The sequence below is a fragment of the Choloepus didactylus genome, chromosome 2 (genome assembly GCF_015220235.1).
Source record: "Choloepus didactylus isolate mChoDid1 chromosome 2, mChoDid1.pri, whole genome shotgun sequence".
NCBI classification, from domain to species: Eukaryota; Metazoa; Chordata; class Mammalia; order Pilosa; family Megalonychidae; genus Choloepus; species Choloepus didactylus.
In genome coordinates this window covers 116114548-116399911 of record NC_051308.1, presented here as the reverse complement: position 1 = coordinate 116399911, position 285364 = coordinate 116114548, and the positions used below count along the sequence as shown (strand labels likewise).

Below are 285364 nucleotides of genomic sequence, written 5' to 3'. Positions count from 1 at the left end.
GGGAGTAATTGGGAGACTAAGGATTTAAAGCCATCTTGATTCCAAAAATGGTAAATAAAATCAGTTCCTACAAAACATTTCCCTATGGGGAATTGAACCCAGACTGTTAAGAGAACTGAAACAAAATTAAAGATGTACGACAACCCTGCAAAGTTGGGACTCAGGCTTTGTCCCATTATATTGCACTGTCCTACCAGGGAAGGTGGGTTTCGCCATTATTTCTTCAACTTTTAAAACCAACTTTTTGATAACAGAAATCCCGTGCTCCCTGGGAAATTCTCATTTTCTGGTGAACCTATTACCCCAAGAAGTCTTCATGGAATTTTACTTTTTGTAGTCTGTAATCGGAAAATAACTGAATTTTTTTCCATTTCTCATATGAATTGTGTCATAATGTTGGACACATTTTTTCAAACCATACTTTGCCTGCAAACATGCTTTTCAGTGTCATAGGTTTAGAGATCAGTAGGTTTAGAGCTTTATTTTGAAGAAGAGGAAGAATACAAGCTTATTGATAGACTAAGGAAAGCAATACTGCCGCATCTTACTCATTTATTGAACACTTAGGTCTAGCACTATCCTAGGACTATCCTAGGACCTGGGGATACAAAGACAATATGAAACAATTCTTGCCTAGAAGAAATTTCCATCCTTTAGAAAGCAAAAACCAAACTTAAAGCCTGAAAGACTTACTGCTGAAAAAGATTAGGTATTTAATTGTGTCAGGTGCTATGTAGACACAGGATATATCAATGAACAAAACAAAGATGCCTGCCCTTATGGAGTTTACATTCTAGTAGAGGGAGTCAAACAATGAGCAATAAACAGTAAATTATCTAGTAATAGTAACATTTGAATAAAATTCTGAAGGAGATGAGGAAACAAACCATGTAGATATCTGAATGAAGCACAATCTAGAAAGAAAGCAACATGTACAAAGGCTTTAACGTGAGATTATGCTGGGCAGTTTGAAGAACAGCAAAATGGTCAGGACTCTGAAACTGAGCAAAGGGAAGAGTAGTAGGTGAGATAATAGAGGTAGGGAGTGAGGCAAATTTTGTAGGGTATTTTACTGGAGATATGAAAAGCCACAGGATGGTTTTGAACAGGGGAATGATAAGATCTTTCTGACGTGTGCATGTGATCACTGTGCTGTAGAAGCAAGAGAAAGCAGTCAGGAGCCTACTATGTTAATCCAGGGATAACCATGGTAGTAGTGGCAGTAGAGAGAAGCAGATGGATCTGTATATAATTTGAAGGTAGGACCAATGGAATTTGCTGATGGATTGGAGAGAATCAAGGGTCTTTGATCACTCCGAGATTACTGAACTGTGTCACTGGAAGAATGAAATTGTCATTAGCTAGATGAGGAAGACTGTTGGGGGCAGGTAAAGGCAAAGATGGGGGTTAGAATCAGGAGCTCAGTTTTGGCGGTAAGTTTGATATGTCTGTTATATATTTATGTAGACTACTGGATATATTATTTTATATCGTGTCTTGTAGCTACTGTTTATTGAACTCTGTTAGAAGCACTGTTGTAAGTACCCTCATTCACTCGTGATCCTCACAGCAGTCTTTTGGGCTGATTTTTTTTTTTTTTAAGTTTTATTCACACACCATGCAATCCATCCAAAGTGTACAATCAATGGCTCTTGGTTGAATTTTTTAAGTATCCTATTTAATAGGTGAGGAAAGGAGACAACAGAGGGCTTAAATTGCCTAATGTCACACAGCTGAGTGGGAGAGATGGCGTAACAAATGCAGGCAGTCTGGTTTTAGTACCATGCTCTTATCATTACGCAATACTGACTCTCAGAGGGTGCAAGGAACATGGTTGTAGGCGGTCAATAAGTATTTGTTCCGACAATAAGGGAACGAACGTATAAAACAATAAAAGGCATGCGGAAGGTGGGGTGTGGGATGAGGCTGGGGCTATTTTCTCCCGAGTCCTCCTATACTATTTCTTTTTTCTGGGTGATTTCTAGCACCACTCTTAAATTAGGGAGCAAAAGCTAAGTAAGGGTGGTGAATGCTAGTAATCGGTACTTCTTCTACAGGGTTTACTTTCTACCGGAAGTTGCCGGTGTTGAGCTACAACGCAGAAGGTCCGCTTTCAGTTCTAGCATAACTTTAGCGCACTATTGTCCACACGAGGAAAACTGCTAGCAACCCAATTTCCGCTTTAGGAACACCAACTTCTTTACAGTAATCTCCTTAATAGCCTTAAATGGGAAAACCAGGATCGGGAAAATGGAACGGTGGAACTTTTGAGCTCCATTACGCATGCGCTCCGCCTCCGGGAAAGTGGTGATTACGGCTGCGCAAATAGGCAGGCCCGCCCCTCTTTCGTCACATGTTGGGGGACCGCGGCGTGGCGGCGGCAGTGGCAGTAGCGACGGCAGGCCGTAGGGCGTTCTAAGGGTTTCCGGTTCCGGTGTAACGTTCGGGCTCCGTCTCAGGGGCTGAAGTTTGTGAGGTGAGTAGTGGCCCTGGGCCCAGAAGGGGTATCCTGCGGTCGGAGTGACTGGGGCCAGGGCTCGGTCACGGGGGCTATCATAACAGGATGGTTCAATGGAAGGAGGGTGAGAAAAGTCCAGCGTTCTGTGGGAGAAGGAGTTGAAATGGGATTGTTGAGAGGAAAAGGGCGGGGGTGGGAAGGGGATGGAGTGGGAGACTTTAGTTATCAGGTAAGGAGTTTGGATGGAACAAGGGGAGTTGGTGGTTGTCGGCTGGAGTTTACGCCAGAAGAGGAGAGAGTAAAAATAGAAGAATGAGGATTTCCGGGGATCACTCGGGTTCTAGCAGAGAGGAGCACGGAGTAAGGAATTCCTTCGGAAGATCGAATTCTGCTACTTGCCTATTCAGAGACCCTTCTGCCTTTCACCTCTTTCGGCACCTGCCTACCCCCTACAGTTATTGTTGGACATTTCGCTAGTAACAAACTCGTTACTGTTTGAAAATTTTTGTCCACGGGCTGTTTAATTTGCACATTATCTTATGAAGGATTGTTTGAATTTGAATACGTGTAATGCTTAGGCACCCATTTAATCTGATGATAATGGTAAGTCATTGATTGCTTTGGGTTTTTCAGATTGCTTCCATTTTCTCCTCTGTGATTCAGTTCTAGTGGAATGTAAGCCCCGTTAGGGCTAGGATTCTTGTTTGTTTTATTTACTGCTGTATGTATCCTTAGTGCCTAGTACACTGCTTGGTAATTAGTAGTTGGTCAGTAAATTACTTATTGAATGAATTAAGTACAATGTAGATATGGCACTTGTGCTAATTTTTTAAGACGAGTAAACTGAGGCTCAAAGAAATTAACTTCATTCATTGATTAATTTGTCCAGGGTTGCTGGTAAACCACAGGGCTGGTGCCCAAACTGTTCAGTGTTCTTTCTGTCCTGTCTGACCTCTCGTCTCAGAGATGTGTACCCTCTGTGGTTCTGGATATGCCTCTTTTGAGCAGTGGACATTTAACATGTAGAGATTGATAAACCTATTTCATCTGGGGATAGTAGGCTTATTCATTTAACACCATAGAATTATTCACTTAATTTTTCATTGAGAATTATAGCCTCTTTTAAATGCAACCTTCCACCTTACTTTCATGGTATTAATTTACTTGCTTTATTTGGTTATACCAAAATTAAATTCACTACTTGGCAACAGGTATTAACAGAGCGTAAACCTGCCAAGGATGTAGAAGTTAATCAGACTGCATCTTTTAGTAGAAATGATGTCTTGAAACATCTTGAAAGATTGACTACAGGATGGGTAGCAGTGTTGGGAGGAGTTTAGTTTTGAATTTGAGATCAGTGCAATTTATTCTTTTAGGGACTGTAGAGAATATCAGAGAAATAAAATGTTGCCTGTGCTCGTGGGAAGTTTTGAGATTTAGATAGACCAAAATGTAAACATGAATAATGTTTAAAAATTATACTAACATTAAATAGCAAGTATGAAGATTTGTTGTTGAGAGTTCTTTATGATAGTGTTTCTCTGCTGAACTAAAATGTAGAATAGAAATGAAAAGGGAGAAGGACAGAGCGTACCTCCAGAATGAAGGTGTTCTTTTCTGAGCTAATGAATTACTCTGATCAAGTCAGAGAACGTAAGAGAGAATTGGTTATCTGGGTGCAGAATTCCCTCAGGGATGAAAGTAACTACAGAGAAATGAGACAGAACATTCATAAGGATTATGAGCTTTAATACAGGATGTCTGGCCTGGATAAACTCTCCCTTATTTGCATCCCTTGAAGGAAGGGAAACTAACAATGGGTCAGGACTGGGTTAGGGAATGCCTCCCTGGAAGTAGGAGGACTAGAAGAGCTGACTTCTGGACAGGCTTTGTCAATCTTGTTTTCATGTTATGTGTTTGCCAGCCCCTGTTGATAAGACAGGCTTGAAAAAGAAACTAGAACTCATTTCTTAGACCAGGTTATTCCCAGGGTTGGTTGGTTGGTTCCAGAGATTTCATTGATCCACTGGTAATTACTGAGTTAGGTTTAAAAACCAAATGGAGTCTAGTTCTTTCTGCTTTGAAGCATGGTTCTTGGGGAAAGTATTTGACTTCAAATGAAGTGGGCGAACTTGCCTAAGGATTGAGAATATGGGTGGAGAAGGCATTCCTAATATAGTAATCACTTCCCTGGATCACTTAAACTTTTTCCCATCCTCTAACTCAACCACTTTTCTCATTTGTTTTTAGGTGCAGTATCAAGTTCTATTTGATCTATCCTTCTCCTTTTCCCAAAGAATGGCACTGTCTAAGAGGGAGCTGGATGAGCTGAAACCATGGGTAGAGAAGACAGTGAAGAGGGTGCTGGGTTTCTCAGAGCCCACAGTGGTCACAGCAGCATTGAACTGTGTGGGGAAGGGCATGGACAAGAAGAAGGCAGCTGGTATGTACCTTTCTGAATCTTTTGACCTAAGATTTAGGATGACTTCCTAATCACTGCTTCGAACTTACCCAGAATTCTCTCACTGTTAGGAGCATCTAAAAAAAGATCAGGCCGTATTTTATTCTCTCCCACTTTTATGTGGAAATTGCCTAAGTAACTTATTTTGCTTTTGTTCTTATTGCTTTTTTTCTTTATTATTTGGGGTATATTTTGAATCTCAGACTGACTCCCTTTGGCCACCATCCTGAGTCACCTAAGTTATATTTACTTAGGAAATATACTAAAGTCAGAGAAGTATATTAGTATGTATTCAGATTGACATCTAAACATTTAGAAGTCTTTTTAAAATAAAAAGTTGAGGGAGGTAGAGTTTGTTAATGGTAATTGTCCTACTACTTGGTATTTGGGAAAAGTTGGGTGATTATTCATCCTGAACTTTAATGGTCAACCTAAATGAGGTTGCTTCAATATAAGAATATTTATGGGAATCCTACAAACAACTGAAGAAAACATTTCCCTCCTTTCTTAGGGATAAAATTTCCAGTGTTTGTGATGGTTATATTTCTAGTATTGGGTTAACTACTCTTACTTTTTCAATTCTTCCACTTCTTTTTTTATTATTAGACCATCTGAAACCTTTCCTTGATGATTCTACTCTCCGATTTGTGGACAAACTGTTTGAGGCTGTGGAGGAAGGCCGAAGCTCCAGGCATTCCAAGTCTAGCAGTGACAGGAGTAGAAAGCGAGAGCTAAAGGTAGGTTGCAGTTAACTTTCTAATGAGCTCAGGATTGTTTTGAACGGTAACAAAGTTGCTGAGCTTATCTGGCTCACACTTTAATATCCACTATTAGAATACATAATACTCAAGAGAAGTACTTAGGCATTAAAGTAGAAGGAGTGAACTTGTATTATCACCATCCTATAGTGATGAAACACCTAAGCACATCATGGGTTGAAATATTCCAAAGAAATAATTGGTAGCTTCGTCCTTTATCATACAGTTAGGAGTTTTGGTTCTCATGTTCTCTATGTCTCCTTTTATTTTTCTTCTTCTTTACTACTAACTATAAATTGATTGCTCTAAGGTTTTATGCTCTGATTTACTTGAGGCCTCATAAATGAGTTTCAGAATGTGATTCCACTGTTACCTCAGTTATAAAACTCCATTGTTATTCCTTTATAGAGGTTTCTCTGCAATGGACTTGTAGGTAGGATACCTACAAACAACTATTATTTATTATATATTTTGAGAGCCTACCATTTACTCTATAGTATGTTGTGGGTCATCTGATGCAAAGAGTAGGGTACTTAAAGGGAACATCAATAGTCTCTTACTTTCTGCACTTTGTTTTCTGTAGTTACCGATTTGTCATGGCCTCTTTAATTTTAGCATCAAGTAGCTAATCTCTTTATCTCATATCTCTTTCTCATTCTCTCTTTAAAAAAAAAAATCTTTCTGAGACTCCCATCAAACCTTCCAAAGTACTTTTGATACCTTGGCTATCCCATTGTTTTTCCAGAGGTACAGTGGATAAGCAATTTCTGCTTAGATTCTCTGGCCAGGCTATAGTACCAGGAGAAATAGAGATTTGTGTGCCCTTTGTGTTTAGGGCATTGTAAGGTGATCAGAAGAATGAGGGCTAGTCCTTGCCTTAAAAGAGTTTACAGTTTAAGGGATGGGGGGGGGTGGGCAATAAAATACAGTCACGATTATATCTGAGTAGTAGATTCATGTAAATTTTACAGCTACTCGGTGGGTTGATTATAGAATCTCAGACTTCTATTGATCTTGTTATGCTTAATTGGGAATGATTGCTCCACAGAATACACAGATCTCTGCTGTGAACATTATGTTATGATAGGTTATGCTATCAACTAAGTGCTGAGGGCGTGCTATGAATGAAGTTAATACATTGGGTGGGATTAATTAAATTGGTTTCTTGAAGAAGTATCTAGATATCCTTGGGATTTGGGTCCCATTTTTGGTCCATTCAAGTCCCCCACCCCACACAATATATTATGGGAGAGTCCTTTTTCTTGAACTGTAGGAGTTCCAGGAAGCGCTCGCCCCTGGCCGAGGATATGTCCTTGCAAAACACGAGCCCTCCTAGTGAAGAGGGGATGTCACCCAAAGCCTACCACCGGTGTGTACATTTGCTTTTTCCCATTGTCCCTTCCAGTTGGCCACTCTTGGTCCTCTTAAATTCACCTTGCAATAGTCAACATATTTGAGTTCCCATTGTTTGATGAGAGCAAAGTGTTATTGGGGAGTACTGATGAAAAAGAAAGAGAAAGCCCCTGTCCTGGAAGAGTTTAGACTCTAATTGGGGGAAAAAACTAACACTGAAAAACTTAACACTTGGCAAGCAGAGTATCAACAATGTAGTTTAACCTAGCATTTAAGTGTTAAGAGGATGTGAAACAGAGGTTTGATCAGAGTAGGATGAGATTATTAATGAGGAAAACTTCCTGGAGGAGGTGAGTTTTAGGCTGGATTTGTAATATGGGTGTCAAAAAGTTAAGGAAGGTTATTATAATTGTGGGCAGTAGCATTTACAAAGACCTTGACATAGGAATATTTGTAAGAATGTGGAAATGAAATTTGCTTGATGAGAAGTTGAGTGAGATGGTCAACTTGGTGGAGGGTCTAGAAGGTCTTGGCTTCTGGCAAGTAGCCATTTGCAAGGTTGTATCATATTCCCCTGGGAAAAGCCACAAAATGCTAGTAGGGACTAGGATGATTCTTCCCTTCTCCCCGTGGGCAGGGATGCAACTCTTTTTTCATCTTGGATTTCCTCAGGAGGTGTTTGGTGATGACTCTGAGATCTCCAAGGAATCATCAGGAGTAAAGAAGCGACGGATACCCCGTTTTGAGGAGGTGGAAGAGGAGCCAGAGGTGATCCCTGGACCTCCATCAGAGAGCCCTGGCATGCTGACCAAGCTCCAGGTTAGTAATTAAGGACTAGAAGCAGAGTGAATTTGTGAGTTGAAGAGACAAGAGGCACACAGGTCCAAATTTATTCTGATCTTGATTTGAATTAGTGTTCAGCATTTGGGGAAGTTTTATTTCCTCCTTTATATTTCCACATTCCTTGGGTTTACCAGGAATATTCCAGTTAAGGGACTATGTGGCAAACCAGGTTCTAGGTGTGTTGCATGTAGTGTTATTTACCCAATTATCTACCTCATTGGGTTATTGGTAAAATTTAATTGAAATAATCAAAACTCAACTTGATGGCAGAGGAAAACAAATATAACGTGGAGAAGATAATCCATGTATAGTTTCTAGGTGACTTCATGTTTCATGAACAGAAAGCATCTGTGTTTTCAAAATAGGCACTGCTAAGTAATTATGATTCCATATAAACAGTAAAGACTTCTTGTACCATTTAAAATTTCTTGGGGGAGAATAGAACATATATATAAAATATATTTCTGGAAGGAAACAAACTGATACTTTTTATGGAGAATAGAATTAGAGACTTCACAATATACCCTTTTTTATTTTTTTTGCATCTTGAACTATGTGAGTATATCACTCAAAAAATGGTAAAAACAAATTTTCAAAAAATATCTTGAAGGATCTTGGAAAATGTGAAAAGAATTGTTGGACTGTTTCTTCAAAGTTCATCATTCTAAACTTTAGGACAAAAAGAGACTAGGGTTTACGGAGACTGTGGAAACCATTGTCTCTAGTTCTCTAAACTAGAAATTCAGGGACCAGTAGCATGGTTTAAAAAAAAAAAGTTTAAGTGCTTTGCTGGTTCTGTTAGGAGTGTTGCATGCATTATTTCGGTGTCCACAGTAACTCTGTGGAGTAAGTACAACTTTTTCCCTTTTAGAGTTTAGGGATTAAGTAACTGTCCAAGATTACCGAGGCATTAAGTGGCAGAGTTAAATTCAAACTTAAGTGTATCTGACTCTAGAGTGTTTATCGTCAAGCTATGATACTATCTAACATGTCAGTCCTGCTTTGGGAAGGTGCTCAGCTCTATAGGCTTATCTTTACTAAGTTTTCTAGCCTATGGTGCAGACAGAATATGATGGAGTCCTTCAAAAATTTTAGGTTCCTGGAGTGTTAATGTTCTGGTAGGAACCTGAAAGCTCTTTGAGTTTAGGGACATGTATGGAGAAATAAAAAAGGAGAAGTTAATAGTTTTTCACTTTTTTTTTTTTTTTTTTTTTTTTTTTTTTGAGGGCAGATCAAACAGATGATGGAAGCAGCAACACGGCAAATTGAGGAGAGGAAAAAACAGCTGAGCTTCATTAGCCCCCCTACACCTCAGGTATTGTGCCCAGATTACTCTGAAAAGAAGAATCTTTAGCACAGAATTTCTTGCCATCCACTCAAATGGGAGTCCAGAAGGTGATTGCATGTTCCAGCCCACAGTCTACCACAATCTGCCACTCAGTGTATGCATTCCTCTTATCTCCCTATCTGTCTCAGTCCCTCTGATCTCTTTTTCTCTATCTCACAGCCAAAGACTCCTTCCTCTCAATCAGAGCGACTTCCAATTGGCAACACTATTCAGCCCTCTCAGGCCGCCACTTTCATGAATGATGCAATTGAGAAGGCAAGGAAAGCAGCTGAACTACAAGCCCGTATCCAAGCCCAGTTGGCACTGAAGCCAGGGCTCATTGGCAATGCCAATATGGTAGGCCTGGCCAATCTCCATGCCATGGGCATTGCTCCCCCGTGAGTACCTAGTTCATGAAACACTTCGCCATTTCTGAGACTTGAGAAACAATAAGTACCTTTGAAGTTATTGGTCCTCTTCTTTCAAAGCACCTAAATCATTTCTTAGACATTTTCATATTTCTTACACATGATCAGTAAACACCCAGTTGAATTTATTCTCTTGACTTTTTGTTGCAGAGTTTATTGTCTTCTTTTTACTTTTGATAGAACTCAGTTTAAGATGATTCATATAGTACTGTAGCTGGGAATAGAGCAAGGTCTCCTGGTTTCTCACCCAGAGCTTTGTCCATTAGGTCATGTTGAGTGAGACCAGATAAGAAGGTTCACTACGGTTGGGTAAAGATGATAGACTATTTTTAGCACCTACAATTGGTCTGGCATCCCATGTCTTACTTAAGAATTCAGGGATAAAAGAAAGAGAATTATACATTGTCATTTATTTTCTGTATGTTTTTTGTTTGCCAAATTGTTCCATAAGGAATTTATTTCTTTGTGGTTTATTTTTCAGGAAGGTGGAGTTAAAAGATCAAACTAAACCTACACCACTGATCCTAGATGAGCAGGGTCGCACTGTAGATGCAACAGGCAAGGAGATTGAGCTGACACACCGCATGCCTACTTTGAAGGCCAATATTCGTGCTGTGAAGAGGGAACAGTTCAAGCAACAGCTAAAAGAAAAGCCTTCAGAAGACATGGAGTCCAATACCTTTTTTGACCCCCGAGTCTCAATTGCCCCTTCCCAGCGCCAAAGACGTACTTTTAAATTCCATGACAAGGGCAAATTTGAGAAGATTGCCCAACGATTACGAACAAAGGTATCTGGCTTAGAGTATAACCCAGAACTTAGAAGAAGTTAGGAAACTGACAGAGAGGTGCTGTCAACTCAATTCTGTATGTTGTAGGGAATTAGATACAGGTAATATAAGAAATGAATGATTTTTAAAATACTATATTTATTCCTGAAATACTTAATTTTTAGCTCATTGGTCTTCTCAATTACATTTTACTTAGATGGAAATAGGATTGAATTTGAAAATCATCAGCATACAACTGACAGTGGAGGGAAACAATTCAGAAGTATCTGGGTCACTTCACAAAGCTAGTCTGGTGTTAAAATTTACTGCAGACAAAAAAAAAAAAAAAGACTGCAGACAATTCACACACCTGGAAGTTGAATTGACTATTTTTGGTGACTTTTGCCTTCTCAGTTTTGTCTTCTCGGAGTGAGGTTTTCATTGAATTCCATTTCTCTATGTTTGCTGTAGGTACATAACTATGATAAAAGTAGAGGTGAAGGTGAGATGTATGTAAATGACTAAAGATTAAAATAAAATAGAATGACTTTTCTGTAAGTTTTTGGAAATTATGAACTCATTGTGTTAGGTGTAAAGAGTTCAATAAGGAAGTGTTTTAAAATTCTGTATTCTTTTATTTTTTATTCTTGTTCTGGTTCTTTCTGATGTAAGGAAAATGTTCAGAGATAGATTGTGGTGATGAACGCATAACTATGTTATCATACTGTGGACAGTGGATTGCATATCATGGATGATTGTATGATGTGTGAATGTATTTCAATAAAACTGAATTAAAAAAAAAAAAAAAATTCTGTATTCTACCACCTCCCTGTTTTCTGTGACTTCAATTAATCTTCCTTTCTTGGTTTATATTTTCTTTAGGCTCAACTGGAAAAACTGCAGGCAGAGATTTCACAGGCAGCTCGAAAAACAGGCATCCATACTTCAACTAAACTGGCCCTCATTGCTCCTAAGAAGGAGTTAAAGGAAGGTGATATCCCTGAAATTGAGTGGTGGGACTCTTATATCATCCCCAATGGTTTTGACCTGTGAGTTCGTTAGTTAATACCTTTTAATAAGGCTGATTTTAATGCGGGAGATGGTACTCATGCGTTAAATAAAATTAAAAGATAGGAAATAGGTAATCGTACACAGTTTATATATTTGTAAAGAATATATTCTGTGGGCTATTTTTAGTTATTTGGGTTAATGTAGGAGAAACTGTCACAAATCTAAAACAAATCTATAAGTTTTCTGTTTACTTTTTTTTTTGCATTTTTTTAAAATTTTATTTTGAAACACGTTTTAAAAAAAAAACAGGATAGCCAGAAGAACAATACAAACACAGAGAAGTCCAATACATCCTATATACCCTATACACCCCATAACCCCATGTACCCAGCTCCACCAGCAACTCCAGCCCTTCACCACTCCATTCATTCACCCATCTGTCCACCTACCCAGCAATCCACCCTCTGAACATCTGAGTGCAGACCGCACACCATGTCTTCTGGAAACCCAACACTGCCATGCTTATCTAACAATGAGGATACCCCCCTCATAAAACCACCCCACATGCAGCTTCCAAACCCAAATGATCTAGCACTGATATAATACAGTCTACACTTCAGTCCCTTCACACATTCCAACAGTGTCCCATGAACCCCCTCCCTTCCTGCCAGACCCCATACAGAACTATGCACCACACCTAATCATCTCTGTTTCTTCAGTTGCTACCCTCCTTCCATTTCCCTTTAACTGTGGGAATGTACACAAAACCCCATCTTAACCACTCCCAAGCATACTGCCCAATGGGACTAACCACACATAAAATATCATGACATCCCTACCACCTTCCAACACCAGAATTCCCCATCTCCCCAAGCAGAAACCCTATACCCATTATTCATTAACTCCTCTTTCCCCCTGCCCTCTACCCCACACCCTTGGCAACCTGACTCCATTTTCTATCAGTTTGCATATTCTCTGATATTTCCTTTGTCGTTACTATGGGGCTTAAATTTAACATTCTAAATGTGTAACATTTGTTTGCTTTCATACCAGTTTCACTTCACACACTGTTCCTCTACCCTTTTGTACCTCTATCTTTATGTAGTTCTCATCACAAATTACACGTTTAGACATTATGAGTCCAAAACCACTGATTTATCTTTACATGTTATGCATTTGCCTTTTAGATCCTGTAGGAAGTAAAAAGTGGAGTTACAAATTAAAAATACAACAGTACTAGCATTTATATTTACCCGTGTCATTATGCTCACTAGAGATATTTATTTCTTCATGCAGCTTCAGTCTATCGTCTGGTCTTTCCTTCGGACCTGCAGAACTCTCTTTAACATCTCTTGTAGGGCTGGTTTAGTGGTGGCAGACTCCCTCAGTTTTTGTTAATTTGGAAATGTCTTAATCTTTCCCTCATTTTTGAAAGACAGTTTTGCCAGATATAGAATTCTTGTGTGGCAGTTTTTGTTTTCAGCACTTGAAATATGTCATCCCACTGCCTTCTTGCCATCATGGTTTCCAATGAGAAATCAATACTTAAGTTTGTTGAGACTCCCTTATTTGGTATATGATCCATTGGTTCTTTCTTATGGCTTTTAGTATTCTCTCTTTATCTTTGGCATTCAGTAGTCTGATTATAATATGTTGCAGTATGGTCTATTTGGGTTTATCCTGTTTGGAGTTCATTGAGCATCTTAGATGTGCATAGTTATGTCTTGCATTAAATTTGGGAAGTTTTTAGCCATTATTTCTTTGAATATTCTTTCTGCCCCTTCTGTTTTTCTTCTCACAGAATTCCCACAGTGTATATATTGGTACACTTGGTGGTGTCCCAGAGGTTCCACAGTCTCAGTTCACTTTTCTTTCTCCTCTCTGCTCTTTAGACTGAATGATTTCAATTGTCTTATCTTCAGGTTCACTGATTTTTTTCTTTTGCTAGCTCCATTCTGCTGTTGAACTCCTCCAGGGAATTTTTAGTACCCGTGACTGTGGTCTTAGTTCTGTTTGGTTCCTTTTCATGATTTCCATCTCTATATTGATATTCTCTTTGAATTCATCTGTTGTTTTCCTGATTTCCTTTGGTTTTTTTGTTTGTTTGTTTGTTTGTCTGTGTGTTCCTTTAGTTCTTTGAGCATATTTAGGATCACTTTCCCTCCCTTTTTAATGCAGTTTTATTGAGATATATTCACAAACCATACAGTCATCCACAGTGTATAATCAGTTGTTCACAGTACCATTATATAGTTGTGCATTCATCACCACAGTAAATTTTTGAACATTTTCATGACCACACACACACAAAAAAAGAACAAGAAGAAAAATTAAGGTGAAAAAGAACACTCAAAACGTCTCATATCCCCCCATGCCTCTCTATTATTCATTTACTTTTTCCTCATTTTTCTACTCTTCTCTTCATACACTGGTTAAAGAGAGTAGGAGCCATAAGGTTTTCACAATCATACAGTCACACAGTGTAATCTATATAGTTATATGATCATCTTCAAGAATCAAGGGTACTGGATTGCAGTTCAACAGTTTCAGTTATTTCTTTCTAGCTGTTCCAATATGCCAAAAACTAAAAAGAGATATCTATATAATGCATAAGAATAACCTCCAGAGTGACCTCTTGACTCTGTTTGAAATCTCTCTGCCACTGAAACCTCATTTTGTTTCATTTCTCTTCCCCTTTTTGGTCCAAGAAGGCTTTCTCAATCGCATGATGCCAGGGCCAAGATCATACCTGTGAGTCATGTAGGATCACTTTTTAAAAGTCTTTGTCTGGCATGTCCCAGGTTTGATCCTCCTCACGGATGGTTTCTAATGCTTTAATCTTCTTTGCCTAGGCCATCGCTTTCTGTTTCCTTGTATGTTTTTTAACATTTTGTTGAAACCTGAACATTTTGATATTTGAATATATCACTGAAATTTAGACTCTGTTCTTTAAGTTCGCATCCAACTAGTGTTATGACCAAGTTTTGCTTGAATGCCAGGAACTAACATAAGAAGTCAAAACTTCCTCAAAGGAGGCTTATCCATAAATGGATTGTATGAACATAGCTCCAGGCCAAAGTGTTGAGGCCTCACTTATCCTTACTGTGCACTACTATCTTGCGTGGGGCTTGCGCATGTGACCCTGGGAATTCCCCAATTCACATGGCTACAAATTTTCCCTCTTCCCTAGGAAACAGTTTTCTCATAATCCCAGGCCCTGCTCTGTATGTCATGTCCTATAGCCAATAGTCCCTTGCCCCAGATAGCACACCTTGACTACTGCTTTCCTATAACATTCTTTAGGAGAGGTCTCTGAGTTGCCATCTTCACACAGGGCAAGTTCTGGGTTGGCCAGGGCCTCAGGCCACCATCAGACAGGTTGGGTCAGATATACATGCTCCCAGTTTGTGCATGAGGGCCACTCTGCTCCCTCAGAACTGGGATGAGGGTTCCACACTGGGAGAGTGGGGGCTCTGTGTGAGCCAGTAAGGAGTGGGGGAGGGGCGAGCTGCGGTGCCAGGAGATCCTACCACTTTTAAGAAGCCTTTTATATTAATTTGGCACTCTCTATATTACTGCAGTCCTTTAACCATTTTCTGGAGCACTGAGAAAGATGTCTGTGCCAGTTCTTTGTCGTTTTTCAAACCTTCTCTCGTCACAATTCTTTGTATCATCAGTTCAGACTGGGCTCAGTTGGGCATTCTTCTTCCAGTTTCAGCTGCTCAGCTGGTGGCTAGAAGGTCTAGTGGTGGGGGTTCCTCAGCTGGACAGTTGCTTCTGTGGTCTTTGATAATTTAATAGGCAAACCTGGGCTTCTCCACGTGGAATCTCAGGTTTCTTAAAATGTTTGTAGGTATGCTGGTTTTGTTCTCTTTCTTTGTTTTACTATTTTTAGCATATTGAATTTCTTTTTCAGGTTTGTTATCTCATTATTGCAAGAGGGCTGCTTTACCTTCAGATACTGTTTTGTGATGTTTTATTGAATTCTTATTTATGGTTCAGGATTGATCCACTTCAGCCTTTTAGTAAGGAATAGTTTTCCAGGAAGGCCTAGCCAGAGTCCAAATCAATAAGGTTAATAGATCTGGGGCCACACAGTCAGAGGAGATATGGCTGGCATTTCTAATGCCAATGAAGACAAGTTCTGATGTCACTCTTGGGCTGGCAACAGTGTCACCTTGATGACCAAGAATTAACAAACTCTGTGGTGTTAAGATATCCATCCTGGATGTCTTCAGTTTAATACATATATATTTGTTTTTAGCATATTTGTTTTCTAAAGTACATTCTTTAGTTACTAATTAAGGTTGTTTACATTTCTTAAATATCTCGATGGTATAGAGGAAGGATTCTTAGCTGATAGGGGAGGACATGGTAAAGAAAATATATATAAGAAACATTTGGAGAGCTTTATATCCATCATTCTGATACCTGGCTTTAGGAGTCCGTTTCATCCTTTCCTTACCCTTCCTTTGCTAACCATTGTCCTAGGGAGTTGTTACTAATGAGAGAATGTGATATACCTCAGAAGTGTTGGGGTAGAAAAGAGGTTGAGAGTACATTCAACCTTAGGAACCAGTTTTCTCATCTTGAAAATAATATGTAATGTAATTACATATTATAGATAAGTAAATGCTAAAAAGTGCTAGAACACATTATGGAGAGTGGATTTTTTTAATTGTTTCTTAGACTTCCTTTCTCTTAATCGCCTCTACCTACAAATTCTGTTTTCCCTTCTTCCTCCAATTTTAGTACAGAGGAAAATCCCAAGAGGGAAGATTATTTTGGAATCACAAATCTTGTTGAACATCCAGCCCAGCTCAATCCTCCAGGTAATGTATAGATTACTCAGTCAAGGCTCTAGAGTAGCCTTATATCCAGTAGAACTTCATGTGACGATGGGGATGTTCTTTATCTGTGCTGTCCGATATAATAAAGTCCCCATCAGCATGTAACTGTTTAACACTTAAAACCTGAATTGCACTAGTGTAACTGAGGAACTGAATTTTAAATTTTATTAAATTTTAATTAACTTAAACCTGAATAGCACATATGGCAAATGGTTACCTTATTGGACAGTGCAGCTCTAGAATGTTGAGACCTAATGTGACTAGAGATGGTCTCACTGATATATTATAAATTGTGCTTTTAACATAGTGCTGACTCCAACTCAGTCTTGTACACCATCAAGAAACTTCCGTCCCTTCTTCAATCTTGTTTTCAACCTTTTTCTTTATCATGTTTGTAGCAAAAAGTTTTTTGGCTGTGTCAAAAGAGATAGGTTTTAGTTGTGGCTCTGTTTTTAACTAGCTGAATGCTTTGGTTAAATCACTTAGGACATTGTGAATTTCCTCATATGTGGAGCTAATATTAGCTGATGGGCCTTCTTTCAGGGTTGTGCAGGTCATAAAAGATCTTAACACCTTAACCAGACTTGGGATGAGCAAAGGATATGATGTCCCGATTAGTAAATCACTTGACAACATCTCCAATAAATTTAGTAAAATAGATTAGACCTTGAGATAATACAACTTGTAATAATCATTGTATTTTACCTAATTACATTCTACTTAGCTGTCATTAATGTGAATCAGTAGTCTTCTACTGGGGTTTGTTTGTTTCAAAAGGATGAGTAAACCTTTTTTTCTAATTCCTGTAACTCCCAATCATAAATTTCATCCTCTAAGCCATTGATTTTCAAATTGTATTTCATGGAGGTGGGATCCAAAAGGGATTCTGGGTATCCCCACTTCCACCAAATCCACAACTAGAGCAACTTTGATTTTGTTTTCTATACTGGTCTTTTGCCACATGTCATTTAATGATAGCATTCAAATACTTAAAGGAAAAACAAATTAGAACACTATTCCTGAAAAATAAAAATGGTTTTTTAAAAAATCTAACTGTATTACCATTATCACAACCTAAAACTAACTAACAATAACTAGACTAAAGTTCCTTTTAATGTGATTCATATTCACATAAGTCCCTCCACTATGCTTTTTGCTATGGTACACTCCTTTCTCTTCCTGATAGTTGACAATGACACTCCAGTTACTCTGGGGGTATATCTCACCAAGAAGGAACAGAAGAAACTTCGGAGGCAAACAAGGAGGGAAGCACAGAAGGAACTACAAGAGAAAGTCAGACTGGGCCTGATGCCTCCTCCCGAACCCAAAGGTTTGTGTCTTAGAGGCAGGGGAGAAGGATGGCAAGTTTATTTATCACTTTAATTCTAGGGGAATTTTTGGGTACTTTCTGATTCAAGAATTGGAAACTAAGCTCTCAGCTATATTTTCTTATTGAGGCAGATTGAAATAGTCGCTGTAGAGGCCATTTAAGTCTTGTTTTTAAGTATTATCGACCATGCAACACTGATCTTTGAAGAATAATGATCTTGAAATTCATGAAGATTGTAGTTGCAGTATTTACAGAGTTGTTATGTGCATAATTCTTTTTTTTTTTTTTTTTTATAAATAAAGCTTTATTAGAACACAATCACACTCAATCATTTACATACAGTCTAATGGCTATTTTACACCATGAGGGCAAGTCTGGGTAGTTTCAACACCATATGCCTGCAAAACCTAAAAGTATTTACTCTGGCTCTTTACGATATAGACTGCTAAAACACCTTGTTAGATAATTTCAGTCATTCTCAAGAGCCAGTCTAGATGCTCTGATACTAACTTATGGACATCATACTCTAGTACAGTGATAAGACACATATGCAAATATGTGCATAATTCTTAATATTTTAATTTAAAAATTGAAAATATAGTAAAAACACACACCACATAAACCTCACCCCTGTAGTTTCTATTATTCAGTAAAATTTTGAGTGAGCCCTGTCATGTGTAAGATCTTTCACTGGATGCTCTGATCTGGATGAAAAAATACTAAAGAAATTATGTTCTTTGTCTTTCATAAATTTTCAGGCAATATAAATGCATACCAGTTATTTAGAGGGTGTGACCTTCTGTAAGTGCTGAGTTAATTATGTAGGATTGTCAAGATAGGAGGTTTTGGAGAAGTGAGTTTTGAGCAGAGATTTGAAATAGGTGTGCAATATGACTTAGTAAAGAAGAGATAGCAGGTTCTTTCAGCTGGAGAAGTGTCTTAGGAGATTGCTGTTCTCTCTCCACTACAGTGAGAATTTCCAATTTAATGCGAGTACTAGGAACAGAAGCTGTTCAGGACCCCACGAAGGTAGAAGCCCATGTCAGAGCTCAGATGGCAAAAAGACAGAAGTAAGTGCCATGGGATTGGGTGGAAACCCAGGACAAGTACCTTTCCCAGACTCTTCTGGGGGATCCATATTTGGAGGGAGGGGAGAGTCCTCTGTTGCTCTCTCTTTCCCTCAGCCCTGCCTCTGATCTTCAATGCCTTTCTCACTTGTGGATGTCCTTCCTGTCACGACAGAGCGCATGAAGAGGCTAACGCTGCCCGAAAACTTACAGCAGAACAGAGAAAGGTCAAGAAAATTAAAAAGCTTAAAGAAGACATTTCACAGGGGGTACACATATCTGTATATAGGTAGGTGTCCACACTGGGCCAACCTTTCCGATAGAAATACCAAAACGTTTTCCAAGTGCTCGAGGCAGAATCATTGTGATCTAAAAGCATACTTCACACCAGCTTCTATTCTCTTTTCTTGACCCTAGTGTGAATCAGGAACTAGTAAATTTACAGTGATGAGGTTAGGAACTTATTTTTAGGGTTATTCAATTCTTCAATCCCTGAAGTCTCCTTTGTGAACCAGTATTAGTTTTGAAGAATGTATATACTTGTTCAGGCTGAGATGTAAAGTGAGGATTGTTTTTCCTTTGTGAAATGTAAAATATCCTATTTCTGCCCTTTGTAATCATATCCTGATGTATTGCAGTAATCCTTTTATCCCCACTCTAAAGTGTTTTTTTGTTTGTTTGTTTGTTTACATTTGAAGTGCATTTTAAGCATTGTAAATATTTTGCTACCATTTTGTTTAATGTTTTTATTTTATTCTTGTATGTTCAATACATGTGTATATTCTATGTTTTAAATGTGCTTCTTTTAAAGTAGCATTATACATTATTATATTATAAAATATTATAAAAGTATTCAATGCTTATTAAGATAAAAAAATTCTAACAGTACCAAAAAACATTTATTGAAAAAGTTTCCTCCATATCCCCTGATCCCTTAGGACCACTCTTTTGGTAATTGCTGTTAGCAGTTTTTCCTGTATCCTTCTAGACATTTTTCATGCATAGCATTTTGTGCTACTTTACATTATAAGCATCTAAAGGGTAATGGTTTTGTGGATCTTTACATTGTCCTGAACAATTAACTTATAAGTATTTTTTGGATGATGGTACATCCTCATTCATTGAGTAAATTTTGATTGTCTCCTATTTGTTGTAAGTGTTAAGACTTTGAGAAAGTGTAAGACAAAGTGAAAATAGTTCTAGACCTAGACCCATCAATTCTACCTTTTAAGCATTCATATATTTTGTTTATTCCCAGAGGCCTTTGTTTTTAAAGAGCAAACCATTTGGATCCATCTGTTTATTTTCCATTCCATTTAGGCAGCTACTGATGCTAAAATGAAAACCATAACTAAACTTTCCCTTCTTCAGAGTTCGAAATTTGAGCAATCCAGCAAAGAAGTTCAAGATTGAGGCCAATGCTGGGCAACTGTACCTGACAGGGGTGGTGGTACTGCACAAGGATGTCAACGTGGTAGTAGTGGAAGGGGGTGAGTCTGAAAAAAATTGAGAGAGACTATCCCCTGGCAACCCTAGGCCTAGAAGTGATTAGTAGGGTGGGGAGAAGGGAGAAAAAAATCGTATTTTGGAGTCATACTTAGGTATAACACCCTGGACCTCTGTTTCTGTGTGTGTTGGAGTAGAAGACCCCAAGATACAGTTCCTGGGATTTCTTCAACTACCACATCAAAGTCTGAGTATTATATGAGCTCAGAGGTTCTTCATACCTCATCATCTTCCATAGCTCTGGCAAAAATCTCCTTCTCTGTTTCCAGGCCCCAAGGCCCAGAAGAAATTTAAGCGTCTTATGCTGCATCGGATAAAGTGGGATGAACAGACATCTAACACGAAGGGAGATGGTGAATGGGGGTTAGAGGGGATTAAGTGGGAGAGCTGTGGGAGGTGGGGATGGTACAGCTGTCCATTCATTTTATTCCCTCCCTTTGATACCCTTCCTAACACTAGGTAGTGTTCATGAATTTTAGAAAGACGCATTCAGACTGTGAGCCTGCTAGACATTGACTTAATAGTTATTAAACAATTGTATACATGAGTATTAAAGTTATTCTTCTGCCTGTCCTTTAAGGCCTTTTAGCAGCTGTATTCCCTGTCTGCCCCAGATCTGGTACTGATTACATGGGTGTGTTTAGGTTGTGAAAATTCATCAAGCTATGCACTTATATATGCAATGTCTGTTTTTTTTATTTTATTCTTTGATAAAAAGTTTTTAAAAAGGATTCAAGGCAAAGAAGAGATTTTCATATCAAAAGGCTCCCTACTTTTATCAAGAAATACACTTTTCATTCTTTTGCCCAACTTTATCTTACTTGTTATATAATAGTTGACATTCTGCTCATAAGTCTTCCATCGATGTTCATGCTTCCCCTCTTTGAAGACCTGGATAAGCATTTAACATCTGCAGAGAGCCTTACTCTTCTTAACTTTACCTAATATAGGCTCTCCTTTACTTTTTGTCCTTTAGGTACTTAAAGTACATTTTTGTACTATAACTAACCCATATTTTATTTTCTTTAGCATGTGTTCCTAAGATATCTTCATTAGGTCATATTTGTCCTCCTCCATTAAGCTAAAAGCTCCTTGAGAATGGACTATCATGTTGACATCTGAAGCTTAGCTCCCAAAGTGTATAGGAAGTTTTTATTGTCAACCATTTTTCTTTTATTTATCTCCTTATTTCCACTATCTGGCACAACTCTTGGCACATAGTAGTTGTTCAATAAATATTTGTTAAATTTATTAATGTCCCTGCCCTGTTGGAGCTTCCAGGCTAATTTGAGAAAAAATAAAGAGTAACAGGAAAGAAGACATTTGATCTCAACATGTGAGAATTTAAGAGAATTTGGGTAAACTTTAATGCTGTCTGTTTAGGACTTAAATGTGTGGTCTGTAGTCTTAAGTCTAGATCAAGACTTAGCTATATTGTTTTTTCCAGATGATGAGGAATCTGATGAGGAAGCTGTGAAGAAAACCAACAAGTGTGTACTAGTCTGGGAGGTAGGTGATCCTTTGTAAAAGGAACTTAAGTTTCTGTTAGGAATCCATTTCTAAATGTTTGCCAGCAAGTTCTTCCTGATTATATTTTAGTTAAGTTGATAAGTATATGGTGTATGCCATCTGGGGAATAGTATGGAAAGTATTTGTAGCCTTGAAAAGCAAGTGGAAAATGCTGTAGGCAGAAATATAAATTCTCTGCTGAGTGTTATTTATTTCATAGTAATGGATATGAGATTCAGAAAGAGGGGAATGAATTGTTGTGGGATTTTTCTTTATTTGGATATAAAGAAAGAAGTACCAGTCTTGAAAATATAAAGTTGAGAGGCTGGGCAGTGCCACTTACTAGCTATGCAACTTGGGCAAGACACTTAAGATCAGATTCTATTGCCTTATCTGTAAAGTAGATATTTGCACACTGTACTGTCAGTTTTGTTTTTTTTTTTCGAGAGCAAAATCAGATAATTATATGATAGTGTTTTGTAAAATGTGACTAAATCACTGTTTAATTGGAACTTTTTTAATGGTTTTCCAGTTCTTCCATCCCTAAAATCTTCTAAGTGAACCAGTATTAGTTCTGAAGAATGAATGAATGAATGTACTTGTTCAGGGCAAATGTGAACTAAGGATTATTTGTCTTTTGTGAAGACAAAAGTAGCATATGATTTCTCCAGGAAACATTAAAAGTTTTATTCAGTAGTGATTCTTATCCTAATGTATACCCTAGTTATCATAGTAATCCTTTTATCCCGACTCCAAAATGCATTATATGCACATTGTTTATATTTTGCTACCTTTGTGTTGATTTAATGTTTTCATTTTATTCTTTTATGTTGATTACCTGTGTATCTTCTCTATTTTAAATGTGCTCATTTTTAACTAGTTCTTTATTATAAAAATGGTATGTTATTATAAAAATAGTAAATGCTTATTGAGATTTAAAAAATTCTAACAATACAGAAAGCATTTACTTTCAAATCCCATCCCTATTCCCTGATCCCTTAAGACCGGTCTTTATAGGGTAATTGCTCTTAACAGTTTTCATGTATCCTTATATCTTATCCCAGACCCTCCAACTTATGCATACAAATTAGTTTATTATAACCTTAGTAGCTATTTCTGTGTCCCAGAAGTACCCACCAGCATATTTAGTGTCCCAGTCCCTGCATCCCTTCCAAATCATCTTCCATTTATCTCCGAGAGTCCTCAGGAATTCTCTCATGTACAGAAACAAGCCCGGTTCTGTACCAGTCTCTTTATTGGGGTTTGCTTCCTAAAAGCCTCTTGAGGTAACACTTTATAACTGTCATTGCTGCTGGTGCCTTTGGCGAGAATGCCATTCCACTCAATACTGTTATCTTTTTCCACTGTAGTTCTTGTTAAGGAACTGTCCTCCCCACTCCACCTAAGTCTTTTCTACTCTCACTTTTGTATTGTTCTTTACTCTGGGCACCTAAGCATCCTGCTTGTATATAAGTCCTCACTAAATCTTGTGAAAAGACTTCTTTCAGCTTTCAGCTTCTGGCTCTCTAACTCCTTTCTCTTAAAAGCCCAAATCTAGTCCTGAGGCTTGGTATAAGACAAGGTTATCACACCCCACCCTCCATTGTCCTGTTGTGACTTACTGTTCCATCCTGGTACCAAAACACAAAACAACAACTCCTTCCTTCCATCAAAAAAATTTAAAACCTTTATACTTATGAATTTATGAAAACTTAAGGAAATAAATGCTAAGGGAGGAGTTCAGAATTGCTTTTGCTATAAAATCACATTCAACTGGCACATTGATAAAGAATGTGTTATTAGGTCTTCTAGAACAACGTCTGACTTAAATGAGAAACTGCAGTGTTTTTACTACGAATTCTGTCCCTTTCTCAGGGTACAGCGAAAGATCGGAGCTTTGGGGAAATGAAATTCAAACAGTGCCCTACAGAGAACATGGCTCGGGAGCATTTCAAAAAGCATGGGGCTGAACACTACTGGGACCTTGCGCTGAGTGAATCTGTGTTGGAGTCCACTGACTGAGACTACTGCAAGCCCTGCCTCTCCCCCTTTGCCTTTGTCTCTTCAGTCTTCTCTCTTATCCTACTTCCCATCCCACCTCCACTTGTTTGTGTGATCTCAAGAACTGTGCCAAGCAGACATTGGGACAGAGGGAGAATACCTTGCTCCCTTTCCCAGTCAGCCTGGTGCTGCCCTTTATTCCCCTTATGTGTATATGATTAAAGAATTATTTTTAAATTTGGTATGATATTTTTCACATGCTCAACAGCTGACAGCTGTTGGAGTTTGGATCTTCAGGTGATTTTTTTTCCCAGACTTCTAGCAATTGCTGTGGGAAAAAAACATTTCTGTCATTCGTGTATGTGTGTGTGTTTGTGTATTTATATATAAATGTAGATGGATGGATCAATGGATATTTAATTTTGAGATCTAATGGAAATTTCTAACCTCATCCTGGAGTAAGAGTGATAAATACTGGTTTTCCTGGAGCAGAGTGAAGTAGGGAGAAGTGTTAAGTGGGTTACAGAAAGGAGAGAAACCAAATGTCCATCCTTAACCTTCAACAGATGGTCAAAAGGTAGATGAATTACCTTTGGGCTTGCTTAAGTGGCCTTTCAAGGAAATCCATTCCTCAGATGGGTGCATATATGGGAATGTGTGCTGTGGTGAAGTGAACAGAGGGAAAGCCCAAGGAGAATGTTATGGATCAGTTTGTAAAGTGGAATAGGATTCAGGAATTTAGCCCATTTACTCTCTACTAAATTTAAAAAAAAAAAAAAAAAAAAGTGTAGTTTCATTTTTTTCTCTTCTAAGAATATCACTAGAAGTAAGTAGAACTACCTCTATTTAGGACTATTTGGGTCAGAGTAAGTACGCATCAAAAAACAAAATTCTTACCATATGCATCCTTCCATTTCATGTTGCCTGTTGAAGACAGACTGGGAACCGACTCAAGAGAAGAATGATTACAGCTCCTATAACTTCCTGCTAAGTGGAGCTTGGATACTTGAGAATGGATACTGGAAAAGACGTTAAAACATTCTGTTATAAAATTAACCCATTTTTAAAAGTTATGTTTTGGGATTTTATTACAACTCCAGTTTTAAGGCAATTCCATTATAAAGGAACACAGGAAGAAAAGATGAGACTACAAAGGGCCTTAAGGAAAAACTAGTACAACTCCTCTCCCTTTTTTTCAAGATAAGCAAACTAACCCAGAGAGGTAAGGATGATAACTCCTAGACCACGATGAAATATTTGAGAAAAGTCTAGCTTGCCAGGATACAACCGTGAAACTACTGGGTGCTTGCTAGTAATCACCTCCAGCTATAAACTGAGGAAGCTAGAGAATTGAACTAGTTTTTGGTGTTCATTTTTTTAATGCAATTTTATTGAGATATATTCACATGCCATACAGTCATCCAAAGTGTACAGTCAGTTGTTCACAGTGTCATCACATAGTTGTGCATTCATCACAATCAATTTTTTGAACATTTTCATTACTTCGAATATAAGAATAAAAATAAAAGTAAAAAAGAACCCCCAAAATTCTCATACTTCCTTTCCCCCCTATTATTCATTTACTTTTTGACCCCCGCTTTGTGTACTCATTTGTCCATACACTGGATAAAGGGAGTGTGAGCCACAAGGTTTTCCCAATCACACAGTCACACTGTATAAGCTATATAAACGATTTGTCTTCAAGAATTAAGGACACTGGATTACAGTTCAACAGTTTCAGGTATTTCCTTCTAGCTATTCTAGTACACTAAAAGCTAAAAAGGGATATCTATATAATACATAAGAATAACCTCCAGAATGACCTCTCGACTATGAGATATCTCAGTCACTGAAACTTTGTTCAATTTCTCTTTCCCATTTTGGTCAAGATTTTCTCATCCCTTAAGGCTGAGTCCAGGCTCATACATGAGAGTCATGTCCCACATTGCCAGGGAGATTTACACCTCTGGAAGTCCTGTGTCATGTAGCAGGGAAGGCAGTGAGTTTATCAGCTGAGTGGGCTTAGAGACAGGCCACATCCGAACAACAAAATAGGCTCCCTAGGGGTGACTCTTAGGCACCATTATAAGTGAGCTTAGCCTCTCCTTTGCAGTAACAAGCTTCATAAGGGTAAGCCCCAAGATTAAAGACTTGGCCTACTACAATGGTAGTCCCCAATGCTTGTGAGAATATCAGGAATTCCCCAGGTGAGGAAATTCAATGTTTCCACATTTTTATCCAGGCCCTCAATGGGGTTTTGCAAATTTTATTCTCCTCCCAAATTACTTTGGGATGTTTTGGGCTTTCATGCTAATCTGTAAAAACCAACCAGATCTCACCCCGTATTCAAGGTTCCATGTAATTATGGTGTTTGAATAAACTGTACAAGTTAAATTATATACCATGCTACAGAAAGGATAGATTTTGTACCAAATAAACATCTCTTCCTTTGGTCTCACACAGAAGTTGAGGTTTTAAAAAGTCAAAATCATCCTTTTCCCTTTAGTCTGGTTTACCTTAGTTCTAATCAAGTCCATTTCATTCATATCTCTAATTGAAGTCTGATCTGTTTTTCAGCTTTTTAAACGTTTTCTGTATGGGGTAATGCTGACATTCATAGCTGCTGAACTCTGGCTCTGAATCTCAGGTGTCACACAGATGCCCGAAGTTACAGGGACTGATCAGCTCAGCTTCTCAGAATGTACAGATAATCATCACAACTCATGAATAGATGTGACCACTGTAAGAGATTACAATCTACAAACCTTTACCATAAGCCTTCCCCTAATAACCTATGCTCTCAGATTCAGTTCTCAGAGTTTGCACATTATAATTAGTCCATATTAGTGAGGCATTATAATGTTTATCTTTTTGATTCTGGCTTATTTCATTCAACATACAGTCCTCAAAGTCCATTCACCTAGGTGCATATCTCACAACTTCATTTCTTCTTGCCGCTGCTTGGTATTCCATTGTATGTATACACCACAGTTCACCATTCTGTTTATCAGTCAGTATACCTTTAGGCATCCTCCATCCATTGTGAATCGTGAATATGGCTGCCATAAACACCAGTGTGCAATGTCCACTCATGTCCTTGCTCTCAGTTCTTCGAAGTATATACCCAATAACGGGGTTGCAGGACCACATGGCAATCCCATATTTAGCTTCCCTCTAGCTTGGCTGCACCATTCTACATCCCTACCAACAAGGAACAGATACATCCCTCTTTCCACATTTTCTCCAGCATTGTATCCTTCTGTTTATTTTTTTAACAGTTTATTCACACACCATACAATCCACCTGTGCTGGTTTGGATGTATTATGTCCCCCAAAACTCCAGGTTCTTCAATGTAATCTTGTGTGGGCAGACATATTTAGTGTTGATTAGGTTGGAATCTTTTGATTGAGCATTTCCATGAAGATATGACCCACCCAGCTGTGGGTGATGACTTTGATTGGATAATTTCCATGGAGGTGTTACCCCACCCAATCAGGGTGGGTCTGAATTAAATCACTGGGGCCATATAAACGAGCTGACAAACAGAAGGAAATCAGTGCAACCGTGAGTGACATTTTGGAGAGCAACTGAGAGTGACATTCTGAAGAGCAGCTGCAGCTAAGAGAGGACAAAAATGCCCCAAGAGCAACATTTTGGAGAACACCATTTTGAAAATCCACCTGGGAGCAAGCAGATGCCAGCCACGTGCCTTCCAAGCTAAGAGAGTTTTCCAGACACCAATGGCCATCCTTCAGTGAAGATACCCAATTGTTGATGCATTACCTTGGACACTTTATGGCCTTGAGACTGTAACTTTGTAACCAAATAAAACCCCTTTATAAAAGCCAATCCTGGAGAGAGGGAAGATGGTGGCATAGAGAGGAGTGGAAGCTAAGTAGACCCCCTGGAACAACTGAAAAAAAACAGAAACAACTAGTGAATGATCCAGAATAACTGCGCAGGGGCAAACGAGACTGTCCACTCATCATACACCAACCCGAATTGGGAGGAATGCCCGAGATCACAGCCTAAAATCTGTAAGTAAAACCTGCGGATCCAAGTCGTGAGACCCCCCCACCCCCATAGCCCGAGCTGCAAAGCCTGGTGGTGCCAGAGAGAAGCTCTCTCCCAGCAAGCAAATATAGCTCAGCTGAGCTCCAACTGGGGTTTTAAGTAGAGAGTGTGAACTGCTCACTACAGGTAAGAATCCCCAAAAAATAGACAGAGGCTTTGGGTGACGACTGACCTTGGAGAGCCAGAGGGTCGCCTTGGACTAGTTTTGAAGGGGACTGTTTCTTTTTTGGCTCAGTGGAGAAAGCCCCAGCCATTTTCAGTTCCCAGTGCTGTGACTCAGAGAAGGGTAGAGATAGCACAAGCAGAGAGAGAGACTATTGAAATGCTAATGACCTCCCCCTAGGGGGTCTATCTTCTCCAAGAGGAAAGGGATGGGGCCCTTTCCATTCAGAACCAGGCCCCAGAGCCTGAGGGAACACGGCCATACCTCCTCACAACAGTCAAGAATTATAGACTAAAAAGGAGAAAAAAATGCACGACTTGCAGCCATCTCCCTGGCAGGCGGGGGCACTCCTGCCCAGGGCCGAACCCACAGCACAGGGCCCTGGCAAGAAACCCAGTGTGACAGGGGGTCTTTCCTGCAGCACCACTCACATGCCACAATATCGGCCATGGACAGTGGCCTTGAATACACCCACGGCTGATTGTTCCAGAGCTGGGAGGGTGGAGCTGTGCAGAAGGGGGAAGTTAATGTGTCCCATTCAAACATCTTTGAAGAGGGCTGGGAACCCCCCTGCACAGCCTGGCATCCCAGGGCTTCCCTGGAGGCCGGCGTGCACTTGTGACGTGACACAGCCCTCCCTCCCTCAGCAGAGGTCCTGGAAGAGCACAGCAGGGAAGGGGGAACCGCTCGGAAATCCCAGGGAATCTACGTCAATACCAATGCCTTTTGGGTCAGTGACATAGAACAGCCTTAAATCTCTGGGAACACCTGGGAGGTCTGATTATTAAACCTGCCCTTCCTCCCTAACCGCTCAGACACACGCCCCTCATTCAGGGTGGACAGCACTGACAGCACACCCAAATTAAGTGCACCGAGTGGACCCCATGGGGGTCAGATCCCCACACACCACAAAGACAGGGTTGGGGAGAGCTGACTTGAGGGGAATAGGTGACTCACGGACACTATCTGCTGGTTGGTTGGACAGAGTGTACGCCACCAAGCTGCAATTCTGACAAATTAAAGATCAAGTAAAGCAAATGCCAAGAGGCCAAAAACAACAGAAAATCTTAAAGCATATGATAAAACCAGACAATATGGAGAACCCAAACCTAAACACCCAAATCAAAAGATCAGAAGACACACAGTACTTGGTGCAATTAATCAAAGAACTACAGACAGGCAATGAGAGCATGGTACAGGATATAAAGGACATGAAGAAGAGCATGGCACAGTATATAAAAGACATAAAGGAGACCCTAGAAGAGCATAAAGAAGATATTGCAAGAGTAAATAAAAAAATAGAAGATCTTATGGAAATTAAAGAAACTGTAGGCCAAATTAAAAAGACTCTGGATATTCATAATACAAGATGAGAGGAAGTTGAACAACTCAGCCTCTTCAAGGACCACAGAACAGAAAATGAAAGAACAAAAGAAAGAATGGGGAAAAAAATCGAAAAAATCAAAATGGATATGATAGATAAAATAAAACGTCCAAATTTAATAATCATTGGTGTCCCAGAAGGGGAAGAGAAGGGTAAAGGTCTAGGAAGAGTATTCAAAGAAATTGTTGGGGAAAACTTCCCCAACCTTCTACACAATATAAATACACAAAGCATAAATGCCAAGCGAACTCCAAATAGAATAAATCCAAATAAACCCACTCCGAGACATGTTCTGATCAGACTGTCAAATACTGAAGAGAAGGGGCAAGTTCTGAAAGCAGCAAGAGAAAACCAATTCACCACATACAAAGGAAACAACATAAGACTAAGTAGTGACTACTCAGTGGCCACCATGGAGGCGAGAAGGCAGTGGCATGACATATTTAAAATTCTGAGAGAGTAAAATTTCCAACCAAGAATACTTTATCCAGCAAAACTCCCCTTCAAATTTGAGGGAGAACTTAAATTTTTCACAGACAAACAAATGCTGAGATATTTTTTTTTTAACATTTTATTTTGGAATAAATTCAAAGTTATAGGAACAGTTGCAAAAACCATACAAACCCCATACACAGAACTCCAGCATTCCCTGACCCCACCCTGATACCCCCCGATACCCCCTGATCCACAAACTTTAACATGTTGTCCCACCGCTATTTCTTTCCCTCCCCTCCTCCCTCTCTACCTATCTATCATCCATCATCTATTGCTCTGTCTTCTCAAAATATGAGAGCTAGCTGCACACCTCCTTGAACAAACACTATAATTCTCATATACAATTCCCATGAACAAGAACATTCTTTTATGCAATCCCATTAAGCGCAGCTAAGAAGTAAAAGAGATTCAACAATGATACAAAGCTTACATTCCATATTTCCTTTTCCTTATGTCTCAACTATGTCCCTTTGAGCCTCCTGTCCTCCACCATCTGATCCTATCCATGGTCGTCCTTGGCATTCAATTGTTGTCTATTTAGACTGTTTTTTTTTTTTTTTCTCGACTGTGGAAACATATATACAGTCTAAATCTTCCCATTCTACCCCCTCCCTAGCATTCCATTAGTGGGATTAATCACATTTAGAATGTTGTAATGCTATCACCTTCCCACCCTCCATTGCTAGAAATTTCCCTTCACCTCAAACAGCAACCCTACACTCATTTCTTAACTCCCCATTGCCCCATCCCCCATTTCTCTTTGATACCAGCTTAACTTCTATAGGATACATAGACTATGCTCCTATACTCCTCCATTCCCCCACCTTTATATCGTTCTTGTCAAAAATTGCATATTTTATGTTGAGTTCAAAACCACTGATTTGTCCTTAGAGTTTGTGTATTTTATATCATGTAGGAAGTAAATAGTGGAGTTACAATTCAAAAAATTACTGACTTCTATTTGTATTCCATTGTGGTTGGAGTATGTGCTTTGAATATATCCAATTTTCTTTTTTCTTCTTAAATTTATTGAGGCTTGTTTTATGTCCCAGCCTATGGTCCCTTCAGGAGAAAGATCCGTGATCCCTAGAGAAAAATGAGTGTCCTGGTGATTTGGGATGTAAGGTTCTATATATGTCTGTTAAAATTCTCTGTATCTCTTTCTCCTTTCTTTGTTTCTCTGTCGGTAGGGCTCTCTTTAGTATCTGGAGCAGGGCAGGTCTTTTATTGGCAAACTCTCTCAGCATTTGTTTGTCTGAAAAATTTAAGCTCTCCCTCAAATTTGAAGGAGAGTTTTGCTGGATAAAGTATTCTTGGTTGGAAATTTTTCTCTCTCAGGATTTTAAATATGTCATGCCACTGCCTTCTCGCCTCCATGGTGGCTGCTGAGTAGTCACAACTTAGTCTTATGTTGTTTCCTTTGTATGTGGTGAATTGCTTTTCTCTTGCTGCTTTCAGAACTTGCCCCTTCTCTTCAGTATTTGACAGTCTGATCAGAACATGTCTCGGAGTGGGTTTATTTGGATTTATTCTATTTGGAGTTCGCTTGGCATTTATGCTTTGTGTATTTATATTGTGTAGAAAGTTGGGGAAGTTTTCCCCAACAATTTCTTTGAATACTCTTTCTAGACCTTTACCCTTCTCTTCCCCTTCTGGGACACCAATGAGTCTTAAGTTTGGACGTTTTATTTTATCTATCATATCCCTGAGATCCATTTTGATTTTTTCAATTTTTTTTCCCCATTCTTTCTTTTGTTTTTTCATTTTCTGTTCTGTGGACTTCTAGGAGTTTGAGTCTTTGTTCAACTCCTCTAATCTTGTATTGTGAATATCCAGAGTCTTTTTAATTTGGCCAACAGTTTCTTTATTTCCATAAGATCTTCTATTTTCTTATTTACTCTTGCAGTATCTTCTTTATGCTCTTCTAGGGTCTTCTTTACGTCGCTTATATCCTGGGCCATGGTCTTCTTGATGTCCTTTAAATCCTTTGCCATGTTTTCATTCCTCAATTGCAGTTCTTTGATTAATTGAGCCAAGAACTGGGTGTCTTCTGATATTTTGATATGGGTGTTTGGACTTGGGTTCTCCATATCATCTGGTTTTATCATATGCATTGAGATTTTCTGTTGTTTTTGGCCTCTTGGCATTTGCTTTGCTTGATAGGGTTCTTTCGAGTTCTTAAAAAAAAATGCCAATCTAATTTTTCAGAAACACAGGTTGGTGGCCTACACTTTCTCTAGCTAACCAGCAGGTGGCATCTGTGAGTCACTTATACCCCTCAAGTCAGCTCTCCCCAACCTTGTCCCCGCGGTGTGTGGGGAAATGATTCTTGTGGGAGTTCAGTTGGTGAACTCAGTTTGGGTGTGTTGCTAGAACCGTCCGCCCTGAATGTGGGGCGTGTGTCCAGGTGGCCAGGGAGGCAGGGCGGTTTTAATATTCAATCCCTCCAGTTGTTCCTGGAGATTCAAGGCTGTCACAAGAGTCTAAGCCTTCATTTTGGATCTGTCCCAGACCCTCTCTCTTGCTGACCCACAAACCACCAGACTTGGCGCAGCGTCCCTGGGTTTTCTGAGCGGGCCCCCTTTCTCAGCTGTGATCTTCCAGGACCTCTGCTGAGAGAGGGCTCTGCTATGTCACAACTGTGCGCTGTCCCTCAAGGGAAGCCCTGGGCCGCCCTGCCGTGCTGGGGTGCTCTCAGCCTGATGCAAAAATGGTTGAACGGGGCTTTTCCACAACACCCTCTCTCCACACAGTTCCTCCTTCCCAGCTCCGGGACAACTGGCAGGGCTCTGGGCTGTGGGCATGGCTCCGGGCAGGAGTTTATCCAGCCCTCCGGGGATCCAGCTACAAGCTGCGGGGCTTCTCCCTCCCTCCAGCTCCCCCCTGCACTCCCCTGGTCCCGAGGGTGTCTGCCGCGAGCTATCCTCCACGGCCGACACCGAGAGTCCGGCTCAGCTCGCTCCTGTCGTGTTGCGCTGCTCAGTTTCCACCATCGGCAACTGCGGCCGCTCCTGGGTTTTTCCCTTTTTTTTAAAGAACCAGTTTGTCTCCAGCCGCCAACCCCCAGCTTCCCCACACCACAGCATGGCTGTGGGTCTTCCAGCTAGCTTACTCACTCGTTTCGGAACGCAGACTCCTGGTTACACCAAGTATACAGCCCCTGTGGTGCTAGGAGGCCTCATCCAACTGGCGCATCGTTGAAACTGGTACTCTGGGTCTCCTTCTGGTTTTTTCCTAGCATTTTTCACGGAGATTTTTTTTTTGTCCTGTCTCACCTAGCCACCATCTTAGGTTCTCTGTGAGAGATTTTGCTAATAAAAGATCTGCCCTACTTCAGATACTAAAGGGAGCCCTACCGACAGAGAAACAAAGAAAGGAGAGAGAGAGACAGAGAATTTTAACAGACATATATAGAATATTACATCCCAGGTCACCGGGACACACATTCTTCTCTAGTGATCACGGATCTTTCTCCAGAATGGACCGTATGCTAGGACATAAAAACAAGCCTCAATTAAAAAAAAATGAATTTGTTCATAGCACATTCTCTGACCACAATGGAATACAAATAGAAATCAATAACCATCAGAGATTGGAGAATTCACAAACACCTGGAGGATAAAAATGAGGGGGAGATGAAAACATTCCCAGATAATCAAAAGCTGAGGGACTTCATCACCAGTAATCAGTCCTATAAGAAATGCTAAAGGGAGTTGAGCAGGCTGAAAGGAAGAGAAACTAAACAATTGACTGAAACTACATGAAGAAATAAAGATTTCTAGTAAAGACCACATGGTAAATATAAATACCAATACTACTGTATTTTTGATTTATAACTCCACTATTTACTTCCTACAGGATCTAAAATGCATAAACTGTAAAGATAAACCAATGGTTTTGGACTCAATGTAAAATATGTAATTTTTGACAAGAACTACATAAAGGTGGGGGAATGATGGAGTATAGGAACATAGTTTATGTGTCATATTGAAGTTAAGTTGGTATCAAAGAAAAAGAAGATTGTTATAGATTTAAGACATTAAATTTAAGCCCCACGGCAAACACAAAGAAAATAGCAGAGAATATGACCATAGAGATGAAAAGTAGAGTAGGGGTTCCAAGAAGTGGGGGAAGGGGCAATAGGGAGTTAAGAAATGAGAGTGAGTTTCTGTTTGGGGTGAAGGGAAACTTCTAGAAATGGATGGTGGGCAGGTGATAGCATTGCAACATTCTAAATGTGATTAATCCCACTAATGGAATGCTAGGAAGGGGGTGGAATGGGAAGATTTAGGCTATATATGTGCTTCCACAATTGAAAAAAAAAAAAGACAGTCTAAATAGATAACGACAATTAAATGTCAAGGATGATCCTGGATGGGATCTGACGATGGAGGAGAGAAGGCTCAAAGGGACACAGATGGGACACAAGAAAAAAAAAAAAGGAAATACAGAATGTAAGCTTTATATCAATGTTGAATTTCTTGAACTTCTTAGCTGCATTTAATGAGATTGCATAAAAGAATGTTCTTGTCCATGGGAAAGGTATATGTGAATTGTATTGTTTGTTCAAAGATATGTGCAGCTTGCTCTCATATGTTCAGAGGACCGAGCAATAGATGATGGATGATAGATAGGGAGGGAGGGAGGGATAGAGGGAGGGAAAGAAAAACGGTGGTGTGACAGGATGTTAAAGGTGGTAGATCAGGGTATCGGGGGAGGGGGGTCAGGGTATGTTGGATTTCTACGTATGGGGTTTGTACTGTTTTTGCAACTGTTCCTGTAAGATTGAATTTATTTCAAAATAAAATTTATTAAATTAAAAAAAAAAGCCAATCCTTTTCTGGTATTTTGCATTCTGGCAGCATTAGCAAACCAGAATACCACCCTAACAGTCAATGATTCCCAGTATAATCACATACTTATGCATTCACCACCACTATGTATATAAGGAGATTTTTATCTCTTCCCCAAAGAAAAGGTAAAGGAGAAAAAAAAGAAGAAAAACATAAAAGATAGAAGAAAAATAAAAATAAAATGCAATGAAAAGGTCAGACAACATCATCACCACCAAGAATCCCATATCACTCCCTTAATCCCCTCTTGTAGACATTTAGCTTTGGTATATTGCCTTTGTTAACAATTAACAGAAGCATCTTACAATGTTACCATTAACTATAGACTCTAGTTTGCATTGATTGCATTTTTCCACTGTACCATCCAATTTTCAACACCTTGCAATGTTGACATTCACTTGTTCTCCCTCATTTAAAAACATTCTTATATTTGTACATTTAATTACCATATCATTGACCATGCTAGGTTTCACTAAGTTATACAATCCCAGTCTTATCTTCTATCTTTCCTTCTGGTATCATACCTGCCCTTAGCCTTCCTCTTTCAATTGTACTCACATTCATCTTTGTTCAGAGTACCTATAATATTGTGTTACCATCACATGCTATTATGGTATCCATTCCGTTTCTGGATCTTTACAATCAATCCTGTTGAACCTTCTGTACTCCTTCAGCATCAAATGCCCAATCTCTAGCCTCTGTCTATCTCCTGATAATCTGTGTTCTCCACTCTTAAATTTTGCTCATCAATGTTAGTCCATATTACTGGGACCATACAGTATCCATCATTTTGTTTCTGGCTAATTTCACTCAATGTAATGTCTATTGTCTACCATTTTGTCTTTTGGATTTTATAAGTCATATCTTATTTTATTTTTATTTTTTTCCCCTCTCTCTTTTTACTTTTAGCGATAGTCTTCATTTCTACACTCTTCTCAAAATCTCTCTCTCCTGTCTTTTCCTAGCTGCCTGTAGTGCTCCCTTTAGTATTACTTGTAGAGCAGGTGTCTTGTTCACAAACTCTCTCTGTGTCTGTTTGTCTGAGAATATTTTAAATTCTCCCTCATTTTTGAAGGCCAGTGTATTAGTTAGGGTTCTCTGGGGAAACAGAATCAATGAGAGATATCTATGAATATAAGATTTATAAAAGTGACTCACACAACTGTGGGTATGCATGACTCCAAATTCCATAGGGCAGTCAGCAAACTGGCAACTCCAATGAAGATGTTCAATGAACTCAGAAAACAACTGTCAGCTTCGATGAACTCCTCAGGAAAGCTTTGCTGGGCAGCCAAAGAAGAAGTGAAGGTCCTGTATCTGTCTTGCTTAAAAGTCTTCAACTGACTGATTGGATTAAATCCAGCCAACTGCATTCTCTCATTGTGGAAGACATGTCCTTCACTGAGTCGTCAGTCATAGCTGCAGCCAATTGACTGATGATTTAATAAACCAGCCTGTTGGTTTATTAACAAGCCACAAACATCCTCCCAGCAATGGTTAGGCCAGTGCTTGCTTGACCAGACAGCTGGGTATCATCACCTGGCCAAGTTGACACATGAACCTAACCATCACAGACAGTTTTGCTGGATATAGAATTCTTGGTTGGCAGTTTTTCTCTTTCAGTATCTTAAATATATCATACCAATTCCTTCTCACCTCCATAATTTCTACCGAGAAATCCACACATAGTCTTATCGTGTTTCCTTTGTATGTGATAGATCATTTTTCTCTTGCTGCTTTCAGAATTCTCTCTTTGTCTTTGACATTTGATAATCTGATTATTGAGTGTCTTGGAGTCAGTCTACTCAGATCTATTCTCTTTGGGATACGCTGCGCTTCTTGGATCTTTGATTTTATGTCTCTCGTAGGAGATGGGAAATTTACAGTGGTTATTTCCTCCATTATTCTTTCTGTGCCTTTTCCCTTGTCTTCTCCTTCTTGGACACCCATGACATATATATTCATGAGCTTAATGTTGTCATTTAATTCCCTGAGGCCCTGCTCATATTTTTCCATTCTTTCCCCTATCTGTTCTTTTGTGTGTAGAATTTCAGTGGTCCTGTCCTCCAGTTCATGAGTCCTTTCTTCTGCCTCTTCAAAGCCCCTGTTGTATGTCTTCATTGTGTCTTTCATCTCTTCTATTGTGCCTTTCATTCCCATAAGTTCTGCCAATTGTTTTTTTCAAACTTTCAAGTTCTTCCTTACATTTGTCCAATTTCTTGTTTATATCCTTTATCTCTTTTTCCATATCTTCCCTCAACTCTCTGATTTGATTTTTGAATTGATTTATGAGATTCATTTGATTAACAATTAGTTGTTTCAATTCCTTTATCTAGATTGAACTGTAAATTTGTTCCTTTAGCTGGGCCATATCTTCATTTTTTCCTAGTGTGATTTGTAATTTTTTGTTGTCTAGGCATCTTGTTTCCTTGATTACCCTAATCTGATTTTCCCACTTCAGATGGGCCCAGGTCTCAGGAGGAGACTGTAGTCAGTATCAGGTTTTCCTGTGGGTGAGACCCAGAAGATTGTCAGACTATCCTGTGAGGCCTCTAGACTCCTGCTTTTCCTATCTTATCCAGTAGATGGTACTTGTCAGCCCGCAGTTCCCCACCAGTGTAAAGAGGTGTGGTATATTTAATTGTTAGTGGACCCTGTCCTGGCCAGGGACTGAGGGTGTCAGAAGCCAAGTTTAGCCTGTTTCTGTTTGTTTTTTGTCCCAGGCCCTGGGATCTGATTTCTCTGAGGGAGGGCCACCACTTTAGCTGGGCCCTACCCCCACCCCTTTTCTTAGGAAAGAAAAGCCCTTTAGGGAATTGTCTCTTACACTTGAGTTTTTCCTTTGACTTTCTGACTATCTTAACTCCACCCTTGCCTGAGTCAGTGCTGACAATTGAAACTGACTGAGGCTTTCTCCAATACAGCCACTTAAAATGAGAGAAAAAAAAGGAAAAAACCAAGAAGTCACCTTTTCAGAGCCAGTCCCCAGCCCTCCAGTTCACCAGGCAAGAACCACAGTTGGTACCTTGTTCTGTGTGCTCTTTTTCTTGGGACAGCCCTTTTCCAGTATTCTGAGCTCAGCAGACTCCAAAAGCCTCTGTTTTATTTATTTATGTTTTTTTTTTCCATCCTCCCTGCCTCCTCTCTGCCAGGATAAATCTCCAGTTCCTTTCCTGCTTTCTCTGGGTTTGTCTGTGCTTGTAGCATGTATTCAGCAGTACAAATTTGTTAATGAAAACTGCAATTGGAGCTTGGTTGAGCTACATTCTCATGCTCCCAGTAGGGACTGGTTCTTTTTCCCACAGCAACAGTTTGCAACTCAGCCTGCCATGCCAGTGGGGGAGGGGCAACAGTTCTGCAGTTTGGGAAACTTCACTTACAATTCTGTGCTGCAATCTCAGCTGTTCCACCCATTCCTGACTGATGTATGATCCAGACTATTTTTTAGCTGTTCCTGGCTATTTACTAGTTGCTCTAGGGGGACTAGCTAAATTCCACACCTCCCTATACCACCATCTTGCCCCGCCTCCACCCTCTTTGGAATTTCTTGATGTAAGCAAATTCAAAATTCATTGTCATAAAAATGAGTGTGTTTGCTTTTATTAGAGTATTTATCACAAATATATATGTAAATATATGCTACTCTTCAAATGTATTGATTGCATAAGATCTAAAAGGAATATTTATACTATCTTATACTCTTGTTCATTGTAAAGTGTCCATAATGAAATGTATAGCCCTCTTGTCTTGAGCAGGTTACTCATCTCTTTCTGCCTCAAAACTGGATTTTTTTTTTATTTGGTGGTTTAAATTTTTTTTTGACTTCATACTTTGTTGAATGTTGTGTACAATAGGCACTCCCTCCTTTACTTATCAGACCAACCTTGAGAAAAACAGATTTTAGAGGTGAAGAATTTGAAGTTTACAGAGATTAAACAATTTGTCCTATGTTATGGCTAGTAAGTGGTAAAGCTTAATTTGAACGCAGGTTTGTTTGACTGAAGTACAACTCATACCCCCTAAGTCATTTATTGCCTCATTTGTAAAATAAGGGGATTAGGAAAGACGTTCATTCAAAGTTATTCTTACAATAGTTCCTACTTTGGGATTCTGTAATTACTCAAAATACTTTGTGAACTTTAGTAATATCTTACATAAACTGTTTCAAATTCTTTTGAATCTGTTTAGTTAATGGCAGTTCTTTATCTTCTGTAGGTAGCATTTTGGGTGGAGTTTTAAAAGCCATTTGGAATTTAGGACAGAGAATAAAGAGAAGATCAATCTAGGTAATACAGCTTTCCTAGTTTAAAAATGTGAATATAAAATAATTATATTGTATGTGGCTAACCTTGAGGACATTCCAGAAATATCTTGAGCACTGGCAATATCATTGGAATGTAGGTGATCAATAATTATTTTTGAATTAGATTCAGTAATAATTAACAGTTTAGCAATTTACAGTTTTCAAAGTGCTTTTGCATGTTATTTAATGCAATATTCTGGAGATAAGAAGAATACACGAAGTAATTTCATTCAAGGCAAAAAGGACTATTGAACAAAACAGAAATTCCAACCAGTTGGAATAATGGAGGAAGTGTGCATGAAAGGGACAATTTAAGATAGCTATTGAAACATGGATAGCATTTTTATATGGAGAGAAGACATTTTAGGTAGTGTTTCAGTTTGCTAATTCTACCGTTATGCAAAATACCAGAAATGGATTGGTTTTTATTAAGGGGATTTAATAGGTTACAAATTTACAATTCTAAGGTCATAAAAGTGTCCAAACTAAGGCATCAACAAAGGTTACCTTCACTGAAGGAAGGCCCACGGCATCTGGAACACCTCTGTCAGCTGGGAAGGCATGTGGCCGGCATCTGCTGGTTCTTTCCTCCCGGGTTGTATTTCAAAATGGCTTTTTCCAAAATGTCTCTGGGCATTTGTCTTAGCTCCTCTGTCTCAGCAACTCTATGTTCTTACTTCTTTTTCCCAGCACATATCTCTGTAAGCATCTCGGGGTCTTCTCTTAGCTTGTCTGGGGCAAACTCTGGGCTTCATCTCTTAGCTTAGCATCTCCAAGCATCTCTAAGTATCTCTATGCATTAGTGTTTGTGTTTTCTCTTAGCTTCTCTTAATTACTCTAGTAAAGCAATCAAGACCCACCCTGAATGAGTGGGGTCCACACCTCCGTGGAAGTAACCCAATCAAAGTCTCTTGCCCACAGTTGGGTGAGTCACATCTCCATGGAAACACTCAATCAAAAATTTCTACCCTAATCAAAAGACTAGTAAGTCTGCCCCCACAAGATTGCATTAAAGAACATGGCTTTTCTGAGGAACATAATAGATTCAAACCAGAACAGGTAGAAAGAAGAAAATTAATTAGAAATTTATGAGATGTATTTAAGGAAAAGAACAGTTTGGAACCCAAATTACCTGGAAAGGAAAGTATTTGAGATAATGCTGGCAAGTTATATTGGAATCATCATTGAAGACTTTACAAGCCAGGGCTTTTACTTAACTTCATAGGGCACAAGAAATAACTGGGATTTGTTTGTTTGTTTATTTATTTATTTATTTATTTATTTATTTATTTATTTATTTATAGTACAGGAGAACTGGGCATATAAGTTGTATAAAATGAAGAGAGAGACTGGGAGGCTGACTGGGGTGTTCTTGGCTTATAGTTCACTAGGAAGATAAGGATCAACTAGACAGAAGGCAAGGAAAATAGAAAGAAGAGAATTAATGCAAAAGAGTTGTTTTGGAAGTCTATTGGATTTGATAACAAGATGGAAGGGGTGGAATTAAAGGTAACTAGGAAATCCAGCCTGAATAAATCTGCATGTGGGTGATAAATTTAATCTTTGGAAGAAGATAAGAGGAGGAAGGTAAGAGAAGGGCTAAAACGGAAACTTGGTAAACACAAAGGGGTAAGAAAACTTACAATGTGAAGAAAAAAGGGCCATTAATTTAGTAGTGGCCGATGAAGGATTATATAGTTAACAGAAGCAAGAGGAAAGGAGTTTTAAGAAGGGGTTAAATGTAGTAATAGCTGACATTATTAAGCCCTTACTAGGTCATGCACTACTCTAAACACTAAAATGCCTTAAAAAAAAAAAAAAAATCAGTACCACAGAGAGGTTAAGAAAGTTACCTAAAATTGCAGCTGGCAAGTGGCAGAGACTGAATTTAAAAATAAGCAGTCTGGTTCTAGATGTCTTGCCATCACTCTATCTCACATAAAGGTGGAAGGTTAAGACTGTAAATAGGCCACTGGAATTGGCAATTAACAGATCATTGGTGCTATTTTAGAGGGTGTTTCCTCAGCACGTCAGTGCATACCTATTTCACTGAGAAAACAGAAGTAATTGAAGAGAATTTCTGCACATTCACACCACCAAATCTACTAACCTACCTGCATCTGTGCCTAGGTTCTCTACCTTCTCGCAACAAAAAAAAGAGGATGTGTCCTTGGACCTATCATTTGATCCTATCCCCTCCCACCTACTCAAGGACATCAGCCCAGCAATTGTCTCATTTCTATCCTGTATCAACATCTGCCTTCTGCCCCTATGTATCACTTGCATCAGCTACAAACATGTCATATTATCTCCCATCTTAGAAAAGGAAATGCCCCCTTAATCCCATATTTTCCTCTGGTATCACCCCATTTCTGTTTCTCTGCTTTCATTTATAAAAACTCTTTCTTAAAAGAGCTGTCTATACATGATATTTCTACTTCTCCCATACTATCTCTAACCTTCTCAATTACATCCATTTCATCAAAACAACTCTTGTCAAGGCAACCAATGATCACCTTGTTGCCAAATCCAATGGTTATCTCAGCCCTCATGCAACCTATTAGTGACACCTGACACAATTGGATTACTCCCTCCTTATTGACATACATTCATTGTTTGGTTTCCGAACATTATTCTCTGGGTTCTTCTTTCACTGGTCACTCCCTTTCAATTTTCTTTGCAAGTTGCTCCTTATTCTCGGTTCTTGGACCTCTTCTCTACTTATGATCACTTACTTTCTAGGTGATCTCATCCACCTCCTGGCTTTAAAGATTAGTTATATACTGGCAATTCTTTAATTGATATTTCCTACCTATACTTCTCGAGTGAATTTCAGACTCATATATCTATTTCTGTTTACATGTCTGATACTTCAAACTTAACATGTCCATAACTGAAATCCTGATTTCCACTCATTCCTGCACAGGACTGTTCTTCCCATTCTCCTCCCCAGGAGAAAAAGACAAATTGCATTCTCAGTGGGGACAATATCACCCCAAGGGGGCAAACATTTGTTCTTAGGACCTGAAAAAATCTTAGGTTAACAATGGTTTGCGGCTTTCCAAAGCTCAACTCTACTGGACAAAATCTTGTTCCTTAGTGTGCCAGTTTGGATATATTATGTCCCCAGAAAAAGTCATGTTCTTTAATGCAATCCTGTGGGAGCAGGTATGTTTAGTCTTGATTAGGTTGGAACCTTTGCATTAGGTTGTTTCCATGGAGATGTGACCCACCCAACTGTAGGCGATAACCGATTAGATTATTTCCATGGAGGTGTGGCCCCGCCCATTCAGCATGGGTCTTGATTAGTTTACTGGAGCCCTATAAGAGCTCAGACAGAAGGAGCCCAGTGCTGCAGCTGAGAGAGATATTTTGGAGATGAACATTGAAAGCATGCTTTTGCTGACACTGACATTTAGAGATACTTGGAGATGCAGACAGAAGGACGTTTAGCTATGAGAGGAAGCCCAAAGTTTGTCCCAGGTTATGCTAAGACAGGACCCCCAGGCACTTAGAGATAAACGTCTTGGGAGAAAGAACCAAGAATGCACAGAACCTGAGAGAGGAGCTGGAACACAATCTGGGATCAACAGATGCCAGGTACGTGCCTTCCCAGCTAACAGAGGTTTTCCAGACGCCATTGGCCATCCTTCAGTGAGGGTATCATCTGTTGATGTCTTAGTTTGGACACTTTAGGACTGCTAATTTTTGACCAAATAAACTCCTTTTATTAAAGCCAATCCATTTCTGGCATTTTGCATAATGGCAGCCCTAGCAAATTGTAACACTTAGTATTTAATTTCTCTCATTTTCTTGGGTATGACCCAGGGAGTAATGACATTGAGTTTGTGGAAGATACACAAAATGTGTGCAAGATCAGTGCTACAAAACCATGGGGAATAGATGGCTGTGATTGGAGGACTGTCTCTTGATTTGATATTATAGTCCTATGGCAAGAGGTGGCCAGCATGTGAGTATTGACTGCCATTAGCTGCCTTGTGATTCTCAGTGCTTTTGCATATGATTTGGGCTCTGAGAAGTAAATAAAAACAGTTTATATTTTATTATTTCATTCTACAAAAGTAATTCAATCCATTATTAATTATGTCAAATGCTGAAAAGAAAAAATATCACCAATATGTGAATGAATATCTAGCAGCTAGTTATATTCTGAAGTAAAAGTTAAAAGTTAAGTTCATTAGAAATGATTTTTAAGAAATTGATGCAAATTTTTTATTTGATTTGCTGGAAAAATACATTTTGAATGATTCTTAAAAATTTTATTACATTGCTATTATGTATTTATATATATTGCTAATTTGCATATTAATTTGATCAATTTATATAAGTAAATAAATTATATTAAAATAAATTATGCTAAAACTTATCCAACAAATAGTTATAAATTTAAATATTACTAGTGTTCAAAATTTTAACTTTTCACTTAAAATTTTGTCATTCTTAAAACTTTGCGTTGAATAAAAAGAAGCTTTGTGATTTCGGATGGGGCTGTGACCCTCCGGTCTGAGGCCTCAGCTCCCTTGCGGACCAGCGCTGACTCTCTGGAGAGAGATTCAGCTGCAGGCCTGGTGTAGTCTCCCGACTGGGGTAGAGTGAAGAGACAACAATGCAGAAGGAGCCCAGCCCGCTAGTGCCTTTACATTGGTTTGGTTCTGGCTATGCAGCACTGGTTGCTTCTGGCAGGATCATTGGCTATGTAAAAGCAGGTAGTCTCCCATCTGTCCCTGCTGGGCTCTTCTTCCGGGGTTTAGCAGGCTTGGGTGCTTATCAGCTGTCTCAGGATCTGAGGAACATTTGGGTTTTCCTAGCTGCATCTGGAACTTTGGCTGGCATTATGGGAATGAGATTCTACCACTCTGGAAAATTTATACCTGCTGGCTTAATTGCGGGTGTCAGTTTGCTGATGGTCACCAAACTTAGAATTAGGATGTTCAGTAGATCCCATCAATCATAGCCATGTCTCTGCTTGGACTCATAATGAAGAATTAAAAATCCCCAAACTCCCACTTTTTAAAATGTATTTAGAGAAATAAGTGAGGCATTTTTGCATATTCTGCCATTTTACTAAAAGCAAAACCAAAAATTGACACTGATCTTTGTGGGGGGAAGAAAAATCAGTCATCATCATTACAACCCTACAAAAGTGGCAAATATGTAACACAAGAGCTTATTACTATTATATTCTCATACAGTTCAGTTCTTGTATATTGATGTTAGCAATTCTTTCTGTTACCTATGGGTAAGATCTCAAGGGGTAAAATCATAGTTGTCAGTGTTGGGGACCCTGAAACCATGCCCCACTCAGATGAACAGTGTGAAAAACAATTTCTTATGAGATTTAGGATATCTGTTTTGCAAAGACCTAGAACAAAGAGCTAATTTGAAATTGTGTTAAATGAAATATCAGTAAAATAAAATTTTACTTTTAAAAAAAGAAGCTTTATGCTTACTCTTTTTGTGTATAAAGTACAGATATACATTCTTTAAATAAACAGATAAACAGTATATCTGTGGCATAAAATTCCTGGGTTTGGGGATGATAAGGAAAAAAAAGTATTTTAAAAGGCTTCTCAGGGACAGAGAAAAAAAGGTTGAGACTCACTGTTTCAGTTGCTTAGGTCAAAAACCTTAGTGCCATTCTTGACTCATTTGTTTTTCCTATATCCCACATATGTCCATGAGCAATCCTTTGGCCCTACTTCAAAATATATCCAAGATCTGACGACTTCTCATCTGTTTTACTCCCACTCTGGGCCATGTAACTTTTTTGCTTAAAAACTCCACTGTTTAAAATAGCATCCCATCTCAGAGTTAAAGCTCAGAGTTAAAAGCCTTTTACAGTGACCTTAAAGTCCCTACATAAACTCCCTCTTCCTTCACCTCTCAGGTATCATATTCTACCACTTCTCATCGCTTTTACTCCATCCACATTGGCCTCCTTGTTCGTTTCTAATACGCCAAGACATTCCTGTTTAGGGGCGTTTACACTTGCTTTTCCTTCTGCAGGCATGTTCCTCTCCCCTTCCCCTATATCTGTTTGGTTACCTTATTCTCAACATTCAGATCAAATGTCACTTCCTTCCAGAAGACTTCCTAGATCATACCACTATTACATCTAAACGGTACACAGACACATAGACACATCCCACTCTCTCTTCATAAATGACATATACTTGGTGGTGGTGTCCTGCCACTAAGCCCCAGAGGGAAGGCCTTTAGTCTCTTTTGCTCTCTGCTGAACATCAACATCTAGAACGTACTTGAAACCAGGACGTTCAACTATAACCTTTTGCTGAATTAACGAATACCAGACATGAACTTAACAAAACGGGTTCCCTACCTCAAGAAACCTGAGTCTAGTGGGGAGACATACAAAGATTTAAAATACTGTAATTGCCATGTGTTCAGTGGAAACACAGGAGCCCCCAAATATGCTGAGAGGAATTTACATAGGTATATGCGACAGAATAGTTAATCTGAGGTGTGCTAATCAATTTAATAGGTACAACTATAATGTATCAAGCAATTGTGAGACCGTATCGTAACTGGGAAGGTGAGGTGACATTTTGCCTTTTATTCTCTCATCTCGAAAATTTTAGGGGGAAATCTTTCCTTTCACTTCCTTATTGAGTTTCTCTCCGTAAACCCAAATGTTCAAGTGGCTGTGAACGTTATCGTCCAAAGGGAGTGTGAAAAACTGTTTGGTTTAGGAGCCTGCGTAGTGAACGACTCTTTGGACCTGACGCATGCGCATATTCTGAGCAGCTGCAAGATGGCTGCTAGTTACTTTGTCCCGCATTGGTGCTCTGTGGAGTTTTAGCGGCGGCCAAAGCTGCAGCCTCCAGAAAATAACAGTAGACACGAAGCAGTGGGAGTTCTCCGGCTCTGTTTTGTGAGCTGAGAGACGAACCACGCCAAGAAGCAAAAAGCGGAGCGGTGGGGCCCCTCCCCCAGATCTCTCAGCTAGACCAATTCCTTCACCTATCCCTCCCCGTTTTTCCTCCCAGCCCGCTATAAGCTGAGCTTCTGCGCAGACGCACAAATAATCGAAGCGCCTTCTTGGTCCTTGGGGCTTGCGAGCTCCTGCGCGCCCTTCTCGTTCTTTTCCTTTGATTGGTCAGATTGCCCCGCCATCACGCCTCCCTTTGCTCTCTAGGTTGAGAAGGAAGCGGGGCAGGGCCAAGCAGCGCGTGCGCGGTACTGTTGCTGTCCCTTTGCTATTGCGTTGGAAAAAAAAAAAAATCCCGACTAGGTAGCGTTGGCCCTTTTCTGTGCTAGGGGATCTAAAGGAGAAAGATTTCTACAACTGAGAGGGGCACTCGGGTGGTATTAAATTTAAGAAATTAACGCCCGCCCCTACACATAGAAGTGTGGGGATAGGGGTAGGGAAGGACCTTAGCGTTGAGAGCCTTAGAGTTATAAAACCCTTAGTTTAGGGGCTAGGCGTTTTGAAAGGTTTTGCAGATCTTGTTTTTTTTTTTTTTCCCCGTAATTTTTTCGTGATTACTAACTGGTTTAAACACGACCTCTTGAACAATATTGATAAACCTTCGAAACCAGCAGCCCCTCTTTGCAGCGCATAGGAGCCGCCAGCGTGCCCAGCAGCCGGTCCTTCCGTCCGTACCTCCAAAAGAGCCCAGCGCGTGCACCATCCCCACCCCTTGCCCTCCCTCCCCACCTCCGGTTTTCACGCACTCGCAGTGATTGTTTTGTCCGCTGCCGCCGCCGCCGCCGTCGCCACCGCCGCCGCCAGAGGAGCAGCAGCGCTTGTGTAAACCGGGAAGATGGCGGCCGGCGGCGGCGGAGGCAGCAGTAAGGCCTCCTCCTCGTCGGCCTCTTCGGCAGGGGCTCTGGAGTCCTCGCTGGATCGAAAATTCCAGTCGGTAACTAACACCATGGAATCCATTCAAGGCTTGTCGTCTTGGTGTATAGAGAACAAGAAACACCACAGTACTATCGTCTACCATTGGATGAAGTGGCTCCGGAGATGTGAGTGTTGGGGTGACTAGGGAAGGGAAGACTGGGGAAATGGAAGGAAATACTTCCAGAAACGCTTGGGGTTTTCCTACGGAGCCACTGCATTCGGTTCCGGTTGTCCACATTCAAGCGTTGACCCGAGTGTTTCCAAGCGCAGACTCCATTTCTAACCAGGGTTGTCCTGAACTGCAGGAGACTCATTTCTTGGAGTTTTTAGCCACAGACTTGGTGTGACCTTGGGCCGTTGGGCCCACATCCATAGACATTTACGTATTCTTTCATTTCAGAGGCTTGTAAAGTGTGCCGTTGACTTTACTGAACCTTCACGGAAATTATCGCGTCCGTTTATTTCTTATAGGCCTTGACGTGTTAATGAGTACTCTTTTTCCCGATAATGGACAAACTATGGTCTAAGTAGTAGTAATCCATCTGCTTCTCTGGAATATGTTGGGCCACTCTATTTTTTGCTGACCTAAAACTTGTGATGTGTAATAAGGAGGGCCTTACCTGGTTGAATGTTAAACATGAGCTCCTCATAGAGCTGAGGCCAACACCTGGAAGATTTTTCCTTTACCAGTGTTTGCTGCAATAAAATACAGGCTTTTTGATACTGACCGGAAACAACTGAAATACTCTAGTCAGCATCATCACTAATACCTTAAAATGTAAAACGTATCTGGCTACCTTTTATTAGCCTGAAATGCCTTTTAAAATTTTGAGATTGATTTCATAGGTAATCAAAACAGGAAATGTGCTTTTTGAGTTTATAGTTCTTTTTTTTTTTCAATTACCATTTTTTTTGTCTGTATAGTGGTGTTTTTTTTTTTTTTCCACTTTGCTGCTTTACTGTAGAACGGTCTATTAAACTGTCAGGAAGCATGGATTGTTTGCATAGGATTTCAAATCTTAAAGGAGGGAGTGTGGAGAAGTCACTGTTGCTCCCTGCAAAGAAGAGAGGGGTAACCATAGCTCCATATATACCCATTTGACTTTTACTTATTGAATAAGTTATATCCATTGCATATATCCTTTTTGTTGCTTCCTGTCTGTGGCATGTCATCCAGTTATTCTTGCTTCTTATTCTACTTCTTTCCTGGCCCCGTGTAGTGATTGATAAAGCTTGCAGAATTATAAGCCCCAAGTTTCAAGCCATTTGTGTATAAGGTTAATTGTTGAGACAGATGTTTTGTGGTTCTTTGAGTAGTAATGATGAAAAGTTAGGAGAGCCAAGACAGGATTACCTATATTTTACAAATGATTACTTTCTTGCCAACAGGTGAATTAGAAGATGGAATGTCAAATATGATAATAGTCATCATCAAAGACTCATATATTGAGTATCTCCTATGTGCCCAGCCTTTTATTGTGAATTAAAATAAACTCTATCTCATTATTCCTTAAGATAACTCTGAGGAATAGATGTTTTTAATCACTGGTTAACAGATGAGGAAACCAAGACCAAGAAATGTTAAGTTTCTTATGGGTTGGGTACACAGCAAAGTGGTGGAATTAGGATTAGACTTCCCTGTATCAGATGAGAATGATCACATTTAGCCTTGTAAAGTAAAATTTTCAAGACTATTCTTTAATGTGCTGGGAACATGAATGTACTTGGTACACCAGTGGTAGCAAGCAGTGCTAACGTGAGACTGAGAACATATTCTCCTTTCTGTTTTAAAACATTTTTACTATATTGTAGCATTTATTTAACATTTCCTACCTTTGGGCTCTGGTATTTTTGGTTACAGAATTTACAATAATAAGTTGTTCCCCATGTTTGCCTTGTGGCAATTTAATACAGGTGACAATTAAAATATTTTTTTGGTCAGCAGTAATGGGACCATTATTTTTTTTGCCTCAGGTGGTTGTTGATATTATGCCTGAGTTTATTTCCCTTGTTGATATCAAGAGCAAAGAATGATTGTTCTTGGAAGGCAATACTTAATTTGAAATGCACTGTATATAGTTGATATAGCTAAATGCTTATGACTTTCCAATGCCCTATTGTTTTCCTAGTGGAATAGAATTTAACTTTCTAAAACGGTTATTTTTAAGGGTAATTTGTAATGGTTTTGTATTTAATTACATTTAATGAATATAATCTGTCTAGTAAATAAAGCCTTTTGAGAGAAGTATTTAGGGGTATGGTGAACGGCAGAATGGAAGTAGTTTGTGCATTGGGCCTAATTTTCATTTAAATTGTATTTCTTTACAGTTAGACTTATTTTAATTTGAGTCTGGTTTTTAAGTCAGCTTTAGGCAAAATTGTAAAGTTTGTGTCTGGCGTTTCACCTTTCTGTTGATTTTCTTGATGCTACTTCTTTTTTTTTCTTCTGACATCCATTATTATTTAGTAATTTATATTTATACCTTAGAGTGAATTTAAGTAACTTTGTTAGCTCTTCCAGAAATATTTTCATTTTATCCTTTATTTCATAATGTGTAATAAGAGACTTTTGTTCACTTAAAGGAAGTAATTTAGAGAAGGCATGTAGGCTCCCTGAAGTTATACTCCATGGGTGAGTTCTGCTGATTTTATTCATGCTTTTAATTTGCTTGGCTGAGGCATTCATTACTGTCATAATCTAAAGTGATTTTTCTATAGCATAAAAGGATATCAGTCCTGTGCTTTAAAACCCTTCAGTGATGTCCTACTGAAACAGGGTTAAAAGCCAAACATTTACCATGATCTACAAGATCCTACATCTACCCTGCCTACCTCTCAGACTTCTTCAGATCCTACTTTTTCATTATTCAGACCTCAATTCAAATACTTACTTCCCAGATCATCTTATTTCAACAGGTCCCTTTGTTTGCTCTCTGTCCTAGCACCTTATTTTCAGTATATGGATTTACTTTATTTGTTTGTTTACATGTTTATTGTTTGTCTTCCCCCACCAGATGACAGGGATATGACTTGTTTGCTGCTGTGTCCCCGAGTAACTAGAACAGTGCTTGGCACATGGTAGGCAGTTAGTAGATATTTTGTGATATAATTCTGGGAAATGGTTAAGAACTTGAAGAACAGAATTGTTTTAATTGCTTTTTATTGGAGGGAAATGTTTATAATTTAGTGAAAGAAATAATTGACCTGCTTGTCAGCAGGTTCAGGATATGGCTCTTACATGGACTTGATGTGTGTCTTGACCAGATTATCATTTCTATACTTCATTCCTCCCTTCCATTTTTTTTTTTTACTTTTTTTTTTTTTATCATCATTTTATTGAGATGTATTCACACACCACGCAGTCATACAAAACAAACTGTACTCTCGACCGTCCACAGCACCACCACACAGCTGTACACCCATCACCCAAATCAATCCCCGACACCCCCACCAGCACACACTCCTCCCTTCCATTTTTAGAGAAAATGGGAATCATTGTGGAAAAGTGGAAAAATACATACTTTAGAATTAGACCTCGGTTCATATCTTTACTCCATCACTTAAAACTGGAGTGGCACTACACAAAGTACTTAAGCTGTAAGCCTCAATTTCTCATCCGTAAGTGGAGATAATTATATCTCAAAGGATTGTTGCCTAGATTTAAGAAAATAATGCATATATTTCAGCATAGACCTAGCACATACAAAATATTCAAATTATTTATTATTTATGGCAACAGTGATGATGTGAATAAAGGTAAAGTCTTGAATATTCAAAGTAATTACAGGATAGCAGAACTTTATGTTGGGTGCAGTGCTGGAAATTACATTTCCAGTCGGTAGTAGATGAATTGGACCAGCTTCTCTGTAGTGAATTCCTAAGTGCTCTGAAGAGCTAGTAGGACAAGGTGGAAGGAAGGTGGTGGGTAAAGGAAACTAGAAGGGTAATTAATTGCTAATGAATTATAGAACTGAAAACCTTAAGATTTCCCTTCAGCTCTTTTTGGTACAAACTTTAAATATGTTTAAAAATGGAGAGAAAAGTAATGATCCTCCTTTCTCCTAATCACCCCACTTCAAGAGTTAAGCACCTTCATAGCCAATAATTTTTCATCTCTATCCCCATACTTTACCTCCCCCTCCCACCATTGCTTTGAAGCAAATCTCAGTAAATCTGGTATTTTTTCCACAAGAGGCCATTACATGAACATGGACAAGAAAAATAATCTCTTCATACAGGATTTATTTGTTGTAGAGAATTTGCCAAGTGTAGTTATCATTTTTGATACATAGCAGTGGTTTCTCAGGTTGCTCTCAGGATCCTTGGGTGGACCATGAAGATGGTAATAATTTTATAGCTCACTTTATGGAGTGCTTACTGTGCCAGCCACAGTTCTAAGCATTTTACACATTTAATTCATTCAGTATTATTAGGACTTCCATTTTTCAGAGAAGAAAACAGAGGACTGAGAGGTTAAGAAACTTGCCTGTGATTACAGAGCTATTAAGTGATGGAACTAGGATTCAAACCCAGACATTCTGGAATCCAGAGTTGCACTTTTAGTCAATGTATTATAAAGCATTTCATAGTCATAAAATATTTTCTACAATGCAGAAAACCTTAGGTAACTTGCTTCTTTATTCAAGATTAGGGTTTATAAATTAAAACTTGGAGATTTTAAATCTTTTATTTTTTACTTTCTGGAAAAGCTCATTATCTTGCACTAATTTGAAGTTCTAACAGGCCGTTATTTATGTTTTTGATTAATAAAGTAAAACAAATTGAACATGTTAATTAAAGCTTTATACTAGATAGAAGCCTCCCTAAATGTGAGGTACTTGGAAATTAAATAATAAAATAGGTTTGGGGTGGCAAAAACTTAGGGGTAAGCACTAGTTAGTGGGGAATGTAGTATGCTATCTTATATTTGATATTCCATCAATCTGAAGACCTCGGGCTGTTTTCTGCAGCTCTGGCCTCTGAAATGTAGCTCTTCAGGTATCTGGAGTTTTGTTTGTTTGTTTGTTTGTTTGTTTTTCATAATTCATCCTTTGTAGCAGATATGTGGGCCAGACATGGAGAGCATAACAATGCAGCCACAGGCATAAAGCTTTCTAATCACTTTTATTTATACAAAGGAGTTATACAGGTAGACTTGGTACAGATTCTGACTTTGAATTCCAAGGTGAATTTTGCTTTTAAGTCCTTAGTTTACATTCAGTTCTTTCAACAAATATTTGTTGATCACCTACTGGGCCAGGTCACTGTCTAGAAACTGGGAATATGACAGGTAAAGAAAATGGACAAAATGTTTGGCCTTCAAAGAGTTTATATTCTAGTAAGGGGAGACAGAATAAATAAAGTAAAGGAATAAAATAGTAAATGTATTAGGTGATCAGTGCTATGGAGAAATAGAAGGCAAGGGAGGTGAATACATAATAATATTTGGGGCTGCAGCTTTGAATTAGAAGGGAAGGCCTCACTGAGAGGTGGTGTTTAAGCTGGGAGGTGAATTATCAAGCAATATAGAAATGAGGAGGAAATGTTCAAAGCAGGAAACAGAAAATGCAAAGGTCTTGAGGTTGAATGACTGGAAAGAAGTAGTTAAAATGGGGATTAACAAATGAGATCAAAGAGATTATGGGTGGTGATGGTGGAATGAGGGCCAGGGCAGATCACCAAAGTTCTTACAAAGGCATTGTGAAGACTTTGATGACTTTTATTCTGAATGAGAGGGGAGCCATTGGAGGATTTTGAGCAGAGGTGTTATATGAACTGATTATGTTTTTGAAAGGTCATTCTGGCTGCTGCAGAGCAAGGATTATCAATTAGGGGACTAGTGGAGTAATTCTGGTATAAAATGTTGGCTTGAACAGATTGACTTGATAAGTCAATCGAGTGAAAAGAAGTAATTAAATTCTGGATCTAATTTGAAGGTAGATCCAACACAATTTCTTGGTGGATTAAATGTGGGATGGGAGAGGAGAGTAATTAAGAATGACTCTGGTTTTGGGCTTGAGTGACTAGAAAGATAGGAATTGACATTGCAACGGGGAAGCTGTGAGTGGAGCATATTTCGGGAGGAAGATCACAAGTTCAATTTTGTATATGTTAGTTTTGGGATGTCTTTTAAAAGTATCTTTATTAATATATAATTCAGAAATATAAAATTTACCCATTTAAAGTATACAATTTGATTGTTTTAGTATATTCACAGAGTTGTGCAACAATCACCATGGAATGTTTATTTAATGTTATGGATTGTTTTTAGAGTCATGAGGCTGGAAGAGTTCAACTAGGGAGTAAGCTTAAACAGAGAAGTAATTGTAGTAAGATCGAGTAGTCAGTGAGATAGAGAAGAGGTCCAGAGAGAAGGCTCTGGGACATTTCATGTATTTTACATGCATCTTACTACTTAATTGGTCTAGTGTGTTCTTGACTTAGATTCTTTTTCAGATCCAAGGAAAACTTTATCTCAGCTCCCCAAAGAAGTAATAAATCTGTTTTGATGTCTTGCATGTTTCTACTCTTGGTTTAGGCTTAACGGCTTAGTTGAACAGGAGCTCTGTATAATTACATAACTATAAAATTAGAATTCCATTATCTGTCCTCTGCATTCCCTTTGAAAGCCTTGGTCACCATTTCTTCATTCCATTGCCCTAGGTTTGTAGAATTGTTGATAATGTTTTCTGTGGATCCTGGCAGTGTTTCAAAACATGGAATTATCTTATTTAATAAGGACATGATTACCATAATAGTAAATACTAAATGAGCCTTTTTACTTCTTTTATGGGACTTTACGAGAAAGCCATTGTGATTTTCATTCAGTTGCTTTGTTTCTCACATGCGGAAGGGTGATGTCCATGGTCCTAGGTGGGTTTGAAGCAATATGTAAAAAACAAGTTTGCTATACCAGAACCCATGCTAAGCTAAATGTTAAATTACGTAGCAAATAACATCTCCTAATTCAAAGCATGAAACAGTATTGGCGAACTTTGCATGGTTCTGGGGCATGGTAATACCTTGAAAGGAGAATTTCAACACTAGAAAAATCCTAATATTGAAATTTGCTTAGGCCACCCCAAAATTCTTTTGTCAGGTTTGTCTGTAGGGAATGGGTGAGTATATGTATGTGTGTAATTTCTCAGGTAGTATAGGCATATTGATTTTATTCTTAGTGATCTGACTTTCTGCCTTTCATAAACTAATAAATAATAAATGCTTCCAAATGCCCTTTCTTCCTTGGCTTTTGTCAATCAGTTATTATCTTTTGTTTTTACTTTTCCCCAAGAGTTTAGTGTTTTATAGCAATACTTTTAAAGTCCAAGGGGGAAATATGGGTGAGTTGTTTTAAAATGTCAACTATCTGAGGAGTAAGGATATCTGAGGTTTCATGTGTAGAAAAATCTCAAAGACATAGTAAAAAGTTCCCAAAAACTTAGCACTGTTGTATAAACCAGCTTGACTGAATTTCTCACCTGTTTGTTAAGGAAATAAAAAGTAGTTGGTATTTTGTACTGCTTTCAGATTCCATCCCCCCCCCCCCCCCACAGATTTAATTATAGAACACTGGAGAATCTTGTGGAAGAATTTGTAGAACTTAGTTACTCCCTTTGGAAAAAGGCAACTTCCGTCTGTGCTTTGGAACATTAAAGTTTTTCTGGCTAAGTTAAAAAATGTTTTTAAAATACCTCATTCTTTGAATTCTCACATGTTTAGGGAAGCATTGAAAGAGAGGCTTTTTGATGTAAGAAATGAAATATTTAGTATGCTGAGTTTAAATTTTACCAGTAATTCTGGTTGTGGCCTTGGAATCTCCCCCATCACTCTTCCTCCTTCCTCTATTCTCCAGTGATTAGTTTCACTTACTTTCACTTTCTGGTTTCTTGGTACAGGCTAGCAGAGAGATTACAAAGTTTCTTTATTATCTTCTAGTAAAGGCAGCACTATTAGATGAAAAAAGATCTTTTAATGATAGAAATTACAACTTACCATTTTTAATTTTTTAAGGATCAGTATGGATCCTGAACTGTTTTTGTATTTCTTTACCATCATGATATTTTTTTAAAACTTTTTATTTTGAAGTACAAACTTACAAGACAATTACAAAAATAATACAAACCCCATACAGAGAATTCCATCCTATTCTTACTCCTCCCAGATACCCAGATCCACCAGTTTTAACTTTTTGCCACATTTGCTGAAACATTCTCTCTCCTCTCTCAATCCATTTTCTGGACACTTGAGTGTAGGTTGTGTACATCACACTCCTTGAACATTTAATACTGCCACGTACATTTGCTGTGAACAAGGATATTCACTTGTATTACCACCTTAAGTGTAGTTATCAAGTTCAAGGCAATTTAACATTGATATAAACTTTACAGTCTATAATCCAGTTTTTTTTGTATGTCCCAGTAATGTTCCTTTGACCCTTTTCTCCTCACTTGCCAGATCCTATCCAGGATCATGTATTGCACTTAATTGTCATTGTCTCTTTAGTTGCTTTTTCTTTTTTAAACAGAGGGAACATATATACAATATAAACTTTCCCATCTCAACCATTCCCAAGCATGGCATTCAATGGGATTAATCACATTCACAACATTGCGGTACCTGTACCACCTTCCATTAACAAAATTTTCCCATCTTCCCAAACAGAAACCTATACCCATTATACATGAATGCCCCATGCCTCCTGCTCCTCACCCCTGGCAACCTGTACTCTAATTTCTGTCTCTTTTAACCTGCATATTCTCTGATATTTTCTTTGTAGTTACCATAGGGTTTAAGCTTAACATCTTAAATGTGTAACAATCTTGTTTGCTTTGATACTAATTTAACTTGAGTAGTATACACAAAGTATGTTCCTGTACCCTTCTGTCTCCTCATCTTTATGTAGTTCTTGTCACAAATTACATGTTTATATATAATGAGTTCCAAACCACTAATTTATCATTTCTTTTTATGCATTTGCCTATTAGATCCTTTATGAAGTAAAAAGTAGAGTTACAAACCAAAAGTTCAGTAGTACTGACATTTATGTTTACCCATGTCGTTACCCTCACCAGCGATCTTTATTTCATCATGCACCTTCAGAAGTCTATTGTCTATTGTCCTCTCCTTTCAACCTGCAGAATTCTCTTTAGAGCCGGTCTAGTGGTAGTGAACTCCGTCAGCTTTTGTCTCCTTCAGCCTTTGTTTATCTAGGAATGTCTTAATCTCTCCCTCACTTTTGAAAGACAGTTTTGCCAGATACAGAGTTCTTGGTTGGCAGTTTTTTGCTTTCAGCACTTTAAATATGCCTTCTTGCCTCCGTAGTTTCTGATGAGAAATTGGAACTTAATTTTATTGGGGCTCCCTTATTTCGTACATGACACTTCGGTTCTCTCTCGCAACTTTCAGAAGTCTCTGTCTTTGGCCTTCAGTAGTCTGATTATAATATGCCACAGCGTGGGTCTATTTGGGTTTATCATGTTTGGAGTTCAGTGAACATCTGGGATTGTGTGTTCATGTTTTTTGTTAAATTTGGGAAGTTTTCAGCCATAATTTTGTGGAGTATTCCTTCTGCCCCTTTTCTTTCTTCTCTTGGGACTCCTCTGATGCTTCAGATTACTTGATGGTGTCCTTCAGATTCCTCAGGCCTCTCTTCACTTTTCTCATTCTTTCTGCTCCTCAGACAGAATGACTTCAATTGCCTTATCTTCAGGTTCATGGATTCCTTCTTCGCTAGCTCCATTCTGCTGTTGAATTCCTCTTGGGAATTTTTTTAAAATTATTAGAGAAGTTGTAGGTTTACAGAAAAATTGTGCATAAAATACAGAGTTCCCACATAACATCTTATTATTAACACTTTGTATTAGTGTGGTACATTTGTTATAATTCATGAAAGAACATTCTTTTAATTGAAATATTAACTATAGTCCATTGTTTACAATAAGGTTCACTGTTTCTAGGGAATTTTTAATACCTGTGATTGTGGTCTTCAGTTCTGTTTGGTTCCTTTGCATAACTTCCATCTCTCCAGTTGATATTTTCTTTATGTTCATGTGTTGTTTTCCTGATTTCCTTTAGTTCTTTGTCCATGTGTTCTTTTAGCTCTTTGATCATATTTAGGGCCACTTTTTAAAAATTCTTTTTTCCCTCCTTTTTCCCCAGCAGTTTTATTGAGATACATTCATATATCATACGGTCATCCACAGTGACAATCAGATGTTCACAGTTTCATTATATAGTTGTGTATTCATCGCCACAATCAGCCCTTGAATACATTCATTACTCCAAAAAGAATAAATAAAAATAAGAATAAAAATAAAATAGAAAAGAGCACCCAAAACATCACACTCCCCCCATTTCCCCCTATAATTCATTTTATTTGTCCCCATTTTTCTTTTCATCTGTCCATACGCTGGATAAAGGGAGTGTGAGCCACAGGGTTTTCACAGTCACATGGTCATTCCGTGTAAGCTCTGTAGTTATAAACTCATCTTGAAGAATCAAGGCTACTGAGTTGCAGTTCAAAGTTTCAGGTATTTCCTTCTAGCTATTCTAATATAGTAAAAAGTAAAAAGGGATATCTATGTAATGTATAATAATAGCCTCCAGAATGGCTTCTTGATTCAATTTGAAATCTCTCAGCCCCTGAAACTTTATTTTGTTTCATTTCTCTTCCGCCTTTTGGTCAAGAAGGCTTTCTCAAACCCATGATGCCAGGTCGAGGCTCATCCTTAGAAGTCATGTCCCACATTGCCGGGGTGATTTACACCCCTGGGAGTCATGTTAGAACCACTTTTTAAAAGTCTTTGGTGTGATCCAGGTGTGGTTGATGGTTCCTAATGCTTCAGTCTTCTCCGTTGCTTCCTGTTTCTTTGTATGTTTTGTAACACTTTGTTGAAAACCAGATGATTTGATATCAGAGGCATCTCTTCCTTAAGTTGTATCCAGCTGGGGTTATGTCATAACTCCAGCTGACTTTTCTCTGTATGCCAGGAGCTGACAACAAAAACAAAACCCCCTGTGTTTCCCAGTCTTTGCAGATGGACCTGTGCAAGTCCTCTTCTTCAGGGATTATTTGTATGGTGGGTTGTGTGAGAATAGCTCCAGGCCAAAGCTTAGGGACCTCCCAGATCCTTTTGTGTGAGATCATGAGAGTGGCCCTAGGAATTCCCCTGTAAGTTTACCCATTCCAAATGTTCTATCTTCCCTAGGAAATAGTTTCCTCAAGGTCCCAGGCACTGCCCTGTATATCTGACAGCCATCAATTCCTTGCCCCACGCAGCACTGACTTGACTGCTCTCCCACAGTGTTCTGAGGACAGGTGTCTGAGCTGCCTTCTATTTGCAGGGCAAGTTCTGGGATGGCAAGTCCCTCTGGTCATCACAACTCCAGACAGACTGGGACAGGCATTCAGTCTCCCAGCATGTGCATAAATGCTACTCTGCACCCTCCGGAACCAGGACTAGGGATCTGAATAATTTGTTCTGGGAATTATTATGGTATGAGTTCTTACATGCTGTAATAGTTTAGAGCATGTATTACTGTTTTGTTGGAGGGTTTATAGTTATAGTAGGTATAATTTACTGAGCATAGTTACTAGATATCATCATACATATTTTACCTATAATCCTGACGAAAGTTTTGCCAAATGTGAATTATCCCCACTTTACAAATTTTTAAACTGATGCTCAGAGAAGTTAATTTATTATTTTTGGGAAATTATCTGTCAGGACATTTATAATATAGAAAAGAAAACTCGACTTGCTTTCAGCGTGGCTAAGCATTAGCTTGATTTGGTCTTTTATCTTATGTAGGCAGAGGATGAGGGTGAGTGGGAGAAAGAAAGGAAATATAGTGGATTCAAAGCTGAGTAGCTGGCAAGTACTTTTATTATTTAATAATATTTATTCATTTTCTAGTCATTAAATAGTTAACTTCACAAATATATCTTCAATAGATTTAGTAATAAAATAGCAACATTTACGGAGTGCTTATCATGTGATCTCATTTAATATACCAAATCATTAGGCAAGTACTATATCATTTTTATTATAAGGCTGTTAGTGATGCATATGTAAAATTATACTATTGACAGACACAATAATAAAAAATGCATTATAGTTGATGATAAATGAAGTACTTCAGGCTCAGTGAAGTAAAGTAACTTGTTCAAGGAACACACCTAGTAAACAGTAGAGCAAATACTCAAATCTGAGCAGTCTTGACACCAGAGTCTGCACTTCACTATTATTCTAGATTGTTTCCTACTTCTTTCAAAGTGTATTGGTGTTTTTATTTTTCGTGTGTGTGTGTGTGTGTGTGTGGTTATTTATTTGTTTTTCTTCTGTTATATTTTAAATTTTTGTTTATTTTGTTATTTTTGTGTTATTTTTTATTTTCCTTTTTTTTGTCTTTTTATTTTCTTTGTATTGGTATTTTATGGTATTCTATAGACAGTGTGGTGTATACAGAATAATGGTTCCCAAACAAGTCTATGATGATGATCTTACTGAATTGCAGAGTTGAAAGCAATTCGTTAGTTCATGTATGTATCAATAAGTCAAATGCAAAAAGATATATGAGAACCCACTGTCTTCCATTAAACTGGACTTAATGAGAACCAGACTGTTCTCATAAATTTTTTTTTACAAAATAAGTTATTTTTTATAAAAATATATTAACGTGATGGAGTTATATTTTTAATAAATTAATAAATATTTTAAATTCTTTGTCTTAATTTTTAATATGATAAATAGTCATAGATATAACCTACATAAACAGAAACTCTTTGGGGTCTTCAGTAATTTTTAAGAGTGTGAAGGGATCCCAGAAAACTTGAGAATCACTGCTTTATTGTAGTAGAATGCCATTTACCAAATCTCCATAACATACACGTTCGTTGCTTCTCATCGTAATACTGCAAATAGCCCAGTAGTTTATAGACTTTAGTTTAATCAACCAGTTAATTTTTTTTAATTTTTGAGATCATAAGTTTGCCAAATGTGTATTTTGCCAAACAAGGACATAGGAATAACTACCATTAATATTATCATTATCATTTTATAAGCTGTCATTTTATAAAGGAGTCTATATTTTAATACCAAATGTGTTGGAAGGGTAATCCTTTAAATTATGTAATTTTAGCCATAAAAATATTTACCTTGATGTCCTCATTTTTCAGGTCTCAGTTCAAATGTCATCTCCTTTGACGTTCTTGACCCCTGACTCCTCTAGCCAAAAAACCCTCCCCTGTCCCTATCATTTTTTATATCACATTATTTTATTTATTTTATTGCTTTCCTTGTTAAATTACCTTGTTTATTTATTTATTTCCTTATTTAATGAGACACATATCCCCCCCTCACCTCCAACTAGAATGTAACACTATGCAAACAGGAATTTGTTTTTTTGGCCACTGTGTCCTCAGCACCTAGAAGAGGGGCTAGAACATAGGCAGTGTTTATGAATCTTTCTTGACTCTCATGCTTTAAGAATTGCAGCTATAGAGCTTATGTATGTTGGATTTATATATGTAGGGAGACATCCAGTATTGTGTAATAGTTAATTGGCAAAGAACATAGACTTTGGAGTCAGATATCATTGTCTTTGCTGTTGAAATTCTCAAAGCCTGTAAAAGGGGGTGATAGTATGGTATTTCACCTTACATGATTATTGGTGGGATTAAACAAGTTAACTCATATGAAGTGCTTTGCAAACTATCTGATGTTTAGAAAGATCCATAAATGGTGACTATTAAAATGTACTTTGTTTTTGTTTTTGGAGATCTGACCATACACCACGTTATTTTGTTGTTCAGTTGAACACATGTGGCAACTCTGTCTCTCCTGCTCTTGCTCAATTTTTAGTCTGATTCCTGCCTTTAAAATAACTTCAGAAGTTGAAGAAAAAAAGGGAGCGAGGAATGAGGGAGGTTGGGTGGTTTTAGCTGGGCTTAGATCAGCATGTTAACAAAACTTTTGATTAGCTCATTCTTGCCTATTACCCCACTGCCACAATAGATCACAAGAGTTCATCATCCATTCTGAAACCCTAATAATACCCAAATGTATATATAAAAGAGCTGTTCACTCTAATGACCCAGGTCTGTCTTCTCCTTAATGTTGGGTTTTAGAATTTTCTCAAGAAAAAAAAGTCTTGCTAGGTCGACTTTTTTCATAGTAAGCAATTAAGAAAAACCAGAGAAATGTTCCATTTTCGTACATTGGGCAACCTATAAATATTGGCTTAGAGTTTGGTGAAATGCTGTTTTGTTTTTTTTCCATAGATAGCAGATTCTGTCATGGCTTTAAGTTGTGTATATTGGGAAAAAGGCTGGTGCTGGCACGTGTGGCCTGGTCATAGCATTTAGTGTGGTGACTTCTAAGAACCTTCCTTAAGAGAGAGCTGGTTCTCCCTCCTTGCCTTCTTTTTGTTCTCTTCTTCCATCTTGCTGTCTGGAATGCAGTTCCCATGCTCTTGTAACATGAGGATGAGGGCTTGGCAGAATGGTGCTGGAAGGAGCCTGGATTTCTGAGGGCCACAGAGCCATTAATCCCAGCTCTGGAACACTTAACCTCTGACATCGCTGATGTGATACAGACATGAAGAGCATCCTGGTTTAAGCCACTACCATTTTATTTTAGTGTTTTACTTGCAGTTGACTTTACTTCAAACTTATATGAAGATTTTACCAAGACTTCTGTAACTTGGTTTGATTCTTGTGGGTTCTATGGAGGATTCTCTTCCTCACATGCCCTTCTGAAGGCTTCTAGAGCAGCGTCTAATGCTCTTATTTATTTTACCTTGCCCTCATTAGCTCTGGGCATTAGGACTTTGGTGAGTGTCTTCCAGGATTTTGCACTCTCACAGCCTACCCTCAGTTTCCTTTTTCCTTTCTATGACGAGCTTCAAGAACTTCTCTAAGGAAAAGGCCTATGGCGTCTGGAACACCTCTGTCCACCGGGAAGGCACGTGACTGGCGTCTGCTGGTACTTTGCTCCTGGATTGTATTGCTTTCAGCTTCTGATTCCAGTGGCTTTCTCCTTAAGCATCTGTGGGTTCTCACTTAGCACCTCTGGGGAAAATTCTGGACTTCATCTCTTATCTTAACTTAGCGTCTCTGAACATCTATCTCTAAAATGTCTCTAGTCATTTTCTCTCGAAGCATCTCTCTCTAATCTGCACCATTTTAATGAACTAAAATGCATTTTTAAATGCAATTATGATACATAACACATTTTATTATATCACAAGTCATGCAGGCCTGTCTGCTTATGTTTATATTCTTCCAATTAATCCTACACGCCCTAGATGAATTTTTAAGGTTAATAATCTAAAGGAATGAATGTCAATTTTTTTTGTCCTTTCTTATTAATACTAGTGAATGCCCAAAGAACACATAATTTGGAAACTATCTTGCTTATTTCAAGTACTTATTTATATAACAACATCTTGCAGCTACAAAATTCATAGAATTTAAAATCTTTCATATGTTTTTATAGCTATTGTGCTAATGTGTACTATAAGTGAATCTCAAGGGATTTCAAAGGGACAGCAATATCTTTAATGTCAATTGGAGTTTTAAAAATAAATAAAATAATTTAAAATGTTTAGTATCAACTAAGTTAAAACTCATTTCTATCCTCTTTGGTTTCTTAGATTGCCATATGTAGTATACATACATATAAACTGGCAGATGTAGATAAAATGCAGAGAAAATATAACATAGGATCAAACAGAAATGACTCTGTAAAATAGTATTTCTCAAAGACTGGTGATGTTAACTTTAGGGTTTCACTGTCAAAGTTTAGGAACCACCAAATTAAAGTTAAACCTGGTTTCATGTTGCTGGACTTTAATGCCTTTAATAAAATGCTTCATAAATTTCCAAGAGGGGCAAGGATAGAATAGTCAGCATTTTCCAAACTTATTTAACCATGGAATCCCTTTCTATCCATCTCATGTGATTAGTGTTCTATGGAAAATACCTCAATAAATTTTGTTATGCAAGATTTTCTAGGAAATACCCAGTTGGAACTATTGCATTATTATGGAGCAGGGAATACCAATTTATATTTGTTTATAGTTAGAAAGGCTTTATGGAGGAAACAGCTTTTCAAAAAGATGTGAAGCAGGTGAAAAAAGGCATTCCACATATAAACAGAGCTATAAAAGAAATCAGAAGCAGGAAGTGACAACCATAGGGTATTCTTAGCCAAGTGAGGATGGAAGACACACAGAAAACAAATAAAAGGCATGAATGTTAAGACATGAGGTTGAAAAATATGTTTAGAAGAAAGTAACAAACCAGCGAAGGACTTCCAGGAAGATGACAGAATAGGGAGTTGCAGGGTTTGCTCCTCTCCCCAAAATGGCTAATAGCAGACAGAAACTGCCTGAAACAATTGTTTCGGGGCTCTGGAGACCAGAGGACTACAGCACCACATCCAGGGAAGAGGCAGACTAAAGGACTGAGAAACTGGTGAAAAACTGTGCGTAACTCACATGGTTGAGGCTCCTGGTGCCCATTGCCTACCCTTGAGGCAAGAGCTTTGGGTCCACCTGGTGTCTGCTTGGCAGACTGCTGTGGACTGCAGTAGCCCTCCCTCCCAAGAACAGACGGGACATAGCCCAGTACTGAGATGGTGAAGTTAGATGGCTGGGGCCCACTGCTTCAGCCCATCCTGGACAGGCACCACCTGTGCTGTTGTTTCAATCCAAGTCAGAGGTGGAGCCTCCAGAGTGCTAAAAATACCCAGCTTTCTTAGGGTTGGGGGGGGGAATAGGTTGCTGAACAGTGCCATCTGCTGGTCAGGCCAGGAAAGCACACCCTTGAGGACTGAAATAAAGGCTTTTTGGGGTTTTCCTGACCCTCTCCCCAGGGACCTTTGTAACTTCTTTGTGTCCCTAGAATGGGTCCCTGGCCCTGCTGTGGCTGCGAAATACTGACGAAACAAGGTTCAAAGGAGAGCCTTAACACAAACCCGGTCAGCAACAAAATTCTAGACAAGAGAGAAACCGACCTTCAGTATAATCTCATCAGGATAATCAGATGCCCACATATCAACAAAAAATTGCAAACATACTAAGGAACAGGAAAATATGGTCCAGTCAAAGGGACAAATGAAACTCCTGGAGGAGATACAGCATTTGGAACAACTAATCAAAGATGTTCAAAAAATATCCTAAACCAGTTCAGAGAGATGAAGGAAAATGTGACTAAAGAGATAAAGGATTTTAAGAAGACCCTGGGTGTGCGTAAAGAATTTGAAAGCATGCAAAGAAAGATAACCTATGGGAATGAAAGGCACAATAGATGAGATTTCAAATATGCTAGAGGGACACAAAAGCAGATTTGAACAGGCAGAAGAAAGGATCAGTGAGCTAGAAGACAGGACGTTGAAATTGAACAGACAAAAGAAGAGCTAGAGAAAAAAATGGAAAATTTTGAGCAGCGTCATAGGGAATTGAGTGACAACACAAAATGCATAAACATATGCTTCATGGTTATTCCAGAAGGAGAAGAGAAGGGAAAGAGGCACAAAGAATATTTGAGGAAATAATGGCCAGAAACTTCCTAACTCTTATGAAAGGCAAATATACATATCCAAGAAGCACAATGTACTCTAAACAGAATAAATCCAAATAGGCCTACTCCAATACACATACAAATCAGACTGTCAGCTGTCAAAGGTAAAGGAAGAATTCTGAAGGCAGCAAGAGAAAAGCTGTCCATCACATACAGAGGACACTCAATGAGACTGTGTCGCTTCTCATCAGACTCCATGGAAGTGAGAAGGCACTGTTAATATATTTAAGATACTGGAAGAGAAAAATTGCCAGCCAAGAATTCCTTATCCAGCAAAACTGTCCTTCAAAAATGAGGATAAGTTTAAAATACTGTGCTAATTTGGATTTATTTATGTCCCCCCAAATGCCATTATCTTTGATGCAGTCTTATGGGGGCAGACATATTAGTGTTGATTGGTCTGGAACCTCGTGGTTCAGTGTTTCCATGGAGATGTGACTCAGACAACTCTGGACAAGACCTTTCATTGGATTATTTCTGTGGAGGTGTTGCCTCACCCAATCAGGTGGGTCTTTATTGGATCACTGGAGTACTTTAAAAAGAGCCACACAGGCCCAGACACAGAGCAACTGAGAGTGACATTTTGAAGAGGAGCTGCCGCTAAGAATGGACAATGCCCTAAGAGCAACATTTTGGAGAATGCCATTTTGAAACACAACCTGGGAGCAAGCAGACCCAGCCACGTGCCTTCTGAGCTAACACGTTTTCTGGATGCCAATGGCCTTTCTCCAGTGAAGGTACCCTATTGCTGATGCCTTACCTTGGACACTCTATGGCTTAAGACTGTAACTGTGTAACCAAATAAACCCCTTTTATAAAAGCCAATCATCTCTGGTGTTCTGCAAACGGCAGCATTAGCAAACTGAATAAACTGAAGCTGAGAGCATTCATTAACAAGAGAACCTGCCCTATGAGAAATAGTAAGGGGAGTTCTGCAGGCTGAAAAGAAAAGACAGGAGAGAGGCTTGGAGGAGAGTGTAGAAATGAAGATTATCAGTAAGGGTAACTAAGAGGACTAAAAGAGAGACAAAAACAAGATATGACATATAAAAGCCAAAGAATAAAATAGTTGAAGTATTGCAGAAGTACTGCATTTTCAGTAATAATGCTGAATGTTAATTAAACTCCCCAATCAAAAGACACAGATTGGCAGAATGGATAAAAGAATAAGATCCCTCTATGTGCTGTTTACAAGACATTCACCTTAGACCTAAGGATACAAATAGGTTGAAAGTGGATGGCTAAAAAAAGATATGCTACACAAAGAATAGCCAAAAAAAGAGCTTAGGTAGCTGTTTCTATTTGTTAAAGCTGCGGAAATGCAATATACCAGAAATGGGCTGGTTATTAACAATGGGGATTTATTAGGTTACAAGTTTAGAAATTCCAAGGCCATGAAAAATGTTCAAATTAAGGCATCAACAAGAGGATACCTTATCTGAAGAAAGGTTGCTGGCATTCAGGGTTCTTTTCTCACATGGGAAGACACACAGCAATGTCTGCTGGTCTTTCTCTCCTGGGTTCTACTTTCTCTCTCTCTCAGCTTCTGTGTGTCCTTGTTTCTCTGGGCATTTCTCTGTAAGCTCTCTGGGCTTTTACTGTCTTTTATCCTCTTCACAATGGACTCCAGTAAAGGATTAAGACCCACCTTGAATGGACTGGGTCATATCTAATTGAAGTAGCCGAACCAAAAGGTCCTACCCACAGAAGGTCTGCCCCCACAAGAATGGATTAAAAATACATGGCCTTTTCTGGGATACGTAATAGATTCAAACCAGCACAATAGCTATACTAATATCAGATAAAATAGACTTTAAATGCAAAAATGTTATAAGAGGCAAAGAAGGACATTGTATATTAATAACAGGGGCAATTCGCCAAGAAGAAATAACAATCATAAGTATTTATGCATCCAGTTAGTGTGCCCCAAAATACATGAGGCAAGCACTGGGAAAACTGAAGGGAGTAACAGACACCTTTACAATAATACTTGAAGACTTTTAATGTACCACTCTCATCAATCGATAGGACATCTAGACAGATGAATAAGGAAGCAGAAAACCTGAATAATACGATAAATGATCTACACCTAACAGACATATACAGAACATTATACCCCAAAACAGCAGGATATGCATTCTTCTCAAGTACTCATGGATCATTCTCAATAGATCACATGTTGGATCTCAATAAATTTAAAAAGATTGAAATTATACAAAGCACTTCTGATTATAAAATCAATAACAGGCGGAGAGCTGAAAAATTCACCAGTATATGGAGGTTAAACAAAACACTTAAAATCAGTGGGTCAAAGAAGAAATTGCAAGAGAAATCAGGAAATATCTTGGGATGAATGAAAACAAGAACACAACGTATCAAAACTTACGGGATGCAGCAATGGCATTGCTAAGAGGAAATTTTATAGCCCTAAATGCTTACATTAAAAAGGAACAATTAGTTAAAATCAAAGACCTAACTGCACACCTGGAGGAACTAGAAAAAGAACGGTAAACTAATCCCAATGCAAGCAGAAGGAAAGAAATAACAAAGATTAGAGCAGAGATAAAGGAAATGGAGAACACCAACAACAGAATAGAATCAACAAAACCAAAAGTTGGTTCTTTGAGAAGATCAATAAAGTTGACAAACCCTTAGCTAGTCTGAAAGCGAATAAAATAGAGAAGATGCAAGAAATCAAATGGGGGTGGAGGGGCATTAACTACTGACCCCGCAGAAATTAAAAAAAAAATCATAATAGGATACTATGAACAACTATATGCCAAGAAATTAGATAACTGAGATGAAATGGACATTTTCGCAGAAACACACAAACAACTTCTGTTGGCTCTAGAAGAAATAGAAGACCTCAACAAACCAATCTCAAGTAAAAAGATTGAATCAGTCATCAAAAACCTCCAAACAGGGAAAAGTCCAGGACCAGATGGCTTCACAGGTGAATTTTACAAATCGTAACAAGAATTAATTCCAATCCTGCTCAACTCTTTTAAAAAAATTGAAGACTAGGGGATAATACCTAACTCATTCTGTGAAGGAAACAGTACCCAAATAGCAAAGCCAGATTAAAATACTACAAGAAAAGAAAGTTGCAGACCAGTCTAATGACTGTAGATGCAAAAATCCTCAACAAAATACTTGCAAATCTAATGCAACAGAACATTAAAAGCATTGTACACCATCAAGTAGGTTTTATTCCAGATATGAAAAGGTGGTTCAGCACAAGAAAATCAGTCAGTATGTACCACATTAGCAAAGTGAAGCGGAAAAACCACATGATCATATTGATAGATAAATTAAAACTATTCAACAAAATCCAGCATAGTTTCTTGATCAAAACGCTTCGAAAGATAGGAATAGAAAGAAACTTTCTCAGCATGATCAAGTACATATATGAAAAACTCACCGCTAATATCATACTCAATGGTGAGAGACTGAAAGCTTTCCCTCTAAGATCTGGAACAAGACAAGGATGCCACTGTCGCCACTGGTATTCAACATGGTACTGAGAGTTCTAGCTGGAGTAGTTAGGCAAGAAAAAGAAACAAAAAGCATTCAATTTGGAAAGAAAGAGGTAAAACTTTCACAATTTGCAGATGACATGGTCCTATATTTTTAAAGTTCCCCCATAAAAAGACAGAACAACTAAAGCTGATAAATGACTTCAGCAAAGTGGAAGGATATAAGATCAACACACAAAAACAAGTAGTGTTTCTGAGAAGGAAATCAAGAAAAGAAATTCCATTTACAGTGGCATGTAAAAGAATAAAATATCTTGGAATAAATTTAACCAAGGACGGAAAAAACCTGTATTCAGAAAACTACAAAACATTGCTAAAAGAAATTAAAGAAGACCTAAATAAATGGAATGACATTCTGTGTTCATAGATTGGAAGACTAAAAACAAATATTGTTAAGATGTCATTTCTACCCAAACTGATCTACAGAACCAACACAATCCCAATCAAAATTCCAACAGTCTACCTTGAAGAAATTGAAAAGCCAATTATCAAATTTATTTTGAAGGTTGAAAAGCCCAGAATAGCCAAAAACTTCTTGAAAAAGAAAAATGAAGTTGGAAGACTCACATTTCCTCTCATATTATAAAGCTTCAGTTGTCAAAACAGCATGGTACTGGCATAAAGATACACATATTAACCAATGGAACCAATTTAAGAGTTAATAAATAGACCTATGTGTTTATGGTAATTGATCTTTGACAAGGCTGCCACATCCCCTCAACTTTGACAGAACAGTTGCTTCAACAAATGGTGCGGGAGAACTGGATATCCATATCCAAATTTAAGAGCCAGTACCATAAAACTTGTGGAAGAAGATGTAGGGAAGCATCTTAAGGTCTTGTGGTAAGCAGTGGTTTCTTTGACCTTACACCCAAAGCACAAGCAGTGAAAGAAAAAATAGATAAATGGGACAAGAAAAGGTAAAAAGGCAGCCTACTTCATGAGAGAAAATATTTGGAAACCAAATATCTGATAAGGGTTTAGTATCTAGAATATATAAGGAAATGCTACAACTCAACAATAAAAGACAACCCAATTTAAAAATGAGAAAAAGACTTGAATTAGACATTTTCCAAAGAGAAAATACAAAAGGGCTAAAAAGCATGTGAAAAGTTTATCAGCATCACTAGCTATTAGGGAAATGCAAATCAAAAAAGATACTATTTCACACCTACTTGAATGGCAAGAAATGAATCATGATGCATGTGACAACATGGATAAATCTTGAGGACATTTTTTTGAGTGAAATAAGCCAGAAAACTACAAGTGTTAAAGAGGATGTAGAGAAATAGGGACACTTATTCACTGCTGGTTGGAATGTTAAATGGTACAGCTTCTGTGGAAGACAGTTTGGCAGTTCCTGAGGAAGCTAAGTATTGAACTGCCATATGATCGGGCAATCCTCCTGCTAGGTATATTCCTAGAAGAACTGAAAGCAGGGATGCAAAAAGACATTTGAACACAAATGATCATAGCTGCATTATTCACATTGCCAAAAGATGGAAACAATCCCAGGTGTACATCAGCTGATTAATGGATAAACAAAATGTGGTATGTATGTATGATGGAATGTTATTCAGCTCTAAGAAGAAATGAATCATGCATGTGACAACATGGATGAATCTTGAGGACATTTTGTTGAGTGAATAAGCCAGATACAAAAGGACAAATATTGTATGCTCTCACTAATATGCTCTAAATACAATGAGCAAACTCATGGAGTTTATATCTGGAATATAGCTTACTAGAAGATAGAATAAAGGTAGAGAATGGGAAGCAAATGCTTAATTTGTGTGGTATCTTTAATAAGGTTGATTGTAAATGTTTGGAAATAGATGGGATGATGGTAGCACAACATTGTGAGTAATTAACAGTGATGAAGTGTGTGTGTGATTGTGGTTGAAAGGGGAAATTTTAAGGTCATGTATGTCGCTAGAAGGAAAGCTAGAGGATGAAACGTGTGACTGTATAACATAGTGAACCCTGTTGTGGATGATGAAGGTGGTTAATCGTAGAAATACCAGAATTTTCTTCCATGAATTAGAACAAATGTATGTCACTATTACAAGGTGTTAATAATAGGGTGGTATATGGGGAAAAATGTACCTAATGCAAACCGTGGCCTAGAGTTAACAGTAATATTATAATCTTCCACCACTTGTAACACAGGTATTAGACCAATACTGAGTCAGTAGTGGGGGGAGGGGGTGACAAGTGGTATGGGGTTTTTCTTTTTGGAGTAATGAAAATGTTCTAAAAATTGATTGTGGCAGTGAAAGCACAATTATGATAATACTGATTGTACATATTGGATGAATTGTATGGTGTGTGAATAAAAGTATTTTTTTTAAAAAAAGAAAGTAACTGGATAAGCACAAAAACTGCAGTAAGTAGTGATTGTTAGACTTGATCAAAATTAGTTTATGTGATACTGATATTAATATAGTACTTGTGTTTTATTCAAAGGTTTTAGAATTTATAAAATTGAAAACAAAATTAGTGAGTCCAAATATTTAATATATTTTTAAAATTATGATCATAGTCTAGAATGTCAAGTAAAAATATACATTTTTAAAGAGGTAAATATTAAACAAAGATGGTCTTTTTTTATATAAATCATCAGCTGCTACTGGTTTTCCTGCTTCTTTTGACTTTTGTTTTTTTTGCCTGAGACACCTTTGTAGTAGCCACACATGGAAAAGCTAGTTTCTTTGGGCTTCAGTATCTTCCTGGCATGTTTAACTCCCTTGTGTAGTGCTTTCAGAACTATCATCTCTGTTCTGCGGTTAAAAATTGCTGAACTTTTTATTTTTTTCTTTGCCAACTTGGGAAAGATTGTCCTAATCAGATCTAAATCCTTCCTTTTCTCAAGGAGAGATCCTTTGTTATGGAGGGTTCTTTCCCTTATGTCCATTCTCTTAGCTTTTAAGGTGGAGTTGACAAGGGTAGAGGGGAGTGCTTCAGGGAAGTTTCCTAAGCTGTGTAGTTAACCACGGCTGGTAGGGGTTTGTGGTAAAAGTGTGAGGGATGGGTATGTGAGTAGGTGGGGAAGAGATTGAAGATAGCCAAGAAGGAAGAATGAACCTACTTTGATATTATGGCAACAAAACCATTGGATTTTGGTATTTAAAAAGCACAGCAGGGAGGCGGGGCAAGATGGCAGACTGGTGAGCTGTATATTTTAGTTACTCCTCCAGGAAAGTAGGTAGAAAGCCAGGAACTGCGTGGACTGGACACCACAGAGCAATCTGTCTTTGGGCATACTTCATACAACACTCATGAAAATGTCGAACTGCTGAGATCAGCGAAATCTGTAAGTTTTTGCAGCCAGGGGACCCGCGCCCCTCCCTGCCAGGCTCAGTCCCGTGGGAGGAGGGGCTGTCAGCTCCGGGAAGGAGAAGGGAGAACTGCAGTGGCAGCCCTTATCGGAAACTCATTCTACTGATCCAAACTCCAACCATAGATAGACTGAGACCAGACACCAGAGAATCTGAGAGCAGCCAGCCCAGCAGAGAGGAGACAGGCATAGAAAAAAAAAAAAAACAACACGAAAAACTCCAAAATAAAAGCAGAGGATTTTTGGAGTTCTGGTGAACACAGAAAGGGGAAGGGCGGAGCTCAGGCCTTGAGGCGCATATGCAAATCCCGAAGAAAAGCTGATCTCTCTGCCCTGTGGACCTTTCCTTAATGGCCCTGGTTGCTTTGTCTATTAGCATTTCAATAACCCATTAGATCTCTGAGGAGGGCCCTTTTTTTTTTTTTTTTTTTAATCCTTTTTTATTTTTCTAAAACAATTACTCTAAGAAGCCCAATACAGAAAGCTTCAAAGACTTTCAATTTGGGCACGTCAAGTCAAGAGCAGAACTAAGAGAGCTCTGAGACAAAAGGCAATAATCCAGTGGCTGAGAAAATTCACTAAACACCACAACTTCCCAAGAAAAGGGGGGTGTCCGCTCACAGCCACCATCCTGGTGGACAGGAAACACTCCTGCCCATCGCCAGCCCCATAGCCCAGAGCTGCCCCAGACAACCCAGTGTGACGGAAGTGCTTCAAATAACAGGCACACACCACAAAACTGGGCGTGGACATTAGCCTTCCCTGGAACCTCAGCTGATTGTCCCAGAGATGGGAAGGTGGAGCAGTGTGAATTAACAAAGCCCCATTCAGCCATCATTTGAGCAGACTGGGAGCCTCCCTTCACAGCCCAGCAGCCCAGAACTGCCCTGGGGGGACGGCACTCACCTGTGACATAGCACAGTCATCCCTCAACAGAGGACCCGGGGTGCACAGCCTGGAAGAGGGGCCCACTTGCAAGTCTCAGGAGCCATACGCCAATACCAAGGACTTGTGGGTCAGTGGCAGAGACAAACTGTGGCAGGACTGAACTGAAGGATTAGACTATTGCAGCAGCTTTAAAACTTGAGGATCACCAGGGAGATTTGATTGTTAGGGCCACCCCCCCTCCCCGACTGCCCAGAAACACGCCCCACATACAGGGCAGGCAACACCAACTACACACGCAAGCTTGGTACACCAATTGGGCCCCACAAGACTCACTCCCCCACTCACCAAAAAGGCTAAGCAGGGGAGAACTGGCTTCTGGAGGACAGGTGGCTCGTGGACGCCACCTGCTGGTTAGTTAGAGAAAGTGTACTCCACGAAGCTGTAGATCTGATAAATTAGAGATAAGGACTTCAATAGGTCTACAAACCCTAAAAGAACCCTATCAAGTTCAGCAAATGCCACGAGGCCAAAAACAACAGAAAATTATAAAGCATATGAAAAAACCAGACGATATGGATAACCCAAGCCCAAGCACCCAAATCAAAAGACCAGAAGAGACACAGCACCTAGAGCAGCTACTCAAAGAACTAAAGATGAATAATGAGACCATAGTACGGGATATAAAGGAAATCAAGAAGACTCTAGAAGAGCATAAAGAAGACATTGCAAGACTAAATAAAAAAATGGATGATCTTATGGAAATTAAAGAAACTGTTGACCAAATTAAAAAGATTCTGGACACTCATAGTACAAGACTAGAGGAAGTTGAACAACGAATCAGTGACCTGGAAGATGACAGAATGGAAAATGAAAGCATAAAAGAAAGAATGGGGAAAAAAATTGAAAAAAAATCGAAATGGACCTCAGGGATATGATAGATAATATGAAACGTCCAAATATAAGACTCATTGGTGTCCCAGAAGGGGAAGAAAAGGGTAAAGGTCTAGGAAGAGTATTCAAAGAAATTGTTGGGGAAAACTTCCCAAATCTTCTAAACAACATAAATACACAAAACATAAATGCTCAGCGAACTCCAAATAGAATAAATCCAAATAAACCCACTCCGAGACATATACTGATCACACTGTCAAACACAGAAGAGAAGGAGCAAGTTCTGAAAGCAGCAAGAGAAAAGCAATTCACCACATACAAAGGAAACAGCATGAGACTAAGTAGTGACTACTCAGCAGCCACCATGGAGGCGAGAAGGCAGTGGCACGATATATTTAAAATTCTGAGTGAGAAAAATTTCCAGCCAAGAATACTTTATCCAGCAAAGCTCTCCTTCAAATTTGAGGGAGAGCTTAAATTTTTCACAGACAAACAAATGCTGAGAGAATTTGCTAACAAGAGAGCTGCCCTACTGGAGATACTAAAGGGAGCCCTACAGACAGAGAAACAAAGACAGGACAGAGAGACTTGGAGAAAGGTTCAGTACTAAAGAGATTCGGTATGGGTACAATAAAGGATATTAATAGAGAGAGGGAAAAATATGGCAAACATAAACCAAAGGATAAGATGGCCGATTCAAGAAATGCCTTCACGGTTATAACGTTGAATGTAAATGGATTAAACTCCCCAATTAAAAGATATAGATTTGCAGAATGGATCAAAAAAAATGAACCATCAATATGTTGCATACAAGAGACTCATCTTAGACACAGGGACACAAACTGAAAGTGAAAGGATGGAAAAAAATATTTCATGCAAGCTACAGCCAAAAGAAAGCAGGTGTAGCAATATTAATCTCAGATAAAATAGACTTCAAATGCAGGGATGTTTTGAGAGACAAAGAAGGCCACTACATACTAATAAAAGGGGCAATTCAGCAAGAAGAAATAACAATCGTAAATGTCTATGCACCCAATCAAGGTGCCACAAAATACATGAGAGAAACACTGACAAAACTAAAGGAAGCAATTGATGTTTCCACAATAAGTGTGGGAGACTTCAACACATCACTCTCTCCTATAGATAGATCAACCAGACAGAAGACCAATAAGGAAATTGAAAACCTAAACAATCTGATAACTGAATTAGATTTAACAGACATATACAGGACATTACATCCCAAATCACCAGGATACACATACTTTTCTAGTACTCACGGAACTTTCTCCAGAATAGATCATATGCTGGGACATAAAACAAGCCTCAATAAATTTAAAAAGATTGAAATTATTCAAAGCACATTCTCTGACCACAATGGAATACAATTAGAAGTCAATAACCATCAGAGACTTAGAAAATTCACAAATACCTGGAGGTTAAACAACACACTCCTAAACAATCAGTGGGTTAAAGAAGAAATAGCAAGAGAAATTGCTAAATATATAGAGACGAATGAAAATGAGAACACAGCATACCAAAACCTATGGGATGCAGCAAAAGCAGTGCTAAGGGGGAAATTTATAGCACTAAACGCATATATTAAAAAGGAAGAAAGAGCCAAAATCAAAGAACTGATGGATCAACTGAAGAAGCTAGAAAATGAACAGCAAACCAATCCTAAACCAAGTAGAAGAAAAGAAATAACAAGGATCAAAGCAGAAATAAATGACATAGAGAACAAAAAAACAGTAGAGAGGATAAATATCACCAAAAGTTGGTTCTTTGAGAAGATCAACAAGATTGACAAGCCCCTAGCTAGACTGACAAAGTCAAAAAGAAGACCCATATAAACAAAATAATGAATGAAAAAGGTGACATAACTGCAGATCCTGAAGAAATTAAAAAAATTATAAGAGGATATTATGAACAACTGTATAGCAACAAACTGGACAATGTAGAAGAAATGGACAATTTCCTGGAAACATATGAACAACCTAGACTGACCAGAGAAGAAATAGAAGACCTCAGCCAACCCATCACAAGCAAAGAGATCCAATCAGTCATCAAAAATCTTCCCACAAATAAATGCCCAGGGCCAGATGGCTTCACAGGGGAGTTCTACCAAACTTTCCAGAAAGAACTGACACCAATCTTACTCAAACTCTTTCAAAACATTGAAGAAAATGGAACACTACCTAACTCATTTTACGAAGCTAACATCAATCTAATACCAAAACCAGGCAAAGATGCTACAAAAAAGGAAAACTACCGGCCAATCTCCCTAATGAATATAGATGCAAAAATCCTCAACAAAATACTTGCAAATCGAATCCAAAGACACATTAAAAAAATCATACACCATGACCAAGTGGGGTTCATTCCAGGCATGCAAGGATGGTTCAACATAAGAAAAACAATCAGTGTATTACAACACATTAAAAACTTGAAAGGGAAAAATCAAATGATCATCTCAATAGATGCTGAAAAAGCATTTGACAAAATCCAACATCCCTTTTTGATAAAAACACTTCAAAAGGTAGGAATTGAAGGAAACTTCCTCAACATGATAAAGAGCATATATGAAAAACCCACAGCCAGCATAGTACTCAGTGGTGAGAGACTGAAAGCCTTCCCTCTAAGATCAGGAACAAGACAAGGATGCCCGCTGTCACCACTGTTATTCAACATTGTGCTGGAAGTGCTAGCCAGGGCAATCCGGCAAGACAAAGAAATAAAAGGCATCCAAATTGGAAAAGAAGAAGTAAAACTGTCATTGTTTGCAGCTGATATGATCTTATATCTAGAAAACCCTGAGAAATCGACGATACAGCTACTAGAGCTAATGAACAAATTTAGCAAAGTAGCAGGATACAAGATTAATGCACATAAGTCAGTAATGTTTCTATATGCTAGAAATGAACAAACTGAAGAGACACTCAAGAAAAAGATAACATTTTCAATAGCAACTAAAAAAATCAAGTACCTAGGAATAAACTTAACCAAAGATGTAAGAGACCTATACAAAGAAAACTACATAACTCTACTAAAAGAAATAGAAGGGGACCTTAAAAGATGGAAAAATATTCCATGTTCATGGATAGGAAGGCTAAATGTCATTAAGATGTCAATTCTACCCAAACTCATCTACAGATTCAATGCAATCCCAATCAGAATTCCAACAACCTACTTTGCAGACTTGGAAAAGCTAGTTATCAAATTTATTTGGAAAGGGAAGATGCCTCGAATTGCTAAAGACACTCTAAAAAAGAAAAACGAAGTGGGAGGACTTACACTCCCTGACTTTGAAGCTTATTATAAAGCCACAGTTGCCAAAACAGCATGGTACTGGCACAAAGATAGACATATAGATCAATGGAATCGAATTGAGAATTCGGAGATAGACCCTCAGATCTATGGCCGACTGTTCTTTGATAAGGCCCCCAAAGTCACTGAAGTGAGCCATAATGGTCTTTTCAACAAATGGGGCTGGGAGAGTTGGATATCCATATCCAAAAGAATGAAAGAGGACCCCTACCTCACCCCCTACACAAAAATTAACTCAAAATGGACCAAAGATCTCAATATAAAAGAAAGTACCATAAAACTCCTAGAAGATAATGTAGGAAAACATCTTCAAGACCTTGTATTAGGCGGACACTTCCTAGACTTTACACCCAAAGCACAAGCAACAAAAGAGAAAATAGATAAATGGGAACTCCTCAAGCTTAGAAGTTTCTGCACCTCAAAGGAATTTCTCAAAAAGTTAAAGAGGCAGCCAACTCAATGGGAAAAAATTTTTGGAAACCATGTATCTGACAAAAGACTGATATCTTGCATATATAAAGAAATCCTACAACTCGATCACAATAGTACAGACAGCCCAATTATAAAATGGGCAAAAGATATGAAAAGACAGTTCTCTAAAGAGGAAATACAAATGGCCAAGAAACACATGAAAAAATGTTCAGCTTCACTAGCTATTAGAGAGATGCAAATTAAGACCACAATGAGATACCATCTAACACCGGTTAGAATGGCTGCCATTAAACAAACAGGAAACTACAAATGCTGGAGGGGATGTGGAGAAATTGAAACTCTTATTCATTGTTGGTGGGACTGTATAATGGTTCAGCCACTCTGGAAGTCAGTCTGGCAGTTCCTTAGAAAACTAGATATAGAGGTACCATTCGATCCAGCGATTGCACTTCTTGGTATATACCCGGAAGATCGGAAAGCAGTGACACGAACAGATATCTGCACGCCAATGTTCATAGCAGCATTATTCACAATTGCCAAGAGATGGAAACAACCCAAATGTCCTTCAACAGATGAGTGGATAAATAAAATGTGGTATATACACACGATGGAATACTACACGGCAGTAAGAAGGAACGATCTCATGAAACATATGACAACATGGATGAACCTTGAAGACATAATGCTGAGCGAAATAAGCCAGGCACAAAAAGAGAAATATTATATGCTACCACTAATGTGAACTTTGAAAAATGTAAAACAAATGGTTTATAATGTAGAATGTAGGGGAACTAGCAGTAGAGAGCAATTAAGGAAGGGGGAACAATAATCCAAGAAGAACAGATAAGCTATTTAACGTTCTGGGGATGCCCAGAAATGACTATGGTCTGTTAATTTCTGATGGATATAGTAGGAACAAGTTCACAGAAATGTTGCTATATTATGTAACTTTCTTGGGGTAAAGTAGGAACATGTTGGAAGTTAAGCAGTTATCTTAGGTTAGTTGTCTTTTTCTTACTCCCTTGTTATGGTCTCTTTGAAATGTTCTTTTATTGTATGTTTGTTTTCTTTTTAACCTTTTTTTTCATACAGTTGATTTAAAAAAGAAGGGAAAGTTAAAAAAAAAAAAAAAGAAAGAAAAACAAGGGAAAAAAAAAAAGATGTAGTGCCCCCTTGAGGAGCCTGTGGAGAATGCAGGGGTATTTGCCTACCCCACCTCGATGGTTGCTAACGTGACCACAGACATAGGGGACTGGTGGTTTGATGGGTTGAGCCCTCTACCACAGGTTTTACCCTTGGGAAGACGGTTGCTGCAAAGGAGAGGCTAGGCCTCCCTATGGTTGTGCCTAAGAGCCTCCTCCCGAATGCCTCTTTGTTGCTCAGATGTGGCCCTGTCTCTCTAGCTAAGCCAACTTGAAAGGTGAAATCACTGCCCTCCCCCCTACGTGGGATCAGACACCCAGGGGAGTGAATCTCTCTGGCAACGTGGAATATGACTCCCGGGGAGGAATGTAGACCCGGCATCGTGGGACGGAGAACATCTTCTTGACCAAAAGGGGGATGTGAAAGGAAATGAAATAAGCTTCAGTGGCAGAGAGATTTCAAAAGGAGCCGAGAGGTCACTCTGGTGGGTACTCTTACGCGCAATATAGACAACCCTTTTTAGGTTCTAAAGAATTGGGGTAGCTGGTGGTGGATACCTGAAACTATCAAACTACAACCCAGAACCCATGAATCTCGAAGACAGTTGTATAAAAATGTATCTTATGAGGGGTGACAATGGGATTGGGAAAGCCATAAGGACCACACTCCACTTTGTCTAGTTTATGGATGGATGAGTAGAAAAATAGGGGAAGGAAACAAACAGACAAAGGTACCCAGTGTTCGTTTTTACTTCAATTGCTCTTTTTCACTCTAATTATTATTATTGTTATTTTTGTGTGTGTGCTAATGAAGATGTCAGGGATTGATTTAGGTGATGAATGTACCACTATGTAATGGTACTGTAAACAATCGAAAGTATGATTTGTTTTGTATGACTGCGTGGTATGTGAATATATCTCAATAAAATGATGATAAAAAATAAATAAAAAGCACAGCAAACTGCAATACCTGAAATTGATAGTACAGTCACTAAAAGTGATGTGGGAGAAATGTTAGGAGGTCATCATAATGAACCAAATGGTGAAGATTTGAATTATTGTAGTGGTAGTGGAAAAGGGGAAGAAAAAGACCAGAGTGGTATTTAAGAAGTAGAATTTAACAAAATTTGCTGACCACTTAGATGTTGGGGATGATATTAGAGGAAGATGGATTTTGTGGATTGTCTTGAATGATGGAATTTGGGAGGAAGAGAGAGAGAGATGATGAGAGCAGATTTGAATATATGCAATTGTAGTGTCTGTAGGGCATCTGGGAAGAACTGTGTAGTAGGCAAATAGCCATTTAGGTTTATTGCTCATTATCCTGATATTAGCTAACATTTATTACCATGTATATATTTGAGACTATATGAGGAATTTTACATATATTACATTATGAACTCTTGACAATAACCTTTCTAAAAGGTAGGTATTATTATTATCCCATTATATAGATGAGAAAATTAGTGTTTAAAAAGGGTCATGCAGTTGGATATAGGGGCTGGGCTTCGAAGCTATGTCTGACTGACTTAAGAGATATTTTCATAACCATTATATTGTACTTGGGAGAGAGGTTTGAACTAGAGATGCAGACTTCAGAATTCTAAGCATATGAGTTGAATTTAACGGATGAGCATTTCAGAGGATAGTGTGTTAAGTGAGAGAAGAGTAGGGCCAATGAAAGAACCAGAGGGAGCACCCGAGTTTCAGGGGTTACCAGAAGAAACTTGTTCTGGGGAGGGGAGAGGATCAGAACAAAGCGGTTCTCAGAAACTAAGGAAAGAGAAAGTTTGCCTGAGGAATTACAGTGGAGCCTGGTTCTGGGAAGGTGCATGATTGTACCAGGACTGGGATAAATGGGAAGATTTCTGTTTCTGGTGTTGTAACAGACTGGGTATTCTGTAGTATCCTCCCATTAAAAATGCAAGTAAATCCAGTGGAAGTTGCAACAAATGTATTTTTAAGAATAATGAACCTTTTATTTTAGAATAGTTTTTGATTTACAGAAAAGTTGGAAAGATAGTACACAGCTTTCTCATATGCATTGCACCCAATTCCCCCTATTATTAATATCTCTGTATGGTGTATTTGTTACAACTAATGAATCATTATTGATACATATTTATTAACCAGAGACCGTACTTTATGTGTATTTCCTTAGTTTTTGTCTAATGTCCTTTTTCTGTCCCAGGATCCCATCTAGGATTTCACATTACATTTAATTGTTCTGTCTCTTTAGGATCCTCTGGACTGACAATTTGGGGAAGTCTTGGTCAGGTGTTTTATAGAATGTCCCTTAATATTTGTTTGTCTGATGTTTTTCTCATGAGTAGCTGGGATTGTGGGGTTTTGGGAGAAAGACCACAGAGATAAAATGCCATTCTCATTGCATCATATCCAGTGTATGCTATCAAAATGATTTATCACTGATGATGCTAACCTTGATCACCTGGCTGAGGAAATGTTTGTTAGGTTTTTCCATTGTAAAGTTAGTCTTTTTCTCCTTATTATTAGGTAGTCTTTGGAAGGCAGTCTCTTTGTACAGCCCACAACTTAAAGAGTAGGGAATTATGCTCTCTGAGGATCTACTCTTAGATTCAAAAGTGCGAAGTCAGCAGAAGCAGAACCAGTGAGCTGTGAGCAAACAAGAACAGCAGGGTTTCTCTGAGGGCAAATTCCCATGTCAGCACTAGTGGCAGACCAAACTTGAGGCCCACAGCAAAGTGTATGAACCCTCTGAGAAGGATGCTAAATTGGAGCAAGGTCAGTACCATCTCAGACCCCTCTGGCAGAAGCAAATACAAATGCACTTTTTCTCTGATTAGGTTCTCAGAATTCCAACAAATAAAATTCAACAAAATATAGGTTCACAGTAAAAAAAGATTACCAAACACAAGAAAATGAGCCACTGTGAGTGAGAGTTATTAGAAACAAACCCCCAGAGACTTAAACTATTGGATTGATAAGATATGAAATATAAAGTAACCCTGTATAAAATGTTTAAATTAATAAAAGATGGAATCTAAAATATATGCAAGGAATGAAAGACTATCAGAAACAATTTGAAAAAGAATCAAAGAGAAATATTATAAATGAATAATATAATTGTTGAAATTAAAAACCTAATAAAAGAAAAAAGAAAAAAAAAGCTTAATGGGTAGGTTGAATAGCAGATTAGATCATCTGCAAAGAGAGAATTAGTGAACTGAAAGATAGATCTGAAGTAATTTCCCAGAATATAACAGAGAAAGATAAGTTGATGGTAAGGATATAATGAGTCTAACATATATGATTGAAGTCCTGGATGGAGAGAATGGCAATAATTGAAGGAATAATGGCCGAAAATTTTTAGGAATTAATGAATGACATGAATATACAGACACAGGAAACATAGTGTATATGAAGCAGGTTAAAGAAAAAGAAACCTACATCTACATGCATTGTAGTTAAACTGAAGAATACCGACGACAAAGAGAAGCTTTTAAAAACAACCAGAAAACAGCCTGCAAAAGAATGGCAATAGAAAAAAACTGTCAGTCTAAAATTGTGTACCAAACAAAATTATTTTTGAAGAACAAGGGCAAAGTGAAGACATTTCCAGAAAGACAAAAGCTGAAATAAAGCAGATCTTCACTTAATGAACTTTTAAAGGAAATATACTTTAAGCAGAAGGAAAATAATTCCAGGAGGAAGGTTTGGGACATAAAACACAATGCTGAGCAAATAAATCGGTAATTGTGAAATGAAAATCTAAATGGACATTATCTGTATATAAAGTAACGTTTAATTTGTGGGGTTCACAGAAAAACATAGTGGATAACTCATTGTAGGCCAAGAACAGGGTGATTCAAATTAAAAGTGTTCTAAGATCCTACTGTTTTGGGGATGGGGGAGGTGTTTAAAATATTATTTAACTTAAGACTATTAGTTGTACATGGTAAATTTTCAAGATTAGCTATTAAGTAACCAGAAAGAGAATATATAACTTCCAATAAGTAGAAGGGAGAAGATAAAATTAAACAACAACAACAACAAAAAGTCCCCAAAAAGCATGAAAGGAGAATAGAGAAGAATGAAATAGAAAACATAATTTCCAGTAATTCCTTGCTATATAGGAATACATTTGGTTTTGGAATCCTGCAGTCTTACTTATACTCACTCCTTAGTTCTCATATCTGTTGTGTAGACTCTTGTTGTTGTTTTTTTCCTATATAGAGAGGTCATGAATTCTGCAAATAGGGACAGTTTAATTTCTTCCTTTCTAATCTAGATGTCTTTTATTTCTTTCCTTTGCCTTACTGCAGCAGCTAGAACTTTTAATATGATGTTGAATGTGAAGGATGAAGTGAATATACATACCCTGTCCCCCTATTCTTACGGGGATAGTATTCAGTTTTTCACTGTTATGTATGTTAGCTATGGGATTTCTTTAGTGCAATTTTATTGAAATATATTTACATACCATATAATCATCTGAAGTGTACAATAGTTCACAGTATCATTGTATAATTGTACATTCATCACCACAATTTTTGAACATTTTCATTATTTCAAAAAATAAGAGTAAAAAAGTAAAAAAGAAAACCCAAAATGTTCCATAGCTTCCTCCCCCACTATTATTCATTTACTTTTTTCCCCATTTTTCTACTCATGTGTCCATACATTGGATAAAGGGAGTGTGAGCCATAAGGTTTTCACAATTATACTCTCACACTGTATAAGCAATAGAGTTATACACTCGTCTTTAAGAATCAGGGATACTGTATTGCAGTTCAACAGTTTCAGGTATTTCCTTCTAGCTATTCTAATAAACTAAAAACTAAAAAGGGATATCTATATAATGCATAAGTTACCTTCAGAATGACCTTGACTCCATTTGAAATTTCTCAGACAGTAAAGCTTTTTTTTTGTTTCTTTTCTCATCCCCCTTTTGGTCCAGAAGGCTTTCTCAGTCCTACAGTGCTGGGTTCACGCTCATCTCCAGGAGTCATGTCCTACGTTGCCAGGGATACCTTGTCCAATGTAGGGGGAAGGCAGCAGGTCCACTTGCCGAGTTGGCTTAGACAGAGAGGCAACATCTGAGCAACAAAAGAGGTTCTCTGGGGGTGACTCCCAGGCACAACTACAAATAGGCTTAGCCTCTCCTTTGTAGTAACAGGCTTCAGAAAGATCAAGGGCTTGGCCTACTAAATCGGTAGTCCCCAGTGCTGTCGGTAGTTCCCAGTGCTTCCAAGACTATCAGGAATTTCCCAGGTGGGAAAGTTTAATATTTCCACATTTTTCCCTGGTCCCTCAAGGGGGCTTTGCAAATAAATGTTATGCTCTGATCAGATAACTCGGATTTATTGGGGCTTCACACTAACCTATACAAACCAACCCAGTCTCATTCCTTATTCAAGTTTCCATGAAATTATGGTATTTGATTAAACTTACCACACAAGTTAAGTTATATAGTGTGCTAAAGAAAATACAGATTTTGCACCAAATAATCATCTTTTCCTTTGGTCCCACACAAAAGCTGAAATTTTAAAACACAGTATCATCCTCTACCCTTTAGTCTGATCTACCCCAGTCTCAACCAAGTCCATTTTGTTCATATCTCCAGTCGAAGTCTGATCTCCTTTTCAGCCTCTTTAACAGTTGTTTCATGGGGCAATGCTGACACTCACAGCTGCTGAACTCTGGCTCTGAGTCCCAGGTGCCAGACAGACACCCAAAGCTCCAGGAACCAACCAGGTTGCACGCAAATAGCTCAGCATCTCAAAATTTAGAAATAACCATTACAACTCATGAATAGATGTGACTGCTGTAAGAGCTTACAATCTAGGAATCTGATAACCCATGCTCCCAGGTTCAATTCTCAGAGTTTGCATATTATTGTTAATCCATATTAGTGAGGCATTATAATGTTTGTCTTTTCGTTTCTGGCTTATTTCACTCAACATGCTGTCCTCAAGGTCCATTCACCTAATTGTGTGCCTCACAACTTCATTCCTTGTTACCTCTCAGTATTCCCTTGTGTATATACACCACAGTTCACCATTTCTTTTTCTGAGTCGCTGTACACTTAGGGCACCTTCATTCATTGCAAGTCATCAATACTGCCACCACAAATAACAGTGTGTAAATGTCACTTGTGTCCCCACTCTCAGTTCCTCCAAGTAAACACCCAATATGGCAACCATATGGCAACCGCATATTTAGCATCCTGTGGAACCACCACACTGTCCTCCAGATGGGCTGCACCATTCTACTTCACTACCAGCAGTGAATAGGTACATCCCACTCTTGACTTTCTCTCCAGAGCTTGTATCCCTCTATTTATTAAACAGTTTTAGCCACACACCATACAATCCATCCTATGTAAGCAATCAATGATTCTTGGTAAAATCACATCATGACATTTACTGTCACAGTCTCTGTGAGGACATTTCCATTTCTATCGCAAAGAAAAAGGAAGACAAGGAAAAAAAAATAAGGAATAAAAAAATGAAAGAAGAAAAAATTAGATTAAAATAAAATACAACGAAAAGGTCATACAAAACAACACCAAGAATTCCATACCACTCCCTTATACCCCCTTCTTTTTAAAATCATACTTTTTATTGTAGAATATAACATATATACTTTCCAAGTGAAACTAAACAAGTAGTTAGATAACAAATTTCAAAGAGTATTGTAAGTTACAGTTCCACAGTTTCAGTTATTTCCTTATTGTGATATGCATATATATACACACAAAAAAGGTAGTATCTTTCAAAGTATGCTTTAACAAGTAGTTATATAGGAAATTTCCAAAGTCGTTATTAGCTATAGTAACATAGTGTCAGTTATTTCCTTATTGTGAAATATAACATATGTACAAAAAGGTGATAGCTTTCAAATTACAATTTAGCAAGTAACTATAGAACAAATTTCAAAGGATGCTATGTGTTACAGTTCCTCCGTTCCAGTTCTTTCCTTCTAGCTATTCTAATACTCCAGCAACCAAGAAAAAGAAAATTGTATGAAGATTCAGTATTCGTAATTCTTTGTTAAATTCCATCTTGTCTGTTGCTACACCTTCCTCTATTTTCACTTTCCCGATCTTCAGGGATGTCTAGGCAGTGACCACCCTAAGTTGTTCATTTTAAAAAGGAGTGTCAACTTTATGAGAAAAGGGGACATATCTAGTTGATAATTCTTGAAGAGGCTATTGCCTCTGGGTTTTGGAACCCAGCGGACATAGGAGTTCTCTGAAGAATTTAAGTTTCTGAAGAATAAATTTAGTCAGTGCAACTTTTATAGAGTCTCAGATGGGGATCCAGGTATTCTTTAAGGCTTTTGGGACTGCTGTTGACTTGGGCTTAACATACCGTGCATATCTAGGTGAAGGTTGCATAGGAGTAACCTCCAGGACAGCCTCTTGACTCTACTTGAATTCTCTTAGCCACTGAAACCTTATTTTGTTGCCTTTCTTTGCTCCCTTTTGGTCAAAAAGGCATTCTCAATCTCTTGATGAGTCAGGCTTTTTCATGGAGTCCATGTCCCACGTCGTCAGGAAGACTCATTCATCTGGGGGTCCTGTCCCACGTTAGGGGCAGGATGATGACTTTATTTGCAGAGTTAGGCTTAGAGAAAGTCCACATTTGAGCAGCAAAAGAGGTTCTCTGGAGGTGACTTATAGGTATAATTATAGGTGGGCTTAGCCTCCCCTTTACCACCATAAGCTTCACCTGAGCAAGCCTCAGAATTGAGGGCTTGACTTATAAATTACGGGGTTCCTAAGTTCATATAACATATGTTATGTCCACGATAATCCATCCATATCTCCCATTATCATCACTTAGTTGTACAATCCTCATCACTCTCCATTTTAAACAATTCTCATGTCCCAAAACATCTCGTAACTCATGTCAGCTCTTAATTATTTGTCCCTAGTATTTGTGTAGTACTAGTATGGTGTTCCTATAAATTATTGTTCCAGTTTGCTAATGCTGCCAGAATGCAAAACACCGGAAATGGACTGGCTTTTGTAAAGGGGGTTTATTTGGTTACACAGTTACAGTCTTAAGGCCATCATAAAGTGTCCATCAACAAAGGGTACCCTCACTGGAGAAAGTCCTTTGGCATCCAAAACCTCCCCTTATGTCTGAGCTTATATGAGGCTCTAGTAAACTAATCAAGGCCCTTGCTGAATGGGCTTGGCCACACCTCCATGGAAATACTGAACCAGTGGGTTCCAACCTAATCCACACTAATATGTCTGCCCCCACAAGATTGCATTAAAAAATATGGCCTTTTCTGGGGACATAATATACACAAAACAGCACAATTATATTCCCTATTATGCAATATGTAGATTTTTTCCCATATACCCTTCTGTTTTCAACTCTCTGTGCCTGTATCATACCTTAGAAGTATATCGTGCAAGCCCCTGTCTATATTTGTTGTGCTGATCTGTGTATATCCCCCACTTACAGACATTTAGCTTTGGTATATTGCTTGTGTTACAATTAATGGAAGCATATTACAGTGTTACTGTTAACTATAGACTCTAATTTGCATTGATTGTATTTTTTCCCCTAAACCATTCAATTTTCAACACCTTGAAGTGTTGACATTCCTTTGTTCTCCCTCATGTAAAAACATTCTTGTGTTAGTATATTTAATCACCATCATTGACCACTCTAGTGGTCTAACTTAGTGAAACTGTCCCAGTCTTTATCTTCTATCTTGCCTTCTGGTGTCATACATGCCTCTAGTTCCCAAACCTCTCTCTCCTGTCTTTTCCTATCTGCCTGTAGTACTCCCTTTAGTATTTCTTGTAGAACAGATATCTTGTTCACAAACTCTCTTGGTGTGTGTTTGTCTGAAAATATTTTAACCTCCCTCATTTTTTTTAAATAAACTGTTGTATTTATTAAATTATAAGTTCTGTAATAAAAAGAAAATTCAGATCAAGAGAAACCTCAAAAGGACTAGACAGCAAAGCCTATGAAAATGCCGTAAGTGTTACTGACAAAATTGTGAAACATACGTTATTAGCTGTTTTCTTTACATTTCCATTTTAGTAACTTTGCTATAAAATGGTTGTTATTCATTTACTTTAAAATTCCTAAATTCACATCTATTCTCCCATTAAATTAAGCTTCCTGCTCATACTGTTACCAGGTACCAAATTTTAGTAATTATTTTATGTCAATCCATGCATAAAAATAAGACACAATGCAGGTCAAATGAGGAACATTAATGCACAGATAATACACATACTGGCCAAAAGAACTGAAGGACTTAAATAGTCTTCAGCCCCATGCACAAGGTTGAAATGATTATCTGTAAATTTCTGCCCACATAACATTGTACTTATCCCTAGTAGTGCATTTTGGGAGTGGGGGCAGGAAGGGGTATGGACAAGCTAGACCTGTAATTAAAATGTCTAACATGTCTCTGTTAAGAAATGTATTTAATGTATGAATCTTCAGTGTTAATGGTTGAGAGCTGTTTAGTAATAACCCAGTTTCCTTGCAGTCTGTTTATTTTGTAAGATTTTTAAACCACCCCATTTTTGAAGGACAGTTTTGCTGGATATAGAATTCGTTGTTGGCAGTCTTTCTCTTTCAGTATCTTAAATATATCATATCACTGCCTTCTCGCCTCCATGGTTTCTACTGAGAAATCTGCACGTAGTTTTATTGAGGTTCCCTTGTATGTGATGGATCGCTTTTCTCTTGCTGCTTTCAGAATTCTCTCTTCATCTTTGACATTTGATAATATGATTATTAAGTGTCTTGGAGAGATGTATTTGGCTTTAATCTGTTTGGTATATGCTGCACTTCTTGATTCTGTAATTTTATGTCTTTTATAAGAGATGGGAAATATTCAATGATTATTTCCTCCATTATTGTTTCTGCCCCTTTTCCCTTCTCCTTCTCAGACAACCATGACACATATATTCATACGCTTCGTGTTGTCATTCAATTCCGTGAAGCACTGCTCATATTTTTCATTGTTTCCTGTGTATTTTCCTGTGTGTAGGATTTCCAATGACCTGTCCTCTAGTTCATGAATCCTTTCTTCTGCCTTTTCAAGTCTGCTGTTGTATGTCTCCATTGTGTTTTTCATCTCTTCTGTTGTACCTTTCATTCCTATCAGTTCTGCCATTTTTTGTTTGTTTGTTTTTTTGTTTGTTTGTTTGGTTTTTTTTTTTTGATTTCACATTGTAAATGCTTTAATTGTAACAGATATTTGGACAGATACCTATAGATATGAGATAGTAAACAAACTCAGAAATAACTAAATGCTGCTTAAAAATACATTAACAAATTTTAGACTTTGTGTGTAAGCCAAGTACCTAGTGGAGTGCTTTTATACATGAGTACTTAATAAACACCTGTTGAATGAAGCAATCTGAATAAGTTTTGTAGGATTTAAGAGAATATATCTGAAAGTTGAACATTTGAAAAAGCTTTTGAGTCAGGTAGAATGTGATTTTTGTGTTTCTTGTTCCTTCCTGGTGCCATTTGTTTTTTGAAGCTTACTAATTCTTCTTTAGATCACCTGGTGTTTTCTTTATGTCCTTCATCTCTTTTGCCACAGTTTCCTTCAGCTCGTTCATTTGATTTAGCATATTTGTTTGAACATATTTAATTAGTTGTTTCTACTCCTGTATTTCATTTGAAATGTACATTTGTTCTTTTGACTGGGACATATCTTCATTTTTTCCTAGTGTGACTCGTAATTTTTTTTTTCTAGGCATCTGGTTTCTTGATTACCCCATCAGAATTTCCCAGACCAGACAGGCCCAGGTAATCAGTATCAGGTTGCCCTGAGAGTGAGACCCAGCAGGTTTTCAGGCTTTCCTGTGAGGCCTCTAGATGCTGTGCTTTTCCTGTTCTGCCTAACAGGTGGCACCTGTCAGCCCACAGCTCCCATAGATGTAGTGAAGTGTCATGCCTTTAATTCTTAGCAGACCCTGTTCCTGGTCCAGAAGAGGGTGCTCAGAAGCCAAGTTTAAGCTATTTCTCATTTTTTCCCCCCAGGCATTGGGGTCTGAATTCTCTGAGGGAGGACAGTCACTTGAGCTTTTTTTTTTTTTTAGGGAAAATATGCCCTGTAGGGAATTATCTCCTTCACTTGACTTCTTCTTTTGTCTCAGATTATCTTAACTTCACCCTTGCCTGGGTCAGAGCTGACAATTGAAAATGCCTGAGGCTTTCTCTACTGAGCTACTTAGAATAGGAGGAAAAGAAAGAAGAAAGAAATCTCCTTTTCAGAGCCAGTTCTTAGTCCCCCAATATCTCTAGTCAAGAGCCGGAATTGGTACCTAATTCTATGGGCCACTTTTCTTGGGACACAGCCATTTTTCAGTATTCTGAACTCAGCCATCTCCAAAGGCCTCTGTATGTAGATATGTATGTATTTTTCCATCAGCCCTGCCTCTTTTCCCAGGAGAGACCTCAGAGTTCCTTTCCTGCTTGTTCAGGGTTTATTCTTGCTCGTGGCTAGTATTCAGTGGTCCACGTTTGTTAATTAAAACTGCAATTGAAGCTTGGTTGAGTTACCTTTTTTTACTTTAATTTTCTTTTTCACTTGAATTTTTATTCTTATTCCTTATTACTTTTGTGTGGTTATGAAAATGTTCAAAAATTAATTTTGGTGATGGATGCACAACTATATGGTGGTACTGTGAACAATTGATTGTATGCTTTGTATGACTGCATGGTATGTGGATATATCTCAGTAAAATTGAATTATTGAAAAAAAAAACAACTGCAACTGGAGCTTGGTTGAGTTACCACTTAGGGATTTTTTTAGCTACGGTTTGTATATTTGAGGAAGTTCCCTTATATTCCTAGTGTTCTGAGAGTTTTATCATGAATGAATATTTAGTTTTGTCATGTGCTTTTTCTGTATCCATGGAGATGATCATATGGTTATTCTTCTTTAGTTTGTTGATGTGTGGTAGTTTGAAGTTGTGTGTGCGCCAGGAAAACATGTTCTTAAACCTAATCCTTTCCTGTGGATGTGAATCCAATGTTAAGTATGACCTTTTTTTTTCCCCAACGTTATGATATGTTTTACTTTTTTAAATGCAATTTTATTGAATACAATCACATAATATAGTCATTCAAATTGTACAAGTTGTTCGCAGCATCATCATAAAGTTGTGCTTTCATCACCACAAGCTTTGAACATTTTCATTATTTAAAAAATTAAAATTAAAAATTAAGAAAAGAAGATCCACAACATCCCATTCCCCTCTTCCCCCCATTATTCACTTACTTTTTAAAATACAGTTTAATTGAGATATCTCCACACACCCTACAGTTGTGCATTCATCACCAGAATCAATTTTTGAACCTGTCCTTACTCCAAAATAAAAATAAACGCAAAAAAGGAATCCCTAACTCTTTCCATCCCCTCCATCGCACCCTATTCTTCATCTAATTTTTGTCCCCATTTTTCCGTTCATCTGTTCATACGCTGGATAAAGGGAGTGCAAGCCACAAGGTTTTAACAGTCACAGAGTCACTCTATGCAATGTACATAGTTATACACTTGTCTTCAGGAATCAAGGTCAGTGGTTTGTAGTTTGACAGCTTCAGGTATTTCCCTGTAGGAATTTTAACACACTAAAGACTAAAAGGTGATACCTATATAGTGCATAAGAATACCCTCCAGAGTGACCTCTCGACTCCATTTGAAATCTCTCAGCCACTGGAAACTTATTTTATTTCATCTCTTCCCCCTTTTGGTCAAGAAGATCCTCTCAGTCCCACTGCTGGGTCCATCATTCCCAAGAGTCATTTCCCACATTGCCAGGGGGATTCACACCGCTGGGAGTCACATCCCACATAGAGGGGAGAGCAGTGAGTTCACCTGCCAAGTGGGCTTAGAAAGAGGGGGGCCACATCTGAGCAACAAAGAGGCTCTCTGAGTGGCGGTTGCGGGGGTGGGGATGACTCCTAGGAACAATTATAAGTGGGCTTAGCTTCTCCCTTGCAGCAACTAGGCTCACAGGGGAAAACCCCCTGATTGAGGGCTCGGCCCATTAAATTGGCAGTCCTCAATGTTTGTGAGAAAATCAGCAATAACCCAGGTGGGAAGGTCCAACATTTCTGCATTTCTCTCCAGCTCCTCGGTGGGCCCTGCAGATACAGTTATACTTTCTGCCCATGTCACTCTGGGATGTGTCGGGATTTCACCCCAGCCTGTACAAACTCACCAAATTCCACTTCTCATTCAAAGATCTATGTACCTATGGTGTTCAAAAAATTGATCATACAAGTTAAAATTATCTAGTGTGCTACAGAAAATATAGACCCTGCACCAGATAAACATCTGCCTTGGTCTCACACATAAGCAGTATTTTTAAAACCCAGTTAGGGAGAGGAGCTAAGATGGCAGCATAGAGAGGAGAGGAAGACTGTTAGTCCCCCCCCAGAACAATTCATAAACAATGAAAAAACTAGTAAATAACCTGGAATAACTGCGTGGAGACAAACGTGACTGTCCACTCATCATCCACCAACCTGAATTGGGAGGAATGCCCGAGATCGCAGCATAAAATCTGTAAATAAAACTGTGGACCCGCGCTGAGAGCCGAGCGCCGAGAGACCCTCCCTCACGGAAGCCTCGCGGTGCTAGAGAGCAGCACTCTCTCAGCCCAGCTCCAACTGGAATTTTAATGTTAACTGCTCAATACAGACAGCGAATCCTCAACAAGCAGACACAGGCTTTTGATGACAGCTGACCATGGGAGAGTCAGGGGACATACCTGTCTCAGGACGGGGAGCCCAGAGGATCGGGTGCTATCTCTGGCTGATGGGTGAACCTGGGAGTTTTTCTGTCCCTTTCTCTCTGGAGAAAACCTCTGCTGTTTTCAGCCCGCAGCACTTTGCAGTAAAGACAGCCTCAGCCATTTTAAAATCAAAACACTTTGATCAACAGAGTCATAGAAACAAAGAACTTATTGATATGCAGATGACGTCTCTGGTTGGGGTATAGCTTCCCAAGAGGAAAGGGAGGGGCCCAGCTCTACTGCCTGCCTGGGGTAGGAGAGCCACAGGCCACAATCTCTTACACCAGCCATTGACAGGCTGACAGGTGCACCTGCCAGGCAGAAAAGCACAGATGTATCAATCCTCTAAGAAAAACCATCAGGGAAACCAGATACCGAATATTTCCTCCTCCTGTGACCTGAGCCTGTTCTTGTCTGGGAAAACCTGATTGTGGTGGCCTAGGAGGTCAGATGCCTAGACAACAGAAAACTACAACCTACACTAAGAAAAATGAACCTATGGCCCAGTCAAAGGAAAACGTACACTTCAACTGAGATACAGGAATTTAAACAACTAATGCTAAATCAATTCAAAAAGTTTAGAGAATATTTCGCAAAAGAAATAAGAGGCTGTAAAGAAAACACTGGGCATACATAAGACACAAATCGAAAGTTCTAAAAAACAACTAGTAAAATCTATGGAAATGAAAGGCACAACACAAGAGATGAAAGACATAATGGAAATAGGAAACACACAACAGCAGATCTCAAGAAGCAGAAGAAAACACTCAAGAACTGGAGAACAAAACATCTGAAAGCCTACACGCAAAGGAGCAGATGGAGAAAAGAATGAAAAGATGAGCAACGTCTCCAGGAATTTAAGGATGAAACAAAGTACAAGAATGTACGTATCATTGGTGTCCCAGAAGGAGAAGAGAAGGGAAAAGGGGCAGAGGCAATAATAGAGGAAATAATAAATGAAAATTTCCCATCTCTTAAGAAAGACATAAAATTACAGATCCAAGAGGCGCAGTGTACCCCAAACAGAATAGATCTGAATAGGCCTATGCCAAAACACTTAATAATCGTATTATCAAACGTCAACGACAAAGAGAATCCTGAAAGCAGCAAAAGAAAGCAATCCATCACATACAAAGGAAGCTTAATAAGACTGTGTGGATCTCTCAGCAGAAACCTTGGAGGCAAGAAGGAAGTGGTGTGATATATTTAAGATACTGAAAGAGAAAAACCGCCAGCCAAGAATCCTATATCCAGCAAAGCTGTCCTTCAGATATGAGGGAGAGCTCAAAATATTTTCTAACAAACAGACAATGAGAGACTTTGTGAACAAGACATCCGCCCTACAGGAATTACTAATGGGAGCACTACAGAGTGATAGAAGACAGGAGTGCATGGTTTGGAACACAGTTTTGGGAGATGGTAGCACAGCAATGTAAGTACACTGAACAAAGATAAGTAAGACTACGGTTGAGAGAGGAAGGTTGGGAGCATGTGAGACACCAGAAGAAAGGAGGAAAGATAAAGAATGGGACTGTGTAACTTGGTGAAATCTCGAGTGTTCAACAATTGTGATAAAATGTACAAATATGTTCTTTTACGAGGGAGAACAAGCATATGTCAGCCTTGCAAGGTGTTAAAAATGGGGACACGTTGGGGAAGGGATGCAATCAACGTAAACTAGAGACTGTAACTAACAGAATCATTGTATTATGCTTCCTTTAATGTAACAAAGGCGATATACCAAGGTAAATGCAGATAAGGGGGGATAGGGGAGGCATGTTAGACACTTGACATTGGTGGTATTGTCTGACTCTTTACTCTACTTTGATTTAAGGTTACTTTTCCTTTTGCTACTTCCTAGCTGTCATTTTTTCCCTCTTTCTTTTGCCTCTCTACCTTCTTCGACTCTCCCTCCTGCCTCGTGGAAGAAATGTAGATGCCCTTATATAGATAGTGGTGAAGGTGGTGAACACATAAATATTTGACCATACAGAGAACCATCGATTGTTTACTTAGGATGAAATGTATAGTGTGTGAACAAAACCATCTTAAAAAAAAATGGATTGATGACAAAACCTCAGAAGCAATATACTGAATGAAATAAGCCAGACACATATGGACAAATATTGCAGGGTCTCCCTGATAAGAACTAATTATAATATGTAAACTCATAGACATGAAATATAAGGTACCAAAATATAGGACGAGGCTTAAAAATGGGGAGCGGTTGCTTAGTATGAGCAGAATGTTCAACTAGGATGAACTTAAATGTTTGGAAATGAACAGAGGTGTCGGTAGCAAGATGTGAGAATTGCTAACAGTGCCAAATGATGCGTGAGTGAGGTGGAAAGGGGAAGCTCAGAGTCATATATGTCACCAGAAGGAAAGTTGGAGGTCAAAAGATGGGAATGTATAAAACTGAATCCTATGGGGGGCAATGTCCATGATTAACTGTACCAATATTAGAAAACTCTTCCATGAACCAGAAGAAATGTATGACAATACAATTAGAAGTTAATAATAGAGGGGCATATAGGGAAGAAATATATACCTATTGCAAACTATGTACTACGGTTAGTAGTACTTCAACATTCTGTCATAAACAGTAACAAATGTTCTATACCAACACTATGAGTCAACAATTGAGGAGGGGTTAGTTAGGGATATGGGAGGATTCGAGTTTCCTTTTTTTTTTTTTTCATCTTTCACCTTATTTCTTGTCTGAAGTAATGAAAAGTTTCTAAAAATTCAACAAAAATTAAGTGTGGTGATGGATGCACAGCTGTATGAGGGTACAACTTATTGTACACTTTGGATCTTTGGATAATTGTATGAACAATCCCAATAAAAATTAAGAAAAAAAAAACAACCCAGTTAGTATTGTCCTTTACCTTTGGGCCTGATTTAGTCCTAACCAGATCCTCTTTGTTCATATTGCTAATTAAAGTCTGAATTCTTTTTCAGCTCTTTCTGAAAGACAAGAGTGCTTGGTTTGCTGTATAGGGTAATACTGACATTCATAGCTGCCAAGTTCTAGCCACATGTCACACAGATATTCAAAGTTCCAGAGACCAACCAGGTTGTACACAAGGAGCTCAGCATCTCAGAATTTAGAGATAACCATTACAACTCAGGATTAGATGTGACAGCTGTAAGAGCTTACAATGTAGGGACCATTCATTTTAAGTATGACCTTTTGATGAGGTTGCTTCAGTTAAGATGTGGCCAAAGTCAAGTCACAATGGCTCTTAATCATATTACTGGAGTCCTAATAAGAGTTAGGAAATTGAGACACAGAGAGAAAAAAGCCAGAGGGAATAACTAGAAGCTGAACATCAACAGAACCCAGACAAGATGGGAGAGACTGGGAGATGCCATCATATGCCTTGCCATGTGACAACCTAAGTACCAAGGATCTCCACCAGCTAGCCCCTGAATGCCACTGTCTTTGGGGGGAAGGCATTGCCTTGATGATGCCTTGATTTGGACTTTTTTCCTAACCTTATAACCACAAGTAAATAAATTCCCTTTGTTTAACCTGACCTATTTCATAATATTTGCTTGAGCAGTCAAGGAACCTAGAACAATATGATGAATTATGTTGATTTATTTTGTTTTTCATTTTAATTTTGAAATGCTTTCAAATTTACAAAACAGTTACAAAAATAATACATACCCCATACAGAGAACTCCAATATACCCCTATTTCCCCAAATATTCAGATCCACCAATTTTTAAATTTTTCCACATTTGCCGTATCATTCTGCTCATCCATCCTTCCATCCATCCATTTTCTTAATACTTGAGTGTAGGTTGTATGCATCATGCTTCTTGAACTTTTAACACTGCCAGTATGTTTCCGAAGGACAAGAATATTCACTTACATAACTACCTTAAGTGCAAGTTCAAGAAATTTAACACTGACATAAAGCTTATAGTCTGTATTCCAGTTTTTTCATATGTCTCAGTAATGTCCATTTGAGCCTTCTCCTTCCTTCTTAAATCCCGTCCAAGGCCCTGTATTGCCTTTATTTTTTATTGTGAACTTTAATATATATAAATATAACAGTGATAACATTCAATGTATGATTTCACAAGTAGTTAAAGAGCAAAACTCAAATAATGTTATGGTTCACAGTTCCACAACTTCAGCCATTTCCATTATTGTATAATATGACATACATGCAGAAAGGTCATCTCTCAATGTACAGCCCAACAAGCAGTCATATAAGTAATTTCAAAAATTATTATGGGTTACAGTTCCACAATTTCAGTTTTTTCCTTATTCTGCAATACAAGATGGAGAACTTGAAACTCTTATTCATTGCTGATGGGATTGTATAATGGTACAGCTACTCTGGAGGACACTTTGGTGGTGCGTCAGAAAACTAGATATGAGTTACCCTATGATCCAGCAATTTCGCTTCTTGGTATATACCCAAAAGATCTGAAAGCAGTGACACGAACAGATATTTGCACACTGGTGTTCATAGCAGCATTGTTCACAATTGCCGAGAGATGGAAACAGTCCAAATTGTCCTTTAACAGATGAGTGGATAAACAAAATGTGGTATATGCACATAACGGAATACTGTGTGGCAGTAAGAAGGAACAAGGTTGTGAAACATATGACAACATGAATGAACATTGAAGACATAATTCAGTATTGCCTTTAACTGTCATTGTCTCTTGAGTTGCTCTTTCTTTTATTATTGTGAGAACATATGTACAGTATAAACTTTCCCATGTCAACCACTCCTAAGCATACCATTCAGTAGATTAATCATATTTCCCCACCTTCCATTACTGAATCCTTCCCATTTGATTGATTTTTTAATGTTGTGTCAGTGTTGGTCATGATACATTACCCTTTTTATAATTTCTGATTTTGATTTGCTGATATTTTGTTGAAGCTTTTTGGGTCTGCGCCCATGAGAGATACTGACCAATAGTTTCTTATAACGTCCTTGATAAGCTTTGTTGTCAAGATATTGCTGGCCTCATGAAATGAGTTGAAAAGTAGTCCCTCCTCTTCTGTTTCCTGGAAGAGTACATCAAATTGGTATTATTTCTTCCTTAAGTGTTTGGTAGACTTCACCAAATATTCTATCTTGGCTATCACTCTTTTTTATTTGAAAGTTTTTAACTATGAATTCACGTTCGTTCTTTCTTTTTTTATTTTGAAATAAATTCAAAGTTATAGGAACAGTTGCAAAAACAATACTAACCCCATACAAAGAATTCCATCATACCCTGACCTCCCTACCCTGATAGCTCAATCCACCAACCTTAACATGCTGTCACATCACTATTTCTTTCCCTCCCTCCCTCCTTCCCTATCTATCATCCATCATCTATTGCTCTGTCTTCTAAACATATGAGAGCTAGCTGCACACATCCTTGAACATACACTATAATTCACGTATACACTTCCCATGAACAAGAACATTCTTTTGTGCAATCCCATTAAGCGCAGTTATGAAGTACAAGAGATTCAACAATGATACAAAGCTTACATTCTATATTTCCTTTACCTTATGTCTCAACTGTGTCCCTTTGAGCCACCTGTCCTCTATCCTCCAATCCCATCCAAGTTCATCCTTGGCATTCAATCATCATCTATTTAGACTGTCTTTTTTTAATTTTTTTATTTTTTCTGTTGTGGAAACATATATACAGCCTAAATCGTCCCATTCCACCCCCTCCCTAGCCTTCCATTAGTGGGATTAATCACCTTTAGAATGTTGTAATGCTCTTTCCCACCCTCCATTGCTAGAAATTTCCCTTCACACCAAACAGCAACTCCACCCTCATTCCTTAGCTCCCCATTGCCCCTTCCCCCATTTCTCTTAACCCAAACTCTACATTTCATCTCTATGGTTATATTCTCTGATAATTTCTTTGTGTTTGTTGTGGGGGTTAAAATTAACTTCTTAAATCTGTATCAATCTTGTTTTTCTTTGATACCACTTTCACTTCAACAGGACACATAAACTGTGTTCCTATACTCCTCCATTCCCCCACCTTTATATAGTTGTCTAAAATTACATATTTTACATTGAGTTCAAAACCACTGATTTGTCATTGGAGTTTGTGTAATTTATATCATGTAGGAAGTAAATAGTGGAGTTACAGTTGAAAAATTACTGACTTCTATTTGTATTCCATTGTGGTTGGAGAATGTGCTTTGAGTATATTCAAATATATTTTTTTTTAATTTCTTGAGGCTTGTTTTATGTCCCAGCTTATGGTCCCTTCTGAAGAAAGATCCATGATCACTAGAGAAAAATGAGTGTCCTGGTGCTTTGGGATGTAAGGTACTATATATTTCTGTTAAAATTCTCTGTATCTCTTTCTCCTTTCTGTTGTTTCTGTGTTGGTAGGGCTCCCTTTAGAATCTGAAGTAGGGCAGGTCTTTTATTGGCAAAGTCTCTCAGCATTTGTTTGTGAAAAATTTAAGCTCTCCCTTGAATTTGAAGGAGAGTTTTGCTGGATAAAATATTCTTGGTTGGAAATTTTTCTCGCTCAGAATTTTAAATATGTCATGCCACTGCCTTTTTGCCTCCATGGTGGCCGCTGAGTAGTCACAACTTAGTCTTATGTTGTTCCTTTGTATGTGGTGAATTGCTTTTCTCTTGCTGTTTTCAGAACTTGCTCCTTCTCTTCAGTATTTGAGAGTCTGATCAAAATATGTCTCAGAGTGGGTTTATTTGGATTTATTCTATTTGGAGTTCGCTGGGCATTTATGCTTTGTGTATTTATATTGTGTAGAAGGTTGGGGAAGTTTTCCCCAACAATTTCTTTGAATACTCTTTCTAGACCTTTACTCTTCTCTTCCCCTTCTGGGACACCAGTGAGTCTTAAGTTTGGACGTTTTATTTTATCTATCCTTTCCCTGAGATCCATTTCGATTTTTTCGATTTTTTCTCCATTCTTTCTTTTGTTCTTTCATTTTCTGTTCTGTGGACTTCTAGGACACTGAGATGTTGTTCAGCTTCCTCTAGTCTTGTATTGTGAATATCCAGAGTCTTTTTAATTTGGCCAACAGTTTCTTTTATTTCCATAAGATCTTCTATTTTTTTATTTAGCCTTGCAATGTCTTCTTTATGCTCTTCTAGGGTCTTCTTTATGTCGTTTATATCCTGGGCCATGGTCTTCTTGATGTCCTTTAAATCCTTTGCCATGTTTTCGTTCCTCGATTGTACTTCTTTGATTAATTCTGCGAGGAACTTTGTTTCTTCTGATAACTTGATTTGTGTGTTTGGAGTTGGATTCTCCATATCTTCTGGTTTTATCATATGCATTGAGATTTTCTGTTGTTTTTGGCTTCTTGGCGTTTGCTCTGCTTGACAGGGTTCTTTCAATTTGTAAAAAAAAACCTATCTAATTTTTCAGAAACACAGTTTGGTGACGTAAACTTTCTCTAACTAGCCAGCAGATGGCGTCTGTGAGTCACCTATACCTCTCAAGTCAGTTCTCCACCTTGTCCCCACAGTGTGTGGGGAAATGATTCTTGTGGGGTCCAGCCGGAGAACTCAGCCTGGGTATGTTGCTGGAACTGTCCGCCCAGAATGCGGGGCGCCTGTACGGGTGGCCAGGGAGGAAGGACAGCCTCAATATTCAAATCCCCCAGGTTCCCGGAGATTCAAGGCTACCGCAAGAGTCCAAGCCTTCATTTCATTTCAGCCCCATCCCCTCTCTCTCACTGTCCCACAAACCACTGGACTTGGCGTAGTGTCCCTGGGTTCTCCAAGCTGGTCCCCCCGCCCAGCTGCGATCCTCTGGGACCTCTGCCGAGGGAATGCCGTGCTACGTCAGCAGTGCGCGCCGTCCCTCAAGGGAAGCCCCAGGGTGCCGGGCCGTGCCGGCTCACTTTCAGCCTGATGCAAAAGTGGCCGAATGGGGCATCTCCACACCCCCCTCCTCGCACAGTTCCTCCTTCCCAGCTCCGGGACGACTGGTGGGGTTCTGGGCTGTGGGCACGGACCCAGGGAGGAGTTTATCCAGCCCTCCCAGGAGCGAGCTGCTAGCCGCGGGGTTTCTTTCGGCTTCTGGCTCTCCTCTCCGTTCCCCCGGCCCCAGGGATATCTGCAGCAGTGTATCTTCCAGGCCAGACACCGAGAGGCTGGCCCAGCCCCCTCTTGCTGTGTTTTACTGTGTGGTTCCCACAATCGCAGCTGCACCTGCTCCTGGGTTTTTCCCTTTTTTTTTTTTTTTTTTTTTTTTTTTTTTTTTTTAATATTAAAAGAGCCCGTCAGTTTCCAGACACCAAACCCTGGCTTCCCCAGATCGCCGCGAGGCTGCAGGACTTCCAGCCAGCTTACTCACTCGTTTCAGAATGCAGACTCCCTGTTTTACCAAGTGTACAGCCCCTGGGAACTAGCAGATCTCATCCAGCTGGCGCATCACTGCAACCGGTATTGTGGGTCACTCTCTGGTCCTTATCGAGTGTTTTTCACGGAGGTATTCCCTTGCCCCATCTCACCTAGCCACCATCTTAGTTTCTCTTCTCACGTTCTTTAATTGATGTAGTTAATCTGTCTCTTTTTGAATAAACTCTCCTAGTTTGTATTTCAAGGAATTTGTCTATCTAGTTATCAAGTTATGGGTGTAAGGTTGTTTGTAATATTCTCTCTATCCTCAACAACATAAGTCATCCTTTTAATGTCCGCTGGTTTGGAGTGTTCTCGCTTTTTCATTCCTGATATTGGTAACTTACATCTTTTCTTTTTGTTTCCTTATTCAGTCTGGCTAAATATATATAAATTTTATTGATCTTTTCAAAGAAATTTTGGTGCAGTTTTAAAGGGGAAACAAATTGGCTTTATCTTGTAAACTTGAATGTTTGCATACCCATCAATACAGCAGTTCTAGTCTTGCACATGTGACCCAGTATATAAGAGTTTTCATAATACCATTATTTATAGAAAAATGTGGAAAAAAACAACCTATATGTTTTTCAACAATCAGAAGGTCCCGCCCTTGGTTGGATGTGTCACATCTCCATGAAACAACCTAATCAAGAGGTTCCACTCACAATAAGTCTGCACCCACAAGATTAGGTGAAAAGAACATGGCTTTTCTGGGGTACATAATTGATTCAGGCCAGCACACCAAATAACTAAAATTCCTCCCTCCCTCCCAGCTAATAAATAGTGAATGATAGGTTGGGAAGTGGAGATTTCTGGAGATATCTGCCCATTGTAGTGTATTATTAGTTCGAAATATTTGAACAAGATGGGAAGGTAGGAAATGGGAAAGCAGTTGGATGAATTATGTTGTTGAGGGAGAGTTATTTTCATATGAGAGACACTACAATATATTAGGAAGCTTTTTTTTTTTTGATTTTTTTATCTTCATTTTATTGAGATATATTCACATACCATGCAGTCATACAAAACAAATCGTACACTCGATTGTTCACAGTACCATTAAACAGTTGTACATTCATCACCTAAATCAATCCCTGACACCTTCATTAGCACACACACAAAAATAATAATAATAATAATTAAAGTGAAAAAGAGCAACTGAAGTAAAAAAGAACACTGGGTACCTTTGTCTGTTTGTTTGTTTGTTTCCTTCCCCTATTTTTCTACTCATCCATCCATAAACTAGACAAAGGGGAGTGTGGTCCTTATGGCTTTCCCAATCCCATTGTCACCCCTCATAAGCTCCATTTTTATACAATTGTCTTCGAGATTCATGGGTTCTGGGTTGTAGTTTGATAGTTTCATGTATCCACAACCAGCTACCCCAATTCTTTAGAACCTAAAAAGGGTTGTCTAAAGTGTGTGTAAGAGTGCCCACCAGAGTGACCTCTCGGCTCCTTTTGGAATCTCTCTGCTACTGAAGCTTATTTCATTTCCTTTCACATCCCCCTTTTGGTCAAGAAGATGTTCTCCATCCCACAATGCCGGGTCTGCATTCCTCCCTGGGAGTCATATTCCACGTTGCCAGGGAGATTCACTCCCCTGGGTGTCTGATCCCACGTAGCGGGGAGGGCAGTGATTTCACCTGTCAAGTTGGCTTAGCTAGAGAGAGAAGGCCACATCTGAGCAACAAAGAAGCATTCGGGAGGAGGCTCTTAGGCACAATTATAGGGAGGCCTAGCCTCTCCTTTGCAGCAACCGTCTTCCCAAGGGTAAAACCTACGGTAGAGGGCTCAACCCATCAAACCACCAGTCCCCTGTGTCTGTGGTCATGTTAGCAACCATTGAGGTGGGGTAGGCCAATACCCCTGCATTCTCCACAGGCTCCTCAAGGGGGCACTACATATATTTTTCCTTTTTTTTTTTAAACCTTTTTTTCCTTTTTAAATCAACTGTATGGAAAAAAAAAATTAAAAAAAAAAGCAAAAAAGAAAAACATACAATAAAAGAACATTTCAAAGAGACCATAACAAGGGAGTAAGAAAAAGACAACTAACCTAAGATAACTGCTTTACTTCCAACCTGTTCCTACTTTACCCCAAGAAAGTTACCTAATATAGCAACATTGCTGTGAACTTGTTCCTACCATATCCATCAGAAATTAACAGACCATAGTCATTCCTGGGCATCCCTAGAACGTTAAATAGCATATCTGTTCTTCTTGGATTACTGTTCCCCCTTCCTTAATTGCTCTCTATTGCTAGTTCCCCTACATTCTACATTATAAACCATTCATTTTACATTTTTCAAAGCTCACATTAGTGGTAGCATATAATATTTCTCTTTTTGTGCCTGGCTTATTTCGCTCAGCATTATGTCTTCAAGCTTCATCCATGTTGTCATATGTTTCACGAGGTGGTTCCTTCTTACTGCTGTGTAGTATTCCATCATGTGTGTATACCATATTTTATTTATCCACTCATCTGTTGAAGGACATTTGGGTTGTTTCCATCTCTTGGCAATTGTGAATAATGCTGCTGTGAACATTGGCGTGCAGATATCTGTTTGTGTCACTGGTTTCTGATCTTCTGGGTATATACCGAGAAGTGCAATCGCTGGATCGAATGGTAATTCTATATCTAGTTTTCTAAGGAACTGCCAGACTGACTTCCAGAGTGGCTGAACCATTATACAGTCCCACCAACAATGAATAAGAGTTCCAATTTCTCCACATCCCCTCCAGCATTTGTAGTTTCCTGTTTGTTTAATGTCAGCCACTCTAATAGGTGTTAGATGGTATCTCATTGTGGTCTTAATTTGCATCTCTCTAATAGCTAGTGAAGCGGAACATTTTTTCATGTGTTTCTTGGCCATTTGTATTTCCTCTTCAGAGAACTGTCTTTTCATATCTTTCGCCCATTTTATAATTAGGCTGTCTGTACTATTGTCATTGAGTTGTAGGATTTCTTTATATATGCAAGATATCAGTCTTTTGTCAGATACATGGTTTCCAAAATTTTTTTCCCATTGAGTTGGCTGCTTCTTTACCTTTTTGAGAAATTCCTTTGAGGTGCAGAGACTTCTAAGCTTGAGGAGTTCCCATTTATCTATTTTTTCTTTTGTTGCTTGTGCTTTGGGTGTAAAGTCTAGGAAGTGTCCGCCTAATACAAGGTCTTGAAGATGTTTTCCTACATTATCTTCTAGGAGTTTTATGGTACTTTCTTTTATATTGAGATCTTTCGTCCATTTTGAGTTAATTTTTGTGTAGGGTATGAGGTAGGGGTCCTCTTTCATTCTTTTGGATATGGATATCCAACTCTCCCAGCCCCATTTGTTGAATAGACCATATGACTCAGTTCAGTGTCTTTGGGGGCCTTATCAAAGATCAGTCGGCCATAGATCTGGGGGTCTATCTCTGAATTCTCAACTCGATTCCATTGATCTATATGTCTATCTTTGTGCTAGTACCATGCTGTTTTGACAACAGTGGCTTTATAATAAGCTTCAAAGTCAGGGAGTGTAAGTCCTCCCACTTCGTTTTTCTTTTTTAGAGTGCCTTTAGGAATTCGAGGCATCTTCCCTTTCCAAATAAATTTGATAACTAGCTTTTCCAAGTCTGCAAAGTAGGTTGTTGGAATTTTGATTGGGATTGCATTGAATCTGTAGATGAGTTTGGGTAGAATTGACATCTTAATGACATTTAGCCTTCCTATCCATGAACATGGAATATTTTTCCATCTTTTAAGGTCCCCTTCTATTTCTTTTAGTAGAGTTATGTAGTTTTCTTTGTATAGGTCTTTTACATCTTTGGTTAAGTTGATTCCTAGGTACTTGATTTTTTTAGTTGCTATTGAAAATGGTATCTTTTTCTTGAGTGTCTCTTCAGTTTGTTCATTTCTAGCATATAGAAACATTACTGACTTATGTGCATTAATGTTGTATCCCGCTACTTTGCTAAATTTATTAGCGCTAGTAGCTGTATCGTCGATTTCTCAGGGTTTTCCAGATATAAGTTCATATCGTCTGCGAACAATGACAGTTTTACTTGTTCTTTTCCAATTTGGATGCCTTTTATTTCTTTGTCTTGCCGGATTGCCCTGGCTAGCACTTCCAGCACAATGTTGAATAACAGTGGTGACAGTGGGCATCCTTGTCTTGTTCCTGATCTTAGAGGGAAGGCTGTCAGTCTCTCACCATTGAGTACTATGCTGGCTGTGGGTTTTTCATATATGCTCTTTATCATATTGAGGAAGTTTCCTTCAATTCCTACCTTTTGAAGTGTTTTTATCAATAACAGATGTTGGATTTTGTCAAATGGTTTTTCAGCATCTATTGAGATGATCATTTGATTTTTCCCTTTTGAATTGGGATGAATTATGTTGTTGAGGGAGAGTTATTTTCATATGAGAGACAGTACAATATATTAGGAAGCTTTTTAAAGTACATGGTAAATAAAAGTTAAACAATACATGTGGTACAAAATGAAAAGTAAGTTACCCTCCAACTTCTTCCTTTATTCACCAAGTCCTGTTATTAACAATTTCTTGTGTATCTTTACAGAAATTTTTTATGCTTGTTCACATATATGTATATTCTTTTTGTGTTAAATAAATGAGACTTTTCTGCATTTTTACTCACTTAATAATACATCTTGGAGACCTTTAGTTGTCAGTTATGTTTTCATTTATGGCTTCATGATATACTAAGTGACTTCCTATAATTTTTTTTAACTATTTGACTATTAATTGAAGATTATGGTGTTTCAATTCAGGAAGTTCTATAGTGAACACCCTTGTGCCGTTTGGGGGGAAATACACACCTGTACACATGTGCACAGACATATATATAATTTCTATATATAAAATTACTGGACAATTAAAATAGAGGATGTGCATTTAAAATTTTACTACCAGTAATGCCAAATTGCTCTCCTAAGAGGCTCCATATATTTGCATCCCTGTCTACACTATAAAAGAATACCTCTGTCTCTAGAGGTGAGCTCTTGGCAAGTTTTAAAGATTATGATGAAGTGGTACTTTGGGAACATTATTTTAGGGAGGGATGAGAAGAAGATGGGGATTAGTGTTAGGGTGGATTAGAATATGTAACACTTTTGAATAAAGTAGAGAAGTTAGAAGTTTGTGGAGGTAGTACAGCCCAGATAATAAAGTTTCAAACTCGTATACATAAAGGAATGAGATGAAGGTAAAAGAAGAATCTAATATGACAGAAGATGATTTAGACATAGTAGGTTTTCATATGTTAGCGGAACATCCAAGTGAAAATATCCCAAGGCAGTAATAAATTCAGAATGAGAATTTATTAGGAAGGTTAGAGAAAGCTGAGAGCCACTTGAATAAAAATGATGTTATTAATTGCAGTCATAAGAGATTTAAATTGTCATTAATTTCTACTAACAAGTAATATAAAATACATTCTCATTGTACAAATTCTGAATGTTTTTAAGAAAGCCCTCACCCCAAGGTTATAAACACACTCCACTAAGTTTTCTACTGTGTGCACACATACATATCTTATTTTTTTTTTATTGAGATTGTTCACATGCCATACAATTATCCAAAGACCCAAAGTGTACAATCATTTGCCCCCGGTACCATCATACAGCTGTGCATCTGTCACCACAATTAATTTTTGTTCAACTTCTAGTACATTTTCATTACTTCAGAAAAGAAAGAAAAAAAAGGACAAATCCTCCCATACCCTGAACCACCCCCTCTCAATTGTTGACTCCTAGTATTGGTATAGTACATTTGTTACTGTTTATGAAAGAACGTTGAAGTGCTACTAACTGTAGTATACAGTTTCCAATAGGTATACATTTTTTCCTTATATGCCCCTCTGTTAATAACTTCTAGTTGTAGTGTGATACATTTGTTCTGGTTCATGGAAGATATTTTTAATATTTGTACAGTTAATCTCAGACATTGCCCACCACAAGGTTCACTGTTTTTACATTCCCATCTTTTAAACTCCAGCTTTCCTTTTGGTGATATATATGACTCTGAGCTTCCTCTTTCTACCACATTCAAGCACCATTCAGCACTGTTAGTCTCAAAACGTGCTACCGTCACCTCTGTTCATTTCCAAACATTTAAGTTCAGCCTAGTTGAACATTCTGCTCATACTAAGCAACCACTCCCTATTCTTTAGCCTTGTTCTATATTTTGGTAACTTACATTTCATGTCTATGAGTTTACATATTATAATTAGTTCCTATCAGTGATACCCTGCAATATTTGTCCATATGTGTCTGGCTTATTTCACTCATTATATTGCCCTCAAGGTTTCACCATCAACCCCCTTTTTTTTTTAAGATGGTTTTGTTTACACCCCATACTTTCCATCGTAAGTAAACAATCGATGGTTCCCTATATAGTCACATATTTATGTGTTCACCACCCTCACCACTATCTATATAAGAACATCTGCATTTCTTCCTCAAAGCAGGAGAAAGACGCAAAGAAGGTAGAGAGACAAAAAAAAAAAAGAGAAAGAAAACAAACAAACAACATGACAGCTAGGAAGCAGGAAAAGGAAAGATAACCTTAGATCAAAGTAGAATAAAGAGTCAGACAATGCTACCAATGCTAAGAGTCTCACACCCCTCCCCTATGCCCCCCTCTTATTTGCATTTACCTTGGTATATTGCCTTTGTTACATTAAAAGAAGCATAATACAATGATTCTGTTAATTAGTCTCTAGTTTACGTTGATTGTATTTTTCCCCCAGAGTCTCCCTATTTTTAACACCTTGCAAGGGTGACATTCATTTGTTCTCCCTCATGAAAAAACATATTTGTACATTTTATCACAATTGTTGAACATTCTAGGTTTCACTGAGTTATACAGTCCCAGTCTTTATCTTTCCTCTTTTCTTCTGGTGTCCCACATGCTCCTAACCTTCCTCTTTCAACCATATTCATAGTTATCTTTGTTCAGTGTACTTATATTGCTGTGCTCCCATCACCCAAAATTGTGTTCCAGACCTCTCACTCCTGTCTTTTCCTATCAGTCTGTAGTGCTCCCTTTAGTATTTCCTGTAGAGCAGGAAGACTCTCATTGTCCGTTTGTCAGAGAATATTTTGAACTCTCCCTCATATTTGAAGGACAGTTTTCCTGGATATTGGATTGTTGGTTGGCAGTTTTTGTCTTTCTCTACCTTAAATATATCACACCACTTCCTTCTTGCCTCCATGGTTTCTGCTGAGAGATCTGCACATAGTCTTATTAAGCTTCCTTTGTATATGATGGATTGCTTTTCTCTTGCTGCTTTCAGGATTCTCTCTTTGTCTTTGACGTTTGATAATATGATTATTAAGTGTCTTGGCATAGGCCAATTCAGATCTATTCTGTTTGGAGTATGCTGCTCTTCTTGGATCTGTAATCTTATGTCTTTCATAAGAGATGGGAAATTTTCATTGATTATTTCCTCTATTGCTTCTGCCCCTTTTCCCTTCTCTTTTCCTTCTGGGCCACCAATGATACGTACATTCCTGCATTTTGTTTTGTCCTTTAGTTCCTGGAGACGTTGCTCATATTTTTCCATTCTTTTCTCTATCTTTTCTTTTCTGTGTAGGCTTTCAGGTGATTTGTTCTCCAGTTCCTGAGTGTTTTGTTTTTCTGCCTCTTGAGATCGCTTGTTGTATGTTTCCATTGTGTCTTCATCTCTTGTGTTGTGACTTTCATTTCCATAGATTCTGCCAGTTGTTTTTTAGAACTTTTGATTTCTGCCTTGTGTATGCCCAGTGTTTTCTTTATAGCGTTTATCTCTTTTGCCACATCTTCTCTAAACTTTTTGAATTGATTTAACATTAATTGTTTAAATTCCTTTATCTCAATTGAAGTCTAAGCTTGTTCCTTTGACTGGGCCGTAACTTCGTTTTTCTTAGTGTACTTTGTAGTTTTCTGTTGTCTACCATACCTTATTTTTAAATTTAGGTCTTCAAAGATGTGCAAGGATGATCATTGCAGCCTTATTTATAACAGCAAAACTTTTCAAACAAAGGGTCTATGAATAGATGTCCTGTTTAAAAAAATTGTTAAACCTATATGATATATATTTATGTGAGTAATATTTACATAGCTTTTAAAAATAATAAACTAGGTCTGTGCCTTATTAAATGACACTAAAGATGTATTATAAAACCCAACAAACTGTGTGTGTGTTCATTCTAAAGATCAATATGTTAAACATAAATAAATTTTTTGTACAGATTAGTATTTTTTTCCCTACCTCTTACTTTTTTTTTAATTGTGGTAACATATACACAACATAAAATTTCCCATTTTTTAAAATTCATTTTTATTGAGATACATTCTCATACCATGCAGTCATACAAAGCGTACATTCAGTTGTTCACAGTACCATTATATAGTTGTGCGTTCATCACCAAAATTAATTTTTGAACATTTTCATTACCACACACACAAAAATAATAAGAATAAGAATTACAGTGAAAAAAGAACAATTAAAGTAAAAAAGAACACTGGGTGGCTTTGTTTGTTTGTTTGTTTTGTTTTGTTTTGCTTGCCCCTGTTTTTCTACTCATCCATCCATACATTGGACAAAAGGGAGTGTGGTCCATATGGCTTTCCCAATCACATTGTCACCTCTCATAAGCTACTTTGCTGTACAATCATCTTCAAGATTCAAGGGTTCTGGGTTGTAGTTTGATAGTTTCAGGCATCCACCACCAGCTACCCCAATTCATTAGAACCCAAAAAGGGCTGTCTATATTGTGCGTAAGAGTGCCCACCAGAGTGACCTCTCGGCTCCTTTTGGAATCTCTCTGCCACTGAAGCTTATTTCATTTCCTTTCACATCCCCCTTTTGGTCAAGAAGATGTTCTCTGTCCCACGATGCCGGGTTTACATTCCTCCCCGCGAGTCATATTCCACGTTACCAGGGAGATTCACTCCCCTGGGTGTCTGATCCCACGTAGAGGGGAGGGCAGTGATTTCACCTGCCAGGTTGGCTTTGCTAGAGAGAGAAGGCCACATCTGAGCAACAAAGAGGCATTTAGAAGGAGGCTCTTAGGCACAATTATAGGCAGACCTAGCCTCTTCTTTGCAGCAACAGTCTTGCCAAGGGCAGGTTCCATGGTAGAGGGGTCAGCCCATCAAACCACCAGTACCCTATGTCTGTGAGCACATCAGCAACCATCAAGGTGGGGAAGCCCAACACCCCTGCATTCTCCACCAGCTCCTCAAGGGGCTCTCCATATTTTTTCCATTTTTTTTTAATTAACCTTTTTTTTTTAAATTAACTGTATCAGAAAAATGAAAAAAACAAACAAATGCTGAGAGAATTTGCTAACGGGAGATGTGCCCTACTTGAGATGCTAAAGGGAGCCCTACCAACAGAGAAGCAAAGAAAGGAGAGAGAGATACGGAGAAAGGTTCAGTACTAAAGAGATTCAGTATGGGTATGTTAAAGGACATTAAGAGAGAGAGGGAAAAAATATATCTGATAAATATAAACCAAAGGATAGGATGGCTAAAATTCAAAGTTTCCTATTTTAACCACTTTAAAGTGTACAGTTTAGTGGTATAAGTTACATGCACAATGTTGTACTGCCCGCACACCACTATCCATGACCAAAACATTTCCAGCACCCCAAATAAAAACTGTACCCCATAAGCATTAATTCCCTGAAATCTGATACCTGCCCCTAGTGACCTGTAATCTACTCTTTCTCTCTTTGATTTTGCATATTCTGGTTATTTCCTGTCAGTGAAATCATACAGTATGTGTCATGGAATATGATATCTTCAAGGTTCATCCATGTTGTAGCATGTATCAGAACTTTAGCATGTATCAGAACTTCATTCCTTTTTCCAGCTGAACAATACTGAGTCGAATGAATATACCACGTTTTGTTTATCCATTCTTCAGTTGATGGACATTTGGGTTGCTTCTACCTTTTGGCAATTGTGAATAATGCCGCTGTGAACATCTGTTTGAGTTGCTGCTTTCAGTTCTTTTGAGTAATACCCAAATGTGGGATTTCTGGGTCATATGATAATTTTATATTTAACTTTCTCAGGAACTGCAAAACTGTTTTTCATAGCAGCTGCACCATTTTATATTTTTACTAACAATGCTTGATGGTTCCTATTTCTTCATATTGTTGCCAACTCTTGCTATTTTCCATTTTCTTCTAATAATAGCTGTTCTACTGGGTGTGAAGTTCTACTGGGTATCTTGTGGGTTTTTTTTATTTTTAATTTTTAAATACTTTCAAACTTACAGGACAGTTACAAAAATAATACAAACCCCATACAGAGAACTCTAGCACACTCCTGCTCCCACCAGATACCCAGATCTGCCAATTTCAGCATATTGCCACATTAGCCTTATCATTCTGTTTTATCTGCCTGCCTATTTATCAGTCCATTTTCTGAACACTTGAGTATAGGTTATACACATCATACTCCTTGAATACTTAATACCATGCACATTTCTTAAGAACAAGATTTTTGTCTACCTTAAGTGCAGTTATTAAGTTAAAGAAATTTAACCTTGATGTAGACCTTAGTCTATATTCCAAATTTTTGTTATGTCCCAATGATTTCCCTTTGACCCATATCTCCTCCCTTGCTAGATATCAGTTCAAGGCTTGTTAGAGGAATACAATGTAGTTGGTTAAAAGAATGCATCCTGGCTGAAAGGACGGGCTTAGGCCAAAGCCTGGATGCCAGGGGAATGAGAGGGGCCCTGCAAAGGCCTGGGGCTCTGGTGGCGCTTAATTGTTTTTGAGGGTAGGCCTTTCAAGGTGATATTCACTAGGCCCGGCCTGTGGGTTGGCCAGCCTGTGGAGGTTGATCAAGTGGGCACTCATCTTGTTGAGTTTTTCCTCCTCAAGGAAGCGGCTCTCTGGAAAGTCATAGTGATGAGGGTTTATGTTGGTAGAACCCAGCACATGCAGATCCAAAAGGCCTGGCCCAGGTTCCTCTCCACAGCAACGGTGGCTTCTGTGGCACCCAGGGTTTTACTCTGTTGATCTCGAGACAGTTTTTGCACATCCTGGAAGAATTTGTGGCCACCATTGCTGGTTTTGCATTTCCAAGAGATGCTCAGTGCCCTTGCACTTCTCTTTTACCAATTCACTTCTAAATAGAAGCCCACAGTGAAGTAATTGTAGAAGGGTTACAAATTCAATTTGACTAGGCTGTTGATGGAGGCCTCCGTTTTGGTGGTGTTATTCTGATGGATCTGGGAGCTCATGGTTGATCAACAGTGAGGAGTTAGCCACAAAAAAATGGTGTTAGCTGTTTCCAGAAGGATGGGATAGCCAAGGAGGTGATTCTGGGGGTTGCAGCTGGAGAGGAAGTTGGATGGTGGTTCTAGGCTGAAGAGGGAGTTTATCCCCAGGTCCCTTTTGTCCAAATGTTTTAGCAAGACAGATCTGTAGGACTGCTGGGTGGTGTTTGTGTGTGTGTGTGTGTGTGTGTGTGTGTGTGTGTGTGTTAAATTTGGGAAACATATATACAACATGAACTTTCCCATTTGAACCATCACTAAGCATACCACTCAATGGGATTAATGACATTCACAATATTTTGGTATCCTTACCACATTCCCTTATGAAAATGCTCCCATCTCCCCACACAGAGACTGGACACCCATTGTTCCTTAACTCCCCATTCCCCTGCACCTACCCCTGGTAACCTGTACTCTAATTTCTGTCTCTGTGAGCTTACATATTCTCCAGTGTGTTCTTTGTAGTCACTTTTAGGCTTAAATTTTTTATTTATTTGTTTTTATTTATTTTTTCTTTATGAACTATAATATATTTATAGACGTGATAACTTTCCAAATACAATTTAACAGGTAGTTAGAGAGCAAATTAAAAGGATGTTATGGGTTCCAGTTCCACAGTTTATTTCCTTATTTTGAAATATATACAAAAAGGTGATAACTTTCAAATTAAAATTGAACAAGTAGTTATATAGAAAATTTCAAAGAATTGTGGGTTACGGTTCAACCATTTTAGTTCCTTCCTTTTAACTGTTCTATTACCTTAGCAGCTAAGAAAAAGGAAATTATATAGAGATTCAGTATTCATAATCTTTTGTTGAATTCTGTCTTGTCTGTTGCTACCCCTTCCTCTAGTTTAATCACTTTCCCGAACTTTGGGGATGTCTACGGAGTGACGACCCTAACTTGTTCATGTTGAAAAGGGGTGTCAACTTTATGTAAAAAGGGGAGGCAGTTGGTTGATATTCTTGTAGAGGCTGTTACCTCTGGGTTTTGGGACTTGACTGGCTTAAGAGCTCTCCAGAGGATTTAAATTTCTGAAGAATAAACTTAGTGAGTGAAAGTTTTATAGAGTCGTAGATAGGGACTTGGGTATTCTTTAGGGTTTTCGGGACTGCACATTCACACCCGCATCCGCATATCCACATTTTGTCCAGCGTTTGTTGTTTCCTGTTTGTTTAATGACAGCCATTCTTATTGGTGTGAGATGTATCTCATTGTGGTTTTGATTTGCATTTCCCTATCAGCTAGTGAAGATGAACATGTTTTTTTTTAGCCATTTGTATTTCCTCTTTGGAAAAATACCTTTTCATATCTTTTGCCCATTTTATAATTGGGCTGTTTGTACTATTGTTGTTGAGTTGTGGGATTTCTTAATACAGATGCAGGATATCAGTCTCTTAACAAATATATGATTTCCAAATATTTTCTCCCATTGAGTTGGTTGCCTCTTCACCTTTTTGACAAAATCTTTTGAGGCCCAGAAGCTTTTGATTTTTGAGGAGTTCCCATTTATCTACTTTTTCTTTTGCTGCTTGTGCTTTGGGTGTAAGGTCTAAGAAACTACCTCCTGTCAGTAGGTCTTGAAGACGTTTTCCTATATCATCTCCTAAGAGTTTTATTGTGCTGTCTTTTATATTGAGGTCTTTGATCCACTTTGAGTTAATTTTTGTTTAGGGTGCGAGGTAGGGTCCTCTTTCATTCTTTTAGATATGGATATCCAGTTCTCCCTGCTCATTTGTTGAAAAGACTGTTCTGTCCCAATTCAGTGGATTTGGGAGCTTTGTAAAAAATCAATTGACCATAGATCTGGGGGTCTATTTCTTCATTGCCAATTCGATTCCATTGATCCATATGCCCACCTTTGTGCAACATCATGCTGTTTTGACCACTGTGGCTTTATAATAGGCTTCAAAGTCTGGAAGTGTAAGTCCTCCCACTTCATTCTTCTATTTTAGAATGTTTTTGGCAATTCGAGGCCCTTTTTCCTTCCAAATAAATTTGATAACTAGCTTTTCCAAGTCTGCAAAGTAGGTTGTTGGAATTTTAATTGGAATTGCATTGGATCTGTAGATCAGTTTGGGTAGAACTGACATCTTAATGACATATAACCTTCTATCCATGAATAAGGAATATCTTTCCACCTCTTTAGGTCCCCTTTGATTTCTGTTAGTAACAGTTTGTAATTTTGTGTGTAGAGGTTTTTAACATCTTTGGTTGAATTCATTCCTAGGTACTTGATATTTTCAGTTGCTCTCGTGAATGGAATTTTTTTTTTATTGCCTCTTCAGTGAGGTCGTTACTAGTGTATAGGAACATTACTGACTTACGTGCTGCATTAATCTTGTATCCCACCACTCTGCTGAATTTATCAGTTCATTAGCTATGTCATCGACTTCTCAGGATTTTCCAAATGTTAAGATCATGTCTGCAAATAATGACAGTTTTACTTCTTCCTTTCCAATTTGGATACCTTTTATTTCTTTGTTCTGGCTAGAACTTTATAGCATAATGCTGACTAATAGGCATCCTTGTCTCCTTCCTAATCTTAGGGGTAAGGCTTTCAGGCTCTTGCTGTTGAATACTGTGCTGGTTGTGGGTTTTTCATATATGCCCTTTATCATATTGAGAAAGCTTCCTTCAATTCCTACCTTTTGAAGTGTTTTTATCAAAAAGGGATGCTGAATTTTGTCAAGTGCCTTTTCAGCATCTATCGAGATGATCATTTGATTTTTTCCCCTTCGATTTGTTGATGTGTAGTTTTGCATTGATTGGTTTTCTTTTATTGACCCACCCTTGCAACCAGGAATGAACCCCACTTGGTTGTGGTTATAATTATATTAATGTGCCTTTGGATATTTGACTTGCAAGTATTTTGTTGAGGGGCTTAAATTTAACATCCCAACTCTGAACATTTTTGTTTGGGTTGATACCAACTTCTCAATAGTATATAGAAACTAAGTTCCTGTATGCCTCCATACCCCCACCTTTATGTAGTTCTTGTCATAAAAATTACATGTTTAGACATTATGAGTCCATAAGCACTGACTTATCATTATATTTTATGCATTTGCCTTTTAGATCATGTAGGAAGTAAAAAGTGGAGTTAGACACCAAAAATAAAACAGTACTGGCAGTTATATTTACGTGTATCATTATCTTTATCAGAGATCTTCATTTCTTCCTGTGTCTTCAGTCAATTGTTTGGAGTCCTTTCCTTTCAACTTGCAGTATACCCTTTAGCCTTTCTTATAGAGCTAGTCTAGTGGTGATAAATTACCTCAGCTTTTGTTTAACTGAGAATGTCTTAACCTCTTCCTCATTTTTAAAAGACATTTTGCCATTGAATTCTTGGTTGGCAGGGTTTTTTTTTGTTTTTTTTTTTTTTTTCTTTTAGCTCTTTATGTCTTTTCACTGACTTCTTGCCTTCCATGGCTTCTAATGAGAAATTGACACTTAATCTTATGGAGGCTTTTTTGTATGTGCCATTTTGCTTCTCTCTTCTCTTTCTGGGACTTCCACAATGTCATGGTGTGCATATTGTTAATCCTCATGGTGTCCCACAAGTTCCTCAGGCTCTGTTCACTTTTCTTCATTCTTCATACCCTCTGTTCCTCAGACTGGATGATTTCTGTTGTCTTAATCTTCAAGTTCTCTGCTTCTTTCTTCTGCCCTGTTGAATCCCTCTAGGGTGTTCAGAGGTTTTTGATTATGGATTCCAGCTCTTTACTTGTTATTGGTTTACTGAGGTCTTCTGTTTCTTCTTGAGTCAGCTTAGGTAATTTTTGTGTTCCTATAAATTTGCCAATTTCATCTAGGTTATCTGATTTGGTGGCATACATTTTTTCATAATATCCTCTTTAATCCTTTTTATTTGTGTAAGATTACTGATAATGTTCCCCTTTTCTTTGTGATTTTTGTTATTTATGTCCGCTATTCTTTTCATTGTCAGTGTAGCTAAAAATGTGTCAATTTTATTGATCTTTTCAAAGAACCAGCTTTGAAAAGATTCTGTTGTTTTTCTAATCTCTATTTCATTTATCATTACTCGAATCTTTATTATTTCCTTCCTTCTGCTAATTTTCCATTTAGCTTGCTCTTCTTTTTCTAGATCTTCCGAGTGTGAGTTTATGTCACTGATTTGAGATCTTGTTTCTTTTTTAATGGAGTCATTTACAGCTGTAAATTTACATTTGAGGTCTGCCTTTGCTATAACCCATAGGTTTTGATATGTTGTGATTTCATTTTCTTTTGTCTCAAGATATTTCCTAATTTTCTTTGTGATTTCTTCTTTGATCTATTGGTGGTTTAAGAGTATATTGTTTAATTGTGTAATAGTGAATTTTCCTGTTCTCCTTTTGTTGATTTTTAGTTTTATTACATTGTGGTCCAAGAAGATAATTTGTATGATTTCAGTCTTGTTATATTTATAGAGACTTGTTTTCATCCTAACATACAGTCTATCCTAAAGAATGATCTGTGTGCACTTGAGATGAATATGTAATCTGTTTTTATTGCACGAAGAATTCCATATATGTCTGTTAGGTTAAGTTGGTTTGTAGTATTGTTCAAGTCTATTTCCTTACTGGTCTTCTGTCTAGATGTTGTGTCCACTTTTGAAAGTAGTGTATTGAAGTTACCTCCTGTTAATATACAGCTATCTTATTTCTCCCTTAAAATATGTCAATGTTTGTGTCATATATTTTGAGGCTCTTTGTTGTTAGGTGCATATATGCATTTATAATTTTGATATCATCTTGGTGAATTGACTCTTCTATAAGTATATAGTTTTTTTTTTTTTATTTGTCTCTTTTTAACAGTTTTTTTTACTTAAGTCTATTTTGTTTGGTATTAGTATAGATTCCCCTATTCTCTTTGGTTACTATTTGAATGGAATATTTTTTCTGTCCTTCCACTTCATCCTGCTTGTGTCTGAATTTAAGGTGAGTTTCTTGTAAACAGCGTATAGCTGGGTCATCCTTTTTTATCCATTCTTAAAGTCTCTGCCTTTTGACTGGAGTGTTTAACCCATTTACATTTAAAATAACTACCAATAACACAGGTCTTTTTTCTGTCATTTTGCTCTCATTTTACCTCTCTTTTGTCCCTTAAGTCTTCCATTACTGCCTATTTTGTATTTAGTTGATCGTTTATAGAAATCCTTTAGATTCTCTCTCATTTCCTTTTGTGCATAAGTTTCTGATACTTTCTTTGTCGTTACTATGGGGCTTAAATTTAGCGTCCTAAACCTTTAATACTTTTGTTAGACTAGATACCAACTTAATTTCAGTGGCACACAAAAAGTATTTTCCTGTACCTCTCTGCCCCTCCACCATTTTATTAATTTTGTCACAGTTACCTGTTAATCAAGTATGAGCCCAAGACCATAGCTTTATAATTACTTTTTGTGCATTTGCATTTAGATCCCATACAAAGTAAAAAGTGGAGTGACAAACCAAAAGTACAATATTACTGGCATTTGTATTTACTCATGCCGTTATCTTACCACCTTTACGGGAGATCTTTATTTCTTCATGTAGCTTTAATCTATTGACTATTGGCATTTCTTTTTAACCCAAAGAATTCCCTTTAGCATTACTTATAGAACTGGTCTAGTGGTTAGGAAACACTCAGCTTTTGTTTATGTGGGTGTTCTGGTTTGCTAAATCTGCCATTATGCAAAATACCAGAAATGGATTGGCTTTTTAAAAATAATATTTTATTTTAGAATTTAATATATATACATAGACATGATAACTTTCCAAGTGCAATTTAACAGGTAGTTAGAGGGCAAATTTCAAAGAATGTTATGGGTTACAGTTCCACAGTTTCATTTGTTTCCTTATTGTGAAATATATATACAAAAAGGTAGTAACTTTCAAATTACAGTTGAACGTGTAGCTATGGAACAGATTTCAAGATGCTATGGGTTAGAGTTCCACCATTTCAGTTCTTTCCTTTTAGCTATTCTAATACCCTAGCTACTAAGAAAAAGAAAATTATATATAGATTCGGTATTCATAGTCTTTTGTTAAATTCCATTTTTTCTGTTGCTACCCCTTCCTCTAATTTAATTACTTTTCCAAACTTCAGGGATGTCTAAGCAGTGATCACCCTAACTTGTTCATGTTGAAAAGGGGTGTCAACTTTATGCAAAAAGGGAACACATCTGGCTGACGTTCTTGAAGATGTTGTTACCCCTGGGTTTTGGGACTTAGCTGTCATAGGAGTTCTCTGAAGGATTTAAGTTTCTGAAGTATAAACTTAGTGAGTGAAAGTTTTGTAGAGTCTGGATTGGCTTTTATAAAGGGGATTTATTTCTTTAAAAATTTACAGTCCTAAGTCCATAAAAGTGTCCAAATTAAGGCATCAACAAGAGGATATCTTCACTAAAGAATGGCCAATGGCATACCGAACACCTCTGTCTGCTGAGAAGGCATGTGGCTGGAGTCTCCTGGTCCTTTGCTCCCGGGTTGTTTCAGCTCTTCTCTCAGCTCCTGTGCATCCTTGCTTCTCTCTCCCAGGGCATTTCTCTCTAAGCATCTGGGGTCTTCTCTTTGATTCTCTGGGGCAAATGCTGGACTTCATCTCTAAGCTTAGCATCTCCAAGCCTCTTTCTGTTCACATCTCCAAGCATCTCTAAGCGTCAACAAACATCTGGGTCTGTGTTGACTTTTAGCGTCTCTCTTAAATGTTCCAGTAAACTAAGCAAGATCCACCCTGAATGGACGGGGCCACACCTCCATGGAAATAATCTAATCAGAAGTATCACCTACAAATGGGTGAGTCATATCCCTATGGAAACACTCAATCAAAAGGTTCCACCCTAATCGAAGACTAATAAATCTGCCCCCACAAGATTGCATTAAAGAACATGGTTCTTTGGAGGGTATAACATATCCAAACCAGCACCCTGGGAATGTTTTAATCTCGACCTGATTTTTTTTCAATTCAGTTTTATTGAGATATTCACATACCTTACAGTCATCCACAGTGTACAATCGGTTGTTCACAGTACTATGGTATAGCTTTGCATTCATCACCAAAATCAGTTTTTGATCATTTTTCTTACACCAAAAAATAAAAAATAAAAATTATTGAGAATAAAAACACAAGTGGAAAAGAACACCCAAAACATCTCACCACCGCCCCCCACATTATTCATTTAATTTTTGTTACCATTTTTCTACTCATCTGTCCATATACTGGATAAAGGGAGTGTGAGCCACAAGGTTTTCACAATCACAGAGTCACATAAGCTACATACTTATGCAGTCATCTTCATGAATCAAGACTACTGGGTTGGAGTTCAGTCGTTTCAGGTATTCCTTCTAGCTATTCCAATACACTAAAGCCTAAAAAGGGTTATCTGTATAATGCTTAACAGTAACCTCCAGAATGACCTCTAGATTCCATTTGAAATCTTTCAGCTATTGAAACTTTATTGTCTCATTTTTCTTCCCCCTTTTGGTCAAGAAGACTTTCTCAGTCCCACCATGCTGGCTCATCCCCAGGAGTCATGTCCCGTGTAGAGGGGGAGGGCAGTGAGTTTACCTGCTGAGTGGGCTTAGAGAGTCTGCTTCATTTTTGAAAAACAGTGTTTCTGAATATAAAATTCATAGTTGTCAGTTTTTTTTTTCTGTCAGCTCTTGGAACATGCTTTTCCACTGCCTTCTTGGCCTCCATGATTTTTGGTGAGAAATCAAGACTTAATCTTATTGGGTTCACTTGTGCGTTATTGGGTTCACTTGTGCATTATGCGTTGCTTTTCTCTTGTGGCTTTTGAGATTGTCTCTGTGTCTTTGGCATTCAACAATTTGATTATAGTATGTATTGTTATATCTATTTGGGTTTATTCTGTGTAGAATTCTTTGAGATTCCTGGATGTGTATATCTGTCTTTTGTAAATTTGGGGGATATTCAGCCATTGTTTCTTATAATCTTTGTTCTTCTGGAACTTGAGGAGTATATATATTCTTATGCTTGAAGGTATCCCACAAGTCTTTCAGGTTCTGTTCAGTTTTTTTCTATTCTTTTTTCTTTCTGCTCCTCAGACTCAATAATTTAATTTGTCTTATATTCAGGTTCACTGATTCTTTCTTTTTTTTTTTTTTTTCCTGCTTTGAAAAGTGTATCTACTCATTTATTGACAATCTACTTTCCATATCTAGGATTTATCACATGCAACATAAGTATATTCCACTGAAAGGGCTTCTCTCCAGTGTGAACCAGAAAATGTCTTTTTAATTTTGAGCTCTCCAAGAAACCTTTCCCACATTCTGCACATATGTGGTCTCGGGGACCATGAACGAGGAGATGCTTTCTTAGGGCAGCTTTATTCCTCAACTTCCTTGTGCATCCACTGTGAGGACATATGACTGGACCATCCTCTTCATTATTTTGTCTTGGCTTCTTTCTAACATGTTCTGCCAGTTGTTTAGGATCTGATAAGTCAACACCGGGTACTCTTCCAGGAGGAAGCTTCTTGCCCGTCATGTGCTCAGAATACTCAAGAGGTGACTTCTCTCCAACAGTTGGTTGAGGAGGCTCTTGTTTTGCCTCTTTTTTCATGTATTCTAAAGAACTTTGAAGAAGTGAGTGGTCTTCAAAACCCTGCTCGGAAAGCTCTTGCTGTGCTGCTTCTTCCTGGTATTCGAAGGACTTAAAGAAAGAATGAGTTGTCTTCTATCAAGGGTTGAGAAAATTCACCTCCTGTTATGCATTCTAAATAACAGTCAGGGAAGAGATCCTCTTCCACACCCGAATGCCTAGTCTCATAGTATCCATCTTCATCGCTGGTGGTCCCCATTGTGTTGGGAGGTTCCACTTCTACCTGCTGAGCTTGGCTGAGCCTGCCCTCAGTGTGGGCCTTTCCATGCAGACCTTGACAGCAACCTCTCTTTGTCCTTTTCTTCACTTACTGATTCGTTGTCCTGCTCGATTCCTCCTTGAAGGTTAGCACCACGATCTGTCAGTCACTTCCAGGTAGTATTGATCTGGATAACTCTTCTTAAGCAAGCAACTGCTTTTAAAAGTATCCTGCTAGGTGAAATCACTGCCCTCCCCCCTATGTAGGATCAGACACCCAGGGGAGTGAATCTCCCTGGCAATGTGGAATATGACTCCCGGGGAGAAATGTAGACCTGGTATCGTGGGATGGACAACATCTTCTTGACTAAAGGAGGGAAATGAAAGGAAATGAAATAAACTTCAGTGGCACAGAGATTCCAAAAGGAGCAGAGAGGTCACTCTGGTGGGCACTCTTACACACAATATAGACAACCCTTTTTAGGTTCTAATGAATTGGGGTAGCTGGCGGTAGATACCTGAAACTATCAAACTACAACTCAGAACCCATGAATCTTGAAGACGGTTGTATAACAATATAGCTTATGAGGGGTGACAGTGGGATTGGGAAAGCCGTAAGGACCACACTCCGCTTTGTCTAGTTTATGGATGGATGAGTAGAAAAATGGAGGAAGGAAACAAACAAACAAACAAAGGCACCCAGTGTTCTTTTTTACTTTAATTGCTCTTTTTAACTTTAATTATTATTCTTGTTATTTTTGTGTGTGTGGTAATGAAGGTGTCAGGGATTGATTTTGGTGATGAATGCACAATTATGTAATGGTACTGTGAACAATCAAATGTGTGGTTTGTTTTGTATGACTGCATGGTATGTGAATATGTATCAATAAAATGAATATAAAAAAAAAAGTAACCTGCTAGACTGTAAGCTCTAGGAGGGCGGTGGCCTCTTCTGTCTTGTTCACCACGTACCACAGCACTCAGCACATTTGTCCATGCTACCGCGATGCACTGTGTTGTTTTCTATTCCTTTTGGTGAAAAAGCAAAGACGAGGAAGAAACTGCTACTCGCGACCCCAACAGCAGTTGGAAAACCAACGCAGCTCACGGTCAACTATTTAACCCCACCCTTCTTTTGATGGACACATTCTAATCAGGATACACCTAAATTTTTTCTGATTCTTTGTTTGGCCATCTCCATTTTGCTGCTGAATCCATCTGGGGAATTTTTTTATTTCTGTTACTGTGATCTTTTTTTTTTTAATTTAGTTTTAATGAGATATATTCACATACCATGCAGTCATACAAAGCGTGCATTCAGTTGTTCACAGGACCATTGTATAATTGTGCGTTCATCACCAAAATTAATATTTGAACATTTTCAGTACCACACACACAAAAATAATAAGAATAAAAATTAAAGTGAAAAAGGACAAAGTAAAGTTCCTTTTATTTTTTCTTTTTATTGATAATCTCTTTTTATTCATCTGTTGTTGTTCCTTATTTTCTTTAGTTCTTTGTATTTTCCTTTATTAGTTTAAGTATATTTAGGACAATTATTTAAAAGTCTTTTTTTTTTTTTTTTTTTTTTTATTTTTTGGCATGCCCAACACCTAGTCCTCATTGATGGTTACTAATGGTTTATCATTTCCTGTTTTATTATCTTTTGTTGTACACTGACATTTTGATATTTGGGATTTAGTAACCGAAGTGTCTTGGTTCCTTAATGATGTATCCAACTAGTGTTATGACACAAGTTTCCTTAGATGCCCAGAGCTAGCAAAAGTAGAAGGAAAGAAAACACCTTTCCCATTCTTTGCAGTTTGGCCTGTATCAGTGCTTGACAATTAATTTAAAGGACAGCTGAAGTGAAAGTGTGGGCTCCTCCATGGTCTTTTCTGAGTATGTGTCTTGTAGTCATTCACACATGGTCCTAGGAATTCTCCCATTTACACAGATTCAAAAATGTGCCTTTTCTCTTAGGAGATTGTATTTTTTCCATTCTTGGGTGCTACACTGTATCTCCCACAGCCAGCAATTTTTTACTCCAGTCAATTGTGATTTGACTGCTTTACATCATTCTGACTGCCCATAGGTTTCAGCTTCCTATGCGTGAGGCAAGTTCTGGGACAGTGAGCCTGCAGTGAGTGTCCTGGTTCAGTCCTTTGTGCTGCCACAGGCTAGTTTGGCACAGACACACACACACCCTACTATGTGCATAAAAATTACTCTGCTCCCTCCAGAAATGGTACCAGGAACCTGCACTGGTAGTGTGGTCTGGCTCCATGTCAAGCCAGGCAGGGTTAAGGAAGGTCCATCAAGGGTACCGTGAAGTTTTTCTATCATTTTTAAGTTTCCTTTTTCTTGATTCATACTTGTCCAGTTACTACAGTCTTTTAAACTATTTTCCAAAGCTCTGAGAAAGATGGTTCCACCATTACAATGTTGAATAGTAGAGGTGAAAATGGGCATCCTTTTCTTGTTCCTCATGTTAGGGGGGAAGTTTCTGGTCTTGTTGTTAGTGTGGGTAACAGTTTTATTTTGAATGTTTTTTTTTTTTTTAATTTTGAAATAAATTCAAAGTTATATGAACAGTTGCAAAAACAATACTAGCCCCATACACAGAATTCCATCATACCCTGACCCCCCTCCCCCAATAGCCCAATCCACCAACTTTAACATGCTGTCACATCGCTATTTCTTTCCCTCCCTATCTATCATCCATCATCTATTGCTCTGTCTTCTGAACATATGAGAGTTGGCTGCACACATTCTTGAACATACACTATAATTCACGTATACACTTCCCATGAACAAGAACATTCTTTATGCAATCCCATTAAGCGCAGCTAAGAAGTACAACAGATTCAGCAATGATACAAAGCTTACATTCTATATTTCCTTTACCTTATGTCTCATCTGTGTCCCTTTGAGCCACCTGTCCTCTATCCTCCAGTCCCATCCAAGTTCATCCTTAGCATATTTTGAATGTTTTTAAGCTTAAATCAGTAGCCTTCCTTTCTTACTGTGAATCCCTCTCTCTTCTCCATATTGATAAAAAGAGGATCACGTGCTTAGCTTCTGGATTGTTGACAAATTGCTGACTTTATATCTAGATTAACTTCTGCAACAGCCCCTAAAAGATCTAATCATACCTTAAATGAGGTCTAGTCCCTACCTATTCTGTACAATTACTCAGAAGCCAGCTGCTTTATAGGATTATTAGCTACTTGAATAGAGGGCAATTCATTTTTCTTTTCCTTTCATTCTTTTCGTTTTATTTTCCTTCTCTTTTTTCCTAATTGATTCATTGAAGAAATAGTTGAAAGCTACAGCGTGCCAGGCATTATCTTAGATGCTGATGAGTCAATAGTAAATAAAACTGATAAAAATTCTTGCTCTTGTTGGGGCAAAAAGGCAAATTTTTATTTTATTTATTTTATATAATTAAGTAAATTGCATATAAATTCAGAAGTTGTTCGTGTTATGTGGGAAAAACAAGCAAGCAAAGGGAACAGGAATGTTGTTGACTTGATGTTGCAATTTTAAATAAGGTGGTCAGGGAAAGCCTCACTGACAAAGTGACATGTGAGCATAGATTTAAAAGTGACAAGAGTGAACCAGGGAACAGCAAGCTTAAAGGACCCTGAGGTGGGGAATTCACCAGGTGTGTTAGAGGGGTATAGCAGGGTGGACAGTTGACTAGAATAGAATGAGCAATGAAGAGATGAGGTTAGAGAGATAAGGTGGGGCCAGAAGGTTTAGGATTTACAGTCATTGTAAGAATTTTGATCTCTACTCAACGTGAGAAGGGGAACCATTATTGGAGGGATTTAAGCAGAGAAGTATAGTATGATCTGATTTATGTTTTTAAAGGGTCATTCTCTCTTCTCAGTTGGGATTAAAAAGAAGTGAGGCAAAGGTAGTAGCAGGCAGATAATTAAGAGGCTACAACAATAATTCAAGCAAAAGATGATTGTGACTTAGACCAGAAGGCTATGGTAAAGGTGGTAAATAGTTAGAGTCTATGTATTTTTTTAAACTTTGTTTTGAAATAATTTCAAACTTAAGGAGAAGTTGCAAGAATATTACAAAGACCTGTGTACTCTTCATCCAGATTCCCCACTTAGTAACATTTTACCAAATTTACTTTATATTTCTATTTTTCTCTTTCCCTACAAATAAGCATGCGTGCACACTTTTTTCCCTGAACTATCTGAGAGTATGCTGAAGACATGATGTCCTTACTACTTCAGTGTCTTATTTCCTAAAAACAAGGATATTCTCCTTATATGATATTTTGTAACCACTGTACAGCCACCAAAATCAGGAAATTTATCATTGATACAGTACTACCATTGAATCTACAGACCCCAGTTGAATTTTGCCAGTCATCCTAATAATGGTCCTTACAGGTGTCCAATTGCATATTGCATTTAGTTGTCTCTTTAGTTTTCTTCAGTCTGAAACAATTCCTCAGTGTTTCCTTCTTTTATGAACTTTACCTTTTGGAGTGTAACTTGTAGACTATACCTAAATTTGTGTCTATCTACTATTTCCTTTTGATTTGATTCAGGTTGTGTAGTTTTGGACAGGAATATCACGGAAGTGATGTGTTGTTAATGCAGTCTTTGCAATGTCAGTTTGTCCCAATACAGATGATGTTAACTTTGATAACTTGGTTAAGATGTTCTTTGCCAGGTTTCTTTACTGTAAAGTGAGGGAGTATTTCATTAGAAAGTAGTTTGAGACTATATAAATGTCCTGTTTCTCATTAAACTTTAACTCACTAGCTTTAGCATCCATTGATGATAGTTGCTTGAATCAGTTTTTACTGCTGTGGTTGCCAAATGCTGATTTTCTAATTATATCATTCCTTCTGCATTCATTAGTTGGCATTTGATCATGAGGTAGGGCTTTTCCCTCCCATTTATTTGTTTATATTATTATTTATTTACACCGGTATGTACTTCTGGATTCCTTTATAACCTATAGTAGGTTATAATTCTTTCCTAGTATTTATTTTGATGCTTAAATTAAATTCAGATCATTAAAGGAGGCTAAGGTTTTGAGCTTTTTCTAATAAGCTATGAGAAATCATGATAAATGAATAATATTTGCATCTTAGAAGATGAATTTGGCAATGATGTAGAGAGAATTCGAGGGGACTAAATCTAGATGCAAGGTAACCAGTTACGAGGCTCTTGCAATATTAATCCAATTCAAAGATGATGAACCCCAGCAAAGAGCAATAGTAGGAAGAGATGGAGAGAATAAATTTGAGAAATATTATTGGATATAAAATTGGCCGGATATTTATTAAATGTTAAAATTGGGATAGGGAGAAGGAAGAGTCAAAAAGATTGTTAAATTTGTTGCTTAATTAGGGAACTGCAAGAGTAGTAACAGCTGGAAGAGAAGGAAGACAATTAATAAAATATTGGAAAATCAAGCTCAAGTTGCCTCTGGGACTTGAAGTAATGTGTACCATTACTGGTACAGGGAAATCCAGGTCTGATGTCTATGAATATGGTAATCATCAATAAGTAGATAGCAGTAGTTAAAGCCATGCAAGTGGATAATTATGCTGATAGCATCTTATTTTCTGTGTGCTAGGCACTGTGCTTAAATGCTTTACATACATTATCTCATTTACTTCTTATAACAACCCTGTTAGTTGGTTGTTATTTTACAAAGGAGGAAAATGATACATAGAAGAGTTATGTGTCGGACCACATAGCTACTAATAAATGGCAGAGCCAGGAGTGGCACAGACTAGCATCTGGCTTTAAAGCATGAAATCTTAAAACATTATGCTATAAGTGAAGAAGGGAGTGTGCTTAAGAAGAGAACCCTGGGGAGCTACAACATTTAAAGGGGGATGATCACGAACCACTTATACATGGTTGTGGAGGAGCAGCCACAGAGGTAAGAGGAGAACTAGGAGAATGGTTGTGACAGAATCCAAAGGAGAAATTGCTATACTGGATTATTCTGTGTGCCAAAAGCCACAAAGAAGTAACATTTTAAAAATCTCTGTTGGGTTTAATAACGGGATTTATTGGTAACCTTGGCAGTTGCTGTTTGAGTGGAGTAATGGCAACATAAATGAAATAGCATAATTCATAATTTATATAAAGCTCTTAGCGTAGTAGATTCCATTTTTTAAGTGCAAAAAAGAAAAGAGAGAAAGAAAAAGAAATGGTAGCTCCTTTAATTATGAGTTATAGTGGGTGTTAAAGTGAAAGAGTGAGTGTATAATACTGATCTGTGAATCTGAAAGATCCTAACTGAAGACAAAGAACGAAAGGGACATGGCTAGAGGGGAACCTAGAGTGTTCACAAGAAATCTTGTTTAACATGGAAGAGATATGCATATAAATGCGTTTAAAGAGAGAGCCAGAAGGAAGGGAGATGTTGAAAATCCAGGGAAAAGCAAGTTTAGTTAATGGAGTGTAATACTCCCAAGGAGGGAAGAGGGGCTAGGAATGGGTACATGGTGGAGGGATTAGATGACTATTTCACAGGAGTAACACTTTTTGTTTAAATAGGCGAATTGATCTTGGTGGGTTTAAATATGGATGCATTTTTTGAGAGAAGATAATTTGTGTCTAATTATTTCTGCTTTCTTTGTACAATAGTATATAAGTTTGTTTTCTGAGACTGAGGAGGTATATGGTAAGGCTTGACAAGAGTGGTAAAAATTTCCAGTAGTTCTTCCTGCAAATGGGAGAGGATGCTGATTAAGGACATGGAGAAGGACTGTAGTGCTGAGGACCCAGCTGAAATAGGAGACTATGAATTTATATGATTTCAGTCTTCCTGGTAGTATTATTTTTATTCAGCAGAACCCAGTTGCAGAAGTAAAGGCATTCAGTTAGATTGATCCAGATTTAGGACTCTGTTGAGTGCATGTGATAGCTAAATTGGGGAGAGGGTTGAGGTTAGAGTTTTGATAAAAGAATGGCTTAAATAGTGGATTGAAGAGTCTGGAATTGATAAAGAATTGAATACTGGAAGATACTATAGAAAATAAAAGAACAGATCTTGATAACATTGAAAAACAAAAATAATGGGAGTACGAGGTTATGGTCACAGAAGGGGAATTAAAAATGTTCAAAGAAGTGGTTCTTGGAGTCACTGAATTTGAGATCAAGAAACTGAGAGACTGGATCACGTTGATGTGATACATCATCAATATGGAATTTAAAGTGTCCAGGATAATAATGAAACTTGGGATAGCTTTGCTCAAGATAGTAAATTGACTGGGGCCTTTTCACAAGCCTTTGAAAAAGCTTAATGTAAGTGTGTACATGAGATCAAATTACTCATTTCCCAAGACACTCACCTAATGGTGAAAGTAGCAGCAGAACCCCCCCTTCCAATAGGTGGGAGGACTTCAGCATCTTTGAGTGTATCTGGGTTGGTTGATGAAAAGAGCCTATCAACAATAATGATTTTTTTAAAAATTCACTCTTATTGAGATATATTCACAAACCATTCTGTTCAAGGTACTAAAGTAGACTTCTTCACTTTGATGATTTTTTAATACAGGTGAGATTAAGCAATTTGCCTAGGTCACATTCTGATTAGATTTGAAAGCCTATGCTCTTTTCACTAACCCTGATGTTTCTTCAACAAGATGTGCTTGTTCAACTCAATTTTTTTGTCTTACCAAATGTTTGGGAGAGCAATTTTAATTTATTTTAGCTTCTCCAGAATTAATGTTTTTTTCAGTGCTGAAAATCTACAAGTAAAGTAGAAGTCTACTTGAGTACCTTGAGCAGAAATTTAACCTGAACCAGTCAAGGTTTTTAGGGACCGTGTTCAATGTATTGATCCATTAGTTCATTTTCTGTTCATCCATCCATCTTTCTTTCCATGTAATAGCAGATAACACAGTTTGAGAACAGTTTTTGGAATAAATTCAACTAAGTGTAAATTGACTCATTTGTTCTTATTTATTTTCTTTTATCATCTTTAGCTGCCTATCCCCACCGTTTGAATCTCTTTTACCTTGCCAATGATGTCATACAGAACTGTAAAAGAAAAAATGCAATCATATTCCGTGAATCATTTGCTGATGTACTTCCTGAAGCAGCTGCTCTAGTGAAGTAAGTAAATTTTTATTGCTCTTTGGGATCTAAGCTTAGAAACTTCAGATTTTCATTTTCTTTTACCCTTCAATAAGAACTGTAATAGTTGCACCTGCTTGAAGATCCAAAGATGTTTTTCCCACATGGTTCCTTGTTTTAACTTTCCTATTAATATACACATTTTCCTTTTAAAAACTCTTTATTTCCTTTTTCAAAAGCTTTTCTGTTATTTATTCTCTTCCTCTTTTATTCTGTCTTGACTATATGTATCTCTTGATCATATTCTGTCTTTGCTTCTTTCAACCATTGCTTCTGTTTGTTTTGTTTGTAAACACATTTCCTTTCTTCTTTAAGTACCTTCTGAAATCTTACCCTTCCATGAAACCTGTGTAATTAAAGAGAAATCAAAATAACTTATGCCCAACTCCATATTGATTTACTCCATTTTTGTGCTTCTTAGCAAATTTTGTATCCAGCATTTCCCAAGATGTATTTCATGGAATACGAGTGTTATGAAGTGGTCAGAGAAAGAAAGGTTCTTTGCCAGTTTGGATGTTAATATGTCCCCCAAAATACCATTATCTTTATTGCAGTCTTGTGGGGACAGACGTATTAGTGTTGATTAGGTTGGAACCTATTGATTGAGTGTTTCCATAGAGATGTGACTCAATCAACTGTGGGCAAGACCTGATTGCATAATTTCCATGGAGGTGTTTCCCCACCCATTCATGGTGGGTCTGAATTAAATCACTGAAGCCATATAAAAAGCTGACAAACAGAGGGAACTCAAAGCAACTGAGAGTGACATTTTGAAGAGGAGCTGCAGCTAAGAGAGGACAAAACGCCCTGGATTTAGGCTTGGGACAAATTAAACAATTGTAGTATATTTTGCAGAATTGGTAATCAGTGTACTTTTAAGGTTGTCCATAATTTTAGGATATTATGAAAAAAAGATTTTTTTTAACCTCCAATAGAAGGAATAAAAAGCAACTATAGCTACGAAATTGCAGTGGCAAAATCTAGTATTATTATCTAGTCTAGTCTTATTCCTGATGACTTTTTGAATCAAATAAATGCAATTTTATTTTGCTTAAGTATGTCCTCTGTAAATTTGTGCAAGCTTACTGATAAAATAAGCTATTATTATAAGTACATTCTCAAAATTCCTCTTAAAAATAGCATAACTAGTGTGAAATCCCAGTGCATCTGAAAGCAATTTGGGCAGAGAATAAAAATGTATTTGCAGGGTCCCTGTGCCAGTTTGAATGTATTATGTCCCCCAAAACACCATTATCTTTGATGCAGTCTTGTGTGGGCAGACGTATTAGTGTTGATTAGTTGTAATTCTTTGAGTGTTTCCATGGAGATGCAACCCACCCAACTGTAGGTGATAACTCTGATTGGATGATTTCTATGGAGGTATGGCCCTGCCCCATTCAGCATGGGCCTTGATTAGTTTACTGGAGCACTATATAAGCTCAGACAGAGGGAGCGAACTTCCTACAGCCAAGAATGCGCAGGAGCTGAGAGAAGAGCTGGAGCTTACAGAGATACTTTGGAGATGGCCTTTGAAACCAGACTTTTGCTCCGGAGAAGCTGAGAGGACAAATGCTCCAAGAGCAACTAAGAATGACATTTTTGAGGAGCTGCAGCCTGGAGAGGAACGTCCTGGGAGAAAGCCATTTTGAAACCAAAACTCTGAAGCAGCTGCCAGCTATGTGCCTTTCTAGCTAACAGAGGTTTTCCAGAAGCCATTGGCCATCCTCCAGTGAAGGTACCCGATTGTTGATGTGTTTCCTTGGACACTTTATGGCCTTAAGACTGTAACTGTGTAACCAAATAAAACCCCTTTCTAAAAGCCAGACCATTTCTGGTGTTTTGCAAAACGGCAGTGTTAGCAAACCGGAACAGGTTCTATGCTCAAGTAAGTTTGGAGTGTGACACATACTACATTTCCTCTCATGGTAATTCAGAGTACAAATTAACATATCAGTAATCTGGTTTCTTTTGGGGGCTTTGCAATACCAGTTTTAAAGCAGCATTTCCCAGACTTTGACCATAAACCCCTGGCTTTTTTTTTTTTTTTTTTTAATTCTTTTAGGAAAAACAAAATAATTGGTATCCAAAAACGTTTGCTTGTTAATTTGAAAACTTATTTTAAGGCAGAAGTTAGAAGGTAAATATGAGCAAATACTGCTGTGTTTGATGTTCCTAAATCAATTTGTTGACTTCCTATATTCTGACAGCTATTGAACTTTAAAATCTAAGGGTGTTGAAAAAATTCCTCCCCCTTCAAAAATTCTTTTCCTGGAAGTCATTCACATATTATCAAAACAGCATTCACATATTATCACAACAGGTGTTCATAAGAACATTCTTATATTCTCTAAAACAATGGAACAGCAAAATACTGATAAGAATGAGAAAATACTTTGAACAATTAAAATACCTAAATATTTTCTCAAATTATATGCTATTTATTAGCATTGACCCATTTGTTATTATCAAACCGGTCAGAACTGAATGATCCTTGCATCTTCCTTTGGATTGTTAACATGAAATGTTAACTTTGGTATCCCAAAAGAGTAAAATATGATACTACTTGAATGGTACTACTTGAATGCACTAAGTAATAAAGATACACAACAGTAGTACATAAAATAGTAACAGTAATACCAGCTGTCATCTATTGAACACTTCTAATTGGCCAGCTATTGTACAAATCACTTTATGTGCTTTGGGTCATTTAATCCTATGAACAACTTTATAAAGGGGTATTATTATTACCTTCATTTTGAGAAGGAAACTGTGACTTAGAGAGGTTAAGTAACTTGCCTGAACTCTCACAGCTACCTGGGGGATAGCCAGAATTCCCACCCAAGACTGTCTGGACTCCAAAGCCCATGTTTTTGTCACTTAACCATTTATCTATACTACTTCTCTACATATATAAACCCAGTGTAATTTTGAGTGAGAAAATCAGTACACTGGATGATCTCAAAAGTTTCTGCTATAAATACCACTACAATCTCTTTAAAACTTAGCCTATTATTTCCCAGACTTTTGAGTTTCATGCCTTAGTAAAACTTTTTCTTTCTTTGTTTTTTTTTTTTTTTAATTTTGGGGATCAATAAAAGGTTGTCAAATTTTTATTTTACCATGTAAAGGTATTTTTTAAGATATTTAAAGGTATTTTTTAAAACAATTATTATCACTATTTCAAAGAAAAAAAATAGGAAGGACAGAATAAAGTATAGTCCCTTAAATTAAAATTTTAAGCTTTGAAGATTTTCTTAACTCGATGACAGATATCTTCAGAAACCAATATTAAACATCATACTTGGTGTGAAAAAAAAAAGCATTCCAATTAAAGGCAGAAATAAGACAAGATTGACTTGTGTCATCATTATTATTTATCATTATGCTGGAGGTCCCATTCATTTATGATAGATAGATAGACAGATAGAAGGAATACATTTTAGAAAAGAGATAGAATTGTTATTTGCAAATAATATGATTTCTTACATCGGGGTAATCAACTTCTCTCTGTAAAGGGCCAGATAGTAAATATTTTAGGCTTTGGGGACCGTACGGTCTATATTGCAGCTTTTCAACTCTGCCATTCTAATAAAAAAGCAGCCAAAGAAAAATAAATAAATGAGTGTGGCTGTTTCCTAATATAACCTTGTTTACAAAAACAATCAGCAGGCCAGATTTGGCACAAGGTCTGTAATCTGCCAACCCCTGGCCTACATGGAAAACTCAAGAAATTCAACCAATAAGAGTTTGGTTAAACAGGTAGATTCAGGATGAACCTACAAAAGCAGTAGTTTTCCTATATATGCTAGCAGTAGCCAATTTAGAAATGTAATTAGAGAAAAAGATCTATTTTGCAACAAAAAGTAAGTCATTCCTCAAATAAAAGAACCCCCACCCAAGAATAAATGTAATAAATATGTATAGCTTTCATAAAGAACATTTTAAAACTTTACTAAAGGATATTCAAGGAAACCTGGATCATGAAAATATGTACCATTTTGAAGGGAAATATTCAGTATTGTTAAAAATAGGATCTTCTTCAATGTAATATGTAAATTCATTATAATCCAAGTCAGAATCTCAATTGGATTTTTCTTAGAACTTGATAGGCAGATGTAAAAATTCATGTGAAAGAATAAGGATAAGGTAATTTTTTAAAAGAACAGTAAGGAAAGTATTGCCCGAACAATGATCAAGTGAGAGATGACAGAAGAGGGAAACTGAGGCCTTCAGCTAAATTGGGAAACTTCTTTGCCAAATAAATTTCCAGTTATTACAGTTCCTTTTATTGAATTTCAGTTAATATTCTTCACTGGTTTGAAATTCCATAGGCTAGGAAACTGGAAATTTTGTAATATAATGAAAATATGTATGTGAGAGGGAAGGTAAACTAGTTGATATTATGTATTTGCCATTTGTGTCCTGTAGATACCAGCTAAGGAACAAAAAATACCAATTCATCTGAATGAGTACATCGTTACAAGAACGAAATAGTTGAAACCTCAGTTTGTAGCACAGGGAAAGAATCTTTCTGAATCTTTGAGTTGATTTTTCACTTGGAAAACTATAGACTCCTCTGCCTCTGGCAATGAATTCAGTAAGTTGTACATATATGTAGATTGAAGAAGAGTCTCTATAAGAAATGTAGGTTTGCTTGTATTCTGACAGTAGGTGTATCTTTGAAGTGTGTGGAATTTTCCCAAGGCCTATGCTTCCCCAGGCTTTCATAAAAAGAGAGTCATTTTTGCTCGTAAATTCTCATCTTCAGTTGAACTGAAAAGTGAATTTATGCTGGCTGTTATCATTAGAGTTTAATATGTTTTAATTTTTGCTCTGAGGATGCAGAGAGAATTATTTAGATGACTTTTATTGGGAAAAGATGTCTTGACCGATTTTAGGGAAATGAGCTTGGTGCTCTGAAATAAACCCACCATAAGAGGGTTTCTGATAACCTCAGGGTTGATCATTGGTTATTGAAGCCTTGAAACCATTTGGGAGTTTGGATTTCGGCAGCTCTTCTCTCACTTTCTGACTAAACTGTCAGACCCCCTTTTTTCTTTCTTCATATTCTCTCAGATTTATCTACTCATGGATTTAATAATAACTGCTGTATCCCTATTTCTGTGTTTTTGAACATTTCTTAAAATACTTTCTGGGCATTACTACTTCAATCTTATATGATGATACTCAGCTCAGACTATCTAAAAAATAATACACTTTATATCCTCATAAAACTCCAATTCTGAAATACATGTGAAAATACATTATAAATTGAAAATCTCCATACAAATATTATTTAGAACATTAACCAGCTTTGCAGCTAAGCAGATTGGATTTTTATTATTTCTGTTTACAAAATGAGAACACTGAAACCCAGAGCAGTTAAAAAAATTGCCCAAAGTAAAACGACAATTTAGTAAAAGAGCTGGGACTAGGACTCAGATTTTCCTGGCTGTTCCACTTCCTAATTGTGTAACAAGGCAAATTGAATTAGCCTCAGTTTTCTTCCTGTATATAATGGGGCTAATAATATAATACCTAACCCATAGAATGTGGGAACTAAAGAGCAAATTATACATATAATTGAGAGAGAGAGAGAAAGAGAGTGCACATGTGCACTTATTACAGTGACTGGCATATAGCAACCGCTTAATAAATGTTAGCTGCTGCTAGGATGATAGTGATTACTCCTATTATTATTATTAACAAATTAATGTTACCACATCACTACTGTGATCATTTATATTTTTATATTGCTTTTTAATTTAACAAATTGCTTTCCATCTTCATTATCTTCTTTCATTCTCAAACCAACCATGTGATATAGTTAGGGGCAAAGATTATTAGCCACATTTTACAGATGCGGATATTGACTAAAAATGAGTGATATAAAACTTCTTTAAGATAGGAAATTGAACATTTTTTAAAAAGTCAGAAGCAATGAAATCATGTCATTCAGTAACCTTCATTGACTTCTTTTTACCTGCAGTATCATATCCAAGCTCCTTAGGAAGGCACTTAAATCCCCATGGATTTGAAGCACCATCTTTTTTGCTATCCTTGCCACCAGCTCTCCTGTATCCCAGTAATGGCTCATTGCTCTAGTCAAACACTCATACTATATATCTTAATGTAAGTACTCTTGGGTTTTTCTTCCTTTAGTACCCCTTCTTTCTTGAGAAGCTTCATAGCGTAGAGTTTGATAATGCAAGCGTTGGTATCAGTTTTCCTGGGCTCAAATCCTGGATCTACCACTTGTTAGACTAGTTAAACTTCCTGTGCTTCAGTTTTCTCATCTGTAAAATGAGAATAGTAGTACAACCTGTCTCTTATGGATGATATGCAGATTAACTGAGCTAATATATGTAAAGCACTTATAAAAATATCAGGAATATAAAAATGCTCCAAAAATGATAAACTAAGCCATCTCAAGAAGTTTGAAAAATAAGAATGAAATAAAGTGAGGAAGGAAGACTATAATAAAATAAGAGCAGAAACTTTAATTAAAACGAACATGGTAGAAGGTTCAACAAAAGAAACATTGATTCTTGACAAAGTAATAAAATTGACAAACTTGTGGTGAGGTTGATTAAGAAAAAAGAGAAGGCATAAATAAACTACATAAGGAATGTAAAAGGTGGACATTTTGACAGATGTTGCAGACCATAAGAAGAGGATAATATGACTAACTTTATGCCAGTAAATTTGAAATTTTAGGCAAAATGGTTTAAAAAAGGCAACTAACCAAAGTGGCTTAAAGAAAAAATTGAGGCCCTTATAATCCTATAACCATTGGAGAAATTCACTCAGGAGTCAAAAATCTTCCTATGAGAACATTTCTGACCTAGACTCTTCACCTAAAGTCTACTAATTATTGAAGGAAGAAATAAATCCTAACATACAAACTGTTCTGGAGAAAAGAAAAAGAGGGAATGCTTCTTAACTCATTTTAATGAGACAAGCATAACCTTATCACCAAAATCTGACTAGGAAAATATGAAAAAGAAAAATTATAGGCTGATCTTATTCATGAACTTAGATGCAAAAAACTGCATCTAGTGGCACATGAAGAGGATAATGCTTCATAACAACATGGGATTTATCCCAGTAATGGAAGCATGATTTAATGTTGGAAAATAAATGAATGTTGTAATTCACCAAACTTAGAAATTAAAAGAGAAAAATCATGTGATGATCTTAAAAGATAAAGAAAAGTTAAGTGAAAAATCCTTTCATTATTAAACAAATTAGAATAAAAAGGAATAGCTTCAGTGTAGTAAAGAGAATCTTCCAAAAATAAAATCCTACTGCAAACATACTACGCAAAAGGAACAAAGCAAAAGATGATGCCCAGTATCAGCATTTCTCTTCATCTTTGTACCGGAGTTCCTAGCCAGAGAAGTAAGACAAGAAAAAGAAGCAAAAGATATAAATGAAAAGAATTGAAAAGGAAAAAAAATTATCAGTTGCAGATGATATGATCATATATGTGGAAAATCCAAAAGAATCTACAGTTATTGCCATTAATAGAGTTTAACAAGGTTGTTGGACTCAGTCAGTAGTTACTGGTGTTCACCCCCCACTCTTGTGGCATGCAGCATTGGGGTCTGACCCCTGGCATAACTTTCTGGCATCCGAAAACAGCATAAAAATCCATCTCCCCAGGATAGGGTGTTTGTGTGTGCATTTATGCACCAGTCCCTGATCACTGCTTTTGAATAAGCTCCATATCTCCAGTGCCTCAGGGCTCTAAGGGCGGCTATTGTTCTACCCTGCCCCAGGCATAAATGGCCAAGGAGATTTAAAGATAGTACCCTTCCTCAGAACTATGGAGAACAGTTAAAGGGCTACATTGGCAAGGCAGGGGCCAAGACAAGGAAGTGCAGTTTTGGGGAGCTGTGGAAGAAATTCCTGGTGCCCTTCTTGGTCCCTTCCTTATCCCTTCCCCATGGCAATTGGTGCCAGCCCTTGCTCCTTTTATGGATCTCTGGCCTTCTTCCAGCTGGGAATGACTCTTTTGGGAAATTCCTCTTTCACATGCCCCCTCTAGGCAAAAGCAGCTTGAAACAACAAAAGCAGTGTAAGAAACAATTGAGGTAAACAGCCTGGGACAAAGACTTACCTGCTTTAAGTCCTGCAGTGGAAGACCCAGGAACAGGAGATCTATTTTCTGGGGAGTAGAGGGGGTGTTCAAACTCCTATAAAGAGGGAAATTCCTAAGGTCACTAGCAAGCACAAGGACAGGAGAAGACAAGGGCACAAAAAAGATTGGGAGGATTCTGCAATTTGCATTCATCTTGTGCTTCTGACCTTCCTGATAAGGAGGGCTGAACTCTAACAGCATTGGCCAACGCAAAGCCAATTTGAAAAGATGCTGAAGGTGTTTTGCTTTGATTTGCTTGGTTTTGTTAGTTCCTGACACTCAAGAAAATCTATCTTATCACCAGCAAGTTACAAACTCCGAAAACAGACATCTAAGGGAATAAATCCCGTATTTAACATTTTAAAATATTAAAATGTACATTGTGCAACAAAGAAACAGGAAATGATGGCCTATCCAAAGGAAGAGGATAAAAATCCAGATGACTATGATGAAGAGGACCAGACTGTGTACATACTGGACAAAGACTTTTAATAAATGATCTTCAGTAAGCTCAAGGAGATGGAGGAAAACAGAAAAAGAACTAAGGGATATCAGGAAAACAATCAGTATGCTCATGTTGGTGGGAGGGGGAACAAAAATAAAATCACTGTAATATAGTTCATTATCTTAAATATAGTCTAGGAACAAAGTAAGGAAATTAAAAAATTTTCATCCTTTATACTCCTCCCCCAATGAAATACCTAGAAATAAATCTTGACAGAAGATGTGCACAATCTCTTAATTAAGATCTCAATAATTGTTTTGTTTTGTTTTTTAATTTACAAACAATTCTGAATTTTATATGGAAGTACAGAGAGCTATCTATGCTCCAACCCTACTCCCCCCAAAAAGAAAAGAAAGCTGAGAAACTCTTGAAGAAGAATAACAACACAGGATGATTTGCACTACCAAATATCAAGCCTTATTACAGAGCTCTGACAAATAAAGCAGGGACAGCCAGAGACCAGTGGAACATAATAGAAGTCTAAAACTGACCAGTGTGTATATGTATACTTGATCTATGTACAATGTGCAGGTAGTGGAAAAAGAATTACTTCATAAGTAGTGCTGGGACAACTGACTGTTTATATAGGAAAAAAATGAATTTAGGTCCCATTCACACCATATACAAAAATTAATTTCATGTTAATTAACTAAATGTGAAAGAACTATACACCTTTTTGAAGACTGTATAGGAGAATATCTCATGACCTTACCTCATGAGATTGATAAATTCAGCTACATTAAAATGAAGATCTTCCATTTACCAAAAGACACCATGAAAAGAGTGAGAAAGAAGCCACAGTGTGAGAGCAAAATTTGCCTAGTAGTCAAGAAAAAGTTCATATCTAGAATTTACAGAGAATGACAAATTAATTTTTAAAAAGGTAGATACATTAAAATTAAAAGATCTTACTTGGCACTTATCATATTAGAAATTAAGTAAAATGAATATGTATTAATCACTTAAACTTAATAGTTGGTATAAATAATTTAAGAAAAATAAACATTTTAAGCATTTAATGAGGAGTGATTTTGTTTTCTTGTAAATTTCTATAATATCTAGCAGGTAGATTCTCATATCTGCTTCTGCATATTGTATAAGTCAGGGTCCCATCAGGAAACAGAAACCATACATCAGCAATTTAAACAGGGAAAATTTAATATAAAGAACTGGCAATTAGGTAAAAGGTAACTATTATAAGGAATAAAAGATAAGTCTAAGGTGTGATGGAATAGTATCTGCTGAAAACATCTGTTTACCTCTGGACCTGAGGGAAAAGCAAATAAGGAGCCCTTTTCCCCTCCTTGCTGAAATTCAGACCTCTGATGAGGTGCATTGCTACAGTAACTGTCGTGGCAAAGAAATAGGCTGGGGAGCAGCCTATGCTGTGCAGAAATGCCAAAACTCCTGTATGCTGATTCACTTGAAAACAGAACAGCAAAAGAAAATTCCTTATTGCCTCTTCTAGCCTTTCACAGTGCTCCATTAGCAGAGTCCGGCTCTAATATTATAAAATGAGGCAAAAAAGGGTGGTTGGGAGCTGAGAGGCAATAAATAATAACTGGCATACATACCTAAGTAATAGTGCAAAAAAACTTTCAAGTCCACCAACATAAACATTAGCAATATGGGATTAGCATGTTGGGAGTTCTCATATACTGTTGGTTCGAGGGTTAATTGGTATAACCGCTTTTGAAAAACAGTTTGTCATATTCATCCTATGATCTAATGATTCCACCCTTGGCTTCTACCTCTAAGAAACTTGCATATGTGCAGCAAGATTAATTGAAGAGAATTTTTATAGCAACATTGTTCATAGTAAGAAAAACTTGGAAACAACCCAGGTGTTTTTCTGCAGTAAAATGGATAATTGTGGCATATTCATACAATGAAATACCATACAGCAAACAAAATGAATGAATTTCAGTTACATACAACATAACTAAATCTCACAAGATATTGATTGAAAGTACAATACATGTATGGTATGATTCCATTAATATGAAGTTCAAATTTGGCAAAAATAAACTTATTTATACATACTTAGGAGTTAAAACTATAAAGAACTGTAAGGAAATTATTCCCCCGTAGTTCACCATCTCAGATGGATGAAAGAGAATGTGATCTTGAACATGCCCACTGAAATCTTCTGGAAAGCTAGCAATGTTATATTTCTTGATCTAGGTTTTTGTTTTATAATTATTTGTTAAATAATCATATATACATATGTTTGTTTTATGGAGCTTTTCTGTCATATATTTCACATTTTCCAAAAGTCAGCACTTAAATAGATTAAAATAGAACACAAAAAAGACTTTATTTGGACTAAACATGATTTTCAAATACAATATTAAGTATGTGAGTTGAAGAAGTTGATTCCTTTTGAAATTTGAATTAGTGGCCTAAAAGAATAAATTGTATAATAAAGCGTAGAATAAAAAAACTAAACGGTAGAAAAAGTTCCTTAAGGTTCTGCTCACTCCATCCTTCCATCTTCCTTATAAAGATTTGGATTCCTCAAGAAATTCTCCCTGACTTCCACTTCCCAGTCGGGATTAAAAAAATTCTTCCTCTTTGCTACCATTATACCTTTTCTGTTCCTCCATCTTGGTACTTAACACACTACGTTGTAATTGGTCCAGATGTTTTTTTGTCACCACCTCATATCCCCCAGATTTTGAGCTTCTGTTTTTAGCAGAATGCCTGGCTTGATAGATGATTAGTAAATGTTTGTAATATAGATGATAGCTGGAAATACTGTGGAGTGCTGTAAACTAGTGTTTCTTAAGTACAGGCCTAGGTAGTCCTAGGAGGATCCATGGGTGTAGTTTAAAGGATCTAAGAATGTGAGAAGTTTAAAATTTTTCATTTTATAATGAAAAATAATTGTAAGCTTATTCAGTATCATCAGTATGATCAGCTTATAACAGTTCCATGACTCATTTTCAGTGTCTGACATATTTATGATTGCATTTTGGCACAAGATAATTATCAGTGGCTAATGAGAAAAGATTGAAGATGAGTTTCGTACATAAATAATTGTTTGCCTTAATTGAAGCACTAATGATTTCACTACACATTATGAAAAAACCTTTTGTATTAGTTCAAATAGAGAAAAGTGGTGAAAGAATTGAATTATATGCTTGCTGAATTAAAAACAATGTATGCATTCAGTGTCATGTTCACATTGCAGTTTGCAAGTGGTTTCAACAAAACATTATGTTAAATTAATGTTAATATGAATGGTATTGATTTTATTTATATTTCATTTGTAAATTCTGTTTTTTAGTTGTTGAACTATAAAAATGTAATCAATGCAATAATTTGGCAATAATATGTCAGTGGATGCATTGTGATGATCTACATAGGAAATCCAAGAGAATTTACAGACTAAAAACGACCTAGCAAGACTGCTGGATTTCAATCCAGCAGAAATTACCAATTGAAAAATAAAATAGAAAAATATTATTTATAGTAACAACAAAAGCTGTAAATATATAGTGGTGACTTGAAGCTGTATGTACCCTAGAAAAACGTTCTTAAATCTAATCCATTCCTATGAGTGTAAACCCATTAAGTAGGATCTTTTGATGAGGCTACTTCAATTAAGGTGTGACTCATCTCACTCAGAATGGGACTTAATCCTATTGCAAGAGTCCTTTATAAATGGAATGAATACCCAAAGAGTGAGAAAGCCACAGAAGCAAGAAGCTGAAAACAGCAAAACCTGGAAGAGAAGGGAGAAACTAGCAAACGCCACCATGTGCCTTACCATGTGGCAGAGGAACCAGGGGTTACAGCTGGTCTTTGGGAAGAAAGCATTACCTTGATGAGGTCTTGATTTGGACATTTTCTCAGACTCAAACTGTAAGCTAATAAATTCCTGTTTTTTAAGCCAACCAATTTTCCAGTATCTGCTTTCAGCAGCCTAGGAAACTAATTAGGTACCTAGAATAAAAGTGTGTAAAACTGTGAGAGACCTTTATGGAAAAAAATTATCAATTCTTTCAGAAAGACATAAAATATTATATGTAAATACAGTATACTCTAGTCAAAATCCCAATAAGACATTTTGAAGAACTGTTAGCACGATTCTGAAATTCATTTAGAAGAGTCAATGTGTAAGAGTAGCCAAGATAGCTGAGAAAAAGAGCAGGTAGGACTTAACCTATGAAATATCACGACTTATTATTTGACTATAAAAAGTAATTAAAAGAATATGTTATTGGTGCAAGGATTGAAAAATAAATTACAGGAATAAAACAGAGAGCTCAGAACTGAATCCATACATATATGAGAACTTGGTTAATGGTAGAAGTTGCATACAAATTCATAGGAGAAAGATGAACTCATCAATAAATGACTATGGGACATAGACTTTCCATGTGAAAAAAATAAAATCAGAAATCTGCCTACTCCATATGCAAAAATATGTTCTAAATGAACTAAAGACCTTGGTGCATAAAACAAAACTTGAAAATGTTAGGGGAAAATATGAAGTAGTCATAAAGATATTCATATTTTCCTCTAACATTTTCATTTTTGTGACTACCGGGGATAAAAAGCCTCTAGAACACAATATTTTTTTTTAATTTTGAATTTGTATCAAAACTAAACTTCTGCATTGCAGAAGACATCATAAAATTAAAGAAAAGTGACACACTAGAGAACATATTTGTAACAGACAAAGATAAGTTGTATAAATGGGTATTGTTTCAGGAATAGTGTTCCGGTTTGCTAATGCTGCCATTATGCAAAATACCAGAAATGGATTGGCTTTTATAAAGAGGTTTTATTTTGTTACAAAATTACAGTCTTATGGCCATGCAGATGTCCAAACAAAGGCATCAACAGTAGGGTACCTTCACCGAAGATGGTGTCTGGAAAACCTCTGTTAGCTGGGAAGGCATGTGGCTGGCGTCTGCTTGCTCCTAGGTTGCATTTCAAAATGGCATTCCCTGAAATGTCTCTCCAAGCTGCAGCTGCTCTGAGGTCCTTCTGTTTTTGAGCTTTTTTTTTTTTTTTTTTTTTTAATAAATTTTATTTTGAAATAAATTCAATCTTACAGGAACAGTTGCAAAAACAGTACAAACCCCATACATAGAACTCCATCATACCCCGATACCCCGATCCACCACCTTTAACATCCTGTCATACCACCATTTCTTTCTTTCCCTCCGTCCCTCCCTCCCTATCTATCATCCATCATCTATTGCTCTGTCCTCTGAACATATGAGAGGAAGCTGCACATGTCTTTGAACAAACAATATAATTCACATATACCTTTCCCATGGACAAGAACATTCTTTTATGTAATCTCATTAAGCACAGCTAAGAAGTTCAAGAAATTCAACATTAATACAAAGCTTACATTCTATATTTCCTTTTTTGTGTGTGTGTGTCCCATCTGTGTCCCTTTGACCCTCCTCTCCTCCATCCTCAGAACCCATCCAGGATCATCCTTGGCATTTAAATATCATCTATTTAGACTTTTTTTTTTTTTCAATTGTGGAAACATATATATAACCTAAATCTTCCCATTCCACCCCCTTCCTAGCATTCCATTAGTGGGATTAATCACATTTAGAATGTTGCAATGCTATCACCTTCCCACCATCCATTTCTAGAAGTTTCCCTTCACCCCAAACAAACCCTACTCTCATTTCTTAACTCCCCATTGCCCTTTACCCCACTTCTTGGAATCCCTACTCTACTTTTCATCTCTATGGTCATATTCTCTGATACTTTCTTTGTATTTATCGTGGGGCTTAAATTTAACCTCTTAAATCTATAACAATCTTGTTTTTCTTTGATACCAACTTAACTTCAATATGACACATAAACTATGTTCCTATACTCCATCATTCCCTCACCTTTATGTAGTTCTTGTCAAAAATTACATATTTTACATTGAGTCCAAAACCACTTGTTTATCTTTACAGTTTATGTATTTTAGATCCTATAGGAAGTAAATAGTGGAGTTATAAATCAAAAATACAGTAGTATTGGTATTTATATTTACCATGTGATCTTTACTGGAAATATTTATTTCTTCATGTGGTTTCAGTCAATTGTTTAGTGTCCCTTCCTTTCAGCCTGCTCAGCTCCCTTTAGCATTTCTAATAGGACTGATTACTGGTGATGAAGTCCCTCAGCTTTTGATTATCTGGGAATGTTTTTTCTCCCCCTCATTTTTATCCTCCAGGTGTTTGTGAATTCTCCGTCTCTGATGGTTATTGACTTCTATTTGTATTCCATTGTGGTCAGAGAATGGGCTTTGAACAAATTTTTTTTTTTTTTTTTTTTTTTTTTAATTTATTGAGGCTTGTTTTTATGCCCCAGCATACGGTCCATTCTGGAGAAAGATCCGTGGTCACTAGAGAAGAATGTGTGTCGTGGTGACCTGGGATGTAATATTCTATATATGTCTGTTAAAATTTTCTATATTTTTCTCTCTCCTTTCTTTGTTTCTTTGTTGATAGGGTTCCCTTTAGTATCTGAAGTAGGGCGGGTCTTTTATTAGCAAAATCTCTCAGCATTTGTTTGTCTGTGAAAAATTTAAGTTCTCCCTCAAATTTGAAGGAGAGTTTTGCTGGATAAAGTATTCTTGGTTGGAAATTTTACTCTCTCAGAATTTTAAATATGTCATGCTACTGCCTTCTCACCTCCATGGTGGCCGCTGAGTAGTCACTACTTAGTCTTATGTTGTTTCCTTGTATGTGGTGAATTGCTTTTCTCTGGCTGCTTTCAGAACTTGCTCCTTCTGTTCAGTATTTGACAGTCTGATCAGAATATGTCTCGGAGTGGGTTTATTTGGATTTATTCTATTTGGAGTTCACTGGGCATGTATGCTTTGTGTATTTATATTGTGTAGAAGGTTTGGGAGGTTTTCCCCAACAATTTCTTTGAATACTCTTTTTAGACCTTTACCCTTCTCTTCCCCTTCTGGGACACCAATGATTCTTAAATTTGGACGTTTTATTTTATCTATCATATCCCTGAGATCCATTTTGATTTTTTCGATTTTTTCCCCCAATCTTTCTTTTGTTCTTTCATTTTCTGTTCTGTGGTCGTCGAGGAGGCTGAGTTGTTGTTCAACTTCCTCTAATCTTGTATTATGAGTATCCAGAGTCTTTTTAATTTGGCCTACAGTTTCTTTAATTTCCATAAGACCTTCTATTTTTTTATTTACTCTTGCAATTTCTTCTTTATGCTCTTCTGGGGTCTTTTTTATGTCTTTTATATCCTGTGCCATACTCTTCTTCATGTCCTTTATATCCTGTGCCATGCTCTCGTTGCCTGTCTGTAGTTCTTTGATTAATTGCGCCAAGTACTGTGTGTCTTCTGATCTTTTGATTTGGGTGTTTGGGTTTGGGTTCTCCATATCGTCTGGTTTTATCATATGCTTTAAGATTTTCTGTTGTTTTTGGCCTCTTGGCATTTGCTTTACTTATCTCTAATATGTCAGAACTGCAGCTTGGTGGTGTACACTTTCTCTGTCTAACCAGCAGATGGCGTCTGTGAGTCACTTATTCCCCTCAAGTCAGTTCTCCCCAACTTTGTCTTTGTGGTGTGTGGGGATCTGACTCTTGTGGGGTCCAATTGGTGCACTTAATTTGGGTGTGTTGTTGGTGCTGTCTGCCCTGAATGAGGGGCGTGTGTCTGAGCGGTTAGGGAGGAAGGGCAGCTTTAATGATCAAACCTCCCAGGTGTTCCCGGAGATTTAAGGCTGTTCTCTGCCGCTGACCCACAAGTCCTTGGTATTGGTGTAAGTTCCTTGGGATTTCTGAGTGGTTCCCCCTTCCCTGCTGTGCTCATCCAGGACCTCTGCTGAGGAAGGGCTGCACCATGTCACAAGTGTGCGCCGGCCTCCAGGGAAGCCCTGGGATGCCGGGCCATACAGGGGCGTTTCCAGCCTGCTTCAAAGATGGTTGAATGGGACGCGTTAACGTCCCCCTTTCCGCACAGCACCACCCTCCCAGCTCTGGGATAATCAGCCATGGGTGTATTAAAGGCCACTGTCCATGGCTGACACTGTGGCATGTGCACGGTGCTGCGGGAAAGACTCCCCGTCACACTGGGCTTTTCCGGCACAGAATTAAGGTATTAAATGGAAAGATATTCCCCCTGAATGAAGCACAAGATTTGCTGTTTAGTTGTTTTATTTTAACCATTTGCAAGAGTAAATAAAAAAATAGAAGGTCTTACGGAAATTAAAGAAACTGTAGGCCAAATTAAAAAGACTGGATATTCATAATACAAGATTAAAGGAAGTTGAACAACAACTCAGCCTCCTCGAGGACCACAGAACAGAAAATGAAAGAACAAAAGAAAGATTGGGGGAAAAAATCGAAAAAATCAAAATGGATCTCAGGGATATGATAGATAAAATAAAACGTCCAAATTTAAGAATCATTGGTGTCCCAGAAGGGGAAGAGAAGGGTAAAGATCATGCTCCCAGGCAGGAGCATTCCCCGCTGGCCAGGGAGATGGCTGCAAGTCATGTAGTCCTTTCTCCCTTTGGCTCCCGTTTGCTCCCCTGGGCCTGAGACAGTCAGCAGTGGGTGTGGGAAGGGGTATCCTCCATGCCAGACACCAAGGTGTTAGCCCAGCCTGCTCCTGCTGTGCTTCACTGCGGGGCTCTCCTGGTCGGATCTGCAGCTGCTCTCGGGCTTTTCTTTTTTTTTTTTTTTAAAGAACTAGTCCATCTCCAAACGCCAACCCACTGTTTCCCCACACCACAGCGTGGCCGAGGGACTTTCAGCCGACTCACTCACTTGTTTCAGAATGCAGACTCCTGATTTCACTAAGTGCACGGTCCCTGTAGATTTAGCAGACCTTGTCTGGCTGGTGCTACTGTGGAACTGATGTTCTGGGTCACTTTCTGGTTTTTATCTAGTGTTTTTCACGACAGTTTTTTATTTTGCCGTCTCACCTAGCCGCCATCTTAGGTTCTCTGTTTGTGAGCTTTTATAGGGCCTCAGACCCTCCCTGAATGGGTGGGGCCACACCTCCATGGAAATAATCTAATCAAAGGCATTACCCATGGTTGGGTGGGTTACATTCCATGGAAACAACCTATCCAAAGATTCCAACTTAATCAACACTAATATATCTATCCCTACAATATTGTATTAAAGAACATGGCGTTTTGGGGGATATAATACACACAAACTAGGACAGATAGTATCAATAAAGTGAGATAAACTCTGTCCCCATCTACTATTTCTGAGCTCAAGGTCTATTGATTAAAGAGTTAGGGCCTCCCTTTTGAGTTGACCCATAGTTTAGTCTTCCATTCAGTCATTTAGCAAATATTTACTAGGAACCTGAAAAATGCAGTACATTATTCTGACAACATCCAGAATTAAGGTATTAAATGGAAATGAAGCACCAGATTTGCTGTTTAGTTGTTTTATTTTAACCATGATGCTAGAGCACCTTCTCTTGTACCATTCATCAGTTTTGTGCTTTGAAATAATTTGCTAATGTGTTGGTGGGAGGGAGGGGAGGATTAGCAAAGGAAGCATCTATTGAACACTGTAGTGGTTCTGCAAGGTCAGCCAATTTTTTGTAACTTTTAATCAGACAACATGTAATATTTATTGAGTACCTGGCACTCTGGGAAATACAGCAAAGGCATATGACATGGTTCTCACCTCATAGAAGTCCTAATTGTGATGAGAAGAGAACATATTAGAAATGACATCAAACAGAATAAAACATTTTTTGACAAAGTGTTTTATGTTGTGTGTGGTGATAATTGTATATTCTGTAGAAATTGAGAATAGTGATCAGTAAAGGCTAAAATAGAGGGCTAGGATAATAATGTAAGTAAAACTGCTGTTCCGGATTTTGTTTCAGTTTTGTTTTATTTTACGAGAGTTCCCAAATACAAGACATGGTTGAATTTTAGGAGTTTGAGAGCTCCTCTTATATATATAAAAAAAAGCGAATTATAGCTCAAATCAAAGAATTTTAGAACAGACTGAAGTTATCTAGTAAAAATCATTTTACCGAAAGACTTTATACTAAAGCCAAGACTGAAACATCTAGGTTCCTCATCTAATGCTATTTTTACTATATACCCTATTCTTCTTTGTTCATTTTCTTAGGTTTCTACTAAGCCAAGTAATTCACTTCTGAATTCTTAAAAGTCACAAGTTTCACCAAAATACCAAGTGAAGTTTTTCATAATTTGCTGTGAATGCCTCAGAATGCCTTTATAAGAAATAATAATAATGGGTTATACAAATCCAAGTTAGTAGGTAGAGAGTTCAGGGGTTGTGAATATCCAAACCAAAGCAGTATGATTGTCCTAGTGAAGTCACCTGAGGCTGCATTTTCATCATTGGGTTGTTATTGGTTGCTGCCATCTGTCACCTTTTTTTTCCCACGGTATTCTGATGACTTTGTTTCCTGTAAGTTTTGTCCGCATGGATAGGGAATTCAAGTAACTGATAGTAAACAAAAGAGAAGCTGCTGTAAAAGTGTATGGACCAAGCCAAAGAGATCTTTTCCTCAGTATTTTAAAAGTCATATGATAGAATAGCCTAAACTTAAAAATGGAAAGCTTTTATTGTTTCACAGAGAAAAGCGGTAACTTGCTATTTTTCCAGCATATTTTACTTGAGGACTTTGGCAACTAGCTACTGAGACGTCATAGTGAATAGTTTAGTTAGAAAGTGACAGAATCCAATTGTCACTCATTCGACTACTATTTATTGAACACCTTATAGGCATTGAAGAAATAACGATAAATAAGTTAATCTCTTCCCTGAAGAAGCCCTACATTAAGCAAATTGTGCATATCATTTGTACCATGTGATCTGGGCAGTTAGCCTGGGACTCTGGAGAGGGTTTAAAGTGGTCCTGAGTTAGTTTCCTATGGTTTCTGGTATAGATTTTCTCTCAAGGAATGTATTTTCTTTTTCGGCAATCAGGATTCCCACAGATTAAGATCAAACAAAAATATGCTCACAATCAAGGATCACCAAGCACATTTAGAAACTAATGACCATAAGGGAGGATTAGCAAATTTAGATCCCCATCCCCATTTACAATAAACTTCAGTTATTGGAATTATCAAACAATATATAAAACAACTATGTCTCTCATGTTAAAGAAAGATTAAAAGGAATAACAAACAATGAATCAGAAAATATCAAATATTTGATATTTGAAAAGGAACAAAAGGAAGTTTTAGAAAGATCAAAGAGAATAATCTAAAAAATGATTCTGAATGCAGCAAGAGAGATAAGGAGGTGGGAAAATGAGAGGACTAGTTATAAATTGGAGCTGCAGAGAGAATGGAGGCTAAATAGGTAACTTTTGACGAGATAATGGCTGAGAATTCTCTAAAAGTGATGAAAAATATGGATATACATATACAGAAAGCTCAACTTACCTGAGCAGAATAGAAGAGAAACGCATACATAATTATTGTAGTGAAATTGCAAAACAAAAAGATTTTAAAAGCAGCCAAAGCAAAAGACCTAATACATACACAAGGGCTATAGTTAGACTGACAAAATAATTGATTCCTCAATGGCAACAGTGGAAGCCAGGAAACAGTTATGAAAAATAGTTTATAGCATTAATAACTGTCCATGTAGATTTCCATAGAAAGCAAAACTCCTTTTAAACCAGATAAGTAAATAAAGATGGCTCCAGAAAAACAAACACCAAGAAAACTTACCACCAACAAATTTCTGTATCGGTTTTACTCAGGGAAGTTAGCAGTACGAGGAATGGTAAGTCATGTTAGCAGTAAAATATATGAAATATCTAAGAATAGCCTTAAGTAATATATGGGACCATTATGCATAAAATTGTTTCTGGGGACATTAATTTAAATTCATAACTATTACTGCTTCACTGTAATAAATAATAATAATTCACAAAATTAATATAAAGATAATAGGTTCTCCAGGATAATATGTTAGACTAATGTAATTCAAATTAAGGGTGCCCAGTCTCCCTTCTTTGGGAGCTTAATATTACTCTAAATTTACTCTGGAAAAAATAAACAAGTGAGAATTTAGCTAAGAAAATTTTTGAAATATTGTCTTGAGGGAGGATAAGAAACAATTTGAAGAGCATATAGCATGATGTAGAAATGGCTCATTGAAACAGAATTTATAGCCTAGAGAAAGACTAGTAATTAACTGTATGTTAGAGGAAGTACAAATCAATAAGGAAAAGAGAAATTATGCAGTAAATTTTATTGGAACAATATGTTTAAATAATCTAAATAGGAAATCTGTTTTGATTATAACCTTACGTCACAGCGCGGTACCCTAGTAAATTTTAAATGAATTACACAGCTGAATGTAAAAAACAATGCTAATTAAAAAAGAAAAGAAAATCTTACAATTTTCTAAATCTCTGGTAGGAGGACTTTCTAAACATGAAAGTAGTGATAGACATTACAAAGGCTACATTTAAAAATTATACATTTTATTATAAATACATATAAAAACATTTTTAATGTACTAAATATTAAAGGGCAAACAGCGGAAAGATATTTGTAACAGTAAAATAATTAATATTTTTATGTATGAAAGTTACCTGAATCATTAGAAAAACACTGAAAACACCCAGTGACATAAATGAATAAATTAGACACAGTTCAATCTTAGTATCATTAAAGATGGAAATAACCAGAGACTATGTATGTTTTGATGGGATGCAGTATAAAGCATGTAGCATCATTTGTGAAGTATTCTTTCAAAAAAATTTGAATTTGGATGTAATCCAACTAACTTCCATTTAGAAGAAATTCAGGGGCTGGTGGTACAAGTTAAATGACACCACAAAAAAAGAAGCAAATAGATAAAACTAGAATGTAGTACATTCTATACAACAGCTAATCCAGACTGGCTTGGAAAAATAGAACAATTTAATCTAATTGCTCTTGATTAAAAGAGACTTAAGAGGAGGCCCCTTCCCTGATCAAGATGGCAGGCTGAGATGCTTCAGGGCCCTGACAGAAGTTTTGAACAATCAGCCAGCACGGGCAGAAACATCTTTGTAAAACCTCCAGAAAATAGTTTAAAAATTGCAGTAACAGGGTGAGCGCAGAATCAAGAAAAAGTTCCCTTAAAAGTTGTAGGCTCTGGTGGGGAGGACTGTTTTCTCCTAAGTCAGTTTTGTTGTGAGGTAAGGAAGGGTGGACAAACTGACAAAGAAAACACTTAACAACAGTTACTCGGACAGGTTCTTTAGCTGGAAAAAAGATGCTGAAATGCTAGAAACTGAGCCAGTAGAGGAGGGGAAGCTTGGGGAGAGAGGAAATGAGGAAGGATTTCTGAACAACAAAGGGGAGTTCCTCTTTAACCAGCAGCTTGTATCCATATGCATTCCACAGTTTCACAGTCCAGTTGGGTCATTACTTAAGTAAATACAGGCCACATTAACTTCTGCATGAAATCTTCCCCTCAAATTCCTTATAAAACACACAGCAGCATTCTGAAACATCTGAACTAAAAACACTCAGTGGACATTTCTCTTTGTATTCTTCATGAAATGTGTTTTGTTGTTTTTATTACTGGTGTTTTAAGTCATTTTTTACTTGAATCAGATGGTGTCATTTTAGTAAGGATTTCATTAGTTTTTGGCTTTTAAAATCCAGATTTATTTTCTACATGTGAGATAGTTTTCATTTTAACTGGCAAGTCATTTGCACACAAAAATTTTAAAAATAAAGCAAAATAATGCAATGCAGGCAGAGACAAAAGAAATGCACTAAGACAAGTAAAAATATTCTCTCATAGAACAATGATCTGTTTTACAGGAAACAAAAATCTTGCCTTGTAATTTACACAGTGAAACTGTTCATAATTGCATGGAAATGTCTATTTTTTTCCTAAAACATATTTTCATTCATGAGTATCTTCAAAGTTTTCATACTGTACACATTTGTTAAAACACGATACCAGCAGCGACTGAAAATGAATCCTGAATTTATCTACCTCAAGGTACCAAAGTATGTGGCAAAACATGTACCACCCGTAGTGCTTCACAATATGCAATTATATTTAGCCAGCATTTTTATAGTAAACTATTTTCAAGATTCATTCACTGTTTATAAATGTTCTGGTATGCATTCTCCATAGTGAACTGTTAATACATCACATCTTATTTATTTAAGCAAATCAGTATATTTTCTGTATTTAATTAAAGTTAACTTAGTTTTTGAAATTTATTTGCAAATACACGTTTTCCATTTGGCACTATGGTTTGTTGCCTACCTAGCTGAATATTTAATGTCAGCTTATTCTAAAGTTGTCCATGTACTTAATTTACTTATGTGTTCACTTTAAGTAAAGCACTCACTGAGTATAGGAATTTGTATTTTGGAGGTGCTTGATCTGTCTACAAACTAAAATTAGGAATTACTTTATTATAAAATGCTCCTAGAAGTGTTAGTTGTGTTTATTTTTTTGAAACAAACTGTAATGTTAGACGTGTGCATGGAAGTACTTAAGGTGCATCATAATTGTAATTTGAAAGTTGTACATGATAAGACATATTTTGTTTTTACTGTATGTTTTTACTGAATGATCTGTTTCCTGTCCCAAGGCAAGCATAAATAAAATTAGGTTAAATGTAGCACATGCGGAAAAAAAAATGGTAGGCTCTCCTGGTGCCCTGGATGGCCCCTCCCTCACCCCTTATCCCCTCAGTACAGAGTCAGCCCACAGTCCCAGGTCCCAGTCTGGATCAGTGGTCTGAGTTCCAGAGGGAGCAGAGTAACCCTCATGTATGTACTGGGAGCATGTTTGTCTGGCCCAGTCTGTCTGGTGGTTGCCTGAAGGTTACATCGTCCCAGAACTTGCCTTGCTTATAGAAGGGGCTCACCTGTAGAAGAAGCACTTCCCAAATCTGGGTTCATTGCTGGGCACGGCCAATAGAATCACACGAAACCAGGCTGAGAAGGAAAAGAGGGTTCATTTACGCCTGTGGGAGGCATGGCAAGCTTTTCCAAACCTGCCTCTCCCAAGTGATTTTTTAATTGGCTTTTATGCAGGTTCAGAAACAAAGAAAGATAATCATTTAATTAACATGCAATAAGAGTGATAGACTGAAGGCTTATTTATATCTGGAAGGTTTGGGGAATTTCCTCCAAATCTGATTTTTTAATTGGCTAAACCCATTAGAGTTGGACGAAGAGAATTAATCATTTTAGTTAACATGTAACAAAGGTTTGGAGAATTTTAGTAATTATTTCCTATTTCCTTTAGGAACTAGGTGACAACTGTGAAGGGTACAAACTTTACATTTACATATTGTTGCAGACTTTACATTTTGCTCTTTTGTGAGACTAAAGGCTTTCACCCCCTACCTACTTTCTGTTTTAAGATTACATTTAAAAGCTCCTTTAGGTTACATTTTAAGGTTAATTTACAGTTTCCTGCTTGCTTACAGTTTTACGGTTGTATTTTAAAAGTCATGTTGCACACCGAGCCCTCCTACAGAATGCTGTAGGAGAGCAGTCAAGTCTGGGGCAAGGGATTGTTGACTGTGGGGCATACAGCGCAGTGCCTGGGACTGTCAGGAAACTGTTTTCTAGGGAAGGGGGAAAATTCATACCCATGTAAATGGAGGAATTCCTAGTGCCATGGATGCCCAAGACAAGAGGCCTCTGCAGAAAGGATCAGGGAGGCCTGTGTGCTTTGCCCTGGAGTTATTCTCCAAATTCATTGTATGGGTAAGCCCTGAAGGAGACCACTCCCACAGGTCAATCTGCAAAGACTGGGAAAGAGGTTTCCTTTTTTTTCCCCCTACTTTGTTGTTGTTTTTGTTAGCTTCTGGCATCCAAGGAAAACTCACTCATAACACCAGCTGGATACAGGTTTAAGGAACAGATGCTTCCCAGTCTAAATTTCACCAGTAACACATTAAAATATCAAAATGTCAAGTTTCAACGAAAGATTACAAAATATACAAAGAAGTAGGAAGTGATGGCCAGGCAAAGGAGAATATTAAAGCATTAGAAACTGTGTTAATTCAAAGCTGTTATGTATCCCAAAAAGGCCATGTTCTTTTAATCCATTCCTGTGGTTATAGACCTATTGTGGGTAGGACCTTTTGGTTCCGTTGCTTCAATTGATATGTGACCCGTCCCATTCAAAGGGGGTCTTAATTGTTTTACTGGAGTCCTTTATGAGAGTATAAAGGACACAGAAGAAGCCCAGAGAGTAGCTCCAGAGAAGCAGAGAGGAAGCCACCAAAGCCAGAAGCTGGAAGCAGTGAAACCCAGGAGAGAAGGACCAGCAGACATCAATCACCATGTGCCTTCCCATGTGACAGAGGTGTCCCAGATGCTAGTGGCCTGTCTTCAGAGTCCAGGTATCATCCTGTTGATAACTTAATTGGGACATTTAGAACTTAATTGGGCCTTAGAACTGTAAATTGTAAGTTAATAAATCCCCATTGTAAAAGCCAATCCATTTCTGGTATATTGCATTCTGGCAGCTTTAGCACACTGAAACAGGAACCATCAGTGAGGGGGCTCTGATCTGACCTGGGACATTTCAGACAAAGATTTTTTTAAAATGGCCCTAAATATGCTCAAATAACATACTTATATGCTGCAGCATATTATAATCAAACTATCACATGCCAAAGATAAAGAGAATTCTGAAAGCCGCAGGAGGGAAGCAAAGTGTTGTGTTCAAGGGAGATTCAATAAAATTAAGTGCCAATTCCTCATCAGAAATCATGGAGGCAGGAACGCAGTGGAAGACATATTTGAAGTGTTGACAGTAAAAGTTTGCCAACCAAGAATTATGTACCAGCAAAACTCTTTCAAAAATGAGGGAGGGATTAAGACATTCCCAGATCAACAAAAGCTGAGGACTGCTCACCTCACCACTAGAGCAGCCCTGCAAGCTAACCAACCAAAGGGAGTTCTGCACGTTGAAAGAAAACACTAGTCAATTGACTGAAACCACATGAAGGAATAAAGATCTGCAGTAAAGATAATGATATGAGTAAATATAAATGCTGGTAGTATTGTATTTTGGGTTTGTAATTGTACTTTTTACTTTCTACAGGCTCTAAAAAATGCATAAAATGTTATGGCAAATCAATGGTTTTGGACTCAATGTATAAATATGTAATTTGTAACAAGAACAACATAAAAATTGATGGCAGAGAGCATAGAAACATAGTTTTTTTATGTATTTAAGTTGGTATCAAAGCAAACGAGATAGTTATAGATTTAGGATGTTAAATGTAAACCCCATGGTAATCATAAAGAAAATATCAATATGCAAACTCATAGAGACAGAAATTAGAGCACGAGTTACCAGGGTTGGAAACAGGGACAATGGGGATTTAGTGCAAAATGAGTGTATGGCTTCTGTTTGGGGTAAAGGGACAGTGGTGAGGATACTGCAACATTGTGAATGTGATTAATTCCACTGAATGGTATGCTTGGGAGCGGTTGGGATGGGAAGATTTGTGTTGTATATATGTTTCTGCAATTAAAAAAGAAAGAGAATAACGAGATAATGACAATTAAATACAGAACATGATACTGAATGGATCTAAGAATGTAAGAGAACAGGCTCAAAAGGACATTATTGGGACATATGAACAAATTGCAATATAGAATATAAACTTTATATAAACATTAAATTTCTTGAACTTGATAATTGTACTTAAGGTGATTAGATAAGTGAATATCCTTGTTTGTAGGAAATGTACATGTATATGTGCTCAAGGAGTATGGTGTGTGCAGCCTGCTCTCAAATGTTCAGCAGATGACAGATAGATAGATAGATAGATAGATAGATAGATAGATAGATAGATAGAGAAAGAAAGAAGAAATGCAAAGATGCCAAAATGTTAATATGGATAGATCTGGGTATCTGAGTGGTGAGGGTATGTTGGCGTTCTCTGTATGAGGTTTGTATTATGTTTGCAACTCTTTGCAAGTTTGAAATTATTTCGAAATGAAAAGTTAAAAAAAAAGAGAAACTTAAGAGACATAACCAAATGTAACGTGTTGAACTTCTTTGAATCCCAGTTCAAAGCAACCATCCATAAATGGCATTTTTGAAACATTCAGGGAAAATTGATTATAGACTTGATGTTTATATTTTATTAATATTGTTAATTCTTTTGGGTGTGATAATATCATTATGGTTATATAATAAAATGTTAGAATTTTTTTTTTTTAGAGTAGAATATTTTAGGAAAATGACATGATCCCTGGGATTTGCTTTAAAATACTTCAACAAAGAAGAAAGACTTCAACAAAAAAATACTCATTGCATCATTAATTGTGGTAACAGAAATCTGGAAACAACCTAAGTATCCAACAGTAAGCAGGTAGTAAATTTTGGAGCAACCACATGATAGAGTATTATACAGTCATTAAAGGTAATGTTTACAAAGAGTTGATTGGAATGTTGGGAAATGCTTACTTTGTTAAGCAAAAAAATAAGTATCATTGGTTTTAAATAAAATGCTAACATCCATAGGAAAAACGACTGGAGGCAGATAGTAATTCTGAAATTTGGTGAGAATAAGCAAATATTTTTTTTTACATTTACCCATAATTTTTTAGTGGTCTACAGTAGATATGTATTTCTTTTATAGTGAAGAGTCGCAGCATAAAAAAAGAAAAAAGAAACCTCTAGAAAATTTAATGACTTTTTGTTTCCTATAATTGGCTATTCTTAAGCAAAAACAAAATTCTGCATGCACACGTTATGTTTCCAGACTCTTATGTTTTAAAGGGACTATAAAATTGATATAGTTCAATTGTTTATCATATGCTTCAATCTCTTTGTGAGTTGGTGGAATGTTTAGCAGGAGGTTAACTTCCCATTTTGTCATGTGACAGATCTGTTAGAATTTTCTTCTTTCCTGAAATTTCTTTCCCTGTAACTTCATACCTTTGTTCCTATTTTGAATTCTGGGGTCACACATAACCAGTTTAATTCCTCGTTTTTAGAAGAGTCATGTCCTCCTTGCATTGTTTTTTCTACTTAAGACATGATTTTAATTTTTATTTCCTGGTAATTATTCCTTCAGGCATTTCTACTTAGTTGATTTTCTTTCTACTTTATTGAAATGAGATGGACAGCCAGAATACAAAAGCCCATTTTTGAACCAGAGTGAAGTGATAGATACCCTCACCTCCCTCATTCTTACAGTATTTTGCAGTAGCTTTTTGGAAAACATTTTACAGTACATGATTGATTCAAACCTTTTATAAATGTGTGTGTGTGTATATAATTGCTAAGCTTTGTATTTCTCATTCTGTATTTGTTCACTTGGTTTTTTGGACTAGTTTCTTCCTTATTAGACTTCATCCTATTAGATTTAGCCCATCTTTTGAGATACCATTTGTGTCATTGAGCACATTGGCTGGCCTGCTCAGCTTCATATCCATCAAAAGGTCAGTATGTCATCCATAGCCTCATCTGTGTCACTGATAAAAGTGTTAAATAAGAGTGTTTAAGATTTCTTGTTTAAGTGTTTCTTTAAAACACTGTAAAAAAATATTTTAAGATAGACATCAGAAGGCATTTGGAAAATAATTTTATTGACAGCTTTATTTTCGGATTTCTAGTTTGGGATGTAAATCAACATTTTTATATGTCTGTCTCACTTTTTCTTTCTCTTCAGGGATCCATCTGTCTCTAAGTCTGTAGAACGAATCTTTAAAATCTGGGAAGATAGAAATGTATACCCAGAAGAAATGATTATGGCATTAAGAGAAGCTTTGAGTAAGTGTCTTTTATCTCCTAAAAGAAAATTTTCAGTTGGTGTTCAATCTTTAATATTATATATATTTTACAGATCTAGTCCTGTTGCTTAATAATGAAAAATAAAGTTTGGAATCTGGTACTGTTTGTTTAAAATTAAACACATATAAAAATATACATCCGTTTGAATTAAAATTTAAGTAGAATTTGCGTTTTTGGGGGGGTTGGATTTTATTTTTATTGATTAAAGAAAGTCAAGCATATCAAGTAATGATAGCCATCTGATTATTTTCCTGCATTTGCTTTGAACATTTTAAACTATTCATTGTGTTTAGTACATACTGTCTTCTCTTAATTGTGGAGAATTTTTGGACAGATTCAGTTCTTACTAAGCTATCTGGTAGTAAGCATTTATTGGCAGTCTTCAGACTCTTGATTTATAATTGCAGTAGGTTGTGTGCCTGTTTTGAAAAAAACCATTTAGTTCCTATATATTAGATGCATGTACTGAAGTCATTAAATAAAAGCTGGTGATATCTGAAATGACCATCATTTGACTAGAAATTTGCTTTAAAAATAATATCTTCTAAGAAGCTGTTAAATTCTTCGTTTGAATCTGTTAAATGATATTTTTAAGCCTCCTGCCCATTTTTTTTTTTTTCAGAATTGTTGATTTGATTATAGAAATTATGTTTATTTGACAGCTTCTTAGATCTGGTGGGTGCTTTTATTTTTTTATAAATGTAAAAGAAAAGGAAAGAAAGAAACAACACACAGTCTCGGATTGCCTTTTTTCATGCTACAACTTTGGCTCTGAAGTGGACAGACAGAAAAGCTTCCCATAATGCCAGATTGCAAAAACTGAAATGTTTTCCAGGTACCACTTTCAAAACTCAGAAGCACCTGAAAGAAAATCTGAACAAACAACCGAATAAGCAGTGGAAGAAATCACAAAGTAAGGAACAAAATCTCAACTAATATAAAATTACCTCCTCCTTTTGGAGCAGAAGAAAATGTAGACCGTTTGACATCGTACCTGGCATAAATCATGGGCAAGCCTGTGTTTTCCAGGCCTGGGAGGCTCCCAGTGACTTAAACTAAACAAGGCATCATGGAGTTACTTCTTAAAAACAAACCAAAACAAAAAAAAACACAACACTTTTAAACAAAGGAAATGCAGAAAAAGGGTTTAAATGAGTGAAGATTCAAGCGTAGTTGGGGGATTGAAAGAAGAAAAAAAATATTTGATAATTCCCAAGCTAACTCGCAGGTTCAAAGATACTTGATCTTAGAGGCAGCTGGCTTTAAACAACAGAGCTGAAGAGGAGACTAGGCATTAAGAAGCATTTCTCTGGGAGCCATGAAATTCTTCAGATTTGGGGATACAATCTACCAGATTAGATATGGGCCTCATATCCTGGCCAGATGCTCATTCTCTAAACTGAAGCTCCTGTTGATCATATTTACCCAGCATGAGATCAAGGGAATGGAATACTGCATGTGATGGGCTGCTGTGGGCCAAACTGAGGAATATTGAGAGTGACTTGAAGGTGTGGAGGGAAACCAGGTAGAAGACAGTGAGAAGTGGGAGGTGAAACAAGATACTTGGGATGGTTTTGCTCCAGTGAACATATGCTATTCCTGATTAAGGGAGGCCTCTGATATCCTTTTGGTCATAAGTTGCATGCTTAGGAACCACAAGTCATCATTTCAACCAAAGTTCAACTTTCCCCGCCTACTTTTGTTACCAGTTGGGTCAGGAAAAAAAAAACTCTGAAGTTGAGTACATAGAAATAGAGATAATATTTGTAGGTAGTGTTCTTCAGCCAGTACTCAGGATTAATTGAATGTTCTGCTCCTGAACACTTAAAATTTGAGGTTATTCAGAGCCTCTTACACTCAGTCAGACTAGGAAAAAAAGGTACTTCATGTATCTCAGTATCTCTGAATTAGTAATTCTAGCACTTTATGACTTCAAGGGTCTATTGGAGGTAAGTAGATTAGGCTATCTAAATAGTGTATTTTTATATAGACCATACTTGGAAGCTTTTAATTTTCATATTCCATTGATTTAAATGTGCATGTTTGACATATATTCAAAGAGCAAACCCTTGAGTATAAAGCTGAAAAAATTTTAAATTATTAGTCAGCTCTTTGTGTCTATATTCTTAATGGCCTTTTGTTTAATTCCAACAGCATCCACGAATCCAAAAGCTGCTCTCAAGTCTAAGATAGTTGCAGAATTTCGTGTAAGTTACAGATCTTTAACATGCCAACACATTACCTACCCCTTTTGTTCTACAGTTTCCTATATGGTCCATTCAGAATTACTTTTATTCCATTTTATATCAATTAATGTTTTAAACCCATTTGAATAGGAATACAGATTGGAATTCGATTTCTTCAAGTTTTATCTGTTCCCCTAATTGAAGAAATAACTTACTCTAGAATATCTGTTACCAGCTGAGTTTTCTATTGAATTTATGCCAAAAAGGAGAATCATCTTTCTTTGAAGCTCTGCTAAATTAAAATTTGCTTAGAGTTAACATAATAAGAATATGTTTCTGTAATTAAAATTTAAAGAAAATATAAATGGGCCTTTGTCTGTTTCTTAACCCTGTGTCCATAATTTGGCTTTGAAAATTTGGTTTCGACATGAGAATCAATATGTGGTATCCCTAACTATGAGGAAAAGTGAAGTAGTTTTTTTCCTCTCGGGATTTGATAGGCTTTAGTCATCTTTTTAAATGGGGAGAGGTAGAATAAGGATAAGTGAATAATCTTGCAGATGAAATATGACTCTGATCTGTGTTTAGTCTCAGGCCCTCATTGAAGAGCTATTATTATATAAGCGCTCGGAAGATCAGATAGAATTGAAGGAAAAACAGTTGTCAACTATGAGGGTAGATGTATGCAGCACAGAAACCCTCAAATGCTTAAAAGGTAATATTTATATCCTTTTAAACAGAATAATTCAGATTTTCTTTTCAGACCTGTCATTTTCAAGTAATCTGACTTCCCCCATAAAAAGAATCTTAGGTTGTAAAAAGCAGTTGTGGCACTTCTGATTTCCCAAGTAGTGATTTCATGCATATAAACTTGATAAGTAAATTCCTGTTGTCCTCTCCTAGTGCTCTCTTGATGTGTTGGGTTCTATATAGTCAGTTATATTTTACATTTGTGATTAGTTGGTTTAGGTATGCTCTTTAATAAGGCTAGTTACTCTTTTCTTTACATTGTAAATTGCAAATAATAATCATACTAATAACTTATTAGAATGTAAGCCTCATAAAAGCAGAAATTATCCTTATTTGTTCATTGCTATAGTGCCTAGAACAATGCCCGGCACATAATACACATTTTATAAAGATTTTTAAAATACTGAGTAAATAATTACTAGCTATTCATTATGGCACCTATTTTGTTCCTGCACCATGCCTTAAACATAATATTGCTACCTGTTTTAGTCCTCAGACACCCCAGAAGCATATTAAAGAATCTCCATTTTATAGATGAGGAATCGGAGACCTCATGAGGGGATGGGTAGCTTGCCCAAATTACACAGTTGATAAGAGGTGTAAAGCCAAAATTTGTCCATATCCAAAGCCGTATTCCAACAGTCACTGGGAAAGGAGTATACTTAGAGTAAATAGATAACAGTTTGTATATGTCACCATTGTTGAAAATATAATTCATAGTTTATATTCTTCTGATACCAGATTATCACTATCTTCTTCAGATAGGAAAGAAGAATTTTTAGCATAATATACAGAGGTCACTTTATTTTTACTTTTCTGGACCTTAGTTTTCTCAGCCAAGAGATGTATCTTATTACATTCTGTAGTGCAGAAGTTATGGTATAAATAAACAGAATCGAGCTTCATTCCATCATTTCTAATAGCAAAGTGTCTTCAAATTTGTGAAGAAAGGAAACAATCAACAAATTTAATTTAGTGGAACTTTCTTTATCTTAATTACAAGTGCCTTCATTAGGCACTCTTGCTTCACTCGAGCGGTTCACAGGAATCATTGTAATAATCTGCTTTGTAATTTTTGAGAAGTTTCTTTAAGGTTGCAGCTTTAGAACTATTAGAATATCACACACTGAGACAGCAAGAACAGGTTCACAGATCATCTTACGGATTTTCTTCAAAAAATTAACTTTTTTTTTTTTTTTTTTTTCCTGTCTTGATTTGAATACGTACTCTGTTATTTTAGATAAAACAGGTGGGAAGAAGTTCTCCAAAGAATTTGAAGAGGCAAGCTCTAAGCTGGAGGAGTTTGTGAATGGATTAGATAAGCAGGTGAAAAATGGGCCCTCATTAACAGAAGCACTGGAAAATGCTGGAATTTTCTATGAAGCACAGTACAAAGAAGTAAAAGTGGTGGCCAATGTAAGTACTAATAAAAGCTATTTTATATTGAGTGCTTACTGTCTGTCAGAGACTGTTTACATATGTTTTAAAAATAAGCAGTATTCTCTCCATTTCACAATTGAAGTTGTTACTTTTGAAGAGGGTTAGTAACCTTGAGCAGGGTAATATAGCTAGCAGGTGGTGGGGTCTAGATTAAAACCTGGATCTTTCTGATACTAAAGCGCATGCATGCCCTAATAATTTTGCTTTACTGAATCCTAATATGTTAGCCTTTTGAAGGAAATATATCAGGTTACTGTACAGGACATAAATTTAAACAAAAGGATATATATTCTTTTTTTTCTTTTACTAGAAAACTAGATGGAAATATCCTATTAAATCCCTTGACAAATTGACTAGAAAACTAGATGGAAATATCCTATTAAATCCCTTGACAAATTGACTGAACTTAAGGACCCTCTTCCTACCATCGTCCCCACTGGAAGGGGGAATGAAAATTGAACATATATCTAATAGCATCTGAAGGAAATTGTCTGTTTTATACTTAATTTTTTTTTTTATGTTTTAATCACTGTGTATGATCATAAAAGAATATGATACTGTGGGACTAAAAATGAAAAGCAGTCTTCCTTTTTTCTCCTTCCACCAGTCTTACTTCCTGAAAGCAATCCCTTTGAACTCATTTAGCTATTTTTTTTTCTGGAACTTGCTTCCATATTTCTAAAGAATATGTGCATTTGTTGTTTCTTGATTTATCCTGTTTTAGAAATATCTGCTAACTTCCCATATGACAAATGATGGTTTAGCTCACATTCACCTCTTTTCTTCCTTCTTCCAATACTGTTATATAACTGTTTTAAATTCTCTGTTAGTTAACTTTGTAAATTGAGGTTTATGTTATTGGTATATGTAAGTATTGTTTATTGCAGGGTCCTATAGGAACTATGAGTATACTAGAGATTTTTGTGTTTTTTTCCCTAGAATTTCTTTTTTTTTTTCCCCATTGCATTGTTTGCCTTCTCATAGTCTCAACTTTTTTCCTTCAAATTCTCTTATCACATCAGATTCTGAATCCCCCTTTTTCCTAAAGACCTCCCTACTTTAACTTCCATCCTCCTGCTCCAGTTTAAGGTTGCTTTTCAGGTCTCATCCTTTGTCATAGTCTACTGCTATTCTGAATTGAGCCTCTGTTTTCTAAATTCCGTGTCTTCTTTTCATGATCTCTACCCCCATTTTGCTAGAGAACATCTCAAGTAATTTCCTAAGAAAGGATTTGTAGAGTTTTTTTGGTTTGTTTGTTTGTTTGTTTTGATAAGTGTTTGAATCCTTATATGTCTAAAAATGTCTTGTGTTTTCTCCTTCGCTTTGCTTTTCTCCTTATTGTCTTTTCTCCTTTGGCTGGTTGAAAATTTTCCCTCAGACCTTTGAAGACATTAATCCATTGTCTTTGGTATTGTTAATATGATGTCTTTGTAAGATTCTTTGTAAGTGGCTGCTTTTTTTTCTGTCTGGAGACTTTTAGGATCTTTATCCTTCTGACGTTTTTACAATGTGTATCCATCATCATTTTTTGTTTTATGTTTCTTTCATTACAAGTTATGTGGTGGGCTCTTTCATTCAGAAGATTGATATTCAACTCTGGGATAATTTCTTTCTCTTCATTTTCTTTGTTCTCTCTTTCTGGAATACTAATTAATCAGATGTTAACTCTCCTAGATTGATCCTCCATGTCTTGTATAGTCTCGTGTTTTCTAAACTTGGATCTTTTTTTTTAAATTCAATTTCATGGAGATATAGTCACACCATACAATCATCTAAAGTGTACAGTTGTTCACAATACCATCATATAGTTGTGCATTTATCACCCCAATCTATTTTTTGAACATTTTCCTTGTACCAGAAAAAGTAAACATAAGAATAAAAAATAAAACAGAAGACCCAAATCATCCTCCCCCACCCTATTTTTTATTTAGTTTTTTGTCCCCATTTTTCTACTCATCCATCCATACACTGGAGTGCAGTCCACAAGGCTTTCACAATCACACTATCACCCCTTGTAAGCTACGTTGCTATACAATTGTCTTCAAGAGTCAAAGCTACTGGGTTGTAGTTTGATAGTTTCAGGTATTTACTTCTAGCTATTCCAATACATTAAAACCTAAAAAGGGTTATCTGTATAGTGTGTAAGAATGTCCACCAGCATGACCTCTCAACTCTGTGTGGAATCTCTCAGTCAGTGACACTTTATTTTGTTTCATTTTGCATCCTCCTTTTGGTCAAGAAAATGTTCTCAATCCCATGATGCTGGGTGCAGATTCATCCCCGGGAGTCACATACTGCGTTGCCAGGGAGATTTACGCCCCTGGGAGTCAGGTCCCACATAGTGGGGTTGGGTAGTGAGTTCACCTGCTGAATTGGCTTAGCTAGAGAAAGAGGGCCACATCTGGGCAACAAAGATAAACCTTGATCTTTTTGTTCTGCTTTCTGGGGAGATTTCAATTTTTTCTTCCAGCTTCAGCTTTTTAGTTTTTTTTGTTTGATATTCATATTTTAAATTTTTAAGAATCCTTTTTTGTTTTCTATTCCTTTTTTATGGCATCACTTTCTTATTTAATGGATACATTATCTAGTGTCTCTAAGGATACTAAAACTTTTTTCTCTGAATTTTCTTATTTTCCTCTCTACCCCATCACCCCACCTCCAGTTATCTTGGTCTTTCTCTTTCATATTTCTGGCTTTCCTCAAATACCAGATAATCCCTCTTTTTTCATTCATATTTAAGAATGAGGTGTGAAAAAATTGGTGGCTGTTCTGGTATGCTAATGCTGCCAGAATGCAAAATACCACAAATGGATTCGCTTTTATAAAGGAATTTATTTGGTTACAAAGTTAATCTTAAGGCCATAAAGTGTCCAAGATAAGGCATCAACAATAGGTTACCTTAACTGAAGAACACTGTTGGCGTCTGGAAAACCTCTGTTAGCTGGGAAGACACGTGGTGGCGTCTGCTTGTTCCCAGGTTGCATTTCAAAATGGCATTCTCCAAAATGTCTCTTAGCTGCAGCTGCTCTGAAGTCGTTCTATTTCTGAGCTTTTAAAGGGCTCCAGTAATTAAATAAAGACCCAAGCTGAATGGGCAGAGGCCATACACCTCTATGGAAGCAATCTCATCAACAGGTCACACCCTAATCAAAGGTGTTGCTAGTTACATCTCCATGGAAACAATCAAAAAGGTTCCAACCTAATCATCACTAATACATCTGCCCCCACAAGATTGCATTAAAGAACATGGCTTTTTCTGGGGGACATAGTATGTCCAAACTGGCACAGTGGTTCTCTGTACATAGGTGGTGATTATCTACACTTGGTTTAACCAAAGTATGTGTAGGTGAGGAGCTGGTTATTTAGGCTGCAGGGCTCCTTAATGTCAGAAGGCTGGAGTCTTTCTGCCAGACATTTTACCTCTTTTGGGAATTCGCCTCATATTTTTTGCCTGGGGGAATACCATTGTTGTTGCCAAGTATGAAGATTGCAGAGGGGGGTGGTATTATGTTTAAATTCATTATTCTGATTTCAACCCCCACTACTCACTCCACTCTCTGGTACTCATCATCTCTTGGATCACAGCTTCTCAGGGATTCTACAAGGCAGATCAGTTCATTTCCTGGCTGTATCTCCCTTTCTGCCTACTCTTAAAAACTCATTTTTCTCTACCCTACCTCATCACTCCCCTCTCTTCCATCCACTTTCTGTCTTCTGAAAATTTTTGGAAGTCACTTTCTCAGCTCTGCGTTTTATTGTGAATTTATACCTTTGTTTTCCTTTTACTGTCATTTTATAAGGATCCCAGGAGGGAGAGATAATGAATGGTAGTGGTCAGTCCACCATTTTGACCCAAAGAACCATTTTATAATTTTTAAATAGTGACCTGTGTTCCCTAGCCCTTTATTTATGACATATATCAAATCATCCAGTCTGCTTTGAGGCTAGGAGAAGTCTATTCAGTAAGCATTTATTGAGCACTCATTCTTTGCCAAGCACTGTGTAATACAGAGAAAAGAGATAGATAACTCTGCTCTCATAGAACACTTTGGTTTGATGGAGAAAACACAATGAAACACATAGTTGCAATTTTGTGTGATAAGTATTATGATAGTAACCACCTGGTACTATGAGAACAGGAGACTATTTGTCAAGTATAAGAATATATTTGTCTGATAGGAAATATACACTAAAAATACACAGGTGTCAGTATCTTATTTTCAAATGATTCAGGGAAAAACATCTTCAAACTGTACTTTACATTTGAGATTGTTTCAAAATAAAAAGCAAATTGAAAAAAAAAAAGAAGAGGAAAAGATGAAGAAAACAGATGAACAGACAAAATGTTACCAGAAAATCAAACTCTTTCTAGGTAATAATCAACTGGCAATTGTAGAACTGAAAAATAAACCAACTAAAATTAATAGATGGGTTTAACAAAGAAGATTGAGCAGAAAAGAGGTTTAATAAATTAGAAGGTTGGTTAATAGAAAATATCTAGAAGGAAGCATAAAGAGGAAGAGGATTGAAAATATAGAAAGAAACATAGAAAGACATTTGGAAAACAGCGATGAGATCTAATATACATATAAACAGCTTGAAGAGAAGAGGGAGAATGGAATTGAAAGAACGTTTGGAGAAAAAAGCTGAGAATTTCCAAAATTTATGGAAAACCATGAAGCCACTAATTCAAAAAGTTCTGCAAACCCCAAGCTAGATGAATACAAAACTACACCTAAGCACATCATTGAGCGCCATCTGCTGGGAAGTCAGGGAATGTGCCTCCTGGGAAATTCCTGATCTGCCTAACCTCTGACAGATGTCCAAATAGATTTGCATCCCCCAAAGTAACATTATCAAGATAATTAAATGCCTAGAAATCAGCAGAAAATCACAAAGCACATGAAGATGCAAGAAGATACAGCTAAGCCAAATGAACAAAATAAAAAGCTGGAGGAGACACAGAACTTGGAACAACTAATTAAAGAAGCAAATACAAATCTCCAAAACAACTTCAGCTGGGTATAGTAGAGACACACAACAGCAGATTTGAAGAGGCAGAAGAAAGGATAAATCAGCTAGAGGACAGAGCAATTGAATTCAAATGCATAAAAGAACAAATGGTAGAAAAGATGGAAAAATTTGAATTGGATCTCAGGGAAATGGACAATATGAAGTGCACAAATATAAAAATCATTAGTTTCCCAGAAGGAAAAGAGAAGAGTAAAGGGTTAGGAAAAGTATTTGAGGACATAGTTGGGGGAAGGTTCACAACCCTTATAAAATATATAAATAACAAATCAGAGCAGTCCAAGGAACTCCAAACAGAATAAATAAATCCAAATAGACCCACTCCGAGACATACACTAATCAGATTGTCAAATGTTGAAGAGAAGGAGGAAATTGTGAAAGCAGCAAAAGCTAAGCCATTTGCCACATACAAGGGAAACCACATGTTCTAGTTTGCTAATGCTGCTGGAATGCAAAACACCAGAAATGGATTGACTTTTATAAAGGGGGTTTATTTGGTTACACAGTTACAGTCTTAAGGCCATAAAGTGTCCAAGGTAACACATCAGCAGTCGGGTACCTTCACTGGAGGATGACCAATGGCATCCAGAAAACCTCTGTTAGCTGGGAAGGCACGTGGCCTGTGTCTGCTCCAAAGTTCTGGTTTCAAAATGGCTTTCTCCCAGGATGTTCCTCTCTAGGCTGCAGTTCCTCAAAAATGTCACTCTTAGTTGCTCTTAGGGTGTTTGTCCTCTCTTAGCTTCTCCGGAGCAAGAGTCTGCTTTCAACAGACATCTTTAAAGTGTCCCTCTTGGCTGTAGCAAGCTGGCTCCTGAGCTCATGTGCTGCTCCAGTAATCAAGGCCCATGCTGAATGGGTGGGTCCACATGTCCATGGAAATTATCTCATCAGAATTATCACCCACAGTTGGGTGGGGCACATCTCCATGGAAACACTCAAAGAATTCCAATCTAATCAGCACTGAAATTTGTGCCCCACAAGATTACATCAAAGAATATGGCTTTTTCTGGGGGACATAATACATTCAAACCGGTACACCATGTAAGACTAAGTACTGACTACTCAGTGGGCACCATTGAGTCAAGAAAAAAATTCCACCCAAGAATTCTTTATCCAGCAAAGCTGTCCTTCAAAATTGAGGGAGAGTTTAAAATTTTCACAGACAAATGCTGAGAGAATTTGTTAACAAGAGATATGCCCTACAAGAAATAGTAAAGGAAGTTCTCCCGGCTCAGAAAAAAAGAGAGAGAGAGAGGCCTGGTAAAGGGCACAGAAATGAAGAGCATTAGTAAGGGTAACTTAAAGGAAAAAAGGAGAAGGGGGAAAATAGGTATGAAAATTAAAAGCCATAGGATAAGATGGTTGGTTCAAGAACAGACTTCACAGTAAAAACTTGGAATGTGAATGGATTAAACTCCCCAGTTAAAAGATACAGACTGGCAGGATGGATTAAAAAGTATGATCCAACAGTAACGTTGTTTACAAAAGACTCATCTTAAACCCAGCAACACAAAGAGATGAAAGTGAAAGGATGGCCATGTAAGCTGCAACCAAAGTATATGAGGCAAACATTGGCAAAGCTGAAGGGAGCAATAGATGTTTCTACAATAATAGTAAGAGACTTCAGTACACCACTCTCTTCTGTAGATGAACAACCAGACAGAGGATCAGTAAGGAAATAGAGAACCTAAACAATGTGATAAATGAATTAGACCTAACAGACATATAGAGATGGTTGCATCTTAAAACACAAGGATGTATATTCTTCTCTAGTGCTCATGAAATATTCTCCAGGCTATGTAATATGATGGGGCACAAAACAGGTCTCAATAAATTTAAAAAGATTGAAATTATTTAAAGCACTTTTTCTGACCATAATGGAGTGAAGCTAGAAATCAATAACCTCCAGAGAACCAGATCTTTCACAAATACATGGAGATAAAACAACCAGTGGGTCAAAGAAGAAATTGCAAGAGAAATAAATATCAGTAAATATCTTGAGACAAATGAAAATGAGAACACAACATACAAACCTATTGAATACAGTGAAGGCAGTGCTAATGAGGGAAATATATAGCTCTAAACGCAGACAGCAAACATTAAAAAGAAGAAAGCTAGTATCAAAGACCTAACTGAACTGTTGAAGAAGCTAGAGAAAGAACAGCAAACATCCCTAAACCAAGTAAAAGAAAAGAAATAACAAGGACTAAAGCAGAAATAAATGAACTGGAGAACAACAACAAAAATAGAATCAGTAAAACCAAAAGTTGATTCTTTGAGAAGATCAACAAGATTGACAAAATAGACTAACAAAGTAAAAAAGAAGGTGCAAATAAACAAGATCAGAAATGAGAGGGGAATCATCACCATGGAACCTGAAGAAATTTTTAAAATCATAGGAGGATACTATGAACAACTCTATGCCAACAAATTAAACAACTTAGTAGAAATGGACAGTTTCCTGGAAATACATGAACAGCCTATACTGACTCAAGAAGAAATAGAGGAAATAGAAGAGCTCAATAAACCAATCACAAGTAAAGAGATCCAGTCAGTCACCAAAAACCTTCCTACAGGAAATTAAAAAAAAAAAAAAATTCCATTTACAGTAACAACCAAAAGAATCATTTATTTAGGAATAAACTTAATGAAGGCCACAAAAGACCTATACAAAGAAAACTACAAGAAACTGCTAAAAGAAATTGAACAAGACCTAAAAAAAAATGGAAGAATATACCATGTTCATGGATTGAAAGAATAAATATAATTAAGATGTCAACTCTACCTAAACTGATTTATAGATTCAATGCAATACCAATTAAAATCCCAACAACTTACTTTGCAGAAATAGAAAAACCAATAACAAAATATATTTGGAAGGGTAAGGTGCCACGAATAGCCAAAAATATCTTGAGAAAAAGGAACAAAGTGGGAGATCTTGCACTACTTGACTTTGAAGCATATTACAAAGCTACAGTGCTCAAAACAGCATGGTACTGGCATAAGGATAGATATACTGACTAATGGAATCGAATTAAGTATTCAGGAATTGACTTTCACATCTACAGACAATTGATCTTTCGTAAGGCAGTCAAGCCAAAGCAACTGGGACAGAGCAGCCTCTTCAATAAGTGGTGTTTGGAGAACAGGATATCCATTTCCAAAAGAATTAAAGAGGATCCCTATCTCACACCTTATCCAAAAATTAACTCCAAATGGATCAAAGACCTGAACATATGTGCTAAGACCATAAGACTTTTAGAAGAAAATGTAGGACAATATCTTAAAGATCTTGTGATAGGAGGTGGTTTCTTAGACCTTACACCCAAAGCACGAGCAACCAAAGAACAAATAGACAAATGAGATATCCTCAAAATCAGACACTTTTGTACCTCAAAGGACTTTGTTAGAAAAGTAAAAAGGCAGCCACACAATGGGAGACAATATTTGGAAACCACGTATCAGATAAGGGTTTAATATCCCGAATATATAAAACAATCCTACAACTCAACAACAAAAAGACAAACAACCCAATTTAAAAATGGGCAAAATACATGGACAGACACTTTTCTGAAGAGGAAATATAAATGGCTCAAAAACATATGAAAAGCTCAGCTTCACTGGCTGTTAGGGAAATGCAAATCAAAACCACAATGAGATATCGTCTCACACCTACCAGAATGGCCATTATCCAAAAAACAAAATTACAAGTGCTGGAGAGGATATGGAGAAAGAGGCACACTTATTCATTGTTGGTGGGAATGTAGAATGGTGCAGCCACTCTGGAAGACAGTGTGGAGGTTCCTCAGGAAGCTAAGTATAGATTTGCCATATGACCCAGCTATTCCATTGCTAGATAACTACTCAAAGGAAATGAAAGTTAAGACACAAACAGACATTTATAAACCGATGTTTATTGTGGCATTATTCACGATTTCCAAGAGATGGAAGCAGCCCAAATTTCCATCAGTGGACAAGTGGATAAACAAACTGTGGTATATATATAAGATGGAATATTATGCAGCTATAAGACAGAACAGACATGGAACATATAATAACGTGGATGAACCTTGAGGACATTATGTTGAGTGAAGTTAGCCAGAAACTAAAGGACAAATACTGTATGGTCTCACTGATATGAACTAGCATTAATGAGAGTTAAAAGCTGATAACACAGGCTACAAGGAGATAGAAAGAGGGTAGAGATCAGGCATTTGATGCTGAAGGACTACAGAATGTTCAGCAGGATTGATTGTATAGATCCAGAAATAGAAAGCGTAATACTGTGTGATGGTAGCACAATATTGTAAGTACACTGAACAAAGACGTCTGGGAGTCAAGCTGAAAGAGGTGGGATAGGGGAATGTATGACACCAGAGGTAAAGTAATAGATGATAAAGACTGGGAGTGTAAAACTTGGCAAAAACTGGAGTGGTCAATGACTGTTACTAAATGTACAAATATAAAAATGTTTTCACATGTGGGAGAACAAATGAATGTCAGTGATGCAGAGTGTTGAAAAAGCTATGGTATTTGGGAAAAAACATAAAGCAAACTGTAGTCCATGGTCAACAGTAACATTGTAATATGCTTCCATTAAATGTAACAAAAGCAATATACCAAAGTTAAACGTGTATGAGAGGGGGATATAAGGGAGGGATATGGGATTCTTGGTAGGGTGTTTTTTGTCCTTACTATCATATTGTATTGTATGACATTTTATTTATTATATTTTTCACTATTCACCCAAAAAAAACAAACTTTTTCATAGTAATCAATATGTTCAAGTGCTGACTGTGGTGATAAATGTACAACTACATGATGATACCATGAACAACTGACTGTAAACTGGATAATTGTATGGTATGTGAATGTATCTCTATAAAATTGTAGGAAAAAATATAAATAGGAGTAAAAGTGCTAGAGAAAACATGGAGAGAGGGATGTACCTATTACTGTTGATGAGGAGACAGAGTGGTATAGCCTTTCTGGAGGTCAGTGTGGTGGTTCCACAAGAAGCTAAGCATGTGGGGGCCATAAGGTCCTGCAACTTCATTATGGGATATGTACTTGGAAGATCTGAGAGCAGAGACATGAATGGACATGTGCACACTGGTGTTTATGGAGGAAGTATTCATGATTTGCAATGGGTGGAGGTGGCCTAAGGGTACACTGACTGAGGAACAGAATGGCAAACTGTAGTGTATGCATACAATGGAATATTGAGCATTACGAGAAGGAGGGAAGCTGTGAGACACACAACGAGGTGAATGGAGCCTGTAGACAGCAGTTTGAGTGAAGTGTGCCAGAAACAAGGGCTAACACTATAATGCCTCACCAATATGGACTGACTACAAAGTGTAAACTTAGAATTGAATCTTAGAGCACAGCCTAACAGGGAAACGATTATTGCAATGGTCCCTAGATTGTAAGCCCTTGCAGCAGTCAAATCTATTATTGAATTGTAATGGCTATCTCCAAACTCTGAGATGTTGATCTCTTGGTGTATAACCTGATTGGTCTCTGGAACATTGGGTATCTGTGTGACACCTGAAACTCAGAGTTAGAGCTCAGCGGATATGAATGTCACTATTAACGCATACAGCAACTGTTTAAAAAAAAAAAAGGAAAAGATGAAAAAGATCCCAGACTTCCAGTTAGAGATATGAATGAAGCAGATCTGGTTAAGACTAGGGCAAATCGGGCCAAAGGGTAAAGGTTGAAACTGACTGTTAAAACTTTAACTTCCATGTGAGGCCAAGGGAAGAGATGTTTATTTTTGTGGGATCTATATTTTCTAAACAATATAACTTCTGCAATTTGTTCAAACACCACAATTACATGGAACTTTGAATAGGGAGTGAGATATGGTAAGTTTGTATAGGTTAGAGTGAAATAGCAACACATCCCAAAGTAATTTGGGTAGAGAATAAAAATATATATGCAGGGCCCCCCTGAGGAGCTGGGGGAAAATGTGGAAGTGTTAGACTTCCTCACCTGGATTGTTGCTGATGTTCTCACAACATTGAGGACTGACGACTTGGTATGCCAAGCCCTCTGTCTTGGATCTTGCCCTTATGAAGCTTGTTACTGCGATGGAGAGGCTAAACCTGCTTATAATTGTGCCTAAGAGTCTCCCCCTGAGTGCCTCTGTTGCTCAGATGTGGCCCTCTCTCTCTAAGCCACCTCGGCAGGTGATCTCATGGCCCCTCCCCACTATGTGAGACCTGACTCCCGGGGATGAATCTGGATCCGGCATCGTTGGATTGAGAACATCTTGACCAAAAGGGGGATGTGATATGAAACGAAATAAAGTTTCAGTGGCCGAGAGATTCCAGATGGAGTTGAGAGGTCCCTCTGGTGGACACTCTTACAATAACACTTTTTAGATTTTAATACATTGGAATAGCTAGAAGTAAATACCTGAAACTCAAACTACAACCCAGTAGCCTTGACTCTTGAAGATGATTGTATAATAATGTAGCTTAAAAGGGGTGACAGTGTGATTGTGAAAACCTTGTGGATCGCACTCCCTTTATCCAGTGTATGGATGGATGAGTAGAAAAATGGGGACAAAAACTAAATGAAAAATAGGGTGGGATGGGGGGGTTGATTTGGGTATTCTTTTTTACTTTTATTATTCTTATTCTGATTCTTTCTGGTGTAAGGAAGATGTTCAAAAATAGATTGGGGTGATGAATGCATAACTACATGATGATACTGTGAACACCATAGATGATTGATGGTATGTGAATATATCTGAATAAAACTGAATGTAATTAAAAAAAGAAAAAACCTTCCTACAAAGAAAAGCCCAGGGCCAGCTGGCTTTACAGGGGAATTTTACCAAATATTCTGGAAAGAACTAATACCGTTCCTGCTCAAACTCTTCCAAAAAATTGAAGAAAAAGGAACACTACCTAACTCACTTTATGAAGCTAACATCACTCTAATACCAAAACCAGATAAAGATGCTACAAGAAAGGAAAACTAGAAGCCAATCTCCCTAATGAATATGGATGCAAAAATTGTCAACAAAATATTTGCAAATCGAATCAGAGGGCACATTAAAAGAATAATACACCATGACCAAGTGGAGTTCATTCTGGCCATGCAAGACTGGTTCAGCATAAGAAAATCAATCAATGTAATATAACACACTGACAAATCAAAAGGAAAAATTAAATTATCGTCTTGATAGATGCTCAAAAAGCATTCGACAAAATTCAGCATCCCTTTTTGATAAAAACTCTTCAAAAGGTAGGAATTAAAGGAAATTTCCTCAGTTTGATAAAGGGCATATATGAAAAACCCACAGCCAGCCTAGTGCATTAGGTAAAAATTGAAGATATCTGAATAAATTATGAACTGTAGTTGATAATAATATATCAGTATAGGTTCATTAATTGTAACAAATGTCCCATACTAATGTAAGATGTTAATAATTGAGAAATTGTATAGTTAGGAGCTTTTTGTACTATGTATGCAATAACTCTAAGTATAAAAGTTTGATTTTTTTGAAAAATTAATAGGATTTGTCCTCCTACGCTGTCCTTTCCTTTCCTCCCTCATTATGCTCTATCATAAATTCCCTGTTTTGTTTTCTTCATAGCATTTATCACTATTTAGAATTCTCATTTATTAGTGGATTTGGTTTTCTCTGTCTTCTTAGTCATTGCTCTATTTCCAGTACATAGAAGAGTGGCCAGCACATTTAGGCTCTTGATTAGTTGGATGGATGGATGGATAAAAGGGAGTGAGAATGAATTACAGATAACTCCTAGTTTTCTAATGCAGGTAGCTATGTGGATGGTAATGTTAATTTAAGGAATACAAAAAGTAGAGACTGGAAACTACTCCATGTTGGACAGAAATGATGTGTGGTTTTGTTTGTTTGTTTGTTTGTTTTGCTTTGTACCAGTGATGTAGGTAATAATAATGAGGAAATCAGATCTGGTTCAAAATAGTAGCTACTATTCCTGTCTCCAGAGGAGAAAATTCTTCTTTATCTATTGTAGGCATATAAAACCTTTGCTAATCGAGTGAACAATTTAAAGAAGAAGCTGGATCAATTGAAGTCAACCCTGCCTGATCCTGAAGAATCACCAGTTCCTTCCCCAAGCATGGATGCTCCCTCCCCAACAGGGTCTGAGTCTCCTTTTCAGGGAATGGGAGGTGAGGAATCCCAGTCACCAACCATGGAGAGTGAGAAATCTGCCACACCTGAGCCTGCGACAGATAATCGTGATGTGGAAGACATGGAACTCTCAGATGTGGAAGATGATGGGTCAAAAATCATTGGTATGTCCTTATGTACTTAATAGATGACCTATTCCTTATCTCTTTTGCTTTCCCATCAATTGATCAACCACAGGCAAGTATTAAAAGAATGTTCAATATTTATGAGATTAGAACACCAAGGTAGCTTTGTTATCTATAGAGTAGTGGTTCGGGATTAGATATGCCACATTGGTTGAGAATCATTGCTCAAAATCTACACTAATACAGTTGCCACTAGCCACATGTTGCCACTGAGAATTCAAAATGTGGCTTGTCTGACTTGAGATGTACTGTCCTTTGTATAAAATGCACACTGGATTCAAACACTTACGACTCCGAAAAAAGTATATAAAATATCTCAATAATTTGTATATTGATTATATGTTGAGATGAAAATATTGGGGATGTATTGAAATAAAATATATTAATATTAATTTCATAGGTTTCTTTCTTTTTTAATGTGGCTACTAGAAAATTTAAACATATATATGTGGCTTAAATTATATTTCTGTTGCACAGCACTGCAAGAGAGAAGGGCACTGATGCTAGAATTCCTCATTCTCTCTCACTTTTTTTTTCTTTTTTTTTTTCTGGCAGAATGTATTAAACTTTATTTCACTATTGAAGTTAAAAAGGTTCTTACAAAACTTAATATGTAGTTTAGTAAATAAGTGTTTAAAATTGGAATCAGGCTGTCTTCTCTTTTTTTTGTTGTTTATTTTTTAATGAAATTTTACTGAAATAGATTCACATAATATACAGTCATCCAAAGTGTACAACAGTTGTTCACAATATCATCATATAGTTGTGCTTTCATCACCATAATCAATTTTTGAGCATTTTCATTGCTCCACAACATAAAAATAAGAATAAAAATAAAAAAAGAACTTCCAAAACATCCCATATCCCTCCTCCCCCCATTATTTATTTAATTTTTGTCCCCATTTTTCTACTTATCTGTCCATACACTGGATAAAGGGAGTATGAGCCACAAGGTTTTCACAATCACACAGTCACACCATATAAGCTATATGCAGTTGTCTTCAAGAATCAGGGATACTGGATTGCAGTTCCACGGTTTCAGGTATTTCCTTCTAGCTATTCTAATAAACCAAAAACTAAAAAGAGATACCTATATAATGCATAAGAGTTACCTCCAGAATGACCTCTGAACTCCATCTGAAATCTCTCAACCACTGAAACTTTATTTTGTTTCATTCCTCCCCCCTTTTGGTCCTGAAGGCTTTCTCAGTTTTACAAAGCTCGGTCCAGGCTTATCCCCAGGAGTCACGTCCCATGTTTCCAGGGAGATTTACACCCCTGGGAGTCATGTCCCATGTAGGGGGGAGGGCAGTGAGTTCACCTGCTGAGTTGGCTTAGAGAGAGAAGCCACATCTGGGCAACAAAAGAGGTTCTTTGGGGGTGACTCTCAGGCTGGATTCTTTTTGTTGATGAAGTACAGGTTAAGATCTCTCCTACTTTAAGGAAACCATGAAAATAGGCAATCTCAAAACAATGACAACATTGGTATGTGTGCAAACCTTGCATAGATAACTTTGAAACAATTTGTACAGAAATAGTTCTCCATAATGTAAGATATAACAAACCAGAAATGTGTGAAGAGGGTGGCAGATTTGTGGTGTGTGGTCCACTCTATGAAGACACTGAAATCCTTGGAGTTATATGGAATGAGGTGTCCAAAAACAAAACACCACCAACAAAACTAAGCTCATGCTTATTAAATAAGAGAATTTCTCCAAAGTCCATTCTCCTCTTTGATGGGAATGTTTTCTTGATAAATGCTGCCTTAAAAAGGGCCCATAAAGCAGTGCAGTTACGTTTCAGAAAGACCAAAGGAAAGGGTCCAGCTTGCTCATTTGAAAAATGGCTAGTTGAACGGCATTTTCCCTGGCAAGACTTGCAAAATGGAACGTGCTATGGGTCTCTTGTTCCGAGTTCCAAATTGAAAATAAAATCCCTCATTTTTTTAACACAGAAAAGCACTGCCCACCCTCCGTATGTACATACTTCTACTTGGACTCACTTGGTTTTTGCAGGAGTTTTTCTTCCACTTGCCCAAAATGGGCACTCACAGACATTGCAACTATGAACTACTCACAGCCTTCCTTGGTAACTTGCTTGCAGTACCTTAGGTCAGTGTGACAGATATTTCCACAATGTTTAAAGAAGGACAGGCACCGATTAGTGACCTTATTGCAGTCTGCAGTCTGTCACGCTGGTTTTTGTTAAGGCATCTCGGGTGGTGGTGCCCACGGCAGGTTGATGGACTGGTCCATCACATGGTGTGGTTTGAATCTGTTACGTACCCCAAGAAAAGCCATGTTCTTTTTTTTTTTCTTTTATTTTCTTTTCTGCTGTTAATTTTTTTTTTTCATTTTTATTGAGATATGTTCACATACCATGCAGTCATACAAAGCATACATTAATTTGTTCACAGTACCATTATATAGTTGTGCATTCATCACCAAAATTAATTTTTGAACATTTTCATTACCACACACAAAAATAATAATAAAAATTACAGTGAAAAAGAAGAATTAAAGTAAAAAAGAACACTGGGTGCCTTTTTTTTTTCTTCCCCCATTTTTCTACTCATCTATCCATAAACTAGACAAAGGGCAGTGTGATCCATATGGCTTTCCCAATCACACTGTCACCCCTCATAAGCTACATTTTTATACAATTGTCTTCAAGATTCATGGGTTCTGGGTTGCACTTTGATAGTTTCAGATATTTACTGCTAGCTATTCCAATTCATTAGAACCTAAAAAGGGTTGTCTATATTGTGTGTAAGAGTGCCCACCAGAGTGACCTCTGCTCCTTTTGGAATCTCTCAGCCACTGAAACTTATTTCATTTCCTTTCACATCCCCCTTTGGTCAAGAAAATGTTCTCCATCCCACGAAGCCAGGTCTAGATTCCTCCCGGGGGGGGGGGGGGGGGGGCATTTATACTAGAATTCCTCATTCTCTCTCTTTTGACTTCAAGAATTATAAAGCCACAGTTTGTTAACCACACTTTGAAAACTAACTTGGATTGAGGAATTGTTTCTCTGACATCTCCAGCTTTTATAATTATTCTTATTAGTTGATTTCTGTTGAATGTAAAGCATTATCCATATAGCTTTTTAATATATGCCTTTTTAAAGGCATGTATTGCAAAGTCACCAAGAGTAATAATATTGCTGTCTCAAATGAGTTAGTGCCTTTTATGTCTCACTACAAGCAGGGCACTTTGGGGAGACCTAAGGAAAATACAGTAAAGTATGTACAGAGTTTCTGTCTCTCAGAAAGCTCTCAGGTTAATGGAAAAGAAAAGATAGAACAATTTATGATATAAGTATCCTTACCAAAAAATAGAATACAAATGCATACCGAATAGCAACGTGCTTCCAGAAATGTTCAAATTTAATACATAAATACTAAGAAGATGCAAAGGAATTATTAAAAGGTAAGATAAAAGATGAATTTAGGAAAGAAATTCATTTTAAGCAAGTAAAGAAGGTGAGAAGGATCATAAATTATAGAGAATATGCTTTTAAAAAAATTCATGAGGTGAGCAGTTGTTTTCTCTACAGCCTGATGCTTTTTACTAGCAAGTCAGGAAATATTTAGGACATGTTATTTCATATTGGAAACAAAGCCTAAAAAGTAGTAAGATTCAATATTCTCTCTCTCTCTCTCTCTCTTTTTTTTTTTTTTTTGAAACAGTGGAGGACAGAAAGGAAAAACCTATGGAGAAATCTGCAGTATCTACTTCTGTACCAACAAAGCCGACAGAAAGTATCTCAAAGGCCTCTTCATGTAACCCTATGCCTGTGACCATGACAGCAACTCCACCTCTTCCAAAGCCTGTGAATACTTCTCTTCTGGCCCCTTCTCCTGCATTGGCTTTGCCAAACCTTGCTAATGTGGATCTAGCAAAGATCAGTTCCATCCTTAGCAGCCTAACATCAGTCATGAAAAATACAGGTAAGTCAGTCCAGTAAAGAGGATAAAAAGTTGATATTCATTTTTTTGATCAAACCATCAGTCTGATTTTGTGTGTGTGTGTGTGTCTGTGGAAACCCAATAAACAGTTGTTTTGGGAAAATTAGAAAATGAGCAAAGAGAATAACATAAATACCCATAATCCTACTATCCCAAAGGAAATATGTATATGAAAGTTTGGGGGTATTAAATATTTGTAAAAATTCTTCTTTCAAAAATTGAAGCATGTCTCGTGTGGTTTTCAAACCAGTTATTTAAAATGTAACTACATATCATGAATGTTTTCTAAGTCATTAAATACTCATCTACATCATTTTTAATGACTCCATAGTATTCTATAATTTATTTATCCAATCCTTTATTATTAACCATTTAGTATGTTTCCAGTTTTTCACTGTTAAAAGAATACTGTAATGAACAAACTTGAAGCTAAAATTGTAACCTTCCAAAAAGGTTAAGTTTGTAGGGATTTTTTTATGGACAATTTTAATGGAAAAGAAATGTTATGGAAAATATACAAATGTAGAGAACTCCCATGTACCCATGATGCAGCTTCAACAATATAAACACATGGCTAATCCTGTTTTATTAGTGTCCCTACCTAGTCCAGATTATTTTAAAGAAAATCTCAAACAACATTTCATTTTGTGATAAGAAGTTACATATATATTTCTAAAAGACAAAGACCTTCTCTTTTTTAAAAAATGTAGGTTTTTTTAGTCTTTCCATGTTATTACTAAATTCATCTCCAAAAATGTACTGTTTTATCTACCAGTAGATGAAAGTTCCCATTGTTCCTTACCCTCGCCAACACTGTTGTCTTTTAATCTTTGTCAAAATTAAACCTTAAAAAGTCGTTTCTTTCAATTTGCATTTCTTTGATTAAACATGTGGTTAAGATTTTTTCCTTTGCTTTTTATTATTATTATTTGTAAAGCACTTGCTCATATTTTTTTATATTTTTTAAAATCAAGTGTTTGTTTTTTTCTTTTGTTAAAATCAACCCAGTGTTTTAAAGTGTAAAGGAGATTGCTTGTATAATACCATTTTAAAATGCCATTTCAAAAGCAAATAGCTGACCAATAACATAGAATTATGCAGTGAGCAAGTTATGCAATGGCAGTGGCTCTGATCATTATATTCAGCAGCACTATTTGTTGAGAACCTGCAGGACTCTTAGGTGTAGGTGCCATTTGGTAGAGAAAAAAGCAGTAGGTTGCTGGTTTCTTTCTGTTGGGGCTCTCAAAACTACTGAATACATATGAAAAGAACTTAACTTGTTTATGCTAAGGGTGTTCTGAGTAGAAGGGAGCACATATTAATCTTATTTTCAGATTTTTTCTTTGTCCATTTGTGGATCAGACAGAAAAGTTCCTATTAAACATTTCAAACTGGTTTGTGCGGAAAGTATTATGAATTTAAAGGTCTTTTTTTGAACTGCATTTTCTTGAGTTTATCTTTCTGCCACCAGGGGTCAGTCCTGCATCAAGACCATCTCCAGGAACACCTACAAGTCCCAGCAACCTCACCAGTGGCCTGAAAACACCTGCTCCTGCCACAACCACATCTCACAACCCTCTGGCAAATATCCTCTCCAAGGTGGAGATCACTCCAGAGAGCATTCTGTCTGCTCTTTCCAAAACCCAGACACAGTCAGCCCCTGCTCTGCAAGGTAAACTGACTTGTGCCAGAGGGACTTCAATAGTGAATCTGTCTCTAGCTTAATCCTGGATTCCATTTCTGAGGAATCCAAAGCCATGAAATGTATAATGCAGTTAATTTGCTTTTTCTCTTCATATTTATCATCTACAAGGTGGCATTTATAGAATTACAAAAATGTCAAAGCTGTGAAAGAGACTCTTAATATCATCTAGTCTAATCCCTCCTTTTCAGGTGAGGAAATTAAGGCTCAATGAGGTGATGTGACCTGCTTAAGGTCACACATCTTTCTATTCAGTGATGAGCTGAGACTAAAAGCCAGATTTCTTAACTGGAGTCCAGCATTCTTTCACCTACACCATGACACCCCTAGGGGCTGCATTTATCCCAGCTCTTAGTACAGGTTAGTATATGTTGAGGTTTACATATTTTAATGTTAACCAAAGCTAAAAATAGTAAAAAGGTTAACCTACTTTCAAAAATCTTATGAGACTTGGATATCTCTTTTTTGGGTCTTTAAGTTTATAAAGGCCCCTGTCTATAGATATAGTACATCTTTTTTGGTTTTGCCTACCTATAATCTCTATCTCATTTGAACCTCTCTGTTCAGCTTTGCTAATTATCCACTTTGTGCCTAAAACTGTCTCCTTCTAATATTTTTCATAAAGCTTACCTGTTTTCATACTCTTCAGATACCAGCACAACTCTTTTTTTAAACGCTTCAGTATAATTATGCAATGAATTACAAATATCATAACAATATCTTCAATATAGTGATTTATTCTATATCAGTAGTTCTCAACCAGGGGTGGTGATTTTGTTTTCCAGGGGACATTTGGCAATGTCTGGAGACATTTTTGGTTGTCAAACTGGGTTGGGAGTGTGCTACTACATCTCGTGGGTATAGGCTAGAGATTCTGCTAAGCATCCTACAACGCACAGGACCATCCCCAATAACAAAGGATGATCCGCAAAAACAGCTGATAGTGCTAAGGTTGAGAAGTCCTGCTCTATGTGAATAAGAGACCAGTACAAGCATCTGCTGTTTTGCTGTTTCCTAAACTATTCCATAAGTGAATCAGCCAAGCACTATTATAGTGAACTTTGCCTTACGATATAGAAGTATTGTGTTACATAAAACTAAATACTATTAAGTAATTATCTACAGCACCCAGATGTTGGCACCAGCAATAAAGAATTGATAATACTGCAACACATCTTATTTCAGGAGCAGTTTGAGAGATTGACATGTTTATGGTTTCTCCCTTCTAGTCACTATTCTATCACCACCCTGTACTTACATTAGAAATCTTGAACTCACTTGTATTTTAGCCACTCATATATGTACAATACATCTTAAAGAAGAGCTTTACCTTTTAGCAAATTGCTGCCACAGGATCATGTGGACTTTCTCATCAGGCAAAATTTTTGAACAGAACTAGGTGTGTGCTGACAAAATGAGAATTTGGGAGCACCAGTAAACAATCTTTATGAAATAACAGGGTGGCTATAACCTTTCATTTCCTTATGGAAAGTAGAAGTTTCCCGGAGTTTTAAAAGGACTTCATCTAACAACATAAACAGATGCATTTCCTCAAGGATTGTAAAGGAAATCTCTTAGCATTTTGCTCTTGTTCACATATTTTCAACACAAAAGTATTTCCATGGGCGGAGGAACATAGAGTATGGCTTAAGATTGAAGGAAAGTAATATTTAATGGTGAGAGACAGTTTTACCTATCACCAGAAATCTGAGCAGTATCTGTGTTAACAAGATAGCCTTTTGAAGAATTTATCCCACAATATCTGAGAGATATGCTGAAATACCTTTTAAAAATCTATAGCATTAGCATATATCACATTACAGTGCTTGAGGACCTTTGGTTTGGTTAAGAATAGTGACTAGGTAAGAACAGGCAAGAAAGAATAGGCAAGAAAACTCTTAGGCAAGAAAAAGTGATATAACCAGGGAAATTTTTAGAAATGAAACTTGGATTTATTTATTTTCCCCAAGAGGATAATATTCTCATAAAAATCATGCAACATTATTTAGAATTAGATGACAAGTAAAAATGTTACAAGGTTGGAGTGGCCTGAAATTCTTCAGCCCTAATCTCTTAGCAAATATATGGGTTAAAGTTGAAATTCTGAAGAAACATTAATTGAAGTATCGTATTAAGTATTCTTTTCTTTCACCACGTCATTACTAAGGAACAATTTTTAGTGCAATTCAGTGACTAAAAGCTATAAATTTGGGCGGTAAGTGAATAAAAAATTTTCTTTTATGACCAGAAACTGGATAAATTTTCCAAAATATGACTGAATTTATAGGACCTTTTGTCATCTCTTTGTCAAGTATTTTTCTAAAAACTTTTCTACAGGAGCAGTTTGCTTTGGTGGACTTCATCCTTTGCCCCAAAGAGTTCTTTCTCAGTGCTTCTGAGAAGGTTTTGTCTATCAGTGAGTAGAGTTGAATCTCATCAGTGTCAATGTGAGCAGATCAATAATCCTTGATTTTTGCAAGCTATAAGAGGGGTATTTGTGTTTTCTGCTAAAAGGATCAGTGCCCTGTTAGTCTGGCTTTGTAAGTCTTTGTGGTCTATGTCTATATTATTGCTGCATTTTAAAACCAGAAACCATAGTTGAAAGCACTGTTTCCCCAAGGTAACACCAGCCTAGTGAGAGATGCTTCTGGAAAAAGCATTCCCTGTTCAGATAATTTCTGAAATTTACATACACTACCCTACTCTTGAGAATAACAGATTACATTAACTTGTTAGACAGCTCTGGAAGTTGGAATGGACAGATAGAACAGAACATGTTTGTATTTAGAGAAACAGTTCTATAGATCAAACCTTATGAAATACCAGCCTAAAGTGTTCTTTTAAGAATAATGTTTCCTTTCTTTTCCTGCTTTTCCTTGTTTAAACTGTGAATGATTCTGACACTAAAATCTCCCCCTTCCCATTACCTTTTATTGTGCCATGTTGGGTTTGTTTCTGACAATACCAGAAACATTTCAGTGATTTGCTCTCATTATATTGATAAACAGGTTCAGTGTTTTCTATGACATTTAACCATTGTTTATTTGGTCTGGATTCCCTTTGGCCTCAAATTTGAATGATTGGTTCCCATTGGAATGAATGAGAATATCCAATTATCCTACATTGTTTTAATAGCATGGTAGGGAGTTCTTTTTAACCCCTCTAATTTTTCTATCTACAGGCTTGTCATCCTTACTTCAGAGTGTTACTGGGAACCCAGTTCCAGCTAGTGAAGCTGCATCCCAGAGCACTTCGGCTTCCCCTGCCAACACCACAATCTCTAGCATAAAGGGAAGAACTCTACCCTCCAATACCCAATCTTTTATTCCCAAAAGTTTCAGTTATTCTCCTAATTCATCAACTTCTGAAGTCTCTTCAACTTCTGCCAGCAAGGCCTCAATTGGGCAAAGCCCCGGGCTCCCAAGCACTACTTTCAAGCTACCATCCAACTCTCGGGGATTTACAGGTATCCACAATACTAGCTCTGCTGCCCCATCTACTGAAGTTGCTATGTGCCAATCTTCAGAGATCTCCAAGCCAAAGCTGGAGTCAGAGTCCACCTCCCCAAGCCTGGAAATGAAGATCCACAACTTCTTAAAAGGTAATCCTGGTTTCAGTGGCTTAAACTTAAACATCCCAATCCTAAGCAGTTTGGGGTCCAGTGCCCCAGCAGAGAGCCATCCATCAGACTTCCAGCGTGGCCCTACCAGCACCTCAATGGACAACATTGATGGAACTCCTGTGCGGGATGAACGGAGTGGGACACCCACCCAAGATGAGATGATGGACAAGCCTACCTCCAGCAGTGTAGATACCATGTCCTTGCTTTCTAAGATCATTAGCCCTGGTTCCTCAACACCCAGCAGTACAAGATCACCACCACCTGGGAGAGATGAAAGCTACCCCCGGGAACACTCCAATGCTCTACCTACATATCGACCCTTTGGCCTGGGCAGCGAATCTCCCTATAAGCAGCCTTCTGATGGAATGGAGAGACCATCTTCCCTGATGGACTCTTCACAGGAAAAGTTCTATCCAGATACTTCTTTCCAGGAAGATGAGGATTACCGAGATTTTGAGTATTCAGGGCCTCCACCCTCTGCCATGATGAACCTAGAGAAGAAGCCAGCCAAGTCTATCTTGAAATCAAGCAAGCTTTCTGATTCCACTGAGTACCAGCCAATCCTGTCCAGTTACAGCCACAGGGCCCAAGAATTTGGGGTGAAGTCTTCCTTCCCTCCATCTGTAAGGGCCCTTCTGGACTCCAGTGAGAACCGTGACCATCTCTCATCTTCCCCTGGCCTATTTGGTGCCTTCAGCATAAGAGGGAATGAACCTGGGTCTGACCGGTCACCATCACCGAGTAAGAATGATTCATTTTTCACCCCTGACTCCAACCACAATAGCTTGTCTCAATCTACCACTGGGCATCTCAGTTTGCCACAGAAGCAGTACCCAGACTCTCCTCACCCAGTCCCACATCGTTCCCTTTTCTCTCCGCAGAATACCCTTGCCGCTCCCACGGGCTGCCCACAAACATCAGGCGTGGAGAAAGTCCTGGCCTCCACCATTTCCACCACGTCGACGATTGAGTTTAAGAATATGCTTAAAAACGCCTCACGCAAGCCCTCAGATGATAAGCATTTTGGCCAAGTCCCCAGCAAGGGCAGTTCAAGTGATGGTGTCAGTCTCTCAAACCTCGCCCAACCCAGCTTGACCACCACTGAGCAACAGCAAGAAGAGCATTACCGCATAGAAACCCGTGTCTCCTCCTCCTGCTTAGACTTGCCTGATAGTACAGAAGAAAAGGGGGCCCCTATAGAAACCTTGGGTTATCATAATGCATCCAATAGAAGGATGTCAGGGGAGCCAATACAGACCGTAGAGTCCATCCGAGTTCCTGGGAAGGGAAATAGAGGACATGGGCGTGAGGTTTCAAGGGTGGGTTGGTTTGAGCTGAATACCTCAGGCAGCTCTTTTGACAGTGGCCCCTCAAGTGCTTCTGAGTTGGCATCCCTTGGGGCTGGGGGCAGCGGAGGCCTCACTGGCTTTAAAACAGCACCATACAAGGAACGGGCACCTCAGTTTCAGGAGAGTGTCGGCAGCTTTCGTCCCAACAGTTTCAACTCAACATTTGAGCATCATCTCCCCCCGTCCCCCTTGGAGCATGGGACACCCTTCCAGAGAGAGCCAGTGGGGCCATCATCTGCCCCACCAGCCCCTCCTAAGGATCATAGTGGTATCTTCTCTCGAGATGCACCTACTCATCTACCCTCTGTGGATCTTTCGAACGCCTTCACAAAGGAGGCAGCCCTGGCCCATGCTGCTCCACCCCCTCCTCCTGGAGAGCACAGCGGAGTTCCTTTCCCCACCCCACCCCCTCCTCCGCCCCCTGGGGAGCATAGCAGCAGTGGTGGGAGTGGTGTCCCCTTTGCTACTCCACCCCCTCCTCCACCCCCCGTTGACCACTCTGGGGTTGTACCCTTCCCAACCCCACCACTGGCAGAGCACGGAGTGGCAGGGGCTGTGGCAGTATTTCCCAAGGACCATAACTCCCTCCTTCAAGGGACCCTGGCTGAGCATTTTGGGGTGCTCTCAGGACCCAGGGACCATGGGGGCCCCACCCAACGGGACCTCAACGGCCCTGGCCTTAGCCGTGTGCGTGAGAACCTGAGTCTACCCACCCATTCTCTGGAGCACCTGGGCCCAGCCCATGGAGGAGGAAGTGGGGGGGGCAGCAACAGCAGCAGTGGCCCCCCCTTGGGTCCCTCACACAGAGACACCATCAGCCGGAGTGGTATGATTTTGCGGAGTCCCCGGCCAGACTTTCGGCCCAGGGAACCTTTTCTCAGCAGAGACCCTTTCCACAGTTTAAAGAGACCCAGGCCACCTTTTGCTAGGGGCCCTCCGTTCTTTGCACCAAAACGCCCATTCTTCCCTCCCAGGTATTGATGCAAACCAAGGGAAAGGCATGAACAGTCTAGAGCGCACTGGAAGTAGGCGTTTGGTTTATTGTTGTTGGGTTTTTTTTTTGTTTTTTTTTTTTAATTTGTTTTCCCTCTCCTTGATTATTTTTTTATTATGACAAAGGGCCTCCCTTCCAAATTAAAAAGTCATATGCTTACATTTCACTATTCCATCCATCTCATCTTCTCTCCCACTGCACTTCTACCTTCCCCAAGTTGTTTGTTTTGGGGGGTGGGGGGAGGCAAAGAAACACAACCAAGCCACTTCATTTGGCTGTGGACTTGGGGGGCGGGGGGGGACATACCTTATTTTACCCCATCTATTGAAGATTATTATTGCATTTGAAATAAAACTTCCATCAGTACAGATAATAACGTGCAATGTTGGGGTGTTATTTTGGGCTTGGCTAATCAAGTAGGCTATAGAAGGATTCCTGCCCCCTTTACTCCCCAGCTAAATAACTGCTATAACAAGCTGGGCTGTCTTTCCTGTGTGCTCTATGCCCTGCTGACAGCCAAGAGATGTTGCAAGGAAGGAAATGTGGGAGACCTTGGACCTGTTGTTTTTTTATTTTGTTTTGTTTTTAAGGCATGTTGAGTTCTTTACCCTTCTACTAAAATCCTCTTTTTAAAAATTTTTATCAGCCTCTTCCTCTAAAATACTGTCAGATAACTTTGAGGAGATACAAATTTCATTCTATCCTAATAAATTTTCTCTTTGTCCTTGGAATGAAAGTGGGGGTGGGGTGGGGGCTAGATACAATTTCATGGCGTGACTACAATATATACAGTTAGGGGAAAGAACTATTTACGTGTGATGTGACTTGTCTATCCCTTGTATACAAGAAAGAATGAATGGGAAACATTTTTGAGGTAGTTTCGTTAGTCTTGCACCAAGCTCTTGCCTCCTGCTTTTTTATTTTTATTTTTTTCCTTTTCTTTCTTGACTTTCTTTTTCTCCCCCAGTTTTCACTTCTACTTTGGCCATAAAATCACTACGTTGACAATTGATAAAAAGAAGCAGCTGAACTATATTAACCTTGCATTTTTTAATATAAGGAGTAGAGATTTTCCCCATGATGCCTCCCTAATGTAAGTGATATTTGTTGGTGGTTTTCAGCAAAGGTTAACTGTTAGAGAAAGGAAAAGTCTTTATCTTGCTTTTCCCCTTCCCCTAGTCCTGTCTCTATTCTTGATATTTCAAAGGAGGAAGTTCAGTTGCCTCTTTCTTTACATTAAACATCTTCATATATATGTCTTAGAGACAGGGGGGGTATTACTATACATACCTTTGCAGAGAAACAGAAGAACCTGATAAATCCAAATTACCCCACTCTACAGATAGCAGCCTATCACATTTTAAGCCTTATCCCCACCTCAAAAGGAAATAATGACTCTGCCTGTAGCCATTTTACATGAGAGAAGTGCATGTCTTCTCCCTAGACTGAAAGGCTCATTTGTTTTTCTAGTATTCTGGGAAAAGACAATCACTACACTTCAAGTGTTTATATCTTTGTATCTAGGGATACTGAAGTACAAGAGTTCCATACTATTTCTTTTATTATTATTATTTAGTGTCTTATCCCAAGGGACCCTGGCTGAGCATTTTGGGGTGCTCCCAGGACCCAGGGAGCACACTGAAAATCTCCAACTCCCTGAGTAAAACAGTGTGTGTTTTCAGGGAATCCTAGCAAGTTTCATACATTTTCTTCAAAGTTAGTAGAAAAACAATTTTAGGAAGTATGAGGGTTGCCTTGGATTCCGCTGCTGGAATATTAAAGATGGGGAGGAAAAGTAGAGACAGAAGATGCCTCAATAAACCTGCTTTTCAGGAAAAGAACAGTTTAAGCCAAGTGTGTGTCATAGCTTTGGAGTTTTTATGTAATTTATTCCATGTTATTTATTTGGGCTTGCCATGTGATCTGTGGTTAAGATGCTGAAAGTCACTCAACTTCCTAATGTATATCTGGTCTTAAACCAACTGTTCTTTGTTTCTTTCTTTGACCCTCTCAAGTCTCTGCCCTGTAGCTCTCCCCTAAAACAATGCATGATACCGTGACCTTGTGTGTGGGAAAGGGTATACAGTGTAACAAAGCAAAGGAACAGTATAGTTACGTTACGTTCTAAGACAAATGCTTAGGGAAAAGGGTCAGATAGAGAAAAAGAGTGTGTATGCATGGTGGGAAGGGTTAAGTTCCATTTGACTTTCAGAACTGAAATAGAGTTTTTGTGTGTGACGAAATTAAGTGGGATGGTTTTCATTTTAGAATAAAAGAATGTGAATTCTTTCTGCTGCTCTTGTTTAAGCTAAAAGGAGTGTTTACTTGAAAAGGCCTTCTGACCATTTGATTTTATCAGAAAATATGAGAATGTCAGGAAAATAGTTTCCTGAATGTTGGGAGAGAATAACTGTCTTCAAAAGCATGATGGCTAATACATGAAAGGAAAATTTTGTTGTACAGTTTAAAAGGTGGACTGTTAAGGGTTTTTTGTAGTTGTTTATTTGGGTTTTTTTTTTGTTTTGTTTTGTTGATGTTTTGATTTGTTTTGTTTTATGTGTGAGTTTTTTTAAGCCACAAAACCCATGCATTTGTTTCAGGATGGAAGTGAGGATGTGACTGTCAGCTATTAACTTTAAGGAAATCTGACTAGAGCAGTAAATGAAGACTACAATGTATATATGTGATATAGCGAAACAAAAAAGACAATTCTGGTATTCATAACATGAAACAAAGGGGTTCTATTCTTTCTGTGTCTGTGATTTAAAACTCTATGACCATGCTCTGACTTTTGTATTTCACCCTGAGTTTTAAAAAAATTAACAAGGTATTTTTTAAAGAAAGCATAACATAGTGTGTCTTGGCAAGGGCATGATTCTTATGAAAGTGGAATATAAGAACTTGTTACTAAGGTCCTTGGTACTCACTGTAAAATCACAGACAGAATTGGTGGGGGTCGTGAATACATAGGTACCACTTGAAGCTGAGTGATAGAGAGTCAGAAATAGAGTTCTGAAATATTTTGTAAGTTTACTCTTCTGTCAGCTTAGATGAGAGCGCTCTCTCTCTGTTCCTACATTCCCTCCCAAAAGTCAAGAGTAAACAGAATTTGGTTTAATTACAGGGAGGGTAAAATGAGCAGAGTAGGACCTTCCAATTCCAGGAATACAGTGTTTGTGGTATTTATGGTACAGCAAACCTATCTTGACAGTGTGAATATGCTAAACTTCATAGTTGCAGAGTATTCACTGTAAGATTTTGAAGTTACTGTTCATGCAGGATTAAGCATCAGCTGTTAGTGTTTTGAAGCTGTAAATTACTGCTCCCCCCTTCTTTTATTTTTTTTTTTTTTTCTCCTAATGGGGTGCCTGTTAAGATTAAAATTAGATATGCTGGATTGGTATTCTCACGTGTTCAGTGTGGAAAACAAAACGAATTCATGCTTTAGAGGCAACAACAATGAAATCCTTTTGAAATGTGTATTAATATCATTTAATAAAATAACTAGTTCTAAAGGTTTGACATTCTTCTTTTGAGATTTGGGGCTTTCATCAAGGGCCCCTGGCTTCTCTGGTGAGTGCAAATAGAAGGGAACTTCTCCGGGAGCTGAAAATGCTGCTTTGTGGAGCCTGTGGCTGAAAAACCTAAATTTTCTCCAGCAAAGACCCTACATGACTGTCCAAGGCTGAAGGTGAAGCCAACTACAGAGCACAGAAAGAAAAGCCTGGACATACCTCTGAAGATGCAGTTGTATTGGTTTTTGATATAAGAGTGTGTAAGGGGACGGAGGGGGTGGTGTGCGAGCCCACACATTTCTGTGGCACTCACAAAGATCACAGACCATCCCATCCTTTTCCCTTCCTTGTGGCCACTTATACATTTCCTCTCTTCCAGCCATTCCTTTTTTTTTTTTGCTTTTTTTTGTTTTTTTTTTTAATCTCTGTCCCAAATATTATGTTTTTGTTTTCCAGTTTAATAAAGTATGGTCTCCTTTGTTGTGTGATTGACTTTTCCCCTCACATGTTGCTCTTGCCCAGCTGTCCCCAGTGCAGGCAGTCTGAGCTCTAAGATCTTCATGGCCTTGTGGGATCTGTTTGATACTTTGTGTAACTGAATTTTTTAAAAAGACGATGGGTGGGGTGAGATCAGGGAGTGGTTGGTGATGTGGGGTTTATTTGTCTTCAAAAAGTTGTACAATTGTGAGTCAAGAAGCAATTTTAAAACAAACACAGAATTGGGGTGATGGTAATGGGAATTCTTCCTGCCAATTCCTCCCCCCTCCCCCATCCACCCTTCTTACTGCATATTGGCAGTCTGTCATGCAGAAGCTGCACTTAACCCTTCTTTCTTACCCCATCCCTTTTTGATAACCCAGTGAGGCTCAGTAAATGGAATGTTGGCTTTAAGAGGTAGGGAGGGATAGTCACTGCATCTGGGCCAGGACCTAGGTCACTGGCAGATTGTCAGGTTCTAAATAGCAACCTTGATTATGTAAAGCTACATAAATGTATCACCAGACACTTCAGAAATAGCAGTGGCATAGGGAATACACCCAGCAGGTAGGGTATACCATTGTACGTGCTTCTGGAATCTGGCTCACCCCTTCTTCCTTATACCCTCTTGTGACCTTGATTTGCCCACCCGATTCCTCTCCACCCCATAAGGAAACAACTTGTAGACTCATTGGCCTGCACCCCTCCTCCCAAATTGTTTTATTTAAGCCAATCTTGTACAGGAGGTATGAGCTTTCCCCTCACATATGTAGATAAAGTAATATACCATCAGAATGGGTTTATCACTTTTAGGGGTACTGGGGCGTTTCTCATACTTACTTATGAGTAACTATGGGCGAGTCTGGTCAGCTCCTGTTCATAATTGCTGAGTAATAACTCACTGAGGCTGCACAGAGAAGACTGAGAGGGACACCTTTAAGGGAGATATTGGCTCTTAAGTAAACACCTGTTCTTCGTCTCCTCTCACCAACTCCACCACCCCATATAGAAGTAAAGAGAGATAGGCTTTAAAAGAATGTGGAGCAAAAGCAATGTAAAACTTACTAAATACCGAAGTTACTTCTGATTAAGGCTGCAGAAGGAAAACAAAAACCTTTTATGTTAAGATACGAGTTTAAGAGGAAGGAGAAAAGAAGGCTGAAATCTGTTTAGAAATACTGCAGTTACCTTATGATTCCACTTTTTGGTTTTGTTTTTTCTTCTTTCCCTTTGTTCTCAACCTGGCAAGAGTCAAAAGGTGAGAATACAGGTGTGGGTTCAGGGTTAGCCTGCTCTCCGTGCTGCCAATAGAGAAAAAAATAGAAGTTGCAGTTTTATGTGTTTGACTGAAAGGGGTGTTGGCTAAACCTGTCCACCCTGGGTCTGTTCAGGTTCATAACAAATTTTATGTTCCAGCAACTTCATTTCCTCATTCCCTTGTGTCCCCTTAATTTTGACAATTACTCCTGAGAACTTTGTTCCATGATTTGTGGGGAAAAAAGTAAATGATAGGACTTGAAACTCTTCCTGCATTTTTGATAGGGTATTTCAGATGGAATGTGTAGAAAGAAAGGAGATGGGCAGTATCTAGTTCCTTTTGTTTCCCCCCCTCCCCTGGCTAGGAGTCTTGCACCTACATGAGATAACACTTAAAAGTCCAAAATCGTCTAGGTAGCCAATCATTGCCAAAAACAGTAGAGATTAGTGAAGCATTTGAAATCTTGATTATTGAGCAGTGGGCCTTAGATACATATTGCCTTCTATTAGAGTGTTCTGTTCTTTAACATCAAGTAGAACCTAAGTTGACATATCCCTGCACTGGCACCTAGGTTTGGGAGATTTCCCTGTGGTTTTCCCTTGGCCTTGACTTGACAAATCAGGGTTGTTTACGAGGGTGGGGGTGGGGCTTAAGAACTGTTTCCTAGTTTCTCTTTGACAGCCACGGACTGCAAGAGATGTCCGGGAAAGGAAATTTTGGCCTTGTTTTCAAAGCCAAAGTTCAAAATATAAATGCCACTGGCAGGAATTCCCCCTTTATTCATTCAACAAACTTGGCTGTACTTTCTCTCCCATTATGGCATCATCAAGCAAAGTTCAAGTAAAAGCTTGGCCCCATACTAGTCTACTTACGTTACTAAGGAAAAAAAAATTATAAACCTAACCACTGCACCACAAACTGCCTTTAGCCACTTTGCTACTTCTTTGAGCCTCAACAGTACTTGGTGCTATAACATAAAGCTTTCCTTCTGTCTTTCTCCTTTTAAAATGTCTTTTATCTCCAAAATCTTTTCTGCTTCTTTGGTACAGAGAAATGGGAGAAGATTTACTTCCAAGAACTAAAGATTTGGAGATGTATGTTGATCCTGAGGACAGGTGGAAAAAGTACTATACCTTCAGTTAACATTTTTAAGGTTTAAAGCTATAAAAGTTTACCAAGGCTTTAACCAACTTGGGATGTCTGTTCTAAAAGTGGAGTAAAGCTCAGAATTTCCCAAAACTCGATTAAGGGTCTAAGACACCCTTTACTGAGGAGTCCTTTCCCCAAGACTTCTTGAGATCTGATATTTTTTTCTGCACTTCTTTTCCTTAGCTTTAGTGTGATAGAAGTTGGTAAGGCACCTCTTTTCTTGGCTTCTTACTGGACTCAGCTCTTCATTCTGTGTTTAAGACCTATTGGTTCCAAAGTCTCCTAGTAGTGTACTGTGGAGAGAAAAAGGAAATCATGCTCCTAAACATGATGGGTTATTAATCTGGCCCCTGACAGGCAGCATGGCTTTGGGTTCAGGAACACCAGGGCTTGACATCTCTGAGACTCAGGTTACAGGTTTTAAAGGAAGCACAAGAATAGTTACTATTTGTCAGGGTTGTTCTAGGAATCAAATAAGATAGTGAAGGCATAGCACTTGGCATGCAGTAGGTGCTCAGGATGGAGGATTAAAGTTTTAAAGATACATGTATCCCTGGCAGACTACTGGATTAAATTCCCTGAAGATGAGGTATATGCTAGTCACAAATCAGCAGTTGTAGAAGCGGCAGTGATTAATGAATCGGACTTAGCCAGCTTGTTCTTGCTTGCTGGCTTGCTACAGGGGGAAGGCTGAAATAACTCGACATTCCTTCCTCTGCTGCAACACAGGTTACATAGGTGATGATATAGTAGTTATTGATTGGAATCCCTACAGCGCCCAGTTCAACGCCTTGCACATAGTAAGTAGTCAGTAAATATTTGAAAGATGACCATAGGAAGCTGCCATCTTGGTGTAGCCTAGTTCTTGTTCCACCATCCCTCTACTATCCTAAAAAAGAGGTCAAGGGATAATCATGTGATTAATGAAAGGGTTTGTATCTCAATGTCTGTATCATTAGGAGTTTCACGTCAATCCAGTGATTGGTATATTCTTAATATTTATTGAGCACCTACCATTTGTTGCCTGCGATATAACAATTCCTTGCACCATTGGTGCAGGACCATGGGAAAAGTTCTGCCTGTTTTCACACTTTTCTGAATGCCATTTAAAAATTCTCACTACCTTCTCCCCACCACACATACAGAAGTAATCTTCCTCTTCCACAATCAGTATTGTCTCTTTCTGTTTGTATTTCAGGGTGTCTAACATACCAGAAGATGGAGCCAAGATCCAGAGTCGTGTCTGTGACCCAGATCAACTGCTGCCCTCCCCAGACAGAACCTCTGGCCTCTGTGGAAACAGATTAAGCAGCTTTCTCTGACAGCTCTTCCTCCACAACCTTTTATCCCATCACCATTGAAACTTGAGAACCAACTCTAACCATCCCCACCCCCAGGTGAGGGAACTAGTAGGAATTACTGAGAACCTCACAGCTGCCCCCAAGTCCATTTCTCCTCATACCTTATCTACTACAAATCTTGGATTTCAGTTTTTACTGTGTAAAATTAATCAAATATTCCTGGTCCTTTGTCCTAGATATAGCAGGGAGAGGGAAGAGAAGGGATAAAGGAAATTGAGAGCTAGGATGGGAATGAGAGGCAAAGGGCTTATGTAGGGATTAGAAAGCTAAGATTCTAGTCAGTTTATCTCTTGAGGTGATGAGGGCACATATTGGGAGTAAATTCTATTACCAGAGAAAGCATAGTGAGGTGGAAGAGGACAAGACTTGGATTCAAAAGCCAATATCAGCACTTACTGTTTGACCTTAAATCAATTTAACTCTTCTAACCATAAATCCTCGGACGTGAAATTTAAAAAAGGTCTTTAGGATTCCACTTAAGCACCTAGTCTATGAAGCGTCTCCAAGAAGTGCCCTCTGCAGGTTGTCTTTGCTCTAGCCCTAAAGCTTTATATTCATTTATCCTAGTAACTTTGTTGTTTTCCATTACTACATGCCATGCACTGTAGTAGACAATACACATAAAAAATTGAGAGTGATAGATACTATTATCCCCATTTTTATAATGAGAAAATTGAGGCTTATAAAAATTAAGTAACTTAAAAATTACACAGGTAATGGAAGATCCAGGACTGCTGGCTCCAAAGCCCATGCGCATAACTGCTTTCTACCTCCCAGTTAAGTCCACGTAAAAAAATTTATGGTTACAAAAGCAATTACGAACTACCCTTTCTGGTCCGTTTTTCTTCCATTCTCGCCTTCAAGTGTTTTCCTGCTTCCTGTCTTTAAGGCCGCAGGATACTTATGCTACTTGGGGGGTTTCAGCTGAAACTCCGCAGGCCAGCGTGTGTAACAGCTTGGGTCTTCCGGGAATCCGGAACCCCGCGCACCGCTGCTCGTGTTGTGTAGGGTGTACCTCTTCAAAGTTCCTGGAGGTGGTGTCAGACGAGATTGGCAGTTGCAATTACCAATAGGCGGAGATATTATTGGGCCAGAAGCCAATGAGGAATCTGGTGAAGGAGAAGCGGCGATGATCTGGAAATGTAAGCAAGGTTCTGAAGCAGCATGCGGCTGTATCGGAAGTGGCTCCGGCTCCGGTTCCTGGAGCTACAATCCTGCGGGCTGCGCACGGTGCGTGAGGTACCCAAAAAGTTCGGAACCACTTGACCCAGCCCAGCCGAAACCCAGGGTGTAGTCTCGCAACCCAGCCTGACGTCGCTTCTGATCCTTAGGGTACCTGGGTGCGCCATCTGCCTTCTAGAGTCACTGATGGGAGAGTGCAGAACCCCTTAGGACCTCAGGCTTTCGTCTTGTATCCCCTAGTGCCCTTAAAATTAGGGCATTAGGACCAAGGCCATGTAAATATCCTTATTTCTTACCATTCCGGGTCTCAAAAAGGAATGTTATCTCCTAACGTATCTTTCTTTCCAGGCAGCTGTGCCGACCCCTCCACGCTGGTTGGCAGAGCGGCTTAGCCTTTTTGAGGAGCTCTGGGCTACTCAGGAAAAGAGGTCAGCAAGCACGGCACAGAATGAATGCCGGACTATTAAGATATCACTTCCTGGAGACCAGAAAGTGGATGCTGTAGCATGGAACACAACCCCTTATCAAATAGCACGGAGGATCAGGTAGCAGGCTCATCTCCTACTGCCCAGGATCATCCCCCTGCCTCTTTACTTCCTCTGGACCTAGATAGGGAAAGAAAACTCGGTCTCCTGGTTTTTCTTCCATCCCCAGCAAGATAGCCTGTCCTGAGGATTTGTTTTATTTGCAGTAGTTTCAGGGTCTTTGCTCATTCTGTTATCCATTAGGGAAATAAATGATAGGTTCTACTGCTATCGTTTTCCTTTTGCAAGCTTGGAGTTGTTGCACAATTAGTCCCTGTCTCCCGCTGTAACCCTGTCTTTTTTCCTCATTCCCAATCCCAATCCCTGAAGTTCAACACTGGCAGATACTGCAGTGGCTGCTCAAGTGAATGGAGACCCTTATGATCTGGATCGGCCCTTGGAGACAGACTCTGACCTCAGATTTCTGACATTTGATTCCCCAGAGGGGAAAGCAGTAAGTGTCTTCCTTGTCAGGAATACAGTACTACTAAACTAAGATGTATACAAGCAGGGGATCTTAGTATCTATTTCCTTTCCTTAGTTTCACCATTTGCAGTTGGGAGAGAGCTCTGCCACAGACTGTGCTTGTCTTAACTATTCCTGGCCAAGTAGAAATTTATGACAGAAGGTTTAAATTAGACAGCCTGGGTCTGTTAAGCAGACATCATTTGCGCTTGTGAAGGCGGAAGGTAATCAGTTGAGAAACAGAAGTACACCAGTTCAGCTCTTGAGCACTCACATTGTAAGTGTATATTTAATCCTATCATGGCTTCCTCAACTGAGCACACAACCTTATCATCCCCACTTTCCTCATCACGAAAGCTCGGGTAATGCAGACTTTGTCTCTTAGGATCCAGATGACTTGAAGATCACATGTCATGTATGTATATAGGTGACCAATTCCCTGGGAGTGGATGCATCACACTGGGATAGGGGAGAAAAAAAAAAGAATAAAAGAAGAATCAGAGTCCTCAAGGGTAGTTTACTCTGAAGACACAAAAGGAGATGTTATAGGAGCAGCAAAAGAAGACTGGCCGGCCTTCTGTCTCTATGCTCCAGGACCAGGAAGCTCTGAGGACTAAGGGGTGGAGCTGGGAGTTACTTTCTTCTGTGCACTGAAAGAAGGGATACTGGTCTTTGGCTTTCTTTTCCATTCTTTAATTTTTTTCTTTTTTACTGTTTAATGGTCACCCCCAAGGTCTAGGTTCTTCGTTTTGTAGTTTTATCTCTAGTACTAGAGGCATACTAATTTTCCCACCAGCTTCTCTGAGGTGAGGTTCGAGAGAAGGCTGTGAACTCATGAACTCCTTTCCTTTGAAACCAGGTGTTCTGGCACTCCAGCACCCATGTCTTGGGGGCAGCAGCTGAACAACTCCTAGGTGCTATTCTGTGTCGAGGTCCAAGTACAGAGTTTGGCTTCTACCATGATTTCTTCTTGGGAAGGGAACGGTGAGTAGTGCAAGGAAGGAAGAGAATGGTTCCAGAGTGGTTTCTGAGGCCCTTTTCTTTGTCCTTGGGCGGATTCACTTTGGAGGAGAAAGCTGGGAGATGGCTCAAGCATCTCATAGTACCCTTCCCAGAACCAGGAACATAACTGGATTTGATGTGGTTTTCCCCAGGCTTGTGGGAAGGTGCCCTGTGACCTTCCTTCCTGCCCCTGACTGTCACTTTCTTGTGAGGGGCATATTGAATTAGGAGTGGAGCTCTGTAGCCTAGACCACCTGAATTTCAATCCCTATTCCACCACCTACTACTCTTTGTGTGATTTTATGCAAGGTACTATCTGTAAAAATAATATTACCTTCCTGTGTTTGTTTCCTGGGGTTGCCATAACAAACTTGGCTGCTTATAACAAAAGAAATTAATTCTCTCACAGTTCTGGAGGCCAGAAGTCCATAATCAAGGGGTCAGCAGAGGAGGCAGTCTCCCTTTCTATCTCTTTTAAGGATGCTCATCATTTGACTTAGGGACCACCCTAGTCCAGGATGATCTCATCTTGAAATCTTCCGTAGGTAAATCCGCAAAGGCCCTTGCTCTGAGTAAGGTCACACATTCTGAGGTTCTGGACTGACATATTTTGGGGGAGCCACAATTCAACCCACTATACTTCTTGTGAAAAATCAGATTAGTTAAAAGTCATATATAGTGTTTGGCACATAGTAGAAATTCAGTCAATGTCTGTCTTTAATGTCATCTTTATTGTTGTAATTCTTCTCCGAATCTCCACTATACCATCAGTAGTACCTTCTCTGTTAGTTCATTTCCCTTGCCTTCTGTCTAACCCTGTTTAAAACTTATCTTCTCTATCCTTTATGAATTCTTCAAAATTCATTTCATTCTCTTGTTACTGTTGCTCTAATTTTGTCCCAGATTGCCCACACTCAACTTTTTTTCCTTTAAACTTTTTATTTTGAAATGATTTCTGACTTTACAGTTTATATTATTGCAAAACTAATACAAACACCATTCAGAGAACTCCAACATATCTCCCCCTCCTCCCAGATATCCAGATCCTCCATTTTAACATTTTGCCACATCGGCCATGTCATTCTATCTATGTATCTATCTATCAGTCCATCATCTATTTATTAAGTTTTCTGAATGTTTGAGAGCAGGTTGCACACATCTTACTGCCTGAAAACATACTATTTCCATGTATATTTACTAAGAGCAAAAACACTCACTTATATAATTTTACCTTAAGTGTAGTTATCAAGTTCAAGAAACTTAACATTGATAATAAAGCCTATATTCTATATTCTAATTTATTCATATGTCCCAGTGATGTCCTTTTGAGCCTTTTCTCCTCCATTCTTAGATCCGTACTGCATTTAAATGTCATTGTCTCTTTAGTTGCACTTTCTTATTTTTGGTTGTGGAAACATACAACATAAATCTCTGCATTCAGCTTTTAATTTTATGCACAGAGCTTTCGCTCCAACTGTACGATCTATACCTGATTTTCTATTTTCTCTGAGTTTGTTTTTCTTTGCCAGTAATTCTGAATGTTCCTGGAGAACAGGAATTCACCCCCCAGGCCACAGGTGTGTAACCCAGGTGTTGTTTCTTATAGGTTGCAAACCAACTAACTCTTCTCTTTCCAGGACAGTCCGGAGCTCAGAGCTGCCCATTTTGGAGCAGCTTTGTCAGGAACTTGCAGCTGCTGCTCAACCCTTTCGGCGGCTAGAGGCTTCCCGGGATGAACTTCGACAACTATTCAAGGTGTGGTGGAGACGTACAGTTTTAGGAGGAGATCCAGAGGCATGAGGGAAGCATTGACTCTCTCCTCCCAGGGAATAAAGACTTGTCTTCATTCATCCCTTCTGCCTTCTCCCAGGATAACCCCTTTAAACTTCGCCTGATCGAGGAGAAAGTGACAGGTCCAACAGCAACAGTATATGGGTGAGAGTTGTCAAGATGGAGGAAACAGGGAGAGGTGGGAAAGCACCAAAGAAAGCCAAAAATGGCATTAGAGAAAGAGGATAGAAAGTAATCTGTGTTGCTCCCGAGAAAGAAATGGAAACAGAAGTTGATTTTTATCTCTCATTGCTCTATGTAGAGCAGCTCCTCTTCACCTCTTTCTGTTAGCTAAAGGCCATGAGAGGGAGAAAAAGAAGACTAGAAACTCAAAAAAAAATTTTGGAAGCCACTAACTGGGCCATTCTTTCTCCCAGGTGTGGCACATTGGTTGATCTTTGCCGTGGTCCCCACCTTCGACATACTGGACAGATTGGAGGACTAAAGCTGCTAACGGTCAGTTGTGAGGGCAGGGTTTTGCTGAGACTCCTGCTTTCGCTGGAGTGAGCCGGTGAATGAGGAGATGATGCTTTCTCTCAGATCCTTTACTACTCCGATAGTTAAGGGGGAACTCTAAAAGGAAAAAGATATTTGGTCCCTGACTTCTAGAAATTCCCAGTCTGATATCCTGCCAGGACCAATTCAGATTGCCAATAGTCAGACGTTAGTGCTAAGGGATATGGAGAGAGAGGGCCTGAGCACACTGCACAGGGTCATTTGGGAAAGGCTTCTGTGGAGAGAGAGAGGTGGTCCAGAAGGATGGATAAAAACCATTTGACAGGCACAGAGAAAATTCCCTAAGTCCAGGACATGCCTTTAATGAAAATATTTTTCTTAGACTGGGTGAGTTATCGGTTGGGATGAGATCAGGGAATGAGGGCAGAGGCAGATATATAGGGCAGAAAGCCCAGATTAAGAACCTAACATATGCATTTAGTCCTTGCTCTGCCACTAATGAGGTATGTGGCCTTTGATAAATCTACCCATTTTCCCCATCTGTAAAATAGAGCTATTAATTCCTGTCCTACCAGGAAATCCATACCATAGAGATGATGAAAACCACTAACACTTGAGAAAGTGTTTGAGGAAAAGTTAAAAATGCTATGAAATGTAGGCTTTTTCTTATCACTTATGGTTAAAGGAGTCTAAAAGAACAAGCAGAGGCATTTGAATTGCATGTGACCAGGAGTAGAATTTGATGTGGGAGGTTGAGTTTTCTAGCAGCTGTATGGGAAACTGATAAGGGGGTGAACTGACTGACATTTGACCAAAGCTTAGGGTTATTCTCCTAAGCAGCTATTGATTAGAAGAGGAAGGAATTCAGTACAGGGATATGGATAGGGCAGTGGTAGTGAGAATGGTGGGGAGAGGGAAGAGTGGCAAGTTATGTCCCTGGGCTTCCGTCCCCGACAGGGTCCTAAAAGGGCCCACTGACAGCCTGGGCGTTGTGGAAATTACTCCAGGTTTAAGTGACACCACTCTAGATGAAGGGTTAATAGAGGACTTGAGTGTAGAAGACAAAGCCATGGAGCAACTGGCAGAAGGATTGCTTTCTCACTATTTGCCAGATATGCAGAAACCAAAACAAGCCCTCCAGGAACTCACACAAAACCAAGCTGTATTATTAAATACACTGGAACAAGAGATTTCAAAATTTTAAAGAATGTCATTTTATGTTGGATATTAATGCTTTGTTCACTGAAGCTAAACACTATCATACCAAGTTGGTGAATATAAGAAAACAAATGCTGATGCTTCATGAAAAGACATCAAAGTTTTAAAAAAACTTAAATAAGAGAGAGAGCCCACTTAAACTGCAGCAGAAGAGGCAGAAAGAAGAGTTGGAAAGGGAGCAGCAATGAGAAAAGGAAATTGAAAGAGAAAAGCAGTTAACTGCCAAACCAGCTAAAAGGACGTGAAAAGTTGACTGGTCTGTGTGTGTGTTTCCTTTCCCAACCCCATATTTTTTGGATTTAAGATGACCGAAGTATAGACCAATGTTAAGGTAGTGCCTGATACCATTGTGTTAGGGTTTGAAATCCATTTCTTTGCATTGCTGGGTCTCTATGCCTTCATTTTAGCCACTCAACAAGCTTTTTTTCTAAGTAGCAGACATAATGTTACTTGGTTTTGATATTTATATGTATTTTTTTTTCAACTTTTGTTTTACTTAATTTTAAATTTCATTATTTTGGCCTTGAATCGTTTATAAATTGGAAAGTGGTTTGATTGTTATAATAGTCTATACGCTACATAGTTTAAAATTAGTATAAAACTTTTAGCTTTTTAATAGGTGTAAATTTTAGAAGTTCCAGTTTCTTATTTCAAGAGTTGACTTGCCTTTCTGATAATATAACACTGGTTTTTGGTAATTGCCTTTTCATTGCTTGGTTAAGAAGAAATGCCGACTGTTGAATCACGTTTGCCACTGGATAGAGGTGGTATGAGCCTTTGTATAGAATGTGAAGGAAAAGTGGGTGCACATGAAATAGCGTCTTATAGGAAGGATAAGTGAGCAAGATGCCCTTATCTGCTTCCTGGAGTCTGAAACCACAATTCACCTTTCTTGTTGTTATTTAGTTCTTACGTAGCTTCTGGGTTCAAAGTAGATTACATGTATCACTAAGGTTTGCCTGGGCTTGTGGAGCTATCACATACTCATATATACTTAAATATTTATAATACTTAGTAACAGTCATGACACAATGAGATAAGGTGATAAACCCAGCTTTCTGACCTGAAGGCCTATTTGCTAGTTCTGTTGCTGTGTGGCCTTACATGTGATTTCCTTCTCTGTGCTTTTTAAAAATTCCTAAAGTGGAATGGTCTATACCAACTACCTACTTTATAGATAATGACAGGAAATGGTAGAAAATTAGTAAATAGTTTCTTCACAAAAGAAGGCAGCATGATACCTTTAGTATTTTCTAGAATTTTTTACCCCAGTATTGTATGTAGCAACCTATTATGTGAGGGAAATACTATGACATTTCATTATTTAAAATTCAAAGCACATTATTCTCTGTTTTAGTATTATTTAATATTCAACTGGTCTTCAGTCTCTATTACCTAGGGAACATACAGGATTTACAAAGGTATAAGATTAGAATACATATCTTTTATAATCCACATTACATTTTTGGTAAGCTGGAATCACTACCTGTCACATATCAGGTTAATAATTGAGAAAGCAATAGATTTAAGTTAAATGCTAAAAAACGTGGTCTGTTTAAAGGTTTATGGTTTGTTTGAAAGAGCCTTTCCCTTCTTTAATGAATGAAAATGGTCTCACAATCCACATGACTTTGATCTTTTATTTAAGAATATAAATATATTTACTTAAAAACGCTAAGTGTTGCCCTCTAACACTTGATAAAACTGCCCATTGCAGGATTCATTAAGGCTTATAGGAAATGTCACCTAAATTGCTGAATGTACTCATTTTTAACCTGATAAAGTCTGTGCATGGTTTCTCAGGGTGGTTTGTGGACCAGCTGCAATAATTGTTTAAAATGCTGGTTCCTGGACATCATGCTACATCTACTAAATCAAATTTGTTTTTTATTTGTTTGTTTGCTTGTTTAAAGTTTCCTGAAGTGATACTGAAGTGCTCTAAAGGTTGAGAGCCACTGGTCTAGGTCAGAGGATTCCTTGCTAGGCTGCATATCTTTATCAGTTGGGGAACTTTTAAAAAAAAACACAGATACTCGGGGACACTGTTACTCAGTAGTTATGAGTTGGAGCTTGTAATCTGTATTTTAAAAAAGAGCTCCCCAGATAATTAGGATGCAAGGAACCATTGGTCTAGACTATCTAGTGATTTTTATTTATAAGCACTGAAATAATTTTAAAACTTCTAGCAATTCTTCAGATTAATATTATGAAATAAGAATTGAGACTGAACTCTAGCAAGAAAGAAATAGATACAGAATTCTGGTTAAATAAATGAACTTTTGTTCATTTAAACATACATATATGTTAAAGCATCTATTTTAAAGTCAATTATAGATCAGAATACTGTTATCTTGGTAGTTAAACTTTAAAATATTAGCTGTATTTCATTAACATAGAAACTTTACTGACGAAATCTGAATGGGAACCCTTACAATTAGTCTTCTGTATTTTTGCATTAAATAGTGAATTGGTGCTTGAGAGATTTTTGGTTTGGGGTTGAAAAAAATTGCCTTTGTTTTGAAACTATATGACAAATTCACTGAAATGAAATGGGGAGAATTCATTTTCATTTACTTGGGAGTAGTAATCAAGTAAATATGAAGACGTAAAGTATAACGTAGATTGTGTCTGCAAGTTGAGTTTTTGGGTAGATACAGTTTACAGGTATGCCAGTTGTATACCCTCATATATTAGTCTGTTTTTGAACTTGTATAATGAGGACTACTTTTTTTACATTCAATAAAAAAACAAAGGCCTCTGAAAAAAAAATATGGCAGGTTAAGGTTAGCTTGATCAGGTCATGAGGAATCAAGAGTCAGACCAAGGCTGTAAACATGGCAAGGGGAGCATCTAGAGGATGGAGGTCTCCATCCTGCTGGTGGTGATGGTGAGAAAAGTAGTGGGAGAGTAATGAGGTGGAAGCTTTGTTGAGTGACTGAAGTGTGATGCTTTTACAGAGTATCATGTGAAAGTTGAAAGGAACATTGGGAAAGATTTCAGTCCTCCCCATCTTCCCCTTGATTCTCTATGTCTTCCCACAGAACTCGTCATCCTTATGGAGGTCTTCAGGGGCTCCAGAAACAGTGCAGCGAGTATCAGGGATTTCCTTCCCCACCGTGGAGGGACTGAGGGCCTGGGAAGAATGGCGGGAGGAAGCAGAGTTGCGGGACCACCGGCGCATTGGGAAGGTATGAAGATTAGGAAAATAAGGAGAGATGATAATAAGGTCTGGAGAGAGAAAAAGGAAACTGATCATGATGAATTTGGGAGCCGATTCAGTATCAAACAGACAGAGCACCTCTGTCACTTGTTTCGTCTGGATTCCAGAGTTCCCTCTCCCCAGCCTTCTCCCTTGAACTGACCATTGCTATTCCTGACCCCAGGAACAGGAGCTCTTCTTCTTCCATGAACTGAGCCCTGGCAGCTGCTTCTTCCTGCCCCGAGGGACAAGGGTGTACAATGCACTTGTTGCTTTTATCAGGGTAAGGGGGACCCAAGCCCTGGGGAAAGAAGACCAGGGGGAACTAAGAGCCCAGAGGAAGCCAAAGTTCTAGAGTTAAAAGAGGGGGATAAGAAGTATGAATATAGCCAATGTAAAGTGCTGGTGACTTTCAGTGAGATATTAGAAATGTGTGGTCTGCAGTGGGGGAGCATAGAATGGGAACATGGTACATGATAGGTTGTGTCTGTGATCCACATGGCCTGAGGACCCCAGGAGAGAATCAGACAGCTGCCACCTTGCCTCCTCTTCCTAATCACTGACCTTCCATGTTTGTATGCTCTTCTCCAGGCCGAGTATGCCCGCCGTGGTTTCTCAGAAGTCAAAACGCCCACACTGTTTTCTACGAAACTCTGGGAACAGTCAGGACACTGGGAACATTATAGGGAAGACATGTTTGCCCTGCAGCCCTCAGGCTCTAACAGACCTACTGACTCCCAGAGTGACTACACTACCAACCATCCCACTAACACACTCGCCCTCAAGCCCATGAACTGCCCTGCACATTGGTAAGCTGGAAGCCAGGAGGCCTGGGTCCTCCCAGAGCTGAGGCTAGATACCATGCTGCTGAATATTAAGTAATAGAAAGATCCTGGGAAAGAGTATTAAGACACCTGATTTGAGTCTTGAATCTGTTCCCTAGCTAGCCATGTAAAGTTGGGAAAATCATTGAATCTCTAGATCTCAAGTCTCCTTATTAGTGAAATCAGGGATATGGATTTTCTCTCTAAGATCTTTTTTCAGCTCAGTGCCTGTGACAGAACAGGGGCACAGTAAATGATGACTGTAGCTGTGACTGAGAAATTCACTTTTGAACTAGGCAGGGCCCAGACTATGATGATTAAGATTGACAGAACTCAGTGGGAGGGCATGCCAAGGCTGAAGTGGGCATTAACTGATGGTGCAGAGACGCATGCAAGAAGATTGGGCAGAGAAGTCTTTGGGGACTAGGTCTCCCTGTGGCCCTAACCCCTCCCCCACTCCATCCTCAGCCTGATGTTTGCCCACCGGCCCAGATCCTGGCGAGAGCTGCCCCTACGACTGGCAGACTTCGGGGTCCTGCACCGGGCCGAAGCCTCTGGTGGTCTGATGGGATTGACCCGGCTGCGAGGCTTCCAGCAGGATGATGCTCACATCTTCTGTACCCTGGATCAGGTGGCCCTTCCCCACCTCCACCAAAGCATTTTTAAACCACCTTCCATTCTTCCTTTGATCCTCCAACATCCCTGACCTAGAGTTGCCCTTTTTACATACTGCAGTTCAGCACCCGGGTATCCTCTTGCTACCTTTCTATGCTTTTACCCTCTGTTTTCCCCAAATTACCATCACCCCAGATCTTCAGCTGGGTCACAGCTCACCCACCCTTATTTCCTGCCCTCAGCTGGAAGCAGAGATCCGAGGCTGTCTTGATTTCCTCCACTCTGTCTATGCTGTCCTTGGCTTCTCCTTTCACCTGGCACTGTCTACCCGGCCATCTGGCTTCCTAGGAGAGCCTTGCCTTTGGGACCAGGCTGAGCAGGTGAGCAGGAGGTAGGGAAACAGAAGCAGATAAACCAATCTCCAGTGAAAGGGGAGGGGAGACAGGAAGCAGGATTCTCAGACAAAAGTATATGCTGAGGGGGTCATTTGTTGGCGACTGGAGGGATATGTTGCTCATAATGTCTAAGATGACATGTTCCTGTCTTGTCTCATTCCCACTATAGATCCTTCAACAAGCCCTGGAAGAATTTGGAGAATCTTGGGACCTCAAACCTGGAGATGGTGCCTTCTATGGGCCTAAGGTAAGCTGGGGATTCTTAGAGTTTTTTAATTCATTTTTCATTTTGTTCTATTGAATACTAAGTGGGTACAAAGGAATATTTTTTAATTTATAAAGAATATAAAGAAGAGTCTGGTGAGGGCTGCAGGAAGGTAAATAGTCCATTTCAGCATGGCAGAATCAGTGCTGAGGTGCTAAGAGAGTGCCTTAGCAAGGGGGGTCAGGAAAGGCTTCCTGCAGGAATCTCTTTCCAGTCTGAAAGGTGAGCACTTGGTGACCAAGTAAAGAGTTATTCCGGGAGGGAACAGTGTAGGCAGAGGCTGGGGGGTGAAAACTCACATGGCAAGTAGGAAGAAGTGAACTCGGGGGTGAGGAGTAGGGAGTTGGGGTGGTGGAGAAATGAAAAATGTCTGCTGGATTTAGTAAAAAGGCTGTTAGGTTGGAAAGGCCCGTTTTTGATAAAGTGAAGTAGAGGGATATGGGGTGGAGCCAGACAGGAGTGAGTGAATGAGCAAAAATGAGAATTTTGGCTTTGATTAAGGCAAAGCAGGATAGCTGAAGGGGCCTGAGTAGTCAAAAGAGATTTTTATGAAGGGAGAGACTTGCAAATGTTTAAATGCTATGAGGAGAGGGAGCCTGTTTGGGTGGGAAGGAAGTTGAAGTTGTAGGAGAAGGGTTATAGTAAAGGGAAGTTCCTGGGGAGGCTTGAGGGGTTGGATCAAGAGCCTTCCACTTAGGGACCACCTTTGGCATTTTGTTAGGGCATGAGGAAGGGCAGGGGGTGGATGCAAGGAAGTGTACAGGTGGGATGATGGGACGTTGAGGCATTTTACCGTCTCATGAAATCAATTATCTGAATTTTCATGAGCCAAGAGACAGGATCATTTCCTGAGATGAGAGCGGAAGGAGGAGAGTTGCCTACTGAGGGGGGTGGAAAATATGAAGAGAGAGGAGAAAGCTTGAAAATCTCTGAGGACAGTAAGGCAAAAAGCTGATTAGGGTAGCCAAAGGATTGCTGGCAGCAGCGAGGGTCCAGTTGAGGTTGGAAACAGTGATTTCCATAGTGGTATCAACCTCTTGTTTTTGTGGTATGTGACAAGTTGACCAGCAATTGCATTGACCACAATGTTGCTCAATGTTGAGCAATTCTGTTGGAGGGTCAAGCTGGTGGGAGACTAGGGTGGCCCTAGGATGGGGTTTTTGCCAGGTGGGTGTGACAGAAAAACAGCGGTACAAGGGAAAGGGAGAGTGGTTACAGCTGCATAAAATAGAAACAAAGGTGGGAGGGGCCTGTGGATGGGAAGGAAAAAGAGGAGTTGAGGAACCTATAGGTCAAGGAACAAGGAATAGGAATAATTGTCAGACCTGGAATGCTAAGAGGCGGTAACAGTCTGATGAGTTGTTGCAGAGGTGCAGCCATTCTAGGCACTGACGGGATGAAGGATGTAGCTATGGTATGGCTGGGGGTAAAGGTCACTGAGAAGAGGAGCTCCAGGAATTGAGAGGACAGGGTGTGGATGGGCATTCTGATGAAAGTTTATATCCCCTAAAATATTATAGGACTTAAGTGGAGAGTCATTGCCCAAGCCCCCAGTGAGTGAAGTAGAGGAGTAGAGTGTGATAGAGGTGTGCAACATGACTCAAAACAATGTGATACATGGATAGGTTGAAGGGATGGGGTAAGGGACAGCTAGTGGAAGATACTGGTTCTGGTTTCTCTCATGCCCTTCCATCTGTCTCCTCCAGATTGATGTGCACCTCCACGATGCCCTGGGTCGGCCCCATCAGTGTGGGACAATCCAGCTTGACTTTCAACTGCCCCTGAGATTTGGCCTCCAGTACAGGGGGTACTGAACCTTGCCCCATCCCTTTCTTCCTTGGTAGCCCATGGAATAGGTGTAGAGCAACGTCCTCCTCTGCTTTTGACCCTAAAACATAAACCAAATTTCTGCCATGGCTGAGGATTTCTTGAAAACTGGGAGTTGATTTTGGGTATGCTATTTGTGATGCCTCCTCCATTCCACCCCCACCCCACCCCCCTTTTCCCGCAAGGCCGACAGGGGCCCTGGAGCGTCCAGTCCTCATTCACCGAGCAGTGCTAGGTTCCGTGGAAAGGATGTTGGGAGTGCTGGCAGAAAGCTGTGGAGGAAAATGGTGAGACCTCTGACCCTGGATTTCTGTTCTGGCCTTTAAACCAGATGGTTCATGCCCCACATCCTATCTCTCTTCATACCCCAGCTTCTGTTTTCTTCTCAAATCTACTCTCTTCCACCACACTTTTCGCCATAGCCCAAATGAATAATTTGCCCTCTTCTGTTCTCTCCCAACCAGGCCACTGTGGCTGTCCCCACTCCAGGTGGTGGTCATCCCTGTGGGGACTGAGCAAGAGGAATATGCCAGAGAGGTAAGGGGTTGAGAGTAAGAGGAGGGGCAGAATCAGGACTAACAGGGAGTCCAGTGCCCAGAATGGGCTGGAAGAGGTGACATGGGACAGTAGAAAGGGCACAGCAGTTGGAGACACAAGACTGGGCTTGAATGGTAGTTATCTGATATGCTGGACATCCTACATCTCAAAAATGGGAATGAGCCCTGCCTTGTGGAGATGTTTGAAAATCAAACAATGACAGATATTGAAAGCTGCCAGCAGAGCAAGTGGCACAAAAGTGGGCTTGGTAAATGTTGGTTTTGTTTTTCCTTTCTGGAGAGAATTGAGGGGTGTGTACAGTACTAGAATTGATCAGCTGATTGGGTAGAGTGGTGGGTAGAAGCAAGCAAAATCCAGGGAGGTTCATCCCCACCCAAGGAGGCAGACAAAAAAAGTTGCAGGGGTTGGGGTGAAGAAGAGGCCTCAGTGAGGAGATAAAATGAGGAGAGACTGTTGGTGGGAAAAGGTGAGCATTGAGGCAGGGGAAGGAAGAACAGATGGGGGGACTTAGGGAAGATTGTCATCAGACTGTTCTGGCTCCTTGACCTTCCATTAAATTATGCATGTATCACCAAACCCGTGCTCCAGGCACAGCGGAGCCTGCAGGCTGCAGGACTAGTTGGAGACCTGGATGCTGACTCTGGACTGACCCTCAGCCGGAGAATTCGCCGGGCCCAGCTTGCCCACTACAATTTTCAGTTTGGTAAGTGAATAGGTCGGCCCAGGATCTCAGAGCCCTAAGCTGTCCTCCCTCCGTCTGCAATCTTTCCTTCTATTAAGTTTGGTGATCTGCCTATTTGGGTTAATTGGTCCCAGCTCATTAGCTGAGCTGGGACCAGAAGGAGGCAGGATTCAGAACACCTGACTCATTCGGGCACCAGGTTCCTTTACCACCTGACAACCACCTTGACCCTCAGAACAGTTTTCCTCTTAGTCACCCCCACCCTAGCTCTTAGTTTGTTTAGCTAATTAACCAAGGGATCATTAGAGAGAAAGGGATAGGAAGGGTTAATAAGGTGTTAATTAATTAGCTTTGTTTATCCTAGACCTGGATGGAGTCAGCCCTAAGGGATGAAGAGAAAAACCTTAGGGAGAAAAGTCTAGCCCTACCTTGCTCCTGTTTTTTTTAATTTTCCAGGGCTCAGAGATCTCTCTTGAAGACAAAGAACAGAAACTCCTCAGCCAGTTTACCTGATTCTCCAGTTTTTGCACACCCTACTTGCCCTGCTAGCACTTAGAGTAGGCCATCCCATAATCCAATGGTTGTCTTGCACATGTTCCACCAGTGCCATCTTCCTCTTCCTCCTCTTTCCCCCTCCTCCCCACCCCCAGTCATCCCTATACACTGTGCTTCTCTCTGTCTTATTGTTGATCTGTTTGTCTTTCTTTGGCTGACCCTAGTATCTCTGACCCCTGGGCTCCTGACAGGAAGTGATAAGGCATGTAAGGGAATGGCTGGGATATTTCCTTATCTCTTCAGGATGAGCAGGGAACTGGAGTGAGGGACAGCTAAATACATCTTTCTTTGGACCCTATCTGGGCCCTGCTCCCAAGCTTCCTACAGATTTAGGCCTTTTAAATTTCTGTATAGCAAAAGGAAATTTGCCGTGAGATTCTCAAACCGCCCTTCTTCTTGCAGTGGTTGGCCAGAAAGAGCAAAGTAAGAGAACAGTGAACATTAGGACTCGAGATAATCGTCGAATTGGGGAGCGGGACTTAACTGAGGCCGTGGGGCGGCTGCTGGAGCTAAAAGACAGCAGGGTCCCAAATGCTGAAGAAATTTTCTGAGCCTGTGTACATAGATGAGGCAGAGACCTCCAGCCTCCCTTACACAGAGGACCCCAATCCAAATGACAGAGTCTGAAGAACCCCCAGAACCTCAGAACTCATCTGGAGGCATGTATCTGCTCTCTCCTGAAAAGAGACTTGGTTTGGGGATCCTGCAGAGGGAGGGAAGCTGTAGCTGTTTGGATGTGAGAAGAATGTAACTAAAAATAATAAACTTGAAGCTACTGGGTATGTGTCTTCATCTCTGACTCCTGAGAGGGCAGTTTAAAGGGAGTTGGGCTTTGTCTCCCTCTATTTTATCCCAGGGGATTAGGGAAATTCAAAAGAGACAGCCCAAGCCTCTCAGTCGTGGGGGAGCTCACTGGGATAACTGTCCCAATCCCCAGTGTAAACTCCTGCCATGTTTCCTCAACTCTGATTCCATAGATTGTTGAATCCCTTCTCCACAGAATACAGCATACAGAGAAATTAAGGCCCCAAATAAGGTCTTAAACATTCTGCTCCATGATTCACAGCATCAGTTTCTCTTGGGGTCAGAAGAATGTGCCCTTCTCATCACCCCCATTCTTCTCAATCTTCTGAGAAGGCTTCAGGGTGAGTTTGGGAGGAGCTGCTGCCAGAGGAGGAGCAACTGGGACTGAGTCATGGCAGGAAGCTGAGACGGGCGGGAGACATGACCAGCCAGCCATATAAAAGAAAGGAACAGGCCCTGAAGTTCACAACAGCAGTAACAGCAACCGGAGAAGCAGGCTCCCAGCAGCCCAGCCCTTCAAATCCAGATTTACCTGAGAACCCACCTCCCAGGTGGCCATCGGCCAGTGCTTACCCCAGGATGGGGACGGTGTCCAGAGCAGCCTTGGTCTTGGCCTATTTGGCTGTTGCTTCTGCAGCCTCAGAGGGAGGTGAGCTTGGGTGGGAGGTTGGGGTCCTGGCTGGTGTTTGGGTCCAGGCATCCTAGACAGCTCATCACCAGCAAGGTGATTCTCCACTCGGCCTCCCTTTTCTGAACAGACCCATGGTGGGTCTGGGGCAATGGAACCCTTAACCAGGGAGTGGGGAACAGGGACTTGGAAGCAGCCAGGAGTTCCTGGAGATTGCTGACAAGAAACACAAAATTTGAGTCACCTGAGCGACTCCTGACAGACTGGGTAGATTCACAGAATAAGGAACCTCTGCTTGAGGAGGGCATATGTGGGGGACCTATGTAGAGGGAGGGGAAAGGGGCTCCCAAGGCTGTTCAAAATCGGTTTGCTGACTGACTCCCTGCCTGGTTAAAGGAGGAGTTAAGGGGATGTCCAACAGCAGGGTGCCAGGTGGGCTGCCAGACACCCTCTACCACACATTCTTTTTCTGCTTTGGTGCCTAAGCCCAGCAGGGAACTCCTGAGGGAAATTGTTGCGAGAATGTCAGTAGAGCTGGTCTATATCTCTTTGTAAGATATATGTCTTTGTAAGACTCTCATTGTCCCTCCCAAGTTTCTAGTATTTTGTGTCTGCAGATGAGCTACAAATAATTCCTTGCCCTGTGGCTGTGGGTGTGATTTGTTTCAGTCCCCCAGGTCCTAATCTGAGGCTGGGTGGGAGCTGAGACTAGCTGTAGGGGAGGCACTTAAGCTTCTGGATGGGCTCCTTTTCAAAAGGTGTAAAGATGCTTAAAGGACCTGGAGTAGGAGGGTGGGTGGAGGAGTTGGGCAGGTGAAACTCCAAATAGCTCAGGGTTGAGGATGTTTCCTTCTGAAAGCTAGAGAATCTTCACAGCAGAGAGGCAATGGAGAGAAAAGCCCAGAAGCCCTGAGGGAGAGACCCTGACAGAGGAGATTAGGGCCACCCCTCCCCAGCCCCATATGTCACATTCCCTTCAGGCTAAGCTTGGGAGACCCAAGGCTTTGAGCCAGGTGGAAGTGGGGACTACCAGAGTATCACAGGCTTTCTCAGAATCCAATAATCGCATCTGGGTGTGTTTGGGAGGTGAATTAGGGAACATGGGGCAGGAACAATACCAAGGGGCTTCTAGTGCCTTGATCACCCTTCCCTACAGGCTTGATGTCCCCATCCCTGGCTCAGGGCCAGGGCAGGGCCCCTCAAAACCACCCCTGATTCCTTCCTCCTCCCTCCAGGCCCCCAGGCTCCAGGGCAGAGGGAATTGAAGTCAGAGGATCTCACCCAGTACCTTCAAGAAGGTAAGGGTTTGGGGAACAGCATGGGATTGGCGACCAGGAGGAAACTGTGGGCTCAGACTATCTCCCCTCTTGCCTCTAGTTGGCTATGCAGCACCCCCTTCCCCACCCTTGACCCGAGCTCTCCCCATGGATCACCCTGATACCCCTCAACCTGGCCCTCACTTTGAGGGTCAGAGTGAAGGTAAGTCCCCAACATAAGCCCTTCTCGGTTACCTCTCCAAGTTTCTAACCTGGTTTACTTCCTGTTCTTCAGATGGGGAGGAGGGAAGAAGCCCCTGCCCCCTTTCCTCACCTGGCTAGGTGAGGGGGTGGACTGCTCACCCACTCCTCCTTCCGTAGTGCAGCCCCTTCACTTCCAGGAAGCCATCCCCATCCAGGAGCAACTGCCCCCTCCCCAACTCCCTGTTGACAAAAACGGTGAGTGCTTGCCCATCTCCTTGCTTCCACCCCCACTATGGGTCCTTCTGACCCCAGTCTGACTCTTGCTCCTTCCTCTGTCCCCCACCCCCATGAAGCCAACCCCTCCCAGGAAGAGCTGCCCCCTCCCCAACTCCCTGTTGAACAGAAAGAAGGTAAGTGACCACCTCTCCTCTTTACCCACCCACCTGCTCCATGACCTTACGAACATGGGCTTTGGCGGCAGACGAAATGGTGGCCTCTGCTACTTACTACGTGTGTAACCTTGGGTAAAGTTACCTCTCCAAGCCTTACTTTCTTTATCTGTTAAATTGGGGGAATAATACCTATTTTATAAATTTATGAGATTAAATTACAATAAAGTAGAATGTATTTTCACTTGCTTCTCTATTGAGTTCCTCCGTTTGAATGGAAACTAGTCAGGCATCCATCCCAACACAGCGTAGGGGTAGGCTGTACCTTTGCTTACCCGTCTCTTCCTACCCCAGTAGACCCACCTTTCTCACATCAGGAGATGATCTTCCAATCTAAGCAGAGAGAGGGTGAGTGACAGCTTTGGACTGTCCATTCCCCTGCTTTAGAACTCAGGACCCTGGGGAGAGGGGCAAGAAGCCTGAGCCTCAGGGTACAGCCCAGAGAGAGGGGCCTGATTTGAGGGGTAGGGGTTGGGGGTGATGAGAGTGACACCTTCCCTGCTTCAGTTCTCTTTTCCTTTCAGTCAGTCATTCTTAAAAAGCCACAAATCAATTTCTTCCTCTTTTCCCTAACTCTTTCTCCTCAACCCCAAGTTCTTTCAAACTTCCCAATTCATCAGGTCGTTATCCATTCCTCCACATGTTCCCCCTTACCGCTGTTTTCCCCATTCCAGAAAATCCAGCCCCCTTCACAGGCGAGAAGCACCCAGAGCCCGAGTCTTGGAATCCAGCCCAACACTGCCAAAAGGGCCGACCCCATAGGAGCTGGGGCTACCGGCTGGATGGCTTCCCCCCAGGGCGGCCTTCTCCAGACAATCTGAACCAGATCTGCCTCCCTAACCGTCAACACGTGGTGTACGGCCCCTGGAACCTGCCCCAAACTGGCCATTCCCACCTCAGTCGCCAGGGTGAGACCCTCAATTTGCTGGAGACTGGTTATTCCCGCTGCTGCCGCTGCCGCAGCCACATAAACCGCCTGGACTGTGCAAAACTCGTGGTAAGCGTTGGGCTTTTGATCCTGGGGGATGTCCTTTGACCTCCAGACAAATGTGATTTCAGAGGCCTAGGCTTGGGTGTGGAGGAACTGTAAGTCCCATCCTTGGGCTCCCTAGTGTGCCAGGAGTGTGGAAGGGAGCCTCTGCTTCTTTCTTGTCTACCTGCCCAGGGTCCTTTCCTAGAACCTGGGAGGAAGACAGGAATGTGGACAATGGGCTGTTGGGCTGACCCACCCCTCTTGCTCTAGTGGGAGGATGCAATGACCCGGTTTTGTGAGGCCGAATTCTCGGTCAAGACCCGAGCCCACTGGTGCTGCAAACGGCAGGGGGAGGCTCGATTCTCCTGCTTCCAGAAGGAAGCTCCCCAGCCACATTACCAGCTCCAGGCCTGCCCCAGCCACCAGCCTGGTATTTCCTCGGGCCCCGAGCTGCCTTTTCCCCCTGGAATGCCCACACTGGACAATGTCAAGAACATCTGCCACCTGAGACGCTTCCGCTCTGTGCCACGCAACCTCCCAGCTACGGACCCCATCCAAAGGCAACTGCAAGCTCTGACCCAGCTGGAGGTGGAGTTCCAGCACTGCTGCCACCAAGGGCACAACCACACTTGTACATGGAAGGCCGTAAGTGGGCTTCCCAGCACCCCAAGATCCTGTCTGCCTGCCCGCCCATCTCCGACTACTGATCTCACCGGTCCATCCATCCATGTACCTCCCTGCTGTGAGCATGTACACCCATTTGTCTGCTTGTGACTGTCCGTCCATCCATTGTGTTCATCATCTGAGTCTGTTCATCTTGAGCCTTCATCCTACACTGCTGGCCTCATCCACCCAAGACCCCACACATGCACCTGTCAACCATCCATCCAGTTCTGGCCTCACCTGACCCCCTCCATCTAGCATGCCAGCTCGTCTCCTCCTGTGGCCAACTCCAAACTGCATCCCTCCCTCCACCTTGCCACCTTCCCAACCCCACATGTCCATAGTTGCCTGTTTGCCCTTTAGTTATTTGCCCTCCCCTCTCAACATCTGGGGCTGGGAGCCCCTCATCTCATAGCCTGGCACACTAAAGAAAATGGAAGCAGAGAGGAGAGAAGGGGCCAAGTGTCCAGACTTCTGACTTCTCTCTCTCTCTGGCCCACAGTGGGAGGATGTCCTTGATAGCTACTGTGACCAGGAGCAGTCCATAAAGACCCACCATCATGGGTGTTGCCACTACCCCCCTAGCCCTGCCCGTGATGAGTGCTTTGCCAGTCAGGCTCCCTTCCCCAACTATGACCGGGACATCTTGACCCTGGACCTCAGCCGAGTCACCCCTAACCTCATGGGCCATCTCTGTGGAAATGGAAGATTTCTCACCAAGCAGTGAGTCTTGCCCAGTTTTTCCCCAACCCTCTTCCCTTATCTCTTTTATGGGATACCTTCTAGGGCACCCCTGGGAAAAGCAAAATCATTGGTCTCCCAGTACCATTTTGATGCCTGGGAATGCCCAAAGTCCCTGACCTTTGCCCCTTTCCCACCAACATAGCAAACAGATTTACGGGCTGATCCAGAACATGACTGCCCGCTGCTGTGAACTGCCATTTCCAGAGCAGGCCTGCTGTGCTGAGGAGGAGGTAAGTGTCTGGGGAGGGAAGATCATAGGAATGCAGGGGAGGGGAGGGAAAGCGCAAGAATTGCAGGAGGCCCCTTCTCCTTAGTACCTCAAACCAGCCCACAGAAATGATGAGGACTGGTAGGGGACATCTTCCTTCTTGGTTCCAGAAATCTTCATTCCTTCCCTGCCCTGCTCCCCACTCCCAAGTTTCCTGTGCCTTCTCTGGGCCTCAAGCTTCTGGCATTTCCAATTGTGCACATCTGTCAGTCACAAGGAAGCCAGTTAGTTGTTCAAGGAGGCAGATTTGTACCCTCTCTGAGCCCCACGAAGGGTTCCAGGGAGAAAGGAGTAGAAGCTGAGGAAAGGAAGAGACTTCGGCACCCAAGTATTCATGGCTGACCTCTGTCCACCACTTCCCCCATGGTCTCTGCTTTATTCTGCTTTTCCTGCCTAGAAATCAGCCTTCATCGATGACCTGTGTGGTCCCCGACGTAACTTCTGGCGAGACCCTGCCCTTTGCTGTAGCCTGAGTTCTGGGGATGAACAGACCAACTGCTTTAACACCAATTATTTGAGGAACATGGCTCTAGTGGCTGGAGACACAGGGGATCCCAAGGGCAAGGGGGAGCAGGGCCCAACTCAGGGAACAAATATCAGCTCCACCCCAGAATCCAAGGAAGAATGAGTCATCCCAGAGCCTTGGAGGATCATTTGGAGAGAACCCAACCTTCCTTGAACACTCATTATAGTAAACACCTCTTGGATTTGGTGTCCTCTTTGTCTGTAACACTGCACACACAAACACACCCTCCTAAACTACTTGGATTTTCTTCAGTGACTGGCCCCTGAGGCCCATTGCCCTGCCCCCATGGATAGAGCGGAAGATGTTTCATAGGCTGTGTGATGGCACCATAACTAAACAACTTAACTTCACTAGTTGTCATCTTGAATTTATTCAGATATTTCAAAAGGACTGTCACTTTGTTGGCTATCAGGATTCAGAGGTCAAAGAGATGGTTCATGTCTTTCGTGAGCCCACAAAAATGCCACAGCCCAGCCAGACATGTTTTTAATCTTGTCTTTTGAGCCGTCTAGCCCAGTTGCTGAGCCTCTGTGCTGCACTGTACTAGACCCTGGGGATACACATCTGAAAAGCACTCAGTCCCTGCCCTCAAGTTGCTCACAGTCCATGAAGCAAGCAGAGTGATAAGTGTTGAGGTACAGGGTGGCCAGAGTGCCGGTTTGTTCAGAGCACCCGAGTAACCCAGCCCGGAGGTGGGGGTAAAGAGGGGTCGGTCGCGGTGCACGGGGAAGGCCTGGGGTGGCGTGAGGTCAGAGCATCTCCAATGCAAGGGGCTGGTACAGGCCAGGCAGAACAGTTCATGAGGAAGTACAAAGGCTGAAACGGCCTGACTCTGGAGATCTCCCTCTGAGATGTGGCTGGGAAGATAAGCAGGAGCTCATCAGAAATGCCTCGTCTCGAGTTTAAAGTGGATCTTGGCGCCTCTGCCGGGAAGGGCACCCGAGCTTTAGAAAGTCTCGTCGGTGGCAGCCAGGCAGGGACCTGCCAATGCCAGATCTGAGCTGGACCAAGTGTGGCGGCGACAGGGACTCTCAAGCCCTATGAAACTACCCCCAGGGACCCGGAGCCTTAAGGCTGGAGCTGAGAGAATCGGAATGAAGGCTCGGGACCTGGGGGGACGAGTCCGCTGTGACTGCTGCCAGGTCAGCTTTCCAGAAAGTGGGGTCTCTCCCGGCCCCCGTAATGGCGGAAGAGGGTGAACCATGGACCACCGTCCTGCCCCAGTCAGGGACAAAATGAACTCCAGCACCTCTCAGGCCGACACCTGCCCGCTCCCTCCTCTGCTCTACAGCTGGTCGGCAGCTCCGACGCCGCTCACCAGCCCCACCTGTCCGTCAGCAGGCAGACCAATGAGCTGGCGAGAACAGCGCTGTGCCCCGCCCCTGCGCCGAAACCCCACCCTCCCGGGCAGTGGACGAGCGCGGCCTCGCGCCCACGGCGCTGGCGTCCCGCGCTCGGAGAGCGTCACTACGCCTGCGCAGACATCCCGCGCTACTCCGACCGCGGCTGGGACCGCGGGCTTGCACATAGGGAGGCGGGGATCCGTTCATCCTCACTCCCAACTCCGCCCTGCTCCGCGGGGGTCGGAACGAGCAGTGGGGAGAGGGTGGAAACCAGGCCTGTCAGACTACTCCCCCGCGGGAGGACAGGCCAGGCATCCGCGGGCACAGACTTCTCTAAAGGGTTCTGACTCTACAGGAGCTTCCCCGTGAACCCTTAGAGCTGCATTTGTGCCAAGAGCTGGATGGCGAGGGTGGGTCAGAGGCGAGTAGGACCACTGGCCCAGCCCCTAAGGAGTTGGTATCGGGGAGGAGGGGAAGGGAACCGGGAAAGGAGTAGTAAACAGCTATAATGTAAGAACGAGTGCTAAATAGATATAAACATTTGCTACGAGTTAAAGAAAACAGTTGGTTCTAGGGATCAGGGAACTCTTCCAGGGAGGAAGAGGCTTTGGAGTAGGACCCGGATGCATGGATAGGATTTTGCTATTGGTAAGCAAGAAAACGTGGGAAGTGTTAACGTTTATGGAAATTAGTTGTGTATATCAACTATTAAAATGCCATTTGTTAAGTTCAGGGGCTACGGTTAAAGGAGTCAGAGCTAACTACAGGGGACTGGGAAAGCTTCACAGGAATTCAAGCTTGAGTAGGATTTTGCTAGAAAGTAAGGGGAGGATTTAGAAAACATCGAATGTCATGCAGTTCAGGTAAACAAAGAATGTCTGTTTTGTGTTGAGCCGAGTCCGAAGATACTGGCTATAAAAAGGATTAAAACACAGCCCCTATTTACCTTCAAGGAGTTTGGAGTCTGTGGATACTCGGATGTTTAATGATAGAGCTACTCCCGGGGTTCTGTGGGAGCCAACTAGCCTGCCCTTCAGGGAGGTCTTCCTGGAGGAGGCAATAAAGCAGGAAAACGTGGTGTTTTTGAACCACTAGTAATACGTAAGGTGAGAAGTAGCAAGGCATGCAGGTTGGAAATTTAGGCTTCCCTCTTTCTGGAAGATCTTGCAGGACTTGAGAAGCGGTACCAACCTGTAAGGATTTTAAAAGAAAAGTCATGTGAACAGATTTTAAAAAAAAAAAAAGATAAACTAGATGGACACAGGGATAGGTGGATAGGAATAGATGAGCTGGAGAAGTAGTAAAGACAGGTGCACCAGTTCAGAAGTTGAAATAGAAATTCTTTAAATATCAGTGAAACTATGAGAAATTCTGAAACCCTGAACTTTATCAGTGATAGAGGAGATGAAGAAAGAGGGCACATCTTTTAAAGATGTTTAAGAAATAGGATTGGCAGGACTTGTTTGCCAGAGGAGATGTCTAGAATGACTTCCAAGGTTAAGGCTTGGGTAACTCTAAGGATATACAGGAGGAGGGGCGTTTTACAGGATTATGAATTCAGTTTTGGAGTCCTCAATAGTTGGTGTCCTCAGTGAGAGCACCTTCAGAATGGAAGTGCCAAAAACCAAATTCTAGAGAATGGAGTTTAATGGAAGATGAAGGGGGAAGCAGCATGTGTAACCTGTTCCTCACAGGTACTACTGTGCTTTAGACCGGCAGCCTTTTAGACATGGTGCTTGAAGTCTCTTAGACACCACAAATTCTTCTTTTTCTGGATATCTGGGAAGATGTGAAGAAGAAAATATAGCAATAAGCTAGTTGTAGGTGGTTGGTATGTGGGTGTTCACTGTACAATCTGTCTTTTCTGTATTTTTGAAATGTTTCAAAATAAAATATTGAGAAAAATGAGCTCATCCTCTATACTTTCCAACTATTTCTCCCCCTGTAGGCTCCATCTCAATAAATAGAACCACAATCTATTCAGTTATTTAGGCTAAAGACCTGAGAATATCATTCTTTAATTAATCTGCCTTCTTTTCTCTTCTATTACAGTCATCAAATCTCCTAAATCTCTCTTAAATCCATTGACACTGGACTTGCCTCTTACACCATGATTAGGTTAAAGTCAGTGCATAAGGCAAAAATCAAATAGTCAACATAGCCTTTGAAAACACTTTAAATCACCCATAAAATACAGTATTCATGATTCCGTGCACACAACCGTGTGTCCAAAATCTATGTTCAAGTACATACATGCTTATATATGTAAGTATGTGCAGTATATAATAAGGTACAATATATAATAGGGAACATTTACACAATATAGCATTACACTTTACATCAAAAAATGAGACTGAATATCATATATTGAACAGAGTTGTTAAATGTACATGGGATGCAGCAACACTGTATTCCTCCCCTCTGCACTGCCTCCACCCTTGTCCAAGCCTCCAACAACCCTCACCATTATTAAAACAGCTTCTCAACTAGTTTCCTGGCTCCTACTCTTGGCCCTGTCCAGTCCATTCCCCACACCCCAGGTAGGGTTACCTGCTAACTGACTTGATAAGGTCACTTTGCTGCTTTAAAACTCCTCAGTGACTTCCTGCTTTTCCTGGAGGGCGATGGGGGAAACAGTCCTTATGGCTCTCCAGACCTTCCAGGATGCAAGCCCTGCCCAATCCTCCAGCCCCATCACACACCACTCTCCCCTTTGTTCTCTAAACCCTGGCCCATTTCAGTTCCACAGATTCACTGTTTTCTTTTGTGCTTCAGGGACTTTCACATGCTGTTTCCTCTGCATAGAATTCCTCCCCGTCCCTCTTCCTCACATGGGTAAGCTCCGTTCCCGTTCTGCTGTGGCAGACCCTTCCATCCTCCTCCAATTTTCCAATACTTTATTCTTGCTGAATTTTTAATAAAAAAAAAATCTGAAAAATAAGATGTTTTAAAATTCTGCAAAACATAAATGTATAGTTCAATGGATTGTTATAAAATAAACCTCCATGCAACAAACACCCAGGGCAAGAAATAGAACATTGTTGCATAGAAATCATAGAAACCAATCCCCTACACAATGCTGCTTCTGACCACAGACGACTCCTACCCCCATGAAGGTAAGCACTGTCTAGTTATCCTGATATTTATGGTAATCATTTACTTGCTTTTTCTTTATAGTTTTACCATGTAAATAAGAATTCTAAATGTAATCATTTAATTTTGTCTGTTTTTGAACTTTGTAAGAATGGCATCAGATAATGTATTTTGGGTGTGTCTGACTTTTTATTTATTTATTTGTTGTGGTAACATATACAACATAACTTTTCCCATTTTAACCACTCCCAAGCATACCGTTCAGTGGGATTAATCACATTCACAATGTTGTGTTGCCCTCACCACCATCCATTACCAAAACTTTTCCATCACCCCAAGCGGAAACTCGATACCCCTTAAGAAATATCTCCCCGTTTCTTCCCCCCACCGCCAACCCTGCCCCGGTCTCTATGAATTTGTATATTCTAGTTATTTCATATTAGTGAGATCATACAATATTTGTCCTTTTGTGTCTGGTTTGCTTAACATGTATGGCTTTTTAAGTATGCATTCATGTTTATTTCATGTACCTATAGTTCATTTTCATATATAATTCCATTTTTCAAGAGTGTCTTGGCCTTTGTTTAATGATCAAACACAAACATTATTAACAATTTGTGCAAATTCTTTATGCAAGTAGTAAAAATAGAACAGTCATGTTGTAATCCTTTTCTGAGCAATGATTCCAGTTTAGAAGTTGGTTATATTGTCCAGTATAGTGGCCACCAACCATAGGCGGCTGTTGAGCACTTGAAATGTGGCTGGTCTGAATTGAGATGTTCTGTAAGAGTAAAAAAAACACAGGATTTTGAAGACTTAGAATGAAAAAAAAAAGATTGCAAGCTCTCTCATTAATGATTTTTTAATCAATACAGGTGATTGTGATATTTAGGGTTAAATGAAATAGATTATTAAAATTCATTTCACCTGTCTCATTTTACTTTTTTTAATGTGGCTACTAGAAATTTAAAATTAGCAATCTGACTTGCAGCTAGCTGTGGCTCTCATATTATTTTTGGGGGGGCAGTGCAGAAGGCTGACTAACAGTCCCCAAAGCCATCCAGGCCCTAATCCCTGGAACCTGTGAATATCGCCTTATATGTCAAATGGAACTTTGCAGTGAGATTAAGGGTGTGGACCTTGAGATGGGGAGATTATCCTGGATTATCTGGGTGGCCCGAAATGTAATCACAAAGAAGAGGGCAGAGGGAGATTTGACAACAGAATAGGAGAAGGTAAAGTGACTGTGGAAGAAGAGATTGGTGTGACTGCTACCAGCAGCTACTGGAAGCTGGAAGAGGCAAGCAATGTATTCTTTCTGGTGCCTCCAGAAAGAACTGGACTTGCAGAAACCTTGATTCTAGCCCCTTAAGACATTTTGAATTTTAATGTCATACATACCACATACTCAATAAAAATTTCTAGGCTTTCACAGCACACTATCAAAGATATTAGGAAAAAGTAGACCACCACTACTAGGCATGTCAGCAGACCATTCTGATAGGGAGATCCAAGACTAAGATACAGTTGCGTTTGAGAGACAGTTCTACCGAAAAAACAATATGAGGATATATCCAGAATAGAATATCTAGAGTCTTACACCTCCGTAAGAAGACAAGCAACCCAATCAAAAACATGGGCAAAAGATTTGAATACACATTTCACCTAAGAAGATACATAAATTGCTAAGAAGCACATGAAAAAAATGCTTGATAACATTAGTCATTAAAAAAAGGCAAATCAAAACCACAATGAGATATCATTTCACACCCACTAAAATGGCTAAAATAAAGAAGACAGACAATTACAAATGTTGACAAGATTTTGGAGAAATAGGAAACCTCATAAATTGCTGGTGGAAATAAAAAATGGTGCAGTCACTTTGAAAAACAGCTTGGCAGTTTCTCAAAAAGTTAAACATACGTTTACCATATGACCCAAGAGTTCCACTGTTGGGTGTCTACCCAAGGAGAATGAAGACATATCCATGCAAAGACTTACACACAAATATTCTGAACAGCATTATTCGTAACAACCAAAAACTGGAAACCTCTTAAATCTCCATCAATCAATGAATGGATAGACAAAATGTGGTACAACCATGCAATGGAATACTATTCTACAATAAAAAGGAACAAAATAAAGATACATGCTATGACATGGAAGAACATTGAAAACACTATGCTCAGGGAAAGAAATCAGATGCAAGAGACCTCATATTGTGAGACTATCTAAATTATCCAGAAAAGACAAAGCTATAGAGATGGAAAGTAGATTAGTGGTTGCCTGGGGCAGGGGAAAATGAGGACTAACAGTGAATGTGCATGAGGGATTTTATTGGAGCAATCAAAGTGTTTTTTAACTCTTTTATGGCAATGGCTACACAACCTTGTAAATTTACTAAAATATTTAGTGAATTGTACACTTGAAAAGCTTGAATTAGATGATAAGCAAAATATGCTTCAATAGGTTATTTTTAAAAACATGGGTATACCTCCCCTGCTACCTGGGACATGACTCTCAGGAGTGTAAATCTCCCTGGCACCATGAGACATGGCTCCCGAGGATGAGCCTGGACCCAGCATTGTAGGACTGAGGAAACCTTCTTGACCAAAAGGGGGAAGAGAAATGAAACAAAATACAGTTTCAGTGTCTGAGAGATTTTAAATAGAGTCAAGAGGTCATTCTGGAGATTATTATTATGCATTATACAGCTATTCCTTTAATTTTCTAGTGTATTAGAACAGCTAAAAGGAAACAACTGAAACTGTTGAACTGTCATGCACTAGCCTTGATTCTTGATGATGATTGTATAACGATACAGCTTTTACGGTGTGACCGTGTGATTGCGAAAACCTTGTGACTGACACTCCCTCAATAGAGTGTATGGGCAGATGAGTAATAAAATAAAACAAACAAATAAATAAATAATGGAGGGAATGAAGCATATGGAATGTTTCGGGTGTTCTTTTTTATTTTTATTTTTATTATTTTTTTGGAGTAATGAAAATGTTCAAAAATTGATTGTGGTAATGAATGCACAACTATATGATGACACTGTAAGTCACTGATTGTACACTTTGGATGAATTGTATGGTGGGTGAACATATCTCAACAAGATTCCATTAAAAAATATATGGATATAGAAATTAGGTCATTTGAAAACTTGAAGACATGTTAAATGCATGAGTATGACCTCAAGTTGCCATTTATTTATGCTTCCTATTTCACCACATTTGTTTATCCATTGTAAGAACCAGCCTCTCCCTTCCCCCACTCAGGCCTATGGAATGCTAAGACAAACTTCCCTTAATTCAATATTCCATTAATTTATGATTTTACTGAAAAATCAACAGCCAGCATTTGATTTCACCTCATAAAAAAACACATTACATTTATCTGAATAAAAAATAATGAAATGAGGTGGATTTCCTCTTTCTTAAAAAATTTGTTTTTAGCTACTTAAAAAACAAAGTATTTTGAAGGAAGGTACAAGCACCACTGATGAGACCTGATGTAAAATGTCCATCAGATTTGGCTTCCTATCTCTTGCTGCATCCAAGGTTGGCTCACTCCTTGTTTTTAGTGTAGCATTTTCTTTAGTAAGTCCTCTTCCTCTCCTCCTCTTCCTCTTCTTTTCATTGAGGTATACTTCATATACCTCTCAGTTTTTTCTTAAATTTAACTGTATGTTTTGCTTTTACCCCCTTTTAATTTTATTTTTTTTTAATCTAAAGATGTATTTTTTTTCTTTCTTAGAGAAGTTGTGAGTTTGCTGAACAATTATGCATAAAATACAGGATTCCCAATACCACCCTTTTATTAACACCTTGTGTTGGTGTGGAACACTTGTTACAATTAAAGAAAGCATGTTTTTATAAATGTATTAACTATAGTCCATGGTTTAACTTAGGGTTCATTGTATAGTGTAATTCTATGGACTTAAAAAAAATTATTCTGTTATATACAATCTAACATTTCCCCTTTTAATCATATTCAGATATATATTCCAATGCTGTTAATTACATTCACAGTGTTGTGCTTCCCTCACCTACCCTCACCACCACCCATTGCCAAAAGATTTCCATCATTCCAAATAGAAACCCTGTACATTTTAGGCCTTAAAATCCCATTCCTGATCCCCACTGTATCCCTAGTGATCTATATTCTAGATTCTGACTTGATGAGTTTGCAGATTCTCGTTATTTCAAATCAGTGACATTATACAATATTTGTCCTTTTGTGCCTAGCTTATTTCAGTCAATATGATATCTTCAAGGTTCACCTATGTTGTCACACGTATCAAGACTTCATTCCTTTTTATGGCTGAGTAATATTCCTTTGTATGTGTATACCACCTTTCATTTATCCATTCATCGGATGATGGATACTTGGGTTGCTTCCATCTTTTGGCAATTTTGAATAAGACCACTATGAACATCAGTGTGTAAATATCTCTGATTCCCTGCTTTCAATTTTTTTGGGTATATACCTAGTAGTGGGATTGCTGGTCAAATGGTAGTTCTATACTTAGCTTTCTGAGGAACTGCCAAACTGTCTTCCACAGCAGCTGCATCATTTTAGACATTCCCACCAGCAATGAATGAATGTTCCTATTTCTCTGCATCCTCTCCAACACCTGTTATTTTCCATTTTTTAGATAGCAGCCATTCTAATGGGTGGGAAATGTTGTCTCATTGTGGTTTAATTTGCATTTTCCCGAATTTCCCTGATGGCTAATGATGCTGAGCATTTTTTCATGTGCTTTCTAGATACATTGTATATCTTATTTGGAGAGATGTCTATTCAAGTCTTTGGCCATTTTTTAATTGGGTTTTTTTTTTTCTTTTTGTTGTTAAGCTAAAGGATTTCTTTATATATTCTGGGTATATGGTTTCCATTGTGTTCTTCCATTGCATAGGCTGTTGCTTAACTTTCATGATAAAGTCCTTTGAGGCACAAATATTTTAATTTTCATGAGGTCCCATTTATCTATTTTTTTCTTTTGTTGCTTGAGCTCTGGGTGTAAAGTCTAAGAAACCGTTGCCTACAACAAGGTCCTGAAGATGCTTGCCTACATTTTCTTCTAAGAGTTTGACAGTTCTGGTTTTCACATTTAGGTCTTTGATCGTTGTGAGTTGATTTTTGTATAAGTGAAGATTTATTCTTTCCTGTATTTTTTTTTTCACTTAGTTTCAACTTTTTCAGGGACAAGCTTGCTGATCTCCCCTGTTCCAGTTTGCTAATGCTGCCATTAAGCAAATATCAGAAATGGATTGGCTTGTATAAAGGGGATTTATTTGGTTACAAGGTTACAATCTTAAGGCCATAAAGTATCCAAGATAAGGCCTCAACAATAGGGTACCTTCACTGAAGGATGGCCATTGGCATCTGGAAAACCTCTGTTAGCTGAGAAGACACGGGGCTGGCGTCCACTTGCTCCCAGGTTGCGTTTCAAAATGGTGTTCTCTAAAATGTTGCTCTTGGGGTGTTTTGTCCTCTCTTAGCTGCAGCTCCTCTTCAAGATGTAACTCAGTTGCTCTCCAAAATATCACTCACAGCTTCTCTGAATCTGGGCCTGTGTGGCTCTTTTTAAAGTACTCCAGTGTTCCAATAGAGACCCACCCTGAGTGTGTGGGGCAACACCTCCATAGAAATAATCCAATGAAACGTCTCACCCACAGTTGATTGAGTCACATCTCCATGGAAACATTGAACCAATAGGTTCCAACCTAATCAACACTAATACATCTGTCCCCACAAGATTGCCTCAAAAAATATGGCTTTTTCTGGGGGACATAATATATATAAACTGGCACATCCCCTAGGATCCTTAATTCCCTATGATGGATTGGAGTTATGTACCCCAGAAAAACATGTTCTTAAATTTAATCCATTCCTTTGGGTGTGAACCCATTGGGTGTAGGACATTTTGATGAGGTTACTTCAACTGAGGTGTGGCCCAATTCAACAAAGAAGGAGATGCTGAAGAACAAGAGTAGAAAGAAGAAGAGGAAGAGGGATGAGGAAGGGGGAGGAGGAAAGAGAAGAGGAAGGGAAGAGGTATGGTGGAGAAGGAAAAGGAACAAAAGAAAATACCTCTCCCAGTCTTTGCAGATATACCTGTGTGAGTGCTCTCCTTCAGGGCTTATCCATACAATACATTTAGAGAATAGCTCCAGACCAAAGTATTGGGGCCTCCTCATCCTTTCTGCACTTGTGCCTTGTCTTGGGCATGTACATGTGTCCTTGGGAATTCCCCCCGTCTACAGGGTTCCAAATGTCCCCTCTTCCCTAGTTAACAGTTTCTTCACAGTACTAGGCACTGCACTGTATGTCATATAGCCAGCAAGCCCTTGCCCCAGACAGCATCACCTGACTGCTCTCCCATAGCCTGCTGTAAGACAGCGTGGTGAGCTGCTTTCTACAGGCAGGGCAAGTTCTGGGAAAGCAAGTCCCTCAGGCCACCACCAGACAGATTGGACCAGAAATACATGTTCCCAGTATGTGCATGAGGGTCACTCTGCTCCCTCCAGAACTAGAACCAGGGATCCACACTGGGAGCACGAAGCTGGTGGGGGGTGGGAGGGGCAGCCAGGGTGCCACAAGGTCTTATGACTTTTAAGAAGCCTTTTTCTTGATTTGGTGCTCACTGTCTTTCTATAATTCTTTAACTGTTTTCTGGAGCTTGGATAAAGATATTTCTGCCCGTTCTTGCTGGTTCTTCAAAGCTTCTGTGGGGACAAGAGTTCTGAAGTGTCTCACTCTGCCACCTTGATCCTAGAAATAGCAATTTTATAATTTTATAATAGCAATTTTATAATTTTATAAAATAGCCTTTTATTTCTTTTTCATTTTTATTGCCTTAGGTAGACCTTCAGGAAATGTTGATGGGAAGTGGAGATAGCCAGGCTTGTAGCCAAGCCTCCAAGATGACCCTCAATGATCTTCACCTTCTGATATTCAACCAATGTGTATTCCCCTCTCATACTGTGTGTACAACCAATAGGGCATGGCAGAAGTGATGGTCTGTCACTTCCGAGGCTGGCATATAAAAGACATTGTGGAATTTGTTTTTTGTCTCTTGGAAACTAGCTCTAGGGGAAGCCAGCTGCCATCTCATGAGAAGAGGGCCACATGATGAGAAAGTGAGGACTTCAGCCAAAAACAAGCAAGGAATTGAGACCTCTTGCTAAGAGCCATATGAGTGACTTTGCATGGATCCTTCAGTCCCTGTCAAGTCTTCGGATGACTGCAGTCCCAGCTCTTTGCTATTGGTGATTTGTAGTTATTTTCCTCATATTAACACAGTCTTCTTTTATTCCTAGCTTGCTAAGAGTTTATATAATGTTGCTGACAGGGTGACGCTGAAATGAGACACAGACACAAAGTTATGATTTAAGGGAGCAGGGGACCCACTGCGTCGTGTGCCAAGTGGGTCCCCTGCTCCCTTAAATCTTAACTTTGTGTCTGTGTCTTATTTCCGCGTCGCCCTGTCAACAACAACTGGTGCCCAACGAGGGGCCCGAAGAACCGGACCTGGTTCCTGACAGAAGAATCGCTTGAACGACTGAGGTACAGCGGCGCTGGAACTCGGGTGGAGGTAACGGCTGTGTTTTGTATGCGTTCCTTGTAGAACGACCCCGAGCATTTTAAGCAGGGTAATGGGTAATGTTGAAGGACACAATAAATATGTGCCATATATTTCCCTCTTGCGGCAGCTGCTGCCGGCCGGCAGTGTCAAGGTGGGGAAGTCACAAATCTTAGAACTGCTGCAGGTTATTGAAAAATACTGCTCTTGGTTCCCTACCCTTGGCTCTCTTGAATTGCACAACTGGGAGTGGGTAGGTAAGGAATTGAAACAAAAACATATGCAAGGCGTTAATTTACCTGTTACTATTTGGTCTACATGGTCTGTAATTAAGTCTGTTCTTGAGCCTCTAAAAACTGATGATGAGGAGGAGGATGGGGAATCTAGTGACAGTCCTAGTCCTGATCCTCTTTCTGAAGATGAGAAGGATGATAAAGATCCTATAAAATCTGCTAAAGTCTTTTATTCCTGTCAATGCCCACAACCTCCTTCTGCTCCTTGTTTAGATGAATGGCCTCCTCCTCCACTGCTTCCTCCTGCGCCTAGCAATACCCAGGCACTTAAGCCTGCTCGCCTTTCAGGCATGCAGCAGGGCCTGGCAGAGGCTAGGCGGCAAGGAGATTTAGAGGCTATATGTTGTCCTGTTGCCTTCCCTGTTACGATTCTTGAAGAAGTACCTCCTGGCCAAGACGCTAATAATCCTGGTGGACTTTATACTTACTTCCATGAGTATGTCTCATTTGCAGTTCTTAAAGAATTGAAAAAAGCTGTACAAACATATGGGGTTCATTCCCCTTTTTCAGTTGGCATATTACAAAGTTTAGCTGAAGATTCTCATCTAATTCCCATAGATTGGACCACGTTAGCCCGTACAGTCCTTAGCTCAGGAAAATATCTACAATTTAGGACTTGGTGGCTGGAGCATGCAGAACGACAGGCTGCACATAATCAGCAAAATAAGGTAAATATAAATTTAGATCAGTTACTGGGCCAACAAGATTATTCCACTGTTGAAAAACAGTCTGTTTATAACGATCAGGCAATCGAGCAGATTCGCCGTTGTTGTTTGCAAGCTTGGAACAAAACTGAAGCTAAAGGTAAAGCTGCACAATCCTTTCAAAAGGTTTTGCAAGGGCCAAAAGAATCATATCCAGATTTCATTGCCCGGCTCCAAGAAGCAATACACCAGCAGGTTAATAGTTCAGAGGCTTTGCATGAGTTAGTTCAAGAACAATTGTCCTTGCAGCATATCGAAGAGTCTTTTAGTCCTCGGAATTCTCCTGTGTTCCCAATAAAGAAAAAATCTGGGAAATGGAGAATGTTAACTGACCTAAGAGGTGTTAATGCTGTTATTCAGCCTATGGGACCTTTACAACCTGGGCTCCCAAATCCTAGCATGATTCCTGAAAACTGGGCCTTAGTGGTCATTGATATTAAAGACTGTTTCTTTTCCATTCCCTTAGCCGACCAAGACAAGGAAAAGTTTGCATTTACTATTTTGTCACTTAACAACAAAGCTCCTTCAAAATGATATCAGTGAAAAGTCTTACCACTGGGGATGCTAAATAGCCCCACATTGGGCGCCAGTTGTTGCTGACAGGGTGACACTGAAATGAGACACAGACACAAAGTTATGATTTAAGGGAGCAGGGCACCCACTGCATCGTGTGCCAAGTGGGTCCCCTGCTCCCTTAAATCTTAACTTTGTGTCTGTGTCTCATTTCAGCGTCGCCCTGTCAGCAACAATATAATAAATGGATGTTGAATTTTTATTAAATATTTTTCTGCAGTTATTCACATAATATATGATTTTTCTTATATAATTTGTTAATGTGGTAAATTCCTTGTTTTTTTTTTCAAAATCTAAACTTACCTTGCATTACTAAAACAAGAAAAAATGCATCTTGAACATGAGGTATCATTCATCTTTATATATTGCTGGATAAAATTTCCTAATATTTTATATAGAATTTTGTGTCTATGTTCATGAATTAGATTTACCTGAAACTTTTCTTCCTCATACTTTATCACATTTTGGTATCACGGCTTTGCTTGTCTCAAAATCACAAATAAACCCTATAAAGAATGAAAACAGGACATTTTAAAAAGAAACCAATTTTTATTTTAAATATTTTGAGGACATGTTATAAGGTGCAACAAATTTAGAATTAGTGTATCTTCCTGGTGAATTTAATATTTTTATAGTTATGAAGTGTCCCTCTTTATTTCTGGTTGGATTTTTTTTTTTAATCCAGTCTGTCAAACACTGTCTTTTAACTGGGGCATTTGGTCCATTTACATTTAATGTAATTAGTGACATATTTGGATTTAAATCTACTAGTTGCAGTTTGTTCCACCTGTTCAATGTTTCCTTTTTGGCAACAGCTTTATTGAGATATGAGTCACTTACTGTATAATTCACCCATTTAAAATACACAGTTCAATGGTTTAGTATATTCAAAGATTGGCCATCATGACGATCAATTTTAAAATACTTTCATCACCTCATTAAGAGATTTTGTACCCTACAGCAGTTATTTATTCCCTCCATCCACATACCCCCACCCAAGGCAATCTCTACTTTACTTTCTGTCTCTATAGATTTGCCTGTTTTGTACATTTCAGAAAATGGAATCACACCTCTATGGAAATAATATAATCAAAGGTATTACCCACAGTTGGGTGGGTCACATCTCCATGGAAACAACCTAATCCAAAGATTCCAATCTAATCAACACTAATACCTCTGCCCCCACAAGACTGCATTAAAGAACATGGCATTTTTTGGGGGGACATAATACATCCAAACTGGCACACTTAGCTTCTCCATTTCGGTAACATGCTTCATTAGAGCAAGCCCCAAGATCAAGGACTCAGTCTACTAAACTGGTAGTCCTCAATGCTTGCAAGAATATCAGTAATTCCCCAACTGGGGAAGTATAATATTTCCACAATTTCCTCCAGTCCCTCAAGGGGGCTTTGCAGATATATTTTTATTCTCTGCCCAAATTACTCTGGGAGGTAACAGGGCTTCATGCTAACCTGTACAAACCAACCAGAGCTCATCCCCTATTCATGTAATTATGGCTGAATAAACTGACCATACAAGTTAAATTATATAGGGTGTTACAGAAAACAGATTTTGCACCAAATAAACATCTCTTCCTTTGGTCTCACACAGAAGTTGAAGTTTTAAAACACAGTCAGTATCATCCCTTACCCTTCAGTCTGATTTACCTCAATCCCAAGTAAGTCCATTTCCTTCATATATCTAATTAAAGTCTGATCTCTTTTTCAGCTTTTTTAACAGTTGCTATATTGGGTAATGCTGACATTCGTAGCTGCTGAACTCTAGCTCCAAGTCTCAGGTGTCACACAGATACCCAAAATTACAGGGACTGACCAGGTTATACACAAACAGCTCAGCATCTCAGAATTTAGAAATAACCATTACAACTCATGAACGGATATAACTGCTGTAAGAGCTTACAATCTCTGTACCTTTACCATAAGCCTTCCCCTGATAACCTGTACATTCAGATTCAATTCTCAGAGTTTGCACATTATAGTTAGTCCATACTAAAGGGCATTATAATTTTGTCTTTTTGATTCTGGCTTATTTCACTCAACATACTGTCCTCAAGCTCCATTCACCTAGTTCATTCTTTCTCAACTTCATTCCTTCTTGCCACTGCTCGATATTCCGTTGTATGTATACACCACAGTTCACCATTCTGTTTATCAGTCAATGTACCCTTAGGCCACCTCCACCCATTGAAAATTGTAAATTCTACTGCTATAAACACCAGTGTGCAAATGTTCATCTGTGTCCTTGCTCTCAGTTCTTCAAAGTATATACCCAATAACAGGGTTGCAGGACCATATGGCAACGCCATTCTTAGCTTCCTGTGGAACCACCACACTGCCCTCCAGATGGGCTGCACCATTCTACTTCCCTACCAACAGGGAATAGATACATCCCGCTCTCCACGTTTTCTCCAGCACTTGTATCCCTCTTGTTCTAGCTTGCTAATGCTGTGGAATGCAAACCAACAGAGATGGATTGGCTTTTATAAAAGGGGGTTTATTTGGTTACACAGCTACAGTCTTAAGGCCATAAAGTGTCCAAGGTAACGCATCAGTAATCGGGTACCTTCACTGGAGGATGGCCAATGGCATCCGGAAAACCTCTGTTAGCTGGGAAGGCACGTGGCTGGCGTCTGCTCCAAAGTTCTGGTTTCAAAATGGCTTTCTCCCAGGATGTTCCTCTCTAGCAAGCTTGTTCCTCTTCAAAACGTCACTCACAGCTGCACTGAGTTTCTTCTCTTTGAGTCAGCTCATTTACATGGCTCCACTGATCAAGGCCCACCCTGAATGGGTGGGGCCATGCCTCCATGGGAATATCATCAGAGTCATCACCCACAGCTGGGTGGGGCACATTCCAAGCAAATTTAATCAGCACCAAAACATCTGCCCCACAGGACTACATCAAAGATAATGGCGTTTGGGGGACACAATACATTCAAACCAGCACACCTCTGTTTTTTTTTTAAATAGTTTTATTCACACATCATACAATCCATCCTAAGTAAACAATCAATGATTCCCGGCATAATCACATAGTTATGCATTCACCACAACAAACTATATGAGGATATTTCCATTTCTTCCACAAAGAAAGAGGAGGAGAAGGAAAAACATGAAGAATAAAAAAAAAATGATAAAAGAAAAATGAAAGTAAAATAAAATAAAATACAATGAAAATTCAGACAACAACAACAGCACCAAGAATCCCATACCACTTCCTTATGTTCCCCTCTTATAGACATTTAGCTTTGTTATATTGCCTTTGTTACAATTAATGGAAGCATCTTACAATATTACTGTTAACTATAGACTCTAGTTTGCACTGATTGTGTTTTTTCCCCTATACCATCCAATTTTCAGCACCTTGCAATGTTGACATTCACTTGTTCTCCTTCATGTAAAAACATTCTTATATTTGTACATTTAATCACCATCACTGAATTTAAACAAAATTTATTGTGAAAACACATGTACAACATAAAACCTTGCTGTTTTAAACATTTTTAAGTGTATAATACAGTGGCATTAATTATTTTTACAATACTATGCTCCCATCACCACCTTCAATTACTAAATACAGAAACTCTTCACCCATTAAGCAATAACTCCCCCATCTTCCTCCCTCCAGCCCCTAGTGATCTCTAATTTACTTTATGCCTCTATGAATTTGCTTATTCTAGATATTTTGTGGCAGTGAGATCTGTGGGTTGTCTTTGCGCTCTTTAAATGGTATCCTTTAAAGCAATGAAGCTTCTAATTTTAATAAAGTCCAATTTATCTAATTTTTCTTTTGTTGCTTGTGCTTTTTATTCCACATCTAAGAAACACTTGCCTGATCCAAGGTCATGTTTGTTTTCTTCTAAAAGTTTTATAGTTGCATCTCTTACTAGGTATTTGATCCATTTTCAGTTAATTTTTATATACAGCATGAGGTAGGGGTGTAATTTCATTTCTCTGAATGTGGATATTCAGTTGTCCCACCACCATTTGTTGAAAAGACTATTTTTTCTCCACTGAATTGTCTTGGCACCCTTGTTGAAAACCAATTAACTGTAAATGTTAGGGCTTATTTCTGGAATCTAAATTGTATTCCATTGATCTATATATCTATACTTATGCCAGTACTACACTGTCTTGATTATTCTAACTATGTAGTAATTTTGAAATCAGGAAGTGTGAGTCTTCCAACTGTTGGGACTTTTGAAAATAATTTGTCTGTTTAACTTTAGTTGCTTTTATGACTTTTTCCTTATCTTTTGTTTTCTGCCATTTTACTATAATATGTATCAGAATGTATTTGTTTTATTTATCTTGTTCATGATTTGTCAGATTCTTAAATGTGTGATTTGATGTCTCATCAATTATGGAATATTTTCAGCCATTTTTTCCTTCAAATATTGCCTCTCCCATTCTTTCCTGTCTTTATGGGACTTCATTTAAACCTTTTCATTGTAATAACAATGTTTCTCCCACTTTTCTGCATTCCCCCCCCCTCCTTTTTTTTTTAACTCCATGTTTCTGTTTGCTAAACTGCCAGGATGCAGTATACCAGCAATGGGTTGGCTTTTACAAAGGGGGGTTTATTAGCTTTCAATTTGACAGTTCTATTGCCGTGAAAAATGTCCCAATTAAGGCCTCAAGAGAAAGATACCTTCTCTGAAGAAAGGCTGCTGCATCCGGGGTTCCTCTGTCAGATAGCAAGACACATGGCCAACATCTGCTGGTTCTTCACTCCTGGGTTCCATTACTTTCAGCTTCTGATTCCAGTGGCTTTCTCTCTGAGCATCTATAGGTCTTCTCTTAGCATCTCCAGGGCTATTCTCCATTAGCTCTCTCTCTAGGTGTTTCTCTCTGAGCTCTCTTGGCTCTTTCTGTCCTTTGTTCTCTCATAAAAGACCCCTGTAGAAAGGATTAAGACCCACCTTTACTTGGGTGGGTCACATCTCAAATGAAGCAACCTAATCAAAAGGTCCCACCCACAATAGAGCTGCATCCACAAGAATGGATTAAAAGAACATGGTCTTTTCTCAAGTACGTAACAGCTTCAAACCAGCACACTCCCATTATCCTTCATTCTAGATATTTTCTCCTGACCTCTATTCCAGTCCTCTGATTTTCTATTCTGCTATATCTAATCTGCTGCTAAAACTGTCTGTTTAGTTCTTAATCTTGGTTATTGTAGTTTTCAGTTTCAGAATTTACATGTTATTCTTGTTTAAATCTCCTGTACCACTTTGTTAAAGTTTCCAGTTCCCAAGTTCCCAGCCATATTTTCCAATCTTGGGTTTTATTCCTTGAATATAGTAAGTACAATTGTTTTGTGATCCATGCTGATAATTTCAGTATCTGAAGATTCTGTGAGTCTGTTTCTGTTATCTGTTGACTCTATTGTTCTTACTCATGCTATCTTATATTCTTGAGTTATCTTTGTGCACTGGGCATTATGCTTGAAAAAATATTTGTAGAAATACTTTGTGGCCCAGGATAATATTGTCTTCCTCCAAAGAGGAATTTTTATTATTTTGTCAGGCTCCTGATGACCCTTGCAATCTGGAATCACCTTAAAGAGAGTTCAGGGCTTCAAAGTTTCAGGGTCATCCTTCCCCCTGGTATGAATCCCTCAAACATCATACCCAAAGCAAGGGAATGTTCACCAGGGTCTCCATTCTTGGCAGGATCTGACTTGGAATCACAGCTCAGCCTCTTCCAGAACAACAACAAAAAATAAACCCAAAGGCAGGCTTCACTTCTCCATTTTGCCATCCTCTTTATTATCACATTATCTCAATTCAATAAACCTTCAAATCTTGTTACGTCTTTGATGCTTTTAAGATGAGTTTTAAAAATACATATACATTTTTTTAAGTTTTCACTGTTAGGGGGGTCTGTTTGAATTATCTGATATTCATTATCCAGAATTGGTTTTCCCTCTGACTCTCAATTCGGATGTCCAACAGGCCCCAATAACCTCAGGGAAGGTGGGTTCCTCCTTCTATGCCATGGGCTAAAGTCTGATTGGTCTAATCAATCATGGTAATCCCCTTCCTCTTACCCTGTCTAGGGTGGACATATGATCCATTTTTGACCAGGAAGACACAGGAGGAAGATTCCAGGTAACGTGTGGATGAATTTTTGGGCCCTTGTGAAAGAGAGCTGTTGGGGAACCAAAGCCCTTTCTCTTCTTTTTGCTTTGGGGTGATGTTTTACAGGGAAGTCACACTTGAATCTGTGGAAAACCTCCTATGACTCAGGGAAAAGCCGAGAAAACTGCAGAGCTGTCAATTCATGGTCTTTGATATTGCTGAGCCACTTAAAATCCTGGAACCCTTTTCTTCCAGGCTCCTTAAGGAAACAATAAACAACCTCATGGTTTTACTGGTAGGCAGGCTTTCTGTTATGTGAAGCCCAAACTTTCCTAACTGGTACATCATCCTCCATAACTCTGTTTTAAATGTCATTTCCTCAGGAGGGGCTTCCTGAAAGCCTCAGATCAACATCTTTATAATACCCTCTACTTTCCCTTTAGAACCCATTATCATACTTGCAATTATTTGCTGAATGAGGGTCTTTCTCTCCGGACTGTAAGTGCTATGAGATGGAGACCACAGATATTCTAGTGCATAGCCCAGTGCCAGGCCCAGTAGCCTATAAATAAATACACACACACACACACACACACAGAAAGAGAGAGAGAGAGAGAGAGAGAGAGAGAGAAAAGGGTCAACAGCACAAATGGAGGAAGAAACAGGATAAAAATCATAGAGGGTATGAATTAAAGTCTATGCAATTGTGCTTCCTCATTCACATGAAACCTTTTAAAGCTCAAAGAATCAGTAAGAAGGGTTGGAATGCCATTGTGGGAACTGGGTGTGGGTGTTTATCTGACACGAGTAGGAGTTGCCAAGTAGTGTAAAAGACCCAGCTGGGATTAGAAACCACAAATGTGCATTGGCATAAATCAGCAGAATTATAAGATTTCCTCCAGCAGGGTTCAGCTGTCTGGGTGTGGAAGAGAAGTTGGATAATTAGATTGATCCAAAGATGGAGACTTGTGGGACAGGCTGCTTTTTGTTCTTTTCTCGGATGAATTAAATGAAAGTAGATGTGGAATTTTGTTTCCATTGTCTCAATAAATGAAACCTTTTAGAGCTCAAAGTCTTTCCTATTGGTTTCCAACTGGAAAAAATCCTCTTGACCGGAGCACTCACCCATGAAGTCTTCCCCTATTGCCTACTTGCCTAGCAAGTGGGAGAAAGAGGTTACAAATTCCATGGAGCTTCCTAAGCTGTGGTCCACAGAAATGCTTGAAGGGGATCTGTAAATTTGCCGAGGTGTATACAAAATTTGGTGTGTGTGTGTGTGTGTGCATTCTTCTGGAGAGAGTGTCTATACCTTCCATCAGATTCTCAGAAGAATCTGTGATCCAGAAAGGCAAGAACCACTGACCTGGGGTTGGCTCTTAGCTGTGGGCCGCTGTGTGGAACAACTACCGTGGATCATGGCTTGACTGATGGGCAGTCATGTCCCTGCTGACTGACAAGATGACAAAGGGTGACTTGGCAAAGTGGCAGACGTGCAGACCCCAGGGCCAGAGGCCTGGGCTGTGTCACTTTAGAAACTTACTGGGCTACTCAGTTTTCTTTTCTATAAAATGGATGATAATCACAGTTTCTTATTTCAGAGAGCTGTTGTACAGATTAACTGTATTAATACACACAGATTCTTAGGACCATGCCTAGCACGCAGTAAGGACTGGTTTTTCTTATGACTAATGGTTAGTGATGCATCAGGACAAACATTTAAGGACAAAGATGCTGAATCAGGAAGTAGCACTTTGGGGAACAGGGTTGCAGTTATTCTTGTGCAAAGCACAAAATCTAACTACTTTCCTCTTTGAGATTTACTCTGGGATCCTGGGCTTAACTGCTCCATGCCACTATTTCCTCATCTGCAGATATAGTAGTAATCACAGTAACTACCTCCTAGGATTGTTGTAGGGGTTCAATGAGGGCTGAGAGCAGCAAGTCACACCCACAAAATGGTTATTGTTGTTGTTGTTATTATTATTATTATTGTTATTGCTGTCCACAGGCTGACACTGGGACTCCTCATCTTGATGGGAGAGACCCTTTCCATCGAGTCCTCACGGCGTTCCCTCACACAGGAATTTTCACAACGCACAAGGTACCTTCATGTAAATTGTGTCAGTCTCACAGCAACTCCACAAGGTGAAGAAATTGAGACCCAAAGAGGGTAAATGACTAAACCCAAGGCCCCACCACCTACTCCTTTGCTCATAGCATCCCCTTTCAAAACCTCCTTTCCACCCCCCAATTCCACCTATAGGAATCCCCATTTGTTGTTCAAAGTGAAACTCCACAACCACACCATCCATAAAGACTTCCTAATTCCTCTGATCAGAAATGGTCTTTCCCGGTCCTGAACCAGTTGTGTGGCACCAGGTACAGTTCCACAGGGAAAGCTCCTCTGACCTCCCTAACTAAGCCACAGCCTCTGCGGGCAGGGGCCATGCCCAGTCCTTTTCTTTTCAGTGTGCCTGTCATGGTTCTTTGCGCAGAGAATGCCTCTGGTAAAGGGCTGCTGAATGAAGGACATGAAATACTTGATGTTTCTACTATTCCAAGGCATTCGCAAGTTCAAGTAAGGGAGGAAGAGGCACAGAAACACTGATCTGCACCAGGGACCCAGGAACTAAGTGCTGGGAGTGGAGACCCTGGCTGTCAGCTCCCTGGTTCCCCCTGGGGTGGAGCTCTGAGCCCGCAGACAGCCAAGCTGTTGGCTCTTGCACTGGAAACACTGATGAGACCTTTGGACTCAGCTGAGCTAGAACCGGAGAAGCCAATGGACTCAGATTAACTCCCCCACGCATAAAATCACAAAAGAGTTTTTGTGAGTTGCTAACTGGGAGGGAGGGAAACCAGAGATCTGGGAAAGGGGAAGGACAGCTGGAAATAGAGAAATGAAGGAAAGGCCAGAACCTGACCAAAGACAGGGACCAGGGATTGTGAGGGGCCGCCTTGATGGGCCTGAGAATTGAGTCAAGATTCTTATCTTACCTCCACTGAGATTCTTTATTCATTCCACAAGTATTTACTGAATATGTAGTGTGTGCCAGGCACTGTTCTAGATGTGGGAGATGTAAGACAGGCAAGGCTGCTGGTTTCATGGACTGAACACCCTAATAAGGGAAGACAGACATTAAATCACTGAAAAAATAATGTAATTTCAAGAAGTTAGTAAGTGCCCTGAGGAAAACAAAATAGGGTGATGTAATAGAGAGGAGGGGGCTGGGAGAAGGGGCAAAGCAGTAAAAAAGGTGGCAAGGGAAGGCTTCTTGGAGGAATGGCATTTGAGCAACTCTACCCCAAAGCCAGATGGAGCTGGTAATGCAACTGTCAGGAGGGAGAATTTTCCAGGCAGAAGGCACAGCTTAAGCAAAGGCCCTGGGGTTGGACCAGGTTTGACATGTTCAATAAAAAACAGAAAGAACGTGAGCTTGGCCAGAGCAGAGTGAGCAAAAGATAAAGATGGCAGTGTGAGACCAGAGAGGAGGATCGGACCAGACTGTGCGTGAAGGGACTCAGAGGCCATTTTAAGAGTTTAGATTTTGTTTTATTCTAAATATATTTAGAATGTATTCTAAATGGGAAGCTATTGAAAGAAGGCACCAAATGACTGGTCTGCCTCAGCTGTTTGTCAAGGCCTTAGAGGAGCTGCTTTGTTGCGCTCTTGTCAAGATTCTGGCATTTAGGGGATGTGTGTATATGGCAGGGATGGCATTAAGGAGATAGAGCTCTGATCAGAACTGGTTGTGCTAAGCCGCGGCCAAGAAGGGGCTCCTGGTTGAGCAGGGATTTTTAACTTCAGGGCAAAAGAGGCTATGGAGAACGTGTAAACCCCTGAAATTGTCCAGTTAATTTTTGTGTATATCTCTTCTTTTAGGGAGGGACCCCAGAGCTTTTATCAGCTTCTCAAAGGAGTCTCTGACCAGGAAAAGATTAAGAATCACCACCGTTTGAGGAACAGGGCACAGTGCTCCCCTCTGTGTAAAAAGGAAAATGCAAATACTAACATATACGTTAGCATGCGCATAGCCCCTCTTAGTAAGGATACTCCTTACCTCTGAGGAGGAGTAATGGGTGGCTGGGGGAGGAGGGAGGCTCACCTTTCATCAGATATGTGCATGCTTTATCTAGTTTTAAAAATCCACTTCAGTGTGAGGGACCTAAAGCTGGAGTGGAATGGATGGGAGAGGAGTGGGGAAGGTGCTAAAACTTTGGGTGGGGGGACTGGACCTGGGGAAATCCCCGGACCCCACTCTTCTTAACACAGCCTTGGGGTAAGGGAGGGGGGAAGGGGCAGCGACAAACCTGTCCTGCCAAGGTCAGTGTCTCAGCCCCCTCCCCTCCCCGCCTGCACCGTGTACTCCCTGGCCTCTGTCCTAAAGGTCTAAAGAACTTGCCCTGAGAGAGGCGGAGGTGCAGGGAGGGGGCAGCATTGAAGAGAGCGGCTACGCTGCACCTGGAGATGCCCCTTGCTCAGGTGACAGCAGCCACTGTCCTTCTCTGCCTGTGGCCCCGTTTCCTCCCAGCCCCACACCTTTACGGAGGCAGCCGGCCCTACCAGGAGCTCCTCGCTCCCAGCTGAACTAGTCTGTAAGCTGCTTTTATGGTTGGTCATTTGGCTTTGAGTAAAAGTTTTGTCTCTTGCTGCCTGCTCACCCTGCCTGGGCAGATGGAGGCAGAGATGGGAATGTTTTCTCTAATTCTCTCCAGAATATTGGCTGGGATTAGCTTTGCCTCTCCACAAATAGGCTCTGGCCTGGCCTTCGGGACCCACCTGTTCTCAGAGATCAGCCAGGGGACAGGGGCTAGCCTCCCTCTGGGTGTTTAGAGCCACAGGAATCTGGGACCACAAGCCTGGGAATACAGTCAGCTGCTGATGACAGGGCCCTGGCAGAATGCAGAGCCAACTGAGGGCCTTCTGGTGCCAAACTTGGCGAAAGTACCAGGGTGGCTCTGTGCAGGTCAGTTTAACCAAAAGGCTGCTGTCCTTTCAAGATACCACTTCTTCCTGGGGCCTACGGGGTAGCCTCCTTTGGGGGTGTTGGAGAAGTTACTCATACACTCATTGTTTCAGTTTGCTAAAGGCAGTGAAATACAATGTATCAGAAATGCATTGGCTTTCACAATGGGGATTTATTAACTTACAAGCTTACAGTTCTTAAGCCATGAAGAATGTCCAAATTAAGTCATCAACAGGATGATACCTTCTCTGAAGATCAGCACCCAGCGAGTTTGGACTCCTCTGTCGACAGCAAGGAACATCGTGACGTCTATCAGTCCTTTTCTCCTAGGTTTTGTTGCTTCCAGCTTCTGGCTTCAGTGGCTTTCTCTCAGCTTCTCTGGGGCTTTTTCTGTGAGCTTCTCTCAATTTCATCTCTTGGCTTCTGTATGTATTTTGTCCTCTTATAAAGGACTCTAGTAGGAGGATTAAAACTCACCTTGAATAAAATGGGTCACATCTCAACTGAAATAACCTAATCAGAAGGTCCCACTCCCAATAGGTCTACACCCACAGGAATGGATTAAAAGAACATGATCTTTTCTGGGGTGCATACAACTTCAAACCACCACACTCAGAGAAAAGTAGAATTTTAACACTGTATCTTCTGATTCTAAATTAAATAATAATATCAGCCAATATTTGTGGGGGACTTGGCTGGGGGCCAGGCACTGTTGGGTTAAGTGTTTCAGGTACATCATCTCATTTAAACCCCACAGAATGCTGAGAAACTGCTATCATTAATAGCTCCTCCTCAGTGGGGAAGCCAAGATATGAACCCAGGCAGTCTGGAAACACAATGCCTGTAACTGCTCATAAATTTAAAAGCAATTTACATAAGGTTCCCACAACCTTGCACTGAATGGGAGCTGCTCTGCAGCCCAGAAACCAGAAGTCCACATCCTGACAGTTTGTTCTGGACATGAGGCTTAAGGCACACAGTATGGGGGGCTGAGGAGCTGAAATCACAGGACCCAGGCTCCTCTCCCTGCTTTGTCACCACAGACCTTGTGGCTTAGGCAGCTCACAACCTCCTGGAATCATTTCTTCTGTAAAACAAGGGGAGGGGCCTGCACTGGTCTGGGGTCCCTTCCAGTTCTGAAAGGCTACAAATTACTTTGGATAAAATCATAAGGTCCCTCCTGCTGGGATGTTGGTAATGTGAAAATGTTGACTGGATTTCCCAGTCCCTACTCTGACCCTGTTTTAAGGGGAAGGGTGCTGGACCAGGACTCTGGAGACCTGGATTCTGGTTCCATTTCTGCCTCCAAAATCAAGCACTTAGCATTGCATGCCTGATTTTTCTCATCTGAAGTAACACCCACCAACCCACTCCCATGTTATTGGGTTGTTGGGATGATTGAATGAGAAGACAAATCTAAAAACATCTTACAACTCAAATGACAGTAGTACAATTAGCCCAATTATAAAATGGGCAAAAGATATGAAAAGACATTTCTCTGAAGAGGAAATACAAATAACTAAAAAATACATTAAAAAATGTTCAGCTTCACTAGCTATTAGGGAGAAGCAAATCAAGACCACAATGAGGTATCATCTCACACCAATAAGAATGGCTGCCATCAAACAAACAGGAAACTACAAATGCTGGAGAGGATGTGGAGAAATTGGAACTCTTATTCATTGCTGGTGGGACTGGGTAATGGTTCAGCCACTCTGGAAGATATCTTGGCTGTTCCTCAGGAAACTAGATATTGAGTTACCCTATGATCAGCAATTTCACTTCTCAGTATTTACCCAGAGGATCTAAAAGCAGTGACATGAACAGATATTTGCACACTGATGTTCATAGAGGCAATGTTCACAATTGCCAAGAGATGGAAACAATCCAAATGTCCTTCAACAGATGAGTGGATAAACAAAATGTGGTATATACACATGATGGAATACTACACGGCCGTGAGAAGGAACGAGGTCATGAAATATATGACAACATAGATTAACTTTGAAGACATAATGCTGAGTGAAATAAACCAGACACAAAAGGAGAAATAATGTATGTTACCACTAATGTGGACTCTGTGAAAAATGTAAAGTAAGTATCTTATATTGTAGAACATAGGGGACCTAGAGATAGCAGCTAGTGAAGGGAGTACGATAATCTAGTAAGAACAGACAAGATATTGAGGGTGAGCTTAATGATATGGGAATGCTCAGATGTGACTATGGTTCATTAATTTTCTTTTGGTATCGAAGGAGTATATTGGAAGGAATGAAGTTATTTCAGGATATTTGTTTTTCCCATTGTTTTGCTTTGTTTTGTTTAGAAATGTTTTTTTAATTTGATAAATAAAGTAATAATAATAATAAAAAAGCCTTTGGAGACTGTGAGGTGCTTTGCTTGGTGAGGAATTTTTGGCTGTGGCATTTCTCTTACCTTCAAACTACTGGTGCTTTCCAGTTTCTGAGATAAAGGCAGGACCCGAAGTGAGAGAGAAGAGCAGGAGTTATTGGGCAAAACTGCCTCTCATTTTCATTCCCAAAGAATCCACCCATCTCCATCCAGGCCAGCCCTCCTGTGGCATCAGGCCCTTCTCAGTGGATGGGAAGAAAGAGGAAACAGTGGATTAAAAACTGCCTTAAGAGAGGCTAAATCTGCTTATAATTGTGCCTAAGAGTCTCCCCGAGTGCCTCTTTGTTGCTCAGGTGTGGCCCTCTCTCTCCAACTAAGACAACTCGGCAGATGATCTCACTGCCCTCCCCTCTACGTGGGACCCGACTCCCAGGGTATAAAGCTCCCTGGCAATGCAGGATATGACTCCCAGGGATGAATACGGACCGAGCATCATGGGATTGAGAACATTTTCTTGACCAAAAGGGGGATGCGAAATGAAATGAAATAAAGCTTCAGTGGCTGAGAGATTTCAAGTGGAGTCAAGAGGTCACTCTGGTGGACATTCTTACACACTATATGGATAACACTTTTTAGATTTTAGTGTATTGGAATAGCTAGAAGTAAATACCTAAAACTACCAAACTCAAACTCAGTAGCATTGACTCTTGAAGATGATTGTATAACAGTGTAGCTTATAAGGGGTGACAGTGTGATTGTGAAAACCTTGTGGACTGCACTCCCTTTATCCAGTATATGGATGGATAAGTAGATAAATGGGGACAAAAACTAAATGAAAAATAGGGTGGGATGGGGGTGATGATTTGGGTGTTCTTCTTTATTTTTATTTTTTATTCTGATTCTGATTCTTTCTGGTGTAAGAAAAATGTTCAAAAATAGATTGGGGTGATGAATGCACCACTATATGATGGTACTGTGAACAGTTGATTGTACACCATGGATGATTGTATGGTATGTGAATATATCTCAATAAAACTAAATTTAAAACAAAACAAAACAAAACTGCCTTAAGGCAGCTGAGGTGTGGGGAGAAGGCACTAAAGAGCCCAGAAACAGAAACAGGATTTTTCCTTCTGGCTCATCAGAGCTTCGAAGGAAAAGTTTCTTGGAGCTGCTCCCAAATATGACAATCCATTTGTTAAACAATGTTACTGAGCACCTACTATGTGCCAGGCACTGGAAAACAAAGTGCTCCAACATGCTCCATGTAGATCCCATGGTGCTGAATTTGGGAGCTCCCAACTGCACTGACTGAGCTGGCACGGCCCAGGGAATGTTTTGGCCTATTTAGGAACATGCTCTGTAAAGAGAATCAAGGTGGGCCAGAGCCAGGCTAGGGGACCTGCAGAGCCAGGCTGGAATGCTGGGCTAAAGGTGAGGCCACTGGGGTCAGGGAAAGATGCTGAGCAGGGACAGGACACCCTTCTCAGCCCCAGGAAAAGCAGAGATCAGCTTACAGCTCCAGAAGTCCCATTAAGGGCCACTGTTGACAGCCAGAGTCCAGCCTGCTCTCAGGATCTGGGGACAGGATGCGCTGTGCCTGTGGCCCGAGGGGTGAGCTTGTGCTACCTCCTGCTTCAACCTGCATCTTCCGCCCCAACTCTCTCTGCTTCCGACTTTGAGTCCTTAGTATATATGGCCTCTCCTCTTGTTCTGGAAAGAGGTGCCTGCTGGGCTGATGTACATTTTTTCCCTTCCCTTCAGCTGCTCTCAGGAGCTTGCTCACTGTGCAAATTAAACATTTTCTTCTCAGTTTGTGGCCCCAGTACACCTGTGCCAATGGCTTGGTGGACTTTTTAAAGCATTTTCTTCAAGTTCCTCCCTTCATATCCACTGCACAAGCCTTGACTGAATTTTACCACGTAGTACTCAATGGCAAACCCTGCAGGGGAACCAAGAAGTGTAAGGCAAGGCTCTTAGGAGTTTATAATCTAATTATAGAAAAGTTAATAACAGAAGGTGCAGCCAGTCTTACAAGCACACCATGCGTGACTAAAATGCCGAATGAAGCAGGAAGGCTAGAGGGCACGCCGGCCCAGCTCGCGCTTCTTGGAAGAGGTGGCATTTGAGCTGACCTTGAAGGATGAGTAGGAGTTGAGGGATGGGAAGAAGGAGAGAAGCCCATTCCTTGGATGCCAAAAGCAAAGTGTCACATGTTTGCCTCAGTTACTGACCCTGTCATCCAGGTAGGTGGGAAGGAGAGCTTAGTCGGCTGGTGGCCATGGAATGGATGAGAACACATACGAATGTGAAGAAGAGGAAGTCATTGAGCTAAGTGGCCAAGACTTTGCAACTATGACCATTTGGGGTCTAATTCTGGATTTGCCTCTAAATCCAGGATGACTCACATTCCTTTCCTGAGCCAGTTTCTTCATGTGTAAAATGCAGGGACTGGGATGGTGATTTCCAAAGTTCTTGACTATTCTACAAAAAAAGGAAGACAGGAGTAAAGATGGCTCTAGGACTCTGAAGAGCAACTTGGAATGCCTCTCACCTTCCAAAAACAGGAGGTGAGAAGTCAGGAGAGGGAGCAGATTTGGGGAGAAGACCTCAGTTTTAGGTAAACTGGGTGGATGCTTCAGCACCCTTCCCTCCACTGGGTCTGGTCACCACTGCCACAGGCTTATCTGTTCTTGGTCTTGCTCGGGGAATTCACCGCTTCATCTCCTCCCATATCGTGAATGAGGAGGCAACAAGGCTGAAGCAATGAAGAGGAAGGGACCTGAGCCCCAGGAGGTTCTGCCAGCTTTTCCCTCAGCCAGGAAACACCTTCCTCATCACAATACAGTCTTGCTATAAATCCTGTGGGGGGAGGCTGCTGAGTGCCCACAGGTGGGGGGTGGGATGACCAAAATGGACAAGTTTCTATTACCCCAGGGAAATGAACACTTGAAATAGAAAACAGACTGTTATTGAGAAATAAATTTAGGTGCAGTTCTTGCATCCCTGTGTTTGAAGGCCTGAATTAGGACCTGGTTCGCAGGCAAATTTCCCGATAAGTGGTTTAGCGCAAGGTGCCTCACACGTGGGTGAGCATAAGCACCCCTGGAGAGTTCACAAACCCGAGCATCCAGAGGCGGAGACCTGGCTCCTGCATTTTAATCACCTTCACAGGTGACCATCAGGCACACCAAAGTGAGAGACTTCCTGGCATGGACAAAGCTGCCAGAAGGGTTCAGGCCAGTGAGAGCTGTGGGCAGAGGTGATCCTAGGAGGTGACAGACACAGAGAGAAACAGAGCTGGGGCCTGGAGTTTGGATGTTCTGGATTCAGAGGAGAGGGCAAAGGGAAGAACATTCCAGGCAAGGGAGGCACACAGGGCCCTGGCTGAGGAGTCCTCAGTCTGTCGGGAGTGGGGGAAGCTGGAGAAGCAGGCTGAGGCTAGAGGGCAAAGGCTTCGAATGCCAAGCTAAGAGCTGGGGCCAGTCCCTGGAGCTGCCAGGAGTAGGGAAGGCTGGGAATGGAGAAGGGAGAGCATCTCCAGCACCAGGAACACACAGGGCCACCTTGTTCCTCCACCAGGGGCCCACGGAGTCTCTGAGATGAGCCCATGGGTGAGGGCACATTACCTCCTGCTTCAACTTGTGTCTCCTTCACAGCATGCCCTAAATTTTCTGTTTCTGACTTCAAGTCCTTGGTATGTATGAAATTCTTGCCTCTCCTTTGGCTGCCCTGCCCGCCTCTCTGGCCGCAGTTATGAGTTTTGTACCCTTATTTTTACCCTTTTATGTCTGCCTTTCTTAGGACTTCAGTGCAATTTGTCAAGATTAATTTGACATCTAATTCGGCTTTCTCTAGAGATGCAGGGAAATGCCTAGGCACAAGTGCAAGATTCAAGTGGGGAAAATTACCATGCCCCCCCCTTTCTGCAGGCATCCTGTCATTAGACTCCTCTGTCTCCAGTGACAACCAGTTGGGGAAAGAAGCCATTTCTTGAAGCTGAAGGCGTGGAAAAAACTTGTTTAGGTTCTGTTTCATGGAACCCAGCATTCGACTGATCTTTCCCCGCTTTGCTCTGTTACTCTGAGAAAGATATCTCTTCCTCAAACCACAAACAGGACCTGTACCACTGCTAGAGCTCACTTCTCTATATGCCTCTGGTCTGTTTGGAACAAATTCTTAATTTACTTCTGGAATAAGACGTGGGGTTGGAAATTGGGCCCAATTATTGTATGGACCTTTATACTCTCACAGGAGCTCTTTGGGGAGGGAAGATGGGTTTCTGTCACCTTCTTTACTTAGGATAGAATGAATTATTCCCTGCTCTTAATTCAACAACTGCAGTGGATCTTGGAATTTGATCATAATGCTGTGGGTCATCAGTATGTTAAGAAGTGTAATTCCAGACTCAGGTATGAAACAACAGCTTCTCTGTTTTCTCAGAATGCTTTTTCATGCCTCCCCCTCCCCACTAGGCCACACCTAACCCTTTTTCTGTGACCTCACTCATCTTCCTGGAGCATCTTGTCCTTCAGCAGCTGCTGAACCTCCATGGGTCTATAGCCACCTCACATTCTGGTCCAGGAACCCCAAGGCATAAGGAGCCTGCCGAGTTGGGAAGACATCCCAGGACTCAGTGCTGGTGGCATATTTGCTGCCACTGTTCTTAGTAAGGAGGGCAGGTTCCGTCCAGACAGCAACATAATTTTTTCCCCGATCCTTGGCACAGGGGCTGCGCCATTATCAACCAGGCTGTGAGAACATATTACTGTACTCTCTGTCACTGGCAACTCCTGACAAGAGTCCTCCAGGACTCAGAGCTTGTTCTCAGCAATTCATACTTGGCATCATGACAGGACAGCTTTAAATCTTCACACAATGCAGAGTCTTGATGTATGCAACACATTAGCAAAAAAAAAAAAAAATTAACAGCATCATTAATAATAACAGTACCTTATTTCTGTATGTGTCTCTACAGCTTTCACACACATGCACTCATTTTTTTTAAAAATTCAGTTTTATTGAGATATATTCACATACCATACAATCATCCGTGGTGTACAATCAACTGTTCACACTACAATCATAGAGTTGTGCATTCATCAACCCAATCTATTTTTTGAATATTTTCCTTATACCAGAAAAAGTAAAAATAAGAATACAAAATAAAAGTAAAAAAGAACACCCAAATCACCCTCCACCCTATTTTTCATTTAGTTTTTGTCCCCATTTTTCTACTCATCCATCCATACACTGGATAAAGGGCATGCACTCATTTTTATTTTGGTCTTAACAATAACTGATAAAGTAGATAAGCTTGGTATTATTGTTATCCTAATTTTATCAATGAGAAAGCTGAGGCTTGGCATACCCAAGGTCACACAGTTCTCAAATGCCAAAGCTGGGACTTGAATCTGGGTTGGCGCTGGTTCTTCTGAACTGACCATCTCCTTGGGACCCCAGTGCTATTTCTTGCCATCTTGCAGCACTGGGCTCCCCTGGGCCCTGGTAGCCAGGAGGCAGTGTGGCTACTTTGAAATGTTCACTAAGATCCTAAGGCTAGGAATGAGTGATGGCTTGTGTCAGAAGGATGGGGTCCTGGTTAATTGTTCTCCATCCTTGGTGACAGGAACCATTTTATTAAATCTGTAAAACAGTTATGTTGAGTCTGTAACACAGGAAGAATATCATCTGAGAAACCTTTCCAACTCAGCAGACGATGAACATCTTCAAAGATATTGGAGGCCCAGTCTCGAAGCTCTAGATTATGGCTGTGTTTTCTAAGCACACGTGGAGGAAGATGGGCACGAGTTCAAACCACTTAATGTAACTGTCAAAGTCCTGCCATTTTTGTAAATCAAATGGCTGCCAAGGTCAGCCATATCCAATCAATTCATTCAACTCCATAAGCATTTATTGAGCATGTCCTGTTTCCAGAACATTGATCAAAAGACAGCTGTATGGCTCAGAGTGGTACCAAGGCAAAGTCTGTCACCGAGAACCCCAGAACTAACATGAAAGGCACTGTAGATGGAAACCCTCTCAAGAAGTAGTCTGGCTTTGGGAATTTCTGATCAAATTTAAAGTCTTCAAATCAGTGATTGGGAGACCAGGAAGTTCCATCCAGGCCCCAGTCCTCATCTTACCAAATGGGTCACATCCTGTTTCTTCATCATTTCATCACCCAAGAACCAGCCCAGACATGGTGAGGTGAGACAGCAACAAGAAAGTGCTGGAATGTGGCCAGAGCAGAGGCAGTACTCACCATTTCTCATTCATGTGCTCATCCCACAAACACTTATTAAATGCCTACTATGTGCAAGGCCAAGTGGTGGACAGCAAGGTAAACAAGGCAGGATGGTCCCTACCCTCCAGGTTCCTTGTAAAGAACAGGTAACATTAAGTTTTTCTAGTAACTCTTTTGGGGAGTGGGCTCACGGGTCTGAACCAAATGATCAGAAGGATTACATCTGTGAGACAGTGAAAAACAGCATGAGACAAGGTGACAGCATGCTGGGAATTTACAGCCAGAGATCAGCCTGGCGTGCAGCAATTGGGAATGGAGTGGCTCTTCTGGAACAAAGGAGTTGAGCAAACCATGATTCCGGAAGGCAGAAAGGCAAACACCAGGATTTCTGCAAATGGTGCTATGACCACAAACCAAAAGACTGGGCAGTTTCACATCAGTTTCTGGGCCCCACCTATACCCACTGGGATTAGCATCAGCATTATCTTGGATTAGGGATGTCTCACATGAAACATGAAGGTCTTCATTCAAATTGTTACTTAATTCAATACAATGACAACTTCCTTAATCTACTGCCGGAAAGAAATTATTTGCTAAGTGAACTCAGTTGATTTTTCTCAGAAGTGCCATTTTTCCAAAACATATTCAGATAGTGCCCAAGTCAGAATCCTGGTTTGCTCCCTTTCAAGAGATTTGGGGTAAGTTACCGAACATCTCTTTGTGGTGTCTTTGTTTCCAGATCTGTAAATGGCATAACAGTCCCCACCTCACAGGGTTACTATGAGGACTGAGTGAGGAAATGTGTGTAAAGCTCTCATAGTCCATATAACAAAGTGCCACATGTGTTAGCTATACCATTATTAAGTCACTGTTTTCAGCTCAAAGTCAGACTAACTCTCAGCCTGCCCCCTTTCTTTGTCCTTTATCTGTCCCATCCCTAGAAATATTTTTGGATGAACAATTACTCTTAACATAATATTTTTTTCTTTTTATTAATTTTTAGCTATAAACACTCTATACCCACCAAGCAAACCCCTGCCTCCTGCCATAACCTCTAATCTACTTGAGGTCTTTGTGAATTTGCTATTTCTAGGTATCTCAGGTAAGTGGAATCATATGATATTTGTTCTTTTGTGTGTCTGGTTTACATCACTCAACATGATGTCTTCAAGTTTCAGCCATGTTGTAGCATGTCTCAGAACTTCATTCCTTCTTATGGCTGAATAATATTCCATCATATGTATATACGACATTTTGTTTCTCCATTCATCTATGATGAACACTTGGGTTGTTCCCATCTTTTGGCTAATGTGAATAATGCTGCTATGAACTACACAAGTATAGAGACTATGTTTCCACTTTCTTTGGGTACATACTTAGGAGTGGAATTGCAGGGTCTTATGGTAAATCTATGTTGAACTTTTTGAGGAATTGCTATATTGCTTTCCACAGTGGTTGCACCGTTTTGCATTCCAAAATTACATTATATTTTCAGAAACTTCTTTTTATCCTTGAGAAAGTGCCCATAAATTTAATCCAGTACTTCAGAAGTTGCTGAGGCATAGGAAATTCTTATCTTCATACAATATTTTCAGACCATCAAATCATGGGATGTGACAGCTGTAGCAAATCTCGTGAGCTCTTTGGTCTGCAGCCATTTCTTAATGGAAAGAACTATTTCTGACCTTCAGTTCACAGCAGTTACAAATGTCAAAACAGGACCTATTCCCTCCACCCAGGCTCCCTTCCTACTGTTCTGTCCTCAGTCCCACCTTCCTGTCCTCAAACTTTCCTCCTTGTAGATAAGTGGATGCTGATGGGGTGTGACTGGGGGGCACTGAAAGGTCCCTGGCCTAAAATATCACCCTCTGCCCCTGTGGGCTGGCTGTTTCTTCGTCTGTATTGTACTTTGAGGTCTTAGCAAAGGGGCTTCCTGCTGTAAGTCCAGGACTATAAATAAGCCTCTGGGTAAGAACGTGGGACTGTGTGTCACCAGGAGTACCCAGATAAAGATAAACCACCACTCCTGAGAGGGAAATGTTAACCCGTTATTTGCCCAAACCCTTCCAACAGTACGTTGGAAGTCTAAGCTTAAGCACAAACTGGAGGCCTGCAGGCAATCTGACCCACAGTTCTGTTTTGTTAGGTCTCTATTCAGTATTTTAAAGTTGTTTTTTTAGTTGTTTTGTTGTGTTTTTCCGGTGACTGTGACTTGACAAGATTTTAAAACAGAATATAACTTCTCTTGAAAAACAAAAAGGCCTAACAACACTGTCCTGCATCCTCACTAAGTTAATGGGTCTCAAGTACCCCAGCCTGCCCATGGGCCTCTGAGCTCCGAGGGAAAGTGGGGAGGGCAAGCCTAGGCACCTGAGACTCATTTGCCTTTTCTACAACATTCCAATTAGAATATTTCTTATAACCCTAACAATACAAAAACAAAACACAAAAACAAAATATGAAAAAATATAGAGAGATGGTACAAAGCAGCATAAACAGTCCTTGTCCTGAAAGAACTTAGTTTTATTGAGAAACCAAAATATGCATGTTCAACTTCTTACATTTTGAGAGCATCTTATAGTTTCACTTCCAACATCATACAGTTGACATTTGCTTCTGTTGAGCCCAGTACTTACCTTCCCATGGCTCCTGTCACCCGCAGCATCTTATGCCCAACAGACCTGACTGCATGAGGCCTGAGACTGTCTTCCAACCCTGCCCTAAGCACCAAGTGCAGAAGGTGCTTAAGAAATGTTAGGTGGGGGGCCCTGAGACCCCTGCTATTTTGGGGATGCAGGACAGTGATGCTAGAATTTCTATTTTTGTGTTTTTGTTTTTCAAGAAAAGCTATAAACAGGTTTTAAAATATTGACGTCACTGAAAAACAAAAACAAAAATAACCCACAACAACAATTTTAAAACACCGAACAGATGCAACAAAACATGACTGTGGGTCATGAGTAAATAAGGCAAAAAAAAAAAAAAAAAAAAAAGTGACCATTTATTACCTAGTTTCTGCCAGTCATTTTAAATAAATTACTTACTTTTAATATAACTAACACATAGATAATGCTTCTTATGGTCGAAAAAGGTAAAACAACATGTAAGCATACAGAGTAAAAAGGTAGAGCCCACCCACCCCTCCCCTGATGTCACCACCATTAGGAGTTTGAGGTGCATTCTTCCAGCTATAAATGGATAGATGGCCTTTAGCCCCACTTTACAGATGAAGAAACTGCTGCACAGAATTGAGAGGCTACAGAGCTAGCCATAGAGCTGGTAAGTGACGGAGCTGAGATTCAAATCCAGATCAGCCAGACTCCTAAATCATTGCATTCCTCCCACTAAGGCCCATGTGCCAGTTTGAAGCGGTTATGGACCCCAGAAGAGCCATGATCTTTTAATCCAATCTTGTTGGGTGGAAACTTTTGATTAGGTTGTGGAGATGTGATCCACCCAATTGTGGGTGGAAAACTCTGATTATATTATTTCCATGGAGGTGTGAACCTGCCCATTCAGGGTGGGTCTTGATTAGTTTCCTAGAGTCCTTTAAGAGAGCTCATGGAGAAAGGAGCACAGAGAAGCTGAGAGAGACGTTTTGGTGAGAAGCTAAGATATGTAATTCAGAGTTTGCATTGGGAGAAGCTAAAAGCCGACACACACCCAGGTGCTTGGAGATGCTAAGCTAAGAGATGAAGCCCAGAGTTTGCCTCAGAGAAGCTAAGAAAGAACCCCCAGGCGCTTGGAGAGAAATGCCCTGGAAGAACAAGCAAGGATGCACAGGAGCTGAGTGAGAGAAGCTAAGAGAGACAGAAGTCCACAGACATTTTGGAGAAAGTCATTTTGAAACCAGAACACCAGAGCAAAGGACCAGCAGAGGCCAGCCACGGGCCTTCCCGGCTGACAGAGGTTTTCCAGACGCCATCAGCCTTTCTTCAGCGAAGGTTCTGCTTGTTGATGCCTTAGTTTGGACACTTTTATGGCCTTCGAACTGTAAATTTGTGACTTAACAAATCCCATTTATAAAAGCCAGTCCATTTCTGGTATTTTACATAAGGGCAGCTTTAGCAGACCAGAATAGCCTGTGTGTAAAATTTTATGGGTGAAGAAACCCAGGTTCATAAAGCCCCCGGCACCATCAGAAACACGAAGATTCACTTGCTTACTTGGTAGAGACAGGGGTCACTGCGCTTACTCGGTAGACCGCGTGGACGACCAGGCTTTGCCCTAGGCGGTTCCGGGTCGGGTGGGACCATCTCGGCCCTGTGCTCAGCGCAGCCCCCATGTGGGGGCGAGGGTTCGCCCACGCCGCCCTGGTGCAGGCGCCACTCTAGTCAGTGGCGCCCCTGGCAACCGCCCCAGCTGGGCAGGCACAGCGCTCGCACCGCCCGCCCAGAGCGGGTCTCGAGGCCCGGGGTCCTTACATCCGCGAGCCCCCGCCAGGCCCAGAGCGCGGGCTGGGGGACAGCGCCCGGGAGCCACGGCTGCCTCCCGCCCGGGCTAGGACGTCGTGGGCTTCGTCCCCTCAAACCGCCCGAGGACGCCCGGCATTCGGGGAGTGCCGTGGCCCACAGCCCCGGGTGGGTGGTCCTGGCGGCAGGCGGCGGGGGTCGGCCGCCCCCACCCCGGGGTGCGTGGCGGGCGGGGCGGGGCCGCCGGCGGGGGCGGGGCGTGGGGCGGGGCCGCGGCCGGAGGCTGCAGAGCCCGGAGCCGGGCTCGGGGCCGGGGAGGCTGTTGTCGGGCGAAGCTTCCTCTGGAGAGCGCTTGGCGCAGAAGGGTTAACCGGCCGCCCCGGGCGCGCAGAACAGGTACCGACCCTCCCTGGGATCCCCTGGGCCCGGCTGCCCCTCCGTCCAGTCCCGTTAGACCGCCGGCCCCTCGTGCCCCCGCCGCTCCCGCTCCCTGCGCTCCGCGGTTGCGCCCCCGCCACGACCCCAACCCCAACCCCGGCTCTTATAACCTTGGAAACTCTTCCAGCTCCTGGGGTCGAATTCCTGGGGAGGGGGCTCCGATCTCCGAATAACTCTGGCTCCATCACTCGGGCAGGGAATCAGCTCAAATTCCAACTCAAGTCACATAGTAAAGTTGGAAAACATACCCAGGACCTCCCCGTAGGAGCCAGCGCCTGCCCCCCCGCCCCCCTGCTCCTCTAGGAGGGCGCCCTTCAAGGATGCGTGCCTCCCCTCTTCACTCCTGGAATTGGAAGGTAGGGGCACAGGGAGAGATGCAGGTGGGTGCCCTTGATCCACCTCAGCCTGCTGACGGAAGACTTCTGCCAAAAAGAACACCTGTTCAGACGGTCCTCCAGGACCCAGGAGTGGAGGACCCGATGAGGACCGAGGTGTTCGTTTTGACCCAGGACAGAGGGATCCTCTGCAGCCAGCCCAGAAACTTCCTCTGCTGCACACTCCCACCCCACCCTCCCATCCCCAGTGGTGCCTCATTCCCCAGAGGTGGATTCTTCCGGGGATGAAGGGGTCAGCCCTGCCCAGGTCTCTACTCCTTGATCTTCACTGGCCAGTTTGGGGAGGTGTGGCCAGGAGGACCCAGTTGTATCCAGACCAGTGTCCAGCCTGGCACCAGACTGACCATTTCTGACCTCTCCTTTCTTCACCCTGGTTAGCTAGAGACACCAGGTGAGGGATATGAAAAAGGATGAAAAGTATAAATGTGTGTCTGTTTCCACAGAGGAAGGGGTATGGGCCCCCGCCTAGCTGTGCAGGGAGGTTGGGGTGGGACTTTTCCAGAGAGGGAGCCAGGCCTGGCCTGGGCCCCAGGAGCTCACGTCACCCCCACCCCCCACCCCTCACTTCTCTGAGGAACTGCCAAAGCCAAACCCAGCTCAGGACAGGATTATATGTACTGGGTAGACCCATCGAGAGAGACAGCAAGCTACAGACCTGGGGGATAATAGAGAGAAGCAGAGACAGAGAGGGAGAGGAGAGGGGACCTGAAAGCAGAGAAGGAGCAGACAGTGACCATCACCCTCATCTCTTTTTCCCTTCAATTTCAGTAAAGGTTCTCAAGAGTCAGGCGGAGAGATGAGGGTTTGGGTAGAATGTGGGCCATTCTCAGGATTCCCCAGCCTCCTGCCCCATGGGCATAGTCGCTGTCTTCAGTGGCCAGCCCAGCCAGGGGAAGGAGCTGCCATCAGCAAACCGCCCTCCCCCCAACCAGGAGCAGCCGAGGTGACCCCTCTGCCTCGGCTGGGCAAAAATTCTCAAGTCCTGGGACCTCAGGAAGGGGAGTAGGGCTGAGGGTTGCTACCACCAAGCACATTCCTGCCCTTCTCTCTCATTTTCCTGCTCTGAGCTGGCCCACCGCAGCACTGGTTCCTTGGACTCCTCTCCTGGTGCCTCTCAGCTCCAACAGAAACACAGTAGTTTTTTTTTTTTCCTGGAAAGCAAGAATTAAAAGCAGGATGGTGGGCGGGGTGGGGTGGGGGAAGGGGGATTGGAAGGGCTCAAATTGAGAAGGAGGGGGCTGGAGGGCAAGGAGGGATGGGGAGTCAGGCTTTGAAGCCAGGGGAGGGTTCAAAGCCCCCCTTCCCCAATGGCCAAAGCTAGACTTCAGGGAGGACTTCCCAGCTCTTCAGAATGATAGGCTGTGATTGGGGAGCAAGGGCTGCAGCTCTCCTTCCCAGGTGTCCCCAGCCTGTTATAGTTGCTCATGAAATCAGCCCTCATTAAACCAATGCAGGATGCTGGCACCCAGAGTGAAGGTTAAATCACAGAGGGAAAATCTTCTCTAGAGATTAAACCATAGATCCACTTATTTTATCCTTTAGCTAAAAAGTTTGTGAGACAAGCAGAGATGTGCCTGACCATAGCATAAGGAGCTTAGAGAAAGCTGGAAGGTAGGAAAAGAGATGGTTGGGAAATGGCTTTTTCTGGAAAGCCCAAGTTGCTTCTATCAGCTCCTCAGTCCTCAGCGGGGAGGTCTGTCATATCCTCACCTGACCCTCCCTCCTCAACTTTCCAGGTATTTCTGGGGGTGGAGGGTGGGGAGGAATGAGCGCCAGATGGAAACCATCTTAAGAGCCTGCCTGTGTGTGCCTGAACTGGCACCTGAGTAGGGAAGAGCTGAGAGGTTTCTCCCAGGGCCAAGGGGAGGGGACCGTGCAGGGAGTTGGGAGGCAGAGGACAGACCCGCTGCCCCCCTAGCCTCAAAGGATGGACAAGGGCAGCATTACTTCCTGCTCCCACCGGTAGGATCTTTCCCCTCCTCTCTATCCTCACTCTGAAACATCCTCCTGAGGGGTCATTCCTCCCGACTCCCCAGCTCTCTGAAGACTCAAACAGCGGGCTTCAGTTCGGGCAGAGCAAACCCCTCCACGCCCAGATGCCTGAGTAGTGTGTTTGCGACCAGTCCCCTCCTACCTTGCCCTGGGGCAACTGAGGGAGGAGCAATGGAGAAGTGCACTGGCAGGTAAGAGGTGGGGTTGCATTGCTGGTGGAGGAGGGGGAGCTCCGTCCCTGGAAGTAGGGGAAAGGAGATCACTGGGTGGGACCCGGGGAAGTGATGAGTAACTTCTGCTTTCTGAGAAGTTGACACTCAGGATGTGGGGAGCCTGCTCGGGGCAGGGGGCAGTGCCGTAACACCTCCTCTGGCTCCCGTCTGACATACCTACTCCTGCCTTTGGCTTGCAGGCCCAGGCTGTGTCTGATGTTGCTTCTGACCCTCCCTGGGCTCTGCCTGGATCAGGAGGTGAGCCAGGGATGAGAGCCTGCCGCCTGCCGCCTGCCTGGTATACTCTACCTTCTCCCCCTCATCTCCCACCCCCGCTCTCCAGGACCATGGCTCCGTTTCCCTCAGCTTCTACAGAGCCAAAGCCTGTTTCACTCACACTTGGCCCTCCCAGCCTCCCCACCAACTCCCTAGCTCTTTGCCCAAGAACATCAAGAAGACCAAGTTCTAGTCCTACTACAAATGAATGTGATCTGGGGCAGTGGACTAGATAGATAGTCTTTACAGTTCCTTCTAACATCATTCTAATTCTCTTTTTTCTCCACATAGATGTTGTCTGGATACTCTCTTCAGACACCCCCAGAGGGGGGCCAGGGCCTTGAGGGCATCTGGGGACCTTGGGACCAGTGGGCCTCTTGCTCCCAGCCCTGTGGGGCGGGGGTGCAGCGCAGAAGCCGGACATGTCAGCTCCCTACAGCTCAACTCCACCTGGGCCCCCTCCCACCCCGGCCCCCAAGACATCCAGAAGCTCTACTCCCCCAGGGTCAGGGCCCCAGACCCCAGAATTCCCGAGAAACTCTCCCCCTATACAAGCCAGAGCCTCGGGGAAGGGGTGGCCCACTTCAAGGACCTGCTTCCCAACTTGGGAGAGAGGAGACCTGGGAGATTCAAGGGGCCAGGAGGTGAGGGGGCAGCTTGGAGGGAAGGGGCGGGGCTTGGTATGAAGAGAAAAAAAAAGGGAGCAAAGGACACATGCTCCAAGAGAGTCATCTTTGATGCCAGGAATTGGACTGGGGTGGCAGGGTCAGAGATGGCCGGAGCTGTGAACCCATGTCTGCATCACCTTCTCAGGTCCCGGGTACAAGACCCCATCAAACCAGGGATGTTCGGTTATGGGAGAGTGCCTTTTGCTTTGCCACTGCATCGGAACCGCAGGCATCCACGGAGGCTGCCCAGATCTGAACTTTCACAGATTTCTTCTCCAGGGGAAGAGCCCCTTCCATCCTTGACTCCAAGAACAGAGCCATCCTCCTCAAACCAGAGCCCTCAAACTCAGCTCCCTACTGTAGAACTCTCTGCCCACACCCACACCTCACCAGCAGAACTTCCAAGCCCTGGAACTTTTCAGACAGAAGTGCCCTCTAGAACCAGGCCTGCCCCCTCTTGGTCCCATCCCAGAGCCCAGGCATCCAGCACAGAGTCCTCCTTGCCCACCTCCTCCCTGGGAGAAAGTAGCTCCTTCCCCATGTTTCCTCAGCCAAGAATGCCAAGTTCCCAGGGGTGGGCCAGTCGCCCGATAGTAGGGAGACACCGTTATCCTTTCCCTTCTGTCCCTTGGGACCGAGGCCAGCAGACCTGGGAGCACTGGAGACCTGGGGGCCATCTTCATGGGTCCCTCATGGAGTCTGCCCCTCACCACCCAAATGGCCGGTTGGCTCTGCAGAGTGCTGGCCCTTACTCCAGCTCCCTCTGGAGCCTCTTTACTCCCAGTAGCCCTGACCCAAGATGTTCTGGGGAGAATGAGCAGCTGAGAGCCTGCAGCCAAGTGGTGAGTTCTTCCCCAGACCCATCCTCTCCCTGTCAGACTTCCAGTACTGCTTCTCTGACACTGAGTCTGTGTCCCCAGCTTGTTCAATCTGGACCTGGGGGATAAGGGTATGGGCTTCTGAGCTCCTCAGGGTAGGAGCCTTGGAGCACTTCCGTAGACTTGATTTCCCCGTTCCCCAAATCCAACCCTGACCCGCACCCCCATTTTCCTCCCCAGCTCTGACTCCTCTGTATCCCCCCACCTCAGCCCTGCCCCCCTGAGCAACCAGACCCTCGGGCCCTGCAGTGTGCAGCCTTTGACTCCCAGGAATTCATGGGCCAGCTGTATCAATGGGAGCCCTTCACAGAAGGTGAGGTTTCCAGCCCACCCTCTGGGCAGGAGCGGCTCAGGACTGGGGGATAATGGAGAGAGGGAGACACCTGCTCACTCCCAGCCCTGAAGGATTTCTAGCCCCTCCCATTCTCCCTGTATGCCTTTCTGTTTCTGTGTCATATCTTTTTTCTTACTCCCCAGGCACAGGCCTGGAAAGGGGAGGAGGGTTAAACAGGGACTTTAGTTCTCAGATGGAAGTGGATGGTCAACAGAAGAGTCAGAATAGGAGAGGGATGTGTCCAGAGGCAACACTTTGACTGGCTTCCTCTGGGAAGATGTCTATCCCAGGAGGTGGGAAGGATGTGGCAATGAGAAGGATGTGGTCAGAGAGATCCTGCCCAGTGGTGACCATAGGTGGATCCTGAGTGGTATATTAATTGCTCCCAATTCACCATTCATTTGGTTTTAGGCCTACATTTAGTGTCAAGCCAAAACAAGCCCCCATGAGCTCTAAACTCTTATATAATCATAGGTTTCAAGTATTTCTCCTCTTTCAGAGTTTGGACCCCCTTGCTGGTCTCAGTGACCTCAATTGACCTAACCCAACTCTTGTGTAACCCTCAAACCCACCTTTCAGAGTATGGAATTGCCATCTTCCCCAGATCCACAGTGACCTAGGCAACCTCAGGATGCCCCATAGCTAATGTAAGCAAAGTGTCTGTCAGGGTCCTGGCACCTTTCCCAACTGACTTCACACCAGGGACCCCACTAACCACCCTCTACCCTGTCTCCTAGTTCAGGGTTCCCAACGCTGTGAACTGAACTGCCGCCCCCGTGGCTTCCGCTTCTATGTCCGTCACACTGAAAAGGTCCAAGATGGGACCCTGTGTCAGCCTGGAGCCCCAGACATCTGTGTGGCCGGACGCTGTCTGGTGAGGCAGGATGGGGTGGACACAGTCATGCACACACACAGAGTTTCTCTCTTTCTCATTCCTCATTACAACAACAAAACACCAGACAGGCTGAGATTGCAAAGGGGTAGGTTCTCACATGCAAATCTGGGCAGAGCAGAGCCAAAAGGTGTTTCAAGAAGGATAGTATCAGTCATATATAAACTTATCTGAAGGCTGGCTGGAGATGGTGGGGCTGGCCAAAAAAACATTCTCACTTGTAGTGAAACAGCAAGATCTGTGTGGTGAGCTGTAGAGTCCCAAGTGGGATATGAGGTGGTGTTTGGCTTTCCCGTGGCCCCTGCCTCAACTCCTTTTTCCCCAGAGCCCTGGCTGTGATGGGATCCTTGGCTCTGGCAAGCACCCAGATGGCTGTGGAGTCTGTGGGGGTGATGGTTCTACCTGTCGCCTCGTTTCGGGGAACTTCACTGACCGCGGAGGGCCTCTGGGGTATCAGAAGATCCTGTTGATTCCTGCTGGAGCCTCCCAGCTCCAGATTGCTCAGCTCCGGCCCAGCTCCAACTACCTTGGTGAGCACTCCCAGATTCTTTTGAGTCCCTATGCCATTCTGGTCTCTTGGTTCTGGCCTCCACACTTCGTTCAGCCCAGCAAACAAGCCAAAAAAGAAGTCAAGAATCTTGGATTCTTGGTGGGATGCTCCTGTTTAGGTTAACACAGTGGTGGGAGAGGAGGACAGTATGACTCACCTCTCCTGTTTCCTGATCTCCACCTCCAGCACTTCGAGGCCCTGGGGGCCAGTCTATCATCAATGGGAACTGGGCTGTGGATCCCCCTGGGTCCTACACAGCTGGTGGGACTATCTTCCGTTACAACCGCCCACCCCGGGAGGAGGGCACAGGAGAGAGTCTGTCAGCTGAAGGCCCCACAACCCAGCCTGTGGATGTCTATGTGAGTCTGGGGCCTGGGGAGCAAGGCCTTTCCCTGCAAGAGTGAAGCTGTGGGTCTCAAGGCGGTAGAGAGGCTCTGGGAGGAGCTAGTGGTACGTTTCCTTGGCACTTCAAAATCTTCATTACCTTCTCTTTTTCTTCCCAGATGATCTTTCAGGAGGAAAACCCTGGCGTTTTTTATCAGTACATCATTTCTTCACCTCCTCCAAACTTTGAGAGCCCCACCCCAGCACCCCCTCTCCCCCAGCTTCAGCCTGGTGAGATTCTGATCCCTAGACCTAGAGGAGGAGGGAGAGGCTGAAGGGGGAGCTCCAAGGCAGTAGGATGCATCTGATTTGCCTACTTGACTCCCCCACTCCCCCAAACAGAGATTCTGAGGGTGGAACCCCCACCAGCTTCAGCACCCCGCCCAGCCCGGACCCCAGGCACCCTCCAGCGTCAGGTGCGAATCCCCCAAATGCCTGCACCACTCCATCCCAAGACACCCCTGGGGTTTCCAGCTGGATACTGGAAACAAGTGGGACACACTGAGTGCTCGGCCTCCTGTGGAAAAGGTGAGCCTTCATGTTCTAGCCTGTATTCCTGACACCTCCAGCCCGAATCCCCCATTCCAGTAGAATCTCAATTCCAGTGCCTGGGATCCTGTTGAAACTGGACCCTGTGCCATTTACCTCCCTTGGCTTCCCTCTCACCCCCATCAGGTGTTTGGCGCCCCATTTTCCTCTGCATTTCTCGTGAGTCAGGAGAGGAACTGGATGAACACAGCTGTGCCGTGGGCGTCAGGCCTCCAGCCTCCTCAGAACCCTGCCATGGCCCCCCCTGCCCTCCATAGTGAGTGTAACCCTCAGGGAGGGTGAAGGGACTAGAAGCACAATAACTGCCCCAGGGACAAGCATACCCTCACTACCCACAGGATCTCACCTGGACTCTGCCCTCAACAGGAAAGCTCCTGGCTGCAGAGAGACCAATATTAGCTTAGAAAGGCTGACATTCCATAGACAGCAAGAAAAACCTGGCAACCTGAGACCCTACCAGGGAACCCAGGCTCCACTGCTAAATATACCCACTCTCTTTAAGGGGCCCCCAACCCCCCTTAGATGATATTTTCCCTCTCCCCCCACGCAGCAGCCCTACGTATCTGCTCTGTTTCTGCCATCCGTGTTTCTGTCTCTTCCCTGCCCTGTCCATGCTCACAGCTGGGAGACTGGCGAGTGGACATCCTGCAGCCGCTCCTGTGGCCCTGGCATCCAGCACCGCCAACTGCGCTGCCGGCAGGAGTTTGGGGGAGGTGGCTCCTCAGTGCCTCTGGAGCGCTGTGGACATCTCCCCCGGCCCAACATCACCCAGCCCTGCCAGCTGCGGCTCTGTGGCCACTGGGAGGTTCGCTCCTCCTGGAGCCAAGTAAGGAGGCCTTCAGAGGGTGGGGAGGATCTTAGAGGAGTGGGCACCAGTGAATTAGATTGGTAGATTTTCCAGCTTTTTCTTAATCAGCAGAAGCTTTTTACAAACAGAGTCTCATATGGAACCCTAATATAATAAGCCAGTTAAGAGAACGAACCAGGAGTTAGCCGCCCAGAGTCCCATACTCAGTTACCTCTTCAGCCCTGCAAACCATTTAACTGCTGGGCTGGGGGCAGGGTCAAAGACAGATCCTGCTTCAAAAGCTGGGAAGCTAGATGAGAAGGCTTGGGAAGCTGGGACCCTGTTGAAACTGGATTCCTCCTCATCCCCTCAGTGCTCCGTGCGGTGTGGGCGAGGCCAGAGAAGCCGGCAAGTTCGCTGTGTGGGAAACAATGGTGGTGAAGTGAGCGAGCGAGAGTGCAGTTCCGGCCCCCCACGACCCCCCAGCAGAGAAGCCTGTGACATGGGGCCCTGCATCAAGGCCTGGTTCCACAGCGACTGGAGCTCCAAGGTGGGCCCCACACCCCTTTAACCAATCCTAGGTCCCGGATATGCCACACCCAGGACACTCTCAGACCTTTCCAACAAAGTTCCAAAAAAATTTAGTGAGAAAGCACCTACTATGTGCTAGGCATTGCTTGCACAGGGAACTTGGAGATCAGTAAGAAAATCTTATGTTAGGATTCCTGGAGCTCTCCTTACCTGACTGGTGTCCTTGAAGCCAAGGCCCCTGGGCATTCCCTGTCTCCCAGGATCAGCATTAAGGACACTTCCATCCTAAGCTCCCTCCCTTCCCCGTGGTCCAGTCACCACGTGCCTCCTTTCACACAGTCTGCTGTACTTTCATCAGTGCTCAGCTGAGTGTGGGACGGGAATCCAGCGACGTTCTGTGGTCTGCCTTGGGAGCGGGGAGGCCCCCAGGGCAGGCCAAGAGGAAGCAGGAGCAGGAACCAGTGAGCAGAGCTGTCCACCAGGAAGCCGCCCCCCTGACATGCGAGCCTGCAGCTTGGGGCCCTGTGAGATGACATGGTGCTGGTACACTGGGCCTTGGAGTGAGGTGAGCTGAGACCCTGGGAGGGGCACAGGAAAGGGAGGTGGTGTAGTCACAGTAGAGTGCCATGTGTGGAGGTGGGAATGATCCCTGTTCCCCTTCTCTTATATCCCTACCCTTCCCCCACTTCAGTGCTCCACAGAATGTGGCTCTGGCACACAGCGAAGGGATGTCATCTGTGTGTCCAAGCTGGGAACTGAGTTCAACGTGACTTCTCTTAGCAACTGTTCCCATCTGCCCAGGCCCCCCACGCTGCAGCCCTGTCAGGGGCAGGGCTGCCAGGACCAATGGTTTTCTACACCTTGGAGTTCGGTGAGTGCCTAGCTTCCTTGCCCAGATCAGCCTGGACCTCCAGGGAAGGGGGAGGCTCCTCTCACTGCACCCCTTTCTAGTCTCCCTGTGCCCCAAGTCAAACCCAGCTGAGGTTTAACATTGTCCCACTTCCTGTAGACTTGGAGGATAGGTGGGCCTTCTCCATTTGGGATTTCTTAATGCCCTAGGAGAGTGCCCCCACCTCCCACCCCTTGACCTTTCAGAGAGGGAGGAGGAGGCCTGGGGTTAAGGAGGAGCCTGGGGCACAGCAAAGGTCTGATATGAGAGCTGGGGTCTCCCCAGTGTTCTCGCACCTGCCAGGGGGGCATGCAGACAAGGGAGGTCCAGTGCCTGACCGCCAACCAGACCCTCAGCACCCGGTGCCCTCTTCACCTGCGGCCCTCCAGGAAACAAGCCTGTAACAGCCAACCCTGCAGCCAGCCTTCTGGTAAAGAGTTCCCCTACACCTCACATCCCCCATAGAGCTAGCTGAAGTGTGGGAAGAGATGAGAAAGGATCAGTGGGAGTGGGCTACACAGCTCCAGAAGGATGGATCTTGGTGAGCCTTTTGTGCCCACTGGCCTTTTCTGTCCCCAGATGATCAATGCAAGGACAGCTCTCCACATTGCCCCCTGGTGGTACAGGCCCGGCTCTGCGTCTACCCCTACTACACAGCCACCTGTTGCCGCTCTTGCGCCCATATCCGGGAGCGGTCCCCTCCGGAACCTGCCTGAAATGGGCCTGGGAGACCCTCTCCTCATGGTTTTCTCATGCCACCATCGGTCACCCAGCGATCAGGCCACTCTGTATCCCCAGGCTCTCCAACCTGTCCCAGTCTCATGAGGGATGCACCCCCAGGGGGGTTCAAAGTAGAGAGATGACTGGCAGTGACTCGCAAGACATGTGGTTGAGTCTGGGTGGTGGGGTGTGTGCACATGTGCCCCCAAATATGCATGGATGTGTGTGTGTGTTCATACATGTGTGTAACCTCAAAAGGAAGTTACACAGACTGAAAGGAATGGGGAGGGGGCAATGCCTGTTTCCCTTAGTTAGACTTTTCTGAGCTATTTAGCATGTGCTAACCCCATCAATCCCAACTTTGTGCCCTAAATCTCATTTCTCGTGTCCCAGGCCTCAAATCTAACCCACCCTTTTGTCCTCTGACACTTTCTCCTGTTACCTATTCTCTCTATCCCTACCTCTCTCATAATTTGCTAGGGAAGGGGATGAGGGTCAGCCACTGCCCATCCTGCTTTAAAGAGAGCCAGCTGAGAAGAGGGTGAAAAAGAGAAATGTCACAATAAGACACCCTAGTCCCTGCCCCCACTCCCTCCTTCCTAAAGTGGTTCCCACCCCAGACTAATTTATTTTTTATTAAAGAGGATTATGACAAATGAGAAACAGGCTCTTCATTGTCCTTTTTAGAACCCAGCCATACAGGTCACCTAGGTCAGAATGAAGGGTGGGAAGGAGACAGCATTTATGGCCCAGGAGGAGAGAATTTGGTCCCAGATGAGCCCAAATCACCTGAGATAAGAGCCGGACAGATCCTAGGTCCTGCAGGTTGACCACTGGCCACTAGAGGTCGCCACTTCTCCTGATTTAGGTATGGCATTGGGAGCTTGGGTCCAGAGCTGAGGGTAATAATGCAGGACCTATAAATGCAGGACCTATGGTGGGTTTCTTGGTGTGCTGAGTCTTCCTGTAAAGTCTCTTGGAATTTAGTACTCCTTTTCAGTTTGCAGCTGCCTTTTCAGGGGTCTTTTTTCCTGTTCCTTTTCTTTGGCCCTGCTTTCCTGCCTCCTCATCTTTTTGCTATTACTCATTTCCCCATTTTGCTCTTGGTTTATTGCTCTTCATGGGGTGGGGGAAAGGGAAGTGACCCGCCCCCATCCCTTTCCTCAGTGGAAACAGCTGGAGGAGGAGGACCCGCCCCCATCCCTTTCCTCAGTGGAAACAGCTGGAGGAGGAGGAGCCAGGCTCTAGGGGACTTGGGGCAGGATTGAGGGAGGAGCCAAGGCAGTACTGGATGTCCTGCCAAAGACACATTCTTCAGAGATGTCTCACCGTGGTCTCCTCCTTCCCTCCACCCCCCCAATCCATTTCTTCTCTCAAGGTAAATAACTTGCTAGAGGTGGTGTGGGAGGGATTTACCCTCTTCTATTATACATGTCTTCATCCTGATCTCTACAATTCTGAGGTCTGACACTACACTTCTGGAAGGCAGACTTCCCAGGGGTCCCCAAGCCTGGGAAGGGAGACTGCAACAGAAAGCAGATTTCCTTCTCCACTGGAAGCATTCCTCCCCCATCCCTGCACCTCCACAGGTCTGGCTGAGTAAGACCATTAATGAAATGTCTGCAGAGCCAGTTTAAGTCAGTGACTACTATTTCCTGAGCATACATAGACCCTGTGAAGGACACTGGAGTTAGCTGAGGAGACAGGATTTCTCTACTCTAGCAGCTTCTCCCTCCCTCCCTCATACTGTCGCCTTGGGACTCAAGCTTTCTCTGAGTTGGAAGTGGCTGAGAAAGAAGAATTTGGAAAACATCTTGGGAGGAGAGTGGGTGAGGAAGGAGGCAAAAGGGAATGGAGGGAAAGAAAATGAAACTGACTTTTGCCCAGAGCAGGGAGTACGAAACTCTTTGGGTTATGATACTCTTATAAAGTTCACTCTGTTGAACGTATAAGGGAACTCAGAAGACATGCGAAGACTAGCGAAGTGTAACCAGAGTCAGCCCTGTAGGCTGAAGGCTGAGGCGGAGTCCTTGGATTGAGGGAGGGGTGGTGGTGATTAGCGGGGCCCTCCCAGCGATTCCAGGAAGCTGCCGGCTGGGCCCCAGCTCAGCTGACTTCCCCACAGGGCCCCACCCTCTGGGTCTTGGGGCTGTTGCTGGGCAGGTCTGGAGTTTGGCCTGAGCCTGAGAACCAATCACAGGTGGGGAATGCAGCCGCAGCCCCTCTTAGAGTCCCCTCAGCTTCAGCACCTCCTATTTCTGATAGCCCCTTGAGCTCTCTCACAGCCTCTAGCCTCTGACTTCTCAGGACATGGGCTCTCATCTGGGGATTTGCCTCCTTTCCTCTCCCCGTTTTAAAGCTAGGATCAGTGCAACCCCTACCTAGGAACTTCTTCCTTGGGTCATTAGGTCAGTATGGAGTCAATGTGGAAGTTCACAGGAAGGGGAACCTGACCAAGCAACCCCTTTTCCTGGCCCCTTAGTGGAGAGTAGTGTGGCCAGACACCTATTTGTTGACCTCTGAACCCCCCTGGAGGATTAGGAGAGAGGAAGCTGTAACAAAAAGCAGGGAGATTGTGGTGGAGGGGCCCTAGGTTTGGAGCACTGGAGAGAATTTAGAGGAGGACTCAGAAGAACTGGACCCCGAGAACTGAAGTGGGGGTGGGGTAGTGATAGGAACAATCTTGAGGTGCAGAGGAGAGATCGAGTATGCAAAAGGCCACCAGAGTTACTGAGGGCTTGTCATGTGATTGCTGGGGGAGGGGGATTGTGGTTTTAATGTCAGTGTACTTGAGTGAGCTTTTGAGGTCTCAGGAGTTCAGCTGGGTCAGAAGTCCTTATCCCCTCCCCATTGTATTTTCCCTGGGGCAAATAACCCCCAAGGTAAACTGCAGCCTTTGGATTAAATTTAGCCCTAGACTTCCCCAACCCTCTGGACCACCATGTAAGCAGGTGCTCACAGCTGCAGGGGTGGGCCTAGTGGAGAGTTTTAACATACCGTTCACCTGGATTCATCCAGATGACACCTCCTTGATTACTAGGAGTGAAACAGAGCTAGGAAGCCAGTTGCTAGCCCCATGTGTGAGTGTCTCAGCCTTAAACTACCCTCGAACAGATTTATAAGAGAACTATGGTTGGAGGATCTAGAGAGAGGAATAGAGCAAAAACAAAATGCAACGAGAAGCTCTCCTCCGGAGTCACTCCAACCAGATCCTCTTTCATTTCTTGCTTTCCTCTTTTCAGTTTTACAGAGACTGCATTTTAACTTAACACCCTACCCCACCAGAGTAAACCGAATGAGGGAGACCTCTCCTCTCCTTGAACCTGGAGAAACATGCTAGGCTAGAGGTTATAGTTTATATATATATATATATATATATATATATATATATATATATAGTGTGTGTGTGTGGGGGGGCAGTTTCCAGGGTTCCCACCCCTTCTACCAACACTCTGGAATCCACCATCTCTGGTGCTGAGAATTAGGTGGAGAAGTTAGAGCAGTAGGGGCTTTTTTTTGTCATAGGTGATGAAGGGGTGTTAGCTTTATAGAGCGGGAGGCACATTCTACCGGAAGTAGAGAGCCTCAGGAAAGTACCTAAATCTTAAATCTGTCAACAAGAAAGATAAACAGTTTGGGTTAACCCCAGAGTAGCCAGCACAAATCTTGATTTGGGGCTCCTTAACCTGACATTGGGAAAAACTCAAGAGGAGGGAGTTTAGGGTCCAACGTGTGAAGGTAGAAAGGATTTAAGGGAGGAATGAAAAAGACTAGTGAAAGACTAAGGTAAACCGGGGGCTCCAACACGAGCAGTTAGATCCTAGAGAATCATCAGTTGAAGGGGAGGTGTGGGGATGGCTGGAAACAAGACAGAACAGAGAATTTCCACTGTGAGCACTAGAGAACTGCCCTTGAGTGGCCTGGGAAAGAACCTCAATAGTTAGGGGAGGGAGGAGTTAGATTTCAGGAAGGTTCTAGATTGGCTGGGGGTGGGGGTGGGGGGAGGGGTGGGGAGGCTGCTGTTGTCCTCACTTGCCTGACTCAAATCTTTAAGAGACAGCCCCATAGGACTTCCAGCGAAGAGGAAAAGAAACGGGGTGAAGGAGGGTGGGGTTATTCAGAAAAATGAGTAGACTGTATCCCTGGGGTCCTCTGTAAGCTGAAAAGAAAGGTGGCAAGGTCCTCCTCTTGATGGGAAGGTTTCAGAGTTAATCTGCCCTTTGAGCCAGGACACCCATTCTCTTTCATCTCTAGCTCCCTCCAGTCCCTACTATTGACTATTAGTTGCCTGTTTCTTTCATCACAAAACGAGACTTTTTTAGCTGTAGCATAGTGGTGGACAACCATTTTCTCTAAAGGCCAGATGGTAAACATTTTAGGCTTTGTAGGCAACTACTGAACTCTGCTGTTGCAGCACAGATGGAACCAGAGCCATTATGTAAGTGGTCGGATGTGGCTGTGTCTCAGTAAAACTTTATGACACTGAAATTTGAATTTCATATAATTTTTATGTGTCACAAAATATTAGATTTTTTCAAGCTTTTAAAAATATGTTTATTAAAAAAAAAAAGCTCATGGCCATACAGAAAAAACAGGCAACAGGGCAGAGTCGGCAGGTGGACCGTTTGCCAACTGTCTGACTGAATTCCTGCTCTGCCCAGCCATAAAGTCCTGTTTGTGTCAACTCTGGGCCTCAAAATACAGCTGTATAACTTGTAATTCAACGTACTACTACGTACTGCTGCCTGGTTCCTGGTTGCTTCTTATAGGGAATTTAACAACTTGAAAATGGCTATAGAGTAAACCCTTGTGGGATATTTGCTGAAATGCCTTACTTTTGTATAGTGCTTTAAAACAGAGCACTTGTATATATATTCTCTTTTTAAATTCTTGCCAACAATAAGATAGGGAAGACAGTATTGTTAAATCCAGTGTACAGGGGAGAAACTTAAAGCCTGAGACCTAGCCTGGTCTTATCACTTTTTACTTTCTACATAAATGCCCTTGTTCTATTCAATTTCACTTGCAAAGGTCACCCTGTTATTAAAATACGCAGTAATTTGGGCCATGATGATCCATAACTTGGATGGTTTCGAGTGTTTTTGTTGTTTTCAAATGTCTTTCAAGATTTTTCAGCATTTTAGGAAACTCCTGTCTACATTTTATTTTTCAACCCAAGGTTTAAGAAATGAAAGTCTTTCAGATGAATTCAGTATTTGGGTCCAGAAAATAATTATAGTATACATAATTTTTAACATACACTGTCATGCAAACAGGCTTGTGTAGAATTGTCCTAAGGGTGTCAATTTTTTTTGTAGGACAAACTTTATTAGCACTCAAAGTTGTATGTTATGTTAATAAATAAGTTCTGCACTTAAAAGCAATACAATTGCATTCTTTTTAGAATAATCTGTCTGAGACTTCTTACCAAGTTTATTCTATATATTAAAAAATTTCCATTCATCATTAGCACTGATGTATCTTTCATGGTTCAGGACGGGAAATGGAAGATATTAGGCCCAACACCGAACTCGGAGGTGGGGGAAAGGGGCAAAGAAACATGTAACCAACCACTCCTCCCCATTACACAAAGCTCCGCTGTAGAGCTGTTGTTCCTTAAAGTTAAAAACAAGACATCTTGTTTTAGAAGAAAAACACACACAAACCTCATTTTGACAAAAAATTGTTTCCCCTCTGTTTCTCTATTTGCCTGAGGGATTTCTGAGAAACCAGAGTCACCTCCCACAGCCTCAGTCCACAGTTTTGTTTGCTGTTTTTTTTTTTAATGAAGAAGAGGAGGGGGAAGGAAAGGAGTATACTGTTTAAGAATATAGTATTAATCCAAAACTTTAAAACACTTCTCATAGCCATTGAAAGTGTACCTCTCAGCTGAGGTGTGCCCCACCTTTTCTTAGACCTGGGCTTTTAGGGTCAAGAGGAAATAAGATATGCTTCCCTCAGAAAATTTCGGTAACGAAGCAGTGAAACTTAACAGCGCTCTCTCTGAGCAAACCAGCTGTCTCCCCTCCCCCCATTTCCATCAAGGACTGGAGATGTGAGGGGATTGCTCTAGGCAATTTAAGGAATGGAGGTGTGAGTTCAGGAAGGAAATGGGTGATAGATCTGCAGATAGGAGATTCAAGAGTAAAATGCATATGAAAGCAATACCCCCCCCCCACCCATCTGAATGGGGAACCAGAGTCATAACTAGCCCAGTAGGGGAAGACTATGAAATGTGTAGCAAAATTTCCCAAACCAGTTCTTGCTCCTAGACTTTTTTTGTAGGGGCACTGAATTGAAGAACTGTTTCTTAATCAAAATAAGGTGTAAAACACCTAATCCAGGATGAAACCCAACAGTTAGAACATTCTTTGCCTTGTCTGCTTCTTTGGCTCTTTTTCCCAGCACACCTCGTCCCCAGGCTAACTTGAATAAACATGCACAGACCACATGAGGGCGGGAAGAACATAAAGTGGGGGTGGTGAAATTCTGAATGGAATGCAGCCCCAGCTAGTCAGGGGCCTGGGCTGGGCTCTGGCTGTGGATTTATACAGGCAGAGAAGCCAAAACAATGAGATCATGGGCAAGAATGCAGCCTGTGAGGAAGGCAGGGCAGCCAGAGCAAACTGGTTTTCCGAACCAGAATGAGAATAGCTGCAATGAAGTCTCCCACGGGAACAGAATTAAGGACAGTGGGAATCCCTACTAATCATTTTAGGGTCCAGTTCAATGACTTTGAGGATTATCTCTTACTAAAATTCTGTTCTGCAGAAAGCATAGGCTGTGAGGCCTATACTCAAAAACTTGATTCCTTTTCCTGGCTATGTGAACCAGTAGGGGTAAAGACAAGATGGCTGATGAGATGGCTGAGCTTTTAACATATCTTAAACATAAAGGGCAACTTTATGCAAAGCAGATCTGCCAGTGCCAGCCCCTCCACTCTAAATCCAGTGATGGTTATGATCCCGAGATTGTGTTCTGGGTCACGACTTTAACATGATAGAGGAAGCATGGAATCTTTTTTTTTTTTTAACTTCCTAGATAGACACAAGCCACCTAGCTCTGTGCCATACACCCAATTCAGACTACTATTAAGACCAAAAGGACATTATCTCTTTTTCTACCAGTATTTCCCAACATTCTAAAATGCAAGAAATTGAAGAGACACATTCATTGGCCAAGTATGGTTGAAGAGGAAGTAGGGAAGACTAAATGATGTTTAGAAAAAAGTTATCTACTAACCAACCCCCACCCCCTACCGAGGTTCTTTCACAACTCACTTCTGTGCATGTTTGTTTCCTTTCCATCCTTTACATATTTCTGTGAAGACTTCTTGGCCACCATCTACATCCAGAAGTTGCCACCTTGCTTTGTCCTACCTCTTTATCTGAGAATATCTTTAATTAGAGCACTCTGTGCACTGATTTTCCAATTATTTTTTCCATGTCCTACTAAATTGTTATCTTTAACATTTTTCCCCATTTGCTTTCTCACTCTATGGATTCATTATGCATAAATTCATCAACACATAGCTCCTAAGAACAAGGACATTCTCATAACACAACATAATTAATACAATCAGGAAATTTAACATTGATAACAGTCCTATCTACCCAAAAGTCCACATTCAAATTTTCCCATAATGTCCTTTATAGCTTTTTTTTTCCCCTCTAGTATGCAAAGATTACACTGCATTTAGCTGTCGTGTTTCTTTATAACTGTTTCCCAGCCTTTTTTTTTCACCTGTTTCTTGAGAGGAAGGATTAGTCTATTCAGTTCACAACAGTACACGGTACATAGTAAGCAGTCCACTGCCATATAATGGATGAGAGACTCTCAATATCTGGCCGCCGCCTAGAACTCCCATTAAATGTCCCAGCTCATTGTGATGTTGAAGAATTATTATTAAACTAAAAGTAATACCTGAACAGGGAATGAGGGAAGAAGGCAAAGTAAGACTATCGAAACTAAAGACAGAAATAAGCCATGGAAGCACAAACTTGGAAAGGGTAAATTCCAGTGTAGTATTTTCATAATGGTCAGGAACTATTATTCTTTGCAGATAAAGGAACTGCAAAACAGAAACCAGGTGTAGCGTGGGAACAAGACTGGGGAAGTCTGCCACACGTATATTTCTACTTCACAAAAAATTATCACTAAAGAACACTGAGTTCTCCATCTGTCTCCAACTCCCAACCCCCATCTTTCCACATGCCTCACATAACTAAGATAACACTGTAACAACTTTGGAACTAAGGGGAAGAGAAAAGAGTCAAATTTTCAATCTTGAAACTGAGAAGCCTTTGAACAGTACAGGAGGGTTCAAGAAGACGAAGTTCCGTGATCATTTGAACAAATAAAGCACAAAGAAATAGGTAGACAGAGACTCAGCTGATTGTCTTGCACTCTAGAATTAATGGTCCATGCTCTGGGCATCTGACTGGAGCCTTGGTACATACCAGTTGTACAAGTTGTTTCACTTTAAATTTTGTAAAACCCTCCAGCTGTCACAACTGTTCTAAAGAAAAAATTTGTGAAATAGCAGTATGAAGCAAGAGTTCCAAACAGGAACTGAAAGACTTGGTGTTTCAAATAAAGGTTGATTATTCTGAGTCCTCTAGTGATTCATGTTATCTGGTTACCCTCCATTGTAATTTTTAAGGTGTTAAACTAAGGAATATTGCCACAGGAACATGTTCAGATTCAGTCCATCAGTAGGAGCAAGAGCTCCACACAGAACCTGACTTAGGCCAAAATTTAGGGCCTGGTGTCCTTCACCCCTCTGCTTGCCAGTGCACTTGTATAAACTACAGCTAGCTTTGTAAAAAGTTAAAATAAATAAATAAATTGCCTTTGGTAGTTAGGCTCCAGAAAAGGGGATTTCCAAGCAGAAACTCACTTTTAAATATGCAGACAAAACCTGAGTGGGGGAAGGTACAAAACTTTGCATGATTTAACTTCTGGTGCTCAGGGCTTAAAACCAATATGCAAACTCACAGTTGCACTTATCCAAGATGATCCCCACCCCCCTTCCCTGTGAAGGTGGCTGAAAATAAAGGCAAAATAGGGTTTCTGAAATTGACTTATTTTCAACTTTTTACTGGGAAAGGGTAGGGGAAAAGCACATCACTACCAAGAACGTTATTAGAACTCTTAACTTTTGGTGTAAATTCGTCTGGCTTCCTCCTTTACCTCAGTAGGTCTAAGAGTGAAGGGAGATGGAATAGCTGCTGCAGTGAACCCTCTTACCTCAGAATTCTATCAATATTTGGTGACTAGAAGAAATCAGGTCGGAAGTTTTGATTTTTGTATTAAAATGTACGGGAACTACTCCAAAGTACAGTGATAATATATTTAATAAAAACCCAACAACTCGTTAAGTTGAATGAAAGAGTGTATTCTGAAAGGACCTGTCCTTTGCTCTAAGGGAAAGTAGCTTCATGGGGCTGCTTTTAATACCTCTACATATTTGCTCAGCTGACTTCCCTAAAAGGCTTGCTTAAGAAGGGGGAGGAAGACAGGGTTGATTAAAAAAGACCAGTGCCACACCTTGCATTTGAATAAAAGATTTATTCTTTTCTCAGGAAAAACAGGAAGTTAGGGAAACACACTACATTTTACAACCCACATTAATTTGTAGTTGGTCCTAACCCTTCCTGGCACAGCTGTCAGAAGCACTAGCTGTTTAACCAAGACCATAGGATGTACACGAACACTAGAGGACGACATATTTTTCCCTGAGAGAAGCATAAGACAAACAGAAGTCACTGAGAGTGCCATCTTTCCAAGCGGCCCCTCCCTTTCCATTTTGGAAAATTTGCCTGAACTATGCAGCTGGTCAGCACTTAGACCACGTGCCTCCTCCCTATAAACCAACACCCTGCCTCCTTTCCCAAAGCACTTGGGCTCCCTAAGCTCTCACAGCCCCAACGTAAAATATTAGCTAAGATCTCCTTCAATATTTTAGCAGTCACACCTAGTGAGAACTGGGACACAGGGGCACTAAACTCCACCTATTTACATCTATGTATGTGCTTACCCCCATAACTGAATACGGGGAGACAGGTCTTTTTTGTTGCCTTACCCAGATCTTAAGATTAATTTAAAACTACATAAAGTGCCTTTAGGTCCTTAGAAACACATGATATAAATAAGTGGTTTTATGATCAAAAATGATAAATACAAAGGTAAAAATAGCTCTAGCAAGATGACCCTATGGCTTGGAGAGGGGTAGGTAGGCAGGGCAGTTCTTCCCTATTACATTCTTAGTCATTTTATTTATGCCTATTTTTATCTGGAGTCCACAGACTAAAGGTCAAGTTCTGAGGCTGAAGCTTTCAAATGACGCTAGTTCCACTTCAGAAGTATTATTCAGTTTACCAGTAGCTTTTATATAACTCTTTAAGTCCAACAAAGCCCACCCTTCCAATAAATTTTAAGTGAGCATTATCCGAACGCAAAGGAAACTTGAGAGAAAGCCACATAAGATGTTCCCTTCTCTGAAAATTCCTAAGTGGACTTTTGATGGGATAAAGTTACAACCGAAAAAGTTCTAAAGTCCAAGGAAAAGGGCCTCCCTCCACCCCGTGACTGTTACTGACCCAGCAACCATGGTACTACCACCTCTCAACAGGGTAAGATTCGTGCAAGATTAAGGTCTGTGGACTTCTAGGGGGTTACTTAAGTTTCCAGTTGGGGTTCACAGTGCCCAAAACTAAAAGGACCACTGAGAGTCTAAGGATGACAAAGATATAGGAATTGCTGTAAGTATCTATGAGGGAGCAGAACAAGCAGCAAATATTTCAAAAAAGGACAGTTAAGTTTGACAGAACATCAAGTCTGAAATTTAAAGAGATGCCAATGTGAAATTTTTAAACAGTTTGGGAATCATTAATAGAAATTAAACAATACAAGGCCTACACCTGTGTTTAACAAGCAAGCCTAATAATAGCACCATGGTTAGACTCTAGCCTGCTTTTTCTAGGCCATCATTTTACAATTTATTAAGCAAACAAGGGATCAAATTTCTCTCATCCACTTGATGTGTTCTTTTTATACACATACTGCTAATAAGTCCCATTTGGAACAGCTGAAAATCTTTACCAAAAGCTTTGAAGATGAGCTCATGAATTCAGTTTAAATTTCACTATTTAAATTTGGTCAAATGAAGGAACTCAAATGAGTGGCTGCTGAATCACAGGCAATTTGAAAGGATAAATGTCCACTCCTCAACATCTCAATCCCAGGCCCTTAAAAAAAAACAAACACACACACACACACACACACACACCCCTATCTAAAAACTACCTACCAAAATCAAATAGGCAAAATAAAGCCTGTGTAGTTAAATCAGAACTGTTCCACTACAACCAGGTGGTATACATCTACACTAATTGTTTCTGTACATACTCTAGAACTGACAGGTCAAAGTTGAGAATAGAAAAGCTTTAAGAAAGATTCCTAACCACAGAAGCTGAAAATTTTAAAAGGGTATGAAAAAAACTTCTAATGTAAATTCAAGAACTATACCCAGAAAAGCTAATTTCAGAGGAAAAAGCTTCCATTCACACTCTTGTTGTACAGTACTGAGACTTCTAATCATAATTCTATTACTTGTAGCTTAAATCCATTTTACCCAAGTCACTGGTATTGTTAGTGCTTCTCTTTTAACACTACAGAAGTTAATGAATTCCAGTGGGCATATTTAATGAACTCTATGACTAGGCTGGTTACTGGCCACTCCTCTGTTCTAAACAAGGAAATTAAGTCTTTTCTTTCCACCCTATCATCTTCACTAAACCTAAAAGACCTCCTCCATGGCCTCCCAAACTTTGCCTGTTACTGAAATGAAACTCTGCTCGTCAAGGAAGTATGAACTACTTTTCCCATGTTTATTCCTGTTAAGCCATAATCCTCTTGCCACTTGTATTTCTGGCTAGGATGCTAGAATACAACTCTTAGAGGAGAGGTTACAGCCTGGGCAGTTTGATGTCCAACTTCAATTTCATGGCAGGAGTGTGTGGTTTTGGTGCCTGGAGTTGATTAAGAGTCAATTATTGCACTTACAAGGCTATCTTATTAGATATGCCAAACCAGCTCCTACTCCAGCAACACCTGCAAAAGCCAGCAGCACATTTCTGATGCCAACTTCTAGGTCATCTACATGGAAGAACTCCACAAACCCATCCTAGAAAACAAAAAAAGAAAAAGAAAATCTTCAAATATGGGTTTCCACTGGCTTCAAAACACTATTTACAGAAAAAGAGGAATTAAAATATCTAACTTCTCAAAAAAAAAAACACAATCACAAACCAATTATTATTCATTCCCAGGCTGCAAAAAAGACATTTCCCTAGTTCTTTGGTTCCTTACAGCAGTTAAGTAGTCACCCATGATAAACTTGATTTTACAGTGGAAACTTGGTCATATTAGGATAAACTAAACAAAGGGACTCTGAGAGTAACCATTATTTAGATAAAAGATGCAAGCCCTTAATCTCAAATTCCCACCATATATCTTAACTGCACAGAGCAGTGCTTCCCAATGTAGTTAAGTATACCTTCTGTATCATAATTCATATTCCTGGGCTCCACCCCTTATCTAGTCAATCAAAGTCATGGGTGGAGCCACTCAGAAATGTATTTTATCTATCATCTCCAGGTGATTCTTATTTCTTTATGGTTTGAAATCCACTGGTATAAAGAGTATCCAGCTGAATTATAACAAAATACCATAGCCAAAGAACACAACAACCAGTAATAACAGCTTTTAGAAAACCAGGACTGCCATGCCACTATCTTTGGATCCACTACTTAAGCCAACATCAAATCTGAGGTCCGTAACTTAAGAGCCTGAAAATTTAATTGTGCCTTATAATACTTTTAGATAGCCCCACTTCCAACTGCCCCCCATTCCCTTCTGAAAGTAAACTTACCCAGCCTCTTTGTTTGACTAGCCAGTCTCGTTTCGTTCTTACAAGAATATCTGTGAGACTTTCTGCTAACGGTTCGATGCAGCTTTCTTGGTTTATGCTCTTCAGGTGCTTGGCCACAAAGGCACCAAAAGAAATAAGAGTCACAATCCTGCCCCAGTTTGTTATTCCGTCACTGAAAACATGGACCATCACTCGAGACAAAGATTTGACATCATCCTCGTTTTTAATGTCCAGTTTCCGAAGCATGCCTGAGAGGAAAAAGAGCCATGCAAAGTTCTCACCGCCTCCTTTGTCTAAACCAGGGAACCATTAACCGCCCGCCCACCGCGGGGGAAATCACTATTTGGACTCTATACAACTCAGGACGACCCCACTTGCAAATTGACATCCCACCCTTTCCGGGCTTAAACAAAGCTGCCATTTCCAAAATAAAGATGGGAGGAAACAATGACTCATGACCAGAATATTCTGGTCTCAGAAATAGATCAGACTTCTTTCAACAATGACTCTTTCGGTTTCTACCCACCCTGGGTGGTTGAATCCAGGAGAGATGGAAAAAAGACAGTGCGACCTTCGTGACTAACCCCCTTACCTTGGAAAGCCGTCTCATGGTTGCGCTGCACACCGTCCCCGACCCGCCGCAGGGTCTCTAAAGCTTTTCTGCTACCGGCCCCAGGCCCGCCCAATGGTTTTGCGTCCTTGGCACCGGTTGCCTGCTCCCGAAGGTACCGAGAGATAATCTCCAGTGACTGCCGGTATAACTCGTCCTCCTCCTCCTCTGCTGGGGGCGGCGTCGAGGGAAGTGACCCGTCCGTGCTGGGGACATTAGTGGCCTCTCCGACCAGTTCCAACAAAGGCAGGACGGCTGGCCGTTTCCCGAGCGGCTCCGGTTCGTACCCGTCCAGCTCCTCTTCGGGCGACATGATGGCGTCGGCGGCCGAGGCTTGCATCTCCTCAGGCGGCGACGTGCGGCGGGTGGGCGCGAAGAACGTCGGCCTCGCGGGGGTCTCGGTGACGTCTGGGCCCTCCGCGCCAATGGGCGCCGGCCGCGCAACTCTCCGGGCGTCGGGCGCGAGGACTGTCGGGGGGATAGCGCTCGGGCTTCCGCCAATCACCCCGCCGGCTTCCCCTCCCCCTACTTCTCGCCGGGAGGTCTCCTTCCCGGGCGAGAAAAGCCGCCCTCCCGGAGGGGTAGCGCTGCCGCCGCTGCCGGCCCCCAAACCGGCCCCCCCACAGTAGAGGTTAAGTCCGATTACCGCGTTTCTTTTGAAGCCAAACATCACAAACCACCTCTGCCTCTGCCTCTGCCGCCGCCGCCTGGGTGAGGAATATGGGGGAAGGGAGAATCCGGACTCCTTATTTGAAGGAAGCGGAAGTGAGGAGTGAGAGAAGTGCGCCTAGATCACGGTTCTAGGGTCAGTCCTCCGGAAAGGCGTCAGCGAGAACAAACAAGAAAAAACAACAGGGGCGGGGCCGAGCCTGGGCGGAGCATACACCTTCCGGCCCTCGGGCGGGCGCGCTGGCGGTTTGTATAATGGTGGCTTCGGGAGCTTGGCTCGCGGGCTCCTGTTGTGTCTCTCCGCGGGGGGTGCTCATCTGAGCTCTGTTTCGCGAGTCGCTGCTGTCGTTTATATGCCAGAGTTTTTTTTCCATACGGAAGTCTTAATCATTGGACCACCCAGATGCTGAGGAAAGGGTTGGGCAAATAGTCTTAGGTAATATGGGCAAATAAGAGGGCACTGTTGGAGGCTTGTGATTATTTTGCTTATCCTCAGCTCTCAGTTACAAGTCCAGCAATGTTAGAAAATGGAGACACTCATGGACTGCCCTAGAGTGTTATATGTGAGTTGACTAAACGAAATGTTTCTGCCCCAGCTAATCTTTATTCTTGTCTCCCTACTTGCCTTTCCCTACCCCACCCCATCTCTACCCCACAGTCTCTAGTGTCATTTACATATAAGCCTGACCCCATAGCACCTCCTCTTAGAGTCCTGATAGCATTTATTTTGTATTGACACTAAGGTACATTTGATGTGAGTGTAAATCTCTTGAGGGCAGGGATACTGTTTAATGCCTTATTTGTCGATTAACGTTAAAGCAACGTCTCCCTGTGAAAAGATCTGTAAAAACAATAGCCAAAATTTGAGAACAAAGTATTTGAGAGACATAAGCAGGAAAAGTGAGCAATGTTCCCCAAAATATCATAGTTTAAAAACGAAATAGGGTGCCTGTACCACACAATTACGTATTTGGGCCGACCTATAACCGTGGGGGTATGTAGTATGTGGCAGAGGATGGAGAGAAGGATTCTGTGGTTATAGTGAAGGAAGAGTTTCTCTGTTTAAGAAAAACTTAACACGGCAGTTAATCATAATGCAAGATGGAGTGTATGCTCTATATGGGGCATCAACTACTTAATACTGGAGTTGAGAAATTGGAAAATTCACATTGGGCTGGGAGAGCTAAAGGAAGGCTTTATGGAAAAGGTAGCTTTTCTGCTGGACTTTCTAAAATATTTTATCAGGTAGTGTTCTAGTTTGCTAATGCTGAGGAATGCAAAACACCAGAGATGGATTGGCTTTTATAAAAAGGGGGTTTATTTGGCTACACAGTTACAGTCTTAAGTCCATAAAGTGTCCAAGGTAACACATCAGTAATCGGGTGCCTTCACTGGAGGATGGCCAATAGCATCCGGAAAACCTCTGTTAGCTGGGAAGGCACGTGGCTGGCGTCTGCTCCAAAGTTCTGGTTTCAAAATGGCTTTCTCCCAGGACGTTCCTCTCTAGCAAGCTTGCTCCTCTTCAAAACGTCACTCACAGCTGCACTGAGTTCCATCTCCTTGAGCCAGCACGTTCATATGGCTCCACTGATCAAGGCCCACCCTGAATGGGTGGGGCCACACCTCCCTGGAAATATCCCATCAGTTATCATCTACAGTTGGGTGGGGTGCATCTCCATGCAGACAACCTAATCCAAACATTCCAACTTAATTCCCACTATTATGTCTGCCCCACAAGATAGCATCAAAGAATATGGCTTTTTCTGGGGGACATAATACATTCAAACCGGCACAGGTAGTGAAGGCGAAAGAGGTTGAGGTAAAAGCAAGAACAAAGGCTTTTCCTTTTTCAGAAGTTTAAAAAGAAAATGCATTCCATGTTTCACTTAAAAGTTATAATCAGAAATCTCAAGTGCTTAGCAATTCCATTGCGTTTTCTTAGCTCGCTCTCCTGTGCTCCCAGATGACTATTGCACATCTTCTCTTCTGTCCTTAAATCTCCAATATCCCCTTTTCCACTCTCAGCTGATGACTTATTTCACTGAGAAAATGGAAGAAATCTGAAGAGAACAAGCTCATTTCCCGTTTTCTCCTTACTGCTTCTATTTCCATGCTGTTTGCCTATCCTATAGTTAAAATGAACCAACCTCTTTTGTTATCTGTTCTAGTTTGCTGATGCTGCCAGAATGCAAAACACCAGAGATGGATTGGCTTTTATAAAAGGGGGTTTATTTGGTTACAGAGTTACAGTCTTAAGGCCATAAAGTGTCCAAGGTAACACATCAGCAATTGGGTACCTTCACTGGAGGATGGCCAATGGTGTCCGGAAAACCTCTGTTAGCTGGGAAGGCATGTGGCTGGCATCTGCTCCAAAGTTCTGGTTTCAAAATGGCTTTCTCCCAGAATGTTCCTCTCTAGGCTGCAGTTCCTCAAAAATGTCACTCTTAGTTGCACTTGGGATATTTGTCCTCTCTCAGCTTCTCTGGAGCAACAGTCTGCTTTCAACGGCCATCTTCAAAGTGTTTCTCATCTGCAGCTTCTGTGCTTTCTTCAAAGTGTCCCTCTTGGCTGTGGCTTCTCTTCAAACTGTCACTCACAGCTGCACTGAGTTCCTTCTGTTATGTCAGCTCGTTTATATGGCTCCACTGGTCAACTTAGACCCACCCCGAATGGGCGGAGCAACACCTCTATGGAAATTATCCAATCAGAGTCATCACCCACAGTTGGGTGGGGCGCATCTCCATAGAAACACTCAAAGAATTACAACCTAATCAACACTGATAACATCTGCCCACACAAGATTACATCAAAGACAGTGGTGTTTGGGGGACATAATATATTCAAACTGGCACAGTATCTAAGATCACAATCTCTTGTGCATTGGGTCCCATCTCCTTTACCTACTTCAGTGCTTGCAGTTATCTTTTTATATTCCTGCATCATCAATCTTTCCCTCTTTATGAACCATTCCCATTAGGGTACAAACTTGATCTTCTATTTACATCTTTAAAAAGCTTTCTGTAACAAGCTGAGGTCACAGTGGCTGAAAGATCCCAAATAGAGTTGAGAGGATGTCCTGGAGATTTCTCGTATGCAAGCTCCAGCTAGACATCCCAAATGGCCACAGTAAGCCATGTCCATACCAAAAATACCTAGGTCCCTACCTGAGATTCTATGAAAGATGCACTCACTAAGTTTTTTTTTTTTTTTTTTTTTACATTTTAACATTATTTTGCTGTTTTAATGTTTCTTTTGCTGTTTATTTTCACATACAACAGTTCCTGTTTTCTCCCCCACCCTCCCATGAATTTGACTTTTTCCCCCTTAAATGTTTTATTTTGAAATAATTTCAAACTTTCAGGACAGGTGCAAAAATAATACAAATCCCATACTGAGAACTCCAACATAACCCTCCCACCCCCACTGCCCCCTCCCCCACCCTCCAGATCCACCAACTTTGACATTTTGGCACATTTGCAGTTTCAGTGTATCTATCTATCCATTTGTCTGTCAATCCATCTATCTATCTCTTTATCAATTTTCCAAACATTTGAGGGTAAGACATGCATCATGCTCCTTGAACACAATACTTCCATGTACATTTCCTATGAACAAGGATATTTTGTAACCACTTTAAGTATAGTTATCAAGTTCAAAAACTTTTACAATTGATCTAAAGCTTTCATTCTATATTCCAATTTTGTCATATGTCCCAATAATGTCCTTTTGGGCCTTTTTTCTTCCAATATTAGAGCTAGTCCAGGAACATGTATTGAATTTAATCATCGTCTCTTTAGATGCTCTTTTTTTTTTTTAATTTTGGAAACTTATATACAACATACATCTTCCCATCTCAACCAAGCATATCACTTGGACTCACTAAGTTTTATCTTTCAGAAACTTAAATCCACCAAAGTGTTCCTATACCTGACAAGTCCTAAAACCCAGAGGCAATAGCCTCTTTAAGATCAACTATCAGATGCTGCCTCCTACCTCATACTGTCGACACCCCCTTTCAATATGAACAAGTTACGGTGCTCACTGCCAAGACACCCCTGAAGATGAAGAAAGAGATTAAGTGAGAGGAAGGGGTAGCAACAAACAAGATAAAATTGAACAAAGATCTATGAATACTGAAACTTTATATAATTACATATCTATTTTTGGATGCTGGGGTGTTGGAATGACTGGAAGGAGGAAAATGACATGGTGAAACTGTAACCTTTAGCATCCTTTGGGATTTGCTCTATAGCTGCTCCTTACATTGTGCCTTGAAGGTGTTCACCTTTCTTTATGTACCTTGTGTTGCATAATAAGGAAAGAACTGGAACTGTGGAACTTTAACCCATACATTTTTTTGAAATTACCTGTGTGACTGCTTGTTGAGCTGTACATCAAGAGATGTCACCATTCTGTAAGTATGTTATATTCTCTACTAATGGAATGGCTAAAGTTGTGGAACTGTGACCCTTGACATTCTTTGAGATGTACTTTCTAACTACTTGTGAAATCCTACTTTGAATGTTATCACTATTATATATGTATGTTAAAGTTCACAATAAAAAAATATTAAAAAGCCTTCTGTAGAACCTAATTCCCCTTCTATATACTTTGATGCTCTCCTTTATAGCAAAACTCAACTTCTTAACCTCCTTTTAACTCTTGAATTCATCCCAATCAAGCTTTCTTTCCCGCTACTCCACTGAAACCATTCTTGCCAAGGTGATTGGTAACTTCCATGAGACCAAGTCCCAGTGGTCAATTTGTGGTCCTCATTCTACTTGATCTCTCAGCAGTATTTGACATCCACTTGAAACACTTTCTTCATGTGTCTGCCGGAGTTTTCCTTCTTCTTCAGTTGCTATACTTTAATTTTGTTCATCTCTTCCACTAGAGTCCATTCAATGAGGACAGTTATCCTGTTTCCTTTGTAACCTTAGCCATAGCTGACCCAGGGCGGACACTCAATTGTGAATGGATGAATCTGAATGTTTACTAACATGAGATATACAAAAACTGGAAAAGTGGTATGGGGCCTGTGGTGGGTTGGAGCTCTGTTTACCTCAGAAAAACATGTTCTTGAACTTAATCCGTTCCTCTGGATATGAACCTATTATAAGTAGGACCTTTTGATCAGGTTACTTCAGTTAAGGTGTGGCCCAGGAGGGTCTTAATCCTATTACTGCAGTCCTTTATAAGCAGACACTCAGACAGAGAAAAAGCCAAGGGAAGCAAGAAGCTGAAATTCAGTGGAAACTGGAAGAGAATGGAGGGGCCATCATGTGCATTATGTGACAGAGAAGCCAAAGACTAAGGATCACTGGCAGCCAGCCCCAGAATACCAGTCCTTGGGGAAGATGCCTTGATTTGGACTTCCTCTTAGCTTCAAAACTGCGAGCTAATAACTTCGCATTGTTTAAACCAACCCATTGAATGGTATTTGCTTGAGCAGCCCAGGAAAACTAAAGCAGGGCTTTGAATGCCTACCAAAAGGGTTTGAACTTTTCTCCTCTAGTCAGTTGGGAAACACTGAGTAGTAGAGTGCCATCATGTGTGCTCTAATTTAGGTTTATTACTATAATTGTGGGTTACAGAATGGATTGAGAGAGAAAGGTTTAGAGGCAAAGAAATCAATTAGGAGGCTACGGCAATATGGCAGGCAAGAAATAATGGTGACCTGCAGTAGGACGGTGGTAATGGAAATAGAAGAGAAAAGATACATTGCAAGACTCTGTGGAGGTAGAGTCTATAGGACTCAGTGACTAAAAGGATGACAGAACCGAGTATAACATTAGCAAAAGATAGATATCCATATTATTCAAGATCAACAGGTAGACCACGTTCCAGACTCCCACAGACTGCCTTAGAGAAATAATGCTTTCACCAGAAGGGAAAGGGTCTGTGCAGTTTAGACGCAAGGAGTTGGATGATCACTGGAAGGTCTTGCCACTAGGAAATTTGAGTTTACTTAGCAGTTCTTCTGATCTTTAGTATTATTCACAGTGGGAGGAGCCTTTGGAATTGCCCACACTCCACATCAAGAATTGCTCTTACTCTTGGGATATATTGGCCACATTCCTGAACTCTAAAAGAAAAGCATTGTTTATATTCTGACTGTGGCAGTCTTTCTCATAGACATGCATTCAAGCCTTTGAAACTTCCCCAAACTGTGAGTACATTTTCTCCTCAAAATGTGCCTTTGTTTCAGAGAATTCACTTACATCATAAATTCCAAAATAGGGAATTAAAAAAAAAACAGAACTCCAGTGTAGGAATTAAGGTGTATTCTAACATCCTTTTCCTCCAATCTTTTGGGGCTTGAGATTGGGCATACTTAATATTTCATGTTGCTTCCCCCCCTTTCATATTAAAAAGCTCTTGCTCTTACCCCTGCTGCCTCCCTTTTCTTAATAATTCAACCTTTTATGTTTCAGCCTGGTAAAGCAGTATTTTGTTGTTGTTGTTTCTCAGATCTATATCTAACTCAAACTTTGAAAGACTCTCCATTCTGGTGATAGAAATTTCCAGAATTACTGGAGCACCCTGTTCTCTTCCCCTAAATTGAAACTTACTTTTGCTTTTAAGTTCTTTCAAAGGCGTCTTCATGCCATATTATTTCATACTGTGCCCCCAGCATCAGCATCTTCCTACCCTCCCACCACAGCATCATATCCAGCATCTTCGTCTACAAGAACATACTTTTCAAGCCCTAGTCTTAACAGGCAACACTAGCATGTAAGGAGTTCAACAGCCTCTCAGAAGGTGTGGCAGACAAGGGTACTTGCCTTCTTCCTTTCTGACGGAATCCCAAATTTTTTTTCAGAGTTACAGTCTGCTCAGTTTTCCAGAACTCCCTTGCCTTTCAGAAATATGTTGATAAACCTTTTTCCCAGTTTAGTGGCATAATGTGTTTTGGGAGAAGCAGAAGTGTAAATGATTGTCATTCATTCATTCAGCCATCAGTTATTAAGCTGGAGATAAAAAAAGTGATTC

At 40.2% G+C, this 285364-nt stretch overlaps 6 protein-coding genes and 2 pseudogenes across 26 annotated transcripts; 6 read left to right on the top strand and 2 right to left on the bottom strand.

Annotated features, from left to right (window-relative positions):
• The first annotated feature begins 2332 nt into the window (after positions 1–2332).
• On the top strand, positions 2333–23906 carry PRPF3 (pre-mRNA processing factor 3). Of its 6 annotated transcripts, none has more exons than XR_005215244.1 (16): positions 2333–2476; positions 4709–4901; positions 5526–5656; positions 7703–7849; positions 9105–9188; positions 9381–9598; positions 10110–10416; positions 11278–11444; positions 16159–16238; positions 17443–17586; positions 18557–18656; positions 18829–18942; positions 20025–20143; positions 20429–20522; positions 21607–21668; positions 23544–23617. XR_005215244.1 is itself a non-coding variant. In XM_037826093.1 (16 exons), exons 2-16 carry the CDS (start codon positions 4757–4759, stop codon positions 23688–23690), a joined length of 2049 nt encoding a protein of 682 aa, XP_037682021.1. In that variant the 5' UTR covers positions 2334–2476; positions 4709–4756; the 3' UTR covers positions 23691–23906. The 6 variants fall into 6 exon arrangements, 4 of the variants coding, with proteins under 4 accessions (XP_037682023.1, XP_037682021.1, XP_037682022.1 ...); XM_037826093.1 differs by having other exon boundaries at positions 2334–2476; positions 20429–20512; positions 23544–23906; XM_037826094.1 differs by lacking the exon at positions 2333–2476 and adding an exon at positions 2495–2582 and having other exon boundaries at positions 20429–20512; positions 23544–23906.
• A 19663-nt stretch (positions 23907–43569) lies between these two features.
• On the top strand, positions 43570–43917 carry LOC119513072 (transmembrane protein 14C-like). Its single transcript, XM_037807933.1, has one exon. It carries the CDS (start codon positions 43570–43572, stop codon positions 43915–43917), a length of 348 nt encoding a protein of 115 aa, XP_037663861.1.
• A 2547-nt stretch (positions 43918–46464) lies between these two features.
• Positions 46465–194610, top strand: RPRD2 (regulation of nuclear pre-mRNA domain containing 2). Of its 9 annotated transcripts, none has more exons than XM_037826080.1 (12): positions 46465–46952; positions 128189–128318; positions 156635–156735; positions 157592–157669; positions 158911–158963; positions 159531–159657; positions 160933–161108; positions 174182–174464; positions 178174–178434; positions 179924–180124; positions 183336–186099; positions 193717–194610. In XM_037826080.1, exons 1-12 carry the CDS (start codon positions 46748–46750, stop codon positions 193838–193840), a joined length of 4503 nt encoding a protein of 1500 aa, XP_037682008.1. In that variant the 5' UTR covers positions 46465–46747; the 3' UTR covers positions 193841–194610. The 9 variants fall into 9 exon arrangements, with proteins under 9 accessions (XP_037682008.1, XP_037682016.1, XP_037682013.1 ...); XM_037826085.1 differs by lacking the exon at positions 193717–194610 and having other exon boundaries at positions 46748–46952; positions 183336–184517; positions 184658–184879; XM_037826081.1 differs by lacking the exon at positions 157592–157669 and having other exon boundaries at positions 46748–46952.
• LOC119528146 lies at positions 119551–120205 on the bottom strand (annotated as a pseudogene).
• Positions 194611–194941: 331 nt separating the features above from the next.
• Positions 194942–216341, top strand: LOC119526722 (threonine--tRNA ligase, mitochondrial). Of its 4 annotated transcripts, XM_037826089.1 has the most exons (26): positions 194942–195109; positions 195410–195606; positions 195916–196039; positions 196910–197034; positions 198690–198807; positions 198923–198987; positions 199260–199338; positions 203598–203744; positions 203940–204038; positions 204347–204564; positions 205048–205210; positions 205437–205574; positions 205759–205836; positions 207561–207661; positions 207867–207968; positions 208146–208218; positions 208828–208942; positions 212144–212206; positions 212286–212387; positions 212546–212623; positions 212722–212778; positions 213492–213814; positions 214061–214435; positions 214956–215176; positions 215340–215427; positions 215863–216341. In XM_037826089.1, the coding sequence occupies exons 1-26, from the start codon at positions 195044–195046 to the stop codon at positions 216091–216093; spliced, it is 3546 nt and encodes a 1181-aa protein (XP_037682017.1). In that variant the 5' UTR covers positions 194942–195043; the 3' UTR covers positions 216094–216341. The 4 variants fall into 4 exon arrangements, with proteins under 4 accessions (XP_037682017.1, XP_037682018.1, XP_037682019.1 ...); XM_037826090.1 differs by lacking the exons at positions 213492–213814; positions 214061–214435; positions 214956–215176; positions 215340–215427; positions 215863–216341 and having other exon boundaries at positions 212722–213453; XM_037826091.1 differs by lacking the exons at positions 212144–212206; positions 212286–212387; positions 212546–212623; ... (4 more) ...; positions 215340–215427; positions 215863–216341 and adding an exon at positions 209879–210256.
• Positions 199345–203590, top strand: LOC119526723 (annotated as a pseudogene).
• Positions 216342–253961: 37620 nt separating the features above from the next.
• ADAMTSL4 (ADAMTS like 4) lies at positions 253962–264817 on the top strand. 5 transcript variants are annotated; one of them, XM_037826074.1, is made up of 18 exons: positions 253962–254059; positions 256533–256679; positions 256901–256958; positions 257268–257620; positions 257790–258486; positions 258733–258835; positions 259594–259730; positions 260074–260278; positions 260485–260657; positions 260802–260913; positions 261025–261210; positions 261358–261487; positions 261853–262057; positions 262392–262568; positions 262908–263114; positions 263241–263420; positions 263724–263868; positions 264018–264817. In XM_037826074.1, exons 2-18 carry the CDS (start codon positions 256660–256662, stop codon positions 264152–264154), a joined length of 3225 nt encoding a protein of 1074 aa, XP_037682002.1. In that variant the 5' UTR covers positions 253962–254059; positions 256533–256659; the 3' UTR covers positions 264155–264817. The 5 variants fall into 5 exon arrangements, with proteins under 5 accessions (XP_037682002.1, XP_037682003.1, XP_037682004.1 ...); XM_037826075.1 differs by lacking the exon at positions 256901–256958; XM_037826076.1 differs by lacking the exons at positions 263724–263868; positions 264018–264817 and having other exon boundaries at positions 262864–263114; positions 263241–263383.
• Positions 264818–273708: 8891 nt separating this feature from the next.
• On the bottom strand, positions 273709–278537 carry MCL1 (MCL1 apoptosis regulator, BCL2 family member). Its single transcript, XM_037826079.1, has 3 exons — positions 277685–278537; positions 277093–277340; positions 273709–276345 (listed from the first exon to the last, which is right to left on the bottom strand). Exons 1-3 carry the CDS (start codon positions 278370–278372, stop codon positions 276229–276231), a joined length of 1053 nt encoding a protein of 350 aa, XP_037682007.1. The 5' UTR covers positions 278373–278537; the 3' UTR covers positions 273709–276228.
• Positions 278538–285364: the final 6827 nt, after the last annotated feature.

Excerpts from the sequence above, each read along its gene's own strand:
- PRPF3 (XM_037826093.1), top strand. The coding sequence starts at position 4,757 with ATGGCACTGTCTAAGAGGGAGCTGGATGAGCTGAAACCATGGGTAGAG. Across the intron at positions 9,189-9,380 it reads TTAGCCCCCCTACACCTCAG|CCAAAGACTCCTTCCTCTCA; the intron begins GTATTGTGCCCA and ends TCTATCTCACAG. Across the intron at positions 20,144-20,428 it reads CGTGGTAGTAGTGGAAGGGG|GCCCCAAGGCCCAGAAGAAA; the intron begins GTGAGTCTGAAA and ends CTCTGTTTCCAG.
- LOC119513072 (XM_037807933.1), top strand. The coding sequence starts at position 43,570 with ATGCAGAAGGAGCCCAGCCCGCTAGTGCCTTTACATTGGTTTGGTTCT.
- RPRD2 (XM_037826080.1), top strand. The coding sequence starts at position 46,748 with ATGGCGGCCGGCGGCGGCGGAGGCAGCAGTAAGGCCTCCTCCTCGTCG. Across the intron at positions 46,953-128,188 it reads GATGAAGTGGCTCCGGAGAT|CTGCCTATCCCCACCGTTTG; the intron begins GTGAGTGTTGGG and ends TATCATCTTTAG. Across the intron at positions 159,658-160,932 it reads AACCCTCAAATGCTTAAAAG|ATAAAACAGGTGGGAAGAAG; the intron begins GTAATATTTATA and ends CTGTTATTTTAG.
- LOC119526722 (XM_037826089.1), top strand. The coding sequence starts at position 195,044 with ATGCGGCTGTATCGGAAGTGGCTCCGGCTCCGGTTCCTGGAGCTACAA. Across the intron at positions 195,607-195,915 it reads CAAATAGCACGGAGGATCAG|TTCAACACTGGCAGATACTG; the intron begins GTAGCAGGCTCA and ends CAATCCCTGAAG. Across the intron at positions 208,943-212,143 it reads CCACTACAATTTTCAGTTTG|GCCCCCAGGCTCCAGGGCAG; the intron begins GTAAGTGAATAG and ends TCCTCCCTCCAG.
- ADAMTSL4 (XM_037826074.1), top strand. The coding sequence starts at position 256,660 with ATGGAGAAGTGCACTGGCAG. Across the intron at positions 256,680-256,900 it reads ATGGAGAAGTGCACTGGCAG|GCCCAGGCTGTGTCTGATGT; the intron begins GTAAGAGGTGGG and ends TTTGGCTTGCAG. Across the intron at positions 260,914-261,024 it reads TCTCCCCCAGCTTCAGCCTG|AGATTCTGAGGGTGGAACCC; the intron begins GTGAGATTCTGA and ends TCCCCCAAACAG.
- MCL1 (XM_037826079.1), bottom strand. The coding sequence starts at position 278,372 with ATGTTTGGCTTCAAAAGAAACGCGGTAATCGGACTTAACCTCTACTGT. Across the intron at positions 277,341-277,684 it reads CCATGAGACGGCTTTCCAAG|GCATGCTTCGGAAACTGGAC; the intron begins GTAAGGGGGTTA and ends TTTTCCTCTCAG. Across the intron at positions 276,346-277,092 it reads TAGTCAAACAAAGAGGCTGG|GATGGGTTTGTGGAGTTCTT; the intron begins GTAAGTTTACTT and ends TTTGTTTTCTAG.